The sequence below is a fragment of the Apteryx mantelli genome, chromosome 6 (assembly GCF_036417845.1).
Source record: "Apteryx mantelli isolate bAptMan1 chromosome 6, bAptMan1.hap1, whole genome shotgun sequence".
Classification (NCBI taxonomy): Eukaryota; Metazoa; Chordata; class Aves; order Apterygiformes; family Apterygidae; genus Apteryx; species Apteryx mantelli.
The window spans coordinates 34,062,971-34,303,663 of record NC_089983.1 but is presented as its reverse complement, the minus strand read 5'-3'; the positions used below and the strand labels follow the sequence as shown (position 1 = coordinate 34,303,663).

The 240,693-nt window shown below is 45.6% G+C and overlaps 3 protein-coding genes and 1 long non-coding RNA gene across 9 annotated transcripts; 3 read left to right on the top strand and 1 right to left on the bottom strand.

Moving 5' to 3' along the window:
- Positions 1-24,355: 24,355 nt before the first annotated feature.
- On the bottom strand, positions 24,356-135,819 carry MARCHF4 (membrane associated ring-CH-type finger 4). Its single transcript, XM_067298577.1, has 4 exons — positions 135,328-135,819; positions 55,799-55,954; positions 46,372-46,564; positions 24,356-24,767 (listed from the first exon to the last, which is right to left on the bottom strand). The coding sequence occupies exons 1-4, from the start codon at positions 135,817-135,819 to the stop codon at positions 24,406-24,408; spliced, it is 1,203 nt and encodes a 400-aa protein (XP_067154678.1). The 3' UTR covers positions 24,356-24,405.
- Positions 135,820-156,889: 21,070 nt separating this feature from the next.
- On the top strand, positions 156,890-198,966 carry SMARCAL1 (SWI/SNF related, matrix associated, actin dependent regulator of chromatin, subfamily a like 1). 5 transcript variants are annotated; one of them, XM_013960804.2, is made up of 17 exons: positions 156,890-156,907; positions 158,361-159,320; positions 160,021-160,071; positions 162,839-163,099; positions 165,101-165,151; positions 169,006-169,189; positions 170,306-170,456; positions 173,311-173,469; positions 175,230-175,295; positions 184,253-184,393; positions 190,233-190,451; positions 191,279-191,349; positions 193,620-193,722; positions 194,960-195,142; positions 195,978-196,078; positions 197,637-197,733; positions 198,655-198,966. In XM_013960804.2, the coding sequence occupies exons 2-17, from the start codon at positions 158,450-158,452 to the stop codon at positions 198,859-198,861; spliced, it is 2,916 nt and encodes a 971-aa protein (XP_013816258.2). In that variant the 5' UTR covers positions 156,890-156,907; positions 158,361-158,449; the 3' UTR covers positions 198,862-198,966. The 5 variants fall into 5 exon arrangements, with proteins under 5 accessions (XP_013816258.2, XP_013816262.2, XP_013816263.2 ...); XM_013960803.2 differs by having other exon boundaries at positions 156,892-157,006; XM_013960808.2 differs by lacking the exon at positions 194,960-195,142 and having other exon boundaries at positions 156,890-157,006.
- A 5,349-nt stretch (positions 198,967-204,315) lies between these two features.
- On the top strand, positions 204,316-207,281 carry RPL37A (ribosomal protein L37a). Its single transcript, XM_013960793.2, has 4 exons — positions 204,316-204,429; positions 204,649-204,777; positions 205,989-206,071; positions 207,125-207,281. The coding sequence occupies exons 1-4, from the start codon at positions 204,331-204,333 to the stop codon at positions 207,186-207,188; spliced, it is 375 nt and encodes a 124-aa protein (XP_013816247.2). The 5' UTR covers positions 204,316-204,330; the 3' UTR covers positions 207,189-207,281.
- A 5,490-nt stretch (positions 207,282-212,771) lies between these two features.
- On the top strand, positions 212,772-240,239 carry LOC106499160 (uncharacterized). 2 transcript variants are annotated; one of them, XR_010884498.1, is made up of 3 exons: positions 212,772-212,914; positions 213,687-213,763; positions 239,348-240,239. It is a non-coding gene; the product is annotated as an uncharacterized lncRNA (long non-coding RNA). The 2 variants fall into 2 exon arrangements; XR_001295106.2 differs by lacking the exon at positions 239,348-240,239 and adding an exon at positions 217,176-217,842.
- Positions 240,240-240,693: the final 454 nt, after the last annotated feature.

The following is a 240,693-nucleotide window of genomic DNA, read 5'->3' as shown; positions in this document are numbered from 1 at the left end:
TGAAAAAAGGATACCAGTTTATAGCACAGAAGACCTAGATGCAATTCTGGGCCGTGCCACAGATAACTGTGCACCTTCAGTTCAATGTACTTGTTTTCTTCCATTCCTGATTTGCAGAGTGCCTGTTTATCAATGCAATGGATGAAACCTCTTGGGCGGGGATGGGTGCCCTTTTCAGAGCCTGGCTGAGGTGGTTGAAGACATCACTGCTGCTTTGCTGGAAGCTTTTCATTCCCACCAGCAGCCCTGTGGTAGGAAGGGAGAAACACAACCTAATTCACTGCTTTGCAAAGTCAGCCAGGCTAGTTCAGTTACCTCTGCTGGTGACTTGAACTGGATTGATTGGCTTTGGGGGACACTCACGTGTTCTGTCTCACCAGTTCCAGCATAAGGAGGCAGCAGTGTCTTAAATAAGTGGTTAAAGAGTGCCAAGATACTGGCTGAGTTGGGGCTGAAGTGGAAGGCTGACTAACAAGGATTTGGAGTGTGGTGCCCATATAGCTACATCTGGATCATGGTGGAAGTGCTGCATTTACTTGGTGACAATTCCTCTTCCAGCTGCTCTTTGGAACTGAATTCTGCTTCCTGGGCTAAGTCAAGTCATCCAGCTTTGCACTTTTTGCCACACAGTTTGTACAGCAAAGCAGTGATTTTTATAGTTCAAATAAGATCCAGCATAGATGATCTTTTAGTGAAGTGGTCTTTGTACCTGATTGTATTAACATCACAGGGAGACAAATACACTTGAGCTGCAAAAACCCCTTGCAGCTATAATTAGATGAATAAAGAGGTTCATATTGATCTGTAGATCAGCAGGAGGAAGGAATGAGTGTCACTTTTGTGAGCTTTTGAGTCCGAAAACTAGTGCAGGCTGCAGACAAGCCAACTTAGGATCTCGATGTTTAAGCAACAGTTCCATGCAGCTCGCCTGGACTGATTCCCACCTACTCTGAAAAGCTGATGGCACCGAGCTGAGCCTATGCCACTGAAGCTTTTGGGGTCCCTGTGTTACCTGCAAGCAGCTGTGTCTGGATTTATGTAGTGAAACTAAGACAGCACCTGACTGTGCTACACCAGGCACTGAGCACTGCCTTTGCTGGTCTGGGATCCCAAAAAACCTTTCTGTAGCACCCTCCTTACTCCTTGGCACCAAATTGGCTTGTGCACAGCTCAGTGGCACAAGCAAAAATTGGGGATCTATAAAATCCAGGTCTAGATGCAACTTAAGCACTGTCATCCTGTGCAACTGTTATTCCAGCTGGGCCTTTTAGAGGGAGGAAGGTACAGTCCTCAGATAGGGCTGTAGGCTGGCAAAGAGAAGGCATGTCTCTGCCACAGAGCTCTGTGGACCTCGGTTGAGTCACTTTGCTTCATCACTCTCTTCCCATCTATTCTGCCTTCTCCATTTAGATCACAACCTCTTTGAATCAAGGATCATTTCTTTGGTTGTACCAAGGCTGTTTGGCCAGTCAGGACTCTCAGCTACCCAGGAATTACAAATTACAATAAAAAGAGGAGCTATTTTCTAGTGTTGATCTAAAAAAAATTTTGGGAGAGGATATTGTTGCTTTAATGAAGTGCATTTAAAACATTTTGTAGCGTGGAAGGAACAGAAGTCTAGGGAGAAGGGAACTACAGCGTGGAGGGAACTAGAAATCCTTGTGTGGGAGTCAACGGACTGGCTGAGAAGCTGGCCCTGAAGCAAGTGAGTCTCTGCGCACCTGAACTGGGAAAGTCAAAACAGGTAGGAAGTGATGTTAGTGTGTACCTGTGTGCAAATGGTGCAGTGTCACACCTGGCTCAACATCAGATATGGCAGCAAAAGCCTTAATGGGCTTTTTGGCGTTCATTTAAACCATCAAAGGTAAGCAACTGGTACAACTCCTTTTGCAGTGGTGCAGAACACTTTCTCTGGGATAACAGTCTCTATCAGTGGGTTTGCTCTACCAGCAAATCCTTTTTGATGCTGATTTGTCAGTGGACAGCTGCAGAAAGAGGCAACTGGAAAACCTTATGCAGGATGCAAATGATGCGAAAATCCAAACTGCACTGCAGAGATGGAGAAGAGGTGTGGAGAAAGCGTGGGAGGGTGAAGAGGAGGATGACAAGACATGCTGCAAGGCAGATTCTGAATGACTCCAAAAATACCCTTACTGTTTCTGATTGCAGAATGTGTCTCTGTGAGCTCAAAATGTGCCTACGTTGAGACTAGCATTCTCCTGTCATCTTCTATCAAAATCCAGCCTTTGATAACTCTCTAATCTAATCTTATTGAGCTTAATATAAGCCAAACTTTCTACCGACTCATCTTCTTTTTGCTATCTGAGCACCTATAGTGGAGATGACATGGCAAAGTGTCTCTCATGAAATGCACCTTGGAAGTAAGCGTGTCTTGCTTGCCTGTCTGGCTAAATATAGGATGCAACTGTGAGAGACAGTTGATGTAACCAGAGAAATGCTGATTTTAACTGCATGTGTTTTTCTGTAGTAACACCTTTAATCTTTGATGCACTTTGCAGACAGTGCTTGAATTCTAGACAGTCTGCTTTACACTGGCAGCATGTTTCTTGTGGTGAACTCACTGCACTTTGGTGGACTGGTAGTAACCTTCACCTGCTCTGGTTTCCAGATCTGTAATGTGTAGTTAAGTCATTTGCTTCAGATCTCATAATTAATTAAAAGCAGCAATGGCAGCAGAACTGCAGACACTTGATTCTGACAATTTAGATCAAAATATGGAGAAAACTGATGGATTTTTTCCATGTATTGAAGTCTTCAGATCAATTTTATGGATGATTTTCTGGGAAATGCATTATTAGCCAAATGACTTAAGAGGCTCAGGAGAGAAGGTCAAAATAAATAATTCAATTGTTGCTTCTCAGGTTAGAAGTCTGCACAAACTTTGTCCAGCATGCTGGAGCATGGAAGAACAAAGATGGAAGTGTCAAGCAGTTTGTTTTGCCTCAGAGATTGCTGATGTAAGACAGAGCAATGTTTTCATCTCCTTCAGTGATGTGGATTGGCTGAGGTTAGTGCCAACTCTTAAATTTGGGGAAAGTGCAACTTTTCCCCTATGCTATCAGTGGAGAAAGAAAAAGCGTCTCATTTTTATTAAAGGTGGGTTCACTGGTCCTTTGCAAAGCATCTTAAATGGATTGTTGGGTTAGCAGAAGCCAATGAACGTGTGGCCCTTTTCTCTCTGGAAAAATGCAACAATTAAAAAGCAAGAGGTACAGAAATCCTTTATTGCTGTCTGCTTGGCACGTTTTAATATGATGCTGCATTTTGACTGCTGAAGCCCACTGTGTGGGGGTTTGCTGTCTCATGCAGCTGCCTATGATCCTGACTCCAAAGGGAACAAACACATTCCCTTTCAGCTAGGCTTGCGCTCCCTTGATTGCTTTTTTAAAAAATCTAAAAGAACATTTCTAAAACTATCAAAGGAATTTAATCATCCATTTATGCTTAATTCTTTGAGAGCTTGCAAGAGGGCTCCAGACACAAGTCATTTCAATGCAAGAGGTTGTTTTTGTACTTTGCTGTCTGTTGCATCCTGGCTGACAGAGAAGGCAGTGTGAGAACGTGTCGCTGGAGTCAGTGTTGCTCTCTGCCTGGCTAGTCAAAGCACACAAAAGCAGATCAAAGATCTTATGTACTGGTAGCCAGATCTTATTGTGCTGGTAGTTAGTGGGGAATATTTGGGATTATGACTAGGATTCAATTTCTAGTTTTGTAGTAGGTCTCCCTCTACCCCAGGGGCAAATGATTCAGGCCAATTGGGTGAGCCAAGCACTGAGCAGAACTTTAGCTGCACGGTTCTCAGTGCTGTTCAGTATATGAGCTTGCTCACCATTGCTGATACATCCTTTGCTTTGTTCATTTTTTGTGTGAGAGAGATGTTGACTCTATTCCTAGACTTTTCCTCCTTTCAGTGCCCCCTTGTTGTTTGTTTAAGTGCAACCTACTGGCCAGTTCCTGAGTCCTTTGATATGTTCAACACACCTTTTGCACTTTCTTGGGCAGTGATCCTTCTCCTTTCTGTGCTTCATTGCATTTCAGAGCAAATATTTGGTTCAGATGCCACCTGTGAAAGTGCTGTGAAAATGCAGTATATTGTGTCAAGTATGTGAGATAGAGGGTTGAGGGGGAAGAGAGTAATAATTTGGTTGAAGAGGAAGGTGTTAAAAATTGTACCATATTACAAGTGGGTGAAAGGAAAATCATTGCAAATCAGAAATGAGTCTGAATCAAAAATCAGATTTAATACTCTCAAACCCTAGGTTGAGTCTTTGTCTCTTGAACTGAGCTGTTATAATGGGCTGAACTGAATGCTCAGCTCCAGACATATATGAATACTTTGAAAGTTCATCTGTAAATGCAGATCTCAAACCTGGGACTGATCCAGCATGTTAGGAGTAGTGTTGTGTTTTGATACTGTTTTTGCGGGTTTACATACCAATAGTTTCATTGACTTCAGCAGAGAGATGCTTATTTCTTATTGTCTTGTGAATAAAATCAGTCCTTGTGCATATCCACATGCATACAGTAGGCTGTGACAAAAATAAGATAGCTACACTACAGTAGCTGGTTAGCCAACTCAAAGACTACACAGCATCAGAGAAGGGTTGTTTGTTTTATTTTCCCCCAAAGAAAGAGTCTTCCTCCTTTCACAGCTTCTAAATGTACAAATGAGACTCTCATGACATTGGGAACTGAGAATGTAATTAACAAGTGTCTAATGTGCCAGTCTAATTAGTGCTTCTCTTCTCTCTCCATGACAATAATGCTATGTAAGTGGGGATATTTGTTAGCTTATAAAACGGGAACTAGAATGTGGTATGTTCTTTGAATTACACTTCCACTATATCCCTGTGTATGGAAGAACAGGACAGAAGCATGGGAGAAAATTGCTGATTTAATATGATACTTGTTTTGCAGTGTATCAGGTTACAGTGGATATACCTGGTCTGTACAGTGGAGAAAAATAACATCAGGACTTATCTCAAATTGACAGTGATAAGCAGGAAATTCAAAGCTAAAGTTATATGCGTGTCCTCATCTTACCTTGCAATGCCCAAATACTACAGGGAGCTTGGAATAATGGTGTTACTTAGAGTATGCTGTAGAGGTTGGGATTTTAATGCTAATAATACCTAGTTATTTCTTCTAACTGTCCTTTTGGCTTTTTGAGTGGTCTTCAGTTGAGCTGCAGGTGGAGTCAGAAAATCTGACCCAAATCTCAGGTTGAATGATGGATTCACTCTGCAGTGGCTACACGTCTGTACATATCTGTCATATCAAATGATCTGCAGAGATGACCTTTCTGATCCGCTTCCTAAAGATGGCTTAAAATGCCCTGGCAGAACATTAGCCTCCTCTTGCCCTTTGGGCTCGGGGAATGCAGTGCTCTGAAGATGCTTACATGACTGTGACCTCACTGACTTTTTTTTCTGGGACGGCTAGGGCACATTTGCCTGGTTCTGTACTGCATGGTACAGACATACCATGAGACAGCTGAAGCTTATCTGAGCAGTAAGGGTTCCTTGTGTGTTTTGGTTACTCTTCAGAAATTTTAATTCCTGTAACATCTGGTCTGTCCTAATTTCTTTTCCATTCTTCTCCTGGGAAATCTAGGTATGTATGTGGCATCTGTCTCTCACCCTCCTTAGTTTACATGGAGACAAAGAGTTATTAGTATTTGCAAATAACGTTTCATCTGTTGGAAAGTGCCTTCCTAACATCCCCCTTTCAGGTCCATTTCTTTCCTTGACTACTTGCCTGTTCTTCCTATAACTGGAAAAGTGGCCTGTTGCTTACTGTACTTGCAAATTGAAAGTTCCTTCCCTTCCAAAAAAGTTAGTAAGCCCTTTTGTGACAGTCAGAGAACCAGCTTCTGTAACTTAAAACAGAAGCAGTGTAAGTAAGCCCATTTTTTTGGTCCTCTGTTACTTCTGTTTACCTTTATATACATGCTTCTTTCTCAATTACTAAACTAAAGACCCAGGAATAAAACATAAAGCAGGAGACCCACCAACCCAGGATATCCTTCCCCTTCTCTCTAAGGTGATTATTGAGCAGTGATCTCTATTGAGTACAACGAGTCTAAACTCTTCCCTGTCCCATTCCAGCATGGACAACTGCAGCTTGCATTGCCTTCACCTGGGGCTGCTCTGGCAAACAGGATTCTCCTCTTGTTGTCAGGAATGAGGCAGTGTTTAGTAAGAACAACTGTCATGCTTCAATGTGCTGATGCCTGCAATTGACTGGCAGGCAGTGGGATTGTTGTATTATGGTCATATTAGCTAATCATTGTTGATAATTGTTAATAATCATTGTCTTGGATCTGTGGTATAAAGAAGCTTTAGTGTCTCAGTTGTAACTATTTGGGGTGAAATGCAAGAGCTGATTAACAATGCATAAGTTGCATGAGAATTGAAGAAAAGGCTGTTCAATCTGTCAAAAAGCAGCACCCTGTAGTGCAAGCCAAACCTCATGTTTGAGCTGCACTGGGCTCTGAAGTCTGGTGTCCTCTAGACAGTTTGCTGCAAAAGAAAGTGCTCTTTGGTGGTGTCTCCTCAAAATCAAAATTGTGGCCCAGCAGTGCTGAGTTTGGAAGACTGATGATCAGTGCAGACAGAGAGGGAATGTAGTTTGCAGGCAGTGTAACTGATATGTATAAAACAAGGGAGAGTTTTGTGGATCATTTTATCTGGGAGGTAAATCGTCAGAAAAGTCCATGAAATGTACCACTGCATGGACGATTTTATTTGCATTTACTTTTTTTGCTGATATAAAAGAGATTTTATCTGCCTAACTCCTCCTGAGTTTCCTGCAAGCTAAAATGCAGGAAATGTATATCATTGAAATTTTTAAATTATTATTCATTTGCCTTTTTCTCAGTTTTTTTTTTAAACCAGTTTACCATCTCACTGTTATGTCATATTCTTTGTGATAGGATCTCTGTAGTTTTGTTTTATTCTTGAAACGGGAATCTTGGTAGAGGAATTGTCTAGCTGCAGTCAGAACTGCCTCAATGCTTTGCTATTACAGTACCTGTTCTGAGCCTCTAACCTCTTGTATTGCCTACTTGGGAGGCAGACTCATCTGACTGAAGCTGACTGAGTTATCATACCAAGTTTCTGTCTGTCTCCTCAACTGCAGGAATGTGATCACATGAGTGCACTTAAATGAGGAAGATGGTTTGAGCGAATGTTTATGGAATGTATGCAGAATGGTCGCACAGTTGTTACTGCAGGTCCGCTGATAGGGGAAACTTGTTGAACTGTGGCTGAGCAGTCAGTTTTGTTGACCAGAGTATGGGCCTGACTGACAGCTCTGCTCTGTCATGTGTTACTCGAAGCCTGAACCCTTCCTTGCTGGTTTGCAACACCACCAGGGCAATGCACAAGGCCTCTTCAACAACTGCTCTTCCTTTGTGGTGTGCAATGCCATTCATCTGCAAGGGGCTGGTCTTCATCCTCCCCTGTGCCTGTGAATGTATATTTACATATTTATTCTTGCGCTGTGCATGACCAAGTGGCTTTTCTGTGCCATTCTGATGAATGCTTCATTTCTCAAGATTTTTCCACAGCAATGACCTTTCCAAGAGAGCTTTGGACTCCACAGCAGGAGAACTAAAGGAGATAATTTTCAGGGAGGAAAGGGCTGTCTATTTAGCAGCTTGGGAGTTTGTTTCCATGGTGTAATGGTGCACTGGGGCTGGGTTTCTTCACACTTGGCAGCTTTACTGTCAGAGTAATCTACAGATTTTAAGGTGGAAAGCACTAATTCCTCCCCTCTCCACTGTTTGAGGCAGGTTTTCCCTGCAGTAGATTGTCAACATTTTTTGCTCTTAAGTGATCATGTAGTAGGGCTTTCCCCTTCCCACTGCCTAGCAAAGCAGTTCCGGAGTCCAGGATTTCTCACAGTAAAAAGTCCTTTGATCAGCTTCATCTTCTGCTCCTCATGCCCTGCCTTTGTTCCTGACCCCCATGATCTGTGTCTGTTTTCTCAGATTCCAGCTCAGCACTTAGTCTCTCCTTGACCTGTTCATGGGTGTATTTGATTTGCCACCAGTTCCTGGGTAACTGCTGTTGCTTTTTGTCTTTCTTTAAACGATGAACAGGGAAAACATCGGAAGAGTTCGACTCCTCATTGCATTTCCAACATCCTCCTCTGTCAGGACTGGTTTCAACTGATCTGAGGAGAACAGACATTCAAGAGAGCGAATTTGAACCCATTCGCTAAAGTGCAGAGAGTTTGGACAAAAGAGAAACAGAACCCATGTCTTCTTAACAATACTCTCAGCAGTTCATACGCTTTACTGAGACTTTACTTCCTCTGATCTTGAGAGGGTAATAAGAAGGAGGTTAAACAAGAAGTCACAATTGATAGGCCTCAGCTCTCAATATTCCACCAAAACATTAGTGCATCATGTAGAGGATATTTTGAACTCCATATCTGCTTTCCTGCCTCTGTTCTGGAGCTGTTTGAAGTGGTTTGTTCTGCCAGCTCAGTCAGTGATTCTGGTAGATTTATTGAGGACTCTGACAACTAATTGCTTTCAGACCTGAGAAGGTCTCATTGTCGTCCATCAAAGTTTTAATTAATCAGAGAGGCAGATGGGTAGTATCGGCCTTGAATACTGGTGTAATTAACTCATTCATTGTCATGTTCTCTTGCTCTATGACGGTTCATAAAGGGCATCTTTAATCTAGCTGCCATCATGCTGTCCCCATAGCAGGAGTTAAATGATTTTCATAACTCTTTATCATAGTTACCCTGTATCCCAGATATAATTAGGGAAAATGTTAAGTTTTGGCAATAAATATGTGAGGGCCTCCTTGACTTCAGATGGGCAAGTAGAGTTTGACCTGTAAAGATGAGTGGGACTGGTGAGAGTTAAGTTCCCACTGAAAGAGCCTGTCTGGAATTTCTTTGCAACTCACACCCAGCTCTCTTAGTGCCTCCAGGTCATGTGCCTGAACTGTCTGATCTCCTGGCTCTTCAGTCTATCAGGATGGAAAGGTGATCAACTGTCCCATTTTCCACAGAGCACAATAGAGCCTTCTTACCTTGGGGAGATAAAAAGAACACACGTTCTTAGACCTTCAAAATTGGATGTGCAAATTGCTGCAGGAGTGTTTTGCTCACAGCTGATGAAGTCCTTGCTGGGGTCAGTTTGGGTGGGATTTCTGGGGTCTTTCTGAATGTGCTCTACCAAAGTGGTTTGAGGTACGTCCTCCCTTGTGAATGGATGTAATCTTTCAGTATCACCATGAGATGAAGACATTGGATTCCCATTTAACAATCAAGCTAAGACATACTGGCTCTGCCTATACCAGCAGGGAATGTTTCCAAGCACTGGAGCTATTTTGGTAAATTGTTGGCATGCCTCTTGGCATGCTTTTGGCCCGGGCTGTGTCCCAAACAGTACCCAAGCACAGTTCAGGAGTTTGTTTCCATGGTGTAATGGTGCACTGGGTAAAAGCCTGTTTTTGAGAGGTAAAAGCATTTGGACTCAGGTGAGTCTGTGCCTCGTGGCCTCAGCACCAGAGAAAGGTCCTGGGCGTTTAGCTTACTCTCATAGGTGTTGCTGTAGTCGCTCATCAAATATGACATGAGGAGTTTGATGTAAAACCAAAAGGGAAAAGACCAAAAACCTCAAGTCCCATGCCTCTGCAGTATACACCATACTCCTCCCAAGTTTTTGTGATGCCTGGGAAGACTGCTGACTGCTTCAGGACAGTAACTCCTTCAGGAGCTTAGACATCACATACATAATAGTTGGCATCCAAATGGCTGGTTGCAACCTAATGTGAGTTCTGGCAAGCTGCCTTTGCTTCCAGAAGAGATTTTCAGGATTGTCCAGATGAGATGCAAAGACAGGAGCTTTGGCCTTCTGAGGAAACCTGTTGTCCTGGATGTCTTTCCCAAGAAGAAAGGCAGGAAGGCTCCTGATCTTACCCCAGCTGAGCCCTTTTACATGAGGGTGGGGGCAGCCTGTTCATGACACTGTCCAAGCTGTGAAGCCAGTGCTTTTCCTTAGCACTGACACCATCCTAAATAATGAAGTTCACCTGTAATGTGGTGTCAAGGAGGCAAAGCAAAAAATTTGCGTCTCTGACTGCTGCTTGAAGACTCTCTTCCACTGGTTTCATGGTTGCTTTCAAAACCATTTAGTAGGAACACAAAACCTATTAAAATTTAGACCAAAGTCCTCAGCCAAACCAGTACTGTGGCTTTCTTAATCAAAAGGTTTGGGAAAGGAACAGTTTGACTTTTTTTTTTTTTCTTAATTAAGATTTTCCTCCCCTAGCAGATCAATTACCCAGAATTCATTACAAATCTCTGGGATCCATGGATGGTATTGACCCAATTAGGCTGCCAGTTTGTGCTTGCAGGGATCTGTCTGTGATCCTTCTTCTGCTGGAATCTGGGGAGGGAGGGAGCAGACCACCAGTTATTAATAGAATTTGGAACATTTTTTTTTCTTTTTTGTCTTTCCCCCTAGCTGATTAAATCAAAATGCTAGACAGTTGCATAATCTCATGCATCTCAGTAACAGCAGCAAATACCACCATCACAAGCCAAGAGAAAAGTGTGGAAGTGTGGAGATGGATGCCAAAGGCAATAGTGGATTCTTTCTGGAAAGGTAAAGTCATGGGACTTTTTATACATGTTCAGAAACTGTGTTCTCAGAAACATACTGTGAATAGTCCAAACAACTCCTGGGCTGTAGTTTTACCCCAACATGATATGTTCAAATCTAGCCCGAAACAAGAAAGAGGATGCTGCTCCACTTTGATGGTATTCATATGAATTACAGGGGTGATGCCAGGGCTGTTGCCAGTGCTTGTGTGCTGAGGCCCTTTGGCCCACTTGCTGGTGGCAATGGAGTGGTGATGGGAAGCCAGTGACATCTGCACCCACTCTGCAGAAGAATAGCTTCTTCTGCAGAGCAGGGGCAGTTCTCAGCTTTCCAAGATGGGAGACTGAGACAAGGGCGTGTCCTGGGTGCAGGTCAAGCGATGGGAGAGGAGCGCTGCTGTTCAGGTAGCTGAGAAGGTCAACCCAAGAAATGTGCTTTGGTGTGGGGCTCTCCCTGTAAAACATCAAGGCCTTTCTCTTGGTTTGGAGGGCACTGGTTACCAGCTCAGTGTGATAACTAACCGTTGCTTGCTGTATGGCGTCATGGGTGATTTCTTTTCATAGATCAGTTACTTCAGAAGAGGCAGTGGATGCCAACATTTGATTTGTTGAGCCCTGATCTCCTTCAGCCTTCCAAATACTATAGTAAAGCATCAACGCATCACTGAATGCTGCTTCTTGTTTGCTTTGACTGGCAGGCAAATGCCTTAGTTAAACATTTCCAGGGGTAATTTCTAATCCAGGGGCTATCCTTCAGCATAAGGCCATGCGTTTCATCAAGCCAGTGGGTTGAATATGGTGGCTGTACTTGCTCCAATCTGTCTGGGTACATGGCCTCTCCCTGCCTTCCCTTCTCTATTGTGGCAGGATTTTGTTTTTCCCCTACTGCAGTCTTTAAACAAGCAAACAAACAATTCCCCAAAGCTCTGAAAGATGCTTCTGATACAGGTTGTGCTGTAATGATTAGAGCTCTCTGCAGTATCACAAGCCACAAATTTGTGACAGTCATGGAACTAGCTATCTTGCTGTTTAGAAAACAGTTTTTTGCCAGATTTCATTCACAGCCTTGCAGAGTTAGCTGTTAAAAAAACACTGTTTTCCGCTTAGTATTTAGAAACTCAGGCTTGAATTTTCAGGAGGTAGCTGTGACTTGGGGGCCCTAACTTGTGCCTAAAAAGGGTTTTTTTACTTTTAGGAAAAGTTAAACAATATCCTTTCGGGATTTCCTCTTTTTAAAAAAAATCCGAAACCAAAAAACCTGAATTGAACATTTTGAATTACGTCATCCTTTCTGCAATTTCAGAACAAATTTTGTGAATAGGAGACTGGCTGCAAGCAACAGATATCATGAGCTGTAGGTCACAAGCACAGTTCACTGCAGGGCTCAGATGTTTGGTGTTTGGACTCTTGTACTGACTGTGGATTATAGGAGAATCTCACAAATTCCTTGGCTTTCCTTCACCTTCCTTTGGTAGGATGAGTGAAGAAACCAGTGCTCCAAGGACCATGTATTGTGTTCAGCCTGGTGGGCCTAACTTACTTTCTGTGATTAATAAAGTCAAGGGAAAGATCACTAATTCAGGCTGCTGACTTCCCGATACATGGATAGGAGAGGTGGATGTGTTTTTTCAAACTTTAGGAATGGGAGTCAATTTGAAATTAAGACACTGGAGGCCAGTCAAGCATCTCAAATTACACTAGACAGCTGTGTGGGCAGTTTGGTGCTGAGTACAATTGGGATGAATAATTCCTGGGAAGTTCCTATTTTTCTCTGCTGATTACTAAGGCAGCCTGGATAACTAGCTTAGAATTTGACAAGTGGCCTTTGGATATATAAAGTTGGGTTAGATGTAGCTGTAGACACCTAGGATAGATACCTGTTTAGGCAGGTTGAAATATATGGCCTGTGCATAAGGCCCAAGCATTACTCAACTCATAGAGGTGGTTACTGGAGATTGAGGCAGGACAGATGTAGCTTCCTCAGTCACTTCATGTGCTGGTGAAGAGAGTCAACTCCAGATCTGGTATTTTTTACCACCGAGAAACGTTATCTGAATGGAAAAGACAAACACATGGATTGTATGTGAAAGTGGGAATGTAGTGAACTGATTTAGCATCCCTTTATTCTGCTTATAGCTTTGAAAAAGATTCATTATGCTCCAACCTGAGACTGCTCTAAAGGATGACAAGACTTCAATGACAATAAAGTTCACAGCATTCACAAACTGGAGAAGGCTGCTGGCATTTAAAATAATGAATGAGTTTGTACGTGTTTGTTGTTATTTAGTGCATTAAATAACTGAGATATTGTTTACATTAAGTAATTTGTACTTCTAGCTCCCAGCTAAGTTCAAAATGAGAGGGAGGGGAAAACTTCAATTATTCTTTATAAGATGTGTAACTCAGTGACTGCGTCTTGCCTGGATGCATAGGGCTAATGTTGGCTAATTTTTGGCAGGTTATGGGTATATGGTAAGTTAGTGACCCTGGTAATGAACTCACAATGTTTCAGCTAATCTACCATAACTGCCTATGAACAGGCTCTTTTCCCCCGGCAGATGCAAGGTAACTAACTATGTTTCTGCATAAACTACTGTTAGTTAACTGGGCAGTAAGACCATGCGCACCAGGTCAGGTCAGGAGTCATCACAGCATAGCTGGTGCTCATTCCTTGGGTTTGCCTTGTACTAATTTTTTGTGTGCTCTTAGCAACTTAAATGCCAACTCACACAGGTGTGCATTTACACCTGTAAGCATGACTGGACATAGGTGTGCAGATTCGCGTGTCCTTTGTTGCAAAGCTGGTGCTTTAAGATCAGTGGATATTAGTGCGTTGTATGCATTGTAATGCGCTTTTGTAGTGGATGGTAAAAACAGTAGCTTTTGCAAACTATGCTATGAGACTGACTTGGCCTAACAGGGAGATTCCGCATACTACTCTGCTGTCCTTTTGTCTCTTTGTTGTGAAACCAGGAGCTGTGAATACTGAAGAGCTGGGAATACAAAATACCCAGGGTGCAGGCCTGATCCTAGGTGCCCACTGTCTGATAAAGAATCCCGCTGATTTCAGTCAGGTTTATGTCAGGCCCTTACATGATCTCTTTCAAAATAATCTGGTCATCTTACAGATCTATATTATCGGGAATTTTATCGCTGAAATTGTAGACAGTTGTCAGCTGTGTTCTTTAGGGATTGACATCCTCAGGATGTTGAACAGAACGCTGTTGGATCACTTCTGGAACTGGTTCCTCCAGAGCAACTTCTGTATGGATGACAGTGGTGTTCACTGCTTGAAATTCTCAAAACAGATTATTTTCTTTCTAGGGCCCAGGTAAATATATCCCCTGCACAGATATACCTACATTCATTGTAGGTTAGATTTTGAAATCTTCACCCATTTCCAAACCAAAATACTCCTGTGTTCATGGTAGTTAAAAACTCTTCCTGCAACCATCCTGCCTGGAAATCATTTTAGTCTCAAGCCAACGATATGTAAAGTTAGTCTCTGAATTTTGCAGCTTGAGCTCAGACCCCAATGTTTTGGCAATACTCCTGTTTGTGTGCGAGGAAATATAAGCTGCAATATCACTCAAACCTCCCCATTTTGCAGACAACCTTTTATCTCTTTATAGCAACTCAGCATTTCAGTATCTGTGTTCTTCCAAAATCCAGTGAGTTGGCAAGGACCACAGTGTTATAGCTGCTACAAGTTGGGAGAGCACTGGCTGGCTGGTATAGGAATTTAGTTTGGGGCTGAGCAGGTGCTCGCCACATTATGGTTTTAGCAATGTAGCTGTGTGGACAGAAACAAACCCTGGGAGGCCTTCTTAAATTAGGAATAATACTTTTTGGCAAGAATAATGAGTTACAGGTAAGATGATACGTGTAGTAATTTGCATTTGCAGCTTTGTGTTAGTTGGGGGTTATAATCTAACAAGAAGGTTATTTGTCAGGCTGTAATGTGTGAAGGACCCATTTTTGGCCATGGACTTGTAGAAAGGCTGGTTGGACAGGACCCTGGGAAGTCCAGTCCACCAGCATTTCATAGCTCCCTTCATCCTCTCCTTGAGGAACCTTCTAGGGCTTGTCTTGCCCTCTTTTCTCCAAACCATCAGTGTCATTGCTTCAGTAATTAATAGTTGCCACCAGCCTTTTCACACCTCATCTCTGTCCCCTGTTGCTTCTCCCTTCTCTCTGCCAGCCCCATCCCTGCTTCCTACCACCTTCTCAACCCAGTCCCTGCTCCCACTGTCTTATCTCCTTCATCCACTTCTCTTTTCTGTCCTCTGTATGTTTCTGTTTCTTTTCTGATTAGCACAGCTGTTTCTTTCCAAGCAGGTACTTGACCTGCCCATTTCTTTTTCTACCTTTGCTCCCTTCTCCATCTCTATGTGCATTTCCGTAGGCTTACTGGAATAGACCTATATAAAAGAAAAGAGCTTATCTGGCACTGGTTTCCTGGGGGAAGGACGAGGAGGAGACTCTATGACTGCCTCTCCAGGGCAGGATCCTCACATGTGCAACCATATGAAAGTTCTGTGCCCCTTCAGCAGGAGTTTTCAGAGCTTCTCAAGGTGGTTTCCTTCGTGAGCCCTGTGTCTGGCTGATGAAACTCTGCCCCCAGGCTCCTCCTGAGAAAGGAAGGATGTGCAGCTGGTTGCACTGGCATTCTGGACACATCACCTAAACAACGATGTTCTCTAAACATTCAGCAGGCACCACGGAAAAAAGGGGCAGCCTCAAAAAACATCCTTAGGTACGGTTTGCTGTGATGTACCCAGCATTCAAGACAGGAGCTGCTGCTCTCTCCCAGCTCTTTACCAACCCCTTCACACTGTGATGCTGGCAGTTGCTTTCATCGTTCTCAGTTTCTCTGTATATACTTGCTCTGGCCCTGGTGTAAGGGCTGAGTCTGCTGCTGCTTAGACAGGAGATACTAAGTGTCAAGGGCATCTGTAGTTTCCCTGAGAGGGACCTAGCACACCATATTGGGTAGTCTGAAAATACAGCATTTTTCAGTGCTTGCCGCATACTTTACCATGGTTGCTTTGAGCTTTCCATGCTTTTCCCTTGCACAGAGGGAATGCACTATGCATGAGTCTTATAGTTATGTTTGGAAAATGTTTTCTGCTGTTTAGTAGTATAAACAAATGCTAAGTCAAATTGCTAATATATTGTGCTGTGTATGCTAAGCCATGGCCTTTTTTTTTCTCCCCCAAATCCTCTAAGTGAAATCTTGACCTCTGGCATATAAGGCCCTGTGTGGATCATGACCAGAAAGATAGAGACTTTTATTGACCAGGAATGGCAGTAAACAAACAAGGAGGAGGTAAATTTCACAGTGTGTGTTACAGGTTAACAGAGAAGGAGAGGAAAAGATTAACAGAGTCTTTAATTTGCTTTTTATTATGTATATTTTCATTAGAAAACAACCTTAAACACCCAGGAATAGTTTTCTAATAAACGTAAGCTCATGAAGAGCACTTGGAAGTTTCCATTCTGGGTTCATGAGAATGACGGGACAGTAACACAGTCGACATGGTCATTCCTCTTAGTCAATCCCTCCCTCATGGCTGATTGTTTGACTTACATTACAGCCTTCCCTTCCCCCCCATGCTTCCTGCCCTGAACAAAACCAATCCCCCCCCCCACCCCAACCCCACAGACATCTATGTGGAAAGTCTCAAAGAGAGTATTTCTGCATGGACACACCACTGTCTCATCTCATCCCTCAGTGGACATAGTGATTGTTCAAGGCCCTGTTCAGGACCCTACTAACAGGCCTCAGAGATCCATGCAGAGACACCACTGATCTCTCCTGGGCAGACCCTGTAGTAGTGAAGGATCAGTCTAGTCCTTGGGAATGATTTCAAAGGGGACTCATACCATGTGAGGAGATGCAGAATCAGCCTACTGGGGACTCTGCCTGCTGGGGATGCAGATTCAGGGAAGCGTTCTTTCCATCCCCCCTAGCAACCTCTCTCTTACTCTCTGCCTCTCTGGGGCAGAAGTCCTGAAAAGGTTGATGCATAGCTATGGGCTGGTTGTGCTTGGGGTGTGAGGAAGATTTCCCCCTCAAGCCTGGCCTGCATTGCCTACAGAGGGTTTGTTTATAATGGAGAACTGACGTGTATGAGCTAAAAACACTAGGGACAAGGCCATTTTGTTTTGCCACTGTATAAACCTTACAAAGCAGATTCTTGCTCCCCTCGCACCTGGGCAGACTTCACCCAGATTTACCACCATCTGAAATTCAGATGCTTTGTCTTCACTGTGTTTTTGGCTTGCGTTCATTATCCACTCTAGTTATCCTGAGGTGAAGAAGCAAACAAAAGATTTCCCATGCTGTTGTCCCACAGCTTGATAGCAGTGAAGGGAATGACTGAAAGCGTTTGCTCTTCTGGAACAAGAAGACAAACTCCATGAATAAAGGTTCTGCTGGACACACCAGCCTAGAGGGATGTGGAGGAAGGTTTGTGGACCTGTTAACAAGGAGGAGAAGGGCTGTCCACACTCTCGTATCAGAGAGATACTTTGCCATTCAGTGAGTAATGAATCACCCCTTTGCAAGGGAAAGCAGAGATGATAGAGCAGTGAGTGAAAGGGAAGGGGAATATAATCTCATAAGAACAAAGATCCCAAGATCAGCTGTTTGGAGAACATAAATTTTTTCTCTGCGGCAGGGAAAGGAGATCAGGTGGGTTAAGCAGAACTGTGTTTGTCCTGCTAAAGAAAAGGACTAAACTGAACCTCTGTAATGTTCAGTGGAAAAACTTCTGTGGAAGTGTGACAGGCTGGTTATTAAAGGAAAGCTGTCTTTAAGGAAGAGCTAGGGCAGAGTAGCTCTACTACCATCTTGGACTGTGAAAGGATGAGATAGGGTCATTCCCTGGGGCATACAGGGCATTTGCAATTCTTGTGATTATTGATGTCAAAACTGATATAAACTGATAGATGCTCCCACTGCTCAGCAATGGCTTGCTAGCAACAACTTCTCCCTGTTGGGAAAAATCTTTCTTCTTGACTAGTTATCAGTACCCACACTGGTGCCTGCATAAATGATATGCTTGAACCTTCATGAGACCTTTGAGCTCCTGTATACCAGCTGACATGGTGCAGATGTAATGTAGTAACAGACAGGGTGTCATCTTGCCGTAGAGGGATGCAACTGGAAGCAAAACACCTTTGGCTGATGCTGGCTGTCCCATCCAGAGGAAACCTGTTGTCCCCGGTGGAAGCTTAAGCTCTGTGAAGACTCAGACTCCTCGATTATGAGCAGACTCAGTTACTCAGACTCAGTTACTCAGTTACTCAGAGCAGAATTTCATATCCTGATTCTGTTTGGTAAAACACATCTTGATGCATCACATAACAAAACATCTCCCCTTAGTACCTCTTCTCTACTGTTATTTAATTCATTAAGTCCTGGGTAACATAACCCCCCACCCCTTTTTTTTAACCTAAGATGCTTTGAAAAAAAGGTTGTTAATAATAGGTAGTAAACAAGCTGGGAACAATACTGTCAATGTGTCTTGGAAAAGAATTTCTCTCTCAGTCCTTCTCCCTGTTCAGAAATCCACCTCTTGTCAAACAGTTGTGATGGCAGGTGTTTGTGCTTTTGCATCTTTGTGCTTCTTTGAGTATCGCTCAGATAAGTTTGAGGAGTCTTCAGTCTGTTTCCCACTGCTGTAACTGACTGTCTGTTTTCCTCATACTTATGCATTAATTAAATGCTATACAAGAATGAGTATGAACCAAGAATCACATAAAATCATTTCCTTCTTCTGTCTTGTCTTTGCCTGAAGTTGAATCATATGTAGTATTTTCCACATAGCAACTTCCTAGCTCCTGTCAAGACTTATTGAATATAGTTAGGTATTCTTTCAGGTTTATTTGTTGTTTTCTTTTCTTTCTATTTTCAGGACAAGTTATATATATGTGTGTGTATATGTATATATATTTTATCTTGCAATTCCAATTCTGGAAAAGAAAACATCATTCTTCAAAGGAGAAATTCACCCACTGACCTGGAGGTAATTTGAATAATGAACTGAGATAGTTTTTGATGTTTGTATAAACAGCACTGAAATGTCAGATTCTGTTCTCCTTGTATCCAACATGATAGATATGAGATCAAAGACTGCCTTCAGTAACTGTAACATGTCAGGCTTGCGTTACTGGGGGAAATGTTCCTAGAGCCATCAGCTTATTGCTGTCATACAGAAACCAATTGATGTTTTTGCTATATCTCCCTCAAGGTGGACGGGAGATGAAGGTCAATGCAATAAGCTCATACACTTGTTTCTCCTCTCTGGATTCAAATATGCCACTGGCCATCAGTGAAATGAATTTGTCTGTCTGAATGCATGAAGGATCTGTAGCAAGACTGTAAAATGGTCTCTCAGGAATCCTGTGTCTGTCTGCTCAGGAGATCTTCAGAGCTGGAGTTAGGTACAACGGAGAAGATGATGAATCTGGTGACTCAGGAAAGAAAAGGAGGCGTCACATGTGAGGTAAAGAGGAGAGAGGATGTTAGAATCCCCAGCCACTAGCCACTAAGTGCACTGCTGTCCACCAAGTCAATTACTGCAGGGATTTTTCCCTTCAGGGTTTGACTGACAGATAATAAGGAATAGGTTCTCTGGCCTTGTGCTCTCAGTCTTGACATGCAGGAGTCAGGTTGGAAGTGCTAGTGGTGCAGCCTGCTCATACATCAAAGGGCAGGTATGGTTCCCATCTTCAGTGCTTTGCTTAGTCAAAGTTGCTGCATTAGGACCTGATGCACTTTTATACTTGCCTGTTTAGAGCATGTCAAGGAGCCTGTAAGACATGGGAGAGGTCTGGCAAAGAAAATAATTCTTTTTTCCTGTGAAGAAAATAGAAGTTTGGATGACTGACAACCAGATGTGGGTAGAGGATGGTCTTCAGAACTGGGTTATCTTCAGATGTCCTCCATCTACAGGCATTGGCTCTGATGTTTACTGCTGACAGATAAGGGCTTTGAGCAATGTCAGAGAACTGGCAGACATGAGCAGTACTTTCCTGTCTCCCTGAGTGAAAATGCAGCAGGCCACTGATGCCTCTCTTGACTCAAACCTATGTTGCTGACTTGCTCTTTCCTTGGGTCTGCTCACCATAGTAAGGTGAGATATGAGCCTTTTCAGCACCTTGCTTAGGAAACCACAGCCCTCATGTGAATTACCACAATCAGAAGGGAACATGCTTGATTTATTTGAAAGACAGCCCATCACTGCTGACATTTGAAATTGGAAACCAAGTGTTAGTTCAATGTACGGGTTTCTCTGGTGTTACAGTCTTCTGTGGCAACCAATTAGCAGCAGGCACTGAGAGTGGCAAAGTGAATATATATCAAATAAAACTGACTGAGGGTTGCAGAGTCTGACTGTAATATAGTGTCTTCATGGTCCCTGTGTTCTCCGGTCACCCTCGGGGTTAGTGCATGTGCTTGAGCCAATGCAAGCACAGAGGAAGAGGATATTTAGCAAGAGACTGAAGGGCAAGAATGGAAGAGCCGTGGAAGCTGGAGGCCAACACTGATGCTTCTGTAGGCAAAAACAGCATTGACAACTCACACAGAGTAAAACACCTCTGAAGAACATTACCAGAAAGACCCGTCAAAACTGACAGAAAATCAGGAGACTGTAGGAGAAATCACAAGAATGAGCAGGACCACACACACACATAATCTCTGATGATGGCTGAACACAGTCCTCCACACTGACCACCCCCAAACAGAGTTGAAGGATGACAAAGGCCAAGAACTGAGGAGTCTCCACAGTGATAGGACCTGGAATTTTCTCCACAGGGAGAAACAGCTGCCAAACTCTTTGCAAGCCTTGTTTGTTGGTGGAAGCTGGTCTGACTTCTTTGTAGCAAAATAAAAATAATGTCTCTTTAGGAACCAACAGACAAGACCAGAGGAAAGATGTCAGTAAGAAGAGATACCTTCTGTAGCATAGCTGTGCCTCATCTTTTCAGTCTGCCGGAATCCTCCTATACACAATGTACTTTGCATGTCTCAGGAGCATACTGTCTCTATTTGCACCTTTTGAAGTCCTGCATAGTAGCACAAAGGGGATGGCACAAAGAGATGGGGGGAGATGAGAGAACTGTGCTATGGAAGGAAGAGACCCTCCTCAGTATTTCTGCCATCAATGCTGGGGGGGGAGGGGAAAGAAAATCCCAAACCCGACACTAAATTTGCTCTTGTTCTCTCAGGCTGGCAGCCTAGAAGTTCATAAACTCAGAAGCACCTTGTTCTGGAATAAACTGATTTGAAAACAGTTTCCAATGGCTTCCCCGAGTTTGCTTTGCTGGTGGCAGCCTTTCGGCTCCAAGCTGGCATGTGTATGAAGCTCTTTGAACAAGTTTTGCCCCTCTGCCCATCAAGCCAGGTAATGACATGCTTCATATTGCACAGAACACATACAATTGACAAGTTCATAGTGTTTAAATATTAAACAATCTAGACAGGCTTTTGAGTCTTATGCCTATATGAAAAGGCTCAGACCATACCCATCTCTGAAATTGGGCTGCGGGATCATTTGCACAGTAAGACAGACAATAAGACTTGTATACATTGCCATGCAACAGAAGAGACCCCGAACCACCAGCCCTAAGTGGAAAGTTTATTTCTAAGCGCAATATATGGAAAAAACAAACCAACAAACCCCACAGATATAGAAAATGTTGTAGCAAATCCCTGGTCAAGTAGGACTTCATGTCTGTCACTACCCTGCACCTCACAGCTGCTTAAAATGTCATGCAATGGAGGAGAGGGGACTCAGATGACACCCTCCCCTTTGGGTCAAGGAGGATCTCTGAGCAGGAGAGGTCCCATGGAACCCTCGCTGAGTGATTCCGACTATAACCAGCAAAAGGGCAGCACTGCTCACCCCCACCACGCACTTCGTGACCACCTGTGGTACGCACGCATGAGACTTAGCACTTCAACAGGCTTTACAAATGTGGATTCTCACAACACCCCTGTGAGGTAGGTATGTATTGTTATTCCCCCCTTGTGTGGATGGGGGACTGAGCCAAACAGCCCAAGGCTACAGAGTTGGTGGCAGAGCTGGAGTGAGAGTATGCAGAGTCCTGTGTGCTCAGATTACTAGATCATGCCACTCTTAGATGGCAAATTGTGCTTCTGACCTTATAAACTTTTAGCCTTTAGTCAAATTAAAGGAATTTGACTTCTCCATATTAAATGAATACAAGACAGGGAGGGAAATAACATTATATCTCAAAGCTATCCCTTCTGCTGTGTATGCCTCCCCCTTCCCAAAACCACCACAATTACCCATCTCTTGGAACAAGGACACCTTCCAGGACAGGCATGGAGGTGAGAAGCTGCTGTGTTTGCTCGCCTTGACTGGGTTTCTCTCTTATTGTGGAGTAGAAGCAGTTTTTCCAGAGACCTGTTCGTTGCAACACCTTCGTTCGGGGGGGGGGGGTAGCTGCTTTTAGAGACGATTGGAATTGCCCTTCCCTTTCCCTCCTCCCACCAATATTCCTTTCCTCCCCTCAGCCAAAAGCACTCTTTGGTAGATAGTAAGATTGGTCAGATAAAGGTACAGTGGTCTCAGAAACCATGCTGTTTGCATGGATCCCCAGTAAATCAGCTTTCTTGGCTGGTGTTTCATCTCCCACATTCTCTGCCAGAGAAGTACCTGTTCTGTTGCATTCAGATATTCAAAGGGACACTGTCAAGTAATTGAGGTGAAAAATATGACCTGCCTCAAGATGCTAACCTCCATCTTCTACATTGCAGAATGGCTGATATTTTCAAACTCGGGACTTAAAGTTTGACATCTTCCCGAGTCCAGAAACGCCTGACCAACGACGGCCTAGCTGCCAAAGGAGCTGGTGACTCACATCTGCCCTGGCTCCAGTAGAACTGTGAGGGGTGCTGGTATAGTGACAAAAGGGCAGTCAGACACAGCCATTGTGCAACATTGCTCAGCACTTCTGCAAAACGGATACCATTTGGCTGAAGTCCTTAAATTAATTTGGGGGGGGGGGGCTGAGTTCAGGCTTGATCACTATAAGCTCATTGTTTTGGAATTGCTGAGCTGTTGCTCCTGAATTGACTAATCTCTGTATTTTTAATGTTCCTACTTGTATGCTTCCTTTGTGGCAGTTACTCTGGCAAGCTCAACCCCTTAGAGCTGGAACATACCCTGCATGGTACGAGGACAGTGAGCATGAGATCAGCAACATGGAACCACGCTTGACTTCCTGTTGCAGCAGAACAGTAGGGATGGTGAAAGGAATGGGGTGAGTGGAGAGAACAGTACATGCCCAAATGGAAAAGGACAAAATCAGTAGGGAAAGAAATTTTATTTTCAAGCTTGTAAAGAATATTACAAACAATGGAGAGTAAAAAAAGCCCAAATCCTAAAAACTATTTAAAAAGTACTTGACAGTGTCCCTTTAATATCCACAAATGATTCAGCCGTTGTGCATTGAAAGAGAATGTTCCTGAAGAGCAACCAGTACCTTTGTAGATATATCCCAGAAAAGGAGACTTACTAGAAGCGTAATATATTCAGTCAGCAACTGTGCTCCCTCTTCAGACTAACTCTCTGTTGAATGACTGAATGGAATAGACTCTGTAATAAATTAACAAACTAGATATGGAAGGCTCAGCCTACAGGAGTGAGTGAGACCCTGTTGCAAATTGAGCAGCAGAGATACACACACCAAAAAGATGTATATTTCTTATGTTTGAATGTCTGAATCAGCAAGATAGAAGCAACCCACTGAGGTGGGTCACCTTCTTGTGACTGGAGGAAAATGGAAGGAAATTAACCTGGAACATATGCATGGAAAATGATGTGTGTGAGTGGGAAGATTTGGATGCTGGATTTGGGGTTATGAAGGCATAAATCACGCTAGTACTTGTGCTTGAAACACCTGCAGAGTGTTTGTACAAATTTGCCAGAAATGTCTATATGTCAAATAAAGGTCACGGAATGCCACCCCCCATCCCCACCCCCTGCAACTCCACCCTCACAAACCCTTTGTCAAGAACATTATGAAAAATCAGAATTTTTGTTTTGGTGAAGTCTGGGTAGGCTTGGGTTTTGTTAGATTTTCTTGGTGAGATGATTCAATTCTTTTCCCTTTTTTTTTTTTTTTTTTTTTTTGGTAAATCAATACTGAAAAATCCCCAGCTATTTCACTTCAAATATCCTATGGTAAATTGAACAAGGTTCCAGAATGACTCATGAAACAAAACGACTCATAGCCCTGGTTAATCACAGTCTGGAAAAAAATACCCAAAATATTTCATTCCCTTCATTGTTTTTATAAATCTCACACTTGTGTGTGTGCATGTGTGTGTGTATGGGGTGTGTGTATACAGCATTACCTATTCCAGGTAATAGAATTTGAAAGACATGCTAAACCATCTGTTCCTCTGCTTCCCCAGAACTCTGCCTACTCAGTTTTTAGTCTGTATTGCACTTGTTTTGTTGGGGTTTTTTTGTGATTTGTGTTTTTTTTTACTGGCTGGAAAACATTAACCTCTTTAGCATGAGTGTGCAGCTCTCCCTCCACCTGTTTTTTCCTCAGCTGGCCAAGTGCCGCCTCTTATATCTTGTGCAGTTACCAAAAAAGAAAAGAAGGAAGAAAAAAAAAAGAAAGAAAGAAAAAGGCACACCATGCTCCTCTGCTTTATGAGTTCTTTGTCTCCTCCGCTTCGTGTTAAGGCCTCCTGAATTCCTAGGCTCAGACCGTCGTGACCCTCATGACGAGCTCTCTGTTACTGCTAGACTGGCTCCTCTGTTCGTGAGGCCTCAGGTGGCTGAGTATATGCAGGATGGTATAAGCACAGTGGTGGTCAGAGAGGGTGCCTGTGGCATGGCCGGCAGCCCGGGCCCCGCTGTCGGCTGGAGCGGAGTTAGTGGCTGTACCACCAGTGGAGGACGAGTGGGTGGTTTGGGAGGAGGGGCGCTGATTTGTCCTGGTCCCTGTTTTTTGTTCCTCCATGTCCTTTGTTTTGTCATAGTTCAGCACTTTCCACTGCTGATTGACCGCCTGCCACCGTTTAAAAATCCGGTAAACCGAGGGCCCTTCGTGTATTATTAGACCTGGAGGGAAGGGGGAAAAAAATACACATAAAAACAGAAACAAAACTTTAGGAAGTATCATAAACCTACCCCAGCATCACTCCCTCTAGCTAGCTGGTTAGCTCAGCTCTCCCTTAGCCAGTGTTATTCAATGATAAATCATGTTTTTTAATTACCGACTGGCAGAGCACCAGTGCTCCTGCTCTGCTGGATCCCTTTTCCCCTGAATTAAATGCATTACAACTTTATCTTAGCAATCAATAAACAGGTCTTAAATGTAGCAGGGTAAGTTATACTCTTACAGCAAAACAATATCCGTTTACCAATAAACGCCTGAGGTTTATCCATCACTGGACTGTTTTTGCATACTGCATAGGCATGATTCACCAAGCTAACGGTGTGCGTTGGGAGGGGGTGTCACTGGAGCTGACGTGCTGGTGACGTCTGCTGCACCAACGTCATGTGTGTGCACAGACCAAGTCTCTTTCCACACACACAGCAGCAGAACAGACGTGTATGGAGGCCAGAGATGGGAATTGAACCAAAAAAAGGATCTATACCTGTAAATTGTTCTTTGTTGTCCTAGGCAAACATTTGCTCATCTGCAAACTGGTACAATGATACCTCATTGCTCCCTTCCAAGGGGAGAAAACAACACTCTTAAAAGAAAATGCAGATGGACTTGCACAGTACATGTGCTAACACCGAGTATGCACATGATACATATCCTGTTAGCAATCTGCATATACCAGAGTTGACATCCAGAGGCAATAGCTGGCCATTAGGACACCTGACTTCCAATGCTGTCTGCATTTCAAAGACACTGAGCAGCTCAGGCTCTTCCATCTGTCAATTAGTTCATCTCCCAGTGGTTTCTGGCATCCTCCCCACCCTTGCAAGAGGGTTGGAAGGATTAGATAACGTTAGAAGTTGTTTAGAAGATGACATTACCTGAGCATTAAGCACAGTTATTATTCAAGCTATCAGGCTCTGGCTAGATGCTTTGAATCCATGAGAAGCAGCATGGCCTGCAACACTGTGTTATTCTTACTCACTGAAACTGGAGGAAACTGGAGCATCTCAAGTAGACTGACTTAGCTGACATGTTGCAATACAACTAATAGGCTTTGCTGAGCTATTTCATGTAAGGGTAGGGTTTATGCAGAATGAGGAGATCTGAGTCTCCAAGTGAGACCTTCTGGGGTAGTTAGTAATCATCTATTAGGAAAGCACCCTCGTGTCCCATGTGACTGCAACCAAACCAGCAGGTTGGATATATGCTGGGCAAGATAGCACATGGTTAACTTCATTTTTCTTAATAATGATGGCTTGGTCAGGATCAAGATTATCAGAAATGTTTCTGGGAGGAGCAGCTGTCTTGCTTATCTGTTGCAAGTGTATAAATATAAAAACATACAACAAAATACCCTCAGGATCTAAGAGTCAAGTCATGCCCAAACCAGGAGGTTTCCTTGACCAGCAGTGTGTGGGCAGAAGGTCACCACTGAACAAAGTGTTCACTGCTATCCCTGATGAATCAAGTGCTAGGGTTTTACCCTCCATCCAGCTTTTCCAGACTCCTCTGGTTTCTGACAGCAGCTAATTATTGGAGCAAACCTGTAATATATAAAAAATCAAAATATCTGAAGGTCATCCTGCCCCTTGGGCTGAGCTCCCCTGTACTCACTTATGGGATACAAACACCTAGTTTCTTAGAGATTACATCAGATTTTACAGAGTTTGAACTCTAACTTCAATACAGATTGAGTTTCTAGCCTTTCTGGTTCTAAACATAACTAGAAGCAATGCTGACTTGATCACAAATTAGCTTTAGGGGAACTCTCACATACATTTTAATGGGGTGCTGAGCCTGCTTAATGGCTGTAGAAGTAATCACATTCAAATCTGGCTATTTTGGGACAGGAAATGGAGCTGGGTGCAAAGATGAGCTTAGAATATGAACGATATCCCATAGACCACTGAGATTGCACAGATATAATCCTGTAGTGATGCCAGCTTTTCATAACCAAACACGATGATGTTGTAACACAAAAATGTGGGGTTTTGCTCCCAACTTTGAAACGTGGTTGAAAATTCTAACATTTTCTGATCAAAGGATCAACCATAAAAAGCAGGACTTTAGGGACAATCTGCAGATCCAGTAGAATCTGGAAGGATACAGACCTTTGAAGCAGGTCTAAAGTGGATTGGTCCATGACAAGGAACATTAGACATATATTTAAATGAACTGTCTGATCTGTAATGAATGAAATTCCACTCTGATCAATGACAGAGCCGATGTTTCTCTGAAACCACTTTAAGCAATGGATAAAAGAGCCCAAATTGAGTATTTTCTCCTTGGCTGTACAACATCCTCCATAGACTCAGATCCATTCTCCCAAGTATTAAACACTGAGCCAGGAATGTAAATCTATTCTTAATTACCTTATCACAAATATTTAATGCACAGCCTGATTCAAGAGGGTTGTTTATAAAATTCTTGTTTGTTTGCCTTCTAATTATAAATGTTTATGATCTTATGCAATTAACTGTGTGATGCTGATGGATGGGTTGCTGAGTCAACTGAGCACCTGTTTTCTTAGATAATTTTGGTTTCCAAATATTTATAAAAGTACAAAATAACTTGTTTTCTTCTATATTTGTTGGGCTCTAAATTACTTATCGATTTCCCAGTGTCAAGCTCAGGAAACTGTAAAATTAAAAAGAAACCAAGCAGAGGGGTGGGCAGGGAGGCAGAATTAACAGTGATTCATTTGCAACAGTGAATGCCAAGAGTAAGCAAGAGTCCATCAGTTTATATCAAGCTACAGGAAGTTTAATGCTCCTATCAAAACAAATTTTGTCCGCCTGAGTTAAATTGTATGTTGGAAGTATGATTGGAATTCCTATGCTCAGCTTTGTGCACCCCCTTCCAGAAATATCCCCTGTTGAGGATCATTCTTGTTAACTGAGGTGAATCTTTTCAGTTAAAGACCAGACTTAAGTGGAAAATCCTTCAGGAATAACTGTATTCTGCTAGAAGCATCCAGCTAGAAGCAACTATTCCAAAAGCCAAGTCCTGTTTATGTGGGGAAGATAACATGTTGGTGTGAACTTCTCTCTTTTCAGAAATGTCTATATGAGAATTTCATATGGATTCTGGTAGAGGCCTAATCCTTCTCCACTCCTTCCAAGTTCATCTTTCCCTCTTCTTCTTCACAAAATCTATTCTCAATGGATTCTCTGTGAAAGCCATCCTCTTGAGGAGGAAAATCTCTATGAATTTCATGCAAATCCATGTTGGTCCAGATTGTTATCTCATCCTCAAAAATCCTTGTTTGTGATGTTCATGAATTGAGGCGCCTTTAGAATGTGGGCAGTGAAGATGTGCTGTTTTCATTTGCCCTTTCCTATGCAGAGACCTGTCTGGACCAGCATCAGAGGAGATTCCTTGAGCTGAAAATTGTTGAAGGCTGGGGGGAGTATTCAGGGGAAACATCACATAAAATTTCCTTGTTCTTGTTTTACTCTTTAGTCTGTTTGTGGTCATTGATGGAGACAGGGTAGCAGGCAAGATGGATCCTTGGCCCATTCCTGTGTTTTTAGATTTTTTGTTTGCAGAGGGCTGTGTCATTAAGAGACTTCCCAGATGGCTCTGGAACTGGAGGTGGCCTATATATGTGGTGGGATCATTAGCCCTGCAGTGAAGTCTGCAAAAACAGTCCGAGTCTGATTGCATTGCCACATTTATGTGGCTGTACTGTTCCAGGACAAGCGATAGTATCTCTGAGCTAAAACTGGGGGAGTAGGGGGAAGGGAGAGGATAACCCAGTGCTGTGCTCTGAATTAATATATGCTGAATCTGGAACACCTATATGCACAGGAAACCATATTGATGTCTTTCCATTGAGTTCATTCTCAGTATATATTAGACTCAGACTTTTCTGCTCTTCTCATGTAGCTTTATTATTCGTGAGTCCATGCAGAGGCTTAGCCCATGGTCAGCTCTGTGGAGCTCTGTAGAGTCCAGGCATGAGAGCAGATACATGTCTGAACTGGTGATGTTATCCTGGATGAAGGTATTACTTCCCAGAGCCCAGAAGCTGCTTTGTGCTTCCCAGTACAGGCAAACATGACGGTGCCTTGGCAATAGGTTATGCTCCAACTACATTATATCACACTGTACACACTCCTTACGCTAGTATCTTGTTCTTCCCTTTTTACATTAAACATGGGAGAGCACCCAGCATGGAGATTCAGCCTCTGGTGGGACACCTAGAGACTGTCCTTTGCAGAACCATCACAGTAAGTGACCCAGCCCCAGTGAGCACAGAGCTGGTTCCAGATCGGATATAAAGCAGCAGGTGAGGATCATCAGTACAGGTTGGCTATGCAAGGGCTGTTTCAGTGCAGTTGTGTACACGATCACTGCATGCCCACAGCATCTGGAAGAGAGTAAGCTGATAAGACTGCAGACTCTGGGGAAAGACTTGTCTCTTCAATTTACCAACTACCCTGCTTTCATTTTCATCCCAGAACAGGAATAATCAGGCTATTTCTTTTCTAGCTGATCAAGATGCAGTCTGCAACAGAGCTAGCACTGGTGGAAGCAGTTTAATGTCCATGTTCTACTGATTGCCGCAGCTAATCTGGAGCTTCTGCACACTTGAAATACAAGAGAGTCGGGAATGGGAACATAATTAAGAGTGAGTATTAAGACCCAGAAATGAGGCTGAGCCTTGCAATACCTGCCCACAGCACACCATGATCCATGTGGGCAGTTTCCATGCCAGTGAGGAAAATGTTCTTGGTGCTGAGGGAGGACACATATAGACTATGTGCGGGGGGCCCTTTGCTAGAACTAGAGATGGGATTAGTCAGGACAGAGGTGGGCTGCCATCAGCAGGCCTGCTCCAAGACTGTTTGAAGGAGAGGCCTTCTAGCTAAAAGGGCTGTTGTAAAGCATGGGCGAGACCCAGATGTAATAGGGAGACCTGCATTTGTGGTGATCAGTTTATATCCCGCCATCCTGTGAGATTAACCTGAGCGGTTATGAGCCTTCAGTTTAAAGCAGTTTTGGAACAGCAGCTTCCCAGAAATGACAAGCAGTCAGCTTCTGCACATTGTCAGCCCCTACCACCAAGTGATCTTTTCACCAGGACCTTCAGCCTCTATTTAACCTTCCATTCTGTTGTTCCAACACTTGTAATACATTTTCCTAAAAGAGATGGATAAATTCTTTGGAGCAGAAGCTGTCTCTCTCTGTTTGCCACTAAAACTGCCAAAATAAGGTTCTTGATGACTGTGAGTGGTACAGTACCCCTGCACTGTCACATTATATACAGGAAGAAAAATCAGTACAATTCTTGATAGGTGCTCTGTCCTGCTTCTTGTAAAGCCTGTCCTGCCATCTGAGCCATTGTCTCTCATTTCCCACCTTCAGCAGTGCTTTCTCCTTTCTGTTTCCTTCCAAATACAGTTTCACCTCAGCCAGATGACTGCCATGCTTCAGCCTATTTCTGCTACTTTCATTGCTGTGTTTCAAGGGCAGATTACAGCAACTGTGATCAAAGCTTAGTATTTGCATCCACAGCAGTGGTGGCTCAATCCAAGGCAAACTAGTCCTGGGAGATAACGCTTTCATTGCTGGCCTTTCCCTTTATTGTCATCCTGGCTGAACACCAACCTTCTCTCCCTTTCCCTGGATTCTTTCATCTTTTGTGTCAATTTCCAGTTCCCTCACCTTTGTTTCCAAAGCTCCTGCAGCTTAGCCCTCACTTATCTCTTTGCCTTAATCTCATCCAATATGATCAGTCCTCACCCTATTTTTATCTTAACCTAAGAAGAAAAAAATGGTTGTATTGGTTCAGACAAAAGTCTGTTTATCATAGCATCCTGTCTCCAGCAGTGGCTAATAGTACAAGGAAGGGTATAAAAACAAGGCCAGCAGAATGTTTTTTTGGTAGGCTCTGCATACCACAAAGGACCCCAGTCACAGACAGTCCCTTTAGGCTCAGTTGTATTCCCTAACTATAGGTCTCTAGTGCAGGACAGTAGACTGCACTGACTTTTGCTCTGTGTTCTGCATTTGCTCAAGTTATGTTGCCCTCCACATCCCAAATTCTCATAATCCCTATGAGATTGCTCCATTCCAAAGTACTTTAGAAATAACCATGAATCTATGTCTCATGCCAGCTTCGCAAGTACCTTGCTGGTCATGTGGGAGATGAGTCACTGAGCTCCCAGTGGACCCTTCCAATACATACTACTTTTCAGTGCAAAGTACTGTACTCCCTGTACTTTATCAATCATTAATAATGCAAGATAGTCCTTGGTGATAAACCTGGATGAGAGAGTCAGAGGGATCTTTTCATGGAAACATGGGCTGGGAAAGGGGCATCTAGTATCTGGCATCCCTCTACATTGAAGCAGGGTCAATTCCAGCCAAACCTGACAAACTCTTTAAACAACCTAACATGTTCTTTAAATCTGCCAGTGATCAAGACTTAAGGCTGCAGAACAACACTCAGTAGGGAATGGGGAACAGGTTGAATCAGGGAGGGAGGGGAGCCAGCATTCATTCTCCTCACTCCTGTCCATCATCTCCAGAATCTCCTCAATTTGCCCCCCTTTATCTGCAAGTGAGGTCCCTAAAATGGTGCAGTGTCCAGTGCAGAGGGGAAGGATCAGTGCTGTACACCCAGCCTTCCTTTCAATACTCTTATGGACCAAACTGACCTGTGTTGTCACAGCATTGCCATCTTGTCTTTGGGATCTTGATTTCTCCTTCCTAAGTGTAGCACTTTGCACTTCTCTCTAATGAATTTCATCTTGTTGATTTCTCCACTTTGTCAAGATCATTTCAAATTCTGATCTGATCCTCCAGAGTGCTTTCCAAGCTTGGTGTCATCTGCAGATTTTATAACAGCACTTTGTATTTCATCATCTAAGCCATTAATAAAAATTATTGAAGAAAGCAGAGTCCAAAATGGTCCTGCTTGAAACGTGTACCCCATTTAACTGTACACCACTGACAACTACTATGAAAGCAGTTTTTAAATCAGTTGTACACCTGCCTTCTAGTTATTTAATCTAGACCACATTTCTCTGGTTTGTTTAGCAGAATCTTATGTGAAAGCATCAGAAACATTGTTCAGGTCATGAGGTATCAGACTGACTGCTTCCTCTTTAGCCATGAGAACAGTTACCCTCATAGAGTATGGTTATACTCTAGTGCTGATCAGTTGGTCATTTAATGACTTCTTCTAATATCTTTCTATGACTCAGGGTTAAGCTGATTTGCCCTTCATCTCCTTGATCCTCAGCTCCCACCTTCTTTAATGACAGAGATTATATTTAAAGCTAGATACCCAACTTGCATTTTCCCAGCTGCCATGCGCCTCCTGCATCCTCCCCAAGTTCCTCATGATAAAGAGCTCATGGGTCAGAGACTGCTCCTGCAACTTCCTCTGGAAGTTCATTAGGACATGCTGACAAGGACACAGCTAACTCATCTGAATATTTTTGAGTCTGTTCTTTTCTGATTCTGCCCTGGGCTCCTTTCTCCTCATTAAAATTATTTTAGTTAAGTTTTGAAGACTGAAACAAAGGCAACATTTAAGGCCCTCTTTTGCATCAAATATTATTTGAGTTCTTAGACTTGCCTTTTCTCCCCTTTTACTTTACATGTATTTATGGACCTGTTTCTCATTGCCTTTTGTATCTCTGGATGGTCATTCTGGGGCTCAGCTCTCTAACTCTGCTCCCCCATGCCTATGTGATTCCTAGAGATTTGTCATTAGCTGCATGCCCTTTTTTCTGCCTTTTATTTGATTCCTGCTTCTGATTTTGGGTCCTCAAAGGGCTCCTGATGCAGCCTCAGTGCTCTCTTCCCATGCTTCTGAACTTTCCCCTGCACAAGCACACTTTGCTGTCATGCCTTTAGTATCATTCCTTTTGGCAACTGCAAGCTGTTTGAGGCTCTTTTATCCTTCAGATTCTCTTCCCAAGAGACACACTCCCTGCTCTGGTCCCCTGAGGCTGCTGCTGCCTGCTTTTCCATTCCAAGACCATTATCCTCACATCATACTTTTCTTCAGCTCAGGAATGCTTTCTTTGCACAATCACTTTTCATGCGAACTACTGGTAAATTCAGATTTTCAGGGAGTTCTTTACTTTCAGTCAAATTCAAATATGAAGTATCAACTCCTTCATAATTGGGTCCTCTGCCTTCTAGATTATAAATTTTGTCCCCAGCATGTTTCAAGATCCTAGTGGATAGTTTATCCCACATGCAGGAAATGTTCAAGTAGTTGATGACCTGGGACTCCTGGTGCTGTCTTTTAGACATTTCTGGTAGTTGCTAGACACTGGACCAGTGAGCAGAAAGCCTGTAGTCAACAAGATGTGTAGCAGAAGTCTGCTCTAGATAACGCTGAAGCTGTAGGAGGAGGATGTGCAGACCGCAAAATGTCCAGCATTGAAATGTATATAGCATAAACTGCACATGTATTCATAGTGATTTGAGCTTGAGTGAATGCTTAGCATATGGAAAAAGTAATTAACTGATTATAATCATGGATTTTGCTATCAGTCATTCTTCATGCACATATTTTATTTCTAAAAGGAACTGACTAAATATGTACAGGTTTAAGCTGTGTCTTGGCTTGGCTGAACTGGGGTGGCTGCATGGCTGGACCCTGCTGACTGTTGTTGATTGCTGAATGATGTGTGCCCTCATGGAGCCCATGAATTTAAGGAAGACAAAACCCTCCTTCTTCTACTCATTGTCTTTTCAATCTGTTTACTGTAGTGGGACTCCACTGATACACAGCTTTCACACTGATGTGTATCTCATGGGTTGAGACCTCTGTGGTCAGAAGCATTGGCTGGGCAGAGCCCTCACCCACATATGCAGAAAAGTTTTTTCTAGCTGTCTTGATTAGGTATTTTCTGGAGGTATAGATTCTGCCTGGTATGATTTATTCCCTTTTGGATCAGTAACAGCTGGCGAAGGCTGGCCTCCAAGCCTTCATTTTCTGATTGACTAGCAAACCTGATGCTTATTTTGGCTTGGATCTTCTTAAACAGGCTGGGGTTCAAGGATGGCTGTGCCTCAAAACTTCCTCAACACCAGGTGGACCGGGACCCCCCACAAAGGCAGTGAAAGCCCTTCTCTTTCCTTGCCTCCTCCGCTCCATCTGGCAGAGCTACAGGAGCAGTGGGTCCCATCTGAGAGGGTGCCTAGGCTATGCCCCAAGTTCTGTGCAGTCATTAACACCTACCCTCAGATTCATCAAGAGCCCTGCTGGATGAGAGATGGCTCCAGCACGCTGGGATCGCAAAGGGTTACCGCAGTTGCTGTTTCACCAGATGAGTGATCGAGTGATCGTTACTGCCCTCACCCCATTCATTGCTGGGGCAGAGTGTGGAGGAGCTGGGGAAAGAAGGCAGCTCTTTCATTAAATCCTCCTGAGGCATTGATTGGAGTGCTTGGCCTGACAGCTGGGAGCATTTCTCCTCCAAGCAGCACTGTGATTTTGCAGGATGCTGCTGAATTATAGCAAGAGACAATTTCCAGGTCATGACCCTGCAACATGTCATGCATTTATATAGCGTCTTTCTGATGCAAGTACGCTGAAGTGATTCTATACACATGGGATGCTACAGGTTGCCCTCAGTGGCAGCAGCAATCCATCCCCACCTACACAGCATTTATAGCTGGGGAAGGAGGAACATTTTATCCAGTGGGTCTACTGAGCGGACAGAGAGGAACTTCCTGCCATGGGGCTTGTGGAATACGTGGGAGCTGAAGACAATGTGTTGTAGGAGCAGTGGGGGAGCTTTGTGGCTGTCAGGTAGATGTAAGCTCCTCTGAGAGCTGGTACTTCCATCCTAAGGCCACCATCCTCACTCATGTCCTCTGTCTATCCCTGCATTCCTCTACACGATTTGGGCGCTATTGTGTTGAGCTGGTAAGACCCAAAATGAGGAAAGGGTGGCAGAATTAAGGAGCTGATAGGAGGTGTCCAAGAGACAGGAAATTCCTTCTCATTCAACACTCCCACATGGTTTGTTTGAAATGGGAAAGCAGCATCAGTTGTCTGCAAGATGCCATCTGTGACAGAGGAGCAGGAATGACCCCAGGAACTGCACACAGTAAACCATCACTTTAGAAATGACACAGTATTTCCAGCTTTAACCATATGAGGTACCAACCACCACAACTTTCTCCTTTCCTGCCCAGACTCATGCTTTTACTCCCTGCCTCAAATCTGGGACAAGAAAACAAAACAGAAAATAAGAGCAAAAAAAGATAAAATAAACCCAAGAAAAAGCCTCGCTCAGGAAATAGATAAATGATAAACAAAAGCACTCCTGTAAACCCAGCTGGCTGTGAACAGCTACAACAAAATGGATGTCGTGCCCTTAAGGGCTCTCATACTCCTCTGGTATTTAATTCACAGCACATGATAAAGTAGAGGATTAAAGGGCAGTGTCTAGCTATGCAGGCAGCAATAAATGAGACTCTCTTGTACAAAGCAAATAAATAAAGACAGGAGCCCCACTAGCGGAACAGCCTTGCTTCTGAATCATACATCTCCAGCAGTCTTCTTCACTTGTGAGTCTACCCATAACTGTGTCAGTATAGGAAGGATAGGAATTAGAGGGATTTCCCATATATCCCCTTGTTTTCTTAAAGTTTCTCCTCCTTGCTGTGTAACTAGGATTTTTTCCCCGGTTTTAAAATGGAGATGACAACAACACCCCACACCTTGAAAGGGCTTTGTGCATGAGAGATGAAAGACACCAGTTGTGTGCATGTTAGATACTCATAGGTGTTTAAAAGAAGGGAGCAGAAAATCATTACAAACTTGATTGAACAGAGCACTGGCCAAATGCATACCCTGGTCTTCCTGTGATTTTATGGGTCTTCTCTGCCCTCAGATTTCCAGAAGTTCCTGACAGAAGTTAAAGGAGGTGGTTGCTCTTGATGGAGGAGAGAAAAAGCATAAAGCTTCCATTTCAGTATGCTTACACCATGGCAGTCAGTCCTCCAGGCCTGGGTCCTGAACCTTCCCTATTCTATTAGTAATGTTACTTTGTCCAAAGCGCTGCCTTTTCAGTCAAGCTGTGTCCTCATCTACTCCTGGGACATTTATTTAAAGACAAAGCTGGGCAACAGCACTGTTTTGTGTAGGACTTTGAAATACAGCTTCACACCTGCTTGGAGTGAAACTTGAAAAAATTATGTTGTCCCACAAAACAGAAGTATACGTATGTGTTTTCAGACAAATCAGAATGTTTCATTTTGACTTGAATTTTTTTCATGTTGTATTCTAATTATGATGCTGAATTTAAAATACTCAGCATGAAAAGTCATTTCTAAATGCTAAATCAGAATGATTTGCTTGATAGCGATCAAAATATGACATTTAGTTGTTGAAGGTTGACTGCCTCCTTCTCTGGTTTTATTAGGAAATGAGATTCTGGAAGAAAAAAGTGGATCTAGTCTCATAGTGTTTCATTTTCCAAGGAGCTGCAGGCTGTTTGAGCATGATCCCTCCAGACTGCTCCACTAACATCAGTAGGGACTGGTTGGGAAAGACAGAAAGGTCAGTACAGATTATCCTAAACAGAACATCCACAGAGTAATGTAGGGCACTTGTACTAAACTAATGTACCTAGGAGCACCTCTGAAGTTGCAGGTGCGAGTGTGCATTGTGATTTCTTCTACCTCTTTGTTAGAGTGAGACGTGAGCATCTTTTGCTTCTGCCTGGTGGGATGGTAGCCCAAGAACATGAGGCAGAAAGGACTCATGGCACTCTTTGACCAGGCCTTTCTTCCGGATAAATGTGACCCTGGGACACCAAGAGCCCACTTGCCTCTCAGTCTTCCCATGGCCTTCATGTTTCACCTGGAGTGCCTGTTCTAACCCCACCAATCCCCATGTGCCCTTTTTGGGTTCATTCAATACCTCCTGCTGGCATGAGGAAAGTGCTTGCAAACACAGCCTACCCTCACGCAGGGAGGGGGGAACTGGTGATTCATGGATAAGTAAAATAGTATGGCCCTGCCTTACATTAAACTAGCAACAAATGGCACTGGGCAGACGGTTTGTTGCCTGCCTTTCACCATGGTGTGGCAGCTAGCCCTGCAAAACCTCCTTGCCACCATCCTCCTGTCATTTGCATCATCTCTTTCAGCTCTTCTCCCCAGAGCACGGTGCAGTATTTGTTTGGCTGCTTTGTCCTCCACAGCCACGACAGAAACTTTCATTCCAGTCCCCAGGATTTCCATAAGATTTTCAGGAGTCTTTCCTCTCGGGTGCTGCAGCCTCCCTCCCCTCTCTGCTTCCCCGCAATGTCCCTGCAACTCTTACCTCACCTTCTCCCATTCAGATGTCTTCACCTCACACACAGGGGCACTATTCAAAACAAAGGAAAGAGATAGGAGCCAAGAGAACAAGGGCCAGAGTTACTGGGGGGGGGGGGTTGTATCATTAATAGTTTTTGTGTCCATGAGTATTTATATACTGCAACTGATCCATTGCCAGGCAGGATCCCTGGAATGGCAACATTTTCATCTTCCTGCTCTGGGTATACAAGTTTCTTCCACTGCAGCTGACGACCTTTTGGGGTTACAATGCCCAGCTGAGAGAATGCTGATTCAGACTGAAGGGGGCAGGCAAGAATTCATATGCATTTATGGGGTCAGTCAATGCTGAACTGAAAAGAATGAAAGCAGTGAAAGAAACTGAGAGTGGCTGAGCCTGCAGCAAAGGGAGCACTGGACCAGCCCAGTGGATCTGGGGATGGACTGAGCCTTGCAGGTCAGTGATGTGGCTGTGGCTGAGCAGAGTGAAGTATCCCACTGGCATAGTAAATGCCCAGGCCTTTGTTTCTGGAGGCTTCTCTACATCCGACAGGCCGCTCCACGCTGGCCCTGCCTGAGAGTTGTTGTTGTGGGTTTGTTGCTGGCTGCAAGTCTCTGCATTTCCTCTTCCAAGAAGGTAAGTGCTGGCTGGACTACTGGACACAGGAGCCCTGGCTTTATTTAATCTTACTGAATAACTTCATCAAACACTACATGTCCGTATGGGTATTGTACATCCAGTTCTGTCACTGGGCAGAGGGACTCAGGCTGTGGCTGTCACTGGTGAGTCTTGATTCAGGAAGAAAAGCACTGCTTTAGGAAGTAACTTCCAGGCAGAATAAACTTAGCAAAGCCAAGACTTTTTCTCATCAGTGAGGGAACACAGGCACTGCTTGGCCTGAGATCACCCATGAGCCTATCTACAGTATTCTTGATTACGAGTTGTTGTATATGGATCTGAATCATGGCTCTGTTGGTAGGTAGCCATCCCTACAGTGGAGGAACCGATCAGTCATTACTTTAAAAAGTGATCCCAGAGCCAGATTAATGTGACTTCTTGTTAATCTCTTACCTCTGCCTCTGGCTCCTGTTCCCTGTAGGGAATAGAGCAAAAGCAGCTCATCATCTACTCCAAGCAGGGAAGGACTTCCCCATGGTTTCAACTTTGATTACAGAGTTGCCTCCTCTTGCTACAGCCACAGTGGCCTGCCACAGACCACAGCCTCTCAACTCCAGGTGTAATGTGTGTGCTGGGACAGAGGCTCTAGCAGAAAGAGTGATGAGACAGAAGGCAGTTGGGGAAACACAGCCTGGCACACAGCGGAAGGACATGACTGCCCTTACAGTACAGCACAATATCATATATGTAGCTGGTGCAGGAGGTGCTATCAGCTGCCTGTGAAGGAACATCCTGCTGTGGTACAGAAGCTGACAGGCAGGTGAGTGTTACTGCCTCTGCCCATGGATGGGAACTTAACCCAGAGACATCAGGTACGTCCAGCACAGGATTTAGTGACAGGGTAGCATCATTCTGGTTATACCTTATCTCCCTCTAAAGCACAAGATACAGTTCACAAGCCAGAAGGATTTTCTTCCCTCTCAGAAAATGTTAATTATGTTGCCCTCATTAATTGCTAAACACATTGATCCACTGGAGCAGAGAGCACCATATGGTTATTCATGACAAAATACATCTCTGGAGCCCTGTTGCAACAGTGGGAAGCTATGAAGATAGCTGTGGCAAAAGACCATGGAGTTGAAGGGACACATGTAAAAGGCCAGGTGCTCTTCTGGCTGTGCTGGAATCCAAGGCCCTACCATGAAAAAAGACGTACAGATCTGGGTCCAAACCCTGTGGCTTTTTGCTCAGCAGTGATGTGCACCTTTTACAAAGAGCTGCCAGAACTGTATTGGAGCTCAGTACTCACATTATGCCCCTGCAGAAATACCCATTGGTGAAAACAGCACACATGCACACTCTCTAGCTGGCCCACTCTTCTCTCTTATTGAATAATCAATGCAGCATTAGATAAAAATAGTTCCCATCTTTCAGGAACAGAGGGGTTGCATGTCTTGGCTTTGTGGAGCATCCGACATTCCTGCCTAAGGGCCAAGAAGTCAGTCGGCAGATCAACTGTGCAGCTTCGCTTCTTGTGCTGCTGGCCCAGGTACAGAGCCCTTAATGAGTGGTTCCTAGGGACAGTTTCTGCCCAGCGAGGTTGGGAGCCCCACAACTTGCCCTGTCCCCCACTGCTCCTGTTTCCACGCCCCCTCCTTGCAGCTGATAATCAGTGATCTGCCGGACATGCACACTGTGGCTGGATGCATGCAATCCAAGATTCACAATGCAAAAAAAAGGCATCAGCTGCCTGCCTTTATCATATCTGCCTGCTCTGCTGGTAGCACCTGGATCCAGTCACTTCAGTTAGCTCCAGGTAGCCATGGAAAACTGTAGGGACCTTAAACTCTGGGCAAGAAGAGAGAGTGAGGTAGATGGTAGTGAGGAAGAGGTACTAGACTCTAACACAGGGGGGACAACTTCACTCTATGTTTCCCAAGCTCACCTGTTGTTTATCCCTGTCCTCACTCTCCAGCCAGCTAGACCCTGTGAGTTGCTCTATTCCCATGACTCAAGGGAAAATAATTAGGGCATGGGGTTTCTCAGAGCACATTGCCAAGGGAGAAACAGTTATGACAGGCCTCTCCCCTTTTCCCCATGGTTTCCATAGGAAGAATAGAGTGCTCAGATGCAAAGAGTGATTTTAGAGGGAGGAGAAAGAACAAAAGCAGGAAAATATCAGTTATGAGGTTGTTGTGAGCAGGAAAGCACAGTGTTATCCACAACACCCTTCTGCAGAACAACTGGTGCATGACCGGAAGCTTCACTACTGCCCATACAATGGTCAGCAGATGCTAACAGAAGAACCTTTTCTTTCAGTCGTACTAACATACATGAAGCTGGGCTGTCCATCCTCACCCTCATGGGACTGTCTTTCTCTCTCCTGGCCTGTTGGCTCCATTTTGGATGTTATCTGAGAGAGGCCTCTCTGACTGCAGGGACACCTTGGCTATGTCTATTTTTAAAGAGACACTCTGGGATTGGCTCATAGCAAACATGATCATCATGCTCCCAGACCCTTCTGCCCCTGTTTGCAGGCAGACTGGACAAGAAGTGTGTGAGCAGTGTGGCAAGCAGTGCATTAAGATGAAGAGCATGGTGGATCTGCCTACTCTCATGGATCTCTTCTAAGTGTGTTGAAGTCATTCATGTTCACTGTCTGGGTTGGTCTCAGGCTTCTCCTCCAAAGGCATTCACTCAACTTGTCTGCCTTGTGCTCTTCATTTAGAGTGTCATCAAGTCAACACATGGGTTTGGTGCCTCCCCAGAGATTGTTCTCTACTACTGTAGCAATTCTTCCTACTTTCTACCACAGGGGACAGTACAGACCTGAGAGACAACATCCACTTTCCTCTGGAAAGTCAGATCATCAATACAGATGAAGACCAAGACCCTGAAGACACTTAACTTTATGGTTTCTCTTGATTTTGTTGGGAATTTGGCCTCTAAATTGTTTGGATGCTTAGGGCCCAAGTGACCTGGCTAAAAAACACTCTGAGGCTACCTCAGCCTGGCATCTCCTCGATGAAGCAAAACCCATTTAAAACGAAACCACATTAGTCTTGGCAGGAAGCTTGAATTGTGACCGTCTCAAGGAAGCTCCATTAATTACTGTTCCCATTGCACTATGAAAGATCAAATGCTGTGGATCAGTTTTAATTGGCTATTGATTTCTTATGTTATTACCTACGGTTGTGCTGAGATGCCATCAGATGTACTGGATGCTTTTGATTATTCTTCCTGGCAGCTGGAATTAAAAACAGCGGGCACACACTTCCTGATCTATAATGGATTGCCATGGTGTGCCAATGAAAATCGTTGGCAGGATGAATGGTCCTGCTTTGCTTGTCTCTTGTGCTATTGAGCTGCAGTGCAGCTACTGTTGTGAAGGCAAATACCTCAGGGACTGGCTGCCAAAGAAAGCTTCAAAGAACATGAGGATTTAGTGCTTACAAAAGTGAGCAACTGACAGCACCAAGGCAGGGGTGAGTCAGAGTACAAGGAGTGGATGGGCATGGACAGATCAACAGCTACCACCACACAGTGATCCAAGGAAAGGCAGATCAGATTGCTGCTTGCATGACTGGGGATAATTCCCCCCAGCATGCCAATCAGATGGATGCCCATTTGTGAGCGCATACAGGACTGCCCACACAAACCATAACAGCTACAACCCTGTGTGTATAGCCTGCTAATTGCCCTCCTGAGATGCAGTTCCCCCTCAGAACATATCTGGTGATTTCCTTAGCCTAGACTGTGACATGCTCTCATTAGCTGGCAGAGTTCCTCCTTGTTTAACAGGAGATTGTTTTCTGTCCTCCTGACCCCAAATGACACTTTAAACTACAAACACTGACTTTCCCTAATTGCACCTTGACAGAGAGAGAGGCAAACCCCTCCTTCCTCTCTCCAAGGACTGCCATTTAATTAACAGGCAGGTATCTCTCAGGATTTACAGCCCAGCTTTAAGCTGCTACTTTCTCTATTCAGTACCTCAGGCCTGTGATGACTCACTCCACTTATTTTTACATTTTGATACCTGCATTTCTGCTAATCCCTCTCTATGCCAGCTTTCTGGATTTACCTCTCATGGACCCATGGGGAAAGCAGTTATTCCAATGAACTGTCCACATCTCCCTTTTCATTCGCTTCCTGGTTATTGATCTCAAATATTTATGTTGCAGATGCCTTTATAGCAGAACAATACCTGTGCTGGCACTGTTACCAGATTCTAGTTTAATACAGTTCTCATATCTGCCCTATAGACATGACCAGAGATAGCACACATGAAAGAGAGAGAAATCAGAGTCAAAAATGTTTGGGCTGGCAGGATATCAAGATGGCTAGTCCTCCTTCCCAAACTGGGATCAACCCTCCCCAACCTTGACAGTTCTTGACAGCTGTTTTTCTCACTAGTTCTTAAACAGTCCGGTATTGGAGACTTCCACAATTCCCAAGCAATTCTTTCCAGTGATTTCTACCCTCCTGTTATACATCCGAGAGCAAGGGGGAGAACAGTGTTGAAAGAACAGCTTGCACACCTTGTTCAGAGGGATACGGCTTCTGGCACCTGAGGCCAAATTCTTTGTCCTGATGGTGGTGAGCAGATTCATTTCACTTTGATTGTGGTTCTGTTTCCATGGTGGATGAAGGGGTAGCAAATGGTATCCCTTACAGCTGTCTTTGCTAAGTGTGCTGGGATCTAGAGAAGCCCAAAGAAAACTAGTCTGTTACTGAATGTTAGAGGTTGAGGGTCAGCCCTAAGACCTCTGGATTTTAATGCATGGATCAATAGTCTCTGAGTTAACAGCCCTATTTTGAGAGCTCATCTTGGAGCAGATCTCAGACTGTCTCAGATCAGGTGCAGCTCAAGTAAAGATCATGAGCACCAAATGGTCTGTGCAAATCCCACATTTGCACATGCACCCGAGGGAACTGTATGTGCAAGTGAGCACTTGTGCCCTCACCTTTGACTCCACATTGGAAAAAACAGTGTTGCCATGGCATTACCCATGCAAACTGCCATAGATACCTCTGCTGTGGCAAATTGCTACATAAATCCCTTGATGAATGGCAGGGACTTGGCAGAGAGGAGATCACACAAAGCAGCTGGGGAGGTGCATTTCCTGTTTGGCGATAGTCAGGATCTCTGCAGATCTGGTGTCTTCTTCAGCTTTGAAACTCTAAGGTGTCAGATTGTGCCTTGCTGAGCACCTCTAGTGACTGGGTGTGCAAACCCGCCTCGTGGACAAATGTCACTAGCTCTTCAATGGACATGAGAAATCTAAGAACAACCAAAGTTGGAACTAGCAGGAACTGTGGAGGAGCTCTGCCTTGGCACACCTGCATTTTAGTAAATACCTTGCTTTTCAAACCTCTACCCCTCTGCCAGGGAAAACAAAGTGCAGGGGGAAAGAACAATTGGAATTCATACAATTAATGTAGGACCTACAGCATAACATTCTGCATACTAAGGCTGGCCAGCCTGTTACCAAACAAGGCACCAGTGCATGTTACATTAGCTGACCACAGCAAGTGTAACGGAACTGAGTGTATTTACTGTCCTGCTCTTTCCCCATCACTGAGCATTTCTTTGTTCCTAAATCTTTCCTATCCACCTACAGGCTGGAAAGCAAAAGGGGAAAAGGGGCTGGAGAGTGGAGGAGGGGAAACCAAAATGCACAGACTGTGCCCTAGTATTTCAAGAGCTGTTGTCATTGCAATTATCCATGAGAGGTTTTATCCTGAAGTTGCAGAAGTGGAACTAAAGCCCAAGGAGGGATAACAACAGGCTTTGGGCCATGCTAGCAGTCAGGAACAGAATTCTGAACCTCCGGAGCCAGCTTTGCCTGACTGTGATCAAAGACATTGCAGGAGGCTGCAAGGTTTGGGAGAAGTATAAACAGAGGGAAAATAGCTGTTCCATAGTGAGGAATTCACTGTGAGGCTTCTCTGGAGCTGGCATTGATGCATCCATTGCAGTCAAGGAAACCTATAATTAATAAGGAATTAAACCCAGTTGTTGAGTTCCCTTGATCAGCCCCATCTGCTGACCTGACCTGATCTCTCTGCAGGACAAATCAGCCTTTTGACTAGTACTGATGCAGCCCTCTGAAATCAGCAGGGCTGTAGAGATGTCACTCAGAAGAAAGACCTGACTGTATCAACAGCCAGGGAGTCACAATTCTCTGTGAGGACCTCATTTGTCACTCCATTCAACCTTGAAGAAGAGGAAGAGGAGGAAGAGGCAGGGAGGAGAGTGAACAACCAGTCTCAGCCTACCACTGCTCAGAGCTGCCCTTCCCCTCCACTGCAGAGCAGCGAGCAGCATCAGCCAATATGGATTGTGGCTGGATTGCATGATAAATGCATATTGATGCATGATAAAAGAAAGTTTTACACGGGGAGGGCGCAGAGGCCTGGCTTCATGCATATACTGACATTTCTAGTGAAATGTATACAATGTCTCTGGTGGTCCCAAAAAATCACCTTTCCTGGCTGAACATGAGTGGGCTGCCTGGCAGTACAAGCAAACATGCTGCATACAGCAAGCGGAGCCATCTCTGGTGGACACTGCTCTGAGGTGCCAGGCAAGAGAAGCCACGTATGGACATGTTAACTCAGTCCATCTGGACCCCTTCCCATTTCCTTTTGAGTATATGGCCCACTGAGACTCCCAGCTGTGCAGGGAAGACTGTAAGGGAAAGGGCTGCCTTAAGCCCTGACTCTGAAACGTTTCTGGCAAGGGGATGGCTTGCTCTTTGGCTGTAAAAATCAAAGTTTCCAGTTTAGGGCACTAAGCTTAAGGGTGGGGTTGCATCAGTGGGATGCAAAGGAGCTTTCTTTCTCCCAGAGCAGTTGGAGAGGATAAATAGATTCCAGATCCTTAAAAAAAAAAAAAGAAAAAAAGAAAAAAACAAATAACCTCAAATCCAAATCTGTCTGCCTGGTTCCCCTTCAGTTCATGGCTGGTATGTTTTGTTCTCCACCAATGGTGTGGGAGGATTTAGCTTCTATTGACAGATGATGAGCTAATCAGTTCCCCTCAGCTCTTGAAGCTTTATCAAAGCCAGCTAATCATGTTACTGACATCCGTCCAGGCCAAGGCTCTCCACTTCCATCATCAGCCAACAAGGCAACACACATGCACACTGCACCAGCATAGGGGTCATTTTGCTTCCAGTCCCAATCTCACTGACAAGAGGATGTCAGCAGTGGCTATATGTACCAATATGGATGCTGCCTGTCTCTCTCTCACCCGCCTTTGCCACTCCTTATTCCTGGAGATGTGTGACAGCATCTCATGAAGAAGCAGGATGATCTCTGAGGGTCAAGCTCATGTCTGGTTACCAGCACAGTATTGGCAACAGTGGGAAGAATTGGTCTGGGTTTTGACAGGCCCAAGTCCTATTCTAGAAGGATGCTGAAGCCAAGAGCCATTTGAACCCAGACACTGAGGTGTGTTGTCCAGATCTTTCTCCTTGGCACTGGGTTTGTTTTACTTCTGTACCCTCATTTCACCAGCTACTGCTCTGTGATATAGTCTGTACTGCTTCTCCTGAAGGTTGAACGGAGAGCTGTGCTCTTTTCCTCAGGAGTGCTTCTACGCACAAATACAGATCTACCAAAAAAGAGAAATGGCTTGTCCCACTGAATTTCTGGGATTTATACCTTCTGCTTTACACCACTGATGGAAGAAACCTGTCACGAGGAACTCTCTGGGACCATCTTTGCTTCCTGGCAGGATCACTTGAATCAATGTTACCTGGTAGCCTGTGCTTGGGTGGACAGTGATCAGGAGCACATTTGGAGATGGAGATGTTTACTGGACTATTTTGGTAAATGTCACTCTTTCAATGGCCTGGCTTGATGAGTGCCTCTGCCATTAGGGATCACCAGCTATATCCCCCCTTCTGGCAAGTCTGCACTGGGGTTACAGCTTGAGGTCTTGGGGAGACACTGCTGCACCCAGGCTGTCTGTGGGCAGAGATCTCGCCCTCACCCCCACCTCCTCCCACACCTCCCTGCACAGATGGCTGGCTCAGAGCTGCTCAGTGCCAGGGGTTCTGTCCCTCTGACAAGGATCCTGGGCTGGGCCATGACTCAGGCTGGTTGGGTCTTGCAGCTCCAGGAGGGGCAGCTACCCCTGCCAGTCAGAGACACTGGGCTGGGGAGCCGAGCTGTTGCATGTGGACAACTTGCTTCTGGTTGCTGGGTGCAAACCAGGCCCTGTTGTACCTAAATATGGGGCACTCCTTAAACTACCTATTTCAGAAGGGAAAGGAGTGTCTTTCCCAGTGTTAATCAATGGCCTCACACTTCCTAACCCCCCTGTCCTCTCTGCCCTCTTCTTGCTCTGAAGAGAGATTCATTTCCCTGGTTTGACTTTCAGTGTGTTTGTGCAGTTGCTGCAGGTCCCTCTGCCAGCCTGGCCAAGGAGATACCCCAGGGCTGCAGAGGTGAGCAGAAAGCATTGTAAAAAAGGTGCCATGAAAGCAAAGAGGGAGAAAAGCAGGGGGTTCAATCCGAGCAGAGCTGTACAGGCCGGCTCTCCATGTGCCATCTCCCGCTCCTTTCTGGGCGTGAGTGGGTGGGCGACATCCACCGTGCCATGAGATGCATTCACCCACCTATACAGACAATGTCCATGAAGCCATACATTCCATAGCAGATCTGGAAGAGCAGGTCCTGGCGCTGCCATTTGGCTGAAGGACTGAAGGTCGACCAGATGAGCCACGAGATACTGGCGATGAGGAAGAGGGAACCCAAGATGGCCGCTGCTATCTGAACCTTCTCAATGACTGTCAGAGAGATGGCCTGCCACTGCAAGGGGAGGCAGGGGGAGAGGAGAAGGGACAAGCGGGAGGGAGGAGGGAAAAAAAAAAGAGATTAGTTAGATGGTGAACAGCACTGTTTTACATCGTGGTAGTTTGGAGATCCCAGAGAGCACCTGTGACGTGATATGTGCACCCTACACGTAGATCCTTTCAGGCAGTGCTGAAACGCAGACACCTCTGGTAGGGAGCGTGACAGTTGTTTCCTGACAGCATGGCCCCACGTTTCCTGACAGCATTTCAGAAGAAAAATGGGGAAGAATCCTGCATCTCACCAAAAAAGGCACAGAAAGCTGAGTCAGGCAGCATGGACTGGGGGCAAGATACCAAAAATAGCATCCCCACAGCAGCGGGTCTGTGATGGCCATCACAAGCCAGAACATTCAGTTGCTACCTGAAATGGAGGCCAAGGAGCATCCTGGGGCCACAGCATCCTATTGCTGTGACCGGAAGGGCCCTAGAGAGTTGAGCTGTCCTTTAGAGGTCTTGCATGTAAGCCATAAGCTGGTTTCTGTGCCACTTTGTGAGATCTGACAGGATCACAACACTAGGTAGGATCTCGCTGAGGAAATGCACATCCCATAAAACATGTTACAAACAACACGAGTTGCTGTGGTCAGGACTCCTTGCCTGTAGGGTGATGACACATTGAGGCTGTGTTCCAAGGTAAACAGCAATGCTTCTTCCTCAGAACAAGAAAAAAGTAGAAATAACTCCCCTAAATCCATTCATTATGTCAAATAGCTCTGTATAACCTACAGTATAAATATCCTGAGCCTGGACTCCTCTCTGTCATCCAGAATAAGCCCTCCCTACTCTTATTTACACTGCTGAGAGAATGGCCCTGTAAAAACTAAGAGCTAAAATTGCTTTCTCTAACAAGATTTGGGGACGTGGTCCATGGCTGCTCCTGCAAATCAGAAATCAAATGCTTAAACAGGCTGGGGAGAGGTAGTCTCTTTTGGCATTGAGGTATATAGGCCACCTGTAGCTGTGAGACACATGCCCTTGAAATCTCAGTGGGACTGGCAGAAGGATAAATAAAGGTGGAATTCAGCCTCTTGCAGATATAGAGGATTCAAAGGAACTGAAAAGCTTTAGCCTGAATTCAGCCCTCATTCAGTGTTCCTGTGAAGTGGTAACTCTGGAGAGCCCAGATCAGCCTGCCCATCTGTCAGGCACACGCTGAGACAGCAGGGTCACCTGTCAAGCCTTGTGCCACCATTTCAGAGAGCAAGAAGGAAGTTCAGTTGCTGGGTCCTTCTTGAATGGTTGGTGCCTCAGGAGAGTCCAGGCCAGCCAGGAGCTACCAGTGTTTTTGGACTGTGGACGTGACTTTGAGCCCTGCTCGAAGGGCAAAAAGGATAATGGGAGACATGCTGGGGCAGGCACTATGACATTGCTACAAGTCCAAAGACCAGAACCCTAACCTGGATGCAGCCCCCTGCAAAGGGCTGCCTTTGGAGAGGAACAGACAAGAGCTTCAAACTGTTGCTGAGGTGTGCAGTTGCATCTGGAAGGAGATTACTTGGCTTGACTCAGAGGTGAGCTGAAGTGTCCGCCTCTGCCAGCCTTGGTCCTTGGCTCATATCCTGCAAGGGCAGGCAGCCTTCAAATCAGTTGTCAGGGATGTGCAGTATCAGTGAGGTGGGTGGTACCAGCTTATCTCTCAGTTGGCCACAAGATAATATAGCCATAAAGCTCCTGAACAGAAACAGACTGTATCCTGCTGAGCCAGGCCTGGGCTCAGCTAACCGCAGTCTCCTTCCTGCCATCCACTGCAATGGCTGGCCCAGCCAAATACAAACACAGAGCACTGAAGACATGCAATGATCTCTTAAACAGCCCATTCCCACTCTGCCCAAAGACCCAGCCTGCTCCATACCTCCACCAAAGGCAACCACACCAGTGGCCCCTTCATGCCATGAAGAACATGAGGTAGTGAACAGCCCTCTTTCGAAGGCTGGGAGCTTGGTGGTGCCATTCATGACCGGAGGATCAAGGCCAGATGCTGGAGTCCAAAAGAGATGCACAGCCATGCAGCTCCTCTCCTGTCATGAGACAGAGCAAAGGCCATTCCAGGGCTAAGAGGGGGCAATGGGCCTTCTAGCATCTGTTTCTCTCAAATTAGGATTCTGAGGATGGGACCAGCAGCTACACAGTCCTCCCATCAGCGCTCTTCAGCTTCGTCCTCACAAGACTAAGCAGACGCAGGGCAAATCAGCTACTGGTATCATCAACTCAGAGCTCCAGGACTACAGGTGTGTGTGTGTGGGGGGGGTATGCGGGTGGGTTTGTACTTTCACCTTTGAAGCTTTCTCCAGATCTTGTCTCCCCTTCCACTAGCTCTGGCAAATATTGAAGAAGCAGGAATGCCTTTCAGTACGTAGTGCTATGTGCTAAGGTTTTACTGCTAGTCACTCATGCTGACCCATGTGCCTCTGTGCCAGCCAAATCATTCTGCATCATTTCTCTCTTGAGAGGAGGTAATGGACTGGCCACTCACTGTCTGTCTGGCAAACTGCAAGGCCTGTGGCAGCAACAGGTTCTTCCAAGGTAATAATTAAAGAAAAAGAAGCAGCAGCTGATTTCTACAATTAACAGCCATGTACAACTAGTGTCACTGCTTTTTCCAAGACAGGGAGATAGGTATATTACTGAAATTGTTATACTATCAAAGAGGACATGGCTCAGGGCATAGAGAAGTTACACTCCTGAGTGCAAACTTCAAACCCAGCTCTCTTCAGCTGGGAACAGGGAGGCTGAAACACAGGCAGGACTGCTGCCTGACACTGCTCTGCTGGTAGCAGCTGCCAGGCAGTTCACTGTGGTGATAATGAATGAACCTGGAGTCCTTCAGCCATGCTGGGTAGTAGGAGACTCTCCCCCAGCATCTTGCGCTAAGTGACTGTGACACACACAGCAGCAGTCCTGACTCTCTTCAGGAAGTGGCACTGGGGTGTGATTACCCTTTGGCAAGGAGGTAAATGGGTCAGAGCTGAACACTGGGCAAAATAACTGCTTGCAAAAGAACTTAATGTTTTCCAAAAAAAAAAAAAAGTTTTATTTCCTCTTTGGCAACACTGAGAACTGCAATTTATCATCACACCTAGCCTGGACCACCAATAACCATCAAGAGTTGGAGGGTTTTTTAATCTTTTAATTCCATTTTGTTATACATCCTCGGGTAAGAGGTATGTACAGAGAGAAAAACAGGGGCCATACAGAGGGTAAAGCATGTTACCCAGTGAAAACATAGACAGAAGTGTCCAAGAGTTGTTCAGAGGTGGAATGTGATGATGAATTTTAGCTGCAGGAGGTGGGCCTGGTGCATCCCTGCACTGACAGTCTCAGGGGCTGATCTCTATCACAGTACTGTGCCTTTCAGATTTCATAACAGCCCTTAGATAATCACCCATTCTCCTAATCCATCTCTATGATCTTTAAGGCCAGCAGACCAGGGATTTGGTGGGTGACCCTAGTGGCCTCAGGTCACTGCTACAGCTGCAAAAAGAAAGGTCTTAGCAGCACTGCAGCATCCTTTTACTGGCACTTTTGAACCCCCCCAGAGCTCTTTGCTTGAATGCCTGGTTATAGACACAAACTCCTCCCTCCAAATCTCCAACTCAAACATTCATGTTCTAGCAAGGTCACAGTGTCAGGGAGTCCCACCTTGCAGAGGAGAGACCTCAAAATGAGCCCTTCTATCCTCAGCTTAAAATGACTGCCAAGTCCCAGGTAACTGCTAAGTTGTATTAGAAGTTCACCTTTAACAAGTGGCAGCTCACCCAAGTTGTCAATCAAGAGAATAACTTCTAGTCGGGTAGAAAGCTCTACAGATGATCTGCCACTGCTGAACAGGGCAGAACTAAGGAGCTGGTGGTACCAAAAAGCTTTAAAGGCTCCTATGGGATAGCAGGAGCAGCTTTGTGAACTCTGCGCTTACAATGGCTTCAGAGCATGCTGAAGCAGCTCTCTGCTTGCTCTCTGTGCTTGCCACCCACACTGGAAAAAGGACTCCTTCCCTCCAGACACTCTGAAAAAATGTCCTCTTTCACTTAGGAGCTGGCTGGCTCTTCTCTGCTACCGTGCTTCTTGGCTGACTGCTTTGGCACAACACCCAGATGTGAATGTGCAAAACACCAATCTCTCTTGGACTGTTTTCCCCCAATTTTCCCCAGTTTCCCCAGTTGCAAAGCTCTGTGACCCAAATGCCTCAGAATGGGTTTGCTAGGAGCCCAGGTCAGACATTTGCGAAGATCTCAGCCAGGGGTCAAGCTGGGGCCTGTCCCTGCTGGTCATGCCATACTTGTTCTTTTGCACTATTTTGTAATTTATGTTTTAAACTTGGGACAAGGCTGTTTCCCTGTTTGCTTCAGTGCTTCTGCTCAGAGACTTGTGACTGAAAACCCCTGTTGGAAATGTAACGCTAATTAATAATGTCATTATTATAATATTTAGGGCCTGATCTGTATTTCCCTTTGTCTGGCACCTACAGTCTCCAGATATTCACAAGCACCAACATGAGCAGATCCAAAGCATATATTTGCCTGCAGAAGAAATCTATGTCTTACTGCAGCAACTTGCTAAGAAGACTTGCTTGCTAGAAAAGCCTTCCTACACTCCTCTGAGAGCTCCCCCATCCCTGCCTCAGGCAGTTCAGTTTATTTTTATTGCTGTATCTGACACGTCCCCTTAGTATGTATCATTAACATCCTGAGCTGTGCTAGTCAGCAATTTCATTTTCAGGCCCACGATCACAAGCAGGCAGCGTTTTTTCCTAGAAGGATAAAGTGGACCATTCCCAGCACTGCTTAGGTCTGACTCTCCCCTTGCTGCTGTCCCAGGACCCTGGGAATCCTCTCCAATCACCTTTTGGAAGATGGCTTTTCTTTCTACAAATTCACCAAACAAATTTATCCTACAGCTACAATAGCTCCCTTGCTGTACATTTACAGATCATGTTGCTTATTCAGATACTGCAAAGGCAGCAGGGAGGAAGGAGGGTCTGTTCCCAAAGCACCAGGGCTGTGTAATGAAACATGTGCAGTGATGAAACCCCCTCTCCCCCATGTGCCACAGCATCTAATAAAACTCAGGCTACGGTATCTGTGTCCTAGAAAGCCCCTGTTACGAGGCCCATCCCGTGATATCTCTGTTGCTATGACTGCTCACAGTGCTTGCACACTGGAGCTGAAGGGATGAGCTCAGCAGGAACCAACCAAGGCTCATACTCAGGACAAGAGATCCAGCAAACAGGGACAACTAGGAGGCTCCAGTGAACTTGTCTCTGGCCTTTTTGCTCGGGAGTTCAGGCTGAAGTTCAAGCACTCTGGTGCCTCAGCTGCTTTTCTTGTGGATGTGGGAGTCCTGATGAAGAGGCCACAACAAACAAACATTCATCAGCTCTTAACGGACCACCACCACAGTCAAACTAGAGCTAGAGGAGAACTGGTAACAGATCCCAACCCCAGGACTGGTTAACTGAGGATCTTTGGAACTGAAACAACCCATGAGACAGAAAGAATCAGAGACAGCAAGTGTAACCAGAGCAGAAATTCCCCAGACTTTAGAGAGCTGGAGGTCTGGAAAGGCTGGTTCAAGCTGATCTTGTTTTCACTAAAATCAGAGGATCTGATCCTGCTTTTAAAAAAAGTGAATGTGGCTCATCAGTGGTTACTAAGGAGGAGGATAGAGGAGATCCAATGCAGAGTCCTGTCATGGTGGATAACTCCCCCACCACATATCAGCACCAAAGTGCCTGCAGTGTTATTAGATGCTTCCAACCTTGTGTCTTCAGGGTTTAAAAACTTTTTAAAGTCATAGTTTTTGCACAAATATTGCAATGAGGAGAAGGATTTAAAATCCCCCTGCCCACTACTCTTTTCTCTGGGACTGGCAGACTAGGCAGCAGGAACATGGATGTAGAGAAAAAGACTCAGTACCCTCTGGTTTGTCACAGCCTGTGGGATATTTTTGTTCATTTGCTGACTGACTGCTGCTTGGCGGACGCTTTCAATGTTCTCCGACAACCTTAATCCCCCTGTCTCAGCAGGTCTGCAATGTTGTTGCTTTAAGACCTTTGCTATTAAATCCCAGCAGTCCAGGGCTGGGGGTTAATTTATAGAGATTCGTTCTGTTCTGTCAGAATACCAGGCCGGAGGCCTCTCTCTGGTATGAGACATCATAACAGCCTGGAGGTTGGAAGGAATCTGTGTTAATTATATATGAACTGTGTTCCCCCGGCTGTAACTTCTCTGCCCACATCATGAGTCTCCACACACATCTGGCCCATGCCATGCTCCTAAACACTCCAAAAAATGTGCAGCATGTGTCAAAATGGGCAGAGAAACGTGCAAATCCTGGGGAACATGTGGGCATCAGGTGTGCTGAAGTACAGCATCCGGTCAGATCAATTAGACTAGCTCCAGGGAGCCCAGGGCCTGCCAGCTGCCTATGTTTGGCTTTCCAGTGGGCTGCCACAGGAGAAGGCACAGGAACAGTGGCAGGGGATATGTAGGCTGTGTTGCTCATTAAAATCCAGACAGGCTCAGAGCATCACCCAAATCAGTTTCACTTCATGGCAGGGGGAGGGCAGGGGGAGGCGGGGGGTGAGTTTGTGTGGTCCTTGCCTGTATTATGGTTGGTCTGGAATAAACAGATGACTAGTTTCCTACAGCATTTGCCCTCCAAAACGTGTGATTGAGAAATTCAGAGCTTTCTAGTAAGAATAAAACTGGGCACAAATTCCAGCAGACCCAGAGAAGAAAGGCCAGGGATTACTGCTTTACTTAGAGACATGCTTGTATGTCTAGGTGTAGCCTGTTATCCATATGCAGAATGAAGAATGAGCAAAAGGGACGCCCTTTCCAGCTACACACTATTACAACAGCAATACTTTGTTATGGCACAGAGTGCCAGAGTACTGCAGTCCCCTGTCCCTTTCCCAGCATTGGAGGATGGAGGGAACCACAGAGGAATGAAGGAAACTCTGGGGACATGCTTGGTGCTGGGTTACCCGAGGCCCTAGCCCCTTAGTCCTCTTGGAAAGTCCAGGCCTTGTACAGTAGCAACTGCCTGGAGGATTTCCTCATGCTAGTGCTTGTGTAGCATCTGCTTCCCAGAAGTGGCTTTGTGCTCACACTACACAGGCGCCTGGGCATGCAGCTATAACTCTACACACGCTGCATTTATTCCAGACCAAGTAGCTTTTCACTCCAATTGCTCCTTGCCAAATCTCCTAGCATTTCTCTCAGAAATGCTGTGAAGCCTAAGCCAGAAACATGAAGCCCTCAGAGCTCAAGGTTTGCATGGTCCTCTGGAAATCTGTCTCTCAGAGCTAAGCTCTGTAACTCAGTTGCTTCTGCCCATCAGCTTTTATGTTTGTGGCAAAGGCCAATAGATTAGGCCACTTTTTAAGACAGGAGCCTAAAAAGAGCAACCATTTGTGCAAGCATTTGAAATGTGCATGTGGGAGGGGGGCTTGTCTGTGAATGGCTCTAGCAAATTTTGGCCAAGTGAGGAGCAGGGTGGAAGTCAATGACCCATTGCCCTGAGCTGTATAAAGATGTAGGGCATTTGGAGGCCATCTAGTATAGGCAGTGCTGGTTACATTCACACTCACAAATCTGCACCCACGAGCCTTCGACACTGCTCGGCATCACACCCCTGATCTGAGACACATGAAGCATTAGGGCACTCATAGACCAGCTTTCCAGAGATAAACAAATGCTGCTTTGTCAAAATCTCCCCTCCTGTTTTTCAGTCTGGTCTGAATTACTAGAGCCAAGAAATTAAAACACCATGGTCTGGGCTTTGGGATGAAACCACTGATCTCTTTAGTCCACAGCACATGGAAAATTGAATCAGAAGCTTTAGAGCAGGGAGTCTTTTTTCTTTCCCCCCGCAAAACTTCCCCACGACATCCCACTAATTTTGCTACTTCATTTAAGTATGGATTCCTAAAGAGCTGTCTCTCTTTCCTTACTGTGTTTAGTGACCTTAGGATTGAAAAAAGACAAACAGAGGCAGCAGTTTGGAGGAGAGAGCAAGGATTTACATTACCCTCTTCCCCCCTTTCCCCCAATAAAATGGGTTTGCAGCTCCCTGGCAAGGTCTTTGCCTCCTGTCAGAGAGCAGTGAGACCAGCAGAGAGCCAAAGCCTCTCAGCCAGGTGCTGGACAGAACAACATCCTTATAGACATGGTCTAAACCATGGCATGCTGCTGTAATATCTCTCCAGTCCAGGTGATGCTAATTAAGCAGTAGTGCCTGAATCTAATGGGCTTCCTTACCTCTGAGGCACTAATGGCGCTCAGCAAATGCATGCAGCAATTAGCCCAGCTTCAGGTGTTGCCCCAGCAATAAATCAATAGCTATTAAGGACAAATTATCCAGTTTTTAACAGTCATACAATTCTCCCCATTCTGAATCTTGACTTTCAATTGCTAGCCTGTGTGGGGCTTAATAAACCCCAGTGCTTCTGAACTCAGAAAAGAAGGTCTTCTGATGCCTTTTACAGCCACTTACATAAAGACGTGCTTTATCTGTTGTGTGCACACCTGCAAATGATCACTGAGAATCAGGCTTAAAGAGACCAGAGCATCAGCTCCAACATCCTTACTGCTATGCCAGGATGTATTTGCTTGTGGGTGAGCAGTAAAGCAAAGAGGTTTGCAGGATCAGAAGAGAAGCTGGAAGAGCCCTCCATCCACCTCCTCCATCCCTCATGCCAACACAGAAGAGTCCCAGGAGGAGGAGATTGGGGTTAATGGCACAACTCTAGACAAGTGGGTTTTCAAGACACTGTTTTGCTGTAGACTTTTTGTGTCCCCTGTAGGAAATCCCTTAATTCCTTTGAATTCTTGTTCCCCATCTGCCCTTGGGGAGATGCATCTGCAGTCTTTAGTGGATGAATGCATCTGAAAGGCTATGAGGTGTTACAGTACTACCACATTCACACAGCTGTTTATGCAGGAAGAAAATGAATGCAGAAATTTTCAAAGGAGAGGAAGAGCAGACTCCCAACACATTCCCCTGCTTACTCCCAAGCAGAACACGGGGTCCCTCTGGACCAGCCCCTGACAACCCTTTCTATAGGGCTCAGATGAAAAGATCCCTCTGCACAGGGAATGAAAAACCACGCAGGTAAAATCCAGTTGCTCCCAGAAACAAAAATAGAAACAAGAATAAATAGACTTTGAAATGTCTCTAGTACCTTTACCTGCAGAGGGTTCTTTGTGCTTATGGCAATGACGTGATACTTGTAGTAACACAGCTCACAGCTCCAGCAGCCTCTCTCGCTAATCCATTTGATCAGACATGGCTGGTGCGTGCATTTCACCGATCCATCGCATCGACATGGGCTCAACAACTCCCCCTGAAAGAGAGAGACAGCATCAGCAAGGCTCCCCTCCTCCCACAGCACCCGAGCATGGCACGGCATGGCACGGCTGGGCAACCACATGCAGAAGCTGGTGCTGGCCTAAGTGCTCCCATCATCTGCTCATTTGCTCTACGTTTCTTTTTACCTGGCTTATGCAATCATGCTGTGTCCATCGGTTTTCCCTGTAATAATTCCTGGCCAGTCTGAACAGAGTTTGACAGAGATGTAGAGGTCTCAAAGACTGAGGTCCTACAATTTTTCAGAAGGAGATGGGTGGGTAGATGAGAAACACCCAGTATCACTACTGAAGAAAACTCTAGATGAATACAACTCTTATTAGACCCAGAGAATCCACCCTGGACTGCAACAAGCAGACACAGCTCTGTCAGAAACCAGACACTGCTGTTTCACTGCTCAGACTTCTGGCTCTCTGCAACCTTTTATAAAAAATTTTTTTTTTATAAAAAAAAGTTCCTGGTGGGGAAAGGTGCTAGACAGACTCTGCTGGAGAATGGTGTCCTGCTCAGCCCAGGGCAGCTTCCTTGAACTGAACCAGGCACCAAGGAGGAGCCTGGCCACTGTGGCCTTTGGTCTTTCTGCGCGACTGAGTCGTGCCAGACATGGTGGTGCTGTTCCTCTCCTGGAGCTGGACTGAGCCCAGTGCCATGCAGTACCTCCCAGGAATTGCCAGGTGGTAAATGTTTGCAGTGCTAGATGCAGATATCTCTTTCTGAATGCTTCTGGATCAAGAGGAGTGAATCTGAACGTAGGTATCAAGCGTGTGCTTTAGATCCATGTCTTTGTGTACCCATAACCCAGCAGGGAAAAGGTCCTCAAATTTCACCCTTAGATTTCAGGGATCCATGTTAGGTCTGAAGGCCCAAAGAACAGAGAGCCACACTGGGCAAGAGTGATACCTTTTTATATGAAATCTAATGCAAAAAAGTTAATCATTTCATTTACTTCAGCTAGGTGACCTGAAAATGTCATTTTTCATAAAATTTCAGCAAAACTGTAAATAACTGTTTACATTACAAAGCCAGACTCCGTTCTACCTGTCACTGATTTTCATTACACACTGGAGGGGATGCAAAGGGAGGGGAGTGGAGCAAGTAGGATTTTAGGATCTGTGGATTTTTTTTCATCTGAAAAGGTGCGACAGAAAAAGACAGGTCTATCTGGAGAAGGAAAATGGGAAAAGATTAGATAGGAGGGAGGTGTGTGGGATGGAGGAGCACTGATGTTTGACATTCAAACCGTCTGTGCAAGGTGTAGTTGGAGGAGCTGGAATGCTGCCGTGTGTGTTTGTGCCCCTTGCTGGAATGGTGGTGGAAAAGCACAAGTGCCGTAAGAAACCTACATGAGCACATGCTGCCAGCCAGGAGGCAAACGGAGAGGGATCAGGACTTAGCACAGCATTCCCTCTCCCTCACCAGCTAAATCTGTGCCTGTGGCATGCCCCCTCTGCTCTGAGCTCTCGGGGGGAAGTAGGGCAAATGAAGTCCAGCTGGGAGGCAAACCCACATGTCATTTTTCCAGGCATCACCAGCAGCTCCCCTTTGTAAGATATCATGGCCAGTCTGGTACAAGCGTTGCTGCTTCGTGGCTCTGGCCTAGCCTCCTTTTCTCAATCCTCCTTGCTTTGCCAGCCTTGTTTTCTCATGAGCTTCACTCCTCAGTGCGCAAGTTTGATCCCAGCACCAACAATATCCCCAGCTCTGCAGCATCCCTGCATTTCTGCCTCACCACACACCAGTGTCTCCTGCAGGGCTTAAAAGTGAATGACCTGGGTTTTGCTTAAAGAGCAGCTAAAGCACTGGTGATGCAGGATCAAGAATGGGGCAGAATGGAGCAAAGAAACAGCAACAACCTCCAGGCAAAAGTAGTGGATAAAAGTAGCCTGCATTGTGCAGAGGGGCAGGGGAGAGACTCACCGTGGGTTCTTTGGCTCTGTAATAAATGAATCGACAACATCTGAGCTCTTTTCTTCAGAGGCAGAAGATGTCCGTAAGCTTCCCATACCGCCGTGGGGACCCAGTGCCCCTGTCCTAATCAGGAGTCTGTAACATAGACAGTCCTGCTGTCTCCCGCAAGAACTCAGGACTGAATTGTGGAGATTGGAAACCCCCAATTTCTTGATATTTTGCAAATCCAGCAAAAGCCTGATTTATCACCATTTTCTCCAGCCATGTGAAATATTATATCTTTGCATGTGGTGCACAGCTATTTTTGCATACTGTGAAGCCCAATTCTGTACACAGCAGGCATTCATAAAAAGTGCCAAATGCACACACGTACACATGCACTTATGTACCACAAGAAGAATAAACACCAAGGGCATATTAAAGGAATAAATTCTTAGTACAGCAAAGGAGAAAATCTCTGCTGACTGTACAGTGCGCTCAGGAACAGTCCGTCAGCTGTGATTAACGCATGAAGGATTCACTTTACAGAGACCTCTGCTAAAAACCACACACACAAAAGCAAGACTAAATGAGACACAGATCACAGCAATTAGAGATGGAAATTACACCCCCAGTGTCCATTTCTGTCGGTTTGTAGAAGATGGTTCTGCACAACATATCCTCCAGTGCTTCAAGCAGCAGCATTCCCACCAATTCCCTTTGGAACTGTTCTCCAAAGGCCCCTTGAAGGGAGGGAATAACTCCCAACACTTATTTTTGCAGTTTTCTTTTGTTCAATTACATCTTGTCGTTCAGATCAACCTAAGCAGTATTTCTGCTTTGCCAGCAACTAGTGGAGAAATGCTCCCTGGCTGCAGCTTCCAGTAGATCCTCAGCTTGCTCTCTACCATCTCGTTCCCTCTTAAACAACCAAGAGGGCTTTGGACTCAGAGGCATCTCCTTCATGTTTTGTTATCCAGGTCTAAAGCAGGGTTGGTAACAAGGGTGGTAAAACCAATGTCAACAGAAAGGGAATTGGGACCCCAGATTCAGCTATTATCCTGCCAACATATGGATAAAATACTGCTTCGTGGCTCAGATGCTGAGCTCTGAAAGGCCACGTGGGCCCCATCACTGGGGGAATATTGTCCCTACTAATGTTTAGCCCAGCCATGCCTCCTGCCTAGCACTTGTGTGGGATCTCCTGGGATCCCCATCCACTGCCTCGATGAACTGGCTGGGGCAGAACTGTCCTGATTTAGGGGTTTCTATGGCTTTGCCACGAGTCAGAGCGTGGGCCTAATTCTGCCAGCTTCCTGAAATTAGCTGAAAAAGCAGTTGCCTCAGAAAGCAGCCTTTTCGGATAGCTGCAGAGAAACAGGGATGATATTGCTGGAGACGAACTGGGAGTCTGGGTTTGTTCCAGCTCTGTCCTCTCTTTATGAAATCCCAATCCGTGTCCATTGCAATATGTCAAAGTGGGTAATGATTATCTGGGCCCTGCTATTTTAAGCCTTCTGGGAGGGGTTCTGAGGAAGGATGGAAAAAATTATTGCTAATGTGAGCTTCTGATGCTTGGTATACCCAGGGAGAAAATAGCTAGATCAGGATCAGCATACTGATGTCGGTGTTTTACCCGGCCATTTTATTTGCTATTTAACAGGCTCATCTGTGGTGCTGGGACTCCATCCACACATTGCTACCAAAGCTGAAACTGCTCACCCACCAGCAGGCAGTTATGGGAAGTGTTTTCCAGGCCTGTTCTTTTAACTACAAATGAACAATAACAGATTTTCCCCTTTTCTGTCCCTTTCAGACAAAGGACTGTCTAACTTGGTTTAACCCCTAGCCCTCCCTCATACTTGGTCTGACAGAGAAAGCTGAAGAACAAGCAGAGTCCTGGGCACGTCCCAGACCTCCCAGCCTTTGGATGTGCAGGTGCAAGCCTACCTGGTCTCCTTTTGAGCACACCAGGCCTGGAGATGGCAGCTGCCACTTGGCCAGCCCATGGTCTTCCAGGCTCTTCCAGCTCCAGCTGCACCCACTGCAGAGCTCTCTGGCCTCCTATATCTGCTTCTGTGATCCCTCCTTACACCAGCTCAGCTGGAAAGAGCCAACGTCCTACTACTGCAACTATTAAAGCGAGCCTTTTGAAAACCAGCGCAAACTGTACAACAAACTGTGACAGCTGGTGGTGATCTTAGCACTTGCAGATTTTTCTCAACTGTGTGTTTTCCTTGCTCAGGCACAGAAAGTAGCATCAGTTGTTAGCATCATCAGCAGGATCAGTGCCATGGGACAGAGCAGGGCAGTGAGAAGCTAGAAGAGTTGCCCACACCATGAGGGCTACAGCCTCTCTCTGGATATGTGCATGAGGCTTCTACTGATCACAGAGTAGCTACACACATGGCTGTGACTGCTAGCATTAATCTGAGTTTGTCTTGTTTGGAAAAAGGAAACTGGAAATATTAATTTCAGGCCTTCAACAGAGTCTCCTAAATACACTTAACTTCACATTGAATTTAAATGCAATAGGAAGTTTTATTATGGCAAATAAATGCCAAATGATTTCTATATTAAGAACATAATTACAGAGGAATTAACTCTGATGGCAAGAAGAAACCCATTGTTACATAGCTGGTAAACTTCAATAAATATGTACTAATGATCACTCTGTCTTTACACATGCTTACAGGAGCTGCCCCTCCATCCTTTTAAGCCTAAACACACACTTTACTATAAGCATCTCAAATGCTTCCAGTGAGTACCCTCCTGTGCATGAACAGTGCGCCAGCCAGCAAGAGACAACAGGAGACATGTAATAAGTACCTCTGAAAACCTGAAGTCATGTATTTCCATTCTGCCTTCTCTCTGAGCCATTTAAAGTATATATATATATCGTATGAGACTCCAGCATTGTGGGAGATTGTATGCAGACCCAGCAAGAAGAGGGCTCACATTTCCCATGGCGCCGGGGAACGCTTATCCTGCTGCTCATGGTGGGAGCCCTCCTGAGACCTGCGTAACCTCCTGCAGGGCCCTAGCACGATGGCAGCTGGGCAAGTGGCAGGGCTGCGGGCAGCCTGGGGCAGACATGGCAATGGCATGTCAGGGGCACCCAGCAGAGCCGGGGGTCAGTGCCAGCTACTGTGCTGGCAGGATGGTGGGGAAGAGTGAGACCCTGCTCCCAGGTGGCTGAGGATCTCAGCATGGAGAGAGGAGTTATGGCAGGCAGGCTTGTCCCAGCTCTTACAGGGACAGCTGGACTTCATTGCCAGCCTGCTTTTGGGATGGAGCAAAGAAGCCAGAATACCCTGAAGGAAGGAGGAAAAAAACCCAACCACCCAAAGTGCCAGCAGGTGGATCAAGAAAGGAGCTACATTTCAGCCAGGTGGCAGGAGGAGGTGATTACATCTGAGAGAGGAGATGGGGGCAAGGAGTTGATTCAGGCAGCCACAGCCTTGTGACAGTCCCAGGTGTTGCTCCACACCGAGCCTGAAACACACCCACCAGGAGGTGAGAGACATCCTTGTGTGGGGTGGGCTCCCCTGGCCGGGCAGGTCCCTAAAGTGTGGGGAAATTGTGTGATTATAGAAAGAATTCACCTGGTGTCTTTGCAGTTCCCCTCCTGCTCCCGAGTGCCTCCGTGGTTGGGATGGGCTGACCCTGCAGCTCCCTTCTCGAGCTGGGCGTTTGCCTGGTAGGCAGGGGCAGTGCTGCCCAGGGCCAGGGCCAGGAGATACCTCTGCACCCTGGTGGCACTCAGCCTCAGATGGCAACGAGTGCCCCAGCCCCAATGGGGACATGCAGCTCTGTGCAGGACAGGAGAAAAATCCAACTCCAAACAATTATTCCTGTTGCTCAGTGGCAGCAGCAAAGAGTAAGAACAGCAGAAACCATTTAGGGGAGACTTCGTGAGGAGGATTCGAATGAGGGTTTTGTAGGCTTTTGTAAACACACCGAGGCACGCAAATAGCTCTTCTCTCCAGGCTGCTTGCGTCGTCTGCTGGCATAAAACCAGTCGTGGGATTTGGTGTGCTCTGAATGGCCCCGAACCCCACGGCTGGGGTTGTAATCCCTCAAAGCCGTGTTTTGAAGGATGACCATCGCCCTCCTGCTTGGGGGCGGACGGTGGGTTAGGGGAGGTGATCCATTTTAGCGAGGAGATAAGGACTTACTTACTTAAAAGTCCCAGCAGAGAGGAGTTTCCAGCCTGCAGCTGCCTGCCCAGAATTCCTGGCTTGGGATCTTGGCCTGGGAGCTCTCTGGAGCAGGACTGTCTCTCAGGAGGGCTCCGGCACAGTGAGGTGTGGGTCCCTTTTGGGGTCCCCACAACAGTTACAAGTGAACAACCCCAACCCGGTATGGCAGTCCGGGGGCTTTGAAATGGGTGCAAGGGGGCACAGATCTATTGTTTTGTGGTTATCTGCAGTTTTCGATGGCTATTAGCTGCTCCGGCAGCCCTGCGAGTGCGGCACTTATCTCCAGCAGGGCTATGACTAACCTAGCAACAACACCCAGGCATCCCTCGCCTGCAGCCTCGGTCTGAGCAGAAAAGGGGGGATAAAGCTTCAACCTCCCCAGCAAAACCACTAGGGCTTCTCAGGACATGGACAGGCAGTCTTATTTTGGGGCTGTCTGGAAATGTGAGCGCTGGGCCGGGGAGGGATATGTTTCACAAAGTCCTGGGCTAAAACCAAATGTTTGCTCCGGAACAAATCCTGTCTGAAAAGCCATCACATTTGCAGAAAAACTCCTGGTGCTCTGAAAGCAGCACAAATTGCCTTTTCACCCACAGAAACTGCCTTCTGCAACACCTGTGAAGAGCGGGGCTCTTTCCCTGTTGATATCGGAGCTCTGAGGCAGCCAGACTTTTTTTTTTTTAATTAATTTTTTTTTTTTTTGCATCTCTGATGAAACCCATGTTTGCGGCTGGTGAGCACAGCAAGGCAAAGGTGCATCAGGGCATGGAGATGTCTCAGCTCCCCCCCCCACCAAGTGATGTGGCTCGGTGACATTTAAGAGCCTGGAGGCAGGCTGTGACGCTATCCCTGTGATGAACTGTCTCGAGAAATCACCGGTTCACAGCAACACGAGGGCTTTCTCAGCACTGGGGCACACTTAGATCAATTCTGCTTTACCAGCTAGGACTTACGGCCTTTCAAATAGTGCTTGACACCCCTTACCCTCCCGACATCTGGCTAATGTCTAAAATTCAGTGCTTTTGCTTCCCTGATGTGTTATCCGATGCCCAGAGAAAGAAACATACCCTCGCACCTAGGATACTGCAGGCACCTATGGAGGGGGGTTATGGCTAAAGTTTCTCCCAGATGTGTCCCTGTTATTTTAAAACATGAACGGCTGCAGCCTTTTCTGCCAGGGCAGGATGGGGCCAGCTCTGCAGTCTCCTTTCTCAGGAAAACTCATCCCACCAGTATCGCAAGTGACCTGACTTTCCGGCTGAGCAGCTGCTGCTCACGGCCCTCAGCTTCGTGACGGCCTAGGGGAATTTTAAGTGATCTCTGTCCCTTCCCTTCTCCAGCATTTTGCTGCCTGTCAGCCCAGTGAAGCAGCCTGTCACTACAGCTGGGACAGGCAGACGGACAAAGCCGGGGGAGCAGCTCAGAATTTGGGGGCAGGATTGGCGGGGGCAGGGAGGAGGAAGGGAGATCTTCCATTTTCTGAGCCTGGTAGATCCCGACTCTGGGATTTCCGGGGCACCGACGAGTTTTGCCCAAAAATAAGCCAAAAGATGTAAGTTTGATGAAAGTGTATAACTCTGGAGGCTCAGCTTTATCGTAGGCACAGAGCAGGCAAAACCTCGGTGCTGCCATGCCCAAGGCCACTGCAGTGATTTGGGGGAGAGGCATCCAACCAGTTTGCATCCCGGAAAGCCCCAGGGGGACCCTGAGCTGTGCCGTAGTGTTTGCTGCCCTGTTCAAACAAATCGTCCTGCTCCTCCTATGCCACCTCTGAATGAGATGCTCAAGGGTAACTCCCGCAGGGCTGCCCCGTGCGCCCGCAAGGTCCCCTCCACTTACTGACAGTGATGGGTGCCACATCAAAAAAGCCTGATGGCAGCTGCCTTACTCTGCCTTTCCCACGGGGTAAGCGCAGTGCAAAGGACTCAGCTGCGCAGGAGCAGGTACGAGACTCCTCTGCATACAGATCAGCACTCGCCCCTGTTAGGGAACAGAAAAAAGGATGGCCTTTTTTTCTTTTAATTGCTAAAGCTTAAAGGAGCTCTGCAGGGCAGGAGGGCAGGAGAGAGGCAAACAAAGATGAGGAATAAGAGCTCAGGAAGAAAAGAAACAAAGGGGAAGAGGCCTAAGAAGTCCTTGGCATGGAAAGCCCAGTGCATTAGGGAGCAGCGGTTTTGCCTCCATCAGACAGGAGCCTCCGCGGTGCAGTGACTCATCATCCGAGCAGTCTGGAGCAGTGGCTTTGCTGCGTGGCTCTGCCCTGGCTCCTTCACTGATTTTCAGGGGAAGGTGATTGAATGCGACTCCTTGGAGCTTAATGTGAGCTGTCAGGGAGCTGGGGCATGTTTGTGCAATGCCTCGGAAACAGAAAAGCAAAGCAGAAATGTTGTGGAGTTTAATGTGAAATATTTGAAAGTGCCCCTACCATTTCCCGCAAAAAAAAAAAAAAAAAAAAAAAGCTTGATCTAAGCTAGGGCTATTTCAATATTCAAATGGCAGTAACTTGCCAATGCATTTGCCTGCAGGCAAGCAAAATTCACCAGTCCAGAGGACATCCCTGCCACCACTGGTAAAGGCCGAAGGGAGCTGGTGCAGGTAGGACCAGGTATCTCATGGGTTAACATCAATTCCCTTTAAGGAGAAGTACTTTAAAGGAGCAGGAAACATACATTTTTTAAGAAGCAGAGAATCATAGGTATTTTTTGTGCAACAGGCTACAGAGGACTTTAACACCCTGGTTTCAGGCCAGTGAAAGGTGAAGGGCAGAGAGCTCTGAGATGTAAATCTCATTCAGCTATGAAAGGGGCACCGCATGGAAAGCTGCTCTTATGCCCTGGGTTGCTACGGGCTGGTAGTCATCCGGGACAGCCATTGCCAGCTGAATGAGAAGGAGGAGTGTCCCTAGGGATCCATGCAACTGAGCTAAAGATAACTGAGATCCATTTCTGTATGCGGCTCTTGCCAACTGATAGACAAGGAGATTCCTCTGAGCAGGAGTGCTGACCCATCAGTTAACCTCAGAGCAAATTACACACAGGATCACAATAGCTGGGTAATTAAATAAGTCCAACAACAACAAAAAAAAAGACCAGAAAAGGCCTTGATGGGGATGGGAACCAGATGTGAAGTTTGGAGCAAGAGGTCCCCTCCTGGCAGCAGGGCAGTGAGGGACCTGCTGGCTCCGTGCCAAGGCGGGCAAAGCCAGCGTGTTCAGTGGGCAGTGGCATGGGGCTGCTCCCCACCAAGGAGAAAGTTGTGGCTGGAGAGGAGGTGCCTCCTGCCATGCTGCTGCTGACAGCCAAAAGCGGCTTGCTGCCACTGCTGAACCTTGTGAAAGGAAACGGGGATGATCAAGCATTTAGGTGAGCATCACCCCCACTGTATTACATGAGCCTGTGATCAGGCTCTCATGGAGAGAGTCCCGCGTCTCTGTGAGATGAGGTGTTGGGGTCCCCTTTGCACAGATGGGAGAAGATTGCCTGACTTCAAGGTGACTGGAGGTTGGAGGTGAGTTTCCCCTCCTCCGCCCCCTGAACCAAGCTTTCTACTTAGCCCCTTCACAGCTCCACCATCTTGTTCTTCCAGGGTCAGCTCCCTCGAGTAGCCAAACTCCAAACAAATTAATTTCCTAAAGTCAGAAAACACCCTTCCTGGGGCATAAAAACATGCTTTCAAGGACATCAGTGCCTACTCAATAGAAATGACAACTGATGGACCAATGGTTTCTAGTGTAGCTAGGCAAACACTGCAAAGGAACATACCATCAACTACATGCAACATTGCCAGAGTCGCGCCTGCTTTGTCCGTAACTCATGACTAGTCCCCTGTCCCATTTCCCTGGCATGGCGGAGGCAGGCACGAGCCTCTCCCAGCTGCACACATGCATGTTGTGAATGCAGAGCCCAGCTGTTGCCCCACTGTGCAGCCTTACTCCGGCCACTATTGCATGCAGGCTCTTGGCTGGTCTCAACCACCCTGCCAAAACACGAGGAGAAAAGGGTTGTGAAGATCTGTTCCACAAGAAGAAACCCAAACCTTGCCTGAAATACTGAATAACAAAAGCATCTCAGGAACTTTATCTACTTATCAATAGTCCAAGAAGCAGAGAGTAGATATGTAGTATCTATAGTGTTTATTACAATATATAGATCAAATTGGGAATCATTTGCTTTTCTCTCTGAGGAAGGATTTACAAAAGAAAAATAACTTTGCTTAGGTGTTCTAGAACCCACTTCATCCTAATGTTGTTGAACGTGTTTTTGATTAGCTGATTTAAGTGATTCTTACTAAATGCTGCTCAGTTGCAAGGAATCAAAAGCCAAGCATCTCAAATATCACCTGCTGTGCCTCATCAGGTGTGATAATAGCAACAATTAAATGAAGGGCCTTCAGTGCATAGAAATCAGAGTGCTGTGCATGTGAAATCAAGGTACCTGAATATCCCTGAGCGCTTGGGTGTTAGAGCCCATTCAGCTCCAGAATTGTGCTGAATGCAGAGCGGGAGCTGTCTCGGCTTCTAAGGGGGTAAAAGGTGTCCTAGTCTGTAGCTCTTGGGACTTTCACCCCAAAGTACTGAAGCTTTAAACGTCTGCTGGAGGTTTACTCTAGACCATATCCATTTTGTAAGGCATAATGATCTAGTCTGTTCTGAAAGAGAAATCTGTTGTTGCTTCTCTCTGGTTCTTCTTAACTGAAAAATAAAAGTATTTCAGACAATATGTAGATTTATTCTGTGTGAGATGCAAGAATGAGCCATATTCTGCTCCCTGAGATGCTGGGGTAAATCTGATGCATCTCCATGGAGCTGAACAGCTCTTCAGCACAAATCAAGTGCCCTTAACTTATGGCTTGTTGTAATAAATTTTCAACCAATTAAAGAGGTTTTCCATTAAGAATTTTTATATGGATGGCTTTTTCTAGTGGAAAAAGTCTCAGCTAAATAGAATTCTTCTAAATATACCGCTTCTTTTTCATGAAAAAAGATACCAATTATTCCTGATTATCTTTAATCCTTGGGGACCTCCACCTTTCTGCATCTTCAATCCTCATCAGATCTATCAATGCGTATTTTAAAAGTTCAAAGTATAAAGTTAATGCTTTCAGCATGCAAGTACCATATAATGCAATTCTTATCAGAGCTGTGCTCATAATTCAGCAAATTGAACTTTGCAGCTACTTCCCCGGGAAGCTGTTCATAAAGATACTCAGCTAATGGCCATTTCAGAAAACATTATGCCATCAGCTGCTAAGAAGCAGTTGTGGAAAATCCACAGAATGGATGATGGTTAGACTCTCCAGATGATAGATCCTGCTTTGAAAGATAGTGAAACAAACAGAGCAAGAGGCTTTTTCTTTTTTTTTTTTTCCTGAGAAAGCTGAAAAACCCTTCAGTACAAGAGCTGAGAGAATCTGTATTCTGTAACGTTTACCTCGTCTTCCTGCTTTATTTGTGACCGATAAAATGACTGGGCAGCACGGGCAGCATAACAGCAGCAAAATGCCTGCTTCCAAAACTGCAACAGCTGTTCAAGAGCTGCTTCTTGCAGGTACCACCAGTTTTCACTGACGAGGGGACAGGAAACTGATGGTACACCAGGATTTTGGGGTTCCTGTTTGTCATAGTAACCTCAAGTGACCACTAGCCAGGGCAGAGGGTAGTGGGGGTAGGAACCAAGGGAGCTGAGTGCACCTGAAATAAGTGGAATCCAATAGCAATATGAGGACAAAAACCCAGAGTGGATTTCCAGTACTCAAAGACAGCAGGCAGAAGGGCAGAATTAATCAAAAGGTTTTAAAGAAGTTGGTCTACACAGAAATGTTCTTGTTAATGCTAATTTGGAAGGTCAATGAGCCCAGCCAAGTTTGTTCAAATCTGCGCTGCTGTGCTGTGAGCTGTACGTGTAGTTGTATTCGGTGGCAGCTTGACAAGTTTAGTTTCTGTGTCTGAAGATAAGGGTTAGTGCAGGCTTTTGAGAAAGCCCTGTCCTGCTGCCAGGGCTCAGCGTGCAGGGTGCACCCGGGTGGCTGAGCCACAGGCGCCATGGGAAGAGCCTTCAGCCATGGAGCTGCAGTGGTAACTCTTGTTTTTTGTAGCTGCTGAGCTTCACAGTGCGCCCCAAAAGCTACAGCCTTCGGGGAGAAACCAGCATCTCCCAGCTCAGATGATGGTTTGGAAGGAAGGGCTGCCCCACTGGGGTCTGCATGGGGTTTATTACAAAGGAGCTTTTGCTCATCCATCTGAGTTGGTTCAGAATTGGCAACCTGGAGATGAAAAACCTCCAAAGCCATTTGTGTCTCCTTTTCCTTTGGATAGCATTGAGATGAAGTCCATTACTGGCCTTGGGTGTGCCTGGTGCAGGCTGGAACAGAGGCCCTTGGTGCCCGAGGGCACTGTGGCGCAAGGTTAAAAGTGGAAGCAGCAGAGGGGCAATGAAGTGGGAAAACACACTTCTGACATGGAGTTGCCATGCTGGCTAGGTAACAACAATATAAAATAATGAGAGCAGTTTGTTTATTTTTAGCTTTGGTAATGCTGCAGGACCGAACTGTTTCATTAAGAATTGGCCTGATCCGTTTTCCCTTTCTGCCTCCCAGACTTGAGGAGAAGAATATGCAATTACAAAGTTCACTCATGTAGAGCCCTTCAATTACTAGGTAACTCTGTTACGGCTTTTCCAAACATTACGAGATTCATGCAGTAGGACATGACATCTGAAGTAATTCATTTTTCATCTGCTGATTAGCAGAAATTAAAATGGTTCTCAGAACATCCCAATTTATGTGAGATCAAGTTCCTTATTACTACAGAGTGTCTTAGTGGGGAAGTCATTTCTTTTTAAAGTCCCAGGCAACCCTGCAAGCAGAGTTGCTGAGCAAAAATATGCCAAAGATGTAGTGAAGGGGAGAATACAGACCCTTAGGAACCATGGGTGATGGAGCTCTAGAGCCCTGCATTCAAATCCTGCCATAAGGTCACTTAAATGTTTGGCGTAAAGTCAAAATGTTTGCTGGCATAAATGTAAACTGGAGACAGAGGCACCTGCTTTGGAAATGATGCAGTTACAGAATGAGGCAGAACAGTCTTTACCGGCAATGAGCTAAAAACCAGCCATAAATAATAAGTTTTTCTTCATCAGTTATCTGCTGATCCAGTTGGTTAAGTGGCAGCAGAACAACTGTATGCAAGATGCAGTCATATAATGATGACAGATGCCGCACAAGAACCCGAACGGGCAGAGCAAACAGCAGCCCGTAATACCTCCCTAAGGGGGTCTGGGGAAGGGGTCTGGGGGCCGGGGTAGGGGAGGCGCCTGCAGGACTGGCAGTGCAGGATCACGCCTGGAGGAGTCAGCGGCAGCATGGAGCAGTCAGACCAAGGGGCAGGAGGAAAACAAGGAGTCCTGAACTGTTTGGCAATGGTGAGAGCAGTCACGTTGCCTCTACACTTGCATTTGACTTTCAAGGTATCCTGAGTGGTGGAAAAGTAGGTGAAGCCCCCTGGGGAAAAGAAAGGATTAAGAAGGGGGTGAGCGCGCTCCTGCCGACTCTCCACACCAGGGGCTGCGTTGCTGCTCTCAGTGACGGGCCATGTCCTCCCCCCCAGCAGGGACCACGGTCCAGATCTCATAAAAACGTAGGCCCGCTTATTCAAACTGCAGCAAAAATAAACCATAGAGAAGGAGAAGAGGCGGCTTAAACCCCAAATCCCTTTGCCTAGCATGACAACTTTCCAGATGAGTGAAGCCGGAGAGGAGGGAGCCGAAGTTACCATCGGCACTGGCTGCACTGCCCCTGGGGGAAGCTGCACAACACTGATCCTGATTTTCCAATGCTGCCCTGGCCAAAGACCTCCTGTATATGAAACTGCTCAGATCCATGTGTTTCATTCTGCCTGCCTATACCTCCTGGTGAAAACCCCCGTTGTGTTTTCCTGCTCCAGCTGGGGAATCCAGTCAGCTGCCCCTTTTGCAAGCAGAGTATGAAACGGTGAGGACAGGAGGTAGAAATGCATGTAAGAATAGTAGTATCATCAGTGAAGTGGGCTACAGAGGCTGACTTCTATTTCTGTTTTTTAGTCTTCCTTTTGCGCAAGAATAATGTCAGGTTTACTGTGTGCATAAGAGTGAAATACACACACACATAGGCATGTGCATATATAAACAGTGCCAGGGCTCTGAGGTTATGGCACTGTCAGCATAAAGATATTAAGCATTACATAAGGTTGATTTATTATCTGACTCTGCAATAACCTTTTGAAGATATACTGATTGGCAATTTGCATATTAACAGATATATCAACATTGAGGCAATGTCAAATGTTATGCGCAGCTATGTTCCACTCCAGAGGTGGCTGAATTTCAAACTGTGGCCAAAAGGAAAAACTCATTTGTATCCTTCAGCATGAAAGATGCTCTATTGAAATGTGAATTATTAGCCTCTCTGTAGTCGGTCTTTATTGTGCATTATCAAATTGCTTCTCCTATTCCCTCCCCATAGGATTTGCTATGTCAGATAACAGCAACTGTTTCTGTCATGTGAGGTATCTCCCACCATACCTGGATTAGTTTGTTTAATTGAATGTACTGTATCCAGTCAGACCGGGCTGTGACGGGTCTTCCTGCATCCTCCTTTAGCTAGAGAATAGCCTGCCTTCCTCTAAAACAACACATCTCCTCCCCGACACCTTATAACTCTCTTAGCAAGTGGTGCCCACTGCTCAGGGAAGGCTTGAGCGTCTGCTCCTGCCTGGGCATTTCTTTTGCCTTTGTAATGAAGCCAAAGACCCAAGCAACAAAACTGGTGCTCAGACTGCTCTCAGTCAGCTTTGGAAATAAAATCGAGGACTCACTGAGTGAAAACCGCAGGCCTCTGCCACTCAGACTAGAGACTCAGCAGCTGTTACTTAGCAGCATTCGAGTTTTATTGTCTTTCTAATCTGCAGTCAGCTATTAGTAAGGGATCGTCCTTTACACCCACTGACCCCACTGCACTGCACGTCTAAGTGCACCAAGCTAAGAGCAACCTGCAAATGTGCCCTTCTGACAGCCTGCTTCCCCAAAGATGACCTTCCATCTTTTAGCAGGGCCATTTACTCCTCTGCTGTTATTCAGGTAGCAGGAGATCTCTCTAGGAGGGCAAACATCCTCCAAGCCCATCAGTCAGATGCAGCTCAGCATCTGTCACGTGCTACTAAATCAAGACCTCTTTGCTGCTGAAACTGCTTCATTCAAGAAACCAGAGGAAAAGATGGTCTGAAAGCATGCAGCCACCCAGAGAGCTCAGTGGCACCCGGGCAGTGGTGGTGCACTCTGTGTGTTAGAGGAAATGATCTCACTGTGCACCTGAGGGCAAAGCTGGCAGGTTGCGTCCCATGCAGTCCTGGCAGCTGGGAAGATCTGCCCATTAGAGCTACCTGGGGACAGACTATATCTGCACCATGACTCTTTTTGCATCAGTTGCCTAAATCCACAGCTGGCACCATTCCAGAACCTCCCCAATATCTGCGGCCTCACATGTTCAAAGAAAACCAGCAGCTCTTCCAGCTCCTACCCGTGGGGACACACAGGAGCTGGGCAGCTCATCATCGTGACTATCCTGCTGATCACCCAATGCTGTTGTCAGGAATATTTGAACAAATATCTCATGCCGTTTCCACACAGGCAAGATATTAGAGCCATCCTTTTGGTTTCTGGTTTTTAAGATGTATCCGTGTCATCGGAATGCAGCTCAAGAAGCAGAGCTGTCCCTTCTAGTTTTCCTTTCTTCTTGCATTTAATGCCCTTATTCAAAAGACACTTTTCAACTACTAGACACCGAAGACAGGCTACAGTGGGATTTGTGGCTGCTTCCCGAGTGATACCAGCATCTCAGGCTGCTGGTCTGCAAGAGGGTCACCAGCTGGAGCACCAGAAAGAGCAGAGGAAGGAGGGATGCTGGTCTCATAGTTTTGCCCAGGGTGTCAGCAGTGTATGATGGACATGGGGTGAAACTCAGCTGGGAATGATGAGCATAAAGAACCGCTGAGATTCAAAGAAAACTTGCTTTTTTCTGAGTCAGTTAGCCTTGAAAGACAGGGCTGGAAGTCCTGGGAGCTGAGATCTTCTAGTGTGGCACTCCTGGGCTTTGAAAGTTCCTGCTTTTTTTCCAGCCTTCGCAGAAATGGAGTTGGTAGAGAGATGAGCACAGAAATGATCACTGTTCACAGATGCGTATTACCTGGAAGAAGTCCCACTAATTGCTAAGATTTGTGTTCAGAGCAGGGTAGTGTGTAATCAGCTACTCATCTGCTCTTTGGTGCTGAACGCTGCGAAGTTGTGTCTGCAGAGCTGAAAGCATTCAGGCAAGACTAAAGAAACTCATTACCCAGCCATCACCCTCCATGGAGACGCTCCTGGAATGGGAAATAGCTGCAGCAGCTGCGATCGCTTCCCGTGGGCCCGGATCCACCACGGCAGGCTGTGCTGCGGCAGGGGGAGGGGGTCGTGGCCCTGACTCTTCTTTCTGCAGCTCCGCCAATGATGCGCTGTTGGATTTGGGGCAATCTCCACGCTGGGATCCTCTCTCTAAGTATTGGGGATAATGACTCTTATCCATCGCACACAACCGACTGGAGACTTCATTTATCAGCATTTGTCGAGGGCTTTGAGATCTTGAATAAACAAGACTGTTGAAATGCAAATGATTGAACGTGGCCAGCCACAAGTCAGGGTGGAAAATGAGTTTTGCTGACATGAATTAGCTGCTCCAGCAATCAGAGCGTGTGCTCAGCCTTGAGTGCTGGGGGCAGCCCATGTCAGCTGAGGAGGAAGGTCCTGCCCCTGCAGCAGCCTTGTTTACCTGCAGGTGTATTTATCTGTAAGATGTCCTTCAGGGCCTCTTGCCAATGTTACATGAAAGGGAACTGAGCCTTTCAGGGAAAAAAAATTATTCTACTACTACCTGTCCATGTGGTCAGGAGGGCTTTTGTTATTGAATACATTTGCACACAAATCCTCAGTTTTACTTTTGTGCCCTTGTTTAGAGGAATGGGCAGTGGGAGATGATCTTCTTTAACCTCATTTCCAAAGCATGTACCTCCGCTGGCTGCTGTGCAAGCCTCCAGGGACTGGGGCTCAGGGGAGCACCGCGGTGACCTCGAGGTGGGCGAATTGTGGTAGGGGGAACCGCATGAAGTGCCCAGGCTCAGAGAGATGGCTGTGGCCAGGTCAGGCCTGCTCGCTCCCAGTCTGGGGTGGCAATGGCCATGTCAATCTCTGCTAAATGGAGCTGGGCCAAAGTGTGCAAAATGGTAGTTTCCACCCTTGCAAAGCTACAGTTAAATTTTAATGGCAGGCACATCAGAGAAGGCTTGAAGAGCCTCATAAATCCCCACTGAGGCCACCGAAGGGTTTGGTGCAGCAGGTGGATGCTGTGCTTGCTGGGAGCAGAAGAACCGGGTCTGGGGAGGGGTGAGGGAGTGAAGCGTGGGAAATCCCCAGGTTGTCCCAAGCTGCCATGGAGGCAAAGCGAGCAGCTCTTCCCCAGGTCCGCGCCATCCACCTCCTGCCTCCGCAGGACCCTGGAACTATGTTCTTCTCTCCTCCAGAGACCCCCCTTACAACCCAACGCTCCTCTCCTTCGAGACCCGTCACCCTCTGTCTCTCCCTGCAGATTGGCACCTCGGTGCCTTCCTTGCTTGGACGATGCCAGCTGTTTGCCCCCTTCCTCTCCACCCATTCCCCAGGCTCTCCCCTGCTCCGTCCTCGGATTGGGGCACAAGTCACGGAGCCATGGCCACGGGTGAAGGGGCCCAGGGGTGCGCTGGCATGGGGACTGCAGCAGGGTTGCGGCACCAGGAGCTGCAGAGCAGGGTCTGCAGACCAGGGCTGGGATGCGCCGGAAGAAACACGGCGCCTGCCTCCATGGCTCCTGCCCAAGCCACATCTGCTTTTGCCTCTCGTATTCACAAATTTCCACAGGCGGTAAATTCGCTTGAAGATTTTTTGGGGGATAGAGGGTGGGAAATAAAACCTATGGTATCTGCAGGCAAGGGTGCTTGCAATCATCCTGAGAACTTGGAGGATTTTTGACAGCTCCAGGGCCTGACTGGCAGAAAGTCTCCTTCTGCATTCTTCAACCCCCCCCTTCCACACTTGGTCCCCTTCCCTGGGCTCTGCCAGCAGCCGGAGAAGCTGGGTGGGATTGCCAGGTAGGACCTGTGTCCTGTGCTTCACCATCCAGGATCTTTCGCAATTTCGCCCACCTGCTGCTGGGAGGATGACAACATTTTTCAAAATTTTAATTCAATTTAATTTAATTTTTTAATTTCTTTTGTTGGGGGAGAATGCTGGAGAGAAACACTGCCTGGTAACAGCACTGATGAACATGGTCACACAGGGTTCAGAGCTTGAAACGTGCTTTGCTGCACTGCCACTTGTTTCAGGGGCTGGGCATATTACAAAAAGAATGCAGGATGCCCAGTCTCTCCTGACTAGCTTATTTTCTGGTTATATTCATTGCTAATAGGGACCAAAAAAAAAAAAAAAAATTCCAAGCCTGCAACTATTAGATCTGCCTGTTGTTATGGGGGGAGCTCTTCTCTCCCCCCTTGGCTGATTGCATTGCAAGGAGCCAGGGACATTAGCTGAGTGAGAGTTTCCCCAAGGTGAGCCAGCGACACAGGCATGTTTGTCACCGCGGGAATGATTTTATTTGCACAGCCTGCGGGTGACTTGGGCATGTGATGGCAATTCTTGGCGGCGCTAGCCTGTGTTTGGACTGGAGCGTAGCAAGGGGAAGGCAGAGTGGAAGCGGTCACCTCGGCATAATGTGATGAAAGGGAGCGAGGTGTGAAACTGCAAAGGAAACAGAAATGCGGAAAGCTGTGGTGCAAGGAGTAAACACACGCCGTCAGCTTGCACCGAGCCCTGCCTGGTCCCGGCCGCACGCCGGCCGCAGCTCGATAGCAGTCGTCTGTGCCGAAACAGTGAGACGGCAACCCAGGGAGATTTATGATTTGGTTTTCCCCATGAGGCAGGGCTAAAACGCTGCTGGGACTGAGTGTGTTGAAGCCGTGCTGCCTTGTGACTGCCAACAGACCTGGTCCTGCCTCGGCCTGGGTGATGCTCTGCTCATCCTCCTCGGGCCTGGCGGTTTCAGCCGAAGGAAGGGCAGCGGGTTCAAGGCTGCTCACTCGCTCGTCAGCCCTGGGCACGAGCTGTTTAGGGCAGGGCTTTGTCTTCCTCCCTGGCTTTGTGCAACACCGTGCGCATTGCTTTGCAGAAGCAAAAACGATATTTCCTCTGTGTTAACTGCGGGGCAAGCTCAGCCACATGCAGGCAATTGCTCAGACCTGCCCCACTGACTCTTTCATAACCCTTCATTTCCTCCCTGTCTGCTCTGTACGTGACCTCTCTATATGCACTGATTTCTCCGTCTCTTTTTTCATCCCAGACTGTCACAAGTAGACGGCAATACATGGCTGCATATGGCTATTTCACATCCATCAGCACTTTTCTCTCAGGAGAAATCTTGTTGGGGGCAATGTCCATTGCCCTGAACCAGGGCAGCGCAGACACGTGGGGCGAGGGGCTGCAAGGGAAACGCTGTCACCCACCCGATGGGGGCATTTACCAGAGCAGGCATCAGTGCGGGTGTACCCAGGCTTTTTGCACTTTGATATTCAGTTACTAGAGACTGTTACACATAGAAAAGCTTCCCTATTTCCACTGGGCAGCAGGGGAAGGATCCTAAAAAGCCATAGAATATGAAACAGTCCTATTACAGCCTCTTTTTTTTTATAATGTATTAATATAATACATAAACCCATGGCCTGCCTGAGGCTGCTGTAGCACTATACAGCCCCTAAATGCATCCCAGAACTTCTCTTGCCTAAGCCTTCTCCTTAACTTGGTTGTTAAGGACACCTGGGGAAAGTCATTGGGCTCATTTCTGCAGTCTGTCCCTCGTTAGCAGACACACCTGAGTGCCTATGTGCACCCCTTAAAAGCAGAAAGCAAGGCTGGCTTCAAGTTTGGGTGAGGCAGGTAGTTGTCTAGGTTGGTGGGCTGTTTCTGTTTTATTTTTCTCTGCTATGCTTTCTAGTGCTGAGATAAGATGATAGAGAGTTGCTGGTGGTCTAGCTGGGTGCAGCTAGTCTTCTCTAACTTTCTTCTGCAAGTGATGGCTTGCCTAACAACAGGAGAGGGATGGGGGGAGAAGGAACAGAAAAGGGTTTTCCACCTCCTGCAGCAGCACTGCATCATGCATGTGGGGCTTGTGTGCTTTGGGTATTTTTGACTTGGACTGAGTGCTTAGAATAGCAAAATCTGTCCTCGGGGCGTCTTGGACTGCCTGCCTGGGAGTCAGTCCCAGGGGCTTGGTTGGTGAACAGCTGCCCTGTGCAGGCCTGAGGAAACGCTTTCTGGATCTCCATGAAGGCAGAAAGGTGCTGGGGCTGGCTTGTGGCCACGGTCTGGGCTGAAGCGGGGAGCAGTGCTGGGGCAGCTTGTGTTTCCCTCCCTCCCTGTGCTAGGGCCTTGCTGCTTGGCAGCTGCCAGGAATTGGGCTCATCAGAAGCCTTTGAGGCAAACTTTAGGGTGGAAATAGCCCCCTTGGAAAAAGCTCAAGCTACCACTCACTGAGAGTTTATCTCCTGAAACTAACTTTGATCCAGTTTTTTTTCTCCATTGTCCCTTTTTAGCAAAAACTCGAAACAAGGGTTTACTGTGGGTCCCACAGATGTCTGCTACTCTCTTGATTTCCTGGGGAGCCAGAGGTGGCTGAGGTAGAGTTTTTTTTGTTAGCTAAAAGAAGTAATTTTAGGTAGATTTGGAGTGGGAAGAAATGCATTGTTTTCTCTTAGGCAGATTTCAAAACTTCAAAAGCTTCAAAACTACAAATAAAAGTTACATATGAAAATATGCTGAAAACTAAATGCTAAGATTTATACACAGTGCTTTTTAAGCTGAAACACTTTAATTAAACCTGGCATGATTTTGCAAATCACAAACTAAATAAGTATTTGTGAACAGGATTTTCTCCCTCACTCCCCTCAAAGTCAGATGTTCCTAAGGGTAACTGGGGAAAGGTAGAGTTTGTGATTTGCTTTAAGCATTTCAAAGTATAGTCCCACCCTCTCTCCTTTGCTATAAGTTTCTGCCAGCTCCCTTGTGCTGTTGCTAGCTGCCGGATGGCTTTGCAGTTGGTCAGCTCTGTTCGCTGATTTGGCTAAAAACTAATCTGGGGAAAAAAGTAAGTTTTTCTGTGGGACAAGGGACGGGCCTGATAGAAGGGAACCTGTGGTCAGAGCAGGGTGGAAGGGAGGCAGCGCTCTCATTTAGGCAGCAATATGGTTGTAGATGGAGCTGCTTTGGGTCATGATATGTAATTGAGTCATATGGTGTTGGTTTCCCTGGTAGAGCGAAAATGCTAATGTACGCCTCTCTCCTAGGAGGATTAGTTCACCAAAGTTATAAATGCCTTGAGATCCTTCAGAGAGAGGGTGCTATTGCTTTTTCTCAGCCTCTGCTTTTGTTGTCTCTTCTCTTAATGTGCATACAGTATTCACAGTGCATGCACAAAGCTTCATAGACCTGATTCCAAGGTGCACCATTTAAAAGTGACAAATGCTTTGAAAAAAATACAAACTAACTTTATTATTAAATCCCAACTCTTGTCCTGGGGAAGAAAAAAAGCCACCCAACAGCTCACAGTCATCGGAGTGCATCCAAGCCCACCTGCGCTTGGGGGAAATTTCCTCCCCTTGGCTGGGCAGCTGTGAGGACCTCTGTGGAACGATCTCCTCAGGGAGAGATTTGGTGGCTCTGGTCTGCAATGCAAGCAGGTTCAAATGGGGATGCGAGCTCTGAAGTTGTCTGGGACATCTCCTGCCTCTCTCTGCATGTTTGTTGGATATGAAATGTTAGCAGATGAATGACTAGTTGTGAGCAGGCAGCAGGCGTGAGTTTTTTAAATTGATGCTAAGCAATTTTTGTTTTTAAGGTTTTGTAGTTCAGGAGCCCTCACATTTCTCCAGTCCTTAGATACTTCCTGCTCTGCATGGCACAGGCCTAGGAAATGGGACTAACACAAATTTCAAGAAGTCCCCTCTCGCTCCAGGCAGGTTCAACTATACTCTTGTGCTTCATTATCCTTATGGCTACCAGTGTCCCCTAATATCTAGCCTATACCACCCTTGCTGTGTTTTAGGCCCCAGACTTGTCCTGTTTCCCATGAACATGAATGGAGACATTAACTTAATGGTAAGGAAATAGGAAATTTTCACCAGATGACCATTCCAGCTCTGACTTTTTTTTCTTCCTGATCCTCAAGAGCTTCTAAGATGAGCTTGAGGCTAAAATCACAGTTTTACTGTCAATGAAACCCTGTCTTCCCGGATTTAAGGCCCATGCTCACCCCTCCAACTAGCTGGTGCTCACCACCCTTTTCTCTCTGTTTGAAGGGGCTTTGAGCTTTTTCCTCCTGTTCTCTCTAACCCCTCGCTACCTCCTGGGGCTGCCCAGCCTCTCCTCCCTCCCATAGTCCTGTAACTAGCACAACCAGATTAATCCTACAGCCCCCATGTCTCACCTGTACTTGGCATACATTTTTCTGTGTGTTTCAGAAGAAGAGACGCAGCCAGAAAGTTTCTCTCTTTTTCTGGCAGTATTAGCTGAGCTGATAAAAGACATTACTGCTCTCTGCAAACCTAGCCATAGACTGCATTGCTTCACTGGGGACATTTCCTTGCCTTACCCCCAGGGCTTTGCAAATGTGCACACGTCACAGCCAGAGCAGCCTTTCAGGGTAGATGTTCACTATTTTTCCATAATCTTGCCTTAATTGTCTGCTTTCATGAGCTGTGAAATAGTCTTTAATAGCACTGATCCTGATGTCTGCACTGCTCTACTTTCTGAAATGAGCTGTGGTTCAGTGCTCTGATCTGTTGTTTCAGGCTCTCTGCAAAGTCAGGGAGTAGTCACTGGGGCCACCACAGGCTATCTTTAATAGCTTTTCTGCAGGCATGGCAACATAAAATGTTTTGAAACTCCTGAGGAAAATTACAAAATATATACCTCAAAGACTCCCACTTCTTCCACCTAATTCTGTGTTTTCCTTTAACACTTTGAGAAAACTATATCTTAGACTGTCCTCTCCAGGAAATGAGCAATGCCAGCAGCAGGCTAGATATGCTGTTGTATTCTTTGGGATGCTTTTCCTCGGGGCAATGATTTTTTTTTTTTCCTATTCTCTTGAATGGCTCATTAGATGCTATTTAGGTGGAAATAGTCCTCGTTTCACTCGGGAGATGCTCAAAGCTGTCTGCCAGGCAAGCTCTAACTACCTGGAATTATTTTGGAGGATGCTTCTCTGCAATTCAAGAGTAATTGTAACAAAATCACCCAGGTGTATTAGCAAACTGGGAACATTGCTCAGCAATAATATTAAATGAGCAATGAACTGTTTGCCAATCTGAGGTTTACTTGTTCCCTCACGTGTGAGCTCAGAGGCCTTTTAGCTGGCTGCTTTCAGTGATTGTGGCTGATTTCAGGATTGCTTGTCCAGCTTCTAGATTCACAAAACCTGGAGGGGGAGCAAAAGGAGGGGACTATCTGTGCTAAAAGACTACAAAAAGGATGGAGAGGGACAAATAGCCCCACTGTGAATACAGCCTGCTGAAGAGTGCAAGACAAGGGAGAGAGAGTAGTTATTTGGCAAGGTACAAGGAGAAGCAATAGGAAGAAGTGATCAAAAATCCTCCCTGTGACATGGGGTCATCTTAGCCTGGGTGGTGCTTGCTAGGCTGGAAAGGGTCTTCCCCTTGCATTGACTCCTACCTGCTCTTCATGTGCCATGAACCATGATGCTTCTACCATTTTTGTGGATGCCTTTTCTGAAGCTCCTTCTTCTGTTTTAGAAATATCAATACACTTTTCTTCTCACAGCCAGAAAAAAAAGTTTGGAAGTACTCAAGGGAGGCTCTTCTGGAAAGAGGACCATGGTCAGGTTTGACTGTAGAGGAACGAATAATGTCTTTGGTGCAGAGATTTTTGTTCCTTTGCACTGTTGCTTGACTGTAACTCCATGGACCAAGAAGCAGAAGCCTCCAGCCCAGTGCACAGAGAAACCAGACCTGAGGAAACTGGTCTGAGCAAAAGGGAGAAGCCCTTTTTGGGCAGGAAGTCACATATCTTCCCTGGCTAACCAATAAAACCCCACTTGTCTACTTTAAGAAATTGGAGGCTGCTTTGAACAGACAGATATAAGATTGAAGAGACTGCTTTAGCAGCCAGCTCCAGCCTCCTGTTATTGCATGTCATATAAATTTGCTCACAAACATGCTCTGCTCCATTATAAAATCAGTTCAATTTAATGCCCCAACTCCTTCTGGAAAGCTCCTCCAAAACCTCCCTATTCGGTCACTTAGAAACTCGCTTGTGATTTTCACCCTAAATTAATTTGTGGTCAATTTATACCCACCTTATTCCTGCCACAAAATAATATTTTAGCTTGAACAGCTCTTTTCCCTTCCTGGTGTTCCCCCCTTATCTGTTGTATTTATGGGGAAGAATCAGTTCCTGTCAGCTGTTTTCTCCTAAACTCCCTGATTTCTTCTCATAAGATCACCTCACTGCCATTATCTATGTAGTCTGTTTCTGCCCTTGGGTTGAAGTCCTTTTTCTTAGGCACGGGTGATCTGCCTCTCACACTATTCTAGGTGAGTCCTTCCCTCTGCTAGGCATGGTAGTATTAATACTGCACACCTACAATGAGGGATACTCTCTTTACCACAGTGTTGCAGGATCACATATGTCTCTTTCAACTCAGAAGCATGCCAGTCACTCAAAATGATAGTAAATTCAACCACAACGCTGAGGTCTGTCCCTATATTACAAACATGTTGATACCAGACTTTCTCAAGGAGTTCAATTACCTTTTCTCTATTGTTCTTAATTTTCTGGGGACAGAAATTTAGCTACAACAAAACAAACATCTTTCTCTTTTTTCTGATATGTGCAGGACTTCAGAGCAGCAAGGGTAGGAATCTTTTTACCAGGTTGTGTGTATGGAAGCCTTGTGAGACCAGCCTATTTGAGGAGTGCTGCATTAGCTGAGACAGTGGAAAACCCACATGTTCACCAAATCTCATAATATTTGTGCATTAGCAACTGAGATTTTACAAGAGGATGCCACACCTTTAGCGTTGCTGAACACTAGATCAGCTCCAGACTGCTCCAAGTGTCATCTGGGACTAAATCGCACATGGCTTCTTCAGATCCTGCCTGCTTTAGAGGCAGGGTAAGGACCTGAGATATTCCTAAAGCCAAAAGGGTTTTTAAATGATGGTGAACTCTAGTTACAAAAAGATAAAAGATACGGAGGAAAAGCAGTAAATGACACATCAGAAAATGCTCAGATGAACTGAACATTTCCTTCAGTAAAGCAGAAGCCCTCAGTGTGTCCCTTGTCTGCATTTCCTTCTGAGACACAAGGTGCAGCGTGCGCTTTTATGCAGTGGTGCTCTGAGCCATGGAGCTGGAGAGGGGAAAAATTGCCCTGCCGATGGCAGTGCTGAGAACATCCAGTTCTGTCTAATGGCAGCATTCCTTTGTTTTCTGCTCATCGGTTCAAATGTAATGTTGTCCAAACAATAATTCATTACAAAAGGGAATTAAACAAACAGCTCCTTTCATTTTCCACAATAATTGTTTTATTTCTGAGAAACCTTTCTTGCTGCACTGTAATTTAATGGGCACATGATAAATGTACCAATTCACTCTAACTAAATGCTTCTAAATTTACTCAGTTGGTGCAACAAAAGAGAGCTTAACCTTGCTATGATTGAATTTGAATGACGGGCACTTTTGAGAGGCAGGTCAGGATAAGAGGCGAAATAAATGCCCATCCTGGGGTGCAGAGCTGCCCTGTTCCAGTAGTCCTCTCCGTAGCCATCCTGCACATGGGGCAGAGCACCAAACTGCAGCAGTTTGGACCCCCAAAATACACTCAGCGCCACTGAATAGCAGGCAGTCCATCTCCCAGCTGTACTCAGGCTGGCTCTAGCAATAGCAGAGTCATACCATGACCTCAGATTCACAGGATATAAGAGAAAAAAATCTTCTGTGTGTTATTTTCTGCTGTGATCTTTTGAAGACTATGGTTATTTTCAGACCTTATCCTGTGAAGTCAGTGGGAGGTTGCAGGCACAGATCTCAGAGTGCCTTCTGGACCCCTTTGGTGCATCTCTTTCCTGAGTACATCACCAAAGGTGCTCAACTATTGATGCTGGAAAAGCAACAAGGCAGTGTATGGGTTCCCTGGCACTTTTCTTCCTCTGCATTTCTAGAGAAAGGCACGATCCCCCAAGCTGGTGTCTGACGTCCTCCATCATTTCGGTGAATTTGGTCTTTGAGTTTCAGTGCGGCCCATGTGTCATGGCCCATGAATGTGGCTGGTGGCCAGCTGGCCAGCTTGTGGTGTGCCTCCTCTGTGCCTATTCTGCAGTGAGACATCTTTCATGTCATGGCAAGGGGAAACTGAGTCATGGGGACATCTGATTCACTGGAGGCGTCTGCATTGGATGAATCACCTGGCTGGCTTCATGTCTAGTAAAGGACAGGGCAAAATCTAAGGAGCTGCCACAAAAAAACAGTGCATTCAGGGCTGGATCCAGCATCCCAGATGTCCTGAATCTTCTGAGGCACATTGTAGAAAGAAAAACAGCTCTTCAACACTTATTCCATGTAATTTTTCATGCTTTTTCTTATCCATGCTGGCATGGCTTGTGAGAGTATGAAGGCACTCTTGGGATGGAGGCAAAGATTTAAGATGTAATTTTAGACATTTTAAAAATATGAATGCATCAGAAGACTGATCACCCCTCTCAGGTATAAGAGACTTTGGTTGTATGTGAAAGGGAAGGTCAGAAAGGACAAAAGAAGCCTCAATCCTCCTTTCCATCAAATTCAACAGCAAAACTCTTATTGACTCTGTTGAAAGTGGGACCTTGAAGAAAACGTCTCCTGCTGAAACAGTCTAAGGATATTTTAAAAACAGATTAATAAATAATTGGACCATCTGCATCAGAGTCAGTAAGTGGAATGACACATGGAGGGTGTCTGTAAATGGAACAGCTTCAAATATGCAGAGTAAAACACACAATGGAATGGATTTTTTCCATAATAGACATAATTATCACCAATTTGAGTCTCTATTGCAGGCACAATGAGAAGCCCTGCCTGAGAGATGGCCTGCTTTCTCCTAAGAACTGAACAGACAAATAGTAAAAGATTGCTCCTGCCCTACAGGGGTGACCATCACATTAATAGGACAGACTAGGGTCAGGAGCCGTACCAAGGAAATGGTTTGCCTGAGGCCGTACAGCAGATCAGCAACTGAGCTGAGATCAGCCTCCATTTCCTAGAGTCCTGCCCAGACTTCATCTGCCAAGCTCCTTTGCTTTTAGACAGAAGACAATATTGCCTCTAAAGCCACAAATGTCTGTTGAATCTCCTTCCATCACCAGTATGGCCATCACCTGGACTGGCTGGCTGGATTTTAATTAGCATTCCTCTTGCCTTTGCAGCAGTGGTTGGGGTTAACATTTTACATTGGCAGTCTTCACAAGAACAAGGGTCAGACCAAAAGTTCATTTAGAGCGATCACATCTGGACCGCTGAGTTTAATAATTCCTAATCCCTCTTTGAGCTGTTTTATTCATTTTGCTCCAGCAACATCTTGAGGAAATGAGTTGCCCAGCTGATGCACTGTACAGGAATACCTTCCTGTTGCTGCCCTCACATCTGTCAGCTGGTAACTGGGCACCCTTTGGCTCTTGGATTGGAGGAAAGAGTGAATAATCAATTGTTCTCTGTTCCTTTCTTCCACTCAACCTGGAATTTATTGATTTCTGGCCTATAATTCCCCCCCCCCCCCGCCCCACCAATTCCTTCATCAAGCCAAAGTGAGCTGGTTATTTAGCTTCTTCCTTTGTAGAAACACAGCATATAAAGGTAGGGCTTTTTTGAGGGGGGGGGGGGGGGGAATGGTGTTTCATTTGCATGGCCTATGTGTAGCAGAAACATCAACCTTTATATAAAATTGAAACTGAGAAAAACATTGAGAAAGTCACTGACAGCAAGATATATGCTTCAACTGAGAGCCAAGGATGGGATTTATCACAACTAATGTGCAGTGTTCATGTGCAGATGTCTCTGAGATTGTCCCCCTGGGCTCCTGGTTTTGGGACTATTCAAGGGATCTGAGGGAAGGCAAGGATCTATTTGGCATATTTAGGGTGAGACAAATCCTGCTCTACAGACTACTGTCTATGATGGGTGATGAGGGAGATGTAGATACCTGCTTTTTAATGTGATGACACTGACAGTAAGCAAGGTTCTTGGGCTGGGAGTCACCAAACCAGTGAGGCCAGGAGCTGGTATTGCTGGGGATCACTGTGATTTCCAGGTGAGCATGTGCCACAACTGACAACAGACTTCAGACATGGCTGCAGGGACCTGGCTCAGCCTTTGGCAATGAAGCTTTTTAGGACACTCCCAAATCACTATGGATAATCCACTGTTTCAACTGGAAATGTCCACAGGCAATCCTCATCCCTCTCTGTAATGTAATGGAGAAGCCTGAACAAACAAGACCACTTGAATGAGTGAGGGCAGCTATTGGATATATTAATCCAATAATTGCATGGTCAAACAAAAGAAATCATCCTTGTATAGCAGCAAGGAACCATGGCTAATGGGTTGGATTTCACACTACCTTACTGTACCATATCCATTGTTAATCCATGGTGATAGTGTCCTGGGCCAACTCTGCCTGGTTTCTGGATACTTTTGAAGGTATATGGTGTGCAGTGTGCTCACTTTCCCCTGAGCACCTGGAAATTTCTCTCCTCAAATTTCAATGTCAGGAATTCTGTCAAGAAATCTGAGATGTGCTATTTTTAGGCTTTTTCCTGCACAACCATGCTGACTAGAACTTAATTTTTTTATAAATGCAAACATATTTTTCATCAGTTGACTTCTTGTCTATACTAATCGTCTTTGAATATAATGAGCTTTTATAGGGATAACTTCCCTCATTTTTAAATTGCAGTTGAAACTATATTACATGTATATAGAGGGGAGAGATAGACTTTCTGTTTCAGGTGATTTAAATATATCTTTGTTGGGAATAATACCCTTTATATTTTTGACAGAACAAAGAAGAAAATCACGTATATCTCACTTCAGTTCTTCTTTTGGTGTATGCATACATGATCAAAAGAAAACAGCAGCATTAGCATTAAATACATGCTGAATACACTAAATACATGCCAGACTCCCAGAAAAGGGTGCCTAGTCATGATAACAATGGGGTCCATCTCCAGTGATAAAACTTCAGCATAGAGCATCCCCTTGAAAAATGTGAAGGTTCCACCTGGAAGGTAGAGAAGACATTGATACCAGGAACAGCCAGCCCCTGACTTTAGGCACCTGCCAATGTGGGACCCAAAGAGTGGGACTATGCCAGGACTGTCCCCATGAGTGGACAGCTACAGGGCTGCTCGGAGAGGAAAACCACACAAAACCTGCAGCATCTCACTCCAGGCCCTGCTCCATGATCAAGGCAAGGCCTTGACTGAGGACCCCACCCAAGCAAGCAGTTACAGGCAATGCTAGCAAAAAGTGTGGGAAAACATGGAGACATGAAAATACCAGGTGTTTCCATGTGGATTGCATCATTTGACTTTCCTCTGCTTTCCAGGCTATGGTTCTAGGTGTCCAAGGAAATGCATAAGAAGAGATGAACCAAAGGGACCGCTTTCACCAGGACATACCTGACGTATGTCCATGTTCCACCCTCATGATAACACAGGCTGCCCACTCTTTTCTGTAACAGCCTAAAGGCCAGTCCCCACTGGCATCAGTGGACACTCAGTCTCATCTCCGCTCTTGGCCCCACCAGCTCTCACCATGTAAGAGTATGAGTAGGGTCTCCAGTCATAACCTTTACCGAGACTCTTCATCTGAAGGGATGGCAGAACAACATCAGTGAAGTCCATGACTGCCTTTTATGTCCTGTGGTCTTATGCTCTTAAAACAGAACAGCAAGAAGTTGGCTTTCATAAGCAACTTTCACCTCAAGCTATCTGACCATTGCTTGCTGAAACCCCTCTGACTAGGGTTTGGAGCAAGACAGCTGTCAGAGCCTCTGTGGGAGATTTGGGGTGGGAAGTGAAGGTGACAGCTCTGGTTTGCCACTTCTGGCAGATTTGATAATAGTTTAATCCTTGCGCAAGGCCTCCTCTCTGCACCCAGGCATTCAATAAAAGTAAAGCAGAAATAAAAGAATTGCCTCGTTAAAATCTCGTCACAGAACTGAAGATAATATCCCTGTCTTCGTGAAGCAGATACAAAGTCACATGAGCCCCAGCAAGGAAGTAAAGTGATAGATGGAGTAGAATTTACCTCCTGTCCCTTAGACACCCCTCACTCCTGTGCAGTGCTGTTAGCGGCTGCCGTCAGCACGTAACGTCTCCAGCAGTAACGAATGACTGGCAGCGCTGTGCGAATGCCTGCTGGAGGACTGTCAGTCAGGGGCTCTTGGGAGGAAACGTGAGAGAAACCTGATTGAAGAAATAACCCCTGATTCAGAGCTCCACTGAGTCTCCTCCCACCCTCCTTGACAAATCCAGACACACTCACCGGGGGCTCATGTCTTTGAGTCGTGCAGATGAGACCACGGCTCTTTCTCCCCCTGCTCAGCAGCGACTCCTCCATCATTTTGGTTTTATCCCTCTTCTAACTCTCGCTTGAAGGCTTGTTTCCTTGCTCCTCTCCTTGGACCCAGCCCATGCTGGAGAGCCACCTACTAATGGTTCCCCTTTCACCCAAACTCCCGATTCCCCCAAAAGCTCCTGGACACCATTCCAGCCCCTTATGCAACTGATGTGAAAGCTCTGGGTGCTTCTCACTACCTCACTCCTTTGAAATAGCCCCATCCAGGGCTCAGGGCAACAGATGTCTCCTAGGCTCAGGTCTTCTCCCTGTCCATGTGGGCAGTCACTGACTGGAATTTAGACCAGTGAGAAAGGAAAAACTCTTGTTTTTCCTGTTTCCAGACTGAGGAGCTCACTGACGCTGTGACTGTCTTGGGTTTTTGAAAGGAAGCAGAATCTGACAGCTCTGGGATAAATCCCTGAAAAATAAGGCAGCATTTCATTTTCAGATCTGAAGAAAGAAAAGGGACACAGTAGAAATCTAGATCTTAGAAAAACTCTTCAGAGAGTCTCTAAGAAGGCCTTCTCCCTTAAGATTTATCACCAAAAAAAATTGGCTTTTAAGTGCTCCAAACTCCAGAGACCTGCTGTGGGCAGAGTTGTTAGAAAAAGTGGAAAGTTGGAGCTGATTGTAACAAAAGTGGCCCAAGGCTGCTGAGTTCAGCTCTGAAACCCATCCTGGAGGGTTGCCCACATTGAATCTATCTGAATCTCAGGCTTTGACTTCAGCCTGTTGTAGAGATGAAAGCTAAAAGCAAGGGATACCAGCCGGGATGTCCCACTCCAGAGACACTGTCCCGTGTTTCTGGAGCCAGAGATGAGCACCTTGGATCCGGGAACCAAGGCTGAGCATCTGCCAGCACTGAACCCGTGGGGGTCCAGGTGGGGGCTTGGGAGGGCAGGCAAGCTGGATTGTTGCTTTTTCTCTTGAATTTGCACACTGTGGTGAATGGCCTCAGTTTGTCTCTGAGGGATTCATCCAAGATCCCACAGGAGGACTGTGCCAGAGCCAGGTTTCTAACCCCACTTCATCATTTTTTCTTTAAATGAGTACCCTAAATTACCTCTTATTTCTCCTAAGGAATGCCTAGATTTTGGTATTGGCCAAGCAACAGTATTCTGGGTAAGTCAAGAGCAAAGTAAATGTTAACATAGAACGATCATCTCCAAAATTGACCATTACAGGGCTAGTTTCTCTGTGTGCCATAAACTGAATTCAGTCTGTGATAATGGGACAGAATGCAGAGCATGCAAATGAGATTGTTAGTTCTTAGATTAGATGTCTGTTAGTTAGATGTCTGTTAGTTCAAACGAAGCAAGAATTATACAGTACTCAGTAGGTCAGTGCTAAAACACCGCAGACCTCTAGTCAGGGGCTGGCTCCCCTTCTTGGCAGGTTTTGATCGGTCACGATGACAGCTGGACAACTTGACAAGCCACTCACAACAGCATCCCCTGCCACAAAGTACGGCTCACAAAAGTACCCAGCCACAAGTGCCTCAGACTGCAGCATCTCTTCAGTCTACTGGCAAAAAGAGAACATGCACTTGGTAGAAAATGTGGTGTACTGTGACTGTAAATACTATGTGAATTATTAATTTGCTGTTTACTAACTTCAGTATTTTTCTGTTCAATTATTCTCTATAGATAGAGCAAAGGACTGCTCTCATTTTTAAATAATACACAATTTTTTTTTACATATTTACAGGAAGATGTTTTGTGCATCTTTTTCCTTGAATAGATTTTGAATTATTTGTTGCATGTTTTATTAAAACATCTGTTCAATAATTAAGGAGGGTATATAATTACATGTAAGGCTACTGAACGATTTGTATTGCAGTATGTATTAACACTGTATAGAAGATATAGCTCATCCTCTGCAAGGTGTTTTCCATTAATTATTTCAAAGCAGTTTATAGGAAGGGGGTACTGCTATCTCCATTTTACAGATGGAGAAGCTGAGGCATGGGAAAGGCAGATCCCTCAGGGGACTAAGTATGGGTTTAAGAGTCAAACCCAGGCCTCAAGACCCAGTGCAGAGCTCTGCTCATCGAGCATCCTCGCCTCCTGGAGTATTTTGCAATCCTGTATGTCATCCACAATCACAGCAAACTTCTATGAACATGACAGTAGCCTCCCTTGGCAAAAAGAGTGTGGATAACTAAAATCCTTTTTGCTCTTGCTGGTGTTGAGTAGGCAGTCGTAATGACCGCAGCTTTTGAAGAGACAGGCCCCAAATCCACTGTGCAGATGACATTTAAACACAAATGGCTTTAAAAGTTTCCCAGGCAAACTTGCTGACTCAGGAAAAGTGGTGTTTCATGTTTAGGCTGAACCCAATTGCACACGCTGTGATGTAATTTATTGTTCATAATACACAACTCATTTAAGGCCCTGCAAGCTGTGAAATGTTTAAATCAGCAAGAGGGTGACTTTAAATCCTTGTGAAGGGTGACTTTGAACAATGTTACTGAAGCATGCAGGAAAAACCTTCACCTAAAGAGACAGGGGAGAGTTTGGCATTGGTCTGTTTGGTATTTTGCATCAGAAAACTAACCCCAAAGGGAATGGATTTCTGTTTAAATGCAGAAATTTATGGCTTGCTTTTCATGTATTTATTAATTATTTCTAATGCTAATCTCCAGACACTGCGTAGGGCTGCACAGGAATATAAACCTAGCTGAAAAATGTAAAACTGCAAGAAGAGATCTTATCTAAGGCAACATTTGCTTCTAGCTCTCACCTTTTATTAGACACAGACCCCATTCCTCAGCTGAGACTTATGAACCAGGTTTCCATCAGCACCTTTTAAACATGATGTAAAAGATCCAGGTTGAGGTGGGGCAGTAGCAACAACTGCGCTGAACTAGAAGTCTCTGCTGCAGGCAGAGATTTTACAGACCTGCCTGGCATGTCTGACCTCCAGCACATCACAGACCGGAGGAGGTCCGCTCTCCAGCTTGCCTCGTCTATAGGGAATTAACCCCCCATGCTGGCTCTTCACTTTTTTCTGTGAGGCCTATGAATTACAAGAGCTTGATTTTGTCCTTTCTGTGGATTTCAGAGTTGATCCATATAAAAATGTCTGCTAAACTGGATTTGAGAAACCTAGCCCACCCTCTGCCCTTGGCATCCCCCAAACCTTTCAGTGCCTTAGCTTTGTGTTAAGATCCGGCTAACTGCTGGTTAGTATCAGATGAAGGCGACATTTTTTGCTCCTTTCTGAAGAGGGCGCCTGGCACAGAAATTAAAGGAAAAAGATCTTGTGCTGCCTCCCCTGCTGACAGGCACCTGTTCCCTTTCACTGACTTCCCAGCTTTCTTTTCGGAGGCAGTTTTTAGTCCTGTTGCATCCAGACATGGACTTTCTCATGAAGGATCCATGGCCTAATTAATTTCTGGGGTCATTTCATAGCCCTATTCCTATGAATGTATTTCCAAGGGGCTGGTGACCCCACTGGCTAAGGTGACTCCTAATTTGGGAACCACTGGTCCAGAGGTCACAGCTGTGGTGTACCAGATGACGTAGAGACTGGCTTTACCCTATTTTCCACTGGAGGTCTGGTGAAGCAAAGGCTGGTCTTTATGAAGAACCTCATCCTGGTTTCTTTCCTGGAAAAATAAGACCTTTTTTGACTGAACCCATGCTTTTGTGAGGGAACAACTTATGAGGAACTCCACTGCCCTCCAGTAGACCCAAAGAAAAGGGGTAGATCCTACCCAAATGTGCTTGCTCTCACAGTGCTGATGTTGGAGCAGGTCTAAATCACTGGAGCATGGGGACCTGGTTCAATTAGCCCAGCTGCGACCCGAACCTGCAGCCACAGGGGAGCACCACAAAACCCAAGTTTATGTCTCAGGAAACCTCAGAGAAGTCCCTGACACAGAAACCCTCCAAAATCCAGCCCTGCTTGCTGACAATCTCCCTTTGCCAAAGAGACCAAAATCTACATGCTGCGGACAAAATATCTTTTTAGGATAATTTTTAATTAGAATAGTATCTTTTTAGGATCTTTTGACAAGAAGAGAGTCCAAGTGTCAACACCTCCTGGCCCATGATTATAACATATTACTTATTAACCACCCCTAGTGTGTCCCAAAGACCTTCCCATTGAGACCTGGCACATGGAGCAACCTTGCCCTGCAGAGCAAGCAGTGACACGAGCGGGCAGATGTCTGCGCACGCGGCGCTGGCCTTAGCCCTGTCTAAGGAGCTCAGGGACATAACTAGGAGCTCTGCAGCCCTGATAATGATGATGACATCCTGCTGCCCTTGTCAGTTTGGAGGTGTTTTCCATTCCTCTCCTGGGACTACTCGGGTTTCCTCTATGAGCTGATATAGCAGTTCTTCCACCACAACGACCCCACTCCCAAGTCCCGCTGCTGCTTTCTTTCCCATCCTAAAGGGATGCTTGTGGTGTGCAGGACATGGTGATCCAACTCACAAAGCTGTGTTTTCCTAGTCAGCTGGGAGTACTTATAATTAGAATTCTGGTTGTTGAAAATTGTGTATACAGTCCTGTAAAACATGACACTTTAATCCTATTAATAGCTGTGTTTCCAATTCTTGCCACTTATTTCCCTTCCCTTCCCCCACCTCCAAACACCCAACACCAAAAAGAAAAAAACTATTTTGTTTTCTCTCCCACAGGAGAGCCCAGCCTGCAGCAGCCCATTTTGGCCATCCTGATCTGCTCTCCCAAGTCATCTGAGGTCGACACAGTTCATAGGGAGTTGTAAGGTCCGTCTCTCAGCTGCTGGCAAGGTCTGCTCTTCCTGCAGGATTAGTACTGCTAAGGCTCTGACAAAACATAGGCTCATCAGTCCTAGCCCCTTCTCTCCCTCCCCAGTCATGCTCACACTTACCCTTCCCTGGAGGGTGTACAAGCCCTCAGTGCAGGTATCTGGCAGCTTAATTAGATCAAACGCTGAGCTTAGAACCATTTCTGATCCCCGACTCTCAGCTCTGCCTCATGGTTGACTCTTATTCCAGACTCATTCCAGAGACTTCCAGGAACAAGTGCACTAGCTTGTCAGGGAAGGGGAGTACAGCACTCCCAAAACAACCTGAAACCTCTTGGTATGCAGTTTGCAGGCACAGGTGTGTTAGTGCTATCTCCTGTCCAGATTCCAACTTTCTTCCTAAGAGCAAGTCCCTGTTCTTCAGTTCACCCATCTCCTGAGCACATCCAGTGTCTGACTCTGGGCTGTTATGTGCTTGGCAATAGTCACCTTCTTCTTCCCACCCATCATAGGTCCTGTCAGCAGCAGAGAACCTGTGTCCTGTCTTTGCAAACCATTTCAGTGCCCTTCAGGCTGAAAATAATGCAGCAGAAGCAAAAGATTTACATGTGGTAAAGACTGAGTGGGCTTTAAATGCTAATAATTTTCATGACTAGAACATATGTGAGGACCCCAAAGGGTTTTGCAAGTCATGTTGGGGCTCTGATCTTTTTCTGATGTGGGAAGACAGAGAAACCATGTACAATCAGAGAAATGGAAGCAAAGTGAGATGACGGGGATCCAGGAAGATGATAGGGGTCCTGCTCACCCATGTTTTCTCCCTGCTTGCCTTTGCATGAGGAATCTTATAAATGAACTGGATACAGAGGGGAGAAAAGCCAGCACCAAGACCCCAGCCCCCATTAAGTGGATTGTTCTCCACCCTGTACAAGAGACAGCAGAGTGAAGCAAACAAAAGCATGACATGGAAATCTTCCACAGAGCCAGGCGCTAGCACAAGAACCCCAAGTGCTGCATCTGACTCTTTTCTAATCCCTCACCAAGTGGACTTTCATCATATTCATAATTAGGGGATAATAATTTAAAGAGATAGTTGAATACCCAAATCTGCTAATCCTTCAGTGGAGCCTCTTTCCTTTAATCTCTCTCTGAGTCACTAATACATAAAAACGTAGCCAGGCACCCACTGCTCTCTCCTGCCCTCATTAAAGGGAAACTTTAGCCTCTTCCTTTCTGCCTCAGAGGCATGCCGGGCATGAATGGAGGGCACAAACGCAGCCCTTGGACTGCTTAAGACATGCGGGAACTTTGAAAACCCTAGGACTGGGCTTGTTGTAAGACCGATGTCACAACAGAGGCCAGTTGTCATGGTAACAGGTTATCAGATATCAAAAAACATCAGGAAAAAAAAAAGATATCACAAAGAGAGAAGAGAAGGAGGGGCAGCACAGAAGGGGGATGTCAAAGGGGTAACTTTGCCCTTGGGTAAGAGGGAAGGCAGAGGGAGGCCTGTCCTCCATGGAGGAGAGACACTGACCACTACAATAATCAACCACTGTCCTTTTGTTTGCCATGTGAGTGCCAAGGGGCAGCAAATACAGACAGCTTTTGAGCACAGGAGAGAAGACATGCAGACACACAGGCTTCTGATGATGACCGAGTGGACCGCGGGTGCGGAGGGGACACATGCTGGGGATGCTCTCTTTCCGTAGTGCCTTTTCCCTGGCAAGGCTGAAGCATTTCATTGGGGACAGAAACCAACTGACATCAAACGAGAGATGGAGAGGATCTGAGCAACAGCCTCAAACCCTCCTGTCCAAACAGCGCTGAGCCCTCGATTTGGAGGAAGTTCAAAGCCTACAGCCTGGCCAGAGGGAGCTAGGGCTGTGAGGAGGATGAAGGCCCAGCACAAGGATAACTTGGGTACCCAAAGCCCTCTGCTCTGTCCCACTGGAGGACTTGCTATTCAGCATCCTCCACTATCATTCCTTCTGGCACAACAGGTCATCCCGCTCTTCTCTGTGACAAAATTTATGTTTCCACCAACAAGAACCTTTTGCACATCTCCTCCTGCCCTTTTGTTAGTGCCCCGGACACCATCCTCCTGCTGCAGGGCACTCAGGGGCCCTGCTATCTGGAGCAGTGACACCGACATTAGCGTCTGTCGCGTGAGTGCTGATGCACTTACTGGGCTAGGAGCAGTCACAAGTGGGAAGCCACTGTTAATTAATTGGATCCACAGTGTCCATGACCAAGGCTGGCAAAGGCTTCAGTAAAAGCTGGGAATGAGACCTCGGTGAGTTGTGGAGGTGGGCAGTGAGGGCTGTACTGCTTCTCATGCAGACACCTGAGAGACCCTCTGCTCCACTGGAAAGGCACATCAACCCCAGGCCAGAGCCGAGTGCAGGTAGAGACTTCCTAAAAATGCAACACATTAACATCATTCATACTGACTGGCTCTTCCCATTTTTTCCTGAGGAGCAACCTCCACCTTCTATTCATCTCATGTTGCCCCCCATCCCAGGAACAAGAATTTTGTCCTGGAAAGACATTTGCATCTGGGCAAAGGGACCTTCTGGAAAAATTCTCCTTCCTTCCCACATGTGTGGCCACAACCACCCCGCATAAATTGATAGGATAATGCATTTTCTCTGACAGCTGCCACAGCAGAAATAAGAGGCACCTTTGAGATAAAAAGACTTGATCACAAACAGGAATGGTTTTCATTGCAGGTACAGTGACTAAATGGAAGAAGTCTATTCTTGCTTCAAGTCTTGCTCTCCCTAAAGCACACAGAAAAGCAACCCCAGACATACCAAAAACTTTGACAGAGATAATGACCAGCCCAGGTTTAAAACCAGAAAATCATGCCTTAATCTTGGGTAAAAAGAAAAAAAAGAAATCTAAATGCATTCCATTAAAAGCAGACAAGAGGATATGAAAAATACTTTTTCAGGCTAAATAATAATAAAAAAGATTAATAAAAATAACCCAAATTGGCAGAAAAGCCTAGTGAGTCATTTAATGCTCTCAGCGCAGCTGGCAGGAGCTGGGTAATTTATGCCTCTCCACAGCACAGTTTCAGGGCAGGTCGCTCAGAGAGAGCGTATTCAAGCCCATTAAGTTTTCAGCTGTGAAGAACTAAAGGCTGTTTCCCAGGCCCACTCGGGGGCCATGTTTGGCTGGAGGGGAGGTTTCCTACCTGTGTTGTGGCCATGACAGAGCAGGCTGGGAATCGTTTTTTGATGGTGAACGAAGCTGCCTTTCCAACAGGTCTGCCATGCTCTGGAAAGGCTGTGCTGGCAGGCCTGGATCAAAGCAGGCCACCCCAGCAGGAGGGTGAGGGTCTCCAAGCAGAGGGGTGGGGAGTCGCACGCATAGGATTTTAATATGGCCAGGGTTTTACAGGAGAACACCAAATGAGGGGGCTTTGAAGTGCAAAGAGTTCATGTGATCTCCTACAGCACTTGGAGGATGAAGGAATATCGCATATGAAGTTTGCTTTGGGCTTGGTGGAGGTCAGCGTTCTCCTCTGAGTGGCAGACAAATGCAAAGCGGTTGCTCCAGGCTGTACCGACAAGCCTGGCCACCTCCCCCTGCACTCAGCTCTCCTCCTGCCACCTTTGCTGGACCCTGATCTGTGGGGCCGTGAGGTGCCTGGAGATAATTCTAGATGGAGGTGTATGCCCCATAGCATAGGGCAACAGGGGACTGATTCCAAAAGAAACCAACCGGCCCCAAGACTGCAATGCCACCCTGGAAACAGTCTCAACTTGCCCTTTCCAGGATTTCAGGAGGTCTCTAGGAAGCTGATGCTACCCCTCTAAAGGAGACCTCACAATTTCTTGGTGGAAAAATAGTCTCCGTAAGTCATGCAAACACCAGCCAGAGGAACAGCTGAAGCAAAGGCCCGTGCAGTCCTGTATCTGCCCTCTGACCATACCCAGATGTGGGTGCTGAGGGCACCAAAACCAGGGCAAGCACCAAGTGAGCCTTCTTTTGGTGCAAGTTCGCAGGCAGTGCTACCAAGGGTTCAGCTGACTATCCTCCTCCCAGAATTGCTGGAAAGGTATCATTTATGTAACACAAACCATTGTGATGGCTGTAAGAAGCAATTTTTTTATTTTTTTTTTTAGTGGGGGATGAAAAGGGTTGCATGGCTGCAAAGCCATGAGAGCCGAGACGAAGCCAAGACAAGGTCTTGGTGTCTGTGCTTGCTGCTTCCCCTTGTATATGAGAGCAGGGGTTGGACTAGAACAAATCTCAGCTCCTTTTATGTGCCTGCTGACAGCAGGCCCAGCTACTCTAGAGTGATGAAGACCATTTGTGGAGATCTAGACCTTTCCAATATTTAATATGATGTATTCAAAGGGAGCTTTATTCTGATTAAGGTTTAGGGTAATGTTTCTTTATCTACATGTATATTCGAAAAGATGAACTGTCTGATTTACAGCTCTAGTTTTTGATCAGAGAGAAGAAACCAGAGATGATGAAATAGTCATAAGTTTGAAGTTATTTTTATTTTTGCTAGCGCATGAGTCTTGAATGACTAAAACAAACAATTCCAGCAGGAATTCATCAGCTATATGTATAGGATTTTATACTGAATGTTGGAATCTCAGATCCTCTTCTTTCAGGTAAAACTTGATGACAGCTTCCTCCTACCTGTAGCCACCTTATTTAATATTTTGGGGAAATGGGTGCTGTGGGTGTCAAGAACTGTAATACAAACAGTGTATAAATTTTAGTATATAAATTTAATAATTACAGACAGTAATATAAAATGGTGGCTGATCTACCTGGGACTTTTCTGAAATGACTTTTGTTATAGGGGAGACTTTGAACTTGGATAGATCAAGTTGCATGACTCCAAGGCAGGCCTCAAACTCAAAGAAAGGAGCCAGGCTCCTCTTACAAGTTGATTTCCTGTCCTCATTTTTCCTGTTGAAAGGCTGTTCTGAAATCTCTCCATTTTGCTGGTTAGAAACTCTCTTCTCACAGGCAGTATCTCCTGTTCACTGAGTACCAGTGCTGTCCACTAGCTTACATCATTCATTCCTTCTGTGTTCTGTCACCCCCAGCAGAGCTAGAATAGTGTCTCCTCCAGACTTTTCTTTCTTAGGCTGAACATGTGGCTTCCTCTCTTCTGACAGGATCTCCACGCCCGCGGTCATCCCAGAAGTTCGCCTCTGCCCAGGGCTCCCCCAGAGAGCTTGCTAATGCCTTGGCCAATATTATTTACCTGCCTCTGCAGGAAATGTCTTGCCTGCTACATCTGACATTGCCATTTTTCAGTTGCAACACTGGAAGTCCAGGTTGTTATTCCCTGTAGTGCTACTTTGTTTCATCCCATTTTTATTACCTAGAGTAATCCAAAGCTGATAGTCTCATTCTTCTCTCCATTGCCAATACCTCTGAACCTCGTATCATCAGCAGATTTCATTAGCATGCTCCTGTATCAACAGTCAACCCATTCTGGCCTTCAGTCAGGCTTTCCCTGCCTCTCAGGAAACCTGAAAAGCAAGAGCCACAGTGCTGGTGGCCACAGCTAGGGCTGCACTGGCTGTGCAGGGGTTTTAGCTCTGGTGCTTCTTCTGCAGGTGTCCAGAGAGGGAGAAAGCTGAAGAGTTTGCAGCTCCCTCTCTATTATGCATAAATGATATTTTTTCTTTTCCTTTTTTCCTCTCTTGTATTTTTACACCTTGTGTTTTCACAGCCTTTTCATGTTATTTCATTTTAAGATGCAAAAAGGAACATGAATCCAAACATGTATATACTGTGGACACCCACGATCTCGTATGGAAAAGGCAGTGGGAGAAGATTAACTTAAATAGTCCTTTCTACAGTCTTCATGATTCAGTCCTCATGGGTCCCCCAAGACCTTAAGTTATCATCCATGACTTAAGAGAGGTTAAACTTCCTATCCTGTGTGTTTTGTGGAAGCCTGGTGGGCCACAAAGTGAGGATTGTAATCACCACAAGAAAGTTGACTTCTAAAGCACTCTGATCCACTCTCTCTGCCCAGACAGCTAATAATCTTGCTGCTTATTGAGAAATTTAGCCAGTGTTAAGTTGTATGTTTGATTGACTGTTGCAAATGCATTTAGCTGGGATTTATAACCAAACAGACAGAGGGCTCATTAAACTCCTTAGAATTCATAAGGATTAATTATTTTTAGTCTGAACATTGTCTGTAACTGAATATCTGCATGCCAGCTCAGTGTGTAACCTACCTAAGGCCTTTCACTTCTGCAGTGCTAACAGGACAGAAAGGGAATTTGGCTGCAGTTATGCATGTGGTATTTGTGGTCCTGCCCAACTCCATGATTAACATGTACCCTTATATCTACTGAACTTTATGTGCTAAGCATAAAATTCTGCAACCACTTCTCTATCACAAGGTGTGACACATAGGAAGCATTTCCTGGGCTGCCACCCAACCATCACCTCCTGAGAAAGAAGATTTTTGCTGTGCAAAGTCCAGGGCCACCTGAAAGCATCAGATTTTCTGCTCAGTGTACAGTTCACCTATGTGACACCTGGGTAGGAGGTGTCCATACATCAATGAGTATCTGGAAATGTGGCAGACTAGCGTCCAAATCAGGAAGGCAGTAGAGTGCCTTTAAAAATAGTAATTTACTGTCAGTGCCACTAGTGTTGGCAGGTCTACAACAATTTAATAACTGTAAGGTGAGATCTAGGCAGACTGCAAGAGCAGTGATTTCCCCAGCCTGGCATGTGGCCAGGACATTGGATGCCCTTTCAAAGAGCATCGTGAGAATTTTCATGACCACCAGTGGGACTGGACATTTCCACATTGCCATTCTGAGCAACAGCAGGCTTCTCGAGTTAATCGCAAGCCCTAACATCATACTGGGGACTGGAAGCAGGTGGGAGGTATCTCTTTGACTCAGTAACATTGCTTTAGGCAGTCCTTTGTGTTTGTCCCCAGGTAGCAGGCAGGCCTATTCTGGTCGCATCAGGATCATTTCCAGCCACCTCAAACTCTCCTTTCTCCCCCCCCTGAAGCTTGAAATTGTTTTCTTCTTTAGTGTTTTCCCTCACTGAATATTTGTCTGTCATCCCTTCTGAGAAGGACCTTCAGTTAATGGCAGAGTTTGGATACTAGGACCTCTCTCTCCTGACACACACCAGAGAGAGGAGGAGCAAAAAGGTGTCGGGGACCCAGGACAAAAGGCTTTGACTGCATAAATCAAATCAGCTAGTGAGGGATTCATGTTTCACAGACTACAACAGCATGCAAAGATATGGGATTGGACATCTTTCTGGTCCAAAACGCAAAGGCCTATCCCACCTCCTGCTCCGCATGGCAGCAATGACAGCATGTTCTCAGACTACTAGGATGAGAAACTGTGTATTTACACTGAGGGAGAAATGTATGATTTAGGAGTGTGGCTTGGCCAGAAATCCCATAGGTAGAGATGATTTTTTAGACTTTGCATGCCTGGTCAGGCAGGAAGCACCCTTGTTATACAGCTGTTCTCATGTTACTCCATGCTCTGGTCCCAGTGTAGCAAGGTAGAGGCTCATGAAAATAGTGGTGGGAACAGTTACATGAATCTGTTCAAACTTACAGACTTTCAATAAGTTTCAGGCTGAGCTTTGGATCAATTTTTATTCCTTCTAGATTGCTTCACTCATCCGTAATGGATTCTCTTGATCAAATCACAAAAGTGTTGAGCAGATTCTTAAAACATACTTTCTAATAAGCCCTTTAGGAAAGCAAAGCTGACAGCATCTTGCATTTTTCTTTTCTTCTTTCTTCCTTTTTAAACTAGCTCCACAGCCTCTGCCAAATGCAAGGATGCCAAGTATGATCAGGTTGTGGATGGCACCATTCGTTTGTGTCAATCCTCTTCATGCTAGATGAGCAGACAGGACATATGGGCCTTTCGTTAACAAAGTGTACACAAGAAATAAACAGGAGATTTCTGCAAATGAGTAAACTTCCAAGTACAAGATTAACCCAAGTACTGCCAGACAGAGAAAGGAGACACTTTAAATTGGGCAAGTTAAGAAGTGCTCTTGAACCTCAAATTCCTGTAAATACATCCTGGAAGGGGACACAGGGTGTAGGAGGTCTCCAAGACCATACTCCACTGCACTACGTCTCCACATGCCAGGCTCTGGGAAATCAGCCTCTCAGACAGAGTGTGTTTGGCCTCTCAGACGGAACCTGTGCCTTATCCTCATGTCTTGAGGTTAGTGTGGTCATCTGGAACACGTGGAGTTCAGCCTGACTCCTCACGGCCCTCCTACAACTTCAGAGGTGAAAAGAAGAACTGTGGGTCCATGTTTGGGAAAATCTGCCTTTTTTGTGAGTGGAGAAAGAAGCTTAATCTTCTTAGCTTGATGAAGAGGAAGTGAAGACGTGACATGACTGCAATCCATAAGTACTACCACTGGGAGAAGGCTTTTAACAGTGGAGGGCTTTTTAATCTGGTAGGCAGAACGAGACTGAGTAGATGGAAGATGAAGGGAGGCAGATACAGTCTAGAAATTAAGCGCCTTTTTTTTTTTTTTTTTTTTGAAACAGTGAAAGCAATTATCCATTAAGAATCTATGGAGAGATGCATTGGGTCCCCCATTGCCTGAAGTCTTTAAAAAAAACTGGTTGTATTTGAAATGATAGGTGTCACCAGGTCTGAACTGAGATGGCCTGCTAAAATTTTACACCCAGCATAGCAGAGAGGCCAGAATAGCTGGTTTATAAAAGACCGCTTAAAAATCTATGAATTTACCTTTGCTTCCTGTCCTAAATGCTTCTGAATTGCTGTTTAATAGCTGCTGCCTTCCAGCCACGTGTTGTGCATCGTGTGGTTACACACATTCTCCATGGGAGAACGTTAATCAGGCTCTTAATCACTTGCACATACTCCTCTCCTGCTTCAGTTTTCAAGGGCCCTATGGTAACGGTGACCTCAGCTCCCCACTTGTACGCGACCAGAATAACCTGCTTCCTTGCGCAGACAGTTCTCACGTTCTCTTCCTGCACTGTTTTCTCTCTGATTCTCTTCAGTGCTTTCATTCCCTGCCTCTCCCCTGGATCAGCTCAGCTCGAATGTGTTTTGAGCCAGCTAGAACATCTAGCTCCTGGACTGGAACGTGTTTCTCCTTGTTTTCCCACCTTGCTTGCTGGGGCATGGGGAAGATCTCTGCTCACGAAGTCCCAGATGCCTCTCCAGCCCCCACTTGAAAGCAGTTGTTCCGGCTAAGCCACTACACTCCAAATGAACGACAAAGTTCCCACAAACAAAATGGTTTTGCTCGTATCCGTCTGTTGACCAAAGAGACACATGACTGCTGTCGAGAGAATCGAGGAATTTCTCTCATAATTAACTGCAGCCTGGGCAATGGCATGTCATACAGGCATTTTCTATTCTCTTTGGCACACTGAGCACCTGCCAGAGAACTTCTTGTCTAAACTCTGTGAGAAACTTTGGCAGTCCAGCCCTGAAGCCCTTCCCCAGGGCACAATGTGCTTGTGTGCAGAAATGCATGCACAAATTCCTGCCCCTGCATCAGCTTTCCCAGCGACTGCCAAAGGTCTGTCCAGTTCTCTAGCTTAAACTCCAGGACATCCATACGATTTTAGCATCAAGGCATTCAAAAGTGCTCAGTCACACTTGAAATATCAACATTTGTCCAGAACTGCAGAGTCTTTTTGATTAATCTAGCGCATGCCTTGGCCAATATATGTCAGATATATCCCATCATTTCAGCAGCCTCATGCACTGCTGAGTTCCACTTTTTTCCATCTCTCCTGTGCAGCCAAGGCTCTCTTGCTCTCTTATCACTGCCATCTCTGTGTGTCCCATCTCCCTCTATCACCACTCTCCTTGTCTCATCAGATATTAGAGTCCCACAGGATTTTTGCTCTTCCCCTTTTTAGCATGGTTTTCCATGGAAATGGGGTTTAACAGATCACATTGCTAGTAACATGGGTCTGTGTATCCCACCAATACCTCCTTTTTAAGTCACTGGCCAATTTCAGCCAACTTTGGAAAGGAGTGGAGGGTTCTAAGGTAATAAATTTGATCATGTTTCTTGAAAATATGTGACTGTATAGACAAGAGCAACATTATTAGAAACCTCCAATGAAATAAAATCTGTGGAGTAAGCTAAAAATCTTTATTAGACTATGGAGAATCCACATGGGGTGGAGAGGAGAAAAAGAGGCGTCAGAAATATCCTGATATTCTGGGTATTGCAACAGAGCTCTGTTAGAAAATTCAGTCCCTCATCCCGCAAAATAGTTGCCTGAAGCAAAGTGAACAGGCACTGTGGGACAACAGCACATTCTCCTGCTGACCAGTTTGCTCTCTTCCCCCAAGTCCTTCCATGAGGAGGAAAATAGCTATTATTTTTTTGCAGGAAAGAGTAACTTACATTGCATCCTGCATTCAGAGTTCACTGAGATTCAATTCTTCGATAGACTCTTTTCGGTTTTATTTCTTCATTGGCCTCTTCCTTGCACAGAGACCCTCCTGGCAAAGATAGCCTTGGCTAAGGTCAAATGTTGGTTAGAATTTCACATCTAATTGATTTAGAAATATGTTCAGCTGGGAAACAGCAGTGAGTCTGTCTGCAGAGCCCTAATATGACAGCAGTAGGACGAAGTTACCAGCACTGGAGGCAGTGTTCACTGAGGCTGTTTGTGGAGGATCCCGTCATTTTGAAGACATCTAACTAGCAGGAAAAGCACAATTTCCAGGTTCCTCTGGAACTCCCTCTCTGTCTGCAAAGGAGTTATTTCACCCCCAGGTGACTGAATAGTATGTGAAAGAGTAGAGAAGACAGAAGATCCACCAAAAGAGCAGTTGGGCGTTTTCCCTCCACAGGGATATCGTAGGTGTTGCAGAGGTTTTACTACATGAGAAAAGCTCGTCTGCCAAGAGCAGAGGGAAATGCAGGGAATGGGGATTCCTGCCTTGCGCATGGCCACCCCAGTGGGACAGGGCTTACAGGGCAGAGCTAAAAGACTGAGCAATGCGTTCAGCAAGAGTTAATACAGCCACTGGGACTTACGAGTTGTCCTCACAGGGCCACTGCTTTGGTGCTGGATCAGGTTTGACTGTACCATGCGCCTGGTCTGGCCCGGGTGCAGAGAGCACCGGGCTTACCGAGATGGGCAGTCCTGGCTGATCCCTCCACTGTGTGCAACGTGCAGCGAGTTACCCGTGAAAACCTGGTAGCCTTTGTCACGGTTTCCCCCATTCTCCCATCTTTGTCATGATTCAGAGCTACACGTGGCTGTGACCATGGTTTCTGACCTTGTGCTGGCCCTGCTTGAAGCCGATCCCTGGACTCCTCCTCAGATGTATTTGGATGCCCAGTAATTTCCCTGGCAACACAGGGGGACTTCCTGGGACTCTGCTACCTGCCTGGTCATGCTTTCCCTAGTGCTACCCCAGGGATTTTCGGTCATGCTTTGGGTTTAATCCTGTGCACAGCTGGGGCATGCCACATGGAAAGGAAGGGCCAAAGATGCAGCAGGTGACATCCTCAGAGGAGGAGAGAAAATTAAGTAGGTCTGAGGGCGAGAAAAGACAAGTGCCAGGCTTTACGGGAAGACCCACATTTCTCCTGCTTCCAGACCTCAGCATAGACAACGTGTCCCTGGATTCCCACACCAATATTTCCATCCTGTGTTTGAAAAGCCCCAGCTTGGATACTGCAGATGCCCTCATGTCTCTATCCTTAAGACAAGCTCTCCCTGGTGACTGACAAATCTGCTTGTCCTGATGCTGACACGTATTAACAGTGCAGCTGGGCACTGCTGTGATATAAATGCTGCAGGGCCTGCATCGACAGTCAAAGCAGCCGTGCGGGGGGGTTGGGGTCTGAGGCTGAATCGATGTGCCATTTTGCTGGCACAGGCAAACTCTCTCTGCCCGCGCTGCGAGCGGCTGAGCTCCAGGCCCACTGTGAACCAGAAACCACTGAGCTGCATTTAGCTCTGCTGAAAACCTATATTCAATTCTATCTAGCACTGCCACTAACTCCAGGTGCAGACAGAGCCCCTTCGCCTCAGCCTGCAAACACTGTACATGTACCTGGGAGAGGCACTGCTATAAAAACCTGTACACAGAGGCGCTGGAAAGAGATTTGGAGTCACTGTAGCGCTAAGAAAGTGGTGCCGGCTAACCCCCAGGGCCTTTGAACTCCCTTGTCGATCCCTGCTTTGTACCTTCCCACTCAGAGAAAGAGCATCAAAAGGTGGCGATTGCTACGGAGAAAAGACTCTTAAGCAGATAGCGCTGGGGCTCGCAGCGACAGTGGGAGGAATGGAAGATGGGTGTGCTGGTGAGATAAACAGGAATGACTTTCAAAGGGAAACTGGCAGGGTATTGTGCATAATTCTCCAGCTCTTCCTACCAACCTAGGCTCCCTGTTTGCCCAATGACACTTACAACAGCCTCCTGGAAACATATTTTTGCACTGAGCTCTGTCATCTTGCATGTTTTCAGGGGCAGCTGCAGCTGCAATGTGAATAGGAGGGGAGGAGAGCCACAAGCAGATCACGTTGCTGGGGCCGTGCTCAGTGCCCTGGGCGGGAGTGGGGCTAGGGGAGAGGGGGCTCTCTCTTAGCTTTCCCAAGGAAACTCTGGCTGGCTTTATTTTTATTATTCAGTTGCTCTGAAATGCCAGGCTGCACACATGAATTTGTTACTGTGGGGTTACTCCTCCAGAAGAGGTTGCTGCATAAATGTATTTATTTTAATGAGAAAAGAAGCAGTATCAAAGGATTTGTTCTGAAACCCCGAAAGCTAGAGAAGCTTGTCGAAGTAGGAGAAAGAAACAGAGTGGTCATGTTTTGCATTGCCCCCTCACACTGATGGTCAAACTGCAGTATGTTACTTGGTTTTTGCCAGTGGTCAAAATGGAAATGCAAAAGTCACAGCTGAAAGATATTTGTACTCAGGAAAGATGGAGAGCCCATGCTTGATATTCTGAGAAGTGCAAAGCAGCTGAAGTCATGAGAAATGCACATCAGACCAGATAACCCCAACTCGATCCTGGATAAAATTGCTGTAACTTAGGGGTAAGTGGATACCAGCTCTTGGAGCAGGGCTGGTTTTGCTCCTGCTCCCACAGTGGCTCCCAAAGGCATGTCTACAACAAGGATCATATGCTAGGCATCCTTGGTGACCGCTGGGTTTGGGGCCCAAGTGCTATGTTATGCCCTTCCTTTCTGACCAGAAGCAGTGGAGACAACCCACCTGGGGTGCAGCTCTGATTTAACACAGCCTTCCTCAGAAGACTCGTATCTAAAACCAGCAGATTCTCCTTTGATAGCCCTTATAGGCTGGGATCTAAGATGGAGGATGGGAGTGAATCATTAAAATCATTTTTTCCTTTAGCATACAGGGAAACTGAGGCACAGCCAGCCAATTAAATGGAGATAATCAGTGCATTTGTGAAAGCTAACGTGGAGACACCCAAACTTCTCTTCCAGGCCATAAACATCTGTAGTTAATGACAAAATGTTAATTACTGGCAATCAGCTAATGAGGGTAAAAGCTGAACTAATTTTCTGCTGCCTGAAACACTACTCTAGACCGTGTTTTGCCCATCAGCTGAACTGCTATTTAAAAAGAGGATAAAAAAGAAAAAAGAGCGTTCTGGCACCTCATTCTGTCTCCCCTGCCAGACCAGATTAGTGTGGGGGGAAATTCTCCACTGAAGACCAGCCCTAGTTCGTTTTCCTGTGTTACGCCGTGAATCAGTTATGAGCTGAATACTGGGCTCAGGGGCCCTGCTGCCCAGTCCTGCCTCCTGCGTCCTGCTCTCTTGCTGAGATTCGCTCAAATTACTTTAATCACGGATGGAAATTTTGGCTCTTCCTTGTGCTCAGTAAGGACTCTGGGCATCTTTATACTCTGTAGAGGGAAAGGGACAATATGTTACCCCTCTTTTTGCCCATCTAGTGGCTTAGCTCTGATGAGCTATGGCATGGGATAGGTTTAAATCACCCCACTCTTGCTTTTGAGGCTACAGCTAAGCATGACATTCCTGGAGCATTAAGCCAGCATGTAGTGTTGTTGTGCATGAGTAACCAGCAGCAATTCTGGAGGAGGCTGTACGCTACTGCTGGGCAGAATGATTCATGTATATGTCACGGACATGGTGCCGATAGCCGTGTGACAAAAGGCAGAGCCACGGGATAATTTGTCATTACGGTATGCCTTGGACCGATGAGCCTGGGTGGCCACATCTTGGAGATACGCAGTAAAACCTCTCCACTGCACCAAACCGTCACCAAGGGGGGAAAGGCTCCAAGCTGGAGTCACTGAGAATCTGGCCCTGGCAGAGCCCCCAAGCTGGTACATTTTACAAAGAGTTTGGGGGATTATGGAGACGTTTGGTAAAGTCTCCTGCAGTGAGCTGGGGGGTGAAGGACAGATGAGCAGCATTGCCTATGGCATGGTAAAAACAACTATTAGCACTCTGTTTTAGGCTTCCCCGGCACAGCAGGTTTGCAGTAGCTCCATGCTCCGGAACCAGAAATGCCAGCCTGAATCTCATGCTGGGTTAGCAGCCGAAGGCCCCTTCTCCACTGACCCAGCTACCAGAGGCCAGTTTGTCACCTGGGTTGGGGAACATGGGGCAGCCAGACACGATACTGGCCACATCCTTCTTCTAGAGAGAGATTCCTTCTAGAGAGACTGCTCTGCTTTTATCAAGGCAGTCCAATGGGCCAGCCAGGCTCTGGCAGACTTTTCACGTGCTACATTCAGGGGTTAGTCTGGAAAAGGAAGAATCAAGAAGCATAAAAGGAATTGCACTTTGTCGGGGCAAGGGTTCATGTGGTTCAGTATCCTCTCTCCAGCAATGGCCAGAAGGAGCTGGCAAGGGAAAGAGGAAAGAACAGAGCAAGGATATGCAGTATTTCCCCTGTGTATACTGACAGCATTCAACAATATGAGTCGGATGTGGTTTCTGTGAATTTAGTAGCCCTCAATAGATTTCTCTTTCATAAAATTCTCCACTGTTTCTTTGAAATCAAGGAAGCTTTCTGCATGCACAGTATCCTGAGGCAAGGAGTTGCACATGTTAAATACCATTGCGCTAGCACAAAACAAGGATTTTAGGCAAGTTGCTTCCTTATTATATCTAAGCAAGTATGCACATATCTCTGTGAGGAATAGTTACATCCATAGTTACATTCCCGTCCCAAAAGAGAGGTTAGCTGAGTTGGCAGAAAATTAGGAGTTTTCTAGGGTTTTGACCATATAGCTGAATTGGTATCTGGTAACTGAGTTATCAGTTTTCATCCTTCTACCTCAAAAATTTGGCTTTAAATACTGTATTTCAGATTAGTCTCAAGCCCTAACTTACAGCTTGCACCCTCAGGGATTTCTTTGTGGTACCCTTTCCCTAGATGGTCCCATCAGACCAGCTGTGCCTAAGAAACCTGTAGGTTGCATGAGAAACCTGCAGACAGCAACAGGATCAAATACATTTGCAAATGTTATTAGCCTCAGTGGCATCATCTCTCCTCGCATGGTCCTGTAGTCTGTAAGGAGCTGGCATGGGAAGGGGAGGCCTGCAGAGAAATGTCCCGTGGTCACTGCTCTGCTGGCTCCCCAGTGCACAATGGCTCTGCCAGCAGCCAGTTCGGCTCTGCCCCTACAGCTGGGGGGACCAGGGCCATTTCTCGGGCGGCATATCCCAGCTGCTCTCCCACGAGCCCTGCTCCAGACCCCACCTTGAGTGAGATGGGCAACCGAGTGACTGCCGTGCACTGCAGGCCTTGAAACCCGGGGGGCTACATCAGGCACTAACGCCTTCAGATGTATTTGCAGATTTACCTCCCCACCACTGTGACGCTGAGTGTCAATCACTTTCTCCTGTTAGTGCAATTAATTCAGCCTCCCTCTGCAGTGCAAGTTCACTGCATGCAGGGAAAGCTATCGCATTTCATGCTCTAAAGGGCTTAACACCCCTCCGCGCACACACACATACACACACGAGCAGGGTGGCCAGCGGTATGATTTGAAACAGACTGGAGGAATGGGAAATAAGCGGTTTTCCTCATAGATGAGGCCATCCTGAAACAGATTTAGCGGGTGGGAGGACAAAGAAAACCAGAATCGCTCCTGTGCAGCGTGACACAAGCTCGCCGTAGCACACAGCGTGGGGTGGACATATAAGCCTCTTACGCAGCCTACGGCTGTGTCCAGCCCTGCAACTGCTGGGGGTCGGGGTTACCTGTCAGCCCAGCTGGGCTCCTCATTTGCTCACGTGGGCTGTTTACAACGGGTTGGCATTTCTTGTTTTCCAAGCCTGCAGCTGCTGCAATGCTTTCCCCAATTAAAAGCTACCTGCCTGGCAAATAGGCCAGGTGGAGAGGTGACCAGGGGGGCAATGAAGCGGAGGAAAGCAAATACATTTTCTGCGGGAGCGTTTAGCTCCCGAGATGCTCCGTAAGCAGCCGGGTGCTCTCCCCCACGCAGAACAGGCTGACTCCCGCCTGCAGCCGGGCAGCAGCACCCGCAGCCCCGCGCCATCTGCGGACCGTGTCCCCTGCCGTGGCGCAAGCGCTGGGCACCTGGCAGGGCCGGTTTACCCCAGCACATTGCACACCGAGCAGGGCCAGTGCAGTTCGAGCTAGGCAGAGAGCCACGGCAGGAGGGATACGTCCTGCTCTGAGGATGTGTTAGGACCAGGCAGAGTAATATGGTATTTTCACAGAAGGTGGCTCCAAATCTGAGCCTGGGAAACTACTGGGAGACACACACACACACACATACTGCAATGAGGAACTGCTCTGCTGAGAGCAGGTCCCTTCGTGGAGCTCAACTGTTTGGTACTCAATTTCCACCTTTTCTGCATGGGACTCAGTGGCTTTGGGGAGACAGTGCAGAATGAATGGTAGGAAATGCAGATGTTAATAAAAGATGGAGCCTTTTTCCATTTGCTTTCATTCAAGGCTATGCAGATGCCTTGCGATCTTTAATACATTAAGCAACCTTGTACCTATCAGAGCTGGCTACTCTCACTTGTACTTTATATACAGCAGAAAATGAGGCAAACAAAGGGCAAAGGGAGCAGCTGAAAACGGCAGGGAGATGGGATGTGCCAGGGACTCTGGCTCTCTGCCACCCAAACCTGCCCTGCAATGCAACTCCCAGTGCTGCGAAATGCCCCTTTGCTCTCAGAAGGGGATCTCCATTTAGCTACCGGTGTTCAGTAAGTCAAGCCAGTGAAGAAACCCAGAGCCCGAGCAGAGAGGCGTGACCAGAGTTGGGGCAGCCAGCACTAGGGCCATGCGTTGTGGGACTAATGCTGCCAACAGCTCTCCAGCTGACTGTAGTGGGAAAACCCTGTAAGATGCTCGAGCTTATAATATTCAAGCTGCATTTTACAAATGTGCTCTCCCTGTTCAGCTTGGTGAGAGCAAATGAGCTGAGTGATTGGCTTGCAGTGGCTGCTGCACCTCTCCATTCTCATGCATTAGCACAACACGGCTGGCGTGCCCGACGCTGCAACAGCGAGTCAATAATAACTATTATTATTATCTTTATTAATCAATAATAATATCCTTATCTCCTCTTGTGGGGCTTCCCAGCACATCCTTTCTTATTTAGCCTTTGTTTTATTTATGTCCTGAGCTTGCAATTAGATTTCGGCGAGTGCCTGCCTGCACTGACCTGGCTGCTGAAATCCAGCCTCGCTCTCGCAAACAATTCACTTTCAGGGCAGGGAAAATTTGACCGACTTCAATCAGCCTGCCTGTGAGCAGGGAGTCTTGCAGAGCTGGGGCCTAAGTGATCAGCTCCTCTAGGCAGCTCTGTGTGAGCTGAAAGGGCTATAAGTACCTAACGTCCCTCCAGGGAGACACAGAGACATCTGCCGCAACTGTAAAAATATATAAAATAAGGCAAGGTTAATAGCGGCTATCTCAGGCATGTGTGTCCTCTTTTTTCATATTGTCTGAAGGCCGTATAATTGTTGACGCCTTTATCTTCCTGGTCTCCCTAGGGAGGAGGGACAGCACTGTGTCCCTGGCACCCTGGTGGGAGCCAGCACATGGGCAGTGACTCACTGGAGGACGCCTGGGAAGTCTTTGGCAGAGCAGAGACTTAAAACGTGGATTTCCAAGTGCCAGGCTAGAGATTTCACCTCGGCACCACCCTCCCTTCCCACCACGCCTCCTTTTACCCAGCTCGCTACTCCCCCGCTTGCTTCAAGAGTGCATTGGCAGCATTTGCATTCATCAACAAAATCCGCTGGTCTTACCCTTCCTGGCAGCATCCCATAAAAAAAGCACGGAAAATTCCTGAGCTAGGACAGGTTTAACAGTGAAAAGCAACCGTTCCACAAGAGCGCTGCATTAAAGCTCGTGCTTTCGGAGAGCAAAACTCGTTCTGCCTAATTGTCCCTGGCAGCGCTCTCTGCCATAACGACGGTGGAAAAATGACAGCAGAGAAAGGCAGCTCCACTTCTTTGCAGTAAGCCTGGCCTCAAAATACTTCCTTTTGTGTTATGTCTCCTAAAGAACAATGCGAGGCTGCTCCTGCTTCTTCAAGTCGCCTGCGCTGCACAGAGCAGAGCCGGCTTTGAGTCAAAATACGCCTCGCACACCCGCCCAGCTCCGAGCGCTGGGAGGCGTCTTGTCTCTCTTTTTTTTTTATGAAAAGCCATACGTCATAATTGAAAATTTACCTTGTGGAAAGGCTCTTTCATATATCCTTTGGACTGCTCGTTTCATGTGCCCAGCAGGCTTTGCAATAGTTAATTTTGCTTCCCGGCTCTTGGGAGGGAGGGAGGGAGGGAGGGAGGTGTTACTATTTGCGGTTTGCTGAATAGCACAGTGAGGTGGATGGCTGAGAAATGAAGTCTGTGGCCTGACTGTGCTTCTCGAAAGCATTAACAGACTTTCTTCCTTCTTACACACTAGCACAGTGACATTTCACACTTCTGCTTGGGTCTAGCTCTCCGGAGACCTTGTATCCATTCCCTAGTGCCTCTCTTTTCAAGGCAGCTTAAGTAAAAATCAAAGCCCATGCCTAAATCAGAAAAATGGCTTCTCTACAAACTTAATGATCTGGTACCAAACCTTACCCTGAAGCAGAGAAAGCAAGCCCTCTCCAGAAACAGGCAGGCTAGTTGTAGCACCCGATCCAGGTGCAGAAAGTATAGGAGAATGGGAGAAAAATTTTAAAAAGGAAAGATTTATTAATTAACTTTTTCATACTGGAGGGCAGAGAGTGTACCAGGGAGGTTGAAGACCTGTGTTTTGTTAGCTAAAGGACACAAAACCAAATGAGTCTAAAATAGCCCGGACTCAAGGGTGGGCTAGAAGTAAGTTGAGTTTTCCTGGCCATCAGAGCAGAGGTGTTTGAGGTCAGTCCCCAGTGCGAGCAAAAGGGGAAAAAACTCATCGGACGCTGGTGTGGAGTAAGGTCAGGAAATCTGTGGTGTCTGGGACGGCCAGGATCTGGCCGGGGTGAGCTCCCACTGCCTTTCCAGACCCATCCTCTTCACGCATCTCGTCTGGCGGGGCGGTCTGAATTTGAATGGCATCACTTCCTCCCTTGGCTGAACAGGAACATATAAAAATTCTTGGCCCACTCCTTCAAGGGAGGAAAAAGTGGTATTTCAAAACATGCTCCAGAAAAGCACACCCAAATCTTTTGGTAGCTGCACTTCACAGGTAGAAACCAGCACCCACTGGTAAATAGGGAAGTTATTTTCCCTTGAAAGACGGCACTGCAGTGAGGCAGGGATGTATCTTTTTTTTTTTCTTTTTGTAAACGTCACAAACGAACTCCATTAAGCAGTGACTGAGCAGACTGCACTGAAAACAAACACCAAATTAAGCACGCCCACTCCACGGGGAGAGGTTTTGCCTGCCTTTTCCTCCCACACTGCTGCCAGGGAAGAAGGTGATGATGGGGGGGGAGGGAACAGGACCTGGGAGGACCGTTCCTGGAGCTTGGCCTGATTTGGAGAGCGGGGCTGTGAGAGTTACTGTGAGAGGAGGGAAATGGGGAGGTGATGTGCGAGAGGGGAAAGAGCCCTTTGTGAGGACAGCCACAAGCGTGACGAGTTGGCTGTACTGAGCTTGGAAGGGCTCCAGGAAAGGTGGGTGTAGGAGGGTGCTATTAAGCAGGGCTCTGAGGTGACAGTCACTGGAGCTGGGGGCACTGGGCTACCCTGGCGAGAGGTGTTTGGGAATCATACTGAGGGAAAAGGGCTTGAGGAACGGGGCAGGAAGGGTCTGATGTTACACAGGAGGGATCTGGATAACCTGGTGCAAACTGAGTTGGCCAAGGAAGTGTTTTCTCATTGCTGGCTGTATTTCCCTCCTTGCTCCCTAGTAGGGAAAGGGCAGTGGCAGAGTCGGGATGGGGATGGGGACGCAGCTGGGCCAGGCTCTGCAGGGTCCCACGAGCGAGATGGGCTTGGAGGATGTGATCCCGATCTCTGCGGGGAGGGAGGTGGTGGTGGGAAAGGGACACCCAACCCAGGCTCACACCTCACAGGCAGGTGCTCCTGCCCCAGGAGCTGAGGGCACCTCAGAGCGAGGCCCCATCACTGGTCCCCTCTGCTGCTGGCCCTGAGGAGGATGGATGGGATCTGACACCCAGCCTGAGGGAGGAGGCTGGAAAAGGGAGGAGAGCCATACGTGGAAACAAGCTTTGGGGCAAAGAGCAGGCCTAACCATGGGCTTTCCAGCTCCCATTTTCACCGGTTCTGCATTAATTCCATCTTAAAAGGGCAGCAGGTGAAGGATGGGAGCACTAACCCTCATGCTTTTGTGGCTTGGCATGAGCGGGACGCCCGTGGCAAGCAACCCCTGTGCCCCAGCGACGCACCACGGGTCGCCGAGCAGAAAGTGTTCACGAGGCCGTTGCTTTGCTGTGCTCATTATGGCAGGTGCTCATGCTGGGATAGCTCAGGCATTTAAAGGTCAATAAGACTGAAGTTGAGACACCACTGAGAAAGCTGCAGGCACATCAGCCTCTGAAGTCAGGCAAGCATGCATGTGCACGTGTCCGCGTGTGTGCTCTGGACTCAGCTTTACAGCTTCCGATGTGCTCTTGGAAACCCTTACAACAGCTCTGAGATGTAGGAAGGGACCAAATGCTTGCAAAAGACAAAACTCAAGACTTTGTACGTCTCTGTATCAAGGTGCTGTGTGCAGTAGGGCCAGACTGAGGGAGAATAGCTGTACTGCATTGCACATGAGGTGTGCAGAGGAAAAGCAGGAGGGTGCAGATGGCGGGCGACCTGCTCAGTGCTGGAGCTGAGCTCACTTCAAGTGAGGGTCACTTCAGTCCCTGCGCTACTGTGGTTTTATAGTGGAGCTACTGATGCTGAACCAGAGCTGGAAGTTGCTCAGGGAAGGAAGAAAGCCTATGTGCCTGAGGCCACTAAAAGCCTCCTCATATCTCTTCCTAACAATCTTCCTCCCTTCATGCACACACTGCTCCGAAAAAGATGTCAAAGTCCTAATGACTATGTCTGAAATCTTGGAATCAGACCCACTACAGCTTTTGCACAGACTGGTACATCACTTGCTCACTCCTGCTTGCATTGCCTCCTTTCAAGGTGTTCAACCTGAACAGAGACTTTGCAAAACGTTTTCAGTCCTTGCACCCTGTGGTTTTTGTAGGGTCACAGAATAATTTAGGTTGGGAAGGGTCTTTGGAGCTCTTTAGTTCAGCTTGCTGCTCAAAGCATAGCTAGCTTCAGTGTTAGATCAGGTTGCTCAGGGTTGTTTTGTCACGCCTTGAGGATCTCCAAGGACTGAGATCCCACCACATCTCTGGACACTTGTCTCAGGGCTGCACCTCTCTCATTGTGAAAATTTGCTTCTGTATATCCAGTCAGCATTTCCCTTGCTGCAACTTGTGCCATTGCCTCCTGTTCTCTGCTGTACCCCTCTAAGAAGAGTCTGTCTCTGTATCCTCCATAATCTGAATTTAGGTAGTAGAAAACAGCAGCTATAACTCCCCTTTCACGTTCTTGTCACAAGTCTGAACAAGCCCAACTCCCCCCTCCTCTCCTCACACACCATGTACTTCTGCCCCTTGGCCATCTTAGTGGTCTCCACTGGACTGGCCCCAGACTGTCAATCTGTCACTTGTACTGGAGGGCAGTCTTCGGGAGCAAAGAAAGAAGCCCCTGAAATTACAGCCTGTACTCACCTCATACAGCCCTAGTAGAGTAAAGATTTCCACTTGGTCCCAGCTTCGCCAGAGGACATTACACCCCTGCCCTGAAAACAACTTCACTGTCATTTGGGAGAAACTACAGAGTATGTGAGAATGAAAAGGGCATAGCTCCGTGCCTACAGGTGTCACTGGTTTTTCTTTTCCTTTTTACAGAGGTAGAGAGAAAGGGACTCCATCCTGGGACAGATATTCAGATGTCAGGCCAGGCAGGGAATTTGGTTTCTAGAAGAGCTGTGCCCAAAGCATCCTTCATCTCACTGGGCTGCATTTAGAATTATCCCCTTGATATTGCTGTGATGTATCTTCAAATGCCTTATACTGCACCTTCGCCAGAAAGGAGTTGCTAAATTCTTGCTATCAGGATGCAGTTCCACAGCTGGCTGATGCCTAAGTCTGTGCTGCCATCAAAATGGGTGATCCTGCCATCTCCCTTCCCCTCGGCCTCCCCCAGTGTGCTGCCCAGCCCCTCCTCTTCTGTTGGTGCCAATGACTGTGTGGGCACTCAGACTGCAGAAATGATCCAGCTGAAAGCCAATCAAAATAAAAAAATGTTGATACTTGTTAGATCAAGTCCCTGGCTATATGGTCACTGGTACCAGAGCTCAGAAAGGGTAAAAAATATAAAGCTGAGATTGCTCTTCACTATGGTAGCATGGGCTTAGACTGACTCTACCTGCTCATGAACGCACCACCAAGAGACCAGAAAGTCACAGATATACTGAGGCAAGGTCTGTGGATTAGGTGTTGCCATCTTTCAGTGACGCCCAACTCCTCTTATTCAACTTTAGTGATACCTTTTTTTTGTTTCTTCTCTGCTGCTCATGGTTCAATTGCTACAAGCAGGGAGACACTATGTTCGGAGGACACAGAGTTTCTGAACTGACTTTAGTCTGACTTTGTTCACCATGGATGTCTTGCCTTCCAGCATTGTGTCTTTTTCCATGCAGTCTGTCCCCCAGAGCAGGGGGCCAGCCATCCCCACTGCTCATCCAACCCAGCCTCTGTCACCTCTCCAAAGCAACCAAGAAGATGCCAGTCTTCATTAGTAAAGGACTCTGTTTTTAGGCTGATACAATTTTCTCAAGCTGAATACACTGTCCTAGTGGAGACAAGGCACTCCAAGGATTTCCCTCAGTGTTGCTAGCTGGGACCTAGCATGGACATCACCTACCTCAGCTGGGGTAAGGGCTTCCTGAGCTCTGGATTTCATAGGGTTTTATCTCAGGACAGACACACCGAAATACCTATCTTCAGCTCATGATCTTGCTCAGCTCCCTTTTTTAAGGTGGGTGTGACCTAGCAATTTCAAGGAGATCTGACTCTTCTGTATTACAAATATTTGGACATGTTAGCATCAGAGGGAGAGGCATCCCTCTTAATCCTTCCCAGCAGTATTAACTAGGAATCAGGAAGAAATTAATTAAGCAAAAGAAAAACCAGGCTGAATATCTGGGAAAATGTCTTGATACTGAATTGCCTTACAGTAACCTCTTCGGGGCTTGGGGCAGGCCGTGCCACTCTTGATGACTGAAAGTGAGTGTGGACAAAATGACAGAGAAAGCAATGGGAGCAATGCACCTGTGCTGGGAGGTACAAACTAGAAATGGTACAACAGGCTTTGCATATCTGTGACACTGCTGAAAGAAGGATAGAGCCAGCCAGCTCAGATTTTGAAAATTCTCAATAATGTAAATTCCTTAAGTACGAGCCAAGCCTATGAATAAGATAAATTTCTTAGTCACTTTGCCAGTGATATCCTTCTAATCTCATACTTCCTCAACGATGCTGCTCAGAGAGTGAAACACTTTGCATAAATGGTTTGCTGCTCAGAGCAGTCACTCATGCCTCCCACTCAGACCCCAGGATTTGAGAAGTCCCCTGGATTAAGACTGTTACTATTTTGAGTCCAGAGTGAACTAGCTGAGCAAGGGCTCAAGGTAATTTTCAAGCAATTGTGAGAGAGAGAGAGAAAAGGGGAGGCAAACAGAAGGGCACCACTATCCTAGGGAACAGTATGTCCCACACTGGTCTTGAACAGTACAGTGGGATCTTAATGTGTTTTACAAACAAAAATGACCCAATAACAGGGAATTAGCAACATGCTGATGCCAAGGTAACAGTAACTGTAGGGCCAATCCACCTTTTTACAAAAATGACCCTGAAGTGGTGGTGCAGTTTTCAGTGATGCTGTGTGTCTTGCTCCCCAGTTGGAAACAACCTGCTCAAGGTTAAATAGGGAGTTGGGAATCAGAGCCAGATGCCCTGACCTCTGATGTCCTGAGAGTGTGGTAGAGCCATTTATATCCAGCCTGGGAGAGTGCTCAACACTGCCAGGTCAGCTTTTCATACACACTCCAGGTCACTTTATGGAGAGGAAGAAGATGGTTCTGGATGCCAGAAAGAGCAAAACCAAACAAATTTATCCAAATTACATCTAGGACCACTAATAACCCATTTGCTTTTTGCTTACTATTCCTTCGGAATGCATGTACACACAAGAACTGCCCTCAGTATGACTTACGTAGTATATACTGTTAAAAAGTATGTAATCCCTTAAAATACAAGAGCTTTCATAATAATCCATGCATGCGTAAATCCCTACATATATTTCATACTTTCTTACCACACCAACAGGAAATAGTTTTAAGGTAAGGACAGACATAAGAATTTTCAGAAGTGCCTGTCACACACTTACTATGTCACTCCCCCCCACCTCTCCTTCTCTGCGGAGCGCCCCTCTGCCAATGCTCTTCCCTCCCCACTTGATGGTTTCCACCAGAGATTCCAGTCTGATACCAGAGAAGGAAAATACTGACTCCCTGGGAGCCAGGGAAGTCTTGTCGTTAGCAGCAAAGAGGCCGGACTTGCAGAGCTGTGCCGGGGGAATGCCTGAGGAAGAGTGGGCACTTCACATGCCATTTCTGCCTAGCTTAGCACAACAGTGTTTCTGGGTTTTGCTTAACTAAAACAGAGTATGTCTTACATGAGTTCTGAACTCTCCTATTTCTATCTGAGATATGTGGGGCTGCAGGCATTCTGTCACATCCTGCACATCCCTCGTGCCAAGACCATACTTGACTTTAAATTATCCATTTTAATTAGGTGTAAGACAATTATTATCGGTTTTTAGTGAGTCACTTTTCTCTCAGTAATTAGTACTTGTCAGTTCAGCACTGCCCAGTGCTGGTGTAACCCAGTGACTTCAAGGATGTGTTTAAAATCTTTTTTTTCCCACACAGCAGCTCACCATAAACAGTACCATTTTTCCTGGCTTGTCCACTGGAGCTATGTTACACAGTGATTATTTTGAAAATTCACAATCAGGCCAGCAACACTTGCCAGTCTGAGCACATAAGGAACTGCCGGACAGGGAAAGAGTTTGGTCAAATAAAGGCAACTCACCTCCTTGACCCCATTTCATTACTATACGCTTCAAATCCTGGCTGCATCTGTCTCTCTATAAAAATGTCAGACTGTCTCTTACACTCATTTTTGCTCACTGCTTCAGTGTGGCTTTACTTGGCAACTTCTTCCATCTGTTTACTACTCTCTCATGTTCTGCCTATATTCCCAAATTACTCTACTTACAATAATGCTAATGCTCAGCATTCACAGAGCAGCTAGCTGTGGAGGGGTTTTAGGTGTTTTGCAGTCAAGTGAGGATCTCTTACAACTTTGCTAGGAGGAAGTGAAGATTTCTAGTCCCACTTTATGGCAGGACGAAAGGGCCCTAATGTACCACTAAGGGGGAAACCAGGTCCCGACAGAGTGTATTCAGATGCAGCAGCTATATGTGCATGGGGTATCTGTGTTCCCATATAATCGATGGAGGACTAGTCAATACTGTCAGGGGAGCCTGGAGGGTGAGTCAGCTGAGTGAATGTTGGTGTCTAGCTCTCCATCTCCACTAACTGTAACAAGGGGCGCAGCTCAATTACCTACCTTGCGATGTTTTCAGCTAAGAAATTGTCTCGTGTGCATGAGTCAAGCTCTTGATTTTCACTGCCTAGACACCCGGTCCACGTGCAGACACCTACGCTGCGGCACTTGCACTGAGGTGTCTGCAAGCCGGAGCTGAGTGCCACGTTGATGATGTGCCCAAGATCACAGCTTGGTTACAATGCTTGGAGGTGAAGCTGAGACCCTTGGGTTGCTGCTCATCCTCCTTTGTCCCCTTGAACTGGAAGGAGCACCTCCTCTAGCCAAGTTGTCACTATGGGGAACAGCTACTTGTATCCTCTGAGAGCCAGCAAGCAACCCAGGACTTGAGTTGTTGCCTGCTTGTTACTCAGTGACTGAGCTGCTACCTTGACCCTAATACCTGGGGTTTGCCAATGCTGATCTCTAGGGTAACTCTCATCTGAGTGGCCTCTGTTCGCTGCTCAGTTCCCCTCCACCCTTCAGACTACCTTATTGTTCTCTAGCAGAAAGGCAGACCCTGATTCCTCAGAAAGTGGAGGTGCTCCTCTCCGAGCACTTGCAAGAGCAAGCCGTGTGGTTTTTCTCCTTATCATGGTGGGGCTGTTTGCTGGGAGGTCTACTTACATGGCTTAACAACTGCCCTGACCAGGAAGTTTTCTTTATGACTTGTATTGTTCAGTGAGGGTTTGCTACTGTTTCACAGAGTAACAGCCCTGACATTCCTGTGTCAGAAAGTGCTCATGTTTAAAATCTCTGCACAGAGCACCACATGTACCCAAAACGCTCATTTGAACCTGTTAGCTCCTAGTCTCCAAGGCAGAGTCCATGGCATCCTCCATCTCCTGCCCAGACAATTTGCAGGCATTTGCAGAGGCAGTTTCCCTGCCCCAGTTGAATGGCTATGCACCTTCTTTCCCTCCCTCCCACCACCAAAAAAAGCTCTCTCCTCCCACTGGCAGGTGCTGCCAGTTCAGGAGCAAAGTTCAGGAAGCAAATAACAGACAAGGCAAATAGGGCTCTGCAGCCTCTTCCCTTTTAGCTTTCCAAGCTCAAACAACTGCGTTATTCTGCAGATACAGATATTTCTCCTGTGCAAGTGTTTGGGAAAAGGTTTCACAAGACAGGAAAGCTGGATCTGAAAGAAGTAAAGTAGGAATTACCACTGTGAGGGTCCTAGGAGCCAAAAATCCCTTTATCAGTACGAAAACAGGCCTAAGTTCTCAAACATTGTGTCTTGGATGTTTCCAGGTCAGCCTGCATTAATGACCTGGTGACTGTCCCAGATGACCAGCCAGATGGAAACGTATTTTTCAGTGGACGGACACAGAACACTGGCATGGGGATCAAAAAAAAGGCACGCAGGCCTGATCAGTGGGCTAGTGGGATTCAGCCCCGTTGTGATAAGCTGCAAATCACCAAACTGTGCTGGACGAGCCATGCACACATCACCAGGAGAAACAGCCCAAGTGTTGATCTACCAGTGCAAACATACTAGTAACAGCAAGGAGTAGGCACCTGCTAAAGACCCACTTTCTGCTCAAGCGCTTCCCTGGGCTGGGGGAGCTCTTGTGTTGGCGTGCTGTGGCTCCAGTCCCATTGCGAGCTCAGACGAGACTGCTGGCAAAGCGTCTTGTAGCATCCCAAAACCCTGCAGCATCTGCTAGACAGCCCAGCTGTGCACTGTGGCCCCAAGTCACCCTCTGCAGGAAAAGCTGACCCACAAGTGACCATTTAATCTCCTTCTCTATCCAATTTGGCTCAGACACGTGGCATCTGCCTTCCACTGCACTGCCACAAATACGCACACAGCAAATCCCTGTCTAATAATGACCACTGGGATCAGTGCACGCTGTGACAATTCACGATGGCTGGCTGGTGCTCGGAAATGATGCTGACCCTCAAAAGACAGAGGGGTCAGGGAGTGTGTTAGTGGGAACCCAAGTCACCAACCTCCATTATCCCACAGAGCATCACATGGAAACCCCAGCATGCATATAGTCTGAGAGGGGAGCAATGCATATCACAGGGGGAGCAGAAGAACAGCTCAGGGCAATGTAGACATACCAATTCAAAAGGAAACAGATTAAAGACAGTCACATGAGTGCAACTGTTGCACAGCAGTTATGCCATACACATTTATAGGTAGATATGTATCTGGCAAAAATTGGCCCCCACCTCAATATGATATAAAACTTAGGAAGGGCTGTTATTCATGCTGTGGCCCACTCATTACTGAGGGCCACGGCACATCATCTGAAGCTGTGTCAGAGGGTTACCAGACTCTAGCAACAGAGTGTCAACGAGGAGGATGCATGGGTTTTATCTCACCTCTGGGAACCAAATAGAACAGGACAGTCTGAGACAAGGGAACCAAGGGTGCATACTTGTCCCAGACATGGATAAGACAGGCTGAATGGCAGAGATCCGCACAGTTTTGCCAATCTCCATGTGTTTGTGCAGCCTCGCTTTGACTCATCAGTATCTCCAGCATACAAATAGCTAAGTGCCTTCCAGACTTAGGGGAAGAGACCTTGGCCAGTACTGAGGGCTGGGAAGTATATGAAAATGCAAAACAGCTGTCAGTGGAAGAGAGTTTTGAACTCCAGGTTGTTTCATTTCCAGCTGAGCAAATTTTCTCTTATTTTACAGCATACAGTGAGAACATACTCTCTGGTGCCTAAGGACCACTCCTTGTCTCCGCAATACAACAGAACAAATAGCCTAATCAGGCCAAAATGCACAGCACGCTGAAAAACTGAGAACATTTGGGATGTCATTAGAGAAGTTGAAAACCTCTCTTGTAGCCTGGGAGGACTGATATTGCTGGTGTGATCCCAGTGTGTAAGGGCAGAGGATTATCTGGTGAGAAAAGACAGAGGGTAACATTCCCCAGGTTTGTCTGAGAGACATCATCTGCAAAGGGATGAAGGTATAAATCCTACAGAAGGAGTTATACATGTGGGATGGGCAGAACTGGGAGTGATGCAAAGAAGTGAGGAGCAGGGGTAGGGGAGATGAATGTTGCCGGGCTCTTGTGGAGGCGATGGGATAGCCTGCGGGAAGTATTGGAAGCTGAATCAGGTGCAACACAGCACCGTGCTGATCAGAGAAGCATAGCACGTGTTTTCCAGCTTCTCCTCTCCCAAGATCATCTGCCTGCACTGTCTGTTTCACCAGCGAAACCTGATCTCAGTGGCCTCCTCAAATCCATTACAGGGAAAAATAACTGGATCCAACCCAAACAGAAAACAGAGCCATAATATGGTAGCAAACCTCCTGCGAGCTTCCAGAGGAAATGGCAACATTCACCCTGTATGTTTCTGATCCTCTTAAACATACACAGAGCAGCTCGGTTACACACACACACACACACTCATACTCCCTGCATTAGCAAATAATCTCTGAAGTGGAACCGCACTGACTGCTTTGTGGGAATCTATAAGCCTGTAACGGTGTCTGCGTTCCCCTTGGTTTGCCACAACAATAATACCCTCTGCAGAGTTGCAGCAGCTTAGTTCACTCTCCCACTTGCAGATGTACTTTGGCTGCCTCTAATTAGAGCTCGTTCTCTCATTAAGTTGTGCAGAATTATTTCCGATATTCTCCCTGCAATGCGTGCTCACTTTAAACTGATCTACAATCTCTCCCTCAATCACCTGGCTCTCTACTCCAGTTGGGTTTGCTATAGTGATCGAGTGACTGCTCTGTAGGCTTGGGGAAGAGGTGCCGCCATCAGTCAAACTGCAAAAGATGCTGAGTCAGTCTTTCAGGCCTTCCTAGGTGTCCATCTCTCAACCTCCTCCATGCCTGTGCTGCGTGAAGGGCAAATGTCATCCTTAGGCTGGGTGCTATCACCCTGTTGTGAAGTGCCCTTGGAAGAGACAGACTGAAATAACACATCCTGGAGTGTGGTCAGTGGAGAATACTCCAAAACTCTTACCATGTGCTTCCTTGGTTTTCCTAAATGTGTAATTTTCTGAAATCCTTACATATTGCATTCAAACTTGCTAGGCTCAGCTTCTGCTGAAGATGGATCTTTTCCCAGCCACTTTTTTTAACAGGAAGATGATGGGAAAAAAGGGTTCTGAGAGCAATGGAGCTAAATGAAGTGTAGTTTCCATCACCTTTGTGTCTAGAGGGTGGCTTCTTTGATGTCTAATAAGGGTGAGCCTCTCATGACAGTTCCTCTACATGGGGTCATTAATTTAATGTGGGGATATGCCCCAACTGACCACCTGTTTTCATGTAACTCATAAGAACTTAAGAATTATACAGCTTTTAAACTTTTGTCAAAGATGGCTGAATTTGACAAAAAGGTTTCAATTTTATTCAGTGCATCTCACAGACTTACAGACAGAACCTACATGGACAAGTACTGCTGCTTAGGAAAGCAAGCTAGAAAGAGAAGAATATTTTTCATTTTTAATAAAAATACATCTTGAGACAGGCTTTGAACAACATTGCAACCAAATTAAGTGAAGGCAGAAAGCTGAAATAGCCTGTAGAAGGGAGAATGACTGTGAGCTTCCAGAAAGCAGCAATTATAAGAGAATGCTTTTGTTTGTTATAAAGAGACTAATGGCTGTTTTGGTAGTCATTAGACAATGTGTAATAAATTTCTTCTATATTATGTATTTTTAAAGATTCCTAATTTTTCAAAGCCTGCTTTTGCAAAATTGAAAACCTTAGTTACAGACCTCTTTTAGATTATCCTTCTGTTCAATTTAAACAGAAACAGTTCCTACTCTGTCAAGCTTTTCTACAGCTAGTTTTTCTATAAGATTCAGATTTGAAATAGCATCACCTCTTGGAGATTTAGTGATTATTGGATCAAGAAGTGTCTTGGCTATAACAAACAGAAATATCTGAGCCTTTGCTATTTTTAGCAATGTTTGTTCTCATTCTTCAATCTGTATCTGGGCGATTAGTCTCCCTTGATATTTATCTGACTACCACCACAAAAAATCTCAACCCCTGTCCAAATCTACCCTGGGGAGCTAGAGCAGACATTCAATACTATCTTTTGTACAGTTCCTCCTAAAAATACTGTAAAGGCTAATGGGAGATCTTATTGCTGTCTTCAGCCACCTCCTGGAAAGGTACGGATGGGGCCAGACTCTTCTCGAAGGTGCATGGTTATAAACGAAGAGGCCAGAGACACAAGTTGGGACATGGGAAATTCTGATTAGAAATCAGGAAAAACTTTTTCATCATGAGAGTGGTCAAATATTGGACTGGGGCCCAGAGAGGCTAATGGAATATTCACCCTTGGAGATATTGAACCTGGACAAGGCCCTCTGGCAACCTGAGCTAGGTGGATCTGCTTTGAGCAGCAGGTCTGACAAGATGACCTCCAGAAGTCCCTTCCATCCTAGATTATTCCGTGGTTCTGTGATTTTGTTTGACCTGAGCTATAACACTCAGAATCACCGTCTTCTGACATTTGGTTCGTATGCCTGAGCACACCTCCAAAGAGAAGCAGCTCTTGTCCGGCAACACCAAGAAAAGGTCAGAGAGGAAATAAACATGTGAGGACTGGGAAAGAGAATGCTGATGGCAGCTGGGGAGGCAACAGGGTTATCATGTGGGGCCGGGTTATGGTAGTTTAGCAAGCTGGATTTTATCTATGAGCCCTCACTGTGGGCCATAGGCCTGTAGAAATGTTTTTCTTAGACACAGTGTACCCATCCTGTCTATGAAGAAAATTTTCCAAATGTAGGTTAAATGTAGATGGCAACACTTCTGCCTTCCTGAGTCTGCAGGCAGCCTGGGGCAATAGGTCTAAAAGATGAGTCAGTTCTCATATGTTAGAGGAGGATGTCAACTAAAAAAAATAATGAGGGTTATTTAAATGTCATAACTATTGCAAACTATATGGCTTCATGGCTGAGTGCAGTGGTGCAGTGGCTGGACCAGGCTAAGCACTGTAGTGTGCCACCACCTTGGTCCCACTCCAAAGGATGCACAAGCCCAGGCAGTGCTCTTGGCACCACTGCTTCCCCATGCCTGGTATCCACCACTGCAATGTACAGGTATTCTGCAGGCACCAGGCACTGGAGACAGGAAAGGCTTGGACTAGAAGAGGGTCTTGGCCTGACACAGAGAGGTTTAGGAAGCAGGTTTGAAGGAGCAGACAAAGCCACTGAGAACTAGAAAAAGTTGGTAAAAGCACAGCAGGTCAGGAACCCTTTGAAGCATGCTGTGTCATTTAACATCCCACTGAGGGTTCAACTCTGCTTTGGAAGTGGGGGGAGATGCACTTTTCTAAACAAAACATAGCTAGCACAGACTGGAGATTTAGAAGCAGGAAGCAAGTGCAGCCTTACCCAGGACAGCCACATCCTTTGGGCTATCACTTGGGTAACAGACCAGTTCCAGTCCCTGCTCTGCCTGATTTGTAATCCAGAGAGTGCTTTAACAGCTATGTTACTCTTTTTTCCTAACTAGCTGGATCCCGTGCTTGTTTTGCCACACTGAAAGTTCCTTGCTTTTAATCTGATGTGGAATAAAGCTGTCTTCAAACACAGAACTTTTTCCAAGAGGGAAATCTTTTTTGCCAGCCAACCCAAGGGTGACTGAAGTTGGTTTCCAAGGATGCACATGCTATACGGTCCTTACTGTGACAGTAAAGACAAAGGTTCATATGCAAAGATGGTTTCAGTTCTCAGTTTCCCCAGCTTTTCCCCTTGAATACTTCAATAGTTTTCCATTGTTGGAGATTTTAAAATCAAGATAGGGTATTCTCTAGTTCTTGCACAGCTATTAAACTTCAAGCAAGAATTTTATTGAAGGAACTTCTTTCACTGCTGTTATAAAGAGATTCAAACTGCACTAGCCCAATAACCCCCTCTAGCCTTAGATCTTGTAAGAATACACCTTTCTTCAACATTAAGGAAATGTTGGGCTTTTTATGTCCTAAAATGTGAACTCTTTGGGGCAGGAAAAGCCTTTGCTTCATTTCTTGGTACAGTGCTTTAAATATTGACACCCTATAAAGGTTACCATAGCATTAAAATAAAGAATAGTCAAGAGGCCAGAAGCACCCATCACTTTACTTCTTCCTCTTGTGCAAACCGTCTCTTTAATTACTTAACTGCTATTTCTCAGCTGATACAATATTTTATTATCACCTACTTTTCTTGAATGCTTGGCTGATCCGTCTTAATGTTCTTTTAATATAACCTGGAATGGGATAATAATCAGCTTGTACTTCTCCAGCACCTTTAATCCTGACAGGTCCTAGAGCACTTAACAAGGAGAAAAGGAGAGTAAAAGTGCTTCATTCATCAGATACGGCAAGGTTATGCAAGATACCAGATGGGTTAAGACCCACACAGTTGAAAGTGCTGGGGAGTTCAGTGGGACAGTTATAGTCCATGGCCCTGTAATTGTGGAAAGTGCAGCACCACCCTTAAAGCTTTAGTTCAGCGCCCATGTGAAGTTGCGAGGGCAGATACTGATGTGATGTAAGTGAAGTGTTACCAAGATTCCTGCATCTTACAGTGTATGTATGTCATGCCTACATCAGGTTCAGCCAGAGGGCTTTCTTGACTCTCACAAAGTCTGGGAAATGGAGTAAAAACTGGGCAGGACCCATCTCGGTAAGGGCAGGGAACACACATAGCAGGGGAGATGGATGTGGAAGTTCTCAGGGGAACCACTTTCATCAAAATACCAGTCAAAGAAGGTGACCTTCACATCTAGGTTCTGACTGAACCGAAGCCGGGCAATATCCATGCAGGAAAGGCTGGAGAAGGAAGGATCACAGAAAGGAAGGCAGGACATGAAGACCTGAGCAAGTGTTTGTGCTGCCCAGAAGAAAGCCAGAGAAGTTCTGGGCCCAGCATGAATACAAAGGTGGGAAGCAAGAGTAAAAAAAGTTCCAGCTGATAGTAGGATTAATGCCCCAAGTGATAGTGCTGGCACAAGGGAAGGCAGAAAAAAGATGGACATGGAGGGAAATGCTGGAAACAAGACTGACCTGAGGCCAGAGCATTCAGTAGATGTCTGCAAGACAGAAAGAGATCTGGAGCAGGGCTGAAGCAAATCAAGTCTGCAGAGCTGACTTTAAAGACTGATATAATGGAGGAAATGGATGAGATAGTTAGGAAGGGCGAAGGGGAAGAAGCTTTGTGAGACCCCCATTAGGGGATGGTGGAGGAACCATGAGCCACCCAGTCAATGACAGTATGACTGGAGGAGGGAAAGAGGTGATGAGGACAAGATTTCAAGCAGGATTAGCTGAAGGCCTGGGATATGTCAGGAAAGGTCATGTTCAGCCTTGCTGAGAGCAGCTTAAACTAGGGTCAGAGAGCAGACACCAGAATTGAAGTAATGAGGATCCGTTTTCCCCTCCTCCCCGTGGCTACATGTGAGCAGTAGCAGGAACAACTCCAGCCATGCCATAAGCCTCATCTCTGGCAGCCTGGGGATCCTTAAAGAAAAGCAAGGCATACTCCTCCAGTCTTTTCCTCCCTCCTCTTCCCATGAGTCAAGGCAGAAGAGCTCAGTTCATTAATGACATGGAATAGAGTAACACTTATTGCAGACCCACCTGGAAGGGGTTGTTACTGTGAAGAGGACAACTGGGAAAAAAAGGATGCAGTTCAGTAGGGTCAAGTATAGGTTCTCCATTAAGGCAGTAATGTCAACTACATAGATCCAGGACAGAGGAGGACTGGCCAAGGAGCAGTTCTGAAGGACATGGAGATCATATGGGAACACGGGTTGAATATGAATCAGCAGTCTCTTGGAGTCCTCCCCCCCAAAAAAAAAGAAAGAAAAGAAAGGAATGGACAGCATCTGTTATCTGTTAAACAGGAATCATAATCTTTCTGCACTGCTCAGCACTGACAAGGACTCAGCTGGAGTATTGTTTCCAACTTCAAACATTGCATTTAAGGAAAAATATGGACCAATTGGTGAGAGTCCAGAGGAGAAAACTAAGGATGATTAGAGGTCTAGAAAACATGTCATAAGAGGAAAGATTGATAGAATTTGGATTGTTTGGCCTAGCGAAGAATGAGGTGTCATGGCTTCAAGTAGCACTTCAACTTGTGAAGTTCTCAGAGGACTAATTGTCTCTATATTCACATGCAACTACTGGATGATGCACTCAAGTACTTATTGCTTGGAAAAAGGAAAAGAAAAAGGAAAGAATAACCTGTTCTCCTTCTGATGGATAGGGCAAGAAGAAATGGGTTCCAAATGCAGCAGGAAAAATTCAGACCAGACATCAGAAGAAACCTGCAAACTAGAGGGATCATGAAGTCCTAGAACAGAATGTCTAGGGAGGAGCAGAGTCTCCAGCCATGCTGACCTTTAAGAACTGGTTAGGTCAGCCTCTGCCAGGTCAGGAGTTAGTTGCTTAGATTTTGGATGTGTGAACTATTTGATCACTTGAGAGCTGGGCACTGCTCAGTGCTTGGACAAGATCAGTGCATGGAGAAGGAACAGCAGCTAAACACACAGAATATCAGAGGTTATGACAGTAGTCACAGGAAATAACTTCAAAGAGGCTGCAGTCACAGGGATATCTCCATCAGATTAAGGCAAACATCCCCAAATGCTTAATCTAGTACACACTTTAGCAGTCCTTCTTATACAGAGGTCTTAGGTAGAGACACATACTTTCTGCGTGGGATAGGTGACCACATGTCCTCATCTTAAACACATTGTCATTTTTTGTCAGGACTACAGCATGAAACAATCAGCTCTTGGTAAACTTCTCCTAATGCAGAACAACATGGCACAATGGGACACCACAAAGACAGTAGCAGTCTTTGGTCCCCACAATAACTGGCAGAATATCGAGTTCATCATCTCTCTCCTATTCTGCAAAGTCTCTCTGTGTCTAGGACCTGCAGGTCTAAAAGGATTTGGGGTTCAAAGATAAAGAGTACAGCTGACAATCCTATTCTCCAACCATAGTGGAAGTTCCCACTGTAAAGTTCATCTACAGAGGAGACAAAACTTTCTCAGGAACCAGCTCAGGACTGAATTACCCCATCCCTCATGCAGTTTACACAATTTTCCCCCAAGTATAGTTCGGTTTCTCCAGCAAACGCAAAGCATCAGGTATAGGAAACAATACAAAAAAAAAAAGCATTTTTGGCTCATCATTCTCCCATTCTGCACCATTCCTTCCCTCACTCCCAACCAGGGGAAGGTTAAACCCTGTGTAACTGCTGAGGGTCATCCCACTCCGTGCACCACCAGTGTTCAAGCTGCAAATGGAACGTGCTTGGATACAACGATAACATAGGAAAACCTGTGCAGAACTGAGCCGAATGAGATGAGTGGGATCAGGACCTGATGTGTTTGTTGATTCTAGCCAAGAAGGAGAGAAGGAAGAGGAGATGAGAGGTGACCGCCAAAGAGTTTAAAACCATGACAGATGAAATGAGGCACGAGGATTGCAGAATCTGGGCCCTGTCACTGGAACCAGTCTATCCACAAGCATTTTGCCTTATCTCACCACTTTTCACAGAGGGGCATGGGGACACCAGATTTATTACCTACATAAGTTTCCAGTTCTTGCTGTTTTTTTCCTCACCAGAGGAAAAGCCATCACTCATCACTCTCAGCTGCTGACAACATAATCTGTTCTACTGTAACCAGTGATAAAGCAAAAAAGGATAAAGGGTTGGGTGTGAAAGGATGGGGGGAGCTAAGTCTTCAGCATCAAGAAACTCATTTTATGCAAGTAACCCCAGTTAACAAACAAAAATGAGAAAGATTAAAAGTTAACAAGCTATTCTGCAAGTATTATTTCAGTCTAGTTTCCCATGGAAACTATATCATGTTGCTTTTTCTCTTGTCTAATAGGATGCCAGCTCCTGTTAAAGCTTTTGCTCCAGCTGAAGCTCTGTCCTGCATGGACTCTCCATGTGCAGGGTAGCCGAGCCAACACTGTAATCTTTCCCTCAACAGGACATTACTAGTTTTCCTTTTCTTCATCCAGCCACAATTTTCATGAAACATGCAGGAATTTAATACCTCTCCCCTCTCTGCCAAATCTGAAAATGGCCAAAAGGCTTAGAGGAGGGCTGAATGTAAAGTCTAATAGCTAGCACAATCATGTGGCTTTATTCTTGTAGAAATCAGCTACTAAAAGGGATGGGGTGATCACAGATATGGACCAGTAATTATAGTCTATTTTACTATCTTACTCCAGGCCTAGGATTGAAGAAAACAGATTATTTTAATCTAGTCCACATTATTAAATCAGTCCGCCCCATGTTTGGTATTCTCCTGGGAGCTAAGGTGAGATAAGCTAGCCATGCAGACTGAACCATCTCTTTAGTGCAGCCTGTTGTGTCCTCCCTCTCTCCCCAGCAAATGGAGGATTTTAGGTGTGGGATTGGTAATTAAGCTGTAGCTAAATTGTCTCTACCATAAAAATTTGGTCTAAAGTGGTGAGTGCACAAACTCAGAGAGCATGCTCTCCAACTGATTTATTCCTTTGCACTTGTAGTGGATCTCTGCAGGCATAATCTGAAGGGCTGCTCAGCACTTTCGGCTCCTCATGAAGTGATTCAAGGACAGCTTTCACCCAAAAGCCTTGGACCAAGCCCTGGCCCAGGGAGTGTAGTCAAGGTTGGAAGCTGTACACACACTTATTCACCTTTCATCACCTTGGAGCCGCATGCACAGCAGACACATAGGACACACAGCATCACAAGCGCTATCAGTCATCCAGCTTTCGGCACAACCATATTTCTGACTCCTGGACCATCCTTGAACAGAAAAACACCAACGTGAGCAAAAGGCTGCCACAGAGGAGGCCCTTGCTGTGAATGAATATTTGCTTGAAAGACAGCCTGAATGCAGTTCAGTTTTGTATGAACAGAGCTCCTTCCAGGAGCAAGTGTTGCCTTTGTGGAAATAACAGTAACTCTACAGATGCAACAATGGAACTACATGCTTTTGCATTGCTTGTTCTGTCACTAGCTGACATCAGCCACTGTTAATCATGGCCTGAAATGTGTATCTATGAAACAGTGACACAAACACAGACAAGTTCCTTCATGAAGCCTTTTATATGGGGAAAAGTGAAAGAAAAGAAAAACTGCTCCTCAGGCTAGCTAGTGGCACTGAAATAAATGGGTCAGGCATCAGAGTTTCAGCAGGCACAAAAGGTGAAAACCCCATCTCCTGGAGCAATTAAAAGTCAATGGGATTACTAGCCTTCACTACTATTTATAGAAACTCTGCTGTGTGCACAACATTATCAAAATACAGGGGTCAAGTCCCTGTCTACCCTTTTGCTGTTAAAATTAATAGGAACTTTTCCAATCAACTCTGTGGCAACAGAATCCAAATCTAAAATAGATGATACCCAGGACTATGTTCAGTTGATGGCTCAAACAAGGCTTTTGCTGAAGCCAAAGTTAGTTCTTCCTGTACAGTTTGGATTTGATCTTGGGACGGGTAAAACAGGAGAATTAGATATAAAGGTATTAAAAGTCAAAGACAGAAGGGCAGAGAGGTAGACTGAATGTCACAGGGAGCTTCTTCCTTGTCTTTCTGTCATAAGTTGCAATATTCAGACTGAAATCTAGGGGGCTGTGTCCCAGCATCTCTTAGTCTTCTGTTTTAGCAGGACTGGCTGTTTTCCAATGAATGATTCTCCTAACACCAAGTAAATGAATCATGTAGGAATACGCATATGAAAAAAGGACACGGATGGGACACCTGCACAAGAAGCACTGTTGTTACGTGACTGAATGTGTTTGAAAACAGTGTGCCAGTTTGGACAGATCCCACTAAACATCAGCTTCTCTCTTCCTGAGTTTCCCTGGCTTTCCTACGTGCTTGCAATGTTGGTTCTACAATTGTTTCTTCTTCCATTCATTCACTATCATGCTCCTGTCTTGAATTCTGCCATAGGCTACCTTCTTCCTTTTCAGCTAACTCTACGAACAAGGTACCTGATTCTGCTCTCTCTTAAAAAGGTGTAAATCAGAAATCAATGAAAAGTGGCCTTGAATGCTTTTTGTACTCAGGAGAAGCACCACAGCAAGTTCCTGCACTCCTCAGTATTGCTGAGAGCAGTCTGTAGAGTGGGGATGTTTCCCGGCTTCATTCATGACTTCTCTGCAGACACTACACAGCAGGAAGCTAACGATGGCTTCTGTGTGCGCCTGTATTTGTAACAGGAATCGAGCTGAGATTCTCACTTGTTATTTCAAACAACCCATGATACTGACCAGCCATTAGCTGGTACTAATGATTCATTGCTCCTGTGTTGGGCCTCCAAGAAAGGCATTTTGTTCCAGACTGAGGCATTAGGAGCAGGAACAAAGTAGGAACTGTCAGGTGGGGGCAGAGCTGCCATGCATCTAATCTAGTGCTCTGTCACAGAGAGTGGCCAGAGCCAGATGCTTCAGGGGAACATGTAAGACTCCAGAGAGAATCTCTCTTCACATTTAGGGCTATCTTAGCTTTAGAGAGGTCCTGGGCATGGCAGGTGCCCACATGCTGAAGACATGACACTACATGTGCATGAAATCCAGACCTGTGCACCTAGAGAGGCAGATCTCACTGGCATGCACAAGTGGCTGTTGAGCTGTGGGGCTACAGCCTGGCCCTGGGGCTCTGCCCCTGTCTTGTGTCTTCTAGATTGGCTTCAGATTTGAAACATGAATCTTACTTTCAGATGTATTACCATTAACTCCAATGACCCTAGGTATCCTTAATTACCACGTATTTTTACAATCTTTTATTAAACTTAGTTAACCTTTTTGTCCTGCTAACCTCCTGCAGCAAGGAGTTCCACCACCTAATGACACATCACATAGAAATGCATGTCCTATTACCCTTCATAAGTTGCCTTCTCTTCCAATTTCCTTTAAGGTCTTCATGTTCTCATATTAATGAGTTGGTATCCCTAAAGTCTGGAGGAGACTTTGAAATGGAAAGGATAGATACAGTGTCTATTTTCATACATTGCTACTGAGTACTGAGCTAAGTCCAAACCAGCAGTCTGCAGGCAAAAGCGTCCACAGTCTATTCTCTCTCATTCTCCTTAGCCAGCCAATCCTATCTGCACTGACTTTTCAAATTTCCATCTTTACAGTATTTTTTCTCAGAAAGGAGAAATAGAGAAACACAGACAAAAACTGACAGGTAAAAAAAAAAAATGTATGCACACTCTAACTGACAATCTTACAAGCAATCATTGAGACACACCGATTTCTAAATGATCTCCATTTCATTTAAGAATGCTTTTCTATTTATTTTCAGCACAACTAGCACCAACTCTGAGATCCTAAACCCTGTCATACTGCCAACTCCTTGTGACACGGACAAACAGTTTATCAACTGATGTGAAGGGACTTTTCACCCTATGCCTTTTTCCTGCTGCTCTCCATAACGTGCTTTCAACTTGGCTCCATACCAAGCACTATGAAACATTTGTGGGAGTGGAGCTCATCTCAGTTTTTTTCTCTTGAAGAACATTGTCAAAGATCCAGGAAAGCAGACAAAATTCTGCAAATGCAGAGCATTAACCAGGCAGAGTATTAACCAGAATAGAAGAAAATACTCCAGGATCTTTCTTTCTCACTTTCCCCCCAAAGCTCAGCCTTTCAGTTCTCAGAATTAGCTGACACAATGGTGCAGAACGTTTACTCAGTGAAACCTTTGAAAATGCAGAGCAAGTCCCTGAAAGGCAATGCCATTACCGAGGGCAGAGTCCAGCCCATCCATCAGATTTCATAAAGTTAAGTCCTGGTTTTCAATAAAAGCAATTGCCTCTTTCAGCTGCCAGCCTTGAGCAGACATTGCTCTTCCTGCCCTAGACTTGGAAGCTCAGATGCTGTGTTCACCTGGTCATCAGATCCACTCTTTTTTGTCTGCATTACTGAATGCTCTTGAGTAACATGCAATGATCAGAACAGTTTTACAATAATGAGCTTTACTCCTTCCTATAGTCCTCAGCACATTTTTAAATGAAAGAATCAGCTTACCCATAAGAGCCACAAACAAACATGAGGAGCTTAAGATATAAGTAATTCAGTAGCCTGAAGTATTGTGCATGTTGGGCAATCATAAATTTAAAGTGAAAATTCCTGCAGATTTTGTTTTGCATTAGATATTAAATAAAACCCACTTGCGAAACCAAATTAGTAAGAAACCTTTTGGGCTGTTGTATTTTTTTAAGAAAATCAAAACAGGATTAAAACATCTTTTCGAGACTCGCTGTCATTTTATCTGAGTGTATAAGCTTAGAGCGCCTAACAGTCAATTTATAATGAAGGCTTTTGTTCTCAGCAGTGCGATGCAGCCCTGCAAATTTGCCCACAGCTGCAGCAGTTTCAGATGTTTTTGACAGGTAAAGAAAATACTGTTTATTTCTGTCATTGTCATTAATCTGCACAGGAAAGAATTAGCGATTACATTTTGTGCCCAAGCAGATAAATTTTCATGAGCATCTCGGCAAGGCTGCTATAGAATAACATGCATTTATCACTTCTAGGGTTGTGAGGGTCCAAAACATGAAGGGTCTTTGCTCAGCTGTTAGGCTGGAAAATGAATGGGAAATAAAGGCTAAAGCAGCAATAACCACCATTATAAAAAGGAACAAGGATTTCAGAATATAGCTCAGTTACAGTTTTGCTGGAGCGAGGACCAAATAACCAAAGTGCAGTACAACCTCAGCTGCACCGATTCAGTTCTTACAGTTATTCTGAACTTTATTACTTTGAAGCTGTAGTCAGGATCTGACCATGCTTTAAAACCCCAGGATCTGGGCCTATATAGTGACTTGTGCTTCTGAGCTGTTCCAGGGTGAAGGGTTTCAGATACTCCTCAAGACTTGCTAGTTAAGAAAAAAATCATTTGCAGAATAAGGTACTATTCGAGGACAAGTGGCAGAATCCAGCTGTAAGTGTCTTATTATATTGGTCAGAAACTGTGAGAAGCAAAAAAGAGAAATCCTGGTGAAACTATTACATGCAGGTCACGTCTGCTCAGTTTCTCACTCAGGTAGGCTGGCAGATGGTCAGCAAATAGTCTCACTTTTACAATGCAACCTACACAGGTTTTAAGGGTGAAAATTAGCATCCAATTATTTTCAAGAGCTTATACTCTCCAAGGAAGCGAGTTTCCTCTATTTTAACTCTGCTTAGGATCTATTTGCTCACACACGTAAACCAATCTTGCAGGCGCTATGTCTGGTGTACACAGGCAGAATGGTAAGCCAGGGAAGAGTACTAGAAACGTGAAATAATGCAGATTCCCAGGCAGGGAGTTGCATGGCTTCCAACTTTTACAGGAGATAGGGAGGAGACAGTCAAGTGAGGAAGGCATAAAGCATGTCTGAAAAAAGAAGAATGATTTCCCCCACCCCCATCTAAAAGCCTGTCATGAAAATTGTGTCTCACAGCTATCAGTCAGCTGCATAAACCATTAGAGAAGGCTACAGCCCATTGAGCACCTAGCTTTGATCCATGAAACCTATGGGTATGACACACCCAGCAGGGCTGTGGATATTCAAATGATTTGATGGCAGGCCCTGCTTCTCCCTGAGAAGGTGAGCCCATTCCTCCCCTCCCTGTCCCTGTCACCACCACCTTGGACAGACACACAGGAAGAGAGGATGGCTGCAGAGAAGATATTGGCATTATCCATGGGACAGGCAGGATGCATGCCTGAGCCTGGCCGCTCTCAGATGAGTGCACTGGCTTTCCTTAGCAGAGCACACAAGCCCATGAAGGGGAAAGAAGAAATGGAGCAAAAGCTGTTCTGTTCAAGATTTCAACTTAGGTGACAGGATCTGTGCCAAAAATGTAAACGGGTATCAACCAAGTCTAACCTCGCAAACCTCCCTCATGCAAGGATCCCTTACGATCACAGGTAACAGGACTATCCTGGGCCATAAGGTTATCTGCATATTAGACTTTGATCCCACAAGCAGAGGTCTGCAGCCTTCCCTGCTGCCTGCAGCTGTATCATGTTAAATACAAATGTTGCTGTATATATTACTGTATGGAAGTTGCCAGCCTGAAAATACATGAACTACTTTTAATTGTCAGTAAATGGGGAGAAAAATGCCCTGGGGTGGCACTTCACGTTTTAGTGAGGTTGTGTATGTTTCGTTCCCCTGTGTGGTGGAGGGAAACTTCACTGGCCCAGCTTCAGTCTGTACCAAGGAGCATTTCTGCAAGGCTGTAGCAGGTACACTTCCACCCAGCAATCTTCCCTCCAGCGAGTGCAACCGGGAGCATGGGCCCAACGGCAAACCTTGCAGAGCTCCTGTACCCCAGGAACGGTGGATCAGGTGCGGTTGCCTCCTGCCACGTGTTGTATTTTTAAAAGCGAACAGCATGTGAAATACTCCCCCCACACCACTTCTTGCAAGCGGGGGTCACGGTGCGCGGCTGCCTGCCGGCACCCGAAGCCCCCACACCCAGAGATGCCCTGCTCCACGGAGCGCTCCCCGAACCGCTGCCGCGCCACATCCGCACGGCCACGGGGCGGGGCGAGGCCCCAGGCCGGCACAGGGGGCCGCAGCCGGCCCCCGGCCCCCCGCCCCCCGCCCGCGCCGCGGTGCCCGGCAGCCTCCGGGCCGGGGCCGAGCGCCTCCCCCGCCGGGCGCCGCCGCCGCGCCCGCCGCGCCGCCTCACCTGCTCGGGCCCCTGGAAGCAGATCCTGCAGAGCGGGGTGCGGATGCCGCTGTCGACGCTGCTGCCCAGCGAGTAGCGGTCCTCGGCCTTGCCTTTGGCGAAGTCGTCCGAGGAGGTGCTGCTGGGCAGCGAGGCGGGCGGCTCCCCGGCGGGGCTGCCCCACTCCTCGGCGGCGGGGCTGCCCGCGCCGCCGCCCGCCGCCGCCCGCCAGCCGGGCCCGCGCCCCCCGGGCGCCGCGGCGCCGCCGGCCCCCGCCGGGCCGCCCGCCGCCGCCTCTGCGCCGCCGGGCATGGGGAGCGGCGGCGGCGGCGGCGGCGAGGGCGGCGGCGGCGGCGGCGGCGCGGGGGGTCTCCGCAGCAGGAAGACCTTCAGGTCATTGAAGAGCATGCGGCAGCGGCACTTGAGGAGGCCTTGGTTTCGCAACATCTGTCTCGGACGGAGGAGCCCGCAGCAGCAGTAGCAGAAAATGACCGCGCCGGGTGGTATTAACATGTGCCTTTCCTGGGCAGGCGGGGACGGCGGGGGAAAGAGAGGGCAGGAGCCGGGCGCCCCGCGGCCGGGGGGCTCTGCCGGGCCCGCAGCGCTCCGGCGGGGGCCTGCGCTGGCGGCTCGGAGACCGACGAAGAACCTCGGGAGGGCGGCGGGGTGGCAAGCGAGGCCGACGACAGCAATAATAATAATAATAATAATAATAAAACCCGGCTCGGCGCCCCTGGGGGGGGGTTTATTGCCCCCCTCCCCCGACGGGGCGAATTCCACAAGTTTGTTTAGAAATGAGCGGGAGGCATAAAATCAGTGTCCCACGCCCAAGGGTCCGGGGGGCGCGGGGCAGCAGGGCGGCCTTCGGAATCGGTGCAATGCTCTGGGGAGAAAACCCCAGATCCGCTCTCGCAACTCCTAAGCCTGTAAAAAAAACGGGTCCACGTCGCCAGTGGGTGTGGGGAAGAGGGAGAATATGGTTCTCTCGACAGTATTTGGCATCTCAAGTAATTCTTCCTTTTATCTTCTGATTTTTTTTTCCAGTTAAAAATAAAACCCAACCACACCAGCCCCGGTGTGCACCCAGACAAAATAACAGCGAATCGGGCTAAAAAAATGCAAAATTGGTAGCTGTTGTTATTATCAAAATTGCCTCTTTGACAAAAAGACCTTCACATTGTTTGTGGGAAAACACCCTACATTTCCAACACTGTACTCCCAGGTGGCTTCAGATTTCACCGTTGCCTTTAAAAGATTTCATTGTAAATATTAAAAGTCCTGAAAGAAATAATTAGCATTCAATGAGCTAAATCCCAGATGCACTGAGATAGATATATTTATATATATATAATATATATTATATATATCATATATTTTAATATATATTTATATATTCTGACCTTCTCTATTCCAGCAGCTGTCTGGACCACACCAAAAAAATCAGACCAAAATTGGCGAGGGAAGGCGGCTGAATTATTCCCTAAACTGTTACCATCCTGGACCAAAAAACCCGTTGAAATCGGATCTATTCTTCGCATGTAATTGACCGGGGAAACGTGGATCTTACATGGTCACGTTTCCTTTCCTCCTTTCACAAAACAGGAACGTCATCAAACGCATTGGCAGCTTGTACAGACCATTGTGGATGGCGAGGTGGCCAGGGCTCTATCAGCAACTGCAGGGACCTCCTTTTGATGCATTGGACGAGGCTCCTTCTTTCTCTCCACCACCGTCCCCACCTTCATTTTCCTCCCCTTCTGTCCTCCTCCTCTGACTGTTGTTCTCTCTCACAGGCATTGACATTCAACCATCGCAAGTCTGTCGCACTCTCTCTAGCAGGGAGAAAAAAAAATCGGATCAGATAATTCTCTTCTTCCTCCTAAAAGGCTCTGATGGAGCACAATGCGCCAGACACACAGGGAAGCATGGCTTATTTTTCTTGCAGCTCCTACCGCTTTGGCAACATCGAGCTGGTGTGTGCGTGTGTGCCTTTCTCTCTCACCAGCCTCCTCTCCGCTCTCCCATCCGGCTTGCAGTGATGATGTTGCTGTTGCTATCTCCCTTGGATGCAATGGGGAAGGCAGATTGTTTGCAGTGCAAACGGGGATTTGCAGGAAGGGAGGGGTGTAACGTGGCCGCGCTCTCCTCCCTCCCCCAGCTTGCGAAAAAAAAATAAAAAAGGCAAAAAAAAGAAAAGCAAAAGAAAAGCAAAAGGCGGTGTGTGTGGGGGGGGAAGACTCAGAGGGAGAAATGGGGCCCTCCCCACCTCTGATGCCCCGGGCTGCCGGCTGCTTGCAAGAGCCCACCCCGGGGAGGAGGGGGGGCGGGAGGAAGGGGCTGGGCGGCCGCTGCGGCTTCAGCACCGCGAGCTGCGGACAGCTCCGGCGGGCGCGGCGCGGGAGCGGGAGCGGGCGCGGGCGCGGCGGCTCCGCGCGGCCCCGCGGGGCGCGCACCCGGCCCGGCGCGGGCGGGCGGGCGGGCGGCCGGAGCCCCCGGGCGCGCCCCGCACGGAGCCCCCGCGGGAAGCGGCCGCCCCCGGCCGCAGAGCGGCGATGGCAGGACTGAGCCCTTCGGTCTGAAAGGAGCTGGAAGGCAGCGTGGCATCGCGGCCCGTTTAATAAGAAGCCTCCGTGCTCCGGCATGTTTTCAGCCTGGTTTTCACCTCCCATTGACTGTTGCAGGGACCTATGAAATAAGGAAACTTTCAGGGGCAGGTGGCAGCAATCAAGTGTTCAGTGATTTCTCAGGCAATGGTGCCTGCTTTACAGGTTCTCAGCAGGATGCAGATATCCCCCTAACAAACTTTTCCCTAACAGATTAATTAGTTGCAGAGGATTTCATGGTTTAATAGGTATGATAATCAATATTTTTCATTTCACTCCAGCAGTGTTTGTTCACTGATAGATTTGTTTTGTTTCAAGAGCATATATTTCAGTAGAAATATGGGTTTCTTGTAGGCCAGTGAAGGGTAAATATGACTGAACACTATCATTTAATTATAGATTTGCTAAAAGTAACCAATAGCAGCCAAAGCAGATAGTTTTTACTCTCTTCAGCCTATTTAAAAATTTTAAGTAGCAGCTGCTGGAGTCCTGTGGCTTTCGTCTGCACAGTGTGGCTTTCTCCCCACTGTCCTGTTAAGTGTGTCCCTGCCCCCCAGATAAATGCAAGGGGAAAGTTAGTTCTCCACTGTCCTCACCATCCCAGATGGAATAGCCGACAAAGGAGCCTGATTTGATGTGGATCAAAAGTATTAATGATATGGATGATCCGAAGACTTGCAAACTAAGCAATCTGGCTTATGTCAATTGACTTGGCTCAGGGGTCAGTGAAAATCCTCCAGAAGAGAGGCACCTTTCGGTGACACAGAGCTGGGTCTGGATCTGACATGATGTCAATATCACTGAAATTTCAGACTCCTTAATTTGGTTTCTCCATAGGCTGTCCTCAAATTCCTGCTTCGATAGGATGTAACACGCAGCAACTCCCAGGCCAGATTCTCTAGCTGGTTTGTGCATAGGGTCTTCACTGGTAGTGACCTAGAAGTTATGACCAAAAGAGAGAGGGAATCTAATGTCACTCAAAGGTTGTTCTGGGCCCTAGACAACAATTTGAAATCGTCTCCCTTGTTACAAAACGTGACATGCATAACCACTGTGCCATGATAAGCGAAGGAATCTATGTTGTTACCTAATTAAAAAGAGAGCAAAACTGATTATTCACTACAGGAAAATGAAACCAGCACATGCAATTAATTTCCAGCAAATAAATTACACATCAGGATACTGCAAAGTTAAAGCATTCATCATTGCAGCCTGCCATTTCTCAGAAAAGCTGGGTAGATTTGCCAGTATGGATCTCTACAACATATTTAAGGCTTCTCAGAATTTCACATGTGTCTAATGGGGTCATTAGAGAAATAATAATGGAAAGAGCAATTTAGGGGCTTCCTGAGCGTGAGACAGGCTGGCTAGAGGCTGAGTCTCTGTGCCACCCTCCAGCATGGTTTTCCATCCTCCTGCTTTTTATTGCCCTCATCTCATTTTCTTGATGTCGCCAACATTTTCAGAATGGTTCCATCAATAACAAAATTGGGAAAAAAATATATTGTTGTCATCCTTTGCTTGTGTAAAGCATCCTTCATTCTCCTTTCCTGCCCATGCCTGACTTTTCAGAAAGGATGTGCTCAGGGTGGAGGAGATCTTTGTATTTTACTCTGGGTTTTAATGTATGGGCTGTGTGCCCAGAGAGTTGAATGGCTGATAAATGTGACAAAATAAATAAAGCAAATAATAAATCGGAGGTGCTCCATATGCTTCCCAGAGGTGAGTGGGTACTATTATTCCTCTTTCAGTGAATGGGAGAGTGGCCAATGTTTTCACACTTGGATGTTGCATTTAGGTCCCTTGATACGGATCAAGGTGCCTTGCTTAAAATGCTCACACTGGAAAGAGCTGGCCCAAGTCACTTCAATAAGATCCCACTGAGAGCAGGGGGCCTGTCGGGACGGCAATGCAGGCAGCTTAACTTTGCTCCACAGGAAGCAATGTGGAGCAGATGATGTGTAACACCTTCTCTGCCTGCAGAAGAACCTGTCTTGGAGAGTTTTGACTCCGTGTCTCTTCAGCTCACTGATAGTTATGATGAATTCTAGGGATGAAACATATTGGAGGCATCAGCTCTGGGCACAGACTACCCCTGCTGCCCTCAGGTACACAAGGAGTGAGAAAAAACTATGGAGTCCTCAACTGGGAGTGGGGAAAGGGTTCCTCTTGATTCTGGTTATGTTTGACCTACTGACTGGGAAGTCTGAGCTCTGCAAAGTCTGGGAAGGAGAAATGACCATTCTCTCTGCAGCTTGTTGAAGAGGAGTGAGCAAGCAGGGACTGGCAGGGTTAGAGTCCCCCTCTAGCCAAGCTAGATCAAGTGGATCAAGGTGTTGCACAGCACAGAGAAGCACAGTCCAACTCGAGACTTTGCAAAGCTTTAGCTCTCAGTGCCATGTGACAGATCTTCCCTCTAATGAGAGTGCTCTTGTGCTTTTCTTCCTCCCCTTCAAATTAGGCCAGGATTCTGGCATGATAATCTCTCTCACCCCCTTAATTATTGTTAATAGCAGTAATAGCAATAATAATCCTTATTAGCAGCATAGCATATCTCATCATCTAAGCTGCATACAGGCAGTGAGCTTGGGAAAGGGCCACACACCCTACAGAGCACCCATCCAGGCTGGGCCTCAGCACCAGGTCTGCTGCCATCCACACCATGGGCTCTCAAGGCCATTGAAAGAGGGGACCTCTACGGAGATCTGATGTCCTGCAGAAAGGGAGTGCTCTTGCCCAGGCATCTCAGCGCAGACCTGTGTGCACATTTGTTGCGGATCCTGTGACAGGATGGATTGGCTGCAGGTGAGTCCCACAGCAGATATCCAAGCTCTGATCTTCTTGAGCAGAGCACGGGCCCATTGACTGTTAGCTACTACCTCAACAGGGAAGAAAGGAGTATTGCTGTTAACCTGCCTCCTCTCCTTTGCTCTTCATCTCTCTGTACAAGCCCTAGTTCGGTGCAGAGGGGACAGAGGAAGGAAGAAAGAGGGTGGCTAGAGCAGGCAGTGATACTTGATCTGCCTATGCATTTGGGGAAAGGAATCATACAAAAAAATCCCTTTCTTTGAAATCAGGCCAGAGATTAAGAAAATGGCAGGGACAGAGAGAAGGCAATTGCAAGCAGGAGAACTTTTGTGTGGATCAGCCTAATGGCTTGAACGCAGCATACCAGTCATAGCGCTTGAGGATGTGTGAGAGAGACGATATAAATGCTTATGTGGACAGCCAGGATCAGAGAGACAGAAAGCTGTCAGAGAAACATCCCTTTGTTTTCCATCTCTCAGGAAGTAAACAGTTACCTAAACCCATTTTCATGTCCACCTACTTGGTCAATATCTGAACTGTGCTTTCTGCTCCACTTACGGCTCCTTAATGGTGCAGAGGAACTTTGATTGCCATGGCGTGGGCCGCATCCCTCTGGCAAACCATTATTTAAATCCAATCCATCGAAGGTTCCTACTGCTCTCTCAGCAATTGGGAGCTACTCATCAGCTGAGTACCCCTCTGGTTGCTTGTCACAGCCAGACTTTCCTTTTTTTTTTTCCTGGATGGATATACTAAATAAATCTCAAGCGATACGATTACCATAACTCAGCTGACAAACCTTGTGGGCAGACACAGCAGGGGGCTGGAGGTGGGTCTGTCACATTTTCTTCTGTCTTTTTTCCTTTCTGGGCAGTTGCAAATGTGCCAATGCAAAGAATGCTGCTGCTGGGAAGAGGGACTGAGCAGTTGGGGGTTGCACATCCTCAGAGGATCTAGAAGTAATCCGTGTACTGATTGGAATGATCTTCTCAAAAGAGACCACAAATAATTTCTGGAGTGCTGTGCACTGCTGCTTTGGGCTGCAGCAAAAAGCAAGGTACTTTACTCTCAGAGAGTCCCTGTGCTCTTGCCCTTCTCCCCAAAAAGAGATCTAACTGCCATTTGTTCTGCTCCTGCAAGGATCATAGTATGCATCTGGGCTGATGCAGAGCAGCTTTTCTACTTCCACCACAGCTTGCTTGCTGCTGAGGAAAGAGAAGGAATTATTCTTTTTTGGAAAACTGTGCATGGCCTTTCAGGTGCAATAGAAGCCTAAGCAGAGAAGCACAACTGCACATCTCTTTTTCCTTGGGTTTTGGCTCCTGTTGAGCTTTCTCTGCAAGCACCTTTCCTCCTTTAGGATGTCAAATGCAAACCTGCAAAATGAGAGCATTTCTCTTCAGGACTAGAAAACCACGAGCATGGGGCTTTCCTTTTATCAAGCCCTACACAAAATCCTGCCATAGGAATTTCTTATACCCTTGGGTGACTAGCCAGAACTGTGACTTGAATAGAGTAGATGCAATGGATGGTGCATTTCAGGATAGTTTCAGAAGGCATTTGGCCAAATGCTTTTAATTATCCAAGAATGCAGTAATTGTCATGAAATCCCAAACCTAAAAGGACCTGGAATTTAGACACTGAAAAACAAAGAGAAAGTATATAATCACTGGTCCCTTGGGTATTTCCACTGTTCTCCTGAGTCAAGTCAAATTTGTTTCAAGTCTCTAATTGCATTCTCAGATGTATTGGTTATTTTAGTGACATGCAGCAGTCCTAGAACTTGCTCTCTCTTGTCTGACATGGGATTCAGAGAAAAAAAACAATGCTGTTATACAAGCCCATTAGAGGCTGATGCTCAGAGATATACTGTGCTCCAAATCAAGGTGAGCTGAGAAGATCTAGCATGTCATCAGACATTTGCTAGCTAGCAGGATTCATGATCAGGCATAGTAACACTGAGGATATTCCCCTTAGGATCATCATGACTACAATGTAGTACAACTCTGCCTTACTCAGCTTAAGGAAACAGGAGGAACTTTGTATGGGAGGACTGAATGTCTGTCCTCTGGAGGGTCTTTCAACAAAACATCCATCTCAGAGGGGCTTTAACTATTAAACTGAAGAAGCTGTTGGGCCATCTTCACCTCACAACTCCAAGAAGCCACAGCTCCAGGGTACTGGGGCGCATGGGAAGGACAGAACAAAGTTTAATCCTGTGATCTCAAAGCTCCCCCAGCAAAATATAGGGGCTTGAGGGATTTTTGCTGGTCACTACCCTCCTCCTTGAGGAAGCAGCTTGATCTAGTCCTCTTCTTGGCCACGTGGAGAGGCCTCATCCAGGCTACCTCTGCTGATGCCCCAGCTTTCCTCAGAGAGGGGAACTGCTTTGCAAGGTGCTGCATTGTTGCTCCCTGACAGGATATTGAGGAACCACTACTGAGATGAGAAACAGTCACTCCTCACCTCTTTCCAGCTCTCAGAGCTGACATCTCAAAGCTTATTGCCCTGCTGCATGTGACAACTCTGGACTGCAGCAGGATTGTGCCTGGTGCCACAAGTGGGGGCTGCGACAAGGAGAAGCTGTGCCGGGAGCTTCCCACTGTGAGAGGAACAGGGGATCATGCTTTGTGACAAGGTCTTGGTTGCAGCCAGCTCCTCACCTTCTCTCCCACAGTGCAACTAAGTGTGCTTGGCACTATAAGGTTGGCAGATCAAAGGATCCACTTGTGGCACAAAGGGGTCATGGGTGGTGACATGGTGTTTGGATGCCCAAGAGATTCTGAACCTGTGAATCCAGTGCTTAGTTGAGGTCACTTTTGAGTTACAACTCTGCTACAGTACAGTGAACAGCTTGAACATTATAGACTGTTTCCCCTAAGTCTTGCAAACTCATATCTTAGGATTTAACATATTAGGGTGACCATATGACTTCCTTAGCTACAGCAGGTTGTTTCTGGACCAGCAGGCAGACATACACATGCTGCATAAAAACAATGCAGGCAGAGAAGTCACTTACAAGCTAGATAATCTTATTAGTTTTATCTGAATAGTAGATGAATCTCCAGGCTGGCAGAGGCTAAGGTCCAGACATGAGGAGAAGGCCACTTTAGGTCTCTCCTAAGTGACTCTTATTATGTATAGGGGATCTTGAGAAGGAAGGAGATACTGGAGGTCAGAGAAAGGCATGCAGTGGAGACTATTGCAGGACATCCTAGTTTCTCCCCATGCTGAAGAAGCATCCATTGCATGTACACCAGCTCCACATCATTTTCACAGCAGGAATGGTCAGTAGGTTTCCAGACCTGCTTGGAAATGTCAGCTGCAAAACACTGAGCTAACCCACAGTGTGTCAAGATACCATGTTGTCTCTATCCCCTTGAACATGCTCCAATGCACATCAGAAATACGGAAGACCATAGAAGCTAATAAGTGTGAGATGATCTCACTGGCAGGTATCATTCTCCCTGGTGATCTCTCTCCACACTTTTGCACAAAGGACAAGTGCAGTGTCTGCTGATGAAAGGCCTGAGGGCTCCATCAGGAAGAAATCGGATAGGGATAAGAGGATAGTGTGGATTTAAAGGCAAGACTGTCAGAGACAGAGTGTTGCTGGAGATGAAAGCAGAGAGAAATGTAAGAGCAGTGAGTGGGGAAAGTTAATGGATTTACACCAGTGGAAAAGGGAGTTCATTTTTGACCCTTGCACTTCTAAGGAGGGTCCCCCAACACTATATCAGCCAGTAAACCTTGGCCCGAGAGAGAGGTCTTAGCCTGGCACCTGGCCCAGACACAGCATTTGAAAGGCAGCTTGAGCGCCGTAGTGACACACTCTCCCAGAGCTTTAAGAACATGTGAAGCAAAAGACTCTATTACCTCAAAGTGATGGCCTAGATTTACCGCTTCCTAATAGACTTCATGTTAATTAAAGGGAGATTTCAAAAGCATATACATTTTCCTGCCAAGATAATTAATTGATTTAGAATAAGATTTATGTAGTTAAGGGGTTTTATAATTACATTTTATGGTGGAGAGAAGGATGCTGTTAGGTGCTGAACACCACCTGGAAGGTGCTGAGCGCCTGGGTTTCCCAGTGGGCTGAAACCTCTCTGCTGAGGAGTTGGAAATCCTCTTGGTTCCCTGGGGTCGTACAGCTGTTAATGACTTGGCCCTGTTAGACTGAGGTACTTGGTATCTCACAGGATCAGTCCCCCAAATGGAAACCCTCAAAAATGCTTGTTTCAGAGCCAGAGTTTGCATGCAGGCAGCTCTTCCCTGCTGTTGAAGGGGCTTCTCCTTCCTACTGGGCTTCAGCTCTCTCTGTTGATGGCTTTTAGCCCTCAGGTCAGATGCAAATCACTGTGGTGATGGGCTGGCTCCAATACAAGCCCTTTCCCCTTCAGATTAATGGGGTTTCTCTGCATCTTCCTCCCAGACAAACACTTGATCTCATTCAAGAAGAGGGGAAAAACACAAGACATTACTCTGGGAAGCATTTCCCTCCCTATGTTATCCCCAAACCTATGAAAAATGGTCATAAAAATGACCTTCCCTTCCTGGGATCTGGCTCCTGGGAGATCTGATGAGCTGCAATCAGTGTCCGCCTGGGCTGGATGTGAGCCAGCAGCTGCCCTGCAAGTATCGCTAAAGCCTTGGCCTTGGCAGTCCATAGCAAGACTTGGAGGCTAAGGCCATGACAAGTCCCAGCCCAACAGAAACCCTGAGCTTGTCCAGCCTCCCCATGCCTCACTGCTGACTAGAGACTCTCCTCTCCCCAAACCAGGACACTAAATCTGAGCATCCCTCTGTTTCCCTAACCTCCTCTTTACCTGCCTTGTCTTTACCAAAATAGGACCCCCCCCCATCCTGTGAGCCCTTACCTCCCCACCATCCTCCTTCCTCATCATCTCCCCAGACCAGGATCTTTGCTCCAAGACTCAACAGCAGGTCCCAGCTGTGGCCCCTCCAGCATGTCTTACCACACATCCAAGCCTTCCTGACCACGAGTAAGGGCTTGAATGAAGGCCTGGCCCTGAAAGCACTTAAGCTACGTGGGGAAGACCTAAAAATTCTTTGATTTCTATAGGGAAACTGAGGCACGGGGAGAAGAAGCCACCTCTCATTTGGGAGAGGAAACCCCCCATTCAAGTCAGCAGCAAAGCACTAGGTGGGAAGGTATTTCACCTCATAGCAAGACTCTCTTCTGTGAGCAATTTGCACATTCTTGTGTGATGTGCAAATAAGCGTGCGCACACACACACACACACACACACACACAGCAAAAATCTATTTCTCTTCCCTCTCTTTAAGACTGAATCACAGAATCACAGAATCGCTGAGGTTGGAAGGGACCTCTGGAGATCATCTAGTCCAACCCCCCTGCTCAAGCAGGGTCACCTAGAGCACATTGCACAGGATTGCATCCAGGCGGGTTTTGAATATCTCCAGAGAAGGAGACTCCACCACCTCTCGGGGCAACCTGTGCCAGTGCTCTGTCACCCTCACAGTGAAAAAGTTTTTCCTCATGTTCAGATGGAAGTGTCTGTGTTTCAGTTTGTGCCCATTGCCTCGCGTCCTGTCACTCGGCACCACTGAAAAGAGTCTGGTCCCATCCTCTCGACACCCTCCCTTCAGATACTTGTACACGTTGATAAGATCTCCTCTCAGCCTTCTCTTCTCCAAGCTAAACAGGCCAAGCTCTCTCAGTCTTTCCTCATAAGAGAGATGCTCCAGTCCCCTAATCGTCTTTGTAGCCCTTCGCTGGACTTGCTCCAGTAGTGCCACATCCCTCTTGTACTGGGGAGCCCAGAACTGGACGCAGCACTCCAGATGTGGCCTCAGCAGGGCTGAGTAGAGGGGGAGAATCACCTCCCTCGACCTGCTGGCAACACTCTTCCTAATGCACCCCAGGATACCATTGGCCTTCTTGGCCACAAGGACACATTGCTGCCTCATGCTTAACTTGGTGTCCACCAGCACTCCCAGGTCCTTCTCCGCAGAGCTGCTTTCCAGCAGGTCAACCCCCAACCTGTACTGCTGCATGGGGTTATTCCTCCCCAGGTGCAGGACCCTGCACTTGCCGTTGTTGAACTTCATGAGGTTCCTCTCTGCCCACCTCTCCAGCCTGTCCAGGTCTCTCTGAATGGCAGCACAGCCCTCTGGCGTATCAGCCACTCCTCCCAGTTTTGTATCGTCAGCAAACTTGCTGAGGGTGCACTCTGTGCCTTCATCCAGGTCATTGATGAAGAAGTTGAACAAGACTGGACCCAGTACTGACCCCTGGGGGACACCGCTAGCTACAGGCCTCCAACTAGACTCTGTGCCACTGATCACAACTCTCTGAGCTCTGCCATTCAGCCAGTTCTCAATCCACCTCACTGTCCACTCATCTAACCCACACTTCCTGAGCTTGTCTATGAGGATGCTATGGGAGACAGTGTCAAAAGCCTTGCTGAAGTCTAGGTAGACAACATACACTGCTCTCCCCTCATCTACCCAGCCAGTCATTCCATCATAGAAGGCTATCAGATTGGTTAGGCATGATTTCCCCTTGGTGAAGCCATGCTGACTACTCCTGATCACCTTCTTTTCCTCCACATGCTTGGAGATGGCTTCCAGGATGAGCTGCTCCATCACCTTTCCAGGGATGGAGGTGAGGCTGACTGGCCTGTAGTTCCCTGGGTCCTCCTTCTTGCCCTTTTTGAAGACTGGGGTGACATTGGCTTTCTTCCAGTCCTCAGGCACCTCTCCTGACCTCCATGACCTTTCAAAGATGATGGAGAGTGGCTTAGCAATAATGTCCGCCAGCTCCCTCAGCACTCGTGGGTGCATCCCATCAGGGCCCACGGATTTGTGGGTGTCAAGTTTGCTTAAATGATCTCTAACCCACTCCTCCTCCACCAAGGGAAAGTCTTCCTCTCTCCAGACTTTCTCTCTTGCCTCCAGGATCTGGGGTTTCTGAGGGCTGGCCTGAGCAGTAAAGACTGAAGCAAAGAAGAAGAAGAAGAACCTTTGTTCTATGGAAGTTTGACTGTTGTTGCTTATTGCCCCCTGGAAACAGGCTGACGATGGCCCACAGCTCCTCCACAGCAGCTCGCAAAGGCTTCCCGAGTGGAGGATTACGTCCATCGGAGGACATTAACAGCAGAAATGATAGACTGACTAAGCGCCAAAGAGCTGGCGTTTGTGTGGAAACTGGCAATGAGAAGGAGGAAAGGACGCCCTGGAGGATAGATAGTGCCTTAGTACAAAAAGAGTTTCCAGCATGTTCTAAAACTAAAGGATTCCATGTGGAAGACACTGGCCAAATTTGAACCTCGCAAACTCTGAAGCCGGCAGAAGCTCCATGACTCGAGGCACAGCCCTGTCACCCCTGTGCTTGCCCTGTGCAGTGCCTCATTTATCCAGCTAGGGATCAAAAATACAGGGAATCTCAGCACTTAAAAGCCCCCAGTTTCTTTTCTCTGAGGCAGAGCTTTTGCTGTGGTGGCATTGACAACATATGTTCCCATGAAATTGCTGTCCTGATGAAAACTCAAGTCCTGATGTGCCAGGAAACGAAAATCAATCTCCTTCTGCACTCTTCCCTGACCACCTCCTTTCTACATTTTTCTCTTTGATTCATTTTTATTTTCAGTGCTATAAATTTTCCGGGTCAGTGCTAAGTCCCTTGCTTGTGTGATCTTTGCATACCAACAGACTTATGTGGAGAGATGAGCGGAGACCAAGTGCAAACCCATCCATCCTGCTGACACTTTTATTTAGCTAGTTTCTTTCCCCATCTGCCATTGCTCAACTCCCTGCGTGCATGTAAGTGGAGGGATGGGGAAAGGGGATGGGTTACTGGTAGAGCCACTGAAGATCTCATTGCTTCCAGTCGTAGGTCTCCCCTCTCCTATCTACAGCCCTGCTATCCATCCCTTCTCCAGCTGTCTCATGCTGCCTCTAACCTTTTGCTAGTGTTTTGCTCTCTGGAAAGAAAAAAGAGACTAAGGTAACAAATAAAAATAATGAAGGAGTTTTAGGGCTGGTGCAAGATGCCAGGGTGACAGTCAGGAAGCTGGAGCCAGCTGCTAACCCCAGACTGAGCACCAGTGGCAAAGCCAGCTGCACGGCTGCCTTGCTGCTGGCTGCATCAGGGGTTTCCCAAGCTAAAAGCACCAGCATCCACAGCCTGAGCTGGACTCTCAGGCTGAAAGCAGAGACAGATGCACATCATCTGAGGTGCAGGCATAGAGGGGGACACTTAACATACACTGACTATTAATATTTCATAGCCCTGATGTCCAGCAAACACAGTGAGATGAGAGACAGGAGTTTGTTTTTCTAGGCTCACATTTAACCATGCCCTTCCCTCTGAATGTGCTAGCTGAGACTAATCATGGCATGCAGTGGAGTCCTCTGCTTGCAAGACCTGGACTGAGACCTTGATTATTCGATTTAGTCTGTATCTGCTGTAACAATTTCTGGCGGCTGTTAAATCTCTCACCCATTAAATCATTCAGATAATATTCATCCATAGAGTATTTATATTTTCCAGCAATCCCTTTTTCTCTTCTAGGAACTAAGCCTCAAGAACTCATGACCCACCAGGTATTTGCAAAGTGGCATGCATTCAAAATGCACTTCTTTTATAGCAATGGTGTTATCACGTAGTGAGCTTGTTCCTGGAATGAGCATTACTTAGGAGTTGTCAATACTTTAATCTGATTTACACAAGCTGTGTTCTCTCTCTCTTTCTTCTCTCAAATGAGCACTAATAAGTTTTCAACCTAGACAAATCCCAGACAGTGGGATCAGTACATTGCAATATATCAGCTTTGCTGGCGAAATCAGGGATGAAGCAGGGACAACAGAAAATGTTTCTCCCATTCGTTCATTTTTAATTCTGTTTGCAAATAGTTTGGTGCTTGTCTGAAGTATGGCTATGTCCTATAGGGATATACTCCATTTCTTATATTACTGTGCTCCAGTTAAGGAGTCAGTGAAAGTCTGGAAAATCTACAAAAAAGTTGTTTGCATCCGTGGGAATCTTTAATGCCACATGGTGCCACGACCATAAATAAAACCTGAGAGCGTGTGGAAATTCAGAAGGAATTACTGGTTCTGTTGTTAAGAGATCCAAGTTCTAGCTCCACTGAATGATTTTTCAAGACCTCATCTTTAACTTGTCTGTGGACTGGAAAATATTTGCAGGGCATATGGGGGGTTAGTCTTTGTCCTCCAGGACTCAGATGTCACTTCACAACCATATGATGTATTAGACATTGCTAAACATGAATGTCACTGCTTTTAGCCTCAAATTTTAGCAGCATGATATTGTGCTGTGATGCAGTCACAGTCAGCATCTTGATTTTATTTGTGCATTGCTTCACAATCCTCTCCAGGAGGGCTTAGGGTCCAATTCTGCAAACAATTCTGCAAAAGGGGAAAGTCAGCTCCACAACTGCTTGCAGAACTTGAGTGCTTAACATCCAGCAAGCAGCGTTCTCAGAGCATGGGCAGCACCATCCACCCTAGCAAAACTGTATGGAAATGGCGGCTATTTCCAAACTTTTCATGACCTTAGAGGCAATGCTAGATTTCTCTGTGTTACAGTGAATCCAGATGGACAACAGGGAAAGAAGCAAGAGACTTACTGAAAACCCAGCTGCTGCTTCCGAGCTTTGATTTTCTAGGTCAATACATTTCAAAATCTTTTTTTCACAGATAGAGAGAAGGGGGAAACCTCACCCTTCCACATTCAGTCTTAAATCTACCTCTTGTAAAATCTTTTTAAAAGGAATTTATTGCTTGTTAAGAGGTGTGACTGGGAGACCCACTCTGATCCCATGCCTCTGCATTGTCCTCCAATTCAAGGCAACACCATAGCAATGAGCACAGTTTCCTCACTATCTTGCCAGTCCATGTTAGAGCTGCTAAGTCAGGGTCTAAATAGCAAAGCTGGATTTTGTGACAGGGATGTCTATTTTCTAGGAACTGGATCAAGAATCACAAACTCATTTCACATATATCAGTGAGGAACTGTCAGAGAGCAACAGCTTTCAGCCCTCATAAACTTAAAGCACATGCAGGTTAAGAACTTACTGGCAAAAAACTACCAATTCATTACTGACCTTTGAAGCATTTCTGTCCTCAAGAAGAGCAACATAATCTCAGATTAATAGATTAAATCCTAAAACAACTCTGTCAGGAAATACATATATGCATTTATATACATACAAATATGTATACATGTATAAACTCAATGTGTGTATTGTCTATGTATGTGTGTGCATCTTCGCATGGCAACAGATCTAATGAGACAACTCTTGCACTGATCTCCTTTCTTAATACAAGAGCTATAGAGAAGCCAGTGAATCTGAAAGATGGAAAATGTAAAATAGACCACCAGAATAATTATTGTATAACACATGTTCAACAAATGAAATCTGTTGCCTCAAGATAATACCCAAGATCAAATAGCTCATGGGGTTAGTATATACCTGTCTCCTATAAAATGCACTGTCACCTAAAATGTGGATCTGCTCCCTGGTAGAGAGAGAAGAAAGGACTCGGTGGACAATCTTGCTAAAGAGGACCAGTAGTTCCTACATTCTTGTATAATGAAGCTAAATCTCATAATCTTTTATTGTTGTAACTCTCGTGTTTTTGAAATCCTTCTTACTAGAACTGGACAGAAATATTCCAGATAACACCAGTCTGTTGAGTCCCAGAAGTCACACTGAGTTTGAGTGAACTTCCTGTGGATCCCTTGGGATCTCAGGGTGTTTCTCACGGTGAGGCCTCCACTCATGATGTTGCATAAAATTGAGCTCCTACGTCAAATGGGAGCTTCTAACTGAAAATGGACATATTTGACTACATGAAAAACGTTGAAACTGTTGCTTTTTGTACAATATATACCATCTATTTGCTCTACCAGTCCCTTGAGCTGTTCATGTCACTTCCTTCTCCCCCATCACCCTATAGTCAGCCCTTTAAAGCTGAAAGTGGCTGTAAATCTTTCTAAATGCCAGAGGATCCTTTTGCTAAAACATTATCCATCTTAACATCATGTCAGATTTCTGAATGAGAATGACTTCTTCAGTGGGAACAGGCCTATAACTTATACTGCTTCTCATTTCCTGAAGCACTGAAATTGTGCTGCTCCCTAATGTTATTTTATTAAGATGTGATTTGTCATCATATTGCTGAAAACAAGATAAAATGCAGGCTAATTAAATTCCTTATTTAACTTGATGAGCATCTGCTTTCTGTAGTCACATTTTTTAAGCAGAACCTTTATAGCTGTTTCTTGGGATCTGAGATGAAATGGGGAAATACCCCACCCCTAAATAAAGACATGTGCGTTCCTATTGCTCACATTCCTTGCTATTTATAATAACAGATGTATAGCAATGCCCAGGCACAGACTCCTGCTGTGCCTTGCGAGCACATTGTCCTGACACTTCAAGTGTACTTTCTGTTGTGGAATAATTGCTATCCCAAGGAGCCCAGTGGAAGTCACTGAGACAAGCTGGTAGCAAAATACTGCAGCTGACAGCAAGTGTTTTTCTAGATCTGGCTGCAAAAATATACAAAATTTAACAAACAAAACACATTGTGAATCCCCCTTTTGTAGCAGGTGAGACCTCCAAAGTAAAAGAAAACCATCTCTATTGGAGGAGGAGGCTTAATAATAAGCTTAAGCACACACTTAGTTAAGTGTGTGCTGCTTGCTAAGGCCAGATTCTGGCCCCCTTTCCATGCATTTCACTCATGGAAGTTTCTTAGATGAGAGCAAGCTCCTGCATTATTGGGTGAGTGAAGATGAGGTGGAGAGCCCTGTGCTGAGTCCATGTTCCTTATTAAAGCAGTGGTGTTGCACTGGTCCTGTCTACATCATAGCAGATGAGGGCACACAGTTACACCAGAAACCATCCTAGGATCAGGGTTTTTTAGGATTGTCTCTGGCTTGCTGGGGCTGTCTTTTGGAAAAGCCCTTGGCATCAGCCCTTACATCCCACAGAAGCCCAGAGCTGCTCTGCCAACTCCTCTTGGTCTGGAGCATGCTTTGAGGTCCTCCAAGGAGAGACATTGCTGCTGTGCAAGGGCAAAGGACCATTAATATTACATTGGTGGTTAATTATTTAGCATTAGTGACCTCTGATGCTCCTGCTTTAAGGATTTTTCTGTATCTCTGGGTCTCTTGTGCACCAGGAAGAGAAAGGGCAGAGAACAGTGGGTAGTTTTAACAAACAAAAGCCCAGAAGTTGGCTTCACATCAATACTAAAGCTATAGCATTAGCTGCTTATTCTAAGCCTGAAAATCAGGCCAGTAATTTAAGCTCCAGAATAGAACTGGGAGCATAACTTTTGTTTCTTTAGCCTGGTTTCCTAAAGAAATAAAGCTTATGCAATTAAGTTCTCTGTGTGTATATGTGGGCCTCCCTTTTTAACTTTGCATCCTTCAGCCAGTTCAACCACGTTTCACCAAGATCTGTTCTGTATCAGGGTGAAAAAAAACAGTTGTGTAGACCAGAGGGATGTATGCTGGCCTGAACTCAAAAATTTTATAAGACATTGAGGAGTCCACATTGCTAGTGCCTCCCAGAACTGGATCACACTTCACTTTGTGTTAAATGCTGGTGACACAGAGGCTTTGGAAACCCTGTTTGCATCTTGATGTAGGAATTTTTTTTCTCTTTTAAATCTTTGTTCTAGGTGCCAAAGAACTGTCCCGCACACCCGGGCTGCATCACATAAAAGACCAAGAGTCGGCTCAGCCTTGCAGCAACTTTGTGAGTGTGGTGGAGGCCTGGCACCAAAGTGGAGGCCATGTGCTGTGCAGGCCATTGCTCTGGACTGGAGTTGTGGAGAGGAATCCAGCCAAGAAGGACAGACGGCAGAGAAGAGCCCCTGCAATCTGTTGGAGGGGCTGTACAATAAACAAGAGCAGGAAGGCTTCAACATGCCAGGGAAGAGCAAGCTGTGTAGATAAAGGCAGCTGCTTCAAGAGTGGAGGGTGAGTAATTTTCTTTGCACTGGCTGTCAGAGGAGGGGAGCAATCCTCACATGCTAGAAATGCTCACAGAAAAGACTCTGCAGGTTTCCTTTCATCAGGGTTTTAAGGGCAACTGGACTCTCTAAAGTTCAAATTTTGTCTCTGGTGATACAAAGATGCTCAAAGAAAGGGCCTGATTCAGGGTTGAGTTGTGGTAGTAGCTGGGCTGTCAAATGGGCCAGCAGGTCAGGGTCCTTGATATGCCGACACAGGGAGAAAGTAGAGGGGATTAACAGATGACAAAAAAAAGAAATCCAGGGAGAACTGCCATGGGGGAACATGGGGTCAGCCACTGCACCCAGGTCCAGCCCTGAACCCAAGCACCCATGGGAGCTCTGAGCCTGGGGCTCTGGCTCCCCATTAGGAAGCTGAGACCCTGCTGAGGACCCCAGACCAGAGAGGAAGGAGCATGGCCCCTCAGCCCACAGATCAGGTGCTGTAGAAAGTATTCAGCTCAGACCCTAGCAGCCCTGATGACATGGTTTTCCCAGGGAGAAGAGGCTGTGCCAGTTCAGTGACCTTTTCCTGCCTCCTCTGTCCCAAGACCTTCTTTGAAGATCTGACCTGTGCATTCTCAGTCTGGTCACTTGACTGGTTTTAGCTGGGAAGGAGCTGATAAGGCCTATGGGCTTGGGCTTAATTTCTCTTAAAGGGTGTGACTACAAGTACACCCTGGCTGGTTGAAGGCTAGTGTGTTTGGGAGCTGGTAATGGTGTTGCTGAGCTCAGTGCAGGCTTCTGAACTCCTCTGAGAAGTTGGGGCACCTGAGGGCTGTTACTGTATGCTGAGCTCTGTGTTTCCAGTTGTCTCCCGGCTGGCCCCAGCCTGGGGACATGCAGTGGTGAGAACCATAGAGGTGTGTTTGAAAGGGGATGGAGCACGTTCAGCATGACAGCAAGTGGGAGAGTCTAAGATCAGACCAAAAGATACCCCCAGAGGAAGAACCATGAGATACCAGAACAGCTCCAGGATCCTTGGTCGCTAATATTTCAGATATTAGCTGCTGTTTGTACAAGATGTATGACACATGGCCAGGCAGTTTTGGTTTCTTTTGGAAGCAAGCAGTCAGGATCAGCCAGCCTAGTCCATGAGAGGACCACTACATTTTGAGTATGATCCAAGTGATGGAAAGATCCTGGTGAGAACAGTACTGAGAAGCCTGTTTCCTTAAGCTTTTTTGCTAACTGGAGTAGTTCTGAGGAAGTGGGAGAACCGTCTCCTGCCCAGCAGAGCTGGGGTCTGCTAACCCACCCATCCTCTCAGGATTTTCTTACTGAATCTCTGCTCCCTGACCTCGTATGTGGAGGGTGAATCCAAGCCATTGCTGGAAGCATGTCCTGATTGAAAGGACACCTGGAGTGCTACCAGCAAACTGCTTGCAAACGGCCTCTTATTTTGTAGGTCTGTTCTCTGCATGGTTGGGCTGTTCCTTGTGCCTTGCTGAAGTTGTGCCATATGGAGCAAATGCTTCAACGTCTGTCTGTGTGTCTGCCTGACCGTGCAACCCAAGAGCTCTTCTCCTCTCTGCAATGATGCTCTAATCTCATTGTCCTCATGAGCTGCGGACAGTCCCAATAGAGGCTTTTCTCCACTTTTCCAAAGTCTATTTTCTTCCAGCTCTCCCAAAGCATAAGGGGCCATCACCAGAGCCCTGGAACTGAATAGCCGCTGGGGAGAGAGAAAGTGGCTGAAATACTTGCATGGTTATGCTCTGTGCTTCCTCCCTCTCTTGCCTGTATGTGACATTGGGATTTGGTTTAGCTTTGAGCAGTGCAAAGTGTGACAAGAAAGAAAGAAAGAAAGAAAAAAAAAATCCTCTCATCCCTTCCTTCTTCTCTCTGCCATTTAGGCAGCTTGAGTCTGCTGTCTCACAGGGGGGAAAAAAAAGGGCAATTGCGGAGGATCTGAAAGGAAACCACAGGACTGAGCGTCCTTTCCTACTACGCTCCTGCTCTGCAGAGGGGAGGTTGACTTCTGGGGGAAGGGTCAACTTTTACTCTTTTCCTGTCTTCCTAAGAGAGGCTAAGACAAACCCTTGGTCCAGATCTCTCCTCAGCACTGTGGCTTTCTTTAAAAGTTTTATGTTTGTGAGTGTCTGCGTGTATGTGCCACACACATGTTTGTGTGTGATTCCTGGGTGAATAACAGCACTCCCAGGGTTGTGCTATTTGTCAAGTCGCACCTCATCCTCACTGCCTACCTTGTTTTTCTCATGCTGACGCGTTCCTGACTAATGGCAGTCACTGCTTCTTAATCAGAAAGCAATTTAAGGATAACCTTTTTTAATTAACAGGGGAGAGAAGAATGAATAAATAAACTGTGAAGCAGCCAGCTGGCTGCTTTGTCCCTAGCCGAGGGGTCTGTCAGGTGGGAGAAAACGGCATCTGGGGACAGAGATGGCAGGTCCACGGCTGCCACTGGGCAGCGGTTGAAGTAAAAGGTGGGAAGGGACTAAGGTGCTACCCAGAGACTTTCACTCCAGCTGCTTTGCTCTGGTCGCTCACAGGGGAATCACGACCTTGAACCATCCAGGAGGGACAGCTTGCTCTATATATTTAAGCCCTGTGTATAATTAAAACCCTGAGAAGCCCTTTTATTCAGAATTTTAAAATGGATGCAATTAATTACCTCATTGTGAATTTACTGCCACTGTTTTCCATGCATTAACTCTATTTTTAATTTCATGCACTCACTAACATATCTAAGAGCGACACCCTTCCTCAGAGGCTGACCAAACCCAGGGCGCGAGGGCGCCATTGCACGTGCGGTGGCCTGAAAGGCTCGAGGTGGGCGGCGAGGGAGCCCTGCCGCAGCTGTGCGGCACCAGGGTGGGGCAAAGGCACGGCCCATCGCGGGCAGGAGGGTCTCTGCGCCCCCACGTCGAGCGAAGCCCAGGCGAGAGGAGGGTGCAGTTGCGCCCGGCCCCACGGCTCGAGCCCCCGGGCCGCGCTGCGCTTCGCGCCCGTGAGATGGCGCGGGGAGGGGAAGACTACGCTTCCCAGCATGCCGAGCGGCCGCGCGATATTCCAATTCCCGGCGTGCCGCGCGTGGCGGGTCTCTTGGGCCTCCGGAGCGGGGTCTGTTGGGAGTTGTAGTCCGCGCGGCTGCGCGCCCTTTGGCGGGGATACCCGGCCTCTGCCACCCGGTGGGTGTGCGGGCGTTTGGGGAGGGGCCCGGGCCGCGGCGGGACCCAGGCGGGATGCAGGGGAGCCCTGGGGCGATGTGGGACACCGCGGCCTGTGGGGTAGGTGCTGGGCCCCTGTGGAGTGAGGGGGGCCCGGGCTGTGGGGTGGGCGCCGGGCCTCTGTGGGGTGAGGGGAGGAGGCCGGGCTGTGGGGTGGGTGCCGGGACCCTGAGGGGCGAGGGGGAGCCCAGGCTGTGGGGTGGGTGCCGGGACCCTGGGGGGCGGGGGGGGGGGAGAGCTGTTGGTTGGGCGCTGGGACCCTGTGGGGCGGGGGGCGGCCGGGCTGTGAGGTGGGCGCCGGGGCCCTGGGGGGCGAGGTGGGGGTCCGGGCTGTGGGGTGGGCGCCGGGGCCCTGGGGGGCGAGGTGGGGGGCCCGGGCTGTGAGGTGGGCGCCGGGGCCCTGGGGGGCGAGGTGGGGGGCCCGGGCTGTGGGGTGGGCGCCGGGGCCCTGGGGGGCGAGGTGGGGGGCCCGGGCTGTGGGGTGGGCGCCGGGCCCCTGGGGGGCGAGGTGGGGGGCCCGGGCTGTGGGGTGGGCGCCGGGCCCGTGAGGGGGGGGGCGGGCTGTGGGGTGGGTGCCGGGACCCTGAGGGGCGAGGGGGAGCCTAGGCTGTTGGGTGGGTGCCGGGCCCCTGGGGGGCGAGGTGGGGGGTCCGGGCTGTGGGGGGGGCGCCGGGCCCCTGGGGGGCGAGGGGGGGTGCACGGGCTGTGGGATGGGGAGCTGGGACAAGGGAGCCTGGTGTCTGGGAGAGGAGCAGGGCAGGGAGTGAGCCCCACAGTGCAGGGCGAGGAGGGCAGCCCCCAGGATGCGAGGCTGGGAGCCGGTGACGTGAGGCCAGCTCCTGGGAGATGTGGTGGGAGCAGGGTTCTCGTGCCCATCATAAGGTCCTTGAACTGCGAGTGGAGCTTCCTCAAGGCAGGAGCTGACCCTGCCCTTTGTGTTAAAGTATATATCTGCCCCATGCCATGAGCAGCCTGAGGGCTGGAAGACACTTGGGAAAGATGGGGTGTGGTCCTTTCTTGTTCCTTAGGTACCAAAAATATGGAATGTATCCCACGCAAAACTGTGTGGAGATTAATTGCTTTGTCTGCATTTGCCATTGTGGGGCAGCGTCTGCGCTGCAGGGTGTCCCTGTGCTTGGCTTTTTTACCTGAACTGTTAACAGCCGGGATTGGGGAGGGATGGTGCCCCAGGCTGACATTGGAGTGGTATGAGGGGGGTTCTCCTTTTCCCATATGCTTTATCTACGTAGGACTGCCATGCAAAACACATCAGGGTTGTCGGCATCTACTTGCTGATGATGGCTCAGCAATGATCTGACAGCTTTACTGTGTAGGATCAGTTACAGTAATACCTGATCACTAACAATATTGACAGAATTGAAACTTCCTTTTTCTTTTTTCTGTATTTTTATAGGCTGGCCTCCAATGCTGTAAAGAAGCAACTGCCTTGTGATTAACTCCTGATGCAGTTTTGATTCAGGATTATTGTTTGAATTGTTGAAGATGTCATCAGGCCTTACAGAGGAGCAAAAGAGAAGAATCGAAGAGAACCGCCAGAAGGCCTTGGCTAGGAGAGCAGAGAGACTAGCAGCCCAGAAAGGTGGGCAGGTGGGGAACACTGGACCTCAGCTGAAAGAGCACAGTCTATGCAATCAGGGAAACCTGAAGCAAGAAAACGATCATGTCAGGTTCATTAGCCAGCACCAACGGAATCCGAACAGTCCTGTGGAGCAGAAGACCTGTCTTCGTAAAGATTTTAATCATTACACTGCAAACCAACAGATGGCTGGTTCACATGGAGAGCAACAAAAGAATTGTTCAGAGGACTCAAAACAAGCAAGTGGTATTAAGCAATTCCCTACAACGATCCCAAATTCTCTGAGTTGTTCTCATCAACATAACTCAGATGCTGATGGCCAGAAACACGGTCAACAAGCTTTAATTAATCTTGGTACATTCCAGCAGTCCAAGTACTACCCAGCTTTCAAAAGCCCTACAGAACCATCTCAGCCTCGATTAATTGATAACTGGCACCCTGATGATATTAAAGATTTACAAAGTCAGAGCAAATCTGCCATTAAATATGTTTCACCACCAAGCAGCGCCACCCCGAGTGATTCAGGAATGCTGATAAACACAGGCAGATCAACAGAAAGAGAGGGGGGAGGTGGTGCCTCTCAGGCCAGTGGTAAGATGCAGAAGCTGACCAGCTTTGCTGGTGCAGGCTCTACATCTGAAGCTGTCTCTCACAAGAAAGCACACAGTGTTACAAAAGGAAAGTGTGTGAAATATGGGGAAGACCGATTCCAGGTTGAAATTGGGTATAATGCTGAACTCATTGCTGTGTTTAAGAAGGTACCAAGCAAAAGCTATGGTAAGAATTGATTGCTCATATCTCTGTTTTACGTTGGATCAAAGTTTCAGCATCTGCTGGACCATAGTTGATATATGCTCTTAGCAGTGCATCTGCTGCTGAGGGAGAGTATGGGATATTAATGAGGGATTGGAAAAGTAAAGGCAGTTGAAATGGGAAAGAAATTCAGGGACTAAATAGCTTGAGCTTGGATTTAGCCAAGAATTTGGAAGTTCTGCTTTATGAACCATGTTCTGAGATGTTTAGTGGTGCCAGCTGGTCAGGGTCTTTTGGGAATGATGAAAGAGAAGTTATTCATAAAGTGGTGTGGGAAAATGGGTCAGTTTGACTTCAGCTGTAGTACAGAGTTGATGAGCTGATTCTGTTAAGTAGGTTACTGACAGTAGTAAAGCCTGCACCTTTTCTGGTTGCTTCTGTTCTTTTCTCCCTGCCGTTGTTGTTGTTATTATTATTATTAATTTTCTTCTCTCCACATGTTGCTGCTTTCTGTGAATGGCTGCTGCATTCTTCTTGTATTAGTATCAATGTGCTCTCTGGCTTTTTTTGGGGGGGCCATGTACCTGTAAACCTGGGCCTACTGTTTTTCAGTTGCGTGTGGAAATGTTTAAATGGAAGAATGAAGTGTGTCTTGCCTGGCATAAACATTTCACAGGACCACTTTCTTCTACCCCCAAATGATTCATGTTTTGCCCTATTTTAGATCCTACTACGAAAAAATGGAATTTCAGCCTGGAAGATTACAGCAGTTTCAGTAAGTAAATAGATTGCTGAATGATAAAAAAGGATCCAAGCCTTGCTCCCTACTTCTCCCCCCCATTATTATTTGGCTTTGTTGTTGTCTGGAGTAATAAAAGAGATAACATTGTGTTAAAACAGAATGCCTATCTTTTAGGCATCTGGTTCATACCATTTTTCTGAGACTTGGCTGTTGATTAAAAATAACTTGAATTTTTTGATGTAATCTACATGTCAAGCATAGATTTAATTTTTTCCCCACTTACTAAATGAATATTTCAGGGGTCAACAAGCTTGATCATAGGAAAAAATCTTTGCTGTGCAGGTGCTTCATATGAATTTATGTAGAGAACTAAGAGTGTTCCAGTGGCTGATACTTACTTTGTGGGTCTGTTCAAGTATTTTCTTTTTAAACAGTGCTTTTTTAGTTTTTACTGTTAATTTTGGGTGTCAGAAGAGGAAAAAAGGGTAACTGTATGTAGGGCCCTGGGTGAGGTTGAAAACAAAGTTGCCTTTGTTTGGCATAACAAGGGTGGCTTTATATTTTTCTCTCCTGTCATTTTGTTCTGGAAAGATTGAGAGATAATACAAGGCAAATAATTCAGGTAAGCTTTTTCAAAAGCCCATCATATTGAAGCCTGTGATAAATCACTATTGATTTCAGTGGGAACAAAATTAGACCTGCGTTGAGCACTTTGAAAAACCCACAGTTGAGTGCTGGTATTTTAGCTTCCCATGTGGGTTGCCACACATTTATAATTTAAATGCTTCTGGTTTGCTTGAAGCATATCAAGTACAGATGAGAGCAGAGTCTCTGCACCAAGGAGCTTGCAAATGAAGGGGATGGGTTTTAGAATTATGTGAGGCGCTTTTTCCTTACAGCTATCAAAAGTATGAGTTCTCTACAGAAAATCCCTGATGACAAGCATAAGACAATGTGATCAGCACTGGCTATCATTATAACAGGGGAAAAAGTACCCTGAGGGACAGGGACTGATTTAAAAGGGTCTTGGTCTGAAGTTCTTGTCAGTCTTTAAGTGCAAAAGCAATTATTTTTAAACTTTAGGCTGTTAGTTTTGTTCTTCTGAATAATGTCTTCCTATGTTAAATGTCTTTCCTTATACTACAGATGAAACATGCAGTCAAGCCTAGAAACAGATAATGAACTAAAAGAGTTAAAAACATGCATTTTCCAATTTCTTTCAGTAATAACAGTTGTAGAGGTGAGATCTAACTACATACTGCTAAAACAATGACATTCAAAATCTTCTGTTTGGTGCAGTAGGAGTAGAAAATCTACTTCAGTGGTCTCCCAGGACTCTGCTATAAACAAGACTTTCACTTGAGGCTCTGAAACTTATCTTTGGAGTGGGAATTTCAAATGGCTTGGTTCAATCTGGAAGTAACTTATTTTAAAGTTTGATGAAATCCAAATTGTTTGTTCATTAACCGGCTTTGAGGAAATTGTCTTTTTTTTTTTTTTCTCTCCCTCTCTCCTCTCTCTCTCCCTTTTCTTCCCTCTTAAAGGCTTAACCACTGGACTTAAATGAATTTTTAAGTTTTTTGTTGCATATCAGTAAGTTGGAGTATTTAAGAAGGAGAAGCAGGGTGGATCTTGACATGCAATTCAGCCCACAAAAGACTGGATTCATCTGAGTTTACCCTCGTAGTTACTGGGGAGGCGAGGTTGTCTCTCTCTACAAATCTGCAGATGTAAAATGAGTTTAGTGGTCATCTGTTCTAAGTCTAATGGAGTCTGATGATGCCAGCGAATATCTGTGTTACTGTAGTACCTGTGAGTTGGAGTCTTGGGGCAGAGCATCACTGTTTTGGTGCTAAAAATACAAGACAAAAATGGTCTTTGTTCCTAAGCTATCACAGTTTAGCTGTAAGGATAAAGACAACATATGTGACATATGTGACAGCAGAGAGGTGCAAAGAAAAAAATGAGACAACATTTGTTAGTGTGGATAGCCTTGGTCTTAGGCTAACAGCTGTAAAATGCTGTGTCCCTTCTCTCTGCAAGCCTTGGCATCATGACAGAGGTGGTAGCTAGTGATTAATAAGATAGGAATGCAGATGGCTTCTTGGAAGCATAAGCCTGTAACTGTGACATACACCAGGTAGGTACATATAGGGTGATGGACTTAAATTGTAGCAAAGAAAATTTAGGGTTTGGACTAGCTTCCTTCTTGAAATAGTCCCCTCATCACTGTGACTATAGGGCATTCCTCCTAGAAGAGATTGCTTGTCAGACATTGGCATGAGACAAGAGGCAAATATTTTAGATCTTTCTCCTTTTCTGCTTGCAGAAGCATCTCCCAGCCTTTTCAGGCAGCATACCATGGATCAGCTTGCCCCTGTACTGGCAGCCTTTTAACTGAAAACATTGTAGTGACTGTGTGCGATTTACTGCTGAACGTGGTTCTGCAGATCACCTGCCCTGGCCTAGTGAGCCACAATTTGGGATTGCTGACAGAGGGAGCGTAACACAGGGATGATCCTGGACAGGCATTCGTTCCCCTACTCTCACATGCTCCCCCTGTTCCTGCTATGTTCTCTGTGATGAATCCCACCAACCTGCTGCTGCAGGCCACCACTCTCTCTATTCTTTGTCCTTAAGAGCAAAAGCAGGGAATCATCATTCCATTTAAACTTGGAGGTACATGGTTTGTCTGTTGTCCTCTTGTCCCTTCTCTTCCCAAAGCATCCTGTGCATCTTTAGTCTGTCCATGCTCTTAGTTATTCATTCTTTTTTCTGTGTCCTGTATTTTTCTCCCTAGTCGAAGCAGCGAATCAACTTTCCTCAGTAATTCTGGTACCACTAGAAGGAGAAAATGCTGTGGAGTTGGTGTCAGGCTCTCGTTTCATCAGCAGTGGGACTGATGTGAAAACCCTCTTGAAGATGTGCAACAACTGGAAGAAACCCTCCGCCCTTGTCAAAGGGAAATGTGTGCTGATCTCTCGCTTCCGGTTTGAGGTTGATATTGGGTATTCTGCAGAAGTGATTGGAGTGTTCAAACAGATGAATTCCAGAAATTATGGTGAGTCTCTGTTTTTAATTTAAGGAGGCTGTTTGGGTGCTGCTGGAGTGCTGTGAGAGCTACAGGGGAGAAAGATTGTGAGAGCACATCTGTCTTTGAAATAGGCATAACAGCATGTGCTCTGATGAAGATTTTTGGGAGCTCCCATAATTGTGGTATGGTGCTGCACCTCTGTCTTGCGCTTTACTTCATACCAGGACATGTCCTCTTCTGAGCACATTAGCCAAGATGATATTTCAGCACTCAGCATGATTATATTTACTTTAAAAATGGGATGTGTTGGTAACTGGCCAGCAGTACAAAGGCCATGAATAAATTCTTGTCTGTTCACTGTGTTACACTCAAAATCTTGTTTATGGGCAAAGGAAGCATACCTTTTTTATACCTATCTATCTATACACACACACACGCACGTATATAAGTAAAGCCAAGAATTTATAGTTGCTATAACGGAAGTCTTAACAGTCTAAGTGAAGAATTGTCATTAGTCTAGATCTAATTATTACGGAAAAGAAAGAATTAATAAGGCAGTTAAGGTATTTACATACAGTAAAAGTTGCAATAATAGTAATATTGTAACACACAGACTTCCTAATTTCAACTCTTTTTCCTGGTGTTGTGATCACCCTTCCACTGCTCCTCTGGGACCTGAGATAGGTGGTTTCACTCTGTTGTTGGGTATGCGGGATGTTATGGTGAATTGTCACCATCCGAGTCCTTTGTTGGGAGGAATATGGTGTTCATGTTGATGGTTTCTTCTTTCCCCCTGTCCTGAGATCCACTTGGGGTCATTTTTATATGTTTACTAACACACATCTAAACTCTCTTCTTTTTCTTCATTGGTTTGCGGCTCCAGGTTACATCCAAATTTACTTTACGTATGTTAGATACTATTTCTTTGATCTTTGTTGCCCCTAAAACCAGTTTTGTACAGCTTCAGGTCATGGGTTTTTTTTGTTGTTTTTTTTTAACTAACCAGCAGTGAATTGTTTATGACCATGGGGTCTCCTGTGTCCCATCTCTTATTATCCCATGCCCGTACTCATCTATGCTGCTACATTCTGTGTCTCCTCTTTTCAAGGCCTCTTCTGTCATACCAGACCTGTATTTCTCTACACTACAGCATTGTGTTAGTTGTAAATATCTCATTCTACAAAGAATAACTATAACTACTTGTTACTGCTATCTGCATAAAGCTATGGTTGTACCACACAAAGATAAACAGAACAAATTAGCCATGGACAACTGATCAGTTAGAAATTGCAGTCACAGCTAGACCAAGTATAACAAAGCTACAGACAGCTCAAGAAAACTTCTGACAGAGCAGGCCTGACAAGTCTCAGTCCTGAGGCCTTACAAACTCAGTACAAAGCTTATGCCTGTTACTAGCAATGGCAATACTTATTACAGGGCTACACAGTTCCAACTGTGCCTCCAGCTGACTCTGGGTTCACTTTGCCTTCCCTGGAAATTGCAGGCAGGAGCTATCCTGAAGTAAACCTGGAAGCCAGATCTGGCCTTCATGTTGCATTTTGGGTACTGAAGATTTGGGCAATTTCCTCTGTACAGTGTTGAGAACATCCTTTATAGGGTACGGAGAAAAAACTGAAAGTGATTGTGTTACTAACTGTAATCCGAGTTTGTTGAATAATGAATAGGAACCTTCATGAGCACTCTTCATGCCTTCCCACAGTGAAGAGAAAGCGGTTGCTGAAATCTTTGGCAGACGGGTTAATTGCAGTGGCTCATTTGGGGAACTGACCTTGGCTTGCTCCAGTGATACCATCACTTCTAGATGTATATCCATACTTTTAAGTCTTCTTCACACTATTTGTTTCACATGAAGGCAAAGGGAAGAGAATTGACTGCTAGACAAGATAAGAATTGTTTTAAAGCAATTCTAAAATGTAGAGGATATGGATGGATAGCTGTATTCTTATGGACAGAAAATTCAGTCTTTTAAAAAACAGTTTTTGACAATGTTTGTTGTAACTATTGCAGATATGAAGACCAGAAAATGGAGTTTCCTGCTGGAGGACTATCCCAAACTAAGTGCGTAGATGCTTTTTCCTATCAAGGGCTACTTTCTGGGTAGGGAAATGAATTCTAACTTCATTTCTTGAGCTAGGCCTTTTTGCTCTGGGGAGATGAGCTGCTAATGAACCACAAAGCAGGTGTCTTCCCATTTTGTCAAATGTTTACACTGTTTGCCTGTACTCAAAACTTCATAGATGTGTGTTATTAATGGTAGTCCATTAGGGGCCTCATCAGGAGGGTGGCTCTGTGTCAGTTTCTGCACAAATATTTATAGACAGGATTTGTGTCAGGAAATCTCTGTTCAGTTTCTTATAGCACATGCATGGATTTACCCTTAAAAAAAGTAATTTTGGTTGCCCATAAAGTACTGCAGCGTAACCTGAACTTAAGGAGCTGCAGGAGAATGGGCTCCTCTCTTCCCACTTGCCAGATTTGAAGAGGGAGGCACAGTGGCTGCCAGGCCTTCTCGTCCTTATAGAAATTCTGTCTTACTGTCTCCTCATTGCCAGCCTGCCCGCAGCTTTTTGCTCCCTTCTGTGCATACATCAATTCTGAATCTGGCACAGCCACTTCTTGCTCAGAAGAGAGCATAGAACAAACACATGTCAGGCTGTTTTATTGCCAGCTCGTCCTTTAGTTTGCTACAAGATTTAAGTAGTGTGTATGGTGTCATGCTGTTTCATTTCACACCCAGCAAATTTTCTTTTTCAGGTCAGGGCACTAGGTTTTCAAGTCTACTGATGATTTCTGTAACAACCAGTTCATCCACAGTCTCTGTCTGGGTGCTCACTGCCTAGCTGGTTTTGTTCAGCCTCATATATTACTGCTAGTAATAATTGCTTTGCAGACAGCACACAGCTGTTAGGTTTTTAGTTGATGTATGAGGCAGGTTAGAATTGAGGTTGCTTTCCCATAGCTGAGTTGATTGTGGGGCAAACAAGAAACACTACTTGTTTGTCTCATGGAAGAATGCAGATGCTCTCTACAGAATTTCATGTTCTTCTAAAATGGTTCAGTGCTAGGTTGGTAGGTGCTTAAAAAAAACTTTGCAAAAAAATCTCTTTAGAGAGCATTGTTTTCCCTTTTTGAGTAGAATCAAAGTGCTTAGTGTTGCTACAGTGTTCATTCCTGGGTAGGAGTAGACTAGTAGACTCCTGCCTTTTTGCATCTGTACAGTGCTGGCAAAATTGTGACTCACTGAAGTGAAACATAGAACTGTGTTATTTTAAAAGATGGATGCCACTTTGCAGAGCAGTCCAATCTCAGCAACATGCTCCCAGCACATCTGCTTCTTAGTTTTGTATGTTAAGTTAGTACTGTGCTTTGAGATGAAAAGCATTACATAAATACTAAGTATTATAATTATTATTTACCATTCCAGTTGTCCTGCTGTGTTTGTCTTAGTACTTGTGTGAGGGTATGCGGCTGCGGAGTTTGATTGGGATAAACTTCAGAAAGATAATAGGCAAGATGCTCTGCACTAGTCCTTAGAGAGCTGAAATGCTGTGGCTAGAGTAGTATTGCCCCAGCATTGGCTCCTGCTTCCACAGGATAATAAAGTATGTTTAATAATTGAATATCTGCGTGCTTCTATGATGCATGCCTCAGGAACACTAGTAATAGTTGTAGGGCTGAAAGCCACTTGGTGTGGCTCTGTAGAAAAGGCAACTCTTTATCATGAGGACAAATGAGTGTGTCTTGGTGGAGACTTCATTAGGAAACTCCAGAATTAGGATGTTGATAGTCCCCGATTTCAGTGAGAGTTGATGATCTCGTACACTTTGCAAGAAAGGATCTGTTGTACATGCAATGGGCCTGATCCAGTAGCACATGCTAGGCAGTCTGAGCAAACTCAGCATCTCCCAGAGCGTATAACTCTCAGTCACATTAGTGCAGTGTTTTTCACATTAGAAGAAATATTCAGAATCCCACAGGTTTAAGGAATGAAAAAAAAAAAATTCTTTGTAGATGCTCTTGCAGGATCTAATTGTGAGGGCATTTGAGGCTTCTAGCACGTGCCTCTGAGGAACAGCACTAGCTTTGTGCCTGTTTGTTTACCTACTTCAAAACATTTTTTTAAAGGCTGGTTGCCATTTCCTGCAGTGATATTCGTTAGTTGGGAACTGTTTGTAGAGGTTAATGTCTCTTTGCCTAGTTGCTCAGTCATCTTTGTATAAAGGTCACTTCAGTAAAAAATGTCTGTTGGATGATTCATGCTGGTGGCAGATATATCTTAATCACTCTCCCAGCTCATGTACGGAACAATAGCAACAGAATTATCAGTGAGCAAATTGTAGCAATTATGCTAACACATAGCTCAGTCTGTGAGTGTAATAACAAGTTAGTGCTGTACTTTGGGTGGAGAGAGTTCCTGCTATTGAAGAAGTATAAATTAAACTGGAGAGTTTAAAAAGTTTGGGCTATTGCCCAGCCACAAATGGAAATCTTTTCATATGTATATTTCTTAGAATTGCTTTCCCCCTTCATATAGCAGGGGGTCCATTCTGCTGCTTTCCTTTTGGAGATAACGACTAAAATTAAAATATCCAACTGAATTCTGGAGGTGCATTTACTGGTGATGTAGTGAGTCCTTCTTTCAGTTTGCATAGCTGTGGTTATTTTTGCAAAAGGAGTTGTTTTGTATCCTCCTGGCTTCATATACAAACTGAGCACTAAATAAAGAAAAGATACTTCCCACAGTAAAGGTTCTGTGCACATACATTGGTGTGCCTAGTGTAGAGATGTCTTTTTTTCTCCTTCAGTGGCCAAAAATTGATTACTAAACATGATTTCCTGGTCCCAGCTCACTTACTGCATCTTTTAAACTGGTACTTGTTTTCATAAAAACTTACTGTTGAAATAAGAAATACTTTTATCTTTCTGGGGTGGGATAGGAAGGCTGCCAGAGGGAACTGAAATAAGATTGTCTAGGAGAAAAATTGCCCTGATGCTTTGCTTGTTATGACAAAATGGAAAACAAAACAAAACAAAAGATGAAGGCCCCAATGTCTGTGCATGACGGAGCATTTGACTGGAAAAGTTCTGTGCTGCAGATGACGGTGAGGAGCTGCATGGGTGAAACATCAATAGTGGTGAGGGGTTCAAGTGGCTGCCTGTGGGCTGGTTTAGGCCTGTGAACCACTTCCATCTGGGAAAACGCTGGCTGAGCCAGGAGTTGCTGTCAGTGCCACATCCCTGAAGGATGGCTGGGTGGTACTGAGGGTGGTACAAGAGCAGGTCTTCTGAGACTTGAGGCGCTGCCTGTTTTCTTATCTGAATGCGGGTGAATGAGGGATGATGCAATGGACACAGAGTGAAACCTGTGTGAATTTAGGGAAGAACAGGAGAAAAGGGGTTGCAAAGCTGAATATATATGGCCTTCTTTAGGTAACTGTGTCTCAGATAGCTTCTGATCACGTGCTCAAGGTTGGTAGAGACATCAGAGGTGTTTAAAGCAAATCCCAAGGCCAAGATCAAGATGCCCCTGCCTTCTAGGCACTGGAGAGCTTTTTGTTTAAATCCCTACTTTTATTCCTAAGTGTGCTCTAAGCTGTGTGCAATGTGAATAATCCAGCTCCAGCTGTATTAGCAGCAGTCATCTTTGAATGATGGTATCAGACATCAGACATTTTTAGTTCTTTATAGCCAAGTCTAAATACGAGGGGAGGGGATGTGATTCATCATGTGGTGCTGAAATAGACTTCAGGGAAGAGGCCAGACCAACATCTGCGCATGATGCAGTGCTTTCTTGAGCTGTTTCAGGACAAGAAGTATGCTGTTGATGAGGTCAACAGATGCACCATGATGTCGGTAATGTAAGCTGTGTGTATGTTGCCCCTTCTGATAATAAGCTGCTCTGTTCTTTGCAGTGGAAGCGGTACAGAGTCTTGTGTCAGTAGAAGTGGAGCCACTGCCCAAGGCAGTAATACAGACCTTCGCTACTCAAATAGAGAGATTTACGTCGCAGATGGTGGACTTTCCTGATGCTGACCTTTCAGTAGTGGACTCCAAAATTGTGACGAGCCTCATGCCCTTTCAGCGGGAAGGTGTGAAGTAGGTCCTGTGCTCATGCAGAGCTAGTCCTTTGCCTAGAATTGGGTGCTCTATATTGATGCTCTGTTCTCATCCCCTTCCATGGAGGGCTCCACATTTCTACAATGTCTTGGGTGGTTACGCTCTGGGGCTTGGATAAGCTCTTGGTGGATTAAAAAAAATGTTTTTTTTTTTTTTTTTTGAGTGGCATACCTAGTCCATATTTCTACCTGGTTTCTATCTAGAAATTTTCGTTATGAGTCAGGTGCGAAACAGCATTTTGCTAGTATTAAAGTTGTTCAAATTATGCTTTGATCTCCCTGCGTTGATTCAGTATATGCCTAAGTGTCCTATGACTTTTTGATGTTTTTGGTAAGGTCATTTTTTGTTTTACCCAATTGCGCTTTTTTTTTTTTTTTTTTTTTTTTAATATTAGCTACATGTGGGAAGGTTTCAGGAAGTGGGACCCAGGCCATGAAAGATCTAAAATCTTTAATTGTACATAAAGAAAACCTTTTTAATATCCCCACCATATGTGGTCAGTAGTTGTTGACATCAAGAGGCAGTCCAGGAAAGTCTGTACCTACTGATATTAAAATAGCATTATTATTAATAGTATTTTCTTAGCCTGACCAGAATGAACTCTAGGAACATGAATAATATCATGGAAAGAATGTGCTAAAGTCTTGAGACTACTCCTTTTATGAGATCAAGGTTTCTAAGAGCTAGGCTGAGCCATCCTGTTTAGGAACTTCCAAGCTCTGAGTGAAGATTTGTGCGCGCGCACATGTCTGCATGTGTATGTCTGTGTTGCTCACTTGTGTTAAGGCTGAGTGAGAAGATTACTGAAGAATCTGGATCACTTCCAAGAGATCCACTGTGTAGATTTAATCTGCAAAGGCATTTGTAATTTTCAGGTGCAATGGAGTGGACTGAAGACATTTACTACAGTTGACACTGTTCACTGTGGTGTCATCCATGGTTTGCAGAAGGATAGTTCTGTTTCTTCCCTAATTTTTCTAGAAAGAGTTCCTTGTCTGCTCTAGGCAGATGATGAGTTGTGTTCTTCTTAGCTGCAGGGACAGACTTTAAACCATTTCTTGACTCTTACTTATTTCTCCTCTCTCTTTTCCCCAGTTTTGCAATTTTAAGAAATGGACGTTTACTTCTTGCGGATGACATGGGCTTGGGCAAGACTATCCAGGCGATCTGCATTGCTGCTTATTACCGAAAGGAATGGCCCTTGCTGGTGGTGACTCCTTCCTCTGTGAGGTTTACATGGGCAGAGGTACTGTCAGCTGAACTGTGTGTGGATGGCCCAGGAGAGGCCATGTATGATGGTTATTCTGTGTTGCACTCTGTTTACAGGTTAAATAAATTTTTTAAAAGCATGTATTTTATGGGGAGAAGATAAAATTTCTACCCATTTAGAACCTTGAGAGAGGGGGAATTCCTTGGCATTGACCATGTGATGTATATAATTCTTGTATTGGCCGATTCTCTTTTTGTGGTCCAGCTGATTAGTTGGAAAGGGGGAAAATGGAAGCAAATGTCTCCTCTGACCCAGTGTAACAAAGAGATTTGTTTTGTTCCTATCAGTCAGCTGGCTTCAAGGAGGCATTTTACTCATCAATGCCAAAGACAGTAGTTGCATGCAAGCAATTATCGGTTGTATTCAAGCCCTTTACAGCAGGCCTTGCCAGCCCCTTGGCTGGAATAGAAGCCCAAATGCTGGAATTTTCCCTTCTGTTCAAGAGGCCTCCTTATCATCAGTAAGTGTCAGTCATGATATGTCTTTTGGCCTGTCCTTTGTGCCAAGTCCTCCGAGTCCTTTATCACTGTTAATCAGAAACCTGAGAAAGCTCATAAGGATGGGAAATGTATGTTCTTGAAAGAAATCACCATGTTTGTACACTGGTGGCAGATGTACGTGGTTTGTACACTGAGGCTGCTGGGTTGTTCATTTTGGAAGAAAAAGGTGAGCTGGAGGTTTTAGGATAATAATTTCATGCCTGAGCAGGAGAGGATGGGAGATTATCTTTTCCTGGGATGTTGCATTGATGAGAAGTATATTGGTTGGGGGGTTGCTGTTTTTATACTGTAACCTGGTTGTTAGAGTATCTTGGCTTGTGTTTTCATGTCTAGTAGTGCAACAAAGTGTTGGGTGACAGAGGAAAAATATGAAAATTCCTGCAGTTTTCTGAACAAGGCAGTAAGGCTAATTATGTTTGAGATGTGAAGGAAAAGGAGGTATTTCAAAGACCTCTAGATCTATGGGTCAACACCTAGCCAGAAATCGTGGCTCCTATTGAATACCTACTGGGAACAACTTGGGACCTGGTTTCCTGAAATACCAGACACTTGCAGCTTAACTCCCACATCCTGCTCAAAGAGATTTTAAGTAGTCTGAGGCTTTTTATTTGAATGCTCAATTTTCTCTCCACCCCCCCTGCCCCAGGAGGCTGTTGTAGGAGATGCTATGTTAGGACATTTGCTTTAAAATTATTCATGTTGCTCTGTGGGTATGTGAAAGATGCAGGTCTAAGAAAAATGTGTTACAGCAAGGTGGAAGAAGGTGAAGTTTGTTATAGGCTCTAATCTTCTCAGTTCTTGCATAGATATATCCTACTCTAAAGGTAGGAGTTCTTGTGTCTCTGGAACTGAGTTCCCAGAAATTCTCTTCATCTCAGGGCTGTAGGCTCGCTCTTTTTAGCACTCTGGGCTTATGCCATTGAGTGCCTGTATATTCAGGGTGCCATAGGAAGCTAGCAGGAAGGTGTGAGATGCTTTCAGGTGAGAAGTGCTGCAGCTCTATGCATTTGGAGTTCAGCACTGAAACTTCAATAATTAAGGCTGTGTCAGGGCAGGTCCTCTGCTCAGGGAGTTTCAAAACATTTCTTCTGGACAAAGGTCATCATCAAATGAAAAATCTGGGATCGTTTCCACAGTGTGGACTAGGCACGTACCCTTTACAAAAGGGGAGGGCAGTACGCCTAGGAGCTTTCAAATACTTTCTTTCCCACTGCTGTCACCTTTGTCTCAGTTTAGTTTAGCATCAGCCATATGTTTTTCACCTGGGATCTAACCCTGTCTACTTGTTGGCCCATTTCGGTTGTGGTGCTTGCAATAAGTGGTGAAGGATGGCTAGTTGTTAGTTCCTCAAGTACTGTTGGTATTTGACTCATCTGGCTGCTGTGTGTAGTTGCTAAACAGAGGAGAGGAATGGTGCTTGGGGGCTTTCCACAAGTGAAGGACCTGGAGCAGAGATGCCATTTCCCATCATCAGTCCTTGGATATGTTTCTGTAGGGACCAGACCCTTGTTGCTATATCCCCAGTCAGTTCTCTACAGAGAGGTTGGTGTCCCTGGGGACAGAATTACAAGGGAAATGGTGGGTGCTCAGTACCTAACAGATGGGTTTGGGGAAAGATATTCTCCTTGGGGGTGTGGAGCATTTCAAGAGGTTGTTTTGAATAACTATCACCATATGTATTTCAGCTGCTGTCATAGAGCAGCTAGCTGGTGAGGTGTCAGCTTGATAGCTTGATTTTGATTTATTTATTTATAGCGGGGAGGGGTAGTGGAAGAGGGTTTTTTTTGTTTGTGTGTGGTTTTTTTTGTTTTTTTTAACACCAGGAGGAGTTGTATTTCATTGTCACTGTGGAGTAAACGCTGCTGTAGCGTGAAATATTTACTGCCTAAAAGTCTGTATTTCACAGCCTGAAGTTTCCTGTTGAATGGGAAAACCGTAAATTTCCCTGCCAGCAGTGGTCATTGCATTCCTGTTGTGGTTCTGAGTGTAGCAAGTAAAACTGTCAGGAGGTTATGCACATTTCTACTGCAGATCAGAGTTTCTTTTTCAGTAAGAAGTAAGAATAAACACTGTTCAAGTCTTCCTAGTTGCGGAAGGTGGATTTGGCCTTATAGCCTGGATTCTGTGCTTGAACTTCCTGCTACTAGTGGTGTTGGCTTGGGAAGGCTGCTTATCCCTTCTGTGCTCCTGGCTGATCTTTAATTGTGGGTGGGGTGGCCCCATGTTCCAAGCATTCATCAGGGGGCCAAGTTATAATTTGTAAAGGATTTTGGGATCCTGGTAGAGGACATGAGAACCAGAATGCAATTAATCACTCTCTTCTCCTCCAGGCATTTCACAGGTGGCTTCCATCCTTGAGTCCAGGCAGCACCAACGTCATAGTGACTGGCAAAGACAACCTAACGGCAAGCTTGATTAACATTATCAGCTTTGACCTCCTCAGCAAGATGGACAAGCAACTCAAAGGCACTTTCCAAGTAGTTATTATTGTAAGTGTTGTACTAGAATCTTTGAAGTTAATTGCATGCTGCAAGTGGGGTAACCTTTGCATTGTACAGCAGAGAAGTGCTAGGAGGCCTTATTTAGGACTGAAATTATCTTGTAATTGTGGCTGTGATCACAGCTCTGTTCATGAGCAAAGTAGTAGATTACTCTGAAACCTTTTGAGATAGCCAGTAGAGTTTGTTCGCCTTTTTGATTCCTGAGGTTGTTTTCTCTTTTATTGGATATGATGCTTCCAATTTCCTCGTGTCTGGGCATGTCCTTTGGCTGGAGAACAGGGTGCTCCATGTGGAGTGTCAGTATAATAGTCTTGGAGTTTTATCTGTTTGAGGGAATCACACTTCAGACTGGTTTCAGTGTTTTTCCAGTAAACCAGATAACCCCTCAACACCAAGTGTGTGTGGGTAAAGCATCAAAATCTCCTTTTGCTTGTGTTTCACTGAAAATGTGCATTAAACTTTCTTTGATCTTTTCTATCACTTCTTTTATAAATGACTTCGAAATCCATTTAAAACCTTTTTTAGGAGCCATGGCAATAGGCATTTTTCTGGATATCAGCAAAAATTCAAGACATCTAGTGTTTCAAATCCAGCTTGGATCAATAGAGACCAAAAGTGTCGACATAGTTGCTTGTGAGCGTTCAATGTTCTCAGCCTGGTTTTCAGCAAACAGATGCACCTGTCCCCAAAATTATGACAACTGGAACTTAATAGCCCTTTTGTTTATCAGCAGCAACTGGGAAGATGGGAATAGAGGTGACCCTGGAGACCAAACTTCTCATGAGGGGATTGGTTTTCCCCACCCACTCCCAAGACACTCTGTCAGGAGGGTGGAAATGCAGACTGTTGCTTTGTGTGTGCTGCTGTTTGGGGTGGAGAGGCTTGGGCTCTTGGACTGTTGCTCTGGTACCTTTAACCAGCCCTGAGCTGACAGATGTTCCCTCCGTGTGTTTGTATGTTCAGATTTGGACCCAGTTTTTACAGATGAGAATAGTCCTACTGAGTGTTGTGCTTCCTTGCTTTTTCTTCCAATCTTCTTTTGCTGCTGGGGCCATTAATGTAGCTTCTTTGTTAAGTGGGAGGGAGAAAGCTGTGCCTGGGAGGCTAAGCAGTTGCACTGTCTTGCATGCATGGTTGCTTGCTCATCCACACGTGGCAAGATGAGAATGTACCCTTGGAGGGTGCCGATTACTTTTGTGTCTAAGTTCTGCCTAGCTATAGCAGTAGAAATGGAGCCTATTTGGGGGTGATGTCCCAAGTAGGAGGCTATTATCCACCTGGTGAGCCCTATCAGCAAAACAGTTGGATCCTAATTAGATTTCTCTTTTCCTTGTGTTTTTCATTAACCCTTTCATTTAGGGAAGTGGCAGTGTGTAGGCCTCCTGTGTTTGCTGCATTTAAAGGTCACATAGTGGCAAATGAATATCAGTGGTGGAAACAGTGTTTTTCTTTCTCCTCCCCTCTCCTCCCCCCTCTACTCACTTGCTGTGATTGTTTGAGATTCATGACTTTAAGGTTTGATTTCCATTCCATTTGCTCGCAGCTGTGGATTTTAGTGCAGGAAGTCTGCTGCTCCCCTTGCTGTCTTCATGTTTAGAATTTGATGTGACCATCCCAGCGCTTGAAACCTCCTCTATGATGATAGCCTTGTAATATTAGATAGACAAGGATGCTGGGAATTTGTTCTTTATCCAGGAGCTGGACTGTGGCTCAGAATTCTCTTCATTTTTGTGCCTGTTTTGTTTCAGGATGAATCTCATTTCCTAAAGAACGTAAAAACTGCACGATGCCGAGCTGCCATGCCTCTTCTCAAGGTGCGTGTGCTGTGTGCCAGACCTTCAGCAGTTCATTTCTAAAGGCTCTGTACACCAGGTTTAGGTGTCAGCAGCTCACATCTGCTGTTGTGCCACTGAAAATCCAAGTAGCACTATTGATCAAAGAGTAGAATTTGTTTCTGGCTTAGCTGCCTCTTTCCATACGAATGTTTGATAGTGAGGCCCAACAAAAGAGATCCAGAAGCTCCTTTGATCTAATCCTGATACTGCCACTGACTTGTTTTATGGTGCTGGGAATTCAGTTTCCCCTGGGGAAAAGGAAATGCCAAAACTCACTGAATGTATTCATGGAGAGTACAAACAATATAGTAGTATCAGTGCAGCTTATTTAAAGTAAGTAATCATCATCAATTATATGCAATACTTCGTGGCCCTCAAATTGCTGCTGTATATCAAAGTACCTGGGTTCCTTCTGTGGCTTTGGGCTTGGGCTCTGCTGTGTTACTGCAAGCTTCCAATGTACATGTGTGGCTGGGGTTCAGGAGTGCTCCTGCTGCCTAAATGTACAGCACTGAGGGAGGAAGTGGGGGCAGCAAGACAAGTGGCCCACAGAAGGGAGGTGATATTGAAGTATGTGATGGTGGGAGAAACGTAAAAAATTTTAATATCTGCCTGACATCTGAGGATCAAAGAATCAGACTGTCCCCTTGGTAGTCTCTGGCAGATTAAAGTTACCTCTAGTTTCTAGACACAGCAGATTTTGTACCTTAGAACAAGATAAATCCAGTTCTTTTTCAGCAAATGACAGTAAGTGTGCTTAAAAGAGAAGATCTGTGATGGCTTTATAACAACCAACTTTTATTTGGGAGATTGTTAATGGTAAGCCAAAGGTTGTTGTCTTTGTAATGATAACTTCATCATTCTATTTAAAGGCCTGATGCTTGTCCTCTGTTGGCTTTGGAAATGCTTCAGGCTTCTAATGTTTGGAAACTGAGTAGGAGGCCCAATTTTATGAGCAATTTGAAGTACAATACCGGGGATATATGTCCTAAAACAGTGGAAAGTAGCAACTTCATCTCACTGCAGAATACTCAGAAAGTGGCCTCATTGTTTTCTACGTGTAGTTTTGTAAGAATCATCTTGCCAAAATTATTTGCGGGCTACAAGATATAAGAGAGTAAAGGATGGGATCCTATTTAGTGGAGGTTAATCACCTTTATGAACCTAGTGAGAATTTACAGTTTTTTTACTGTCACATCACTGGTCATACAGAATTGACAGCTGATGCTTCTGAAACTGAATTTCAGTCTCTTGAAAGTGTTAAGAGTTTCATGTTTGCGCCATGCATTTTCTCACCTGTAAAAAGCATGCAGTAGGAAAGGACTGGAACCTTTTAAGAGCATTTGCTATTAGATGTCCAGGAAACTAGGCCATTTGGCAGGTTTGTCCTCAACTACTAGTGATGTAGTGCTCACTACTGGCACAGGGCATCACAGCAATCTTTTCTTATATGAAAGAACAGCCAAGATATGAGGAGTTTTCATTACTTGAATGTTAGATTTAACAACTGTACTGTGTCATCTGTATCAAGTTAGCAAGGCAGTGTGACAGTATAGTAAATAGTCAATATAGTAAAAATGGGAGCATTTCAGTATTTTACAAGATACTTTGAGATTGTTGAATAAGAGCAATTGATAAATGTGCTGCTGTTAATTGTTGCTAAAAGCTTGAGACCTGAGGATAATATTCTTGCTTCTGCTTTTCTTTCATTAAAAGGACTAGAGCAGTACAGAGGAGCACAGGGTAGGAGCTCAGAATATACCAGATAAGGCTGTGTCCTAAGGCAAGCCCTTCAGTAGGGCCTGATGTGCCAGAAGCAACGTGCCTACCTTAAGGTTGCAATGTGAAGCTATGTCAATGCTGTAACCAGTGCCCTAGAGCTGACTGAAGCTGTGTCTACCTTCCAGGCATTGCCACTTTTAACTGTTGCTGGCCTTAATCTGCTTTAAACTTTCTTAAATTGCCATAGTTAGTTGTACTTCCTGTGAGGTTCCCAACCTCCTAAAGAAATGAAAGTTAAGTAAGGTGCCTAAAGGGGTTAAAGTCACAGGAGCTCTGATTTTTCCAGGTCCTCACTGATAAAAGCCATGCATGTGAAATTAAGACTTTGGGGGGGGGGGGGGTTGATCAAGCCATTGTTGTGCCCTGATCCTCTCCAGGCCTTAGGAGATTCAGAGCCAACTCAAGACTCTGGTCTTACTGGCTTCAAGCCTCCTTGGTTGCTGTAATGCAAGTTTTGTGAGACACCCCTTAACTCTACCCAAATGTCACATGGGATGCTTCAGTAGCTTTCTAGAATAGCAGGTAGTGATGTGTTTTCTGAGCATGAAAGCTTAGCCTTGAACTGCTTATGGGGAGAGAAACAAAAGAAAAAACCCTAAGAAATGTGATCTCTGGTCCTTAGTTGCTACAAAGACTTGTGAGTCCATAACAACACTGGCCAGGTCTAAATTGAAATGTTTGAGCCTGATAGTGTCTCTTTCATTGGTACTTAATGGGCTCTTTTTATCTTGGTAGAATCTGCTCCTGTGGCTTCTCCACTTGAATATTAACTGAAATATAAGAAATGTTATGGATGTCTAGACAGAACTGCATAATTATCAGATTAAATCAATAAATTCATAATAAAGATGACTTAACTTGCTTATTAATTTTGAATCTGCCTTGCTAAAAAGCCAAGCTGAATTTCCATCACTGAAATATTTAGCCCATGATTACAGCATTTTAAGCCTAACTTTAATCTTTAATATCTGAAGACATTGATAATTTTTCAAAATGAAATGATATTTTTAACCCCTCAGTTATAATTCATCTTTTCCTGCTGTCTTGTGTATATTGTGGAGCAAGTGCGGTATGGCATTGTCAAGCAGAGCCACGTGTTAAACACGTGGTCTAAGTCTGTTAGTTGGGAACTCTTAGACGTTTTGTTTATATTTAACAAAAAAACAAACTTTTTTTTCTCTGCGTAGCACTCAATGTTTTTTATGACAGATTTTGCTGCTAACCTGACAGAGATTTGGGAAAGTTTTGCCTGAGGACAGTGGGAAGTGTGATCAGAAAGACTTTTTAATGTGTCTGTATAACGGCTGTGTGTATGCGGTGCCATGTTCCCTACTTGGTAGCTTGCCCTAAATTACCGTCACTTTAGAATAAGCATATAGATGTGTTGTGCCCAATTATTTTTATTGACCAAAACTTGGGGGGAGGAACTAACCATTACCCAAACAGTGCAGTAGAGTGATCTGAGATAGCAGCAGCAAGATTTCTTATTGCCTTCAAGTTCCCTGTGGATGTGCAAACTTGTGGGTGTGCCGACTTGTATATGGAGGAGAATGCTTCATCTGCCTATGCCGAGTCAGGTGGTGGAGTTTGTACATAGCCTGTGTGCATCCCTCCAAAAATATGGAGGTGGATGGATTGAAAGCTGTAGTAGAAAACAGTCCTTTGATGTCTTGGCATGTGGCAAAAATCCTGCTTTCAAACTCAGCCAGCTTTCATGCCGACCAGTCTGTGCCAACAGCTGTGTGAGATCTGTCCCCAGCTTCAGCATCTCTGATAGTACTCAAGGGGGAAAGAAGTTACTGTGTTGAGGGGTCCTTTCTTCTTGTTTTCATTCATGTCAAAGTGAGGATAGCCTCATGTTGCTGGGCTTTAGCTGAGCTGCCATTGTCAGGCCTGGCTTGTCTCTATCCCTAATCCAGAGGTGTGACAATCAATAATAGGACCTACTTGTCACCTTGCTGTTTTTTTTCAGTCTCATAATTGGAACTACGTTCTCTTGGGCTTGCTCTCAGTACTAGTTGTTCCCTATGCCTCTGCCCTACGCGTCCCTCTCTGAGGCAAAAAGATGTCGTGGTGTTCCAGCTTTTGTACAAGTTTTGTTTTTTCCTCCAAGGTTAGACTGGCCCACAGACATGAGCATTGGAGAGGGATTATGTGTGCTACCAGTATTCAGAAAACAGCAAAGCCCCAGGGGAAGTAGATGAAGAAGAAACAACAAAGTTTAAGTTTTCCACTGATCTGTGGAGGGGTATCCTGGGGACTTGGGTGAAAAGGATTCTACATCCTTTGACCAGCCAAAATGCTGCGTGGTCTTTGTTCTTCTGTAATTGCATGGAGTATCACAAGGCAATGGAAACTGGGGAATGTCCCAATGGAACATGGATGAGATTTTGGAAGCCTTATAGTAAGTTTATAGTGAAAAACTGGGTTAGAAACTGAGAAATAAAAGTATTACCTAATCAAAGGTTCCAGTGGCATAAAATGGACTTATTTCCATTGTACTCTGTATGAGCTTTGTTCCACAGCATTTGGGTAATATTACTCATGTGAGCATTCCTTTTGAGCTGCTGTTCAGGTAAATAGCATGATGCGTGTCCTGATGTGTGCAGGGTTAAGGGTCTCTCTTTCTATTATGGAAGTCCAAATACATTGTGTAACTGGAAAAAAAAAATCTAAACATGGAAAAACTATTAAATATTGAGAAAAACATTGCAAAATATAAAATAAATAAAAAAAGGAAAGGAAACTTTGAAGCTTACGTACAGAGCAATGCCAGGACTAGCAAAACAAATGTTAGTCCTAGATTACTTTTTGATTTAAAATTAAAAAAAAAATAGTAAAATAAAAAATACAAATTAATGTTTTATAAACCCGGGGGAAAAGAATTTTCAACACAGTACAAAAATTTAAAGCATTCCTTCTTGGATACTCTTTGAACGTGCTTGTTTTAATAAAGAGATGCTCAAAAATAATAGAGGGAAATAGGTCAATGCTGAAGGTGAAGAGGAAACAGAAATGTCTCCCTTTCCAGTGCAAAACAAATAGCTGCTGTCTTTAGGCATTAAAATTCCATAGGGACTGGATAAAGAAGCCTTTGCTCATTGTCACCCACTGAGAGAAGGAACTTTGTCCTGAAATCAGAGAAGCTGTGGGCCCTCAAGGCCTCTGCTGCATCTTTAGCTCTCTTCTCAATTTCCAATTTCCCTTCCTTCTTGAAGTAGGGAAGTCATATAGCTTACTCCAGTTGTAGGTGATCATCACCACTGGACACACATTCTGTGTTTGAGTGTTGCTTAAGAAGTGAAAAAGATGTTTATATTTTTGGCATGCCCACTATAGGGTCATGCTATGAAATGCAGGTTACTATCTCACCCAAGTGCAGAAATGGACTTTCCAAAACAGCTGCAACCCCTTCCCTTTATCAAATCTTACATTTCATCAAGTGATTCTCTGTTATTTAACGGTCACTCTCAAATTTTTCATCTGTCAGGATAGTGTGTTCTTCTTATGCTAAGCAGTTCAAAATGACAGAGTAAGCAAAAATTGGGGACACAAGTAATTGTTCCTCCTGAACCAGCCATGTTTTTTTAAATAAGTGTGTCAGTCTGTTAGCATATGGCAGAGCTCATGCTGTGAAATTCATTTAAAACAGAGAGAGTCATTGTATGTTAATGAGGCTCTTTGCATGTTCAATTATTTCTTTGTGGCATAACTCCCCCCCCCCACACTCGCCTGGAATCAGTTGGGTGCTGGGTTTTAACCTTAAAGTAAGTGTCACTAGGGGGTTACCACCTCATAAATTATTCTTTGACTTTCAAAAGTGTCTTTTGTAAATGTTGTCACAGCTGGGGAATTAAGTCTGGCTGATGTATTGCGTGTGCAAATATAGTGCTACAATGCCACAATTGTCTTGCATTGCTCTGTAAATGAGGGCTACAAAACAGGTCTCCAGTAATCAAATCATCGTCTGAGTTCTCTTAAGTACTCTCCCAAGAAAGTAGCTGCAAGAACAGTCACAGGGATACATGAGGGAGAGGTATGCTGTTGGGGAAGATGACACTTCATGCCTAAATGCTAACGGGGAGCTGCTGTTGGTTCTATGTGGAAATATGTAACAGTTGATGACAGATCAGCTCTTGCTAGAAAGTCCTTGCTGGTCACTGAGATCTTATTTTCTGCAGCTGCTGTTCCATATTGTTGTTACAAACCTTGGAAGAAGGAGGGTAAACTGTCACTTCTGACACCACAGAAGGTTCAGGAGGAAACAAGAATAAGCAGTGATCAACAGAGATTTCTCTGCAGGAGCAAATCTTTGTTGGCATCTATTCAAAATGAGTTGCCACTAGCAAAAGGAATGTGATCCAAACCCGTCTCTTTCATCCAGGATTCAAATAAGTCTTCAACACTTGGAACCTTGTCTCCCTAGAAGTGTTTTACTTTCTTGGGCTCCTTTCTTTCATGGATTTTTAAGACTGAAAAGGACCACTGGAATAACTAGTCAGACCACCTATGTTCCATAGGATTTTTCTGGAATTAGTTTCTTTTTCGAGTTATTCACAGCTCTTGTGGAGCTAGTGTCTGTCAGATTTTTTGTTTTGTTTTGTTTTTTGTTTTAACTTCACATCTTGATTTTTAAAATGGTTAATTATAGAAGACACCCTTGTTAAATTCTTGCAGTGGTTAATTACCCTAGCTCTTCAAAAAAATAATTTGTGAATAGAGAAGCAGCAGCTGGACAAGTTTAGAATCCAAATAATGTATAAATAATTCCCTCTTTCGGTGCCTATTTAGGGATAGGGGAAAGAACAAGGACCCTGACTAATTGTTTTTACTACTGGGGAATCAGTGTTCCAACCTGATCTCATGTAGCTCCTGGGTGGGGGAGCTTTGGAAATGGCATAAGACATTTCAACACAATTAGTTTTATATTGCATTTAGCGTGTCCTGGTCAGTTGTGAGTGAATGTTGCTTGCTTTAGCTTGATCCAGGGTTATTTGAAATGAGCTGACTCGTTCACTTACTACTAAGCAGGTGTCTGTGTTGTTGTTAGACTGAATTCTTTTCCTTGGGAATTCAGTCTTCCTCTAACTGCATGACTCTAACACAGCCCAGTTTTAGTCTTACTGCTCTTAAAAGCCTCAGTTGAAGTGGAGCTTTTCCCATTGGGGCCACAGAGACTGAATTCCCCCTGACTTTTAGGACCAGAGGCAGGGAATGGTGAGGAGCATGGTGCTGTGAATAGAGCCATCAATCTTCATGGGGGTGTGACTCTCAGGAGTCTCCACTCCACTCTTGGGGTAGCAGTTCATAGGACTGGGGATGCTGGCAGGAGCTGAGGCAATACACAGCCTCTCAGTGCCTGTCTTCATGCCAGTGTCGCTGTTTTCTGTTGGCTCTCCCAATTGAAATTCTAGCTGTGCTGTTCCCTCCTACTCCATCACTCCATCCTAAACTTAGTCTACTCTTTCTGTGTGAGCAGGTAGTCAAGTAACCTCCATGTTTACTTTTTTTTTTTTTTTTCTTCCCCCTAGCAGTGCCCTTCTGCTAGTCCAGGAGGAAGAAGTTTAATTCAGAGGTTTTCTGCAAATGGGGACCTGGCTTGTCTTGCCTTTCAAAAGATTTTCCAGGGTGGTGTCAGTTAACTTCTCAAAGACTTCTGCAAAGCACCGGATATTGTCCAGGCTCTGCTCAGTTTTACTCCTGTTACCTTCATATTAAAAACTGATCCTATTTCTGCTTTATCATTTTGTTCTCTCACGGGATCTGATAACTTCTGAGCTTCTGTGACCTGTCCCTTTTTTGATCAGCATAGGGACCTTTGTCTTGCGTGAACTAACACTTGCCTTCTCACACCTGGAAAGTTTTGACCTCTTTTCTTATTTGGTTTAATAAAAATACTGCTTTTAAAAAAAAAATTGTGAGAACTGCCTGATCCTGGTGGTGACCACATCTCCTTCTGATCTGCTTGGACAGAGGGGGAAGGGAAGTCCCACTTTGACTACAGCCTATATATAAATATCTGATAAAGAATCCTGAAATTAATTTCCGGTAGCTGATCTGTGAACTCTTTTTTCCATGAGATGTGGTTGGCGAGTGAATGAATCAGCTGAATAGATTTGGGTGACTGGTAGATCTCAGTGAAATGATAAAAGAATTTCATTTTCTTTTTCATTTAAACGTGAATGAGCTGTAGGTACAGATGTCACTCAAGAATCTCATTGTTATTTTAATGATCCTGCATTAAACCATGCAGGAAATTACAAGGCTTGTGTAATTTAACTACTATATGTGAATTTACAGCAGTAGAAATTCATAGCTCTCTTCTAATAATAGAATTATATAATACTGGAGGTAAGAGGGCAGAAATACATCCTGGACTTTTTTGTGTACTATGATGTAATCTTTTCCCACTTATTTTTGGGAGCACCTACTTTAGATAATCTCTCTCTCTTTTTTTTTTTTTTTTCGGCCTTCCTTCCTATCTCCCATACAAAGCATTGTTTACAATCTTCTTACACGATTCTTATTTATTAACTCATGTTCTAGCATCCACCATGGCTGCCAGGTGGGCATCTTCTGGCTCTGCTTCAGGCAGCATGGTCTTTGTTTCCTTGATAGTAGAATTTGAAAAGAAAAAAAACTAAAAGCAAGAAAAAACATCCTGCTTTTCTAGATCCCTTCTGCTTTTGTGAGCAAGACGGTTTGTTCATGGCTTGCTGTGGCAGGCTTATTACAAGGGAACTTATTCTGGAGGTGAGGATGTACCTGAGAGGGGTGTGTGTCATATTCCAGTGACATTTGATGACAAATGAATTCTTGAGCCAAGCATAAGATATTAACATGTCTGATGGGTAAATACAAATTCTCAAAGCAGTGTCATAAAAATAGATGTCTCCTTCCCTTCCAGCATGTGCATGATGAATAAGAAGTAATATAGTTTGTCCCTCTTCTTAAAAGTTTGAAGCACTGTCCTTGAGTGTCTTTAGACAGTGAAGGCCAGAAGTGTTTTTGGAAGGTGACAAATTCTTCCCTTTAGGCTGCTTGAGCAATGGTTCTGTTTTTTTTTTTTTTCTTGGGGTAGGGGATTTCTTCTAAGCAGGTGCTGCTTATGTTAGAAGCTGTATGATGAGGATGTTCCATTTTTGCTTTCCCAGGCTGCTAGGAGAGTGATCTTGCTTTCGGGAACCCCTGCCATGTCGCGGCCCGCTGAGCTCTACACACAGATTGCGGCTGTCCAGCCAGCCTTCTTCCCGCAGTTCCATTCCTTTGGCCTCCGCTACTGTGATGCCAAGAAGGTACTTCAGTGGGATGGTGGGGAAGTGTCAGTCAGGGACACTGCAGCTCTGCAAACAGCTTGTTTTCCCTGAAGCAGAGACTATTCCTTCCTCTCCTTCCCCTGTCTGATGTTACATGTTCTTTTTTGAGAAAAGTGAAAAGTCTCCTTTTCACTCCACAACAACATTTTGAAAACTCTCAACCTGAGAAGCTCTTAGTGTTGCAAACAAACAGTGGACCTGAGACATGGAGGCACTTAAGCTTCTTTTCAAAATCTGCCCTGGAAGGACACTGAAGTAAAAAGCTACATGACAAATTGGTCATAGCTGGGGGGAAGGAGCCTGTTCTAAGAAGAACTTACCTCTAGGGTGTTTTGAATGGGCAAAGTCACTGTGGGCCCTTTGAGCAGTTGCAGGATTGGGCTAATTGATTAAAACAACAGTTTCTAGACTGCTTGAGCAGTTGTTTAACAATGTAAGGCCTTTGTCTCTTAGGATTTTGGATTTTATGCCTCCAGGTAGGTTAAAATTGAAGACTTCTAGGCCATCTTTGTATTCTACCCTCTCCCAATTCAGGCCATGAACATGGTCCCCAACAAAATTTTAAAATATATTAACTTCTCTTCTCTCTGCCAGCTACTCTGCTGTAGTTTTAGCAGAGTCACTGAGTCCAGGCATTGCAAGATCTCAGCTTTGCAGGAAGCCAGAAGTTGCAGCCATGATGGCAAATCTCTGCTTTGCTCTATACACACGGGTAGTTCATCTGTGGTTGGATTTGCCATCTCTAAGAGTGCTGTGTGCATTGGAACACATGCTGCTAGGAGCAGAGCTCTTGCTGCTGCCTGTTGTACATTGAGTCTCTGAGTTCTTTTGTGTTGGTTACATAGACACAAAGAAGGGAACCAAAGTCACAACCGAGTTCTGATTTGGAACAAGAGCCCTCTAATCTGGCCTGCCCTCTAACTCCGCCAAGGACAAGCATGTAGTGATTAGCATGTGGCACAGAGTGGCTTGGCAATGTGAGCATGGGCCTTCAGTGCACAAACTTGGCTTGCTCCACTTTGTTCTTGAGTAAGCCACTTCACTTCTTGTGCCTCGTTTTCTATAAGATCAGGCAGTAATTCACTGCAATAATAGCTGGAAATGCCAAAGGAGCACATAAACACTCAAAAATATTTACAAAAAACCTGATCATCATCAGTGTATTCTATAAAAAATAATTGTGTCTATTTGTGGGGGTTTTATGTGTTGTATTTTCTCAAGTTTCCTCTTTGATGGTAGCTAATGCATGCCAAGTTTCCATTAAGAAGATTTATACAATAATCCCATCTGAAGTTGCTAAGTTCCCTTTTTCCTACATCTAAGTGCCCACTTTTCCCTTCATAGCTGGTTAGTGCTATTCTATGTACATCCAGATGTGCAAGATACATGAGCAATTCATTGACTTTAGTACTGATATACTGATACCATTGATCAAAGTAAGGTCACTTAGCATGCAGAATCACAGATACAGAGCTTTAGTTCTAGAAAGTGACAGCATTCATGTTAGCAAAGCACTGCTTTCCCAGCAGAAAACAGAAACTTCTTATGTCTCCATTCGTAGCAGGAATCATATGGAGGAAGAGCTCAGAGGGAGGGAGGGAAGGAGGGAGAGGGCTGCATGTTCTACTGAGTTTCATTATCTTTGCTGAAAGATTCCTGTCTGAGCAGTGTCCAGAATGCCTCCTAGAGGGAAATGAAGAGATGCAGTTTAATCTCTCTGGTTTTCTGCAGTAAAAAGAAAGGTTGAATTGCAATGTGCGAGTCTGAATAGGTTTGGAGTTTCATAAACTCTTTGAGGGTAAAGTTCTGCATGACTGGCTGTTGCTTCAATTACGAGGCATATGGACCTCAGGTAGGATGTTGAATTGGATAAAAGAAATAAAATTGTTCTGCACAATCCAGGTTGTAGCAGTGTGTTCTGTATAAATGAGTTTTCAGCCTACAATGAAAGTCAGCATGGAGGTCACGGTCTGTATCAGCTCCCCTTCAAAACCTCTGCAGGGTTGCTAGTACAATTTTTGTTTCTCAGTTTGACCCAGCTCTACCAGGCAGTTGAACGTTACTGGTCTTCTCAGTGCTCACTTGGGACATTTTGCTACAGTTAATGTCAGTAAAAGATAGAGTGAACTTAGAAGTAATTTTGTTATTTGGAGAAGAGGAACTGCTGGAAATGCAGAGATGAGGCTAGGATTAGAGGGGAGAAAAAGAGGGACTTCTGAATATTGGGTTGTCATAGATCCACTCAGCTAAGAGTGAATAAAAATGGTATTTTGATTGTAGTATCTCCCTCATATTTCTTTTTATGGCTCTAACCTGAGATGGTGTTAGAATTACTTCCTCTCTGAGGAACTGTTGTGGTGCTTTTGCTTTCATTATTTAGATAGATTCTTCTCTCTGTCCTGAAAGTGGCTGTAGGGAACGGTATTGCACAGAATCAGAGAGGTTTTGTAAAGCTTTTGAAGATCTGTCAGGATGAAAGGTGCCATGTAAAAATGTTTTGGTATTAATAAATCTGATTGCATTGTAAGATTAAATAAAAACTGACAAACCTGAACCATTCATTTTAAAACTAAATCCTGATAACTTTCCATTTGAAAAGAATGGATTTCATGGCAGAAAACTGCAAATATCTTGCAGATGTGATTGGAAAAGATATAAAATAAAAGTTTATCAGTTTGCAGTTCAACCTCTCAGCATTTCTATTCTTAAAAATGTAGCAACTGAAATGTCACCTGGTTATTTACAAAATAGCTTGAGTCTGTTTCTCAAAATACATGCTGTGAATTTGTTTTTCAAACTGGTTGATGTTGGCAAATATTAAATAATTTCTGTATGAGCACATGCTCTGAATTTGTAAGAATTTGGCAGCTTCTGCTAACACTGTAATAAGTTTACTCACTCATGTAAGATGCTGTAACACTTTGGTAAGAAAATCACATTTGGATCCATTTGTTCTGGAATGTTATGGACCAAAGTCACGTGTATTTTGGCAAAATAAACGTCCCTCTCTTTTTTTCTCTTCCCCCCCCCCAGTAGGATATACTAAAATATATTTTAATAGTTTCAAGAGCAACCTTTTTTTAATCACTAGCTAGGCACAACCCAGAACGAGCATGTTCCCTGTTTGCAAATTCTTCAGCAATGCAGTCACCATAAAAGAAATACGGTAATTGGAACATACTGTTGGTATTGTGCCTCTATATACTTTTTAATATGACAGTAGGTAGTATATGTGCTCTGTCTGTGCCCTGTTCTTTCAGTTATGATGATGTTACTCTTCTGAAATGAATTGTACTACATGGACACAAACACATGTATCATTTGTCTATTATGCAACTGGAAAGTGGAAAAAACGTGGGCTGCATGAGTAAAATGAGATACACCGGGGAGAGTGGTCCAGACCCCATAGCAGGTCTTGCTCGGCTGCCTAGTGGCCCTGCTACTTAGCACCTGGAGCACTGAGCAGTGTGGGCAAAGGCTTGTTAGGCTGGGTGTAGCACCAGATCCCAGCTGGTTCTGTGCATCTGTTGACTCTACAGAGTTTCAAGAAATGCAGAGAAAGGGCACAGGGACTGTGGCTCAGCACTGTCAACTTGCATGCAGCATACCTAGAGCTAATAAGCCCAGCTAGTTCTGAGTCAGCTTTTCGTGGATCAGAGAAAAGCAGTGCAGTAATACCCATGCTGGCTTTTCAAGGGCTTGGCTTAGATCCGAATGGGCTTATTTCCTCTAGCTGTATACCATTCTGCTGTTTCCAGAGCCAAATTCATAACTCTGCAGGACCCAGACTAGCTTTGTATCTAGGGTTTGAATTGTTTCTAGCTTGAATGAACCAGCTACAGATAACTGGAAGGTACTATAATTGTGTAGGAATAGATTAAGTCAAATGACTTGCAGTGGTGGCTCTAGGTGCCAGCATCTGAAGTTGTTCATGGTTCCGACCAGCACAGTATGGGAATAGCATTGCAGATTTTCCTGTTATGTCTCAGTCAGAAGAAGGAACATTCACTTTTGAATACCAGAGAGGTCTCAATTGTCTGTGACCCATTTGATTCCTCTTCTTTCTGTGTCTCAGAGCATGGTCTCTTTCCTGTTCCATCAAAGCACTATCCGTTAATAAAGTCAGTAATGTTCCTAACCCCTGGTTGTTATAAATTATTTTTTGTCTTCTCCATTCTACAGCAGGATGGAGGGCATAGGAATGTTTTGGAGCTTTTCCCTATTTTACTTCAAACTACCTGTTGTAGAAGGTATCTCTTGGGGAAGACAAATATATGAAGGATTTTTAAGGTTAAAACTGTGTTGGCAATTAATATGATGTAATAGGAGTGGAACAGCAGATGAAAGTAGTTGGTGCTGAGGCTCCTCACATTTCTGTTTTATGCAGTTCAGGAGCATGTATGTGTATTTATGCATGTGTAAGGGTTACTTTGGATTGTATTTCCAAAACCAAAGCTTGTATTTTTGGCTTTTTTTGGTGACACTGCAAATAAGGCTTAGAATTAGAACTATGAGGAAGATATCTTTTTTTGATCCTTGTTTTTCAGTTTTACTGTAGTTTTATTTTATATGCTTATTTGTGAAACTTCAGCAAGAAGCTATTCCTTTATCTTTTAAGTCAGTGTAAAAGACCTCATTGGTCTCCTGTCCAAAGACAAGTTGTTGAGAGGTGTTTTGGTTGGGGAAAGTAACAATTTTAGTACCGCTGGTTGTCAGCTTAGTTATTCTTTCCTGGAGAAGAAGTTTTAGGCTGTGAGGTTACCAGAAGGAGAAGTGATGAACTAAGATTAATGGAACAGATGTATCCTGTCTATGCAAAGAATCTTGGAGTGTAGGGCAGGTATGGAAGTGAGTGCTTCAAGGTGGAATAAATAAAGGGTTTGTTCGAAGGAGCTTTGAAGTGATGATGCTTTGAAGAGAGAATGCTTTGAGTGATATATTTGGAGCCAAAAATTATTTATGTTTTGCAAGGGTTGGAAACCTCTGAGCCAAACACGATAGCAGTAGAAATGGAGTATGTCAGGGAGCAGATCAAGAGACAGGTTGCAGTGAAAAGCAGTCAGTTTTGATCCAGCATTTACTGAGCATGTCAGACCAGTATAAAGTCTTTGTGAAGGCATTTGGGTTGAGGATGTTTGTCCTCGTGGCGTGAGAGAAGATTTTTGTCTCTTTCTGCTTAAAATCTCTTTTAAAAAACTGCACTGAGTTCTGTAGGCCTGCCCGCATATAGAAGTGGAGAGCAGAAACATGTTTCTGTGATGTGAGGATGGACACTGGCACAGTGCTCTGTAGGGATCCCTACCTTTCTCCCCTTCTCTCCAGTTCTGTTTTCTGCACCTCCCTGAATACCTGTAGATAGGAGAAAGGGAAGTTGCACGTTACCTCCCCATTTTGGGGGGATTAATTTATATCCTTCTATCTTGTTGCCATTTTTGTCCAGGCTGTATTATAAAACTCCAGAGAAGCAGCTAGACAAAAGTCATATCCCCCATCCCATAGTCCATGAGCACCTTTTTGTAAATCCAGAATAATATTGAAATCCACCCTGGGCCTTTTAGCATCTCTAGTCCTTTTCCTTTAAAATCTATTTTCAGACAGGGCAATTGTTTTTGTTTTGAAGGCAGTATTAAGCACATGTCCATTCAGAATGAAAAGGTTTTTTTGAAGAGGAAGTGTTTCCTATATTTCCTAGTGATAATCAGGTTCTTGCCCTGTCCAGCTTTCCTGGAAGTTTATTCCACTGTCAGACTGCCTCCAGACGAGAAGACTCAGTCTTTTGTAAGTTTGACGCTGATAATTGTGCTTTGATCTTTGCCAGATGCCATGGGGTTGGGACTACTCTGGATCATCCAACTTAACTGAACTGAAAGTTTTGCTGGAAGAGTCCATTATGATCCGACGTCTGAAATCAGATGTGCTTTCCCAGCTTCCTGCAAAGCAACGCAAAATGGTTGTGGTGGCTCCTGAAGGCATTAACGCAAAAACCAAAGCTGTCTTGGCAGCTGCAGCAAAGAAGATAGCCAAAGGATATGCAAGTGTAAGTCAGAAAATATTTTCATGGGGAGCTGTTGGTATTTCAGGTGCCTTCATTTTTTCAGGCTGGGAGAACTTGCTATTTTCTTTTACATTGAATTAAAAACATCAGTGGAAAACAGCATCCCCTGTTCCAAGGAAAGTCAGAGCTATACCCACATGAACATGCAGCTAAAAGCTGTTGAGAGCACAATTTTAAATGAATATATAGCACAATCAAAACAGATCAGCTTTTTTTTCTCCCCTTTTGATTTAAGTGCTTTGCTTTGTCCCTTTGTGTCAAATACTATTTGCTCTCTCTTTTTTTCTCTCTCATTAGCCCTTTGTAATTGTCTTTTATGCTTCTTTTGTCTTTGTACTTACTCTTCCATCTTGCCTTGTATCCCATCCACCTTACAAAGCCTGTTGGAGCTGCACTGTGGAACACAGATGTAGCCCAAAATGGGAAGAATGTATTCTTACATTTGTTTTTCTTCTATGGATGGCAAATGCATGTCTAAGCTCCTATGTTTCTAATGCAGATCTACAAGGACTTGAGAGTGTTTCTTGCCATTTTAGTCGGGAAATGCTTTCCCAACTAAACCTCTATTTGTAATATGCTTGTCATCCAACTTGTAGGAATTGAGTTGGGGGTAGGGAGGGAGGTGATCAAAGAAATATGAGTGTGTATCAGCCATACTGAGTGGTAATAGAAGACTCCCCACATTGTGTGATTTAGGCTGATTTTTCTTAGCACAGTGTTTGTTAGCAGCATCAGACATTCCAGATTTGTAAGCAAGAAGAAGAAAAGACGATTCTGAGACTCACATAAATTTATCTTCCTCTCTGCAGAAACAACAAGAAAAGGAAGCTCTTCTCCTCTTCTACAACAGAACGGCAGAAGCTAAAATCCACTCAGTCATGTAAGCTGCATGTCTGTGCTTCATTCTTACCTAGTAAAATGTATTTTTCCCCTGAGAACAGGAAAATGGTGCCTTAGAGATAACAGTGCAGGGACATGAAGCATAGCCTCAAGTCAGCTCAAAAGAAAAAAATTGATTTTAATTACAATGCGCTAAACGTTTTCTTCACTCAGAGTTCCTAGACTGAATGAGTCTTCTGATTTCATTCCAGATGTGGATCTAAACAGTGTCATTTGAACCATCTGAAATTACTCGGTGTTTGGGACTTGGATCAAGTTCCCTGGTGTTCAGACCCTATTTCAGTTTAAGGAGGGATGAAATAATGAAACCGAAAGTATCAACAGAATTTGAGGAAAACAAACACTGCAGTCCTGCTGCAGCAGAAACCCTGATCCAAGAAGCTTATGAGACAGACTGAGCTTTAGTCTTAGTGTGCTCTAAGGATGTCACAACCCCTCCTGAAGCTCTTAGCTCCTCTGCAGAGCTTACATGGGACCTTAGTAACAAAAGTTTTCTCCCATAGATGTGCTGTGAACTCTGTCCTCCCTGGGAATAATTTCCTTCTGTGACTTTTCATGCCCTTTCATCCTTAGCCTTTCTGCTGGGACTGTAAAGGAGTCATGTTAGGTCATTTTGGATGACTTTTTAATAAGAAGGATGCTAATAGCATGCCAACAGTTTACTTCTTGTGACCCTCTGAATGTTAGGACCAGCTAATGTGCACTGTGTGATTTCACAGTCTCAGACTTTGCTGCGGAATCCGTCTGTTTGGCACAGAACTGCACTTCAGAGTCCCAGCTCTCATTTCTTTAGAAGAGTTTCTTCCTTTTATGTTAGTGAACAGTTAGAATTTCTTCCTTTTATATTCAGTTGCAAGCGTGAACTGAATATAAAACTGTGAAGTGGTGTTTACTTGACTCTGTAGACACTGAGAGATAGGAGATAGTCCACTCATTTTCTGGGGTTTTAGTAGCATTTAAAATATCATTTGTTATAACCTGATCATGTACAATGCCATCTAGCTATCACTACTATCTTATAATCAGCAGCACCTCCCATGCCTTGCACTAAATGACAGTTTTTTTACAGGGTTGCTGTGCACAGTCACTGAAATGACTGGCCATTTGTTAAATGGATGTATAAGGATGAGGTATTAAATAATTGTAATGTCTTGGCATCTGGTTGCTACACTGAATGTTCATTTTGATATTTGTTTTGGTTCAAACCCAGCAGTCCCCCTCTTCTCCCGGATTTATTTGCTAAATGATACTATCATAACTGGGATCTGAACATCACAGAACCCAGAGAGTTGGCTGCAAAGCACTGATCCATCTTAATATAGTGCTGGAAATCCCACTTGGTGTTTTCTGCCAGTTGCTGCTGACCTAAGCTGTGTTGTATTTAGCAAAGAACTTGGTAAGGCTGATTTTGGCAACAGCTTTGCTGTTCTAAAGAGAAGACAACATTTTTATCATCTGCTCTGATGGCTGTCGCTATACTTAGTTACAAATTTTAGGCTTTTAGGTGTTTTTCAGGCTCCAGTTTATAGTTGACCTGATTACTTCATGAGTTACTACATATCAGCTGAACTGCAGAACCCATTTATATGTACACTATTACGCTATTAGTCCATGGCAAATGCCAAATGTTTTGATTTAATTAACCCTGTTTAATTTGATTTAAAAGAAGTCTTGCTACCTCTCATTTGTCATTGGCTAATATGCATATGCATAGTTTCTAAAAACAGCTGATGTATATAGCTTGTTAAGCTGTGGTAAATTGTCAATTTGAAGAAAAGCAGCTTTAGGGATATCCTGATGCCATGTGTTTAGAGGCCTTTTCTTCTAAAATGAACACAATTCTAAGTAACCGTAGGAAGGATAGTTGCCTACAGATTACTGTGCAGGAGTTAGAAATATAGAAGAGTGAATGGGATAGTCAAGTAAGTATAGGTGACTTCCAGTGGATTGGTCTACGAAGTCATTTTTCAAGTAGGGTACAATCAAGTGGTTCTTGGTCATACACAAGTATAAACACAGGCAACTGTCTATCTGTGGTCCAGAAAATGAGTGAATTTTCCTACAGACTTTTGTTCTTTTAATTTGTAGGGGATTCATGTGCTACTTGCATATTAATGCAACTTTTTATGTTAACCTGTTTCCTGGTTTCTGTATATGGATGAACAGTAACTTTTAAATTTGTTGTGAGCAAAGCCTGTATTCTCTCAGCACATAATTCAGAACTTTGGGTTTTTTTCCTCTTTAATGTAGAGAATACATCCTGGAGTTACTGGAAAGTGGGAAAGATAAATTCCTCGTGTTTGCTCATCACAAAATAGTGCTGGATGCAATAGTTGCAGAGCTGGAGAAGAAAGTAAGTGCTTGACTGAGACTTATATTAACTTCATCACTATTCCAACTTCAAAGCTGTTTAAGAGCTCCCAGGGTTATGGCTGGTCAGTTAGTTTATGAAAGTTAGTGGCAGAGATAATTTCTACTTGCTGTGCTTCTGAATGTGCCCTTCACCAAGGCAGCTGAGCTGTTAGAGTGGGAGTACCTCACGGGATGCACTTTGTATTACCTGAAGGGCTTTTGCTGTATTTAATATTCTTTGCTGATCTGCATCATCTGGCTTGGCAGCTTGTCTGGAAAAGTGTTACCATGAGTGGCCATCTCTGGTTTTCTCCAACCTTTCCTCAGAGAGGGAGAAGGCAGCAACACAAGCCTAGTGATGGCTGCCTTCCTCTGACTCTGTCGTGCTCTTACATTTTTGAATTGGACTACTATAGGGGGACTGCATAGATCTGAGAGATGATCTATCTGGGATTATAGGTCTCTGTGGAGTTTCCCTGCTTATCTCATCTGATTTGTTTCCCCTTTGAAATCACTGTGTAGGAATTGGTGTGTTCATCTGAGACTTGGCAGTGGTTAGAGCAGACAAGTGACTTCAAAAATGGTTTGGCTAATGATTCATGAGAGATTTCTCTGGATGCCCCTAAAGAGCTCTGAATTGTGTTGGGACACTGTGAAGGATGGTTCAAGTTAATACTGCAAATTGTAAACCACAGTGGCACTGGTGATTCTGCTGCCTTTGCTCTGCTGGAGGATGCTGCCATAAAGAGGTTGGACAGTGGAGAGTGATGGTCCTGTATCATCCAGGGTTTTCACATCTCTCCTGAGGGTGCAACTAAGATATGTAGGATCCCATGTCTTCACACTGCAAACAGTGGAGAAGACTTGGAGAGGTTATGGCAGCTATAACATCAGTATGTGGGCAATGTTCAGCTCATGTCAAACCAGTTCCCTTTTCACTGAGTTGCCAGCTTGTTGCCATCCTTTTTGTTACTCCGGTCTGGTAGGGGAGCAGTAGGGCACAGAAGCATGTCATACATTGTGAGCAGAGGGGAGGTACAGTACATGCTGAGCTACAGTGCCTGTACTTTAAAAATAGGGAAAGGTCTTAAAAAGGCAACAAATTGAGGGTTTTTTTGTTTAATTTTCCTAGCCCTGGTATGGGGAAGGGAAGCAAAATTCCTCTAAAACATGGAACGGGGAGACAGGGAAGGGGATACAAGGCAGCTAAGTGTCTTCTTCCTCTGCCTTTTTCTCAGCGTGTTGAATACATTCGCATTGATGGCTCCACACCTTCAGCTGAGCGGCAGTCTCTGTGCCAGAAGTTCCAGTTCTCAGAGAAACAGATTGTGGCTGTCCTGTCCCTCACTGCTGCAAACATGGGCCTGACGTTGTCTGCTGCAGACCTGGTGGTGTTTGCAGAGCTCTTCTGGAATCCAGGGGTACGGCTCCTGGAGGGAAGATGGGCTGGATGCTGCTTGCCAAGCAGAAATGTTGGAGCTTGTGGAGGAGATGCAACGGGCAGATGTTTTCCTCTAGGGTTTTCTCTTTTTTTCCCCTGACGCTTGTCTGTGCACACCCAACTGCCTGGACTTGAACCAGTGCGGCTGGTTAAACAGCTCACTGGCTGGAGAGGATGACCTGAAAGGGAAACAAATTCCTGTTTCTTAACTTGGCAGAGCTGTCATCAGCTCCCCCTGCCTAGCCAAGACCTGAAAAGGCCCATCATCAATACTGACCCTTTGCTTTCCTCCATAAGCAGAGGGGAGCATGGATTTTCCCAGTTTAGTTAGCAGTTTGCCTTAATTGCAGCTGCGTATGTCTGTCTTTGCATCTGGCAGCAAACACCTTGGGACAAGGGCTCTGTGAGTGAATGCGGCTTATGGAGAGCCCTGGGCAGAGTCAGCTAGTGGAGGCAGCGCTCCGTGTTCGAGAGAGTTTAAGTATCTCTGCATAATGTTATGTTACTCCGCAGTCTCCTGGGAGTGAGTCCTACATGAGGAGCCTCATCTCCTGAATTACTTAAGTCCCGCTGACTGTAGTGAGGAAGAGGGTTTAAAGCAGCTTGTGAGAAATGCTCAGTACCTTTTAGGGGTGCTGCTGCACTGGGTGACTTCTTGGCTTGGTCTGTGTTGGGGGTTCCAGGTGTTAGCAGGATCCAGAAAAGAAATAGTCACTAAGCACAAGAAAGGAGAGCTCCCTGTTCTATGGTTCTTATGTTATTTCTTAAATGTTGAAGTTCTCACTTCATTTTCTTTGTCATGTTTTTACATAAAGGTTTTGATCCAAGCAGAAGATCGGGCACATCGAATTGGACAGACCAGCTCTGTTAATGTTCACTACTTGGTGGCTAAAGGCACAGCAGATGACTTCTTATGGTAGGAAGTGGAGAGAGCCCCTTCTGTTTCTCCCTCTACTTGTTTTCACTGTTTGTCACATATGTGACTTAGGTTGCTTAATGTCAGCACTGTTTTTCAACTTTGTGAGGGGAGGAGCGGTAATTGTCACCTAGGGCTGCTGTGAGCTGGTAACGTGGCCTGGCCACAATGGACATAACTAAGTGGGTGGCAAGAAGGACAAAGAAAGCACTGTTGAGAGAAATTCTGGGAGAGTTCCTGTATCTAAAACCTTCACAGGTTCTGAGTAAAGAGCAGGAAGTGTCTTAGATACAGCCCAGAGCATTCATATGCTGGGGTACTGTGAGTACTTTCCAGCAAAGTTAAAAGGGACTGGGGATCATTTGATGTATCGTGGATCAAGTCTGAGCAACAATCTGGCTGCCAAGTGCTTAGGCAGGGAGCTGCGGAGGAGGGCTGCACTACTGCTTTCCTCTTGCTCCTCGGTGAGCCCTTCAGATGAATTCAAGAAGTGCTGCTGACCTGCCTCTGGGGAAATGTGGTCTGAGCTTCACAGGCTGTGATGAGGGCTGTCAGGGTGCAGCAGTCATTGGGGCTAGGGAATCTGACATCCTGGGGAAATGGAGGATCTGGGGAATCCTTAGTGCTGCAAGGGAACTGACCTGCAAATGATGAAAAGAAATTATCCGCCGGCTGGTTCATTTAAGGTCCAAAATTACATCTTTATTACCTCATTTAAAAGAACAAACGAACTGAGCGAACTTGTGCAGTTCCCAGAATATCATGATTGCAAATAATTATAACCCTACAATGCAGGGATCTGGAAACTGATGCACTGCCCACATTTCACGAAAAGTTAATGACAGTAATTCTGCCTTTATTTGTGAAATGCTGTCCGTGCAGTTGTTAATGTTTAACTGGAAGGAAAGTAGCTTTTCAAGGAAGGACAGTGGCATCCTTTTTAAAGGAGAGAGAGAACAAGAAAACAAGGCCATTTGGTAAATGTGTTAATTGTGCTGCTATGCTGTGGCCTTTGCTTCTTTCAGAGTGACCAGTCTGGAGATACGGTTGGGACCTCTCTAGACCTCTTGGGCCAGTGTTGTCTCTTCACTGGCTTGGAGCTGGATTCTTCCCACAGTACATTCGGAGATACCCTAGAAATGCTGAGGTGGCTGTTGATACGGATTACCTTTGCCTGTCTTGGAGACTGAACACAGCCCATGAAGACTCCCTTTAACTGCCTCCTCTTATTTTGACTTCATGTCATTAGTGTTGCCACAGTCAACTGCTTTTCTGCCTGAATGTGTATCCCCTCCAAATGTTTATAGCCTGAAATCACATTCTCTTCTTACTTGTTACTTATTGGATTGATCGATATCCTAGGGCAATACAATCATCATAAACAAGATCAGGACAGGTTAAGGAGCTAACAAGCTCTTGCAGAAAAGTTATCTTTTATACCTCTGTCATATCTTTCTTCATCTGCTCATAGTAAATGACTGTGTTCCTCTGCCTGGATAATGGTATCTTGCATGATATTTACATTCTTCTAGTAATACCTGCAATTTGTCACTCCTAGGCCAATGATTCAAGAGAAAATAAAAGTGCTGGGTGAAGCTGGTCTTTCTGAAGCCAATTTCTCTGAAACAGCTGAACCCACTGATTACTACCCTAAGGTAATTGAAAAAACTCCTGAAAGAACATCAGCGTTCCCTGGGAGAGGCGAATGGGCTTTGGCTTGTGTACATCTAGATTGTCAGGTGATTTGCAGGCTGACGTGACACCTGTTCTGCCTTAAATGCCACAGACCAGATTCTCCAATGCCTTCCTGGATCTATGCCTTGACTTGGACTCTCCAAACTGTTCCAAACCCTGCTGTGGGGAAGGAGACATAAAATAGCCTCTGCAGCAGCTCGCTGCCTCATAAGAGTCTGTGGAATTTCCTCTGCACAGACAAGAATCATGGGAGGAAAAGATGGCGTGGGAACAGGCAATTTAGAGCAATATGGTGTCCCTCTCGGGAACTGCAGATCTCATGCTGTTAACTTAACTGTAGACTGTATTATCTTTGCTGTCAAAGCCACTCTTCTTCCTGAAAGATCTAGCAGGGCACAACCAGATACAATCCCTGGCAGTGAGGCCTTCCTGTAGGGATTTCTGGCTGCCTGCAGCTCTCTCAGGGATGCTTTTGGGTGGAAGGAGGATCTCTGCACCATGAGGGAGTAAGCCTTGTTGCCAGCAATCACATGTGTAGGGCCATCTCTGATGAGGGGGATCGTTGCAGAAGTTTATATAGAGAAGGTGCCTTGTACAGGATCTTTCCTTCTCTTTGAAGATACTATGGTATTTTGCATATCTACCTTTTGCTGGCAGGAAGGTAATGGCATGTGACTTTGTATGGAGTTCAGATTCAGCCGAGACTGAATTCCTCCTGCATCCCAGCACCCAAGCATAGCTATATCCCCTCTGGGTTTGAATTCTCTGTTGGCTAGTGAAGATGGAAAGGGGGTAGGAAAGTGGGGATACTATGTTATTGTCACTTGATATGTTTTTATTTGACTATGCATATGCGTATTCTGTCTATTCTAATTTCTCAGTCAGATCCAAAGCAGAAGACCATCTATGACCTTTTCCAGAGGACCTTCTCTGAGAACAGAGATGACGCTGATGAAGTTTTGCTTTTGGAGGCAGCTGATGCTTGCTTTGACTTTGATCCTGAAAGTGCCTTACAGAATATGGAAGGAGAGAGATGCTCAGTGAGTCCCCCTAAAAAACGGCGTATTGAGGAGTTTTTTAAAGTTTAATGGTGGCAACAAAAGAAAAGGTGGCTAAGAGATTTTTATTTAAAAACAGCAAAAGGAATCAATGTATTATTTTTGAGTTTACAGAAATAAAGTGACTTTGAGTGAGTTCTCCTGTATCCCTAGTGTGTTTCATCTCAAAGGATTAGGAGAGAAGGCAGCCTGACAGATGAATGTGCAGCTTGCAGCCTGCAGGTTTTGCAGTCCTGGTTTTGCTGGTGACCGAGTGGCCATGGGCAAGTAGCACACTGCTTTGTTTCAACACCTCAGCTTCCACAGTTGTTTTGTTTAAAAAGCAAATAGATAACTGTCATTCACATGACAGAGCTGTTGCAAAGACTAGTGTCTCAGCAGCTGTAGAGTGCATGAATAATCCAAGTCCTCTGCAAAGGGCTGCTGTAGCCTCAGAGAAGTTTAATTTTTATTTATAGGAGTCAGTTCCCTGGCAAAATTTGGCCCTTATTTGTGTTACTCAGAAACTGACTGTCTGGTGTTTGTTTTGGTAGTGAGGAGAAAAGAAATTTGGGTCCTGACAAATCTTGATGTTCTGTGAAGGTGGGGGGAGGAGAGAGAGCCCCAGACCTTTGTGTGTGCAGAGCAGTCAGTACCTTGAAGCCAAGTTGCTGAACTGTCTAACAGCAGGTGTGTATTGCCAGTTAGGCACACGTGCTCCTGGGCATGCTGGCTTCTGGCCTCATCTGCTAAATCTTACCCCAAGGACCTGCTCTATGGCACGTGCTTCTTGCCTCTGGAGAAGATGAAAGCTGGGCTGACTGCCAGTGATTAAACTTGGCTGCCCAGGAGTGTGTTTTCTTTCTTTAAGATTCAAGACTTCCGCAGATGAGTGAGGAGAGGGGGATGTATGCAGACTTTTGTTCTCTTTTTGTAAGAGCAGAAAAAATGATTCTGAACTAAGCTGCTTACTTTAAAATGTTGTTTTAACTCATAGCTCCCAAGCTTTGGGTACTTTTTCTATTTTAGAATTTCATCTCCCCTTTGGACCTTAAGCTTGAGAAATACATACTAGTGTTTGTCTTAAATATATACAGTGACTACAGGGTTGGGCTCTCTAGGGACATTTCCTTTTGGGATTTCTAAAGTACATCAGCCTTCAAAAGGGAAGCTCCAATGATATTTCCGTATAGGTGAATCACCACCTACTTCCATATGACATTTAGGCTGGTACCCTAGGACCTGTTATTCACTCTCCTTACAGATATGTGCTGGCTACACTAAGAATGCTAGAAGCAGCGCTGTTGCTTAATGTAGTGATTAAAATGCCTGTACTTGATTTGCAATAGTTTTCATTGTTCACAGTGTTGTCAGCGCTGTGAACTGGGAGACCTGAACTCTCAGCCTCTGTGCCACCTGAGCAAACCTGCTCTTTCATTCCTTTCAAAATCCCTGTCCCTTGTGAGTAGCCTGATTCCATCTTACCGCAGTGATGCCTCTGTGAAACTTCTGGAGGCCACTATTGATGTAAAGACAAATGGGTCTGTGTATCATGACTAGTCTTCTGAGGCATCGTCTGCGCAGTCATCTTTCATTTCTTGTGTACTGTTGCCAGTGCAGTGTAACATGATCCCAAATTCATGTCTTTCCCCCTTCTGGTCTTAGTACTGGAAGATACTTGGTAATGGGCTAGTGTCATGCAAATGGAACTGGGGAGTAGGGGAGAAGATGTAATTTCATAGAGGTTCCAGTTATCTATATTTTATGGCCATAATCTGTGGAGGGGGCAGGGAGGGAGGGGGAGGCAAAGCTCAAGGCTTGCATCTAGCTTCTGGAGGCCAGGAACTAACATGCTGGGTAGGTAGGTTGCTTGATTGTGGGCAGATACCAGATACTGACAGAAAGCCTGCTCTTTCACTGTAGTGGAGCAAAATGTTTGTGCTACAAGATCAATCTGATAATAACTGGGATTTTTTTTTCCTGCATTAAAGGATTTGATTATCCCATTTACAGCAAGTGTAGTCATGGAAATGCCCTACAGGCTGTGCATGCAGTAGTGCTGGCTAGAGACTGTTGCAGTTCATTCATGACTGTACAAAAGGTGCTTTGATGTGTGTACAGGTGAAGAAAGAGTAGGAGCAAGAAATGTGTGACTGGCCAATTGAGGGAAATGCTTTATTTCTCAATTTGAGAGTTAAAGCTAAACATCATTTCTCTCGCTCCAACAACTGGCCAGGAGATAAATGCACACTCTTAAGTGTTTCTAAACGGCTTTTTCCTTGAGCATGAAGAATTTAATCTGTTTCTAGGACACGTGATCCTTCCTCTTTTAGGGAAGGTTGTTTTGAGCTAGGGGTGAGAAACGTTGCCATCTGCCTACTGGAAAAAAAAAAAAAATTGAAGACCTTATTTGTATACCCATATTATCATCTCCTATAGGAAAAATTCTCTTCCTCCTTGTAAAGCTACAGTGAAATAGTATTTTTTTCTGAATTCTGCTGAAAGTACCCTTGGAGAATTCTGCTTCTCATAAACTCAATTTGTCTTATTCATATATTGATAAATCCTAGCCCCATTAGAATAATACTAGGTGTGCCTCTTTGAAATGACCCATGAAATCTCAGCTGGACTGCTGCATGGTTACAAAGGATCTTCAAGTACACTTGAGATTCCCCTTATCCTTGCTAGATTAAAAAGGGAGAAAGAATCTCTTACAAAAAAGTGCTTTTAGTCATTACATCAAGGGATTGGAAAGATTCTACATGCTTTCCGTAGCCCAATTACACTATTAGTCTGTCATTAGTATGATGAGGAGGTGGTTGGGATGCAGCCAGCAGGCTCACATAGGATCTGCAAGGCTTGCTGATGAGAAGTTGTACATGGCAGTCTGCAGGTTGCCAGCAAAGCCCACGTGCATACTCAGGAACATGCAATGCTCTTGGGGCCTCCTATACCTGCCCATCAAAGACAGCCATAATTTTTTGGCATTGTCTAAAGCCCAGTGAAGTTGATAGAAGGACCTGTGGAAAGTTCTGGGACACCTGTGGTTTCCTCTGGGCCTCCATTCTTCACCTCTTAAAGAGGGTGCCTTTTGGAGTTCTTTCATCTTACTTTGTTATTCTGTGTGTTCTGGGAGCTCTTTGAGGCAAGGCTGTCTCCTACATGATCTAGTGCATTAGGGTATCTTGATGCTGTCACAACACAAATGAAAAAGACAAATACGTTGATCAGTCTACTATATGAGAAACACTATTAGGGCAACCACAACACTGTGTATCCTGGGCGTGTTTGAATTTGGAGGAACACAGAACTGCAGTCATTTTATTACAGTACTGGAACTGAGCTTGGGTCTCAGAGTATCTTACCAGGACTATTTACTTGCTTGTATGCATGTATCTGTATTCTCATCCACTTAATAGAAAGACACATTTTATGAGGGATGCCCAACCAGAAAAAACAGATAACAGAACCTCAGCAATGAAATGGAGCAGTTTGAGCTACTGCTGCAGTATGTATGGCCAGCCAGTCTGGGACATGCAGAAGAGTTCAAGGCGACAAACTGACAAGACAAGGATTTTGGAGCTGTGCTGGCCTGTCTGCATTCATCCTATCTTCACGGTCAGTTAGAAACATGTTTTTATTGTGGTAGTGCTGGGAGATGGCTGTAGTCTGAGAGAGTTGGATTTGGTTACAGGCAGAGCTGTCTCTAATACTGGTAGACAAAGGATATGACAAGGCACTGTATTGGCACAGAACACTAATTTTGTAGATACAGATTGGAGAATAGTAGTAGATTCTCTGTCCTGTATGTGCTGGCTGACAGACTTCTTTACCAAATAACCAAAGGATTATTATTATTTTTTTTAATATGTTGGTATTTGAAGATGTATCCTGTGAGTCATCATTATGACGAGCATCTGAAAAGGGCAGATATGCTCCTAGGTTGTATTGAAAGAGAGATTTCCACTCAACAGAGGGAGATATAAATACCATTTTCTAAAGCCCTGCTGAGCCCTCATCTGGAACACAGCCCTGGCCCTTTCTCCCAGAAAGACTTGCTCAAACTGGAGAAGGGCTTACAGACATCATCAGGGCAGCAGGGAGCCCATCACGTGAGAGGGAATGAAATGCAAGCATTCCAACCCTCAAAACAAGAGCCAAGAGGGGATATGACGTCTGTCCATGAGCACCTCAAAAGTACAAACACCAGAGAGAGAAAAGCTAACGTAGTGCCAGGACACTGGGTATACACCAGTCATAAGTCATAAATAAGCAGAGGCTGGAAATTAGGATGGGGGTTGGACCCAGGAAAGGTGCATTGTTCTGCAGACTTCCTGTGGGAACTGCTGGGATGAAGGACCCGGCTCACCTGGATGGGCACGTGAACGGTGGCTGTGACAGTGGGATGTCGGCCCCACGACCCAGAAGGGAGGCCACAGCATGTGCGTCTCCATCCCCACCCTCCAGCGCAATGAGGTGAGTGTTGCTACTCCGCAAGAAATACCTAGGGGTGGTTTCACCAGGTGGGCTCAGCAGTCCTCTGCTCCATCTTTGTGCAAAGTGATGAATTACGGCTAGTTTTGATCATTAAAAACCTCTCAGACTAACCAGATTATTTCTTAATGGAGGTTAATGGGTTGTTAATCCTGTTACGAGCATTGCAACTCAGCAGCGTCAGTGTGTGTTTCACTTGTGTGCGTTCGCTCCACTTGGTCTGAGCGCCCGAGAAATCCCTCCCTGGGTTGCGCCACCCAGACTCTGCTTTGCTTCAGTGTCTGGCCCTGTGCTTCTGTGTTTATGATAAAGGCAGACAGTGTTTCTTGGGTGTCTGTGGGGTACTGTCTGGGCCCTGGGAATCCACTTCTGAGCCTGGGGCACAACGAGGTTTTATGGCTGTTTGGCTCGATACTCAGTGACCAGCGAGGAAATCTGATCGGTTGCACCTTACCATGTATCTGTGTAGTTTAAAATCTTTGTTTTGAGGGCTGGTGTGTCTTAAGATTGAGAATTTATCCTCAGTGGTTTCTCTTTCCTTCTAAAGCTCCAGACTAGTTTGCTGTTCCTTTTTTATTCTAACATCTACCAACTACTGATTTTACTTTTTTTTTTTTTTTAAAGAAACTGCTCTATCTATTTTCCTTTTATAATATCCTTGGATAGAAAGTCAGAAATCTGTATTCTCTGGCTAAATCTCCCATCCAATAAAACCAGGGCTGATATGGATCACTTTTACAGCTTGGTGGTTTGCAGTATACCCCCATGGATGCACAGTGTTTTCTGAGTGACGGCTCCTTCCAACCCAAGCAGCAGATAAATTCCGGTTTGTGAGTTTGGAGGATTTAGACATCCCCGTTATCGGGGGACAAACTTTTAGAATTAAGGGGGGGGGGGGGGAAAAAGCTGCTGCTTTTCCCCTACTCGCGGCACCAGCAACGCTGCAAGGGCAGGGAGAGCCCTGGCGACCATAGAGCTGCGCCCCACCACAGTATAGAGAGACCCATTCGGAGTCCCGTCCTCTCTATGCTCCGCCGCCTTCCCCGCCCTTCCGGCGGCGACGGCTCATACTGCGCATGCGCACTGCGGCTTTCCCTCTTCCCCCAGCGGTCTGCTAGCAAGATGGTGAGTAGTGTCGGGGGCGCGGCGGCGCATCCGCCGCCATCAGCCTGGGGCCGCCGCGCTGCGGTCGCGGGGCCCGGCGCGGGGCAGAGCGGAGCTCCCCGTGGGCGGCGGGGCGCGGGGGCCGGGGCGGGCGGGGCCCCGCTGCCGCGGGCCGAGCGCTTCGCTCGGCGCGCTGCGAAGAGGTGGCGGTCTCGGTGATGCCGGTTTGTCTCCCACCAGGCTAAGCGCACCAAGAAGGTTGGGATTGTGGGTAAATACGGTACCCGTTATGGTGCGTCCCTTAGGAAAATGGTGAAGAAGATTGAAATTAGCCAGCATGCCAAGTATACCTGCTCCTTCTGTGGCAAGGTGAGAGACCTCCTTCCCCCAAATCAGCCTTTTGCTATTGACATGAGAAACGCAGTTCTTGTTTCAGTGTTAAATTTTGTTTCAAATTTTTCTTTTGGAAAGGTAATAGCTCGACTGGTTTTGAGACAGTAACTGGTTCATTGTGAAATTTAGGCTACTGTCAAAATCCCTCTTGCTTTTTAAAATAAAAACACTTAACAGACGTTTCAGGTTTCATGGTCTGTGGTAGTTAAATGAAAGCAAACTTAAATTATTTTTCATTGCACAAAGGAGTGAGAAATGTCGGACTATACATTTTAGTTATCTAATAAAAAGACCTGACAAAATCGAAATAATGCAGTTGTTATGCATGATTTTTCTCCGTTAACTTTACAGCTTATTCATGGGAAGTAGGGAGCTTGCTTTTTCCACTTGAAATTTTTGATTGCAGTTGTTATATAAAAGTATTTGTGTGCTGTATAGCCCTGGATAGGGAGGAATGACTGATAAGAAGGTAGTCTTATTTGCTCTTATACATGATGAAAATTCAGTTTGAAATTTGAGTCTTGACAGTTTGAGAGGCCCATCAGCTTGTTCCAAGTAATTTCTATTGATATCACTAATGTCGGTGTTCTTAAGTGTCTGGTAATTGAAAAAGCTTTCTACCTGTTTTTTTATATTGAAGATCTTTCATGTGAAATGTGTTGGCTTGATAATCCTGTTTTCAACAGTAGTGTAAATCTATTACAGACAAACCCATTGTCATCCTTGCGATATAATAGTCTTCCATAGGTGAAAGGAATCTGGTACCTACCACTCACTCTTTTGATATTCTTTGTAAGGATTCCAGTTTAGAGCAGTTTGAGGATGTCCAGGTAGAACTAATAATATGGGTGCCAAATTAGTAGTAATAACTGCTATTCTCATCTGGTATTATTTCCAGTGTAATTCCACTATTTTTTTCTCCTCAGGAGGAGCTGAATTGTTGATAGTGTGTTTAGAAATAAGCTATGTTTTGTACCTGAATGAAAAAATATTTCAGAAGGACTTTTTTTCTGTTCTAAGTGATCTAAATAAATATTAGGCTTATAGTTAGTGCTGTGGTGTGATGCTGAAATCTTCATCTGAAATTTGTTTTTTGAAGTAGTTCTAGAGTATATATTGTTTTTTCTAGCTTATGGAGAGTGCATGGTTATTGGGTTTTTAATTTAATTTATTTTTATTTTTTACAGACCAAAATGAAGAGGAAGGCTGTGGGTATCTGGCACTGTGGATCTTGCATGAAGACAGTTGCTGGTGGTGCCTGGACTTACAAGTAAGGAAATGTGGCAGCTTCTTTGTTTTCACATAGCTGATATGTTATACAACATTTTATTTGCTTTTCTTTTTTTTAAGGCACTAGCCATTAAGGAGATCTGTCTGTCTGTCTGACTTAGTGACATGTGCAGGGTTTTGTTTTTTTTTCTCCTGCATTGTTAAAATTTGATTGGAATTTTAAGTACTTCAAATTTTTGCCAATATCTTTTGCCCAGCTTCTGTGAACATTGCATTTCACTTATGATATTACTACTTCTGTTTTTGGTGAGTCCCTCCAAACTTTCATCACCATTCTGGGCTTTATCAGAGCATTTCTTCTACTTTTAAAAAACGTAAGTTCTGGATCTTCTCCAAAGCTTCAACAAAAGAAATCCAAGCATCTGCAAATGGTGAAACAAATGTTAATACCTAAGCAGTCTCTCTTCTGCCTCAGTCATAGTAGCATTTCTTACTGGTGATGCAACAGCTCTCACTTGTACAAGGTAGTATGCTAGAGCTAGTTTTTTGATGATGTTGGAAGAGAAGGAGCAGAAAGGATGGCTGGCCTGCCCAGCCATCTTGGGGCATAATAAGCTATGTGGATGTCATCAGATGCCTATCTAACCTATTCTTAAAGAGCTCCAACAGCTTCTAAACAATTAAGCCTCTTACCTGGCGATTATTTTTCCTTCTGATTCTTTTGACTGTAGATAAGTTTTGTTTTACCCACACCTTTTGAGTGTGTATATCAATATCACAGGTTTTTGGATTTCTTGTCTGTGGCCACTGTTTGAAATGCCTTGTCGTGGCTAGGAATCAGAGCCCATGTCCCTGTGCATGCAGTCCATGCATATGCCATAATTGGGGTTAAAATGCAGCTTGTAAAACTGTGCATTCTTCCTTAGACATGGGCCTACTCTTTGTCATGGAAATCAAAGTGGAATTATCCCCCTGTTGACAATGCAATCAAGCAATAACTATTTGAAATGAATAGTGTTTTGTCTAAAAAAACAACGGTGGGGCGGGATGTGCTTCTACTGCGGTGTGCGAATGACTCTGCTTCTTCTTCCAGTACCACCTCTGCAGTGACAGTCAAATCTGCGATCAGAAGACTGAAAGAATTAAAAGACCAGTAGAAGCTACATCCTATTCTCCTTGTGAAATGTAGTTTTTCACCACTGTCAAGATCTGTCCTTTCACCAATAAAATATGGATTGGAATTGTGTTCATCTTTCTGCACAAATTCCCATCTTTCTGGCTGCGCTGTGTTTGTAGGTATAATTATAGAGGCACTGATAATTTTATCTGATGGTTGAATAGCTCTTGTTATGGATTAAGCTGTTAAAAAAATCACTTTTCCTTTTCAGTTAATTGTGTGCTCTGGTTCTGTTGCCCAAATGTGTGAGGTGAATTGGAGGAAAACTTAAATAGCTGTGAAGAAGCCTGGGACACCTTGATACGTCCTTCATTTCTGTGCGTTGAGGGACAGTAGAGCAAATATGAGTGGAGGAATGGACAGATGTGAGAGGAGAGAATATATCTGCCTCTTCCTATTTGTCCTTGGGGGTCAGGGTGTGTGCTGCAAGATGGAGAGAAAAAGAACACCGTGTCTGGCTTTGAGAGACTGAAATGGTACAAGAGCAGCTATCTTCCTCCATTGCTGTCACTGCTTCCCTGCTCGTTCTGGCTTGCTCTTTCTACTTCCTGATAGGAGGCTCCCGTGTCTGTGTGTTCAGGTTCCCTAATCCATTTTGAACTGAAACAGTAAAAGGTCATGCTGAACAGACTACTGGGACATTCAGTCTTGAGTTAATAATTGTCTGCAAATCATCTCTTTAGACTATCAAGCTTAAGATACCAAAACATTTTTTTACAGTCTGTTTGTCAGGTAAGTTTGGATTTGGTGTGAGGTTATGGGTTTGTTTTTGTCTGGGTTTTTTGGTGACTGCAGCACCTTTCCTGTCCTTAGCAGTACAGGTCTTGATAATAACCTTTGATGGTTTCTGGAGGAAAAACAGTAAGCAGGTAACGTAGTGGCTGCTAACCCTTGCTCCAGTGTTGTCTTTAAATGGATTTGGGGTGGTGATGAGATACAGCAATGATGTTGTTAATGAGCGTGGTATCTTTGAAAGATGTATTCAGAACATATTTCGGAATAGAAAACTACTCCCAAAGCTGGAAAAAGCCTGTCTGCAGCTCAGAAGTTTAACTTCATGTTCCTGAACTTGTTCGTGAAACATTTTTTTGATTCAGTGCTGCAAACTTTTTTTTTTTTTTTTAGTAAAGTAAAATCAGGTATTCAGGTGTCCAGTGTCATTCATACTAAGCTGTATATCCTTCACATTACCTTCCAAAGGCAGAGGCTGGTACTTAGGTGACTTCCATCTCCAGCTTCCTCTTAGAGGCAGGATATCAAGGGGGTGGAGGGAGGAGCATGCGGCAAGGGCAGCCTACATACAGAATCACAGAATGGTTGAGGTTGGAAGGGACCTCTGGAGGTCATCTAGTCCAACCCCCCTGCTCAGGCAGGGTCACCTAGAGCACGTTGCACAGGATCGTGTCCAGGTGAGTTTTGAAAATCTCCAGGGAAGGAGGCTCCACAACCTCTCTGGGCAACCTGTTCCAGTGCTCTTCACCCTCACAGTGAATGTTCAGGTGGAAGCCTCAAGTTTTTTCTCATGTTCAGATATGGCCTTCAACATCTGTCAGTTGTGTTTTCCAGGAGGTTTTTAGAGATACTGACTGTTCTAACATTTGAAACATTTCTGAACTATAGGAAAAAACATAGGTGTTTTAAATCAGTGCCTGAAGGGGAAAGCTGAATTGTGGCTTGTAAAGAGCTGGAGAGGGAAAATGGTAGTCTTGCATTTAACTGGTGGGTTTGAAGCAGGAGACTGGGCAGAGTGCTCTGGGGTGAAAGGCTGGAAGGAGGGTGGGTGGGGAGAGGTGCTGGGGGGCACTAGCGGGTTCTCAGCTGCCCTCTCCAAGGCAGCTCCTCCCTGGCACTGCTGGAGGGGATCCTGGAGCAGCTCCACCAGAAGAGGTGCCCTATGTGCAGGGGTAGGGTGTTCTCCTCCATTAGGAGCTGGTGTAAATCCTGGGGGAGAGAGCACTCTGCACTCTTCTCATGACCCGCTTCATTTCTGCCTGTAGCACAGGGCGATGGTGTTGTGTGGCATTTTTCATATATGTAAATGAACACATGTATGCAAATGAACACCATCCTGGCAAAATCTTTCAGACAGGAAATGGTCCGCAATGTGTCCTTTTAGCAGGGTTACTAAAGAAACCTGTAGTTTTAAGAAACTTTAATTGAAGTCTGTCTCTTTGCTGCTGCTGCTTTTATTACATGGCGTCCCTGCAGCAGCTTTCTCTAGGTGCTTGTCCAGCATTCTAGTTTAATCAGACCAGCTGTCCTGAGCGCTGCTGTTGCTAGTCCTGGTTTGTGTTGACCACAACACAAATACGTGGTTCTTGGGGTGCTGCTTCCAAACTGTCTTGAACTTTCTTTTCAGATACAAGTTTCTGTTCTGTTGGGGAGTGGCTTGCGCACTGGCATGTGGATAGCTGGAACAGTTAAAGCAGCTGGTTTTTCTCCTGTTGGCTTCTCCTGCTGCAGAGAGGACGAATGGTGTGTGAGGTTGTCACAGTCTTAGAGCTACTATGAGGGTATCTTGGCTCTCTGAATAATAGCTGCTGACCTCCCTCAGTGAGTTTGTTAAGGGACACTGTCCCTAACTTTGGGTTACATATGTATACAAGGTTGTAAAGTGCTGTGGTCTGGGAGCTGCTTTGCAAGTAGCCAAACCGTCCTTTAGGGGGACCTCTGAGAGAAAGAAGGGCTGGGGAATTGGCCTGGAAGCCCTATGAGAGCTGATGCTCGTGCTCAGATCTGTAGGCTCTGGATGCCAAGAAGCAGCTCCGTGTCCTGCTTGGACCCCAGGAAAGGGGTGGAGTGGAGATACCAGTTGCCAGCTCACCTGGAGATGAGGGAGCTTGGGGGATTTTGACCACATGTCTGTGCATCGTATTGGGAGAGTGCTGTCCAGAAAGTTTCTGAGCAAGGACAACACTGCATGCTAGGAACACAAGTCAAAATAAAGGCAACTCTTGTTACATTAAGGACATTTTTGATTGAAATGTGAGCCCTTTTGTGCTCATGTGCACTGCTGTTTTTAAGTTTATCATATGAAAGCCTTCATTGGTAAATCACCTGCTGTGTTTAGGGGGAAGCGATGCTGTTGCTGTGGTTTTACAGCTCTTTATCTCTAGAAGGGGCTCTGAAGGGCTTGGCATGTTTACTCTGTGGAAGCGCTACATTTCTCTGCGGAGGTAATGTGCAGCCAATCCAGGCAGGGGGAGACCTGGCAGCTCTGAAATAGCAGCCCAGTTTCCTGGACAGGAGGCTTAAGGACAGGACGGGGAAACACTACATTTTCATTAAAGCTGAAGGGGAAGTCCAAGGCCATCTGGATCGGATGCTCCTACTGGAGCAAAACTTTGCAGGGATTTGTAGTGATAAGGGGGTCATGGATGTGATTCATCTGACATAGGAAAGTCAGTGCTATGCCTTGCTGGTCTGCCAGAGAAAAGTGCTACTCTGTCCTTGGAATAGATGCAGATCTTCTGCTTAAGTGTGTCCCATTCTCTTCTGGAGTTCTAGGGCCACTGAAATCAGTCCTTAAGTGGCAAGCTGGTCAGCATGCTCCTGGAGAGTTCAAATATACCTGCTGTCTCCAAGGCTTATAGCTGGCTATGAATGGCTGTTGTGCAGAGGTGTGTGTTACCAGATCTCGTTGTTCCCCAAACGGGGTGCCTCTACAAGCTGAGAAGCATTGTTTTGTATTTTGCCTCTTGTTTTTGAATTAGTGTTCTTGGATCACACTTCCATGCCCTTCTCTTTCCAGTTTCCTGAGTGTGGAGATCTGATTCTGCACTCCTTTGTGGTGTCTTCATTAATGCAGTGGTTCTGATTACAGTATGGACTTCTCATTAAAGCCTATCCAACTGCTATGAAGTAGCAGCTCATTAGCTGGTGCAGAGAATGTCTTCACTGCCTCAGTAACCTAGGGTGATTGCACAAGTTGTATTTTATTTAAGGTGACTTCTATTCCTGCTGATGAAGATATTAATTCTCTTTCAGATTAATATTTGTAGAGGATGGAAGCCTGGCAGGGTGGAAATAGGAACAGAAGATCAGGGTGGGGTTTGGTCTCATGGGCTGTGCCTACAGTGCTCCTGGGGCTGTCATGTTCTCCTGAGCACTGTGGTGCCCTAGCCTTCTCTTGAGCATGGGCTTTTGTACTAGTCAGCCTTAAGGGCTGCCAATAGTACAGGGTACAAGATAGAGGGGGGTAGGAAAGATGAAAGATGCTGTGGTTAGAGCAGTGTTTGCTGGCAATGCTGCAAGCAGCCAGTGGGCGACACTGCCGCTCTGTTAGTCAGGATTGCAAGGCTGTTTTTTTTTTTTCTGTTCTTCACTTTCTTTGCCTTCTCTGCTCACCTCTACACCTACTACTTAGCTTCTTGGCTCGGTATTTCACTTCTTTCTCTCTCTTCCCTCACCCCTCACAACAGAACATGACAGTGCTTTTACACTGGAACAGGGGTCTGTACCAAAAGACATCAGGAGATAGTAATGGGGAGGTTGGGGCTGGGGGTTTTGTGATCACCTCTTAAGAGTCGTAGTTGCCTTTGTTCTGTTAAAACCCTGTATTTACCCTGGGAGATTTTGATCTATCAACTGCATGATTTGGCCAGGTGATCATCAAAAATTCGTTGTTTCCTTTGGAAATCTAGGCTGAAAACACAAATTCTCAGCAACTTTACTTACTACTTTCTGTACACTTGTAGTTGAGTCTGAGCCTTAGTCAGGAACTTGAACAAAGTCATGCTAGGTGCTGTACAAGGATGGAACAAAGTGCTGGCGCCTGCCCTGAAGGTTTGAGCTTAAGGCAGCATCTTATCCATCTGGACTGCTATGGCTTTGGGAATTGGAGGAGGGTTTGATGGAAAGGGAGGCTTTGAATCTGACTTATTGTTCTGTAGATGTGGCTGAAAAGGTCAGACCTCAGTTGCTTTTGAAGAGCAGATGGGAAGGGGACAGCTTTTTCGGAGCAATCTGTCCATCTCATAGGGTTTTTTGCAGTATCAAGGATACAATCAAGGGGGATGGTGGGTATTATCAAAGTGACAGGCAGGTGCTTTGGCAGCCCAATGGCCCTTGGAAACCAAAGGTGGAAACACCTCAGGGCAGCTATCCTCATTCTGATGTCCATCAGTTAAGCATTTATCTGCTTCTGAAAGGAAAAGAAATGCCTGAACTTTTCCCTGTTTGAGCTTCCTGCTCTCTCCTGCTCCCTAGCAGCCTCTTTGGTCTGTAGGAAATCTCAAGTGACCTGTAGTGAATACAGGAGCCCTAGGGGTGGGGGGCAGCACCATTTGTATTTGTGTTATGCTTCAGTGCAAAGGACTGTTGGGCCCTAGGGCTCACTGGGCTGCGACACCTCATCCACAGGTATTGGTTGTCCCTTGTGTGCATCATGACTTGAGGATGGTGCAAACTCAGGCCATGTTCAAGGACCTCCTTTTGGCTTTGTTTTTTGCTTGGGGAGTTTACCATAAGGGAGCCTGATGGTTATAAGTGATGGACACCATGTTCCAAGGAGCAGATCTTCCTGCAATTTCTAACTTTAATGAACAGCAAATGCCTCATAGCCTCGCCACTTACTTGGCTGCCTTCATCCTTGTCCAAGATCCAGGGCCACCAGTTGCCTTCCCAAGCTGCTCCTTACCTCTTCCCCTATGCTGCATCCCTGGGAGGTTTACAGCGGTGCTTCAAAAACAAGAATGACCAATGCAGGTGAGTTGCATTCCTCAGGCAGATATACTCTGTCCTGAAAATATTTTCTAGGTCTCTTCTTAGGGAGGAAGGAGCTTTGGGGATGCAGTTAGTTGCTGGCTCTGCAGCTCAGAGTGTTGGCCAGTGGGAGAGTCAACCAGGACTGCAGTGTGGTGTGAGTGCCAGTTTAATGGGCTACAACCCACTATCAAATTTCGTGTGCTTCCAGCTGCTGCTCATCTCACCTGAATGTTTACCAGCTCCCTCCAGGAATGCTGTCCTGGTGAATGGGTAAACAGCATCACAGGGCTAGTGGTACAGCTCCCACCAAAGTGGGGAGGCTGGCATATCTCTGTGTATCCCCGCTTTGCAGCATGGCTCATGGCTCTGTTTAGAGAAATGATTCCTCAAATGATGTTATAAAGTGACATGTGGTGGTATGAGACTGTATATTTCCAATGGCTCTCAGGGAGAGTGTCACATGCTTGAAACTGGCCCCAGTGCTTTGAAAATGGGCAGTTGCCATCAGTAACATATTCTTCCTCTGCATATTCGATTCCTCATGGATGTCTTTTGAGGCATGGAGTGTGGCAGAGTTGTGGATATGCCTCACGTGCCCTTATTAGATGCCTGGATGCATTTTGAAAATGGCTGCTTAGAAAATGTCTAATTGCTATTCCACATATTCAAAGTGTGTGTGTGGTTTTTTTTTGTTTTTTTTTTTTTTCTCTTGACAAGGCTTTGGCATGCCTTGGATTGCTAAATATACTTTCCTCTTGCAAATTCTTGGCAGGAAACTGTGTAAGGAATCACGCCAAGCAGTCTCTTCGAATGTTAACAAGCTCATCGATGTGGCTTTCCCAGCGCAGGGTATGTGCTCTTTTTTCTTCTCCCCCCCCCCCCCTTCCCAAAAAGCTCCCACCTTCTCTCTGCACAGTGTTGCTCTGAGCATATGAACTGTGGCAGCTCTGCAAGAAAGGGTTTCTCTAACTAGAGAGAAAAAAAAAAGTGATTGCTTGGTGTTCAGCAGGGCCTACCTCACTGCCCTGCTGAGCCTGCTTGAATTGGAAGTGTGGATTTTGGGGTGCTTCTGAGAAACTCAATCTATTTTCTCTCCTCCTTTGCCCTGTCTTGCCTTTTCTTCTGTTTTTAGCAAGTTAGACTGTATCCTTTCATGGCAATCACAGATTTGATGTCTTCCTTTCAGTAGCCAATTAGCAAGTGAATGATGCTGCCATACTCCTTTTGTTTTTACCCCAGTACTTTAACTGGTCTAGAAGTGGCACTGGAGCTGGGGCCTACAGCCAGGCCGTGAAATGCAGATTTTGCAGCTCAGAGCTTCAGGTGCTGGCTGCTTCTCTCCCTCTGCCCCGGGCAAAGGGCAGTGCCTCTGTTACATCTTAAATTGCAGAAGTAAAGGTGAGAGAAACCAACACAGTGTGACTGAAAGCCCAATGTCTCCCTAAAAGAAACCACCTCCTAGGACTCTGGCATCCATCAATGTGTCAGGCTCCAAACTTCCCTTGAGCTCCACCTGAGCCAATCTTGCAGCAGTAGCAGTGTTTGGAGATCTGAATGGCTGACTCCAATCTTACCCACCTTGTGTTTCTTCTATAGTCCATTCTTAACTCACCTCTTTCTTGAGTGCAGGTCTTCCTGCTACCCTTTGTAGCCCTGTCTCTGTGTTTCCCCTGACCCAGAGGGCAAAGGGTGTTGCTGCGGGAAACCATCTGAGCTCCCCTGTGTGCAGCTTGCATTGTCTGGGGCTTTGCCGGAAGCATGCTTCGATCCTGAGGGATACCCCTGATTTTCAGGAAGAAGTATGAATTGGAGCTCCCCTCAGCAGCTCTGCTGTTGTGTGCACTGTCATGGCTGCCCCTTGCCCCTGTGGCAGAAGAGGGAGAGCTGGCCTGGGTTTCTTATTTCTGTGCAATTACAGATGCATTACTGCTGGGTTATGCCAGTCGAGGCTTTGACCCAGGCTTTTGAAATATGGATTCTGTAAAAGATTCTCCAGGCTTTGCTCTGACTCCTGTGTACTCTTCTAGCCTTCAGAAATCTGAAGGACCTGTTCTGTGTGTGTTCGGGATAGTGATGTTAGATTCCCGTGTGTTCAGTCTTACCCTTTCAGCTGCCCTTTCAGCCTAGAGAAGAGAAGGCTGAGGGGATAACCTTATCAATGCGTGTAAGTATCTGAAAGGAGGATGTAGAGAGGATGGCGCTGGACTCTTTTCACTGGTGCCCAGCGATAGGATGAGAGGCACAAACTGCAACACAAGAGTTCCATCTGAACATGAGAAAAAACTTCTTTACTGTGGGGGTTACTGAGCCCTGGGAACAGGTTACCCAAGAGAGGTTGTAGAGTCTCCTTCCTTGGAGATATTCAAAAGCCATCTGGACACAATCCTTGGAAATGTGCTCTCATGCTCTAGGTCACCCTGCTTGAGCAGGGGAGTTGGACTAGATGATCTCCAGAGGTCTCTTCCAACCTCAACCCTTCTGTGATTCATGGAAAGAGCCATCTATGGGGATATGGGAAAGCTGCTGCAGATGAAACTGAATTTTGGGGGCATAAAGCCTGTGTTCATCACAGTGCAGCCTGGGTTGGGCAGAGGGCTGTAAAGCAAGGACTTACCTTCACATAAAAGAGGCCATCAACTGGAAGAAGAGTGCAGGCCAAAAGATGATTACCTGCTTTTCCTCCAAGGTGCTTATTTTTCTCACATTTTCTGCTTAGAGCTTCATGACATTGTCCCACTTCCATGACATGGGCCCATTAACCTGCAGAGCAGATAACAGCTCCTCGCAGATCTTGTAGCTCTCCTGTTAATGATGACTTTTTTTTAATATACTTTGTCAAAAAAAGTGGAATATTTTCAGCCTTGACTCACTGGGCTTTTCCAAAGGGGCCTCTGTCCATGCCAGGGAATACTTATTTATAACTCATGAGTCTGGTTTCAGGAATTTGCTCTGTGACCCCTCTCCATTCCTTTGATTAAAATCTAATATTATAAGAGGAACATTGTATTCTGCAGCCCTTGCCCATCCTGAGACAAATGACCTGCAATTTGCTGCTTTGTTCTGTAGTTCAGTCAGTTCTGGAGGCTTCAGTTCTTTGAAGGTGGGAAGGGGCACTATGTTAAGAGAGAGGACCTGATAATTCCAAATAAATGTTATTTCACAGGAGTGAAGGGGTGGACCAAGAGAGCCCTTGGCTTTTTCACTGAATAAAGTTCTTCCAATTCACCATTTACTACTGGGCTTCTCCTTTGAAGGGAGAAGATTTGAGGCAGAGCAAGATTCTCTGATATCCTGGCTGTGAGGCCAAACTGACTGCCTAAAGAAGGAAGCTTGGTCTCCATCAACCATGTCCGTTTCCATTCAAGCCATTGGGTGTGAAATTGTTTTTACTGTAATGGACTGAATTTGAGATAAAAGGGAGAATCTGTAAAAGAAGTATTGAAAAAAAAAACCAACAACTTTAACTGTACAGTAGATGCAGGTCATTTAAGGGAAGAAGGGAAACACAAATAATCCATGCATAAACTAATTTTTTAACCCTAGCCAGCTGAAACTATGCATTCTCAGTGCATGAAGAATCACACAGAAATCAATGCAACTTCCTGTAACAAGCAGGTGCTTATTCCAAAGTGGGTCCATATCATTAACTAAGCTGTTGTGTATGCCATGATAAGTTCTTATGAACCTCAGATGAAGGCTATGCTGCTATCTAAACAAAGAAGAAAATACTCAAAGGATAAGCTAAGATGATAAATAGACAGATATGGAAGCCTCAAGAAATTGGTCAGTGGTCTGAGCCTATCAACAACCTGACCAAGAGCTTTGGTTTGTTTTTGCAAAAGCAATGCCTAGCAGCTTAAGGTGATGGTGACTTTTACAGTGAGGACTTGGGCAGTAATAAGACATTTTATGTTGCTCACCTGGAATATAATGACAGTAGAGTTGCTGGCTGCATTACCCATTCTTTTATTTCTAAATAGTAGACATCAATGTCCAGAGTGGTGTTAAGTGGGGATAAGACTACTTCATTGGCCAATGGTACTGTTCTTCCCATTCCTGCTACTCTCCCTTTTTCTGTGTACCTACCTTACCTGTACCTCTTGGATGATGTGAGATCCTTGAAGCAAAGAATATCTTTTTGTTTTGCTCATCTGTGAAGAGGTGAGCACAGTACTGCCTTTTGCCTCTGTTGTTCATCTGTAGGATGGAGATCATCCTATCTGAGAATGTGTTTTGAAAGCATTTCCTGTCGTCACTGCAGGAAGATGGTACATTTATCAAAGGGAGAACTTGCCACCACTTGCAGAAAAAGGGGATGCATGGAAATGAGAGAGGCTCTAGCTTGTGGTCTCACTCCAAATCAGCTCTGTTTTTAACATTCAGAAGCCAGCAAAGATGAAAGACTCCTGGTCAACCTCTCCACTCTCTTGGAAAAAAAAAATTTACAAAGACTTGATAAATATTTTGCATTAATAAATTCCATTTGTCTTATAAAACAAAGTTTGCCAGCTACCAAAGCAGGGAAAATATTTTACATAACTCTGAGTACGATGTCTAAAAGGTTGCTATGAGCCTGGTTTGAACAACTCTTTCCACATCACATGCGAAGGAATGCTAAGCTTCACACAGGCTAGGATCAAGCTTGCTCTGTATGTGCATGTGCGTTTCTGCTGGCTGGTTGATTTTACTGCAATGGAAGTGACAGGCTGGCTACTTTCTGATGAGTGGAGTCTAGCAGGTGAGAGGTAGGCCATGGAAAAAGAGATGAAATCATGAATGTTGCCCAAAAGCTGTTTATAAACCCAAAACAATGTCCCTCACTGTGCTGTGGGAATATTGCTATAAAAGGCATGAAAAGCACAGCTGTCTACTATTATTGTTTTGTTACTAATTTTTTAAGAGTGATGATGATTAACCAGTGGAGTGGATTCCCCCAGGATGTTTTTTCAGTCTTGACTACTGCGAGTTTCTAATTCTCAGGCCAGGGACCAAGCACTGGCTGTTCCTGGTAGCTGTGACAAGGCCTATGCAATGGTTTGCATCAGCCTGCTCCTGTTTTATAACAGGCTGTGGTATCGTGGCAATCAACTGCAGTCTCTCAGTGGACTGTGGTAGCTTTTCCTTGTCCCTTGCAAGCCTCTGCCCCTGATCTTCACTAACGCTTCCAGGAGTGCGGAAATATGAACTGTTATGAGTTGTGGAGGAGACTCAAGCCTGAGGTTGAATCTGAGCTCTGAAGCTCAGTCTCAGGAAGCCCTGCAAGGGGCTTTTTGTGCAGAGTGAACCCCCCCTTGCTGTATGTCCCTTGTGCAAAGAAGACCTCTGAGGGTGCAGAGCAAGCAATTAGCAGAAGTGACAGCCTCAGGAAGATGTGAGGCCAAGGAAAGACATTCTGACTCCTCTGTGACCTAACCTCTGCTGGAGAAGTGATTGCATCTGAATAAGTAGGAGGCAGTGGAATCTGGGAGAACAGAGTAGTCAAAGGGGCAGTTTGCTGAAAGTAGTAATACCATGGCATTAACTGTACTCCCTAGATGTGCTCCTGGCTCACTAGGTGCTGTTAGTGGTTTTAATAGCCAAGACAAGCAAGGGGCTAAGATCTGCCTCCAGACGTGAATCCCAAGACCACTCAGGCTTTGGCCAACTGGACCTCAGAAGCACTCCAAACCATGTGCCCTGTTTCAGCCTTTTAGGATTCACCTCATTGCGACTGGTCAACCTCCCTCCACCCTTCTCCCATAAGGCCTCTGTCATTCTTCTCCTAAGTTATCTGCTTGGATTGGAGGGGCTGGGATTGTTTCTCTGCTCAGTTGAGGTCCACCTTTGGCCACCTCTGCCTACCCCCTTGAGGATGAGCTCATTGCAGGTTTCACATGCTTACACCTGTCCTTGAGCCTTCCTTTGCCCTGGGCCCTCTGGCACCTAGTGAGATTCTGCCAGAGGGAAGGAGGCAACCAGAACCTCCCAAGTTTCTGTCAGCTCCAAGGCCAGCCAATGCTGTGAGTTAAACCATGCGGAGAACAAGGGGAGGCAGCAATTCTGGGTGCACAAGCATGGTCTGTAGTTTGGCTCCTAGAAGCATCAAACATCCCCAGCCCCCAATGCTTGGGATGTGCAATGTCGGGAAGATATACTGTGGCTACAGTCAGCTGGGAAGTGGTCATTACCTCTTGGGAAAACATCTGAAATAGTTGACTAAGGATTTATCCTGAATCGGGGTGAAAATTTATTTGTGAATCCCAAACAATGTCCCTTGCAGTGCTGTGGGAATGTTGCTATAAAAGGCATGAAAGGCACAGCTGTCTACGATTATTGTTTTGTTGTTAATTTTTAACAATGAGGGTAATTACCCACTGGAACAGATTCCCCTGGGATGTTTGTTGGTCTTGAGTATTTAAACTATGAGATCCTTGGAGCAGAGACGTATATAGGGCAAAGTGTACATACAGCCCCAAAAACCGCAGTGCCTTCAGCCATGGCTTGTGCAAACCTACTTTCAATTGTGCTGCAGTAGTCTGGGAGGACATGTGTGGCCAGACACGCTGTCTCAGCGGAGGGGTGTCAACTCCCACTGGGGTGGCAGTAAGTCTTAGGAAAACCTGGAGAGCTGAGTAGCCCTGAGTGCCTGAAATCTTTCTCAGTTTCATCACATTGCTATTTTACAGTAGAATGTCTCCAGTCAGATTATTTCTAGCCAGCTCCTAGCTAAGAACAATTAGCATTTGTTTTAAGAGACTGAGACTCTTAGCAAAGAGTTTCAACAGCAAAAGGAACAGCTCTTGGTCAGCAAGGGCTTTTTATTTTTATTTTGTTATTATTATTATTTTTGTCTCTTCTCCTTCTTAATGGACTGTGCAAGTACCTTCTCTTTAGGAATCAGTTCTGGAGCAAATGGAGACTTGCCACTAAATTATATCTCTGGGCAGAAAAACAATGCCAGGCTGGTTTGTTGATTTTGTAATGTAGGACACAGACCCCCCTTGCCCTGCGTGCAGTCATGCACAGATGCCCTGGCATCTAATTAATAATTTGCAGTTAAGCAGTGGCTACTTCTTTGCATCATTTCAACATGGTTGCCAAGTAGAAAATTGTAAAGCAGAGAGAGCCAGAGAGACTACTACGACAACAACAACAAAGGTTTAAAGTTCTAGGAAATTTCACTATGTGAAGTCAAAATTCCTTGTGCGTTCAAGGGCTGTGCTGTTTGCTGGCAGGTGGCTCTCTAGTTTAAATACCAAGACCCTTTCTGCTCAAAGCCCTGGTTTCTTAAAGCATCTCCTGTTTGACTAGAGTTTCTCATCCCTGAAATGCATGTGTATTTGAGGAGGAGGAGGATGTACGGGAATGTTGGACTAAGAAAGTTTGAAGAGTCAAATCAGAGTTTTTCTCATGCTTGAAGAGGTTACAAACACTCTGCTGGATGGGGTCAGGTGGGGAAGGAGCAGATCTGATGGACAGTGAAGCATGGCTCACAGGACAGGGTCAGAAAGCAGATGGGGGGACATGGCTAAGGGATTTGCAGAGCAGCAGATATCCAACCATGGGCTTACAGTCAGCCATACCCATCAAAAGAGACCAGGTCCTAACTTTTGTAGATGTTGTGGAAAATATCTCACCAGGAAACACCCCCCTCTGTTTGCCTGTCAGCCGTTGGAGGGAGGGCCTGTGTTTGGCCTGTTCATGGCACGGAAGGGCTTTCCTTTAGGTTGAGGATTTTTAAGTATGTTCTCACTAGAAAACAATAACAGTAATATCTGGTGAGTTAGGTTTTCCACTCTTTCATGCTGCTAGCCCTGGGGAAGAGCTGGGGCATGCAGCATTGTTGGCACAGCAAGAAGTACCAGAGCTATCAACAACTGAACTGAGCACTTGAATTTCTTTATGCTTCTTTGTGCTGGAGGTGGTCAGAGACATGAGGGGAAGCAGCCCAACTGAAGGCCGGTGTTTGGAGCATCTGATGAACTGTTTTTGCTTTGCTTGTCTTTCCTCTGTCTTGTCTTCCCTGTGGAGGAAGCCTGTGGAAGCACACGCTTCTGACTCTTCCCATTTACAGCCACAGTATTCTTTGTGAGGTCAGCAGCTCCATGATCTGTGTGGTTGGGAACTAGCAATTGCCAGGGGAAGGCATGCAAAAATTACCAGCATTCTCAAAACGTGACCTATGAGGAAAGCCTGAAAGATTTGGAGAAGGAAAAGCTTTCTGAAGACGTGTTTTGTCTTTAAATATACAAAAAGTTGCTGCACAAATAAAAGGTCTCATCAGCTTTCTGTATCAATGCCAGACATGAAAAGAAGTGATGGCTGAAATTACAGCAAGGGAGATTCAGGTTAGATGTTGGTTGGCCAACACTGGCGAAGAAGATCTGGTTTGCCTTGCTTTGAGTCAGGGTTGGGGCAGAGACCTCCAGAGGTCCCCTCTATTCTATTAGTTCTATTCTATTAGTTAGATTCTGTTAGGAACAACTTCCCAGCATTAAGTACAGCTGTGTAGTGGTGAAATGAGGTAGTAGAAATGTCATCTCTGGAAGTTTTTAAGCTGAAGGTTAGACAAACACTTGTCAGAAGTGACTCAGGTAGAGCAGATGCTGTCTGAAGAGGGAAAGCAGACTGTCCTTCTAAGGTCCCTTCTGGCTTTAGTTTCAAAGAAGAGCAGATCCTGCCTTTCAAGCATTGAGCTGTGAAGGCAACAGGCTATCCATACGCCACTTTTGCCCGGAGGAGCTTGAACCATACAGAGACCTGGCATGAAATAAGGTAAGGGATCCTGGGAGGCCAAACAGCTTCATCAGTAAAAATGCCCTTCACTCATGTTCATCCTCCTGGGTTGTGGGTCTTCTAAAGAGGGAAGGAACCAACAGTTTGGATGACTCATGGCCTGTTTCTGAAAGACCCAGTAATGCTGGGTTGAATCACTGAACAAACATGGGCAGAACAGCAAACAACACCCAGAAGTCTTGGCCTCCTTCCTCCACTCCCATTTCAAGATTTTATTACTAAATCTAAACCTTCACAGTCCTTCTTAGGAAGGTCTATTTAACAGCACGCACTTATCATCAACCAGATCTCTTCCTCTTTGCCCTGAGCCTCTGTACACGAAGCAGTGATGGGGGGCCTGTAGCTTCTTGCACTTTTTTGCTTCTGTGGGAGTCCCGTGGGCTGAGCGTGACTGAATGGCTGCAGTCCTGTAGATGAGAAATGCCTCACACCCTGCTGGGATAGAAAAGGGATTACTGTTCCCCTGGTTAATGCATTTGTTTAATGCCTGTTCCATGAGGCTGTTTCTCAGGCTATTCTTGCAGGATGTGTCTATGTGTGTGCAATAATGACTCGTGCATGTCTGAATTAGGCCCAGCCCTATCTCAAATTGCTGCCTTTTCCCTCACCTTTCTCTCCTGTTTGGAGACTTTTAGTTCTCTGCAGCACAAACTGCTCTGTCATGCTCATCCCAGGGGGTTGGATATAGACAGTGCCTTGTCAAGGCCTCTTACTGGTCCTCAGCCAAAGAAACCCTGCTATCATGCATAATTATCTCCTTGACTCATCAAGGCTTTTATCACCACCCTTCTTTTTCTTTTCTTTTCTTTTCTTTTCTTTTCTTTTCTTTTCTTTTCTTTTCTTTTCTTTTCTTTTCTTTTCTTTTCTTTTCTTTTCTTTTCTTTATTAACAAGTTTGATTTGTTCTTTCAAAGCTATTGTTTCCAGCTCTTACTTCCCAGTGGCTCTGGGGAACTGCAGTGTATTCATGCAGGAATTACTGGGGTGGGCTCTGTGGTCTGTGTTGTGCCAGAGTTCAGACTGTGAGTGATCATTATTGTCTCTTCTGGCTAGTTTCTGAGCTGATGGCTTAGGCAGAAGGAGAGAAATATCTGGCCAGCAGGCTGCATTGTTCAGGAGCCTGGTGCTGAAGTACAGAGTCCTTCACCAATATGTAGTTCATCGGTTCATTTAAGGCTGAGGTCTTGGTCACCTCCAGTTGTCCACACAGCAGCTAAGTGAGTGGTGACTCAGGTGAAATGAAGGGGACACTGATCATCTGGTGTCCTGAACAGTTCTAGTGCTAAAAGGTTCCAGGACTGCAAGAGCAGATCTCATAGGGAAATATCCAACCGCTGCTCTTAAATGCCAGCAATGGAGATGCCATCACAGCGGTTGGTGGGTTGTGCCAATAAGCGATTCCTGCTGCTGCTTCAAAGCTTATTTGTAGGCTGAATGTGACCAGTTTCAGCTGCCAGATCTTGGATCATGTTTTATGTCTGTCCACAAGGCTAAAGAGCCCTCTGTCATATCACTTCTTCATGTGCATACTTACTGCCTTAACTGAGTTGCCCTGGGCTTGGCTCTTTGACAGGCTGAATGGATCAAGTCATGCTTTCATATTTGAAGTTATGTCTGTGAACCTGCCCCTGTCCTTCCCCCAGCCTTCATCTTTTGTTCTCAATCATTTTTTTCCCCATACACTTCAGTCCCAGTTCCAAGTCTCAGCTCCAAGGGTAAAGAGCAGGCTCCTCTATCCCCATTCCTGGCTGGACTGAAACTTGTGCTGACTCCTCCAGGCACAAATGGATGAAGTTTCCAGAGCCATCAGTGTGGAAGTTTTTGCAATGATCAGACCTGCACAAGGATACTTATGGAAAGAAAGACAAGCAAATATGGCCATCTTTAGGGCTTGCTGATAGATAAAAGCATGATCAGGTAGTTCATCTGAACTAGTCATTTTCTTCCTGTTGCTACCTCCAGCCCTTTCCTTAAACGTGGAGGTGGGGAGAGGACATTTTTGGAAAGCAGTAAGTCACTTCATCTGCGTCAATAACATCACAGCTTTGCAGAGCTCTGACCTTCTGAAAGCTTTCACTGGGCTCACAGAAATGGCAATCTCCTTTTCCAGTTTCTCCTTCCTCACTTCCTTACACAAAGGGTAAGGATCCTGAAGTCTCCTTGAGCTGAGGAGAGAAGGGACTTTTGGGTGGATCACAGGGGAAGACTTGCCTCAAGGACTTCTCCTTGGGTAGGATGTGTATGCCACAGAGCCAGCTGTGCTGGAGAAGGTAGTTTGGGTTCTGGTCTGGAGCAACAGGAAAGTGAATAAGTGACAAATTCATATTCATTGCTTTTCCTGAATAATTTGCACTTCTAAAGTAGATTTGGCAAGGCATCAGCTTCAAACTTGGCATCAAGAGGAACAATCTGAAATAATTTACCTATCCCTGCTTTAAAAACTCTCAGGTCTATCAGTTTATTGTCATCCTGGAAAGCACTGTGACATTTCTCTTATTGCTGAATCCATTGTTCCTGTTAAAGAGTGTCACTCATGATGGCTTTTGACATAGATGGGTATAAATCAAATGCATTCCTTTCATTGATGCAATTAGTGTGCAGAGGGTGTGGGGAAATTGTTAAGCTGTTGAATACTGCAAATTAAGGCTTTCAAGAACAACAACAAATCCTTGTCTGTAATGAAAAGAGCAAAGATGTGTCATCTTGTTTAGTTACCTAGTTAGAGGATACAGGTTCCTTTTATCATCTGGTCCAAAAAGAGTGTGACAGGGTGAGAATACTGGATCCCGTAGCTCCTACTGCATGAAACCAAAATGAACTGTTTCTTTTCATATGCTTCTAAATTTCTCATAGGAATTGTTTATCTATGATGAAAACTTTTTTTTTTTGGGGGGGTGAAACTGAGCATTTCAACAGGGCATATCTCTCTCTGAGGATTTCTTTCTAGATTTTTCATGGCAAACCAAAAAAAAAACACCCTTGAGCTTAGGTTCTTAAAAAAAAAAAAAAAATTATGGGCCTTTGGTGAAAACCTTGAAGCTTTTGTTTCTTCATCCCAAACCTGAAAAAAATAGTAAAATGAGGTGAATAATAATGAGCTTTTTTGAACAGGGAAAACCAACAACATTTTAACAATTTTTCTTCCTGACCAGCTTGGCTAACTGTTCATTAAAGCACTGGTAAAAGCTTTGGAGAGGAAAAAACCCTCCATGCTTAAGTGGCACTGAAGCCAGCTGTCTGGAAGGTCCCACTTAAATAGCCTGGCCATGGTGCCACAGCCTCACCAGCCCAAGCTGGGCATCCTGACTTCTTTAATTGCCAGCTGCCGTGATGGAGTCTTGGGGTTCTGGCCCTGGTGGAGATAGTCCCACTTGCATGGGGGTGAGGAACCCATTTTTTTCACACTTCCTAGGGAAAGGAGGTGAAGAGGGTCATCCTGGGAGATGGGCAGAGAGGCTGGTAGGCATGCATGGAGCAGGGACTGGACCCTTGTCTACATCTGCTCTGTATGTTGTCTTTCCCTAGAAAGCGTCAAAGGTCATCGCCCTGCCTGCTTCTCAGGGCTTGGTTCCCCTGGGCATGTGGGCTTGAGTTCACCACTGCTGGCTCTTCTTTCAGGCTCTCCCTGACCTGTGGAGTGAACTATCTCAGTTCATGGAGTAGACTCACTAAGAGAGGATCCAAACAAATATCACAAGAAGCACTATAAGTCTTTCTCCCTTTCAGATCTTTAGGACAAAGCTCCATTTGGGCCTACAACCATCTTTAATTAGACTTGTGTCAAAAGCCAGGTTTGTCCCTTTATTTATGGGGCAAAATGGCCTGATCGCTCTGCCTTTAGGGTCTTGCACTAATGTTTTGCAAGTGTTGGATGTGCTGGCAGAGCCACTGTTGAGCAAGGTCTCCTGCTGTGATGATGATTTGGGTTATCAGTGAAGAAGCGAGAAAGTCAGATACACACAAGTGCACCTGCGTGCAGGTAATTCCCCCTTTCTGCAAAGACTACAAGCCAGTTCACCCTGCTGGAGCTGGGTTTTCTCTGTTGTGTTCAGAGGGATGGAAAGGGTAAAAGGGGTGCCCAGGCTGCAGCAAGCCAGGGATGGAGGCCAGCCATCCCATGCATGGGCCTCGAGGGCTTTAACCTCCAGACCGCAGTACTCAGCTCCTTCTCAAAAAGGACAAAGCTGTTCAGCAAAACTGTGGAACTGGGAGGCTTGCGGGCTGAAATGAGTCCAAAAGACATATTAACAGGCATGAGAGGCCTGTGATGAAATAGCTAAGGTATTAGTGCAGCCAGAAGCTGGTAATGAATACAAGAAATGCCCACGTTTACCCAAGAGGTCCCAAAGGTCTCTTGTCCAGAACATTGTGATCCTTAAAGGAAGCTTTAAAAGAAGTTAAACCGCAGGCGTAGGGCTCCAGGAACAAAGTTTGGTCTCTCGGCTGCTCTGACCTTTGGCCAATGAGACCCTATTTGGGAGTTTTGCACTGCTTAAAAAGCCTGGATATTATCCTCTGAGGGTTAACATCCATGGACCACTCAGAGTGCAGCCAGATGTGTGTGCCCCATGGATGGCAGGAGTCTTCCACTGTGCTGTAAGGCTGGTATGCTGGTACCGAAGCATAATTCCCTTTTTTTAGATGAGGCCATGTTGGCTCATCCAATGGCATGGGAATCCTGAATGCTCAGGTGTTACCTGGCTACTTGTCACACAGAAGCAATGTACAAAATGCTTCCTAGTGCTTTCCCATCTCTGCCTATCTCTCAGCTGTTGGAGGAGATCCATGGGGTGCAGGGCATGGGCCAATGCAGGCTAAAATGCCACCATCATGATTTGACCTTTGTTTCTTCTCCTCAGTGGCCTGTACCATTGATTATTTCTTCAGTGCATGCAGGGTCTTGAGATGGTCCGTCACTGCTGGACTGCAAGGAGAAGATGGGAGCTGCAGAGAGAAGAAGAGGGTAAAAGAGGGAGTGCTCGAGGCTGGTGAGAGCAGTTGATTGGGAGGGCTGAGCATTCCTGGTGCTGGTTGTGATATAATACAGTGTCAGTAAGAAAACTAAAGCAGGTTTAATGGCTCTTCCTCTAAAGTTATTCCAAACCAGATCTTTTCTTTTCATCTTCTCCTCCTGTCGTGGTAGTTTTCTGGGACAAAGGATGGGGGCCTCTTGGCTTCAGGGCCTCTCAGGATCAGCAGTGGGGGCTTTCTGGTCAGTGCCCCACACTATCATGTGGCTGTGCTCACCTGGTTTCTAACCCAAAGAGTTGCAGTGGGGGAAGGTCCAAATCTGAGTGTACTTCAGATGGTTGGAGAGACAGTGAAATCCTTAGTCATATTGACCCTCTCCTCTACAGTACCCATTTGGCCTGTTTTTTGGGTGGCAAACACAGCTTTTAGGAGTCATTCACTGCAGTCTAATGCCTTTTTTACCCACACTAGGGAGATAGTCCCACCCATTGGTGTGGGCAGGTTCTACCTGTCCCCAAGGCGGCACCCCACATTGCACAACTCATGTCTGTGTCTTCTTCCATCCCTGAGAAGTTGTTCTTTTTTTGTATGTGTTTTTTCACATTCAGGGTGCCCCATTGAGGAATGCTGTTGAGTAGAGATGTTGTAGTACAGTACTGGGTCCCTCGGCATGAAAACACCACCATGCTGTTGTTATTTAGTGCACCTGATGCGTTAATCCTTACAGCCATTCATTGTTTCGATCATTTACAAGCCCTGATTTTAGTCCAAACCAAGCTTCCTTGAAATAAAATAATCATTTTCCAGCCTTCCTGTAGAAGCCAAAAGCCCGAACACAAGGTGGTGAGAGGGTTGGTAGGCTGGGGGCATTCTAGTAATGAAAAGAAAAATGTGAAAGGAAGGATTAAATCTAGTGTTTTATGTGTATTTATTGAGTCAATTTATAAGGTGCCTTTTGCAAAATACCTTGAGCACTGCATGAAAAACCACAAAGCAAAATATTTAAAAAATCTGGACATGAAGCCAATGTGTCCCAGTGTACAGCCAGGCAGCGGAGGAGAACCTGGCAATAAGAGAAACTCTCTAAGCGCCAGGCCCGGCACTGGCAGAAGGAGATCTGTGTCTGTAGGGCAAGATGAGCATGAAGGAAGGGATCTGTTCCCTATGGAGAAGCAGATGCTGGCAAAAGGGATCCGCTCTGTGGACAGCCCCAAATGGGACCTGCTCCCTCCAGACCCAAAGTGTGAAAGGAAAGGGGTGGCCGCGGCCAAACAGAGGGCAGTGCAGGGTCCTACGCAAAGGATGGGAGGGCTGGTTTGGCTGTTGGATCTCCTCCACATGAGAATCCTTGGTAAGGCCCTCATCGGAGCTGGGGTGACTCTGGAGCTGACCCACCCTAAGCGCTAGGTGGCGACTGCAGGAAAGGGGTGACGCTGGTCCTGAGGACAGGAGCGTGGTGGAGGGGAACCGTTGCTCCCACTGCACTGCCGTGCTGCTGCCTCTGGACCTGTTTCAGAGAGAGGCCAATTAGCAGCCCATTACAGTAATTTCACCTGGCCACAAGGAGAGCACAGATGTTTGTGGCAAGGTCTCTGTTACAGGATTTTCTTGCTCACAGTTTTAAGGTCAACAGGAGTGTTGACTCTGGCATGCTGCAGTGCTGACAGCGTATGCCTGTTGGATGTGCCGAGCTTCCCCTCCCAGCGCAAGGCGGTTGGCATGGCTTTGCTCAGCCCTGCGAAGGGGCTGCAATCTTCCACTCCTGAGGTGGCTGCGTATCAGAAACCTTTGGGAATGCTTGGGACACCTATGGGATGAGAAGCACTATAAAGAAAGTGGTTAATAAGTTAGAGTACTTTACAGTCACAGGTGGCTGGGGTAAACCCTTGAATTGCTGACTGCTTTTGGACAGGCACACAACAGAAATATTCTGTTGAGGATTCAGCTGAATTAAAGAGCTGGTAGAGACCTCGGAACAAACTTGCAGGATCTTTATTATGCATCTTTATCCCTCTTGTGAAGTTTAAGAAGTTGAGAAAGAACTGAAAATGTGTAGGGAAGAAAAATGACCGTGCAGAGCACTTTAAACAATACAAGATTCATTTCTTTAGCATCTGTAGCATAGTTAATTTTCTGGTGTAGCATTTCTCCTGTAAATAGTTTACTATAAGAGAAGGAACACTGTGCCCAGGAGGACACTGATAAATCTGCTAGACACAAGGACATTTCTTCAGGGGAGAAAATGTACAAAATGAGGATTTGCTGCAGGAAATACTGCTTACCAAAATGCTGGGCTAAACACATTTGAAGAGGTTACTTTATCTTAGAAATCTAACTTCTGCAGTACCTGCTGTGGCTCAAGTTGGAGGAGATGAATGAGATCAACAAAACATTTTAAATGGGGTGGGCTTCATCACTTCCTTCCCTATGGTCAACCACTCCCCTCTCTTGCAATGAGAGCAAAATACTTTAAACAAGAAAACTAGGTGGTAAAACCACAGCTTTTGGTAGTTAGGCCCTGGATAGGACTTCAGTCTGTTTTTTAGCTCTTGTTTTTGTCAACTGAGTGGAGCTCAAGTCAGCAAGATAGCTACTTGGTTGGTTAGGACTTTCCTAAAAATGGTAAGGCTTCAGGCAATCTCTGCCTGGGAAAAGGGGATCAGATAGGCTCCCTTAAGGATGGTCAAGGGGCTTTTAGGCTGGCTTCCCAGTGGGAAGGAGCTCACAGTGAAGAGTCAGAGATAGTCTAAATATGATCCATTTCATTGATGTGTAGTCTGCCCATCTATCTGTCTATCTATCTGTCCCAGTCTTGGAAGTGAGGTGACAAATTAAGTCACGAAGCACAGTTCTCCAGTTCAGGTCCTGAACCTAAGCTGTGGGCCAACATGTGCCCAGTGATCTCAGTGTGAAAAATGCCAGCATCACCCACCTCTGTTGCATGTTTTTCAGGTATTATTTAGAGACTGTCCTTGCCTTGAGGACTTTACAAGCTAAGAGCAGAGCTGATTTACAGTGTGACCTTTCAGAGGTACATGTGTGCACAAAACAGAGAGATACTTGTGCCAAAGATGCTAGAACAGGGGGTGATACTTGGTACTGCTGTATGGCATTGCTGGAGGAGCTGGTTTGCATGCAGGAGGATTTGACCTTGAACTTTCTCCTGCATTTTAAGCTAATATCCCCTACCCCATAGGCCTGAAAAATGTTCCTCCCGCTTGTTTTAAAAATACATTTGTTGTGTCTAATGTCTCTGGCCAGGGCAATGCTACAGACTTTTGCCTGCAGAGCTATGTGGGTCAGGGGTGGGAGGTGATGTTATTCGTGAGTGGCTTTAGCTGGGCTGACGGAAGTCCCCAGTGGAGTTACACTAGCAGAGTCGTACTTTTCTTGGGACAGTTTTTTTGCGGTCCCAGGGGAAGGTGGCTTTACTGTCCCAGTGCAGTGCAGCCCTGCTAGACTATCTGGGCTCACGCTAGCAAGATTTTGGCAGCTACAGACTAGTTGTGACATCCACGCTGCTAGTTCAAGGATAGGTTTGAAAGCAGGCTGAGCTGCCCAGAGCTCTGACCTGCTCAGGTTCAAAGGACCTGCTGGACAGCTCAAACTCTGCCCAGGACCAGAGCGGTGTCTCTGATCTACTCAGAGTGTGTGAACCAAGTCTTGGGTCTTGGTTGCGGCTCCAGGGTTCATGCTGAGTATGTGTTCATATATCAGTAGTGTGGCTAGCAGGCAAGTCCTGTCTTGGCCACCAGCTCAGGGTAGATGCAATGATCCTATGGGTCAGGTGCAAAACAGGGCATGTACAGAAGCGATGTGCATGGGGGTTTTGTCCCCCTGTGCTCCCTGAGCCAGATGCAGTGGTTACAGCTAGCCTGTCTGGTCCCCAACCTGAGCATCTCAGCACCCTTGCCCAGGTGCGCCCTGTGGTTCTCCATCGGGATCAGACCCATGCATGCACAAGACCTCTTTCACCCCTGCCATCAGGGTTCGCAGAGGAGAACTGCGGGCTGTTGCCATGCTGCCAGGTGCTGGGAGTGAGTCACAGAGTGCAACCCAGAGTCAGTCTAGACACAGGGGAAGTCCAGCTGCCTGCAAAACCCCATCTCATCAGATTCCCAGCTAAGGGGCGCTGTTCCAGCAGGTTTGGGTAATTTGGAAGGGCTCCAGCAGAGGATTTGCCAGGCTGATCTCCCAAAGCTCTTCCCAGTTCAGACTAATGTGGTAAACTGGTTTACCAAACACTTCACGATGTCTGCTGCGCTTTTGCCCTTCTTTGAGTAATTATTGTGTTTATTGGCAAAATGGTAATATGTATGTGATGATTCCCTTTCTACCCCATGTGAGGGGTTACTGTCGTGCTAGAATGGGAGCATCTCTTGCTTTTAAGGGAGAAATGTGTGTATAGGGGACAACTGTGGCAATTCTGCAAGCAGCAGTGGTGTTGGGTATAAGAGGTTGCATGATCGGGTCCTATCTGCCTCACCAGGATGGGTTTTCCAGTGAATTCCCAGCAGCGGGGGATCTGCAAGGTGTCTTGGGAAATAGAAAGGCTCTACCTGTCTGAGCAGGTGCAGCAAAAGAATGGATGTTACAGTGCCATATGGATCGTACTAAGCTTGCCATCAAACTGCTCCGGGTGCTTACCACCACCGCTGGTTTTACTGTGAATAGCTTGACTAGAAAGGCTGATGTTTTCCTACAGGGCCATAATTTAAATCTCATGGGAGCTCTTCTGCAGACTGCTGTTATATGTAACAGGAATTCTTGGTAGTTCTCAGGCTGCTTGGTGCTAGGAACGGCTGGGCCCTGCCCTGGTCTGTCCCCTGAAATTAAGAGATGTAGAAGCTGCTTCCTAGGAGATCTGTGTTTTTGCTGTGCTGAGTAGGGCTGGCCCCCAGAAAGCCACTGGACTGGGGGTTGTTTTAGCAGTGACTGAGTGGCTGGACATCTTCCCATAGTGCCAGCCACCTTCCCATATCCTCTGCGTGGGGCCAGGCAGCCCCACTCAGGTAGAAGAACAGCAGCCCCATCCTGACATGCACCCTCTCACTCTTCTAGACATGCACCTAAGACATCCTCGTGGTTTGCAATCTTATTGGAAAAACTTACGCAGGGTATCCAGTGGCCTTCTCCGTTTGCCTCCCCCAGAACAGGAATGTCTGCAGAGCCCAGTGCAGCATGGGACAGACCCCCAGGCAGGGCCAAACACTAGGTGAAGGGCAGATCTTGCCAAGAGCTGCCTCCTCTCTCTCTGCAGCACTGTGCCAAGCCACCCCGACATGCCCTTAGCTCAGCAGCGCTGCTCCAGTCAAACCCTCAGTGGCTGGGAGCTTGGGTGGCCCTGTGCTGGTGCTGGGCTTCCCATCCTTGCTCATACGGCTACACTGTTAATCTGGTGTGAGCAACCCCCTGCTTGCCAGTTCAGGCCCAGCACTGGGAGGCTCATTTCTCTTTGCTCCTTTGTGCTGTTTGCATGGAGCCTCTCTGCCCAGCTCACATGCAGCACTAGAAGGCAGTGTTAAACTCCTTCAGGGAGACAGACACCTGAATCTTGAGAACTAGAGCTAGAAAAAGCTTGTTTCATTGAGACGCTGTGCAATTCAGAGAGGTACAAGTGGCAAGAGTAGGGTGTTTCTTTCTTTTTTTTTTTTTTAACTCACCCTCCTTATCATTTTATATAGCCATTGCTGTTTCTAGCTCTTCCACACTTACATGTGCAGATTTTTCCCCTGGACCTATTAATTCATATCTTCATAAAATTCCCCACGTCCTCCCCTTGCAGTTACTGGTGCATGCAGCCCTGTGGAAATGTGGCAGCAGACTGTAAAAGAGCTGGCTTAAACCCAGGTGCTCCAGGTATTGGACTGGGCTTGCCAAGCTCCTGGCATCCGGCAGAGGGCAAGCGAGCTAAGAGAGGACTCCTGTCCCTGCAATCCCTCTTGCATTGTTTACATCAGCCCCAGAACAACAAATCCAGCAAATTGTCCAGGAAAGACCCATCGGGATCATTTTGGGTTCTCATCAGATAAGATCACCTTATCCAACCCTCTTTTTCCCCTCTCCACTTGGCTGAATTTTGCCATTTCTCCTGTCCACTAACACCATCATTTGTTCTAGTGTGGCTAGATAAAAAAGTATTTTATGGGTGGCTTTCATTTCCTCTGTCTCCTGCTTTTTCAGAAGACATCTCCCCTTTTGTTGTTTCATATAAATGGAGCACAAGCTCTTGGATCTTGAAAGCCAATTCCTTGGAAAAGTTGCTGTTTCCCAAGCCTGCCTGATATAAGCAAGGAGAAGTTCTGCCCAAGGTGTGCATAAACATTGCTGAAATTGTGCCTGCTGCTGTTCTAAAGCTATAGTGCATCTTCACATTACCCCTTACTGTTCTGGCTGATAGGCATACAGTCTCACACGCTGCAGGACAGGTGACTTTTCATAGCCACGTTCCTTTCTTTATGGGGATGTACATCGTCCATCTACCTTAGACTGTGAGAAAGGAAACCTGTCTCAACTAGTGTTTAGCTAATTTAGGCCCTCACCTGGCTGTGGGAATACATCAGATTTAAGCAGTGAATTAAAAAAAACGTTTGAAGTGAAGCAGATATTTCTGTCATTTTGGGGGTGCTCTGTCTTTGTTCCCAGGACAAATCAATGTGTGCATATCATCAAAGTGATTCAGCTCTCAAAAGCCACTGTGGAAAAATACTGCAAGTTGTTACACAGTTTGCTTCCTTTAAAGGGTCAGAATTGGGCTGTGCTTGCTGTAGGCTGGAAGAGTCAAAAATGCCAGCAGAAATCATGTACTCAGTTGCCACCAAATGCCTGTAGGGTTTGAGTTCCTGGTTCACTTGGGCTCTTCTGAAAAATCCTGGTGCCTGGAATGAAGGTAAGTAGGTTTTACTAGAGCTCACAGCTTTTCTGGTAGGTAAAATAGTGAGTAACTCATTTATTGCCTAGAATAAGGGCTGTGTTTGCTCTTGACTCCACTGCTGCTGCCCATACCCCTGTGCAGCCAGCACCAGCAATGCCTGCAGGGGCAGACGGACCACGGGAGAGGTGGGCGCTGGAGGAGGAGGGTGGAGCCAGCATGAAGCCAGAAAACTGATTAGCAGGTTGTGGCTGGGTGACTAGCCCAAGAGCCAGGGTCTTGCACAGAGTTTGGGGAGGCAGATTTGGACCCTCCATTTTTGTGCTGGTGGGTGAAGGAAAAGAACTTGCATTTGTAGACGGCTCATTAGAAAATGGCTTTTTTTAGTGGAACGTGTTTCATTTGGAGTCTGTGAGAGACAATAAACAGGAAGTCTCGCAATGACATTTTTATAGAGTTGCTTTGCAGAGTGGGGCTGCACTTAACATCCAAATTTAGTTTATTCAAGTGGGAGTGGCCTTCTTTTTAATGTCCACTCACTTTCAAAGCAACATGATGGAACTTGGCTTATGTAGCCCTAATGTCCAGGCAAAATTGCATTCTGGATCATTCCTGTTATCTCACCAAAAGCCCTTTGCTCTGTCATTGGGCTATGTTGTTGCTCTTCCTTTGAGACCTAAGCTGTAGTGTTTCTGTGAAGAGCCAAGTAGCAAGCTGTATTCTGCAGTAGAGGTGGCTTCATTTTAGGGTTGAAGTAGCTTTGTACATTGAGCCAGTAAAACTTCTTCAGGAATAAACACAGAGCTATAAACCTGAAATCACGCTTTACTGCTGAGTGAGACACCAGAATCTTTAATAAAAGGATGAAAACCTTTCTAGTTAATAACTAGCACGTGATAGCAAGTGATGAGGAGGGGCTGAAAGCTGGGTTTGTTGAGCCTGGAGAAGAGAAGGCAAGAGCTAATTGCTGTATTTGACTCTAAAGGGAGGGTTTTGAGAAGATGGAGCTGGTCTCCTCAGAGGGGCACTGCAAAAGGGCAAGAAGCAAGAGGCACAGGTTGCTGCAAGGGAAATTCTGACTAGGTAAAAAGGAAAAAAGTTTACAGTGAGAGTGAGTAAGACCAGAGAGGCTGTGGGATCTCCATCCTTAGAGGTATTCAACACTGGCCTGGACAAGGCCCTGAGCAACCTTCTCCAGCTACAGAGAGGACCTCTGGAGGTCTCCAGCCCAGTCCCCTGCTTTGCACAGCATCTGGCTCTGATGGGAGGCCCCAAGGTGCTGGTGTGTGGAGTCACCAAAGCCCCTCTCTTGGCATGGAGGGAGCATACAGCCTCGGGCAGTGGGGCTCGTCTTTGTTACTTCTGTGACACATTTGCTTTGGCAGGGGGCCATGTCGTCAAGAAAGGGGAGAGCTTGTGAGCCCAATTCCTGGTGTGTGACAGGAATCAGAAGGGTTCAGAGGTGCCTGCTGGAAACCAGCAGTGATGCTTGGCCAGAAGGTGCTGAAAGAGGTCTTGCCTGTGGGCTGCATGTGATCGCGTGTGTTCGCAGGCCAGTGCATCCAGATGTACTAACGAGAGACAGAGCCTTGCTGCGTGGGAGCACCCTGCAGGGGAAATCCTCTGGCTGGGCTCCTGGGCGGTCTCAGCAGAGCTGTACCAGTACAGGAGAGATTACTGCGTTACCTTCAAGTGAGATCATCCAGATCACCTCCTCCCACGCCTGCTGTGACAGGCAGGGTGCTTTAAGGCATATGATTAAATATTCTGAGTTGAGGCCTTGTGGTTTTCTGCTGTGCTCTTAGTTAAGTACTGATATCGATTGAATGGCTGTAATGCTCACCTGAGGATGTTCGACTTGAGCCAGTAACAGAAAAGGACAGTTTTATACAGCTTTTGTTCCTTAATCTTTCTCCTGTGCCATTGCTGAGGAGTGCGAGTGTGTCTGGAGGCAGGAAAGCAGAGTTGGTGTCTCCCCAGGATGTCCTATAAGCGGTATCTGCCTTTATCACCGAGCAGGGACGGGACAGGGCTTGCCTGTGTCCAGGGGAGCAATGGGGTGAGGGCCTGTTTCTGCGGGATGCTGCATCCCCCTGCTCCCAGCTCACTTTCCCCAGTGCGTTGACCTCACCTCCAGAAATGGCTCAGACCCAGGGGAGCTGCAGCTGACACAGGACCAGGGAAACGCTGCTGGGGAAATTCTTGTCTGCTGAGTCGATAGGGGTCAAAGGCAGCATAGCCATGTGTGCTTCCTCGTTCCTATTTCTCTACAGCCAGGAGATTGCAGGGGCCTGGGGTTTTCTTTGTGTTAGAGGTAAATACTTGTGCACTGTACCTTCCAATAGCTCTCTTTCCCTTGGAGAGCTCTGTGCTCTGGGTAAAGATCTGAATGGTCTGACTTGTGCCCTGCCAATACCGGACTGTTCCCTGTATTTTTTCCAGTGCTTGTTTTATTTGTCCCACGAGACAAATAAAGTTACTTCCCCTACGAGGCTTCAACACGGGCAGCTAGATCCCAGCAGCTGGAGTCTTTTCTTGATACGTAGTCACACTATGCTTTCCTTTGCCTTCATCCTGTTCCATCGAAGCACTTTCCATGGGCTCATGTAAGCAATTCCTTTTCCTCCTGGGGCTGCAGCCCCTTTCCACTCCGTTCCTGCATGCAATGTTGTTACTCAAAGCAGTATCACAGCATGGTGCCTAGGAAAGAGCTGTTTTCTCTCCTGAGTAGATCCTCCGAAGTTGTTATTACTTTTCCAACAGCATATATGAATCAAGTGGAAATGTTGGCTGATGCTGCTAATAAAATTCTTGAGTATCGACTTGTGCTTTGAAATGTTTTCATCCTGTTGCCCTGCTTGAGGGATACCAGACACCGAGGGAAAGCCTGTCAATGTATGTGTCAAAGGGAGCTTTGGGTTCTCGTATTTGTCAAGGGGATCTGGCCCGTTTCCTATTCCCACTGTGTCATGGGGTTGGGAGACTCTTCCAGCCCTCTGCTAGGAGTCAGATCCTCTAGTATCTGAGCTCACTGAAACAAAGGGATTTCAAATCTAACTTTTACCTGGAAAATTCCCATGGAAACCAAGGAGCAGGTGGGAGACTCAGTAGGGAGGAGGTGCAAGTAACTTGGTGGCTCTTGCTCCCAGGCCTGTAAGTTTGTGGGAGCACTCCTAACACTGAGAGGAAATCAGTGCAGTATTCAGCTGAGTGGCCTGGAGGGGGAAGGTCTCCAAGGCTAGAAGAGCAGGTTCCTCAGGTGAGAAGACAGGGCTGTTTGCCACCAAGCCCGGTGAGTATTAATCCCTATTCCCTCTAGGTTAGTGTTGGGACTTTGTGATGTCTAGGAAGGTACTAAAGTCTTTGGGTCTTTGCAAAGAAGTCCCCTTCTACTGATATACTGAGGATTGAGTTTGGTAAACTGTAGAAAAGAAGCTGGGGGTAGGACCAGGTCCTTTAGCCACCCAATGCCCACTTCAAACAGAGATTTGATTGAGGTAGAATATCCTTGCAAAGATGCACTGCAGTCTTAGACTGAGATAAGTCTCTTCCTTTCCTCTCTCAGCTACATCTTCTCCATCCTCACCTGGGCCCTCTTCCAACAGGAATAAGCCCTCATACCTGTTGAAATCAAGGCTATTCTTCACACAGATCCTCTTTGTTCTCTTTTTATCATCTCTACAAACTGAGTCAGTGTGCCCAGCTGGCCCAGGTCAATATTTAAAACCCATTTTGCATCACTTCCTTCTTGCCAGCTGCTTGATTTCAAGCCGCTTCTTACAGGTGTGACTAAAGAAGGCATCTCTGAGGCACATGTAGGAATGAGCAAGAAGTCTGGCTAGCGAGAAGTCCAAATCCACAAGCTTCTGCTCTGTGTGCAACACAAAGCCAGACATACTTCCAGCGCTCTCCTTGCCTCCCCTGCACTCTTGCTGAAATGGGTGGATGAACTGTGGTCTCACACCACTTGGTAGTTTGCTCCCTCCTGACCTCCCACATGCCACGGTCGAGCAGATGAAGCTTGTGGCAAAGTATCCGCTTACTTCTGGACTATTATTTTCTTACAGCCTTAAAACATTGCCATTTTCAGTTGAACTGGCCTCCACAGTCTCCCTCTGCCCAAGACTACTTTGGGGAGCTGCTAACACTATGGTGAAACTGGCTCAATTGGGTCTTGCAATGCTCTTCTTCCTTTCCCTCCCTCCTCCTTGCAGCTCCCTATTCTGCTCACGCCCATGTACTGGATTCGGTGGGCGAAGCTGCTGGACTGTGGGTGCTCCCAGCAGATTAAGTTTTACATCCTCCTTGCTCGTGGGGCTGCTGTGCGGTCAGAGGGATGGGGCAGCGTGGGCTGGAGCAGCAGGGAGCTGAGGGCCTAAGGAGCGCTGGGGGGGCAGGGAACAGTTTCCTGAGCAGAAGCGTAGGAAACAGGAGCTGGGCTTGTGGGTGAGGTGGGTTTTCCTTCCATGAGCACATGAGGGAGGGATCTGCTCTGGCCCCCTGAGCCCCGGGAACATGTTTTTTTCAGACTGTTGCTGAGGGGAAAAACGTGCTTGCTGGCAACAGCTGGGCATCACCTGAGCCTGCGAACATGTACTGCTCCCTGCTTTTGCAGGCTGTGCCTCCTTCCTCCCACGCACTCTAGCTGTGGATGGAGAGCACTTAGCACACATTTAGTAGCCACTTTCTGTGAATCGGCCCCTTCGTGTCTCATGAACTCCATAATTGCATTTCAAGGCTATTCTGTTCCTTTTGGGGGGGAAGCTGGGCTCCCCTCTGCAGAGGATAGGCCTGAGAGCCAGGATTGGGGCAGTGCTCCTTCTGCCTCTGCTACCGACTCGCTCCTGACCTTGGGCATGTCCCTCCAATGCACTGCCGGGAGAGACTGGGGTGACGGTGAAGTGACCCCTTGCGGTCCTGCGCTGATGCTCCTCACTTCGGGTCAGCATCAATTCCCAGGTCCCAGCTCCTCTGCAAACCTCTCCCCCTGTACTCATGGCCATGGTTTGCCAAATCAAACTCACTTTCTCCCTGGAGAAAGAGAGACACTCACTGTTAAATGCTTGCTTTGGGCCCAAATACATCCTTGCAGCCTTCTTTCTTGTAACCTTCCCATCCTCATTACCTGCCACTCACCCTAGCAGATCTGGGACATGGGAGGTTTTTTGTAGCACTCCCTGTAAAGTACTTTGTGTCTCTTGAACAAGAGGCCCGTAAAAATAATAAGAGGAGGGGGTTTTGTTTGTTTTTTACCCATAGAGCTAAAAATGAAGGAAAGAAAAATGCAGGAGGACACATTGTTTTCCTGTCCCCCTCCCAGAGCTGTAAAATACTTCTTAATCATTGGGAGCAGGAAGATCTCCATGCTGGGCCTCTACTTTTTGTTTGCGAGTTTATTTTTCTTAATTCATCCTTGACAAAGGACAGAGCCATAAAAGAATCGACCAGCACGTCTGTGGGAAAAAACTGCCCTGAAAAGGGTCCGAGGAATACTGTAGCATTTACAAACAATTCCAGGGGCTAATGCCTCTGTGAGATGCGGCTTCAGTTATAACTTGTCTTTCTAGGAACAAGCCTACATCTGTTTGGCAATGCCATATTTTGTAGGGTAAAATAAACCCTTGAGAACAAACAGGCCAACTTATACAGAAGGGTAAATGCCTGGGAACAGAGCTCACTTGTTAATCCTAAAACTGTCAGCAAAGACCCACTGGAGAAATTATAGCTGGCCACGGGCACTCAAGCTGTTTTCTCTCTGCCTCCCCGCCTCCCCCCATCAGCAGAACAGCTGTAAAATCTTCTTTATTGTTCTTTCAGAGTTGAAGAGTTTTACAAAGAGGTCTCCCAGTTTCAGTCTGCGCGGCTGGGTGAATGCACAGCAGCAGCAGGGGCACAGGGAACATCTGATCTATTGTATTTGCACCCATATTATTATTTCACTTGGAGACAAAGCGGATGACAGCGATAAAAGAAGGAGAACAGCCCAAGCACCTACTAAAGAGGCATATGAACAGGAAATCCTGGCTCATTCCCACATCTGAGCTGTATACTGTTTCTTTCCCTCCAGAATCATTATGCTTAATGTCCTCCTGCAATTCAGGCAGCTGAACCGACACAGCCCCTTCCCTCCCCCTCCTCTTCTCCCTTGCCTCCTCTCACCAGACTTAAAGCCCTCTCTGTGGAAAAAATGATTTGTGCACAAGCAACCTAAACAATGGTGCTTATAAGGAATTTGCCCCTGCCAGGAGTTATTAATGGCGCAGTAGTAAAAGCCCCCAGCAAAATGGGCCGTTGCAAGCATCAAGTGCGTGTTGAAAAATTGGTTTTAAATCATCCCTCGGGGAATGACCTATTGGCCACCAAAAAAATGCGGGATTGGTTCACTTTATAATTAAGTTCAGGCCATCTCTTATGCTTACACACACAAAAAAACCCAGATGTCAACTTGGTACGAGTCAAAGTGCTAGGCTGTTTTTAAAGTACCAGCAGCGCACAGACCACTAGGGTATAACATTTGCCACTGGAAGAAAACCTGCTTTGAATACTTGGAATATTTAACTGACTGCAACAGATAATTAGCCAAACCCTCTTATGCCTCTAAATATAGATTCATTAGTCATATGAAAATATCTCATTGGAACCAAATGTGAGTCATTAGTGAAGTCAATGGCAGATCATAAAAAAGGTACCAAGAACCTCCTTCCCCCCCCCCCCCATGCCTGGGAAGTCGTGAGTGTGCAGTGAAGATAATTTGCTCTGTTTTCTATTGAACATCTGCTTGCAAATCTGTGTTAAAGGGAGATTTCGAGGTGCTGCCTATGTGTTGTGCATCCCATTTTCCCGCTCTGTGATGTATAGAAATAACAAATGCAAAGTCTGTGCTGGGCTTTTTTTTGTTTTTGTTTTCTTAAAGAGACTTTCTTGAGTCACTCAGGCTAAAATTTTGGTTCTGCAATGCAAAAGGGGATTTTGTAATATGAAGTGGAATAAAAATATCGTCGTTGTTTCTAATTTCAGGGGACCATTGTTTTTGGCTTGGAGTTTTGGAGTCCCCTCCACTCTGAAGCAATGCTTCAACCAGATGCAACTGGGACCCCCAAAATTAATTGGATTACTGCAGAAGTGAAACTGGGAAGGTTAAGAACATTGTCCAGCTTGAGTGA

What these genes read in the sequence shown, in the direction of transcription:
- SMARCAL1 (XM_013960804.2), top strand. Translation starts at nt 158,450, where the DNA reads ATGTCATCAGGCCTTACAGAGGAGCAAAAGAGAAGAATCGAAGAGAAC. An exon ending in GCTAAAATCCACTCAGTCAT is followed by an intron (nt 191,350 to 193,619) that starts GTAAGCTGCATG and finishes TCTTTAATGTAG; the next exon opens with AGAATACATCCTGGAGTTAC. An exon ending in ACAGCAGATGACTTCTTATG is followed by an intron (nt 196,079 to 197,636) that starts GTAGGAAGTGGA and finishes TGTCACTCCTAG; the next exon opens with GCCAATGATTCAAGAGAAAA.
- RPL37A (XM_013960793.2), top strand. Translation starts at nt 204,331, where the DNA reads ATGCTCCGCCGCCTTCCCCGCCCTTCCGGCGGCGACGGCTCATACTGC. An exon ending in CCTGCTCCTTCTGTGGCAAG is followed by an intron (nt 204,778 to 205,988) that starts GTGAGAGACCTC and finishes TATTTTTTACAG; the next exon opens with ACCAAAATGAAGAGGAAGGC. An exon ending in GGTGGTGCCTGGACTTACAA is followed by an intron (nt 206,072 to 207,124) that starts GTAAGGAAATGT and finishes TTCTTCTTCCAG; the next exon opens with TACCACCTCTGCAGTGACAG.
- MARCHF4 (XM_067298577.1), bottom strand. Translation starts at nt 135,819, where the DNA reads ATGTTAATACCACCCGGCGCGGTCATTTTCTGCTACTGCTGCTGCGGG. An exon ending in GCTTCCAGGGGCCCGAGCAG is followed by an intron (nt 55,955 to 135,327) that starts GTGAGGCGGCGC and finishes TCTCTCTTTCAG; the next exon opens with GGGGAGTTGTTGAGCCCATG. An exon ending in GCACAAAGAACCCTCTGCAG is followed by an intron (nt 46,565 to 55,798) that starts GTAAAGGTACTA and finishes CTCCCCTTGCAG; the next exon opens with TGGCAGGCCATCTCTCTGAC.